This window comes from Hemitrygon akajei, chromosome 22 (genome assembly GCF_048418815.1).
Source record: "Hemitrygon akajei chromosome 22, sHemAka1.3, whole genome shotgun sequence".
NCBI lineage: Eukaryota > Metazoa > Chordata > Chondrichthyes > Myliobatiformes > Dasyatidae > Hemitrygon > Hemitrygon akajei.
Window position 1 is genome coordinate 56,926,403 of NC_133145.1, and position 223,582 is coordinate 57,149,984.

Genomic DNA, 223,582 nt, shown 5'->3' on the forward strand with positions numbered 1-223,582 from the left:
GGTTTCAACCCTTGGTGAAAATTGTGGAGTTTGTCATCAAAACATCGGTTATAATCAATACCTGTATCTGGTTGGAAGCCCAAGAAGAGTTTATTCATCATATACGCTGGGAAAGCACTAGATCCTTTTTCATCTTTTGAGGGAGATTGGCAGAAGACCTGAGAGTCCGAATCAGAATTAATATCACTGGCTTATATTGTGAAATATGTTATTATGTGGTAGCAGTACATTGCAATACATACTAATAAACACTAAATTACATTAAGTAGATATATATACATGTAAAAAGTTAAATAGTACTGCAAAAAGAGAAAAAAAGAGTGAGATAGTGTTCATGTGTTCAATGTCCATTCAGAAATCTGATGGCAGAGGGGAAGAAGCTGTTCCTGAATCACTGATAGTGTGTCTTCAGGCTTCTGTACCTCCTCCCTGATGGTCAGGTCAAGTCAAGTCTATTATCATTTAACTATATGCACATATAATGTTAAATGAGGCAATGTTTTTCTGACCCAGGGTGTAAAACACTGTAGTACACATACATAATAACTTATGAAAGTAAGGATGAAATCTACAGATAGATCACACATAAATAAACAAATTAAAGTGCATAAATTAAATATTGTAAGGTACAGAACAGATTAACCAGTGACATTTTGAATGCAATGCGGCAGAGAGTTCAGAAGCTTAGTGGCCTGAGGGAAGAAACTGTTTCCCATTTTGTCTTTATGCATCGGAGCCTCCTGCCTGATGATAGAAAGTCAACGAGGTTGCTGGATGGATGGGTGGATCCTTAATAATACTAAGGGCCCTGTGTACACAGCGCTCCTGATAAATGTCCCCGATGTTCCTCTCAGATGTTCTCACAGTCCTTTGAAGGGACTTCTGGTCCGATGCTCGACTGCTCCCATACCAGATGGAGATGCAGCTTGTCAGGACATTGTCAAAGTTGTTCCTGTAAAACACTGTTAAGATGGGGTGGGTGGGGAACCTGGCTTAACTCAATCTCCATTGGAAGTGGAGACACTGTTGTGCCTTCTTGTTCAGGAAGGTGATATTAAGGGACCAGGTGAGGTCATCTGTGATGTGAACTCCTAGGAACTTGGTGCACTTAACTCTCTACAGAGGAGCCATGTATTCGCAGAGAGGGACTTCCTTCCTTAAGTCCACAATAATTTCTCCACATACAGACATGACTTGGTTTTCTCACACCAGTCCACTAGCCGCTCCACTTCCTCTCTGTACTCCATCTTGTCATCGCTCTTGATAAGGCCAGTCAATGCTGCGTCAGCCGCAAACTTGATGACACGATTTGAGCTGGATCCCGTGACACAGTCATGCGTCAGCACACAGCCCTGGGGAGCGCCAGTGCTCAGCGTAATGGGATGAGAGATGTTGCTGCCTACAAGGACTGACTGTGGCTTTACTGTTAAAGAAGTCCAGTATCGAATTGCAGAAGGAGGTGTTTCTCCACCAGTTTCTGGGGTATGATGGTGTTGAATGCCGAGCTGAAGTCTATAAGCAGCAGTCTGGCATATGAGACCCCATTTTCCAGGCGGGACAGGACAGAGTGGAGGGCAGAGGTTATTGCATTGTCAGTGGATCAATTTGAGAAATAAGCGAACTGGAAAAGATCTAATGTGCCAGGAGAAAGGCTTTAATGTCTCCATGACCAACTGCTCAAAGCATTTCCTAATGGTTGATGTCAATACCACTGGACGAATGTCATTTAGGCAGGTTACTGTCACCTTCTTTGGCACTGGAATGATGGTTGCTGCCTTGAAAACCAAGGGGACAGTGGACTGTCCCTGAGAGATGTTGAGACGTCATCTGGGCACAATATTAAAATACGTGAAATAAACTATAAAAAAAATTTGATCTCAGCCCGAAACATCAACTCTTTGTTTCCCTCCATAGATGCTGCCTGACCTGTTGAGTTCATGAACATCAATTTCTCTGACTTCCAGTAATTTTTCCCACTCCCTTTTCTCTCTTTTTCCATTAACCATTCTGACTTCTCTCTCACTCATTTTCCTCACCCACCCCGCTGGCCCTCCTCCTTTCCTTTCTCCCACGGTCCACTCTCCTCTCCTGTCAGATTCCTTCTTCTTCAACTCTTTAACATCTCCTTTTACCACTCCCCTCTCCCCACCAGTCAGCACACTTTCCAACACACATCTATAGAAGTTTGTTAAGGTTTTTGATTAGGAGTTTAAGAAGATTTGGTATGTCACCAAAAACACATAAAGTACGACGGAGAGCATCCCAACTGGCTGCATCACCGTCTGGTATGGGGATGGGGGGAGGGGGCTTCTGCACACAATCAAAGTAAGCTGCACAGAGTCGTAAAGTCCACTGGCTCCATAGCATCCAAGACATCCTCAAGGAGCGATGCCTCAAAAAGGTGGTATCCATCATTAAGGGCTCCCATCGCCCAAGTCAAATCTTGTTCTGTCCTGACGAAGGGTCTCGGCCTGAAACATCGACAGCGCTTCTCCCTATAGATGCTGCCTGGCCTGCTGTGTTCCACCAGCATTTTGTGTGTGTTGTTGTTTGAATTTCCAGCATCTGCAGATTTTCTCGTGTCTAGCCTTGTTCTCGTTGGTTCCATCAGGGAGGAGGCACAGAAGCCTGAAGGCACACACTCAAAGATTCAAGAACAGGTTTTTCCCCTCTGTCATCCAAACACTATCTCATTACATTTTTAGTTCTTTTTTTGCAATACTTATTTAACTGTTTAATATACACTGTACATACTTACTGTGAGTCACATTTTTTCTATATTATCAAATTGCATTATACCACTGCCACAAAGTCAATACATTTTATGACGCATGCTAGTGATATTGAACCTGATTCTGAAATACAACTCAAACAAGGCTGCACCTACAAAATAAACCAGAAAGAGGATGTGCTGGAGCTTTTAAAAAAACATTGTTAGATAGGTCACCGGGACCAGATGAGATACACCCCAGGCTACTGTGGGAAGTGAGGGAGGAGAGTGCTGAGCCTCTTGCATTGATCTTTGCATCATCAATAGGGACAGGAGAGGTTTCAGAGGATTGGAAGGTTGCAGACGTTGTTTCCTCGTTCAAGAAATGGTGTAGAGATAACTCAGGAAATTATAGACCAGTGCGTCTCACTTCAGTGGTGGGCAAGTTGTTGGAGAAGATCCTGAGAGGCAGGATTTATAAGCACTTGGAGAGACATAATCTGATGAGGAAATATCAGCATGGATTTGTCAAGGGCGGGTTGAGCCTTATGAGCCTGATTGAGTTCTTTGAGGATGTAACAAAAAAAAATTGATGAAGGTAGAGCAGAGGATGTAGTCTATATGGATTTCAGAAAGGCATATATTAAAGTTCACCATGCAAGGCTCCTTCAGAAAGTAATGAGGCATGGGATCCAAGGAGACCTTGCTTTGTGGATCCAGAATTGGCTTGCCCACAGAAGGCAAAGGGTGGTTGTAGATAGTTTGTAGTCTGCATGAAGATCGGTGACCAGTGGTGTACTGCAGGGATCTGTTCTGGGACCCCTCCTCTTTGTGATTTTTATAAATGACCTGGATGAAGAAGTAGAAGGGTGGGTTAGTAAGTTTGCTGATGACACAAAGGTTGGGGGTATTGTAGATAGTCTGGAGGGTTCTCAAAGGTTACAGTGGGACATCAATAGGATGCAGAACTGGGCTGAGAAATGGTAGATGGATTTCAACCCAGATGGGCTTCAAACCATCCAGGAAATGGTATTGCAGCATAAAAGCCAGGACCAACAGCCTCCGGGACATCAGACTGATTAACTCATGCTGATTTGAGTGTATTTCTATGTTACATTGACTGTTCTATCTATTATAAATTACTACGATTGCACATTGCACATTTAATCGGAAATGTAGCGTAAAGATTTTTGCTCAAGGATGTAAGAAATAAAGTCAATTCAATTCAGTACAAAAGTGTGAAGTGGTTCATTTTAGTAGGACAAATTTGAAGACAGAATATAATATTAATGGTAAGACTCTTGGCAGTGTGGAGGATCTGTGAGATCTTGAGGCCTGTGTCCATAGGACACTCAAAGCTGCTGTGCAGGTTGACAGTGTTGCTAAGAAGGCGTATGGTGTGTTGGCATTCATCAACCGTGGGATTGAGTTCGAGAGGCATGAGATAATGTTATAGCTATATATGACCTTGGTCAGACCCCACTTGAAGTACTGTGTTCAGTTCTGGTCACCTCACTACAGGAAGGATGTGGATACTATACAGAGAGCAGAAGAAATTTACAAGGATGTTGCCTGGATTGGAGAGCATGCCTTATGAGAATAGGTTGAGTGAACTCAGCCTTTTCTCCTTGGAGCGACAGAGGATGAGAGGTGACCTGATAGAGGTGTATAAGATGATGGAGGGCATTGATCGTGTGGATAGCCAGAGGCTTTTTCCCAGGGCTGAAATGGCTAACATGAGGGGGCACAGTTTGAAGGTGCTTGGAAATAGGTACCGAGGGGATGTCAGGGGTAAGTTTTTCCCACACAGAGTTGTTGGTGTGTGGAGTGCACTGCCAGCAGTGGTGGTGGAAGCAGATACAAAATAGAATCTTTTAAAAGCCTCTTAGATAGAAACATGGAGCTTAGAAAAATAGAGGGCTAAGTGGTAGGGAAATTCTAGGCAGATTCTAGAGTAGGTTGCATGGTTGGCACAACATTGTGGGCTGAAGAGCCTGTAATGTGCAGCAGATTTCTATGTTCTATGTTTTATAAGAGAAAATCTGATAATGCTGTAAATCTGAGCAACACACCCAAAATGCTGGAGGAACTGAGTAGGCCAAGCGGCATCTGTGGAAAAGAGTACAGTTGTCGTTTCAGGCCGAAACCTGCAGTTGTTCCAATTCCAAAGACGTCAATGCAGAACAACTTATACTCCTTGGATAGAGAAACTGTATCAGTCTCTGCCGTTCCTTTGGAGGAGGAGCCTGCTACATGGCCAACAGCCTGCTCTCCATACCGCACTGACCTAGCTTGCATGTGATACAGACAGCAGGGAAGCAACGTCCATGGTCAGCCCCGAGCAGTGGGGGGGGGGGGGGGGGGGGGTGCTTCAAGAGATTTCTTTCATACAGTGCCTTGGATATTGCCAGCTGGGTATGTAGCAACATTCTCCCCAGCCTTAATGGACGCCAAAATGCTATCCAACTCGACCATGCTCTGGAACAATACAGTTATTTCATGAGGCTCAGATCAGTGAAAGTTGGAGAAAGTACTGTGATACCAAACAAATCCATCTTGATTTTTAATTAGAACATAGAAACTTACAGCACCAGAATCAGAATCAGGCTTATTATCACCAGCATGTGTCGTGAAATTTGTTAACGTAGGAGCAGCAGTTCAATGCAATACAAATAATCGAAGGAAAACATAAATAAATGAATTACAGTATATGCATATTGAATAGATTAAAAATTGTGTTAAAACAGAAATAATATATATTTAAAAAGTGAGGTAGTGTTCATGGGTTCAATGTCCATTTAGGAATCGGATGGCAGAGGGGAAGAAGCTGTTCCTGAATCGCTGAGTGTGTGCCTTCAGGCTTCTGCACCTCCTACCAATGGTGACAGTGAGAAAAGGGCATACCCTGGGTACTGGAGGCCCCTTCAGCCCATTAAGTTGTGTTGGCCTTTTAACCCACTCTAAGATCAATCTAAACCTTCCCTCCTCCATAAACATCCATTTTCTATCCTCCATGTGCCTAAGCGTCTCTTAAATAACCCTGATGTATCTGCCTCTACCACCACCCCTGGTAGAGTGTACCATGCACCCATCCCTGTGTAAATAAAACTTACTCTGACATCCCCCACACTATACTTTTTTCCAATCACCATAAAATTATACCCCCCAATTTTAGCCATTTCTGCCCTGGGAATAAGTCTCTGGCTATCTGCTTGATCTATGCCTCCTATCATCTTGTACACCTCTATCTCATCCTCCAGTTGTGAAGTTTTAAAATTGTAATCACAAGGAGATGCACTGCAACATTTTAAGGTTTAAAGAATTGTACAGTGACATTGCAGTCCATATATCCAATGTTTTCTTGTTGATTTTCAGCATTTAACAATACCGGCATTTAATGCTCATTCCTAAATATCCTTGAGAAGATGGTCATGAGGTTGCAAACCTCTGGGATTGAGTAAAGATAGCAATCTTATCTATAGAGCACTTTTCATACAGATGATGTTGGTGAAAGTATTTTATAATGGGATAAACACAGAGGAACGTTAAGTAAAAAATGCAGTCCGGCACACGTAGCGCAGTAGTCAAGTTTAAATAAAAGCAGTGCAACACATATTCTTCAGAAGGGTAGGCAAACTCAAGTTTAAAAAAAAAGTCCATAAATGGAAGAATTCACGGGTTCATAAAGACCGAGTGCCAGGTGATAATAATCATTTTTTTAAAAATCAGAAATGAATGGCTACATCGGGAGGATTTACTAGTTTGATTACACAATGGATAATTGGCTCATGTACACTGAACTATTGGAACAGTATTTTGATGCAAATGAAATAGACAGTGAGAAGCCAGTGCCAATTTTGCTGAGTTTCATTGGGTTTAAAGGCAAATAGTTTGCTTTGAAGTTTGACTGCTCCAACCAAACCTGCAGAAACAAACTTTGGTGATACTGTCAAAGTAATGAAGGAAAACTTAGAACCAAAGCCATTGTTGATTGCAGAATGCCTTAGGTTTCATAAGTGGAATCAAAAAAGAAGGGGAGTCCAGTTTGGTGTATATGGCTGCATTGAAGAGATTGTCTGAGCATTGTCAGTTCAGTAAATGATGTGATGATGCAAAAAGAGATTGTTTAGTTTGTGGAATCTTACTAGAAAACATTCAAAAATGGCTCCTAACTGAAGCACAGCTTACATTTAAAAGAGGGAGGAGTGTTGTGCATTTAATATTTCATAACTCTGAGTGATCGTGTGTGTGTGTGTGTGTGTGTATGTATATATGTATGTATGTGTGTGTATATGTAAGCATTCTTATTCATTTAAACAATTAATTATGGGTTATATGTAAAAATATGTGAATTACATACATCATCACACTCTCCTGTGATATGTGCATGCCTTGCTTAAAGGAAAAATGAAGTTACACCTGCATTCCAGGACTCCTGTGTCTTCCTTTTGAAGTTACAAAACATAATGACAAAGATAAGGGGTTAGAACGAGATTAGTTAAGGATATTGTGTGGCACCTTAGCATATTTGTGGTATTATTATTGCTACAGATACTGAGATAAAAGTGAAAAGCTTTTGTTTTGCAGACTACTAGGGCAGGTCATGCCATACATAACTGCATCAAGAGAGTAAAAGGAAATGAGTGTAGAACATTGTGTTGCAGCCAAAGAAGGTAGTGCAGATTAGCAAATGAAGTTCTTTGGTAATGAAGAGGTAGGATTGTGAAATCAAGAATTCAAGGCATGACTATCAGCCTATGTTTGAATGTCATCTGGTTCCCCCGGAGAAAGATTTGGATCTTTGTATTTACAGTTTGGTAAAGTTGCAAATGGAATTGAATATTGTGCAAACTGTGAACGTCAAACTTCTGACTTCAAAATAAAAGGTGATTGACGTAAAGGTGACTGCCGAAGGGTCTCAGCCCGAAACGTCAACTGTATTGTTTGCCATAGATGCTGTCTGGCCTGCTGAGGTCCTCCAGCATTTTGTGTGTTGCTTGGATTTTCAGCATCTGCAGATTTTCTCTCATTTGTGACATAAACTTTGGTTCTGTCTCTGAAAAGTTCAAAGTAAACTTATTGACAAAGTATGTATTTGTCACCATAATTTCTTAGGCCTAGATCAGTCAGGGTTGACTGCAGATGTTGCATCCTAGCTACCTAGATATGCAAGAAAGGGCAGTACAATATGGAGAGCGAGCTGTTACCCATGTAGCAATCACCTCCTCTCTACGCAACTGATGAACCCAAGGGAACAGCAGAGATCGATACGGTTTTTGACACCAGCAGTATTGCAGAAGTTGCCAGTCAGTGTTGAACTCAATATAGGACTGTCTTAGGGAATCCAGTTCCGAATTCCTCCTTCAGGGATTACTCCCCAAGCCGTCCCCATGAGTGGGTATAGACACAAAGCAGTGGAGGCTTGAGTTCAGAGTTTTCCCTCACCTAGAGGAGTTACCAACCACAGCTGATGAGGCCCATCTGCCTAAAGCAACTGGTTTTAAGGTGCTAGGTAACCCACATTTACCCCTTCTTCTGTCAGTAGAAATGGTCCTGCCGGACTTGGTTGTCAGAGGCTATTTGAGGCACGCAACATTTAAACCATTTAATAGGTAGTGGGCGCTTGTCCTCACAGTTATAACAACCTTAAGCAACCAAGTCACCACATCCAACCCCGAGATTCATTTTCATGAGGGCATACTCAATAAATCCAGTAACTGTAATAGAATCAATGAAAGACTGCACCAACAGGGCAGGCACCGAACTCTGTAAGTTCAAATAGAAAGAAACATAAAGAAATCCTACCACTCTACTAATAATAATACATAAATAAGTGATAAATATTGAGAACATGAGATGAATCCCGGAAAGTGAGTCCATAGGTTATGGAACAGTTCAGTGTTGGGAGGAGAGAAGTTATCCCCTTTGGTTCAGGAGCCTGATGGTTGAGGGGTAGTAATTGTTCCTGAATCAGGTGGTGTGAGTCCTGAGGCTCCTAAACACAGATGGTGGTGTGAGTCCCGATGCCCTCTTTCCACAGATGCTGCCTAACTTGATGAGCATTCCAGGCCCTTTCTGGAATGTGTGGCAACACTAACAGGCTGCCCCCAGGTCATCCTTAAATGCGTTGGTTGTTACCTCAAATGATACATTTCACTCTATGTTTTGAAGGAGAAGGAGAAAATGGCGGCATGATGCAGCGCATGCGGCCTCTCTGGAGATGGATATCTGTTACTTGTTAAGTAGGGATCTATGCACAATCCTGATTTGATGAAGACAGACGTGAGATCACGGAGGAACATCTGGAGAAACTTCTGAAATGCCCGCTTCGCTGCCACTGCTACTGTGTGGTCCGGAATCTCCAAAGGAGAAGGCCTCCGAGACCTCGGCTTTGCCTGTTTCGGCGGCCAGGACGAGGTCGAAGGTGCTCAGCAGAGGATGGTGCTCGGGAGGCTGTATCAGAGGGGCTGGTTGGAGGCTTGAAGTTTTTGGATGGACTCAGAGTCTGCTGTTGTCGGGTACTTCCAAGGCATTAGTTGTCAGTGCCTGGAAGTTTATGGCAGGGAGAGTTTCTCCCTTTTGCTGCCTGATATCGAGACTATTGGAGTCGATCGGGACTTGAGACTTTTTTAAAAACCGTGCCCATAGTCTGCTTTCATCAAATTATGGTAATGCTTTGCACTGTTGTAACTATATGCTATAATTATGTGGTTTTGTCAGTGTGAGTCTTCTGTGTGTCCTTTTTTTAAATTTTGTGATTTCACTTTGGAGGAACATTGTATCATTTCTTAATGCATGCATGCATTTCTAAATGACAATAAACAAGGCCTGAGTGTCCTCATAATCTAATGTAAAAAAAATCTAATCTAATGTACATGTGATAAGCAAATCTGACTCTGAACTTGTTTCAGATTTCGCTTTATCAGTGCCACTGACTTTGGTGCTTCTGATCAGGAGTTCTCAAAGTTCAAAATAAATTTATTATCTAGGTATATGGCACCATATACTACCCTGAAATTCATTTGCTTGTCAGCATTCACGATGGATACATAGAAATACCATAAAATCAATGAAAAGACACACACAAAGATGGACAAAAAAACCAATGTGCATAAGAAGACAACCTATGCAATTATAGAAAAACAAATATTAGATAAATAAATAATATTAAAAACACTAGCTGGGGAATCCTTGAAAGTGAGTCCATAGTCTGTGTTATAACCCATGCTGATTCAGGAGTTTGATGGTTGAAGGGAATTACTGTTCCTCAACCTGATGTCATGAGACCAAAGGCTCCTGTTCCTCCTTCCTAATGGAAGCGTTGAGAAGAGATCATGGCCTGGATGGTGTGGGACCTGGATGATAGATAGAACATAGAAATCTACAGCACATTACAGGCCCTTTGGCCCTCAATGTTGTACCAACAATGTAACTTATTCTAAAACTCCCTAGAATTTCCCTACCACATAGCCCTCTATTTTTCTAAGCTCCATGTACCTATCTAAGAGTCTTTTAAAAGAGCCTATTGTATCCACTTCCACTGCCACCACTGGAAATGCATTCCACGCACCAGTCACTCTCTGTGTAGGAAAAACTTACCCCTGACATCCCCTCGGTACCTATTTCCAAGCACTTTAAAACTGTGGCCCCTCGTGTTAGCCATTTTAGCCCTGGGAAAAAGCCTCTGGCTATCCACACAATCACTGCCCCTCATCATCTTATACACCTCTATCATGTCACCTCTCATCCTCTGTCACTCCAAGGAGAAAAGGCTGAGTTCACTCAACCTATTCTCATGAGGCATGCTCTCCAATCCAGGCAACATCCCTGTAAATTTCTTCTGCTCTCTCAATAGTATCCACATCCTTCCTGTAGTGAGGCGATCAGAACTGAACACAGTACTCCAAGTGAGGTCTGACCAGGGTCATATATACCTCACGCCTCTTGAACTCAATCCCACATTTGATGAATTCCCCCACTCCATAAGCCTTCTTAATAACACCGTCAACCTGTGCAGCAGCTTTTTCTAAGCTCCATGTAGCTAGCTAAGAGTCTCCTAAAAGACCCTCTACCACCGTTGCTGGTAGTGCCACCACTCTGTGTGAAAAATTTCCCTCTAACATCCCCCTTATACCTACTTCCAAGCACCTTAAAACTATGCCCTCGTGTTAGCCATTTCAGCTCTGGGAAAAATTCTCTGGCTATCCATACGAACAATGCCTCTCATCGTCTTGTACATCTCTTTCAGGTCACCTCTCATTTTCCGTTGCTCCAAGGAGAAAAGGCCAAGTTCACTCAACCTATTTTCATAAGGCATGCTCTCCAATCTATTCTGGGAAACAAACTTTGAAAAGGATGTAATCCTCCAGAAGGAATGGTTTACAGTTGTAAATCAAAATGCTGCAGAAACTGCAAGTCCAAAATAAAATGGAAAACGCTGGAAAAGTCCAGCAGGTCAGGCAGTATCCATGAAAAGAAAACCTTCAGTTCATGTTTCAAGTCAAAGACATCAATACTGCAAAAGAAAGAAAACTAGTTAGTTTTAGGTTGCAGGGTGTGGTGGAGAGGAGAAATAGAATATACCTCTGGTAGTCTGGTTAATAGGAATACGATTTCATGAATCATCCTTCAGTAGCTTCAACAGGATTTTATCATTATATTTTCTCCAATATAGTCCACAAGGAGGTGGATGTCCACTTCTGCAGCTAACTCACAAGCAGTATGTGGTGGGACTGAGGCCCCGACTGTGTTTGAAGGATCTGAAAGGAAGAGCTCCTCTCTCCACCAGCCAGTTGAGCTCTGCCGTGAGGAATTCTGCCAGATAAACAACAGCTTCTTAGGGAACCATCACAAGGAATCCATCAACTTCTTTTCCTGCAGGGCTTCCAGGACATTCCACGTTGATGACTGCTTAATGAACTTATGATCAAAGGTTTTTTTCAACAAGAACTTTTCTACAAAGGACAGGCAGTACAGCAAAATACAAATGAATGGTCCACAGGTCTAGGGAACCCTGGATGACATTGAGGCCCTGACCAGGAAAATGGAAAGAGCATGGGTTAGGTATAGGCAGCTGGGACCAAGCTAATTTCTGGAGGAGTTTAGGAAATGCAGTTTACTCAAGGAAGAAATCAGGAGAACAAAAAGGGGGCATGAAATAAATTTGACAGAAAAGATTAAGGAAAATCCAAAGAGATTTTTAAAGTATTTTAAGAGAAAGAGTAACTAAAGCGAGAATAGGGCCCCTCAAAGACCAAAGGGGACACCTTTGTGTAGAGCTAGAAATTTTGTTTCTTCTCCCATTCTGATGTTTGATGTTAACAACTGAACCTCTTGCAACACACACAAAATGCTGGAGCAACTCAGCAGGCCTGGCAGCATCTATGGAAAAGAGTAAACAAACAATGTTTTGGACCGAGATCCTTTAATAGGACCTGATGAGGGTATAGGCCCAAAACGTCAACTGTTTACTCATTTCCATGCTGCCTGACCTGTTGAATTCCTCCACGTTTTTGTGTGTATGTCGCTTTGATTTCCAGCACTTTCGGATTTTCTCTTGTTACAAACAAACCTCTTGACCATGTCTGCATATTTTTATGCATTATGTTGCTGCCACATGATTGGCTCATTAGATATTTGCTTTATATGTGTACCTAATAAAGTGGCCACTGTGTGTAAGTCTATGTATAACACTTGCATTGTCTTGGCACTAAGTTCCATGATATATTCTCCAATAAGAGCAAATGAAAGTGTGTCATTTAATCACAGGAGCTGTACAATACTGAAACATATTGATTATTTTATATATAAATTCCATCAAGCTCCACTTTACAGCTAACATACGAAACAAAGACAGCACATCGAGAAAATATTACAGTAGATAATGTAGAAAAATAAAAACCATTTTTTCTTTAAAAAGATTGTTTAGATAAACATATAATGTCTCATTTGGACAATGGAACTACAGTATAATTACTGACGGAAAACAAACACTATTTTGTTGGCATTCTCACAAATGAATCACTCTTGTGCGGATCATGTGTACTACCCAACAGACCGAATGTTCCTTGTGTGATGGTTTTGCTGTCCAGGGTTATAATGCCTTCTCCGATACACAAGCCCCTCATTTATTTTCCTAGGAGCTGTTTCCTCTGTTGTTCGAGCAGAGCTTCCAGGTGGTCTGCTCTCTTCAGTGTTGCCTAGTACAGAGAATTGATGAACAGTTAAAAGTAGCATCAACAAATGTTTGAACATGACAGGAAAGCAGTAAATTGCAACTTTGTCAACTCGCACTCTAATTTTTGCGTCTTTAAACAATGATTAACATTCACAAAATGCCGGAGGAATTCAGCAAGTCAGGCAGCATCTATAGAAAAGATTAAACAGTTGATGTTTAGGGTAGTATCTGATGACATATATTGTACATACTTCCATAATAAATTTGCTTTGAACTATATTCCTATATAAGCACTCATTATACAAACAATAAAGTGGTGTCCTGATTAACCAATGGTCAAATTAATTGAGCATACTGTGTATGGGCAGACGGCCATCGCGCAGAATGGAGGGTCCAGAACCTAAAGAACCAGAGCAGATACGCAAGCTGTTCATTGGTGGATTGAGTTTTGGAACAAATGAAGATAGTTTCAGGAAGCACTTTGAGCAATGGGGACAATTAACAGATTGTGTGGTGATGAGGGAAGTGGCATCAAAACATTCAAGGGGATTTGGGTTTGTGACCTATTCCAGTGTATCAGAAGTAGATACTGCCATGTCTGCTAGACCACACAAGGTTGATGGTCGTGTTGTAGAACCAAAAAGAGCAGTATCAAGAGAGGATTCTACAAAACCTGGTGCCCATTTAACAGTGAAGAAAATATTCCTTGATGGTATCAAAGAAGATACTGAGGAGTATCATCTAAGAGATTACTTTGAGAAGTATGACAAGATTGAAAATATTGAAGTTATGACGGATCGTGGCAGTGGAAAAAAACGAGGATTTGCTTTTGTCACATGTGATGATCACGATTCTGTTGACAAAATTGTTGTTCAAAAGTACCATACTGTGAATGGACTCAACTGCGAAGTGAGGAAAACACTTTCACGACAAGAGATGCAGGGATTGGGCTCTCAGAGAGGACGGAGTTCGGGAGGCGGTGGTAACCCTGGTAACTTCATGAATCGCGGTGGAAATTACGGTGGTGGAAACGGACGAAATTTTAATCAAGGCGGGAATTTTGGTGGCAGAGGCTTGGGAAATTTTGGAGGCGGCAGGGATGACTACGGAGGTGGAGGTGGATATAATGGATTTGGTGATGATAATTTTGGTGGTGGAGGAGGTGGGAACTACAATGACTTCGGAAACTATCCTAACCAATCATCAAATTTTGAACCCATGAAGAATAGCAATTATGGGCATAACTCTGGTCCCTACGGTGGTGGTTATGTTTCTGGTAGAAGATACTGAACGTTTTATCAAAAGCAACAGTTCTTAGGAGAGGATGAGCCAGGAGTTGTCAGGAAAGCTGCAGGTCACTTTGAGACAGAATATCGACCAAGTTCACTGTAAAGGCTGCCCACAGGAAGAGCGATGGTCCAGTAGTCAGTTAAGTTACTGCAGCATTAACATAAACATTTTTTGTTCAGGACTATTTCCTGTAGAGAGATTTGCAAAAAGTGCAGTTGTTTGTTATAACGTAGTTGCTGTTAGATGTAAATTCCTGAGTTTTTAAAACTTTGTTCCAGCAATGTCTTTATTTTCCTCATTTCCATAGCTGTTCAGCCATGTAATTTGTGGTAGCTAAATTGGGAATAAAAAGGATAAGATCTTTTTCACTAAATGATCTGTGTAGTCAGTTTTTCCTTGATTATAAATCAAGATAGGTACGGTACTCTTTTTAATTTCTAGCTATCTTAATACTGCAGGGGTTTACTGGAAATTTTAGCCTAAATAAATATCCAGTCCTCTAAACTTAAAGGGAAGATGATATGTTACACTTAACATGAATTTGAAATTCTTAAAGCCACTTGAGCTGTGCAAATTGCTATTGGTGTAATTTGTATAGAAGGCTAATTTTGCTCTTTGGATTTGAAATACTTTATATGTGATGAATGTGACCTACTGGAAATTGCAGTGTAAAATAAATCCAAAATATTTATGAAAAAAAAAACATACTGTGTATGAGAAAGTCGGGAAGCCACAGAGACTGCTCTCTCTTGCCTGGTGAATAAAATGAATCCATTTGACACAGAATTAAAGAATCTATCCAAGCTTGAGTGGGCTAATACGAAGAAATCTGCAGATGCTGGGAATTCAAACAACACACAAAATGCTGGTGGAACACAGCAGGCCAGGCAGCATCTATAAGGAGAAGCACTGTCGGGCCGAGACCCTTCGTCAGGACTAACTATAGATGCTGCCTGGCCTGCTGTGTTCCACCAGCATTTTGTGTGTGTTGTTTGAGTGTGCTAATGCTTGCTGCACTGTCATCAGTCAGCTGATGAAGAAAGTGTTCACTTTACAAAGTTTTCCAGAGATCAGAAATCTATGTCAGAAATGCAGCAGCTTAAGACAATGGATGCATAAGATCAAGTGACCCTTGCCCCTCAGTAAGCTTAATATTAAAACTTTTTTAGAAAGTTTGCTTCATTGTTTACTACTGGACAATCAATGAGAATAAAATGAAGGCAGATTATGTGTTCTATGTAAAACCCAACTGGGAATTCAGCTTGACGAGATGACTAATAATTTTCTTGTAGTGGCAAAGGAGAGAAGAGGGTATTTATTCCCAAATATGAAAATGGAGGCATAATAATGGCACAATAAGTACTCAAGTAGATCGTCGCCTCTACAACGCCTCACAATTATAAAGCAAGATCAGCAACAGATGGATTCAAATTTAATTATCACAAGTGTATTGAAACACACAGTGAAATGGGTTGGTTGCATTAAGTCAACACACCCAAAAACATGCTCGGAACTAACTATAAGTGTCGCATTCGGGCAGCAACAAAGCATTCACAATTTGCTCAGCAGAACAATACAGGCAGCAACAACTCCCCTCAGTCTTCTAGGTTTCCTTGGAACGTAGAAGATTGAGGGGAGATTTGACAGAGGTATACAAAATTATGAAGGGAATGGATAGGGTAAATGCAGGCAGGCTTTTTTCACTGAGGTTGGGTGGGATTACAACTACAGGTCATGCGTTAAGGGTGAAAGGAGAAAAGTTTGGAAGGAACATAAGGGAAAATTTCTTCACTCGGAGGTTCATGAGAGTGTAGTACAAGCTGCCAGTGGAAGTAATGCATGTGAATTCAATTTCAATGTTTAAGAAAAGTTTGGATAGGTACATGGATAGTAGGGGTTTGGATGGCTATGGTCCAGGTGTAGGTTGATGGGGCTAGACAGTTTAAATGGGTCAGCATGGACTAGTTAGGTCTGTTTCTGTGCTGTACTTTTCTACATGACTAAAAACAAGACTGATCAGCAGAACAAGCCCCTTTCCCTCTCTCCCATTCACACACACACAAGCCTCCAACCTCAGGATAGGCCACCTCCGGGCCTGCAGTCCTAGGCCCTGGGCTCTCAGGCTCGCAAACATCAGACAAGATGACCCAGGAGCTTCAACTTTTGAGCCTAGCCCTCTGGAACTTGTTGATTGTTGATACTTGTTACTTGTTGATTATGGTTTGAACTTTGAGCCTTTACCCCAGGACTCGCTGACCTTCAAGCTTCAACTTCCAGACTTGCACGGACCTCCAACCCTGGAAATTTGGGGGGGGGGAGGGTCACCAGCCCTCATGACTCCCAGTCATACAAACCTCTGACCCAGGACTCTATGACTTAGCATTCGCTGGTCTCCTTTGCACATGCCCATCTGTCCTCTAGTGTCACTGAAGTTTGACCGCAAAGCACTCTGACCTGGACTTTGAACACTGGCTCCTGCACCTGAATTATCATTTACTAATACCAACCTCTAACTCTTCCTTATCCCTGTCCCTAAACCCTAACCTAACACCCAATTCCCCACATCGTCCCCAAAACCATCCCTAAAAACCCAAATAAAAAAATTGTGAGCCACAACAGTTAACAGACATTTTAGCTCAGTGCAATCCTGACCAGAAACAATAGATTTAATTATATTCACAATGCAAGATTTACATATAGTCCTGTGCAAAATCTTAGACATTATATATAGTACCTAGAGTGCCTAAGACTTTTGCACAGTATTGTAGTAATTTTATGTATTGCACTGAACTGCTGCCACAAAAAAAATCATGACGTGCGAGTGATGATAAACCCAATTCCATTATGGGTCTCTAATGTGGACTGAGAGCAGGAAGGGGCAGGGCGAGGGGAATCATGGTTAGGAAACAGGGGAGAGGGGAGTGGACGGAAAGCTCCAGGGAGACATTATATATATGTAACAAATATAAATATAAATAAATTAGGCCATTCAGCCCATTGAATCTGCTCTGTCATTCCATCTTGGCTGAGTCTTTTTTGGGTTTCTTTGTTTCGTGGATGAATCTCAAGGTTATATAATGTATACATACTTTGATAATGAATGAACTTTGATTATTATCCCTCTCAACCCCAAGTTAAAACAATGTCAAGTGAGATACTTAGCAGACTTCAAAAAGCTCACCTCGTGTTGTTTGCGAAGATTATTCACTGTCTCCTCTTTCTTCACAATAGCTGCTTTTACACTAAATAGAAAAAAAGTTCTTTTGTTTATGATAGTACATAGTGAATCAGTTAAATGTCCCAACATGCTACAGACCAAAAGGCTTCATCTTTCACATGAATATTCTAATTTTACATGTTGCCAGATCAGATGTTAATTTACTTACAAAGTACAGAAATAGGTCATTTACTACTGGGTGACAGCACTTAAGATGAATAAAAGTCTCCTCTAACCGAACTTTTTTTTAAACTTTCCCTTCATTTGCTTATCAACCTATCCATGTGGTTTGCCTCATGGTCTTGAATTCCATGACTTCATGATCATCTGGAATGGAGTCTCCTATACAAGAGGATGTAAGAGTTTAGGATTTGAGGGCACAACCTCAAAATAAAGGGACATCCTTTTAAAACTGAGATGAAGAGGAACTTCTTCAGCCAGAGGGTGCTGAATCTGTGGAATTCATTTGCACAGAGGGCAGCAGAGGTCAAGTCATTGGATGTATTTAAGATTTATAGGTTCCTGATTGGTAAGGGGAGAATACAGAACATAGGCCCTTCAGCCACACCATGCTGCCAACCTTTTAATCTACTCAAAGATCACTCTAACCCTACCCTTCTTTTTCCTTTTATCCATGTATCCCTAATGTATCTGCCTCTACCATCTGGCAGCATGCTCCATGCACCCACCATTCTCCACGTAAAAAACCTACCACTGACAGAAAGCAGATGAAAAAAGGCCAGCCATAATTGATGGGCTGAAGGGCTTACTTCTTTTATGGTGTAATGGTAGCATTTTCTTTAGGTCTACTCTGTTTTGTTTTCAAAATCTCTAACAAGCCACCCCTCAACTTGTCTTTCCAAGAATGATACATCTCTGCTTTTCAATTTCATTTCTCTAAAACTAACTGCAGATGTACATAACATAACTGATCAAAAGATATGACACATCCAGCTCCCGCATATCAAGAAACCTATTGCTGGAAATGGACATTATCGTGGCTGTGTTAGGGCATATTTAGGGTGTACAGCAAACTATTAACTTCAGCAACCAATCTTTAGACCTGAAAGTGAACTGTAGTCTAAATTTAAAATGCAGCTCCAGAAAATAGGTTCTTAGAGCTGTGTGCAGTAGCTTATTGAAAAAACAGATAATGCTGATTAACATTCATTGTAGGTGCAAAGAAGGAGGTGCGAAGGTTATATGTAATTCAAAGGAAGCACTGTAGATACACTGTAAATATAGAATTGTCCTTTGATCTATAGCATATTAAATGTCATGTAATACTGGGTGGAACTGGCCTCTTCCTTCAGAGAGTGTCTTATTACATTTAAAAAGCAGAGCTTCATGGCAGTTTCTCTGAGTTGAGAAGTGACCAATCAAAACAAAAAGGGATTCACTAGAAAGGGCCAATAACTCAAGTGCCAGTGAAGTGGCCATGCCTTTGAGTGTGCCAGTTTTAGAGTAGCTTTGGCTCATCAGGCTTGGATGAGGTAAAGTATCTGTTAAGCTTCTCTCTTTCTGTTCTTAACTGTTAAGGCATAGTAGTTTAGTGAGAATGGCTCCGGGGCAGAGTTTTGTACTGTGTGTGGGATGTGGGAAGTCTGGGAGGCGTCCAGTCTCTCAGATAAACACACCTGCACCAGGTGCACTGAGCTGCAGCTCGATGACCTTCGACACATACAGGAAAATGAGGAGCTGGTAAGACAGGAGCTACAGGGAGGCAGACACCCCTAAATTGCAGTACAAAGGTAACTGGGTGACGGTCAGAAGGAAGGGAAATGCACAGTGGTGCAGAGTACACCAATGGCCGTTCCTCTCAATAATATACAACTTCAGATACTAATGGGTGGGGCGGGGGTGGGGGGGGCACAGTGACCGGGTCTCTGGCACCGAGTCTGGTGCTGTGGCTCAGAAGAGCAGAGAGGTGAGCGAACTGCAGTGTTGACAGGAGATTCCATGGTCAGAGGGACACAGCCAGTGAGGGTAAGAGGAGGATGATTTGGCAGGTGAATACGTGGCTAAGGATCTAGTGCAGGGGGATACTGGACCACTGGAAAATTATGTTGGAGAGGTACTAATGGGACAGGTGGCAACAAAGTGGCGGATGAACTGAATAAGTATTTTGTATCAGTCTTCACTGTGGAAGACAGCAGCAGTATGGCAGAAGTTCCAGGTGTCAGAGGTCATGAAAAATGTGAAGTTACCATAACTAGACAGAAGGTTCTTGAAAAACTGAAAGGTCTGGAGATAGATAAGTCACCTGGGCCACATGGTGTACACCCCAGGTTTCTGAAAGAGGTGGCTGAAGAGATTGCAGAGGCATGGGTAATGATCTTTCAAGAATTATTAGATTCTGGAATTGTTCCGAAAGACTGAAAAATTACAAATGTCACTCCACTCTTCAAGAAAGGAGAGAGGCAAAAGAAAAGAAACTATAGGCCAGTTTGTCTGACCTCAGTGGATGGGAAGATATTGGAGTCAACTGTTAAGGATGTAGTTTTGGGGTACTTGGACGCACATGACAAAATGGGCCGTAGTCAGCAGTTTTCTTAAGGGAAAATCCTGCCTGAAAAATCTGTTGGAATTCTTTGAAGAAATAATAAGCAGGATAGATAAAGGAGAATGGATTGATGCTGTGTACTTCAATTTTCAGAAGGCCCTTTGACAAAGGTACCATACATGAGGTGCTTAACAAGGTACGAGAGAGCTGGACCTCTTGCCCCGAAGTCCAGCGCTGATGCCACCATGCCATCAGCTGGCCACAAGCCTATGGTATTACAGGAAAGATTCTAGCATGGATAAAGCTGTGACTGATTGGTGGGAGACAAAGAGTGGGAATAAAAGGAGCCTTTGCTGGTTGACTGCCAGTGATTAGTGTTGTTCCACAGGGTATCTGAATTGGGACTGATTCGTTTTACGTTATATGTTACTGATTTGGATGATGGAATTGATGGCTTTGTTACAAAGTTTGCTGATGCTACAAAGATAGATGGAGGGACAGGTAGTTTTTGAGGAAGTAGATAGGCTACATAAGGACTTAGATTAGGAGAATGGGTAAAGAAATGGCAAATGGAATACAGTGTCAGGAAGCATACAGTCATTCACTTTGGTAGAAGAAATGAAAGGGTTGACTAGTTTCTAAGCAGAGAGAAAATACAAAAAAAATTGAGGTGCAAAGGGACTTGGGGGTACTTGTGCAGGATTCCTTAAAGGTTGATTTGCAGGTTGAGTTTGTGGTGAGGACGACAAATGCAATGTTAGCAATTCATTTCAAAAGAGGATGAGAAAATAAAAGTAAGTAATTCTGAGACTTTATAAAGCACTGGTGAGGCCTCAAATGGAGTATTGTGAGTAGTTTTGGGCCCTTATTTTAGAAATGATGTGCTGAAACTGGAGAGGGTTCAAAGGAAGTTCATGAAAATGACTGCAGGTTTGAACAGTTTTTCATATGAAGAGCATATGATGATTCTTGGCCTGTATTCACTAAAATTCAGAGAATGAGGGGTGACCTCATTGAAACCTATCAAATGGTGAAAAGGCTTGATAGAATGGATGTGGAGAGGATGTTTCCTATGGTGGGAGAGTTAAGACCAGAGGACACACCCTCAGAATAGAGGGGCATCCTTTTAGAACAGAGATGAAGAGGAATTCCCTGGGCCAGAGAGTGGTGAATCTGTGGAATCTGTTGCTACAGTCAGCTTGGAGACCAAGTCTTTATGTACATCTAAGGCAGAGGTTGATAGAATCCTGATTGGTCAGGGCATGGAGGGATATGGGGATATTGAGGCTGAGAGGAAAACTGGAACACAAATGATGAAATGCTGGAGCAGACTCAATAGACCAAATAGCCTAATTCTGTTCCTATACCTTATGGTCTTATTATGAGTGGGCAGACATCAGTGCGAGGAGGGCAGTGGAAGAACAAGAAGCAACAGAGGTTACAGGTGTTCAGAAGGAAACTGCAAATGCCAATCTAGTAAGATTACAGCTTCAAACAAAAAATAAATCAGGTCTTGGTGTACATAATAGCTTCTTCAAGAATGCACTAAATCCAACCTTGCTGCATCTCACCGTTTATGGACTTCCTCCAGCTCCTCCTCCTTCTCTTTGGTGATTCGTTCAATTTCTAAGCGATGACGTGCACGCATCTCCGACATCTCAGTCTTCAACCGCTTATTTTCTTCCTCGGTGCTTACCAACCGGTCTGCAAACTCCTGGCGAATAACCTCTGCTAAACTGTTTCGCTCTTCTGTAAGCCGATCCTTAATCTTGTTTCAAAGCAAAAAAAACACAATGAATTCTGTGGGCCCTAAGTCACATTTTATCATTGCGATTATACAAAACACGATAGATCCCAGAATGCACTTGACTTTTAAAGGGATGAATATGCAATAATAATAAATTGGTTCTTGTACTTCTTTTCAAATTAAATTGATACATTGGTTTATTATTGCCACATGTACTGAGGTTAAAAACTTGCATACAATTCATACAGGTGAATAAACTCTTCTTGGGATTCCAGCAGGGTACAGGCGTTGATTATAACCGGCATTTTGATGACAAACTCTGCCATCTTCATCAGGGATGATGCCTGGGCATGTCTAGTCCGATGGTATTTATACCCCTGTAATCCGTCCCTCCTGATTGATTAGTCAACATTCAATCAGACTTCTGGCTCTCCTATCTGATTGGATGAGGACTAACCAATCAGGAGAGGTGAACTACAGGGGTATAAATACCACCGGACTGGACATGCCCAGGCATCATCCCTTATGAAGATGGCAGAGTTTGTCACTGAAACACCAGTTATAATTGATGCCTGTACCAGCAGGAAGCTGGAGAAGAGAGTATTTGTTATATATGCCAGGAAAGCACTAGATCCTTTTTCAATGCATACAGATCAATTCCTTACAAAACATAAGATTGAAAGAGTACAGAGGAAATTTACACAGATGTTGCCAAGACTTGACTTATAGGGAAAGGTTGAATAGGTTAGGAGTGTGGAGAATTAAGGAAGATTTAATAAAGGTATATAAGATTACGAGGGGTATAAATTGCATAAATACAAGCAGACTTTTTTTAACCGAGGTTGGATGAGACTTGAACTTAAGGTCATTGGTTAAGGGTGAAGGGTGAAATATTTAAGAAAAACCTGAGGGAAAACTTCTTTACTCAGTGGGAGATGAGAGTGTGCAACAAGTTGCCAGTGGAAATGTTTGGTGCAGATTTAATTGCAGATTTAAGTTTGGATAGGTATATGGGGTATGGAGGGTGTGGGTCAATGGGACTAGTCAGAATAACAGTTCAGCATGATCTAGATGGCCAAAAGGTATGTTTCTGTGCTGTTGGGCTCTTATGACACTCTCATTCCACAACAGTGCACTGAGGTTATATGAGGAACTAACAATAAAGGTGGTATGAGGTAACAGTAATAGAGCACATAATGAAGTGTTTCTGTTACAGAGGAAGTTACACAGCAAGGTGTAACTTTGTTAAGTGCACTGAAGCTGCACTGGTGCAGAAGCACTAAATACCTCAGGGCTTGCACTTGGACACGTATTTCACACAAACCCGCACTCAAAGTATTTCTAAAGAACAGGAAACGAAACAGCAATAGAGGCAGGCAAGTGCGCTGCACTAACCAAGAGAGCCAAACAAGGTCCTTGTAATTGCCAAGAGAGTGTGGCTGATTTGAGCGGGGTAGCCTTTCAGACGATCAAGGCACACAAGTAGCATGGTGCTGTGTTTTTCTTCTATATAGTGTTGGCGCGTGGCCTAGTGGGTAAGGCATCAGACTAGTAACCTGAAGGTCACTGGTTCGAGCCTCAGCCGAGGCAGCGTATTTGTGTCCTTGAGCAAGGCACTTAACCACAGATTGCTCTGCGACGTCACCGGTGCCAAGCTGCATGGGTCCTAGTGTCCTTCCCTTGGACAACATCGGTGACATGGAGAGGGGAAGGCCTGCAGCTTGGGCAACTGCCGGTCTCCCATACAACCCTGCCCAGGCCTGTGCCCTGGAAACTCCAGGCGTAGATCCATGGTCTCTTGAGACCAATGGATGCCACCATAGTTTATATTACTAAACATAAAGTTTCTACACAGTTCCTTCCTTTGTATACAAATCTTTATTATGAACAGTTATTTTTGAAGTTTAAGGGGGTAAGAGAAAGGATGCAAGGTCTTGTCCGTGGAGTAATGCTACCAACTGGAACATTCCAGGCAGCACAAGTACATGCTGAAGGATACACTGAGATTCGCTGCAGCCAATGCAAAGGTTCTCTGGGGAAGGACCATAGCCTGAGCTCCTTCCACTACCAATACACATTCAAGGGCAGAGTTGGGTGGGGAAGTCCCGCAAACAATGAAACAGTATTTCACCCCAGGGGACTAAGAGAATGGAAAGAGAGCTATGGCTTTAAAAAAAACTTAACACATTGAATCCATTGACCATGAATGTAAAAAGAAGTTTTGCAGTGTTTATTGTTTTGTATATTTTTTATTATGAATAAAGTTTATTTTTGAAACAAACTTTGTAATTGTTTATTAACAATGTAACAATTACAGCACAGAAACAGGCCATCTCGGCCCTTCTAGTCCGTGCCAAACGCTTACTCTCACCTAGTCCCACCTACGTGCACTCAGCTCATAACCCTCCATTCCTTTCCTGTCCATAAACCTATCCAATTTTGATTTCAAATGACAATACTGAACCTGCCTCTACCACTTCTACTGGAAGCTCATTCCACACAGCTACCATTCTGAGTAAAGAAATTCCCCCTCATGTTACCCTTAAACTTTTGCCCCCTAAGTCTCAACTCACGTCCTCTTGTTTGAATCTCCCCTACTCTCAATGGAAAAAGCCTATCCACGTCAACTCTATCTATCCCCCTCATAATTTTAAATACCTCTATCAAGTCCCCCCTCAACTTTCTACGCTCCAAAAAGTAAAGACCTAACTTGTTCAACCTTTCCCTGTAACTTAGGTGCTGAAACCCAGGTAACATTCTAGTAAATCTTCTCTGTACTCTATTTTGTTGACCTCTCTCTATTATTATACCTCACAGATGGAACAAGGTGGCGCAAGTAACGTTGTGCAAGCACCTGCAACATACACTCAGTGGCCACTTGATAAGGTACAGGATTAGTGCTCAGTGTAGACTTCTGCTGCTGAAACCCATCCTCTTCAAGGTTCGACATGTCGTGCATTCAAAGATGCTCTTGTGCACACCATTGTTCTAGCACGTGGTTACCAGAGTTACTGTCACCCTCCTGTCAGTTTGAACTAGCCTGGTCATTTTCTCTCATTAACAAAGTGTTTTTGCCCATAGAACTACCACTCACTGGACTATTTTTGTTTCTCTCACCACGCTCTGTAAGCTCCAGAGACTGTTGTGTGTGAAAATCCCAGATCAGCAATTTCTGAGACACTCTGACTAGCACCAACACTTACTCCACAGTCAGTCGCTTAGATCACATTTCTTTCCCATTTTGATGTCTGGTTGGAACAACAAATGAACCTCTTAACCATCACTGCATGCTTTTATGCACTGAGTCACTGCCAAATGATTTGCTGATTAGATATTTGCATTAACAAGTTGTGTACAGGTGTTCCTAATAAAGTGGCCACTGAGTATACATCAATTTGGGAAATGATTCCTACAAAGGGTTTGGGAGAAGCTCATCTCTTCTTACTAGTACAAAGCACAAGAAAAGTTACTCTCTGCCAGATGTACTCAACATTAGAGTTTCATTCTGGTGAAATCAATGGAACTAAATATTACTTCCTAATTTTTTTTGTCACACAGCTTCCAAATTCAAGGATGTCCCCCTTAGAACAGCAATGATGAGGAATTTCTTTAGCCAGAGGATGATGAATCTGTGCAATTCATTGTCACAGACTACTGTGGGAGCGAAGTCATTAGGTGTAATTTAAGCCAGAGGTTAATAGGTTCTTGATTAATTAGGGTGTCAAAACCATATAACAATTACAGCATGGAAACAGGCCATCTTGGCCCTTCCAGTCCGTACCGAACGCTTACTCTCACCTAGTCCCACTGACCTGCACTCAGCCCATAACCCTCCATTCCTTTCCTGTCCATATACCTATCCATTTTTTAAAAAATGACAAAACCAAACCTGCCTCTACCACTTCTACTGGAAGCTCGTTCCATACAGCTACCACTCTCTGAGTAAAGAAGTTCCCCCTCGTGTTACCCCTAAACTTTTGCCCCTTAACTCTCAACACAAAAGTTGAGAGGTTGTCAAAGGTTAAGAAATCAGCCATGATGCAATGGTAGAGCAGACTTGACGGGCTGAATGGCTTAATTCTGCTCTCAGGTCTAACGTTAGCCTTTGTTCCTTTTGCTGCTTTCTCAAAACAGTGTGTGTTTAAGGCAAGTAACAGATTGTACATGGGAGGCTGGCAATCCAGTGCAAGTCTGAAACAGCAGTTAATGCCATCTTTTTAGACGAGATAGAAAACCAAAGCCAGTCTCCGCATTCAGGGCAGCTGGAAGAACATCGTTCCAGGCAGAGTAGGAAACAGAGAGAAAAAAAAAAGATCTTCTCTGGTTTCAATTAGTTCACAGAAACCAGACTAAATTTTCATGGTGCAATCTCTCCACTTGCAATCCACAGAGGATTCTGATGGTCTAACCACTGAGAGTGGTGCAATTCTCAGAGTACTGTTTATGTAAAGTGTACTATTTTAGAACTTCTCTTTTTAATAACAGGTATACAATACTGAAAGTAAAACTCGTGCAACCAAATATTTTAGGACATTTTGTCAGAAGTTTTTAAGTATATGACTAATCACTGATTAAAGCTTTTAAAATAACTTCAATAAACTCAACAGCTGGGTACAATTTCTTCAAATTATTACAAGTAAAACTAACAATGGAAAATCTTCATGCAAATAAAATGTCCCACTGTGTGCATCATTCTAAGAAGCAGTCTCCCAGTTGTTTTAAATTCATAAATGAGGTCAGCAAATGAAAATCAAGAAAACTGCAGATACTGGAAATCTGAAAGGCATAAAAGGCTGGAAACACTTGACCGGTCAGGCAGTGTCTGTGAAAAGAGAATTGTTAATAATTCAGATCTAGGAACCCTTTCCAGAACCGGATTACGTAATCCTTCATCATCCTGAAACCAAAACATTAACTGTTCCTCTTCCCACAGATGCTCCCTGACTGACTGGGTGATTCCAGCATTTTACATTTTCATTGAGACAATGTTCAATGCATATAGTTCAGTGTGGGGTTGGGGGGGGGGGAATCCAGGGGGGAAATCACAGGTCAAGATCATGAGTGGCACATTATATTTTTAGAATGTTTGTCAGTCTCGCTTGTATATTGCAGGGTCACAACCCGAAACATTGATAATTCCTTCCCCCAACATAGGCTGCTCGATATGCTGAGTTCCTCCAGTTGTTTGCTTTTTGCCTCTGAATGGTGGGATGGCTGCTAGGCGTTCATATTTCTAAGGCCCATAAAGAGAGATGTGAAATAAGAAAATCTGTCAGTCCAATTTCAGTAAAGTACTGTAGTTCAACAGGCAGAAGAAAGAATCATCAGCATTTTTAGAACTGTCTTCTCCCTCGCTGGTACTGTACCATCTGACTGTAGCTCTCCTCCCTGCCTTCAGTTACCAATGGCTACGAAATGTCACTCAATGTTAAAGCACCTGTGCACCATCTGCAATAAGTGGAACTTACCAGTGTCCAACCATGTTACAACTCCTATCCCCATTCCCATTCCCATTCCCATGTGTCTGTCCACGGCCTCATCTTCTGCCATGATGAGGAACACTTCATATCCGTCTCGGTAGCCTCCAGCCTGATGGCATGAACATCAATTTCTCCTTCTGGTAATTACTTGTCCCCTCCTCCTTTCCTCTTCTTCAAATCCCCACTTAGGTCTCTCCTATCATATTCCTTCTTCTCCTGTCTTTTGCCTTTTCTACCTTTCACTTGCCAGCTTCTTACTTTATTGCCCTTCCTCCAACTTTTTAGTCTGCACTTTTAGTCTCAAATTTTACTTCGGCAACTCACAATTTATGCCTATGACATTGTTACTTTAAGCAGGTGGGAAGCCCTGATGAGCAAAGTTTAAAATGCTCCTTTTAGAGATAATGAAACCCTGACTCCATTTTAATACATCAAATAAAAATTGCTGTGAGTACAACTGGCCTGTTTCCCAAAAAAACCACCAGCAGACAACAATCACCAGAAAGTTGCAATCTTCAGAGCATAGAAAGAGACTATTCAGCTAGTTGTTGATTCTATGCTAATAAATTAAACTGCAATCAATCCCACTTCCTACCACTTAATCCACAGCCCTGCGGGTTTTGGTTCTTTAAGGCTCAATTCAGATTCTTTCAAAATGTCATCATGGCTTCTATTTGGCTTGTCCAGACTGCTCATAATTTTGTATGCTTATCAGGAAAAGACAAGATGGAGAGGAATGGAATAAACTGATTACGTGAAGAAATGGATTAAATATCAACTTGCAAGATAAAGGAAAGCATTTTTGCAAACTATCCAAACAATTAAACTGGCTATCACATGGTAAATGCACAAGACTGTGAAGCAGAAAAATAACTGAAATCATGTGACAAAAATCACAGTGCCCTTATAGAAACAGTGAAACAGATTAAGAATCTCAAATCAACATTGGACTTTGAAGCTAACTAAAGCACTTTACAGGTTTCACATGCTTTAACTACAGGGCAAGAGAACAACATAAACTGTTGTAGACAGGTGGGTATTTGAGTTACTGTCACTTTCCTGTCAACTTGAACTAGTTTGACCACTCTCTTCATTAACAAGGCATTTTTACCCACAGAACCACTAATCACTGGATTTTTTTTTGTTCTTCCACACCATTCTCTGTAAACTCTAGACACAAATGGACATAGTTTCTGAGATACACAAACCACCCCATCTGGCACCAACAATCAATCCACAGTCAAAGTCACTTAGATCACATTTCTTTCCCATTCTGATGTTTGGTCTGAACAATAAATGAACCTCTTAACCACACCTCCATGATTTTATGCACTGAGTTGCTGCCACATGATTGGCTGATGGACATTTAAATTTATGAGCAGGTCTATAGGTGTACCTAATAAAGAAGCCACTGAGTGTAGCTGGGGACTGTTGGGATGTTGATGAACTTGAAGATCTAGGGATCCAAGATCATACTTTACTGGAAGTGACAACCTGGGTCGATGGAGCAGTGAAAAGGAAAATGTCATGCCTGCCCTTGTAGGTTTGGGAAAAGCAGCTAAGAGTTGGGATGTCATGTTGCAACTTTACAAAGCACTGGTTAGTTCTGAGCACCACACTTCAACAAGAATGTGGCTGTACAGTAGAGACAATACTGAGGAGATTCAATAGGATGTTGCCTGGATTGGTGAACTTTAGTTATGGAGAAAAACTGGACTGGATTGGGGGAAAAGGAGCTGGGCTTGTTTTCCCTAAAAGAGGTGGAGATAGTCAAAATCTTTTTACTCAGGGGTAATCAGAAGGAAGGGCATAGTTAAGTTGCAAAATGATCAAAGGGGTAAGTTTTGTTTTACCCAGAGACTGGTAGTGCACTGGAATAGAATGCCAGAGAAAGCAGTGGAATCAGATAAGATCACCACATTTAATAATAATAATCTTATTTATAGAGCACTTTCCATACAAATGATGTAGTTTAAAGTGCTTTACAATGGGATAGAATGCAAACATGAATATAAAAGCAAGGTAAAATAAGTAGATGTTGAGCTACTGTTTGAAAGTGTCAACTGAGTGTGCATCCCTTATAGTTTTAGGTATTGAATTTCACAGTTTAGGAGCGTAGGTCAAAGAAGCTGACCTACTAATTATCTTTCAAGGGAGAAATTGTTTAAATATAAAATACTGGAAAAAGAAGACCTGAGAGCCCAAAGGAAACTTGGCTATTTTGGACACATCTCAAGAACTGATGACACACTGGAACGCACTGTGCTTGAAGGCAGAGTAGAAGGAAGCCGTTCCCGAGGCAGACAGAGGACAACCTGGATTGACAACATCAAAAAGCAGACCAGTCTCACCACCAGAGATGCAAGAGGTTTGACTGCTGATAGATTGCAATGGAAGAAAGTGGTCGCTGAGGCTCTGGCAGAGTATGGCACATGATTATGATGATGATGATGATGATGATGAGAAATCAAGCAGGATTATTAAACAAAAACGATTCTGTGATGTATTCCAGTTGCAGACCATTAAGCGCTTTAACAGAACTTTAAAATTAATTCTAAATGATACATGAAGCCAATGGACAGTAGCTAGGACGGGAGTGATAGCCTCCCTCATCCTGGTTTTGGTCTAGAAATGATGTTCTAAATGAGTTTAAGTTTGTCAATATTGCTTTGGAAAGTCAGTAAAAAAAAAGTCCACTGCAGTAATCTAGCCTATTCGATATAAAGGCATGAACTTGTTTTTCAGCATCATTAAGTGACAGAAACAGATGTACCCTTGCAATACCTCTTAAGTGTAGAAATGCTACTCTGGTCAATTCTTTATGAGGGATTTAAAATTCAAATCTAAATAAAGGATAACTTCCAGGCTTGTTACTTCTGATTTTACAAGGGGAGCCATGTTCCAAAGTTCATCAATAAATTTATCTCTTGGCTTCGGGATGAAATCAAAGTCCTTCAGTTTTATCTTTACTTAGTTTCGGGAAATTATTGCTCATCCATTTGTTTAATAGGCATTTAGACAGACACTTAAACAGCCAAGGCACAGAAGGATTCAGACATAGTGCAGGCAAATGAGAGGAGTGTAGATGGTCCAGAATACCTCTAGGGCTTTTCTCTTTGGAGAAAAAGAGCAGGAGAGGTCACTTGATAAAGGTGTACAAGATGATAAGACACAGAGATCGAGTGGAAAGCTAGAGTCTTTTCCAAGGGCAGAAATGACCAATACAAACACGAGAAAGTCTGCAGATATGAGAAATCCAAAGCAACACACACAAAATGCCAGAGGAAAGCAATAGGTCAGGCACTATCTATGCAAATGAATAAATAATCGATGTTTCGGACTGAGACATTTCTTCAGGACTGAGACGGAAGGGAGAAGAAAGCCAGAATAAAAAGGTGGGGGAAAGGGAAGGAGGCGAGCTGGAAGATGATAGGTGAATCCAGGTAGATGGGAAAGGTAAAGAGCTGGAGAAGGAGGAATCTGATAAGATCATAAGACATAGGAGAAGAATTATGCCATTCAGCCTATCGAGTCTGCTCCGCCATTCCATCATGTCTGATCCCGGATCTCGCTCAACCCCATATACCTGCCTTCTCACCTTTGATGCCTTGACCAAACAGGAAACTATCAACTTCCAACTTAAATATACATACGGACTTGACCTCTACCGCAGTTGGTGGCAGAGCATTCCACATATTTGCAACACTCTGGCTGAAAAAATTCCTCCTTACCTCTGTCTTAAAGGGTCGCCCCTTAATTTTGAGGCTGTGCCCTCTAGTTCTGGATAACCCCATCATAGCCACATCCTCCCTATCTAGTCTGATCAACATTCGGTAGGTTTCAATGAGATCCCCCTCGCCTGTCTACAAGAAGGGTCAGAACCGTCTCTATTTCCTGAGGAGACTGAGGCCCTTTTAACATCTGCCGGACGATGCTGAGGATGTTCTATTTAGGCTGTGGTGGCCAGTGCTATCATGTTTGCTGTTGTGTGCTGGGGCAGCAGGCTGAAGGTAGCAGACACCAACAGAATCAACAAACTCATTCGTAAGACCAGTGATGTTGTGGGGGTGGAACTGGACTCTCTGCCAGTGGTGTCTGAAAAGAGGATGCTGTCCAAGTTGCACGCCATCTTGGACAATGACTCCCATCCACTCCATAATGTACTGGTTAGGCACAGGAGTACATTCAGCCAGAGACTCATTCCACCAAGATGTAACACTGAGTGTCATAGGAAGTCATTCCTACCTGTGGCCATCAAACTTTACAACTCCTCCCTCGGAGTGTCAGACACCCTGAGCCAATAGGCTGGTCCTGGACTTATTTCCACTTGGCATGATTAACTTATTATTATTATTTAATTATTTATGGTTTTATATTGCTATATTTCTTCACTATTCTTGGTTGGTGCGGCTGTAATGAAACCCAATTTCCCTCGGGATCAATAAAGTATGTCTGTCTGTCTGTCTGACTGTCTTTCTTCTAAATTCCAGTGAGTACAGGTCCAAAGCTGCCAAACGCTCCTCATATGTTAACCCCTACATTCCCGGAATCCTCCTCATAAAGTTCCTCTGAACTCTATTCAATGACATCACTTTCTTTCTGAGATATGGGGCCCAAAACTGTTGGCAATACCCCAAGTGTGGCCTGACTAGTGTCTAATAAAGGCATTATCTCCTTGTTCTTATATTCTATTCCCGTTGAAATAAATACCAACATTGCATTTCCCTTCTTTACCACAGACTCAACCTGTAAGTTAACCTTTTGGGAGTCTTGCACAAGGATTCCCAAGTCCCTCTGCATCTCCGATGTTTGAACCTTCTCCCCATTTAGATAAAAGTTTGCACTATTGTTCATTTTACCAAAATACATCATACATTTTTCAACACTGTATTCCATCTATTACTTTTTTGCCCATTCTTCCACTTTGTCCAAGTCGTGCTGCAATCGTATTCCTACCCCTCCACCTATCTTCATATCATCTGCAAACTTTGCCACCAAGCCACCAATTCCATTATATAAATCAATGACAAGCAATGTGAAAAGTAGCACTCCCTGGGGAACACCACTAGACACCAGCAGTCAACCAGAAAAGGCTCTTTTTATTCCCACTCACTACCTCATGCCTGTCAGTCATTCTGCTACCCATGTCAGTATCTTTCCTGTAAAACTATAGGATTTTATCTTGTTAAGCAGTCTCACTTGTGGCACCTTATCAAACTCCTCCTGAAAATTCAAGTAAATGCCTCTCCTTTGTCCACCCTGCATGTTACTTCCTCAAAGAACTCTAACAGATTTGTCAGGCAAGATTTCCTTACAGAACAAACACGAGGAAATCTGCAGATGCTGGAAATTCAAACAACACACACAAAATGCTGGTGGAACACAGCAGGCCAGGCAGCATCTATAAGGAGAAGCACTGTCGACGTTTCGGGCCTGATGAAGGGTCTCGGTCTGAAACGTCGACAGTGCTTCTCCTTATAGATGCTGCCTTTACCTTACAGAAACCATTTTATTATTAGTCTCCAAGTACCTCGAAAGCTCATCCTTAATAATAGACTCCAACACTTTTCTAACCACTGTGGTTAGGCTAACTGGCCTATAATTTCCTTTCTTTTACCTTCCTCTCTTCTTAAAGAGTGGAGTGACATTTGCAACCTTCCAGTACTCTAGGACCATGGCAGAATCAAGTGATTCTTGAAAGATCATGACCAATACATCCATTATCTCTTCAGCAAACTCTCACAGGATTCTGGGACGTAGTCCATCTGGTCCAGGTGACTTATCCACCTTAAGACCTTACAATTTGCCAAGCACTTTTTCCTTTATGATAGCAATGGCCCTCACTCCTGCTCCCTGACACTCACGGACCTCTGACACACTGCTAGTGCCCTGTACAGTGAAGACAGAAGCAAATTATCCATTAAGTACATCTGCCATTTCTTTGTCCCCTATTACTACTTCACCAGCATCATTTTCCAGTGGTCCAATATCAACTACCACCCCTCTTTTACTCTTTATATGACTGAAAAAAAACTTCTGGTATCCTGCTTTATATTATTGGCTAGTCTGTCCTCATATTTCATCTTTTCCCTTCCTAGAGCTTTTTTAGTTGCTTTTTGTAGGATTTTAAAAGCTTCCCAATCATCCAACTTCCCACTCAATTTTGCTACCTTCTATGCGCTTTACTTGTCTTCTATGCAGCCTTTCCTTTGTTAGCCGCAGTTGCCTCCCCTTGACATTTGAGAACTTCTTCCCCTGTGGGACATATCTACCCTGCGCCTTGTGAACTATTCCCAGAAACTTCAGCCACCTCTGCTCAGCCATCATTCTCACCAGTATCCTCCTCCAATTCATCTGGGCAAGCTCATCTCTCATGCTCTGGAATTTCCTTTATTCCATTGGGATACTAATACATGTGAGTTATGCTTCTCCCTCTCAAATTACAGTATGAATTCAATCATATTATGATCACTGCCTCCTAAGGGTTCCTTTTCATTACGCTCCCAAATAAGGTCTAGGTTATTACACAACACCCAATCTAAGGTATTCTTTCCCTGAGTAGGCTCAAACACAAGCTGCTCTAAAATGTCATCTTGTAGGTATTCAACGAATTCCCTCTCTTGCAATCCGACACCAACCCAATTTTCCCAATTCACTTGTATATTGAAGTCCCCTATTACAATTGTGTCATTACCCTTCTTACATACCTTTTCCAGCTCTCCTTGCAATCTCATGCCCACACTTTGGCCACTATTTGGAGGCCTATATATGATTTCTATTATGTTTTTTCAACTTTGTAATTTCTTAACTCCACCCACAAATAGGAGAGGAGAATGGATCACAGGAGAAAAGGAGGGGATCCAAGGGGAAGTAATACAGCGGGGAATAGAGGAAGGCGGGATTTGTTTACTGTAAGGTAAATAAATAGCTAATATAAGAGGGCATAACTTTAAGGTGTTGGTAGAAAAATATAAGACCGTAAGACGTAGGAACAGAATTAGGCCATTTGGCCCATCGAGTCTGTTCCATCATTTTATCATGGCTGACTCCTTTTCTCTCTTCCTCAGCCCCACTCCCTGGTCTTCTCCCCATAAGCTTTGATGCCATTTCCTATCAAGAACCTATCAATCTCTGCCTTAAATACACCAAACAACCTGGTCTCCACAGCTGCCTGTGGTAACAAATCCCACAAATCTACCACCCTCTGGTAGATTTTTTGAAAGAACATTACTAATGCCTCTACAATCTCTACCGCTACCTCTTTCAAAACCCCAGGGTGCAGTTCATCTGGTCTGGGTGACTTATGCACCCTTAGGTCTTTCAACTTTTTGAGCACCTTCTCCCTTGTCATAGTAATTGCACTCACTTCTCTTCCCTCACACCCTTCAGCATCTGGCACACTACTAATGTCTTCCACAGTGAAGACTGATGCAAAATACTCATTTAGTTCATCTGCCATCTCCTTGTCCCCCGTTATTATTCTCCAGCGTCATTTTCTAGTGGTCCTATATCTACTCTCATCTCTCCTTTATTTTTACATACTTAAGACCATAAGATATAGGAGCAGAAGTAGGTCATTCAGCCCATCGAGTCTGCTCTGCCATTCAATCACGGGCTGATCCAATTCTTCCAGTCATCACCCTTTGATGCCCTGCTACTTGAAGCTTTTGATATTGTTGTTAGCTTGCTTTCATATTTCAACTTGTCCCTCCTGTTGATTCTTTTAGTTGCTCTCTGTAGGTTTTTAAAAGCTTCCCAATCCTCTATCTTCCCACTGATCTTTGCTTTGTTGTATGCCCTCTCTTTTGCTTTTACATTAGCTTTGACTTCCCTTGTCAGCACAGTTGTACTATTTTCCCATTTGAGCATTTCTTGATTTTTGGAACACATCTATCCTGCACCTTCCTCGTTTTTCGCAGAAACTCAGGCCATTGTTGCTCTGCTGTCATCCCCGCCAGCATCTCCTTCCAATTTACTTCGGCCAACTCGTCTGTCAAACCACTGTAATTTCCTTTACTCCACTGAAATACTGCTACATCAGACTTTATTTTCTTCCTATCAAATTTCAAATTGAACTCAATCATATTGTGATCGCTGACTCCTAAGGGTTCTTAAACCTTAAGCAACCTATTCGCCTCTGGTTCATTACGTAACACCCACTCCAGTACAGCTAATCCCCTAGTAGGCTTAACGACAAGCTGCTCTGAAATGCCATCTTGTAGGTGTTCAACAAACTCACTCTCTTGAGATGCATTTCCAACCTGATTTTTCACACTTGACCTGCATGTTGAAATCTCCCATGACTATCATGTCTTTTCTAGTTTCTGTTGCAATCTGAGGTCCACCTCTGTAATAGTGCAAAAAGATCATCTACCTTATTTCTTATACTCTGTGCATTGAGATATAACACTTTGGGTACTGTATTTGCTACACTTTTTGATTCTGCATCCTTAATGCACTGATACTCAACCTATTTGCTGCAATTTTGTACTATCATCTGCTTGCTCTTCCTGACAGTCTGACTGCACACCATATTTGCTTTTTTTAACCATTCATCCTATCCTGAGTCCCTTTACTCCGGTTCCCAACCCCTGCCAATTAGTTTAATCCTCCCCAACAGCAATACAAATAGGATCCATACTGGAGCCAAAGCCAAAATAAACCCATTACAAGTGAGGAACTGAATTGACCAGCTGTGTTTCTGGATGTCATTGATGGAAGAAGTGGATAACAGAACGTATAAATAAGATCAAACAATGTTACCTTTCTTATATCTTCTATTTCCTGCTCTTTATATTTTAACAATCCTTTGAACCGGATGGTCTCTCCCTCTGCTTCCATCAGTTGGGCCTTAAGTTCATTGCATCTTTCCTGCAGGTTACGTTCGGAATGTTCCAGCTCCCGTAATTCCGTTTCATATTTGTGGCGAACGTGCTTAATCCTGCAAAAAGTTGGTTTTACATGTTGGATGGCAGCTGCTTTTCATTCTGTATAATGCAACAGCACTGGCACCCCAATGATCCTATTATTTGCTGCAGTCGGGACACTCAGGTCCCATACCAACAGTTATTACCTTTCAACTGGCAGGCTCTTGAACCAGTGTGGATAACTTTAATTCACCTCAGCACAACTGATTCCACAACCACTCACTTTCCAAGGACTCTATAACTCATGCTCTCAATATTACTTAATTATTTTTATTTTTATTTGTTATTATTATTATTATATGCTTTTTTTGTATATGCACAGCATGTCTATTTTTGCACATTGGATATTTGTAAGTCTTTGTTTGCAAGTAGTTTTTTATTGATTCTATTGTATTTCTTCGTTCTACTGTAAATGCCTGCAGGAAAATAAATCTCAGGGTAGTATAAGGTGATATATACATACTTTGATAGTAAATTTACTCTGAAATTTCCTGCAGCAAGCTTTGGTTTGAATGCTGTTTCACTGATGCTTTTGCTTAGAGAAATTCAAAATATTGAACCTATTCCAGTTCTGATGAATCTGTAACATTCCCTTTGTTTTTCTTTCCAAAAATAATGCCTTACATGCTATTTCCATCATTACAGACTTCCAGCATTTATAAGTCCTTTCTTTGAAAAGTGACAAGTGGTGAAGTCTGTAATGATGGAAATCCTTTCATTTAAGATTGTCTGTCGGAGACTTCCGGTGGCTGCAATGGAGTAGGTTGCTCCGAAATTATTCGCTTACTTTGCTGTTTAAACCTATCTCGGTGAGAGCACCATGAGTAGAAAGCAGTCAAAAAAAGAGACTACTTTAGAGACTTTGACTGAAATGTTTCAACAAATGTCAGAGAAACTCGAAAAATTGGATAAACTGGATGACTTGGAATCCAAGTTTGACTTGTTACAGAATTCCTTCGACCTGGTTAAATCTGAACTGAAAACGCTTAATCAGAAACTTGGAAGTATACAGCAGACTGTGAATGACCATGAAATTCGTATTAAGCTACACGAAGAATCTCTGCCAGTGTTGCAGGAGGATATCGAAGGTTTCAAGAAAATTTCTAAGGAACAACTTAAAAAATACGACATGTTACTGAAGAAACTTACAGATTTGGAGACCAGAAACTGAAGGTGCAATATCAGAATTCTTGGGCTTCCTGAAAAACTGGAGGGTAATCAACCTATTGATTTTTGTGCTCAAATGCTAAAAGATTTATTCCCTGATATATTATCGGAACTACCAAAATTTGAGTGTGTTCACCGAGTTACCCCGCCTAATTGGGATCCTGCCAAACCTCGCTCTATTATCATTCGCTTTTATGACTATCAGATTAAAGAACAGATCCTTCGTGAATCAAGGAAGAAACGTATATTACAATTTCGTGATCAACAGTTTTGGATCGTTCAAGATTATCCACTGGAAGTTCTAAGAGCTAGACAGGCTTTTAAAGAGGTCATGTCTGATCTTTTTAAGCTTGGCTGTCGCCTTTCTCTCAGAGATCCATGTAAACTCAAGGTTACTACTTCTGATAATAAGGTTTCTTGGTTTACGAAGCCTGAAGAAGCTAAGAGATTTTCACAAAGTCTCCATCCTTAAATTCAACTTTGAGTTGTTTTATGTTAAATGTTTTAATTTCAGGTGTTCAATCAAGTAATTGGCGCTTTGTTGATAACAAGGCTTCTTGGTTTTACAAAGTCTTAATCATTTGTTTGATTAAGTAACTGGCGCCTTGTTATCTTTCAAACTATGCAAAACATGCAGGCAGACTGCATCCATTTTCTCTTTTGCTGTTTTTCGCAGCTCTTTTTAAACAATACGTTATATTCTCTCAGTGTTATGAGGATTTTTACCTTCCTTTTAGTAATTTGACTGAAAGTAATTATGTAGGGTGTACATGTAGTAATTACTGAGGAATGAAACTATAGGGTGTTTTGCTTTACCTTAAATTCACTCAGATTTTTCCTATCTTTTGATTATTTATATACCTTTCGGTCTTTTACTGTTTTTCAATAGTTTACAATATTCTATATTTCTTATTGCTGGTTTTTGGTTTTTTCATTATTTTGCCATTTTATCCTTTTTTTCCTCTCCCTAGAATGCCTTAAATTAGTCATGTAGGAAGTTATCTAAACCGTTTCCCTTTTTAATTATCTTCTATTTGTTTCTTTACTCTTTTTTTGTACCCATGAGTATATGCTGTTTTACTTATTGATTTTCCTTATGTCTTTCCTTTTTTACCGAGACTAATACTATATTTTCCCATGGGTTTTTTTTTCGTAATTAGCAAACTTATTTACTTTGATATTTTGTTTTTGTGTATATATATATATTTACAATTGTTTATTCAGCACAGCTATACATATATATTTTCTGGAGCCACCGGAGTTTTGGGTTGGGAACGTTAGAATTAGTCTTCAGCTTCCCTTGGCTGATTTCTCTTTTTGGGGGGAGGGAGGGGGAAATGGGTTCTTCAATAAAGCTGAATGGATGTTCTTACTGCTTTACTTATTCACTATCTACATGTCTGTGATTACCTTTTATACATTACTAAAGGATACTTGATGGATTCTTTTATTAATATACTCAGTTTTAATGTGAAAGGTCTAAATAACCCTGTTAAACGAAATAAGATTTTCTCTTATATCCGGAAACTTAAAACTCATATAATCTTTCTCCAAGAAACCTATATTTGTAAAGATGATATTTCACGTTCTTTCAAAGGATGGAAGGGTATACATTTTCACTCACCCTCTCAATCTAGATCGAGAGGCGTCTCTATCCTGTTTGATCAGAATGTATCCTTTATTCAACATAATGTAATTTCTGATACAAATGGGCACTTTGTTATTGTTTCGGGTAGTCTTGAGAATAAACTAATTGTATTTGCGAATGTATACGCTCCAAATACAGATGACTCCTTGTTCTTTGAACGTCTTTTCTCTTTTCTGCCTGATTTGAATCGGTATTCCTTAGTGATGGGTGGAGATTTTAATTTTTGGCTTGATCCTATATTAGATCGCTCTTCAAGTAAAACCCCTGTCACTAATAAATCAGCCCTACTTTTTAAATCCTTTTTATCTCAATGTGGTATTCTTGACATGTGGCATTTTTTACACTCCCAAGAAAAGAAATATTCATATTTCTCTCAGGTTCATCATATGTACTCACAGATTGATTTTTTTTTATAGATAGAAACTTGCTTCCACTGGTACGATCCTGTGATTATAAGGAGATTGCTTTATCTGATCATGCACCTGTGCTTCTGGCTTTAAGATTACCTGTTTACTCTGTATCAAATAGAAGTTGGCGTTTTAACTTATCATTGTTATCTGATAAAAATTTTCTAAAGTTTTTGGAAAACCATATTACTTTTTTCTTTAAAGAAAATTTTAAAGGAGATACTGCTGGTAATATAGTCTGGGATACTTTTAAAGCATATATTCGTGGAGAAATTATCTCTTACTCTACCTATATAAAGAAAAAAGCTGACAAAGAAAGGTCTGACCTAGCAGCGATATTAAAAGATCTTGATCGAAAGTATGCCCTATCTCCAGATCCAAGTATATATAATAAGCGTATTGAAATCCAATCCAAGTATAACCTTCTGCTGACTTACCCAATTGAACGACAGCTGTTGAGAGATAAAACTCAATTTTACATTCACGGGGATATAACTGGTAGTTTATTAGCCAATCGCTTAAAATCTTTTACAGTTAATCATCAAATCACAGAAATTTTTAAAGATAATGGAACTAAGACATCCGACTGTTCTGAAATTAACAATGTATTTAAAGACTTTTACTTTAAGTTGTATCAGTCTGACTCTTCTTCAGATGATACCTATATGAATGCTTTTTTCAGTTATATCAACATTTCTACATTGTCTGCTGATAGTCCAACACAGTTACATCAGCCTATTTCCAATGAAGAAGTGGCTGAGGCTATACGTGCTTTACATTCTGGTAAGACCCCAGGACCTGATGGCTTTCCTGGGGAGTTTTATAAAACTTTCACTACGTTACTTACACCTTATTTATTCTCTGTTTTATCAGAGTCCTTTAAATCAGGTAAACTCCCTCAATCTTCTTATGAAGCTTTTATTTCTCTTATTCTTAAAAAAAATCCAGCTGAATGTTCTTCATACAGACTGATTTCTTTATTAAATGTTGATGCAAAAATTTTATCCAAAATCTTAGCTCGAAGACTTGAAAATATTCTACCATCTATTATATCTCATGCCCAGACAGGATTTATTAAAAATTGTTACTCACATTTTAATATACGTCAGTTATTGAATGTGATATATTCATCATCCAAATATCCTTAGATGCAGAAAAAGCCTTTGATAGGATTATCTTTTTAAGACCTTAGAAAAGTTTAATTTTGGGCCTAATTTTATTCATTGGGTTAAATTAATCTACCTGTCTCCTACCGCTCAGGTTATTACTAACTCCCAAATTTCTAAGCCCTTTAAATTACAGCGGGGAACTAGACAAGGTTGTCCTCTTAGTCCTTTACTTTTTGCTTTAGCTATAGAACGTTTAGCAATAGCACTTCGAGAATCTAAGGACATTTCTGGTATACTAAGGGAAGGTATGTCTCATAAAATTTCATTATATGCTGATGATATTTTACTTTTTATCTCTAACACTGAAACTTCTTTACGTTTGATTCTTTCTTTAATCTCCCAGTTTAGTTCTTTTTCAGGATATAAGCTGAACCTACTGTTACGTACCCGTGACACGTGACAGTGGTGTACTTGTCACGTGACAGGTGTTGAAGCTATACTGGACTTGAGGTAATGGTCTTGTGATGGTGGAGTGACGTCGTTTTCCCCGCCAGTAGAGGTCACGTGAGAGGTTTTTTTTTTACAGGGTATAAAAGGAGGACCCCTCCCTGTGAGGAGGGGCAGTTCGTGGCTGGATTTGCCATGTTGACTTCATGCCACTGCGTGATTTAATGTTATGACGCAGTTTAGTTGAAAGATGAAGTTTTATCTAATGCCTAAAGTTTAAAATGTCATTGCCAGCAGTTTCTTTACAATACTGCTAGTTGAGAATCAGTGGAGAGTGAAGATCGGAGTTCGGGAGTTAAAGGATCGAGGGGAATCAATTTCGATGATGAAACAGGTTCGACCTTGTTTGATCCTTATTCGGAAGGAATTTGTTGACTGTTCTCATGTTAATCCTTGTGAATAGCAGAAAGGATTGGGAACAGTTTTGTAAAGGAAAGGTCAGTGCCTTTAAGCCGTTATATTTCATCTTCATAAAATTCTTCGTGGGAAAAGTAGTTCGACTGGGAACTGCAACAACGCGACGTGAAAGAGAATTTAAATCGTCTTAAAAAGTCTCTCCCTTAAATGGACTGTGAGCATTTTGAACTTTTGCAATACTACTTTGAAGAACTGTTTTTGCAACATCGCTTTAAGCTTCATTGCTTTAAGAACTGTTTAAGCTGCCGCACAGCAGCGAACTTCCGGTTACGTTAGTGATTTGTTTACTTTTGGGGGTTTGTTTTTCAGTGTTTAATAAACGTGTTATTTGTTATAAAGACCCCTGCCTCACTCATATATTTATTGTTGCTTGAATCCGTAACATAAATATGGGGGCACGTCCGAGATGGATCATTTGAGTTTAAATGCTTGTTAAATTTTGAGTCGGTGTTTTGGAAAAGGGGAATACTCGATTCTTTTGTTTGATTAGCTTGTGAGTGCTATTCGGCAACAATGAATATTGATGAGTTTCTGGCTTCGCCAGACGCGGAGTTGTTAGCAAAGGCGAAAAAAACTCAGGTGTCTGAGATAGGTAGTAGATTACAACTTAAAGGTATTTGGAAGACTACATCAAAGGCTCTAATACAGAGAAAAATCGCGTCACACTATGTGGATTCAGGTGATTTTGATGAATCGATTTTAGAGTCGTTTCCAATAAGTAATCTGGAGATGCAGTTGCAAATCGAGCAAATGAAGTTGGAGCGTTGTAGGTTAGAAGCTGATCAGAAAAAAAGGGATTTTGAATATGCAATGACGGAATTAAGGTCTGGGAATCAGTCTTCTGGTTCTTGAAAACCGTTTGTTGCTAGTCAAGAAATTAAATTGGTCCCACCATTTAGTGAAACAGAAGTGGAAAGATATTTCCAACATTTTGAAACGATTGCTCAGATTTCAGAGTGGCCGAAAGATAAAATGGTCAGTGTTGTTACAGAGTGTAATTAAAGGCAAAGCACAACAAGTTTATACAGCTTTAACTGCTGCGCAAGCACTTGATTATGATATTGTGAAAATGCATATTTTAAAAGCATACGAATTAGTCCCAGAAGCGTATAGAGAAAGATTCAGAAGTTTGAAGAAGTCTGTGGAAAAAACTTACGTGGAATTTGCCTATGATAAAGCTGTGAGTTTTGAGAGATGGGTTTCTTCTAAAAATGTAAATGGGGACTATGATACATTGAAAGAGCTGATTTTAATGGAGGAATTTAAAAGAAGCATTCCTGTTGAAGTAAGGACCTACTGAAATGAGAGGGATACTGATACATTGCAGGACTGTGCAAGATTAGCTGATGAGTATGTTTTAATCCATAAGAATAAATTTCCTCAGGGCAGAATTTTTAAGAGGAAAAATAACACGGAGACTCAAGGTAAATCAGAAATTAAATCAGAAGTTAATGAGAAAGGTAAGGAGGAAGGAAAACCTGTGAAGGAAAGACAGTTTGGTCTTATTTGTAACAATTGTAGGAAGCCTGGCCATGTAATAGCTAACTGTTTCAGATTGAAAAAGAAAGAGAAGGAAGCAGTTCCAGATGCTTGTGTGCAACACACTGAAGCACCTGTAAAATTACAAGGTTCAATAAACACAAATGAGGTTTTGTTAGAGTTTGACCAAGTTAAAAAGGGATATGATCATTTTATAACTGAAGGGTTTGTATCCTTGAAAGAAGGATCTACTCTGGTGCCAATAAAAATCCTTAGGGATACTGGAGCTTCTCAATCACTGATGTTAGACAGTGTATTGAAGTTTAATGAAGAGTCTGATACTGGTGAGGTAAATTATATAAGAGGTGTTGGGAGTGATTTTATGCCTGTACATTTGCATAAAGTAAATTTAAAGTCAGGGTTAGTTACAGGATTTGTTAAAGTAGGATTACAGCATAGCTTACCTGTGAAGGATATTTCTTTATTGTTAGGTAATGACTTGGCAGGTGGACAAGTTTTTCCTGAAGTGCATTTGACAATGGAGTCAGAGGAACCAGAGATGAATTCTAACACAGATTCTTCCTGTGTTGTGACTAGAGCTATGGCTAAAAAGATTGATGTGCAGAATGAGGTTATTACTCATGACTGTTCAACTCAGGATTCGAGTTTTGAGGATGTGTCAGAGACTTTCTTACCTTCGTTGTTTGATCAAGATTCTTGGAGTAAGTCTGACTATGAAGATTTATCTCTGTCTCGGAAGGAGATGATAGCAGAGCAGAACAGAAACCCTGAGATTATAAAATTAAGAGAACAAGCTCTACTAGATAGTGAAATTGAGAAGGTGCCAGTAGGATATTACTTGGAAAAAGGAGTGTTGATGAGGAAGTGGAGATCACCTACAATTCCTGCAAGTGAGGAATGGAATATTGTCCCTAAAGTTTATCGAAATGAGATTTTGAGTTTAGCTCATAGTGTGCCTTTAGGTGGACATCAAGGGGTAAGGAAAACTGTGGACAAGATTTTAAAACATTTTTACTGGCCTGGTCTAAGAAAAGATGTGACGATGTTTTGTAAAACGTGCCATACTTGTCAAATTGTGGGTAAACCAAATCAAGTTACACCAGTGGCTCCATTACAACCTATTCCAGCATTTGGTGAACCGTTTTCTAAAGTTATTGTAGATTGTGTTGGTCCATTACCAAAGACAAAAACTGGTTATCAGTATTTGTTGACTATCATGTGTACTTTGTCTAGGTTTCCAGAGGCAGTACCACTTGGGAATATAAAAGCTAAAACTGTGACAAAGGCTCCTATAAAGTTCTTTACTTATTTTGGATTACCTAGGGAAATACAAACTGATCAAGGCAGCAATTTTATGTCTGGATTGTTTCAACAGATAGTTTATAAATTAGGAGCTAAGCAAATCACTTCATCTGCATACCATCCAGAGTCGCAAGGTGCCTTGGAGAGGTTTCATTCTACCCTCAAGAATACGATTAGGACATATTGTGTGGAAAATGAAAGTGATTGGGATGAGGGTATAAACTTACCTTTATTTGCAGTAAGGGAATCAGTACAAGAATCTTTAGGTTTTAGTCCATTTGAACTTGTATTTGGGCATAGAGTTAGAGGACCTTTAGCTTTATTAAAAGAACAGTGGATTAGTAAGGAAATACACACTAATTTGTTGGACTGTGTTTTGAAATTTAAGGACAGGTTACATAAAGCTTGTAGCTTAGCCAAGGAAAATTTAAAATTGGCTCAGGAGAAAATGAAAACTTGGTATGATAAAGAAGCTAGGATGAGGATGTTTAAGCCTGGAAATAAGGTGTTGGTTCTTTTCCCAGCGCAAACAAATCCTTTACAAGCTAGATTTCATGGTCCTTATGAAATTGTGTCTAAAATCAATGATGTGGATTACGTGATAAAAACTCCAGATCGTAGAAGGCCAACACAACTTTGCCATATAAATATGATTAAACCATATTTTGAGAAACAATCTGATACTGTGACTGGTGTGGTTAGTGAGAATGAGTTTGATTTAACTAGGAACATGGTAGATGATTCATCTGAATTACATTCTAAATCCAACATTGTTTCTGTCAGGTTACCAAATTCAACCATTCTGGAAAATATTGATGAGAAACTAGCACATTTACAGCTAGAGCAGAAACAGCAGATGAAGGAATTAATTGTTAAATATAAGGATTTGTTTCCAGATGTTCTGAGAAGGACTACTATAGCTTCACATGATGTAGATGTTGGAGATGCCAAACCTATTAAATAACACCCATATAGGATGAACATAGAAAAATGTGAACTTGCTGAGAAAGAAATTAAATATATGTTAGAGAATAATATTATTAGACCTTCTAACTCGAATTGGAGTTCACCCTGTGTTATGGTGCCAAAACCAGATGGTAGTATTAGGTTTTGTACAGACTATAGGAAGCTGAATGTTGTAACGAAAACAGATGCATATCCAACTCCTAGAGTAGATGATTGTGTAGATAAAGTTGGAAAAGCAAAGTTCCTTACAAAGATTGATTTATTGAAAGGGTATTGGTGTGTTCCATTAACGGACAAAGGTAAAGAGATTTCTGCATTTGTAACTCCATCTGGGCTATATGAATATAATGTTCTTCCATTTGGGATGAAGAATGCCCCAGGTACTTTCCAGAGGATGATTAACTCTGTGATTCAGGGATTGAAAGATACTGATGCTTATATTGATGATTTAGTGACAGGAAATGATACTTGGGAAGCACACATTATTGCGGTGGAGAAATTGTTTGAAAGGCTTTCAAAAGCTAACTTAACTATTAATTTAGCTAAGAGTGAATGTGGACATGCCACTGTGACTTACCTTGGTTATGTTGTGGGTCAAGGTAAGGTAGCTCCTGTTCAGGCAAAAGTTCGGCAATTTTAGAGATTCCCACTCCAACGGGGGGAAAAAACTCTCAGAAGATTCTTGGGAATGGTAGGATATTATCGAAAATTTTGTAAGAATTTTGCTAATGTTACCCTGCCATTAACTAACCTTTTGCAGAAGAATGTGAAGTTTGTGTGGACAGTGCCTTGTCAAGAAGCATTTAAAAAATTGAAAACAATGATATGTCAACAACCTGTGCTCAAGGTACCTGACTTTGAAAAACCTTTTTCATTAGCTGTAGATGCTAATGATGAGGCTGCAGGAGCAGTATTAATGCAAAGGAAAGAGGGTGATGAGGTTGATCATCCAGTAGCTTACTTTTCAAAGAAATTTAATAAGCATCAAAGAAATTATTTGACAATAGAGAAGGAATTGTTATCTCGTTTTAGCTTTAGAATATTTTGAGGTATATGTTGGTACAACTCAAAAACCACTTATTGTTTATACTGATCATAATCCATTAGTTTTTCTGAGTAAGATGAAAAACAAAAACAGAAGATTATTAAATTGGAGTTTGATGTTACAAGAGTACAATATTGTGATAACTCATATTAAAGGTAAAGATAATTGTCTATCTCAATGTTGAATGTACAATGTAATTTTTTTATGGAGTGTTTTATTTTACAATTGTAACACTCCTACTGTATTGTGAGTTGTAAGATGTTATATGATGATACTGTATTGTATATTGTGTATGTTATAAAATTTATACATTTGTTTTTCTTGTAAATAATTGTTAAAATTTTTGTTCTTGACAGACCAAAATTTATTTTTTTTGGAGGGAGGTGTTACGTACCCGTGATACGTGATAGTGGTGTACTTGTCACGTGACAGGTGTTGAAGCTATACTGGACTTGAGGTAATGGTCTTGTGATGGTGGAGTAACGTCATTTTCCCCGCCAGTAGAGGTCATGTGACAGGTTTTTTTTACACAGGGTATAAAAGGAGGACCTCTCCCTGTGAGGAGGGGCAGTTCGTGGCTGGATTTGCCATGTTGACCTCATGCCACTGCGTGATTTAATGTTATGACGCAGTTTAGTTGAAAGATGAAGTTTAATCTAATGCCTAAAGATTAAAACAGGGGTGTCAAATTCATTTTAGGTCACGGGCCAGATTGAGCAAAATGCAGCTTCATGCGGGCCGGATCAGTCGGACGCGTGCGAACGCAGCTTACTTTGCCTCTGTTTTTTCAGTCTGCTCTCATGTGTCTCAGTCTCTGCTATAACTACAAAGTGTTTCACTTTACAAATTCCGTTTCTTATGAAGAAGACTGCCGAGCAAGACTGCCGAATAAACACTAAAAACCCTGAAAACCTGGTACCTGAATAAACTCAGCATTAGCCATATCATACGTCATAGGCGCTTCGATTACTGGGGCCAGCTTTAATAGTAATTAGATATTATCTCGCGGGCCAAAGATAATTCCACCGCGGGCCGGATTTGGCCCGCGGGCCTTGAGTTTGACATATATGGTTTAAAATGTCATTGCCAGCAGTTTCTTTACAATACTGCTAGTTGAGAATCAGTGGAGAGTGAAGATCGGAGTTCGGGACTTAAAGGATCGAGGAGAATCGATTTCGATGGTGAAACAGGTTCGACCTTGTTTGATCCTTATTCGGAAGGAGTTTGTTGACTGTTCTCATGTTAATCCTTGTGAATAGCAGAAAGGATTAGGAACAGTTTTGTAAAGGAAAGGTCAGTGCCTTTAAGCCGTTACATTTCATCTTCGTAAAATTCTTCGTGGGAAAAGTAGTTCGACTGGGAACTGCAACAACGCGACGTGAAAGAGAATTTAAATCGTCTTAAAAAGCCTCTCCCTTAAATGGACTGTGAGCATTTTGAACTTTTGCAATACTACTTTGAAGGACTGTTTTTGCAACATCGCTTTAAGCTTCATTGCTTTAAGAACTGTTTAAGCTGCCGCACAGCAGCAAACTTCCGGTTACGTTAGTGATTTGTTTACTTTTGGGGGTTTGTTTTTCAGTGTTTAATAAACGTGTTATTTGTTATAAAGACCCCTGCCTCACTCATATATTTATTGTTGCTTGAATCCGTAACACTACATAAAAGTGAGCTATTTCCTTTAAATGACCTAATGTCATCAAATACCAAATTTCCGTTCAAAGTTGTTACAAGTCAATTTACATATCTAGGTGTAACAATTACTAAAAACTTCAAGAATTTATTTAAAGAAAACTTAAACCCCTTATTGAAGTATGTAAAAAAGACGCTTTCTAAATGGTCCCCTCTTTCTTTATCCCTAACTGGCTGAATTAATTCGATTGAATTGAAGATTCTTCCTAAATTTTTATATCTTTTTCAGGCCTTACCTATTTTTATTCCTAAGACGTACTTTGATTCTTTAGATTCAATTTCAACCTCTTATATTTGGAATAATAAACAAGCTCATTTAAGTAAAGTTTACTTACAAAGAAATAAAGGGATGGGTGGACTAGCCCTAACCAATTTTAGGTTTTACTATTGGGCTGCCAATATAAGGAATATTACTTTCTGGTCCTATTACATTTATCGTAAAGATTGTCCATCATGGGTCTCCTTAGAAGTTAATTCTGTAAAAAATTCCTCTATTGTCTCTCTTCTTGGATCATACTCTTCTTTTTCAGCAAATAAAACAACAGATAACATAATTGTTAAGCAAACTTTAAGGATCTGGTCTCAATTTAGAAAATTGTTTGGTTTAGTGAATTTTTCATTATCATCTCCCATTCTCCTTAATTATTTTTTTATCCCTTCCATGACTGATAAAGTCTTTAAAGATTGGGATGAACTAGGTATTAAGTGTTTTTGGGACCTGTTTATCTCAGGATCTCTTGCTTCATTTGACCAATTGTCAAATAAATTTGCACTCCCAAAAACACATTTTTACAGATACCTTCAAATTAGAGATTTTCTACGTTTCCAATTAGCTACTTTTCCTATAGCTCCTGATAAAAATTTACTGGATGATCTTTTAAATTTAAAACCTTTTGTTAATGGTTCTATTACCGGTATCTATAACTTGTTGATTGGTTCTAGACAAGACTTTTTAGATAAAATAAAAAAAGCTTGGGAGGATGACCTAAATTGACAGATTTCTGATGATAGATGGAATAAAATTCTTAAATGGGTTAATAAATCATCTTTCTGTGCTCGTCATTCTCTTCTACAATTTAAAGTGGTTCATAGAGCTTACATTTCTAAACAGAAGCTCTCCAGTTTTTACCCAAATGTTTCTCCACTTTGTAATAAATGCAACTCTGCTGATGCCTCTTTAATTCATACGTTTTGGTTTTGCCCTACAATTGAAAAGTTTTGGCGGGAAGTATTTCATACCTTCTCTCAACTTCTTAGGGTTCAATTGAACCCAAATCCCCTTACTGCCTTGTTTGGTATTATTGCAAATGAAGATATAACTTTAAATATTCCTAATCTACAGGTTTTAGTTTTTATCTCTCTTTTAGCAAGAAGAGCAATCTTGCTTAAATGGAAGGAGTCTACCCCTCCTACATATCTTCAATGGCTACGTGATATTATCTCTTATTTAAATTTAGAAAAGATCCGCTGCTCAGTCTTAAATTCGAAACAATCTTTTTATGATATTTGTGGACCTTTCCTAAATTACTTTTCCAATTTATAAAGTTTAACAGTGCACAGACTTTTATGTATATTTTTATCTTCTCTTCTTAAGTGAATATGTTTTTTTCTAGTTATCCATTGTCATCCATCAGCTTTTTTCTTTGGTAGTTGATAGGGGGTTGACTATTTTTTATATAAAAAATTTCTTTTATGATGTATGACTTATCTTTAAATTTTTGATTACAGAGTGGTATACCTTTATGTGTTATGCTATAACATTTTAATCAATTTTATTATAATATATGAATGTACACAAGTTATGCTGAGATTATTCTATGTGTTGCACTCTGTAAATCTTGTTTTTCTCTTCTTCTGAATAAAAATATTGTAAAAAGATTGTCTGTCAAGTTACAAGGAAGTCCACAACTTAGAACAACAGAAATTTGCAACTACAGGCCATTCTGCCCTTCATCCCTGTGTCAATTCTGTGAAAGAGAAAGTGTGCTTAGACCCATTCCCATACTTCTAGCTTGTGGATCTGCAATTTAGTCTTTCACCCTCCAATATCTGCTTAATTTTCTTTTGTGGGCTCATCACCTCCTCAAAAAGAGTATTTCAGGTCCTAATACATTCGAACAAAAAGAATTTGCCTAATTTCCCTTCCAGATGGTTTCCAACAATTTTAAATATGAATACTTGCAATGGGAATGCTTTTGTTTTCCCTGTTGAATTCTACATCATTATCAACACATTCTCCTCATATTCACAGATTTCTGTCTTCTTAACAAATACCCTCTGTAGTATCTTGAAGAATAACTTTCAACTGTATTATATTTATACAGCTCTTCCAGTTATTCTTTATATTATTAACTTTATAGTTAATAATTATAGTTATTCTTTATATCATTAACTAATTATAGTTATTCTTTATATTATTAACTTTATAGTTAATAATATATTCAATCTTCTATTAACTCAAATAATTCAATCAAATCAAACACCCTTCAACAAATCCACATGGACTCTCCTTGGGGAATCAACAGCTTTCCAAAGTAACATTTATTTTGTTCCTGACAACACTACTCAGTAAGTTTCCCATCAATGCTGGGTTCATCAACCTGCAGTTTCTTGTTTTAACCCTCTCTCTTTTCTTGAGTAATTAGCAGTCCTTCAGATCTCCGGTAGCATTGTTGAACCCAATGAGAAATGGATGATATGATCGACTCCTCTGTGGTTTCTTCAGCAACCGAGAATGCATTCTTGTTTTTTATATACATCAGAATGAGGAAGAAATGTGATTTAAGTGACTTATTCTATTGTGGAATGGTCGTTGGTGCCCGGTAGGTTGGTTTGAGTATCTCAGAAACTGCTGATCTCCTGGGATTTTCACACACAACAACCTCTACAGCTAACAGAGAATGGTGTGAAAAAGAAAAAAAAATAAACCAGTGAACAGCAGTTCTGTGGACAAAAACGCCTAGTTAATGAGAGATCAGAGGAGAATGGCCAAACTGGTCAAAGCTGACAGGAGAATGACAGTAACTCAAATAATCATGTGTTTCGACGGTGGTGTGCAGAAGAGCATCCCAGAATGCAGAACACATTGAACTTTGCAGCGGATGGGCTACAGCAGAAGAAAACTACACTGGGTTCTAATCCTATAACTAACAAAGTGGACACTCAGTGTATCTTTCTTATTGTACTTACAATATGCTGCTGCAAAACAACAAATTTCATGACGTGTCAGTGATAATAAACCTGATAATGATTCTGATACCTGCATTGCTATATTCTCGCTTTCATCTCTCCATATTGTTGAGAACCTATGCAAAGGTGAAATAGACTGATTATACTTTAAGCCACTAATTAAAATATAAAAATATCCTATTTTGCAAAAGAAACTTTAAAATGTTCTTACGTATTTTCAGCCGCCCTCTCACATTCCTGCTTAGAAACTCTAACTTCTTCTTCCAGTCGTTGAATCACCAGTTCAATTTCTTTGTCCCGTCCTTTGCGTACCTCTTCTTTCAGTCCTCGTTCACGGGTTAGTAACCAAGCCTCCTATAAAAAAAGGAAAATGATTGAATCTTTCACAATGCCACCTTAGGGTTCCTTACAATGATTGATTTAGCAATTATAAACTAAATGATTTTAGGTTAAAATAATCAATTGTTCAAATTAAGAAAACAAGCTGATTTTCCTTTGTCTGTGGCTGACACAGTGCGAGACAAACTGATTTGCCTTTGTCTGCAGCTGACCCAGCATGAGATGAGGAACCGCTGCAATACTTGTTTTTGCAGAAACATGGCTCCTGGACAATATTCCATGCACCATCAACCTTCTGGCCAGGGACTCATGCTAACATTATTTTTGTGACTGTATGTGGTTTTGTAACATACGTGGGAGGAAAGATATTGCCAAATGTTTGGGTCAAAACACAGGATCAAGATTCAAGATCAAGTATATTTATCACATGTACATCAAATGCATTGTCTGCATTAACAACCAACACATCGACAGTGTGCTGGGGGCAGCCCACAAATGTCACCACACTTTCCGGCACTGACAAAGAATGCCTACAATGCTTGGCAGAACAACACAGAACACAGGGAAATAGAACACACAAAGCAATAAAAAACATCAAAGCAAGCTCTGTTCCTCTCTCCCACACACATACATAATTTACATTTTAAAATTTAAAATTTAACAAAACGTTAGTTGGGCTAAGCATATTCTCTGTCAAGGTACAATCTCAGCTGTATTGAAATATATTTTGTACACATTTTAACAACATTAAGTTACCTGTTTCTTCATATAATTTTCTTCCCAAGCCTGTTTCTCAATTTCTAGTCTTTCTTTCAATGATTGAATTTCGGCCTGATCAAATTAACACAGAAATATTAAAAAGTAGAGCGAACTTCTGCTTACATGCATTTGTCTGCAAATCAATTAAGTGAAAGAAGCTCAATATTACCACAGTATATTAGCAGACAAAACAAAAGAAATCTGTAACATTCCCTGTGGCAGTTTAAGTAATTAAACCAGTAATCAGGTAGACCTGGAGTGAGCCAGATTCAAGCTGGGCTGAAATTTGGTCTGCACACACAATGCCTTGAGTTGAGGAGGGGGACTAAACCACTTAAGTGTTAATATTCATGATGTTATTCAGCCATTGCTGGCAGAATGCATAAATGCACAATCAACAGAGCTGCCATAACTCCTGCCACTGAACAACCTACCTACAGTAAAACCTACATACAATGAGCAAAAGCTATTTTGAGACAAGATATCAGGAAAAACAAAATTTATCACAAAATCACTGGAAATATAATGATAAAGCAGGTGCTCCTCAACAAAGTTACAAAGAAAACTAAATATTGTGTTCCACCCTCACACAACCTAACTGCCCACTTTCAAGGACTCTACAATTCATATTCTCAGTATTATTTATTTATTGTTCTTTTTTCTTGTACTTGCACAGTCCGGCTCTCATTTTGCACACTGGTTGCTTGTCAGTCTTTGTGTGTAGTTTTTGATTGATTCTATTGTATTTCTTTGTTCTATTGCGAATGCTTGCAAGAAAATTAATCTTAAGGGAGTACACGGTGACATAAACATACTTTGATAATACACTTACTCTGAACCATCAGGCCAAAAGCCCTTAGGAAATCCTGAAGAGGAACTTATTCTAGCATCTTAGAAAAATTAAGCACAAGTGCTTGCTGGAAATTCCAGTGTGTCACAAATAGGGTGTTGGCATCTGTGGGGCAACAGTAACTATTTAGTCACTGGCTATCTATTGTGAACCACATTTGCACTTAATATTTATTATTTATTTATTTATTGAGATACAGCACAGACTAGACTCTTCCAGCTCTTTCTGCTCAGCAATCCTCCAAATTAATCCCAGCCTAATCACGGGACAATTTACAATGACCAATCAACTGGTACTTTTTTGGATTGAGAGGGGAAGCTGGAGCACCTGGAGGAAATCCACGTAGTCATGGGGAGAACTATACCAACTCCTTTGAGGCAACCATGGGAATTGAACCCATGTCACTGGTACTGTAAAGTATTGTATTAACCACTATGCTACCGTGCCACCCAAATATCTGCCAAACAGCCTGCTAAAATCCTTGGGAGATGGTGGCACAATTGGCTGTAACCACTTCAGTAATGTAGATTGATCCAGAGGCAGGGGCTCAAATTCGACAGCAGCTTTAAAGCTTAAACTTGACCATATCAATAGGAACAAAATTTCAAAAGATGACTGTCAGTAACTGAATCCAAAATGCTACTGGATTTGCATAAAATGAGTCCAGATCCACAGGAGTGTTGTTGACACTTATCAAATTTTGCTGAAGGTCCTTGACTAAGTTGTGCTAATTCATTGTTAACATCAGAATTTTTAGATTAATCAAGTTTATCCATTGCCTACATTAGATTGACTGACCTGTAATTAAGTAACCTAATCCTTTCACCTTCTTTCAATAAGGGTATTATATTAGCAGCCTTCAAATCCTGAAGCTCTACTTCATAGAGATTTTTCCCACAATAGCAGTAAACAGTATCTCAGTAATTAGACAGGGGAACAAAGTGATAAGGAGCCAAGTTTTGAGACATGAAAGCACACATCAGTAATAATATCCCCACCATTCAGGACATCTTCAAAAGGCGATGTCTCAAAAAGGCAGCATCTGTCATTAAGGACCTGCACCACCCTCTTCTCATTATTACCATCACAGAGGAGGTACAGGAGCCCGAAGACCCACATTCAACATTTTAGGAATAGTTTCTTCCCATTTGCCATCAGATTTCTGAACAATGAACACTACCTCACTACTTAATTTTTTAAAATATATTTTGTATTGTAACTTATGCCATATTGTATGTATTGCACTATGCCACAAAACAACAAATTTCACTACATATATTAGTAATAACACCACTAACTCATTATTTTTGCACTTTTTCATATATATTTCTTACTGTAAATTATGGTATGTTTCTTTATGGCTTGCACCATACTGCTGCTGTAAAACATGGCACGAAAGTGATAATAAATATGATTCTGATTCTTATCTCATGAACTGGCAGAACTGGGTCAAAGTGATGAGTGGGCTAATGTTATTAATACATGCAAGGGCCATCCAAGGATCAAATCCTGCTGTATTATTGGAGACACACAGGACTGCAGATGCTGGAATCTGGAGCAAAAAACAATTTGCTGGAGGAACTCAGCAGATTGAACAGAATCTGTGGAGGGGGGAGAAGGAATTGTCTGTACTCCAGGCTGAAATCCTGCAGTAGGATTGGTTATGTTTCTCCAGCAGATTGTTTGTTACATTGTATTCCCTGCTACTCAATGACTTCTAACAGACCCATATCAGTCACCATCTATTTCCTGCACAAAAGGTTCCAAGAAGAAATATTTCCAAACATTATAAACATACTAGTATTGACCCAGCCCTTACATATATATCACAAGAGAATTTTACCTGGTGCCGTCTCTCCTGCTCTTCCTTTGTTTTTTCAAATTCCTCTTTAAGGGCTTTTGTTACAAGGGAACAGTTCTCCTCCAGCTGACTTCGTAGCTCATCCAACTCTGCTCGTTGCCTTTATAAAAATAATCAAATATCTGTAAAATATCATGTGCTTAAAAGGAAAGAACCATTTCAAACAACAGTGTTCTATCAATGTCATTTAAATCCAAAAGAATAATCAATGTGATATATAGCATACAAGCTCAGTACATTTTCTTTTGTAATGCCTTATTGCTAGAGAGTGAAGTCAGACTCGTTACAGCTCAAGGGGTCATTCAACCCACCAAGTCCAAGTCAGTAGAGTTAATGACTTCATGAGGGATGTCACTGACACAAATTGGTCTTGACTTTTAGCCCCTATTAGTTCCTGCTAGAAGGCAAAGGGTGGAAATACAAGACCTTACATATTTGAACTCTCAGGATGAGTCACTAAACAATTCTATTTGGGTTGGTTAAGTAGCAGTAGGTTAAAGTGCTGTGCAAACAACCCTCACAGGAAAATTATCTTTCAGAAGAGAATCTAGACTCATCAAGCACTAACAGCATAGATACAGGCCCTTCAGCCCATACAGTGCATGCCAAACTATTAGTCTGTCTAGTCCCATCGAACCGCACTTGGTCCCTACCCCTCCCGTCCAAACTTCTCTTACATGTTGCAATCGAACCTGCATCCACCACTTCCACTAGCAGTTCATTCCACACTCGCACCACCCTCTGAGTGAAGTTGTTTCTCCTCAGATTCCCCTTAAATATTTCACTTTTCACCCTTAACCTATGACCTCTAATTCTAGTCTTACCCACTCAGTGGAAAAAGCTTGCTTGCTGACCTATCCAAACGCTCTCATAATTTTTTATACCTCTGCCGAAATCTCCCCTCAGTCTCCTACACGCCAGGGAATGAAGTCTTAGCGTTTTCAACCTTTTTCTGTAACTCAGGCCCTCAACTCCCTTGTGAGATTGAAATGGATGAAAAGAGTATTGAAGCTCTACTTAAGATCCCAATTACAGAGTCAACTCACCGAGCTGCCTGCAGATTCAGGCGTTCTTTCTCTTCGGACACTTCAGCATACATTCTCCTTCGCTGTTGCTGGATAGCTTGTTCCTCCTGTTCAAGCTGCTTCTCGTATCTGTCGACACACAGCAGCGATCAATTTCATTGCTCAATGCAAATAAGGTAATATCTATTTCTTTTTAATATTGCAAAGATGTGCCAACTACGCAGGAGAAAACAAGCCAATGAGTTGGACGGTATTATATATAGAAAACATTCATTTTTAAAAGTTCAACACAGAAGCCAAAGTGCTGAATTTGCCTTTTCATGGCATTCACAACATCAATTTGTAAGAAGTCATGTTAATAAAATTGGAAGGGCACACAGAAGGTCTTCGATACTTATGTTGCTAGTCAACAAATTTCTAAGTATTTAATTTTAAAAATTAATGCATCAGCACAATTTGATACTTTATATATTTTTTAATGAAACAAAGCTCTAGTTTAAAGTTGTTCTTTCTTATGTGCCTTCCTCAGAGTATCAGAAAACATTTAGAATGGTCAAATAATCTATATCTAAAATCAGCTGCAAAGAGCTTTTATGACCAAATGCAAGTTTGAAGTATAAATCCTAGTAATATTCAAGGTCTAAAATAAAATCATAGATATCAAGGAATAAAGCTGATGCAAACTCATAAAGTAGACAACATTGGACTCAAGTGGCAGGCAACAATCTAATTCAATTTTCCTCAAACCTCTGCCTGGCAAGATCTCGCTCCCTCTGGCAGAGGTCATCTTTCTCCTTCTCCAGCTGCTCCCTCAGCTCTTCAGTCTGCCTGATGTACCGACGAGCTGCACGTTCATCAGACTGCGCAAGTTCAGCCTCATGCAATGTCTTTAGTTTTTTTATTTCCTGCTTGTGTTTAGCTATTAGCTTCTGAATCTCTGGTTCCAAGCCTGGAAGTCAAACACTTCAGTTATATATGTCTGTGAGTAATGCTACGGAATGAAAATATTATTGAAATGAAATTATACTATTTACAGCTTCTTATATAAAAACACCTCATTACAACTATTACAAAACTATTACAAAACTATTACAAAAATCAGAATCAGATTATCACTGATATATGTCATTTGCGGCAGCAGTACAGTGCAATACATAAAATACCCTAAATTATAATAAGAAATATACGTAAAAATAAATAGTGCAAAAAGAGAACAATAATAGTGAGGTAGTACTCATGGGTTCAGAAATCTGATGGCGGAGGGGAAGATTTTGCTCCTAAAACATTTGAGTCTTTGTCTTTAGGATCCCATACGTCCTCCTTTCTGACTGTAGTAATTAGAGGCATGACTTGGGGGCAGTTAAGTATGGATGCTGACTTTTTGAGGCATTGCCTTTTGACAAAGGCATATTACAAAGGCAAGAAGACAAAAACACAGATGCTGGGGAGCATCAGAAGTTGAGGTTAAAATATTTGACCTCAAATTTGATTTGGAATTTGGAGCTGGCCTCGGTTCTTAGGGCTAGACATACAAGGATTGGGAGACAAAATGCATGTTCACAAGGATGATGACTGAGCAGGTCAGAATATTGAGTAAGTGGAAGCTGACACAAGATATCAGAGGAATAACTGGGGGAGGACAAAGGTGTGGACTAGGCAAGGATGTGACAATCAATTGCCTTCCTAGTCATGTGGGTATTGAGTAAAAAGCTCTCCTTGGGCTTGAATAGATGACTGAGGTCACCTAGTTAGGATGAATTGATTAATTATAAGCTACCAATTCTCAGCTCCACGACTGCCAGGAAAAGGCCTACAGGCTTTTATTTGCATGAAGGTCCAATCTTTGCACAAGAAGAAAATGTTTCCATGTTTAACACGGGAGAAACAGGAAGATAGCATTTTGTGAAAACTAAGATTTTATATTCTAAATAGGGAAGATGGCCATTTAATTAAATCAGCGTTTCTCCCCAACACATTTGCAAAATGTATATACTGAAGTGTACAGAGCAGCTCATTTCAAGGAAATACAAATTATGGGATCCCACCACCAAGCATATCTTTCCCTGCCCCCCCCCCCCACTATCTGCTTTCCGCAGGGATCACTCCCTATGTGATTCCATTGCCCATTCTCCCTACCAGCACATCCTTGCAAGTGGAACAAGTGCAACACCTGCCCTTACACCTCCTCCCTTATTATCATCCAGGGCCCTAAACATTCAACTGTGAGTCTGTTGGGGTTATTTTCTGTGTTCAGTGCTCCCTGCGTGGGCTCCTGTACATCAGTGAAACCCAATGAAGACTGGGAGACCGCTTCTGAGCATTTATGCTCCATCTGCGAGAACAAACGGAATCTTCCAGTGGCTACCCATTTTAATTCCACTTCCCATTCCCATTACAATCTGACCATCCATGGCCTCCTGCACTTTCGTGATGAGGCCACACTTAGGTTGGGTCGCCTCCAACAAATTTCTGGTAATGTTCCCCCCTCCCCCCCCCACCTTCACAATTGCACATTCCCTTTTCTCCCACCTCATCTCTTTGCCCATCCATCACCTCCCTCTGGTGCTCCTTCCTCCTTTTTCTTTCTTCCAAGGCCTTCTGTCTCTTTCATCAATCTACTTCCCAGCTCTTTACTTCATCCCTCCACTCTAGGTTTCACCTTTCACCTGATGGTCCTCTCTCCTCTCCCTCATCTTTTAAATCTACTCCTCAGCATTTTTACTCCAGTCCTGCCGAAGGGTTTCAGCCGGAAACGTCAACTGTACTCTTTTCCATAGATGCTGCCTGGCCTACAAGCTGCTCAGATTTCCAGCATCTACAGACTTTCTCTTGTTTGTGACACAGATTACAACTACAGTTTTTAATCTCTTGTTACTCATTTCTGGGATCTGTCCATTAATTGCCCACCTAAAATGCCCATACTTAGTGACAATACTTAGTGTTGTTAGGAGAGAGTACCAGAATATAGGTAAAGGGAGGACCAGAGGTATTCACTCAGTGGCCACTCTATTAGGTGCAAGAGTGGAACCCAATGTGCTTTTCTGCTGCTGTAGCCCATCCATTTCAAGATTCAATGCGTGGTTCTCTTCTGCACACCACTGCTGCAACACGTAGTTATTTGAGTTACCGTTGCTTTCCTGTCAGCTTGAACCAGTCTGGCCATTCTCCTCTGACCTCTCTCATTAACAAGTGAATTCTCTCATTCACCCACAGAACTGGCACTCACCAGGTGTATTTTTGCCTTTTGCACCATTCTCTCGAACTTTAGGAATTGGCATGCGTGAAAATCTCAGTCAATTAGCAGTTTCTGAGATACACAAAACACCCCATCTGGCACCAACAATCATTACATAGTCAAAGTCACTTATATCACATTAACAAGTAGGTGTACAGGTGTACCTACTAAAGTGACTACTGAATGTATTTTCAAATCAGTATGGCGTGCAACTTTGTGGCAATTTGATGTCTAATGCCTTCGTCCTTTTTATAATGATACAGATTGTATGTTGGGGTGGTGTTGGGAGAGTTGTGATGTGTTTATACCTGATACATGTTGCATCTGTTGTGCAAGATTTGGGAAGAAAATAGTATATGAACGTTGATCAAGTTTTCATCAAGCAGGATCTGTGGTCCCATATGGTGTAAAGATTCATGAGAGTTGTCACTATTGCACTCATCCAGTGAAGTAAAGAGCAGCCCATCATGTTCCATCATTGGTAGTGGCTACTCACAAAATGCCAGCTGATGATCAGGATGTTCTTCCCCTCTGCCATCAGATTTCTCAATGGCCAATGAACCCATGAACACTACCTCATTATTTTGCTCTCTTTTTGCACTAATTTAATTTTAATATATATTTCTTACTGTAATTTATAGTATATTTTATATATTGTACTATATTGCTGATGAAAAACCACAAATTCCATGTCATTTGCCAGTGATAATAAACCTGATTCTGAATTTTGATTAGAACGGACAATTTTATATGTTGATACCTTTTACAGTAATTTCTTTAATTTTCTTAGTTTTCTCATCTATCCATTTCTCTCTGCGGATTTTTTCTGTTGCACTCATTAGTTCTTTTAACTTCTTGATTTCCTGCAAACAAAATAATATTGTAAGGATGTTACAAGAAACCCTGCATTTTGAATAATGAATGGCAGGAATAAAACAAAAGGGTCTTTATATCTTTGAAATAGAATCATAAGATCCTTTAGGTCTGCTGGGCACCAGACAGAGCCTCAGCTTAACATCTTATCTAAAAGACAGTATTTTTGACAGTGAAGTTCTCCTAAGTGTTGCAGTGGAGTATCACCAAAATTATAAATTCAATTATAACAAAAACATTTATTTCCAGTGGAAAGATATATAAACTGAAGGATATGTGTGTTTAGCTTAGCAATGTTAATTTTTCTTTAAAAAAAGTTAAATTGTAATTGCAATCAGGCAGCAGATACATAATCCCAAAAGCATATACCAACAGGCTCAAGAACAGCTTCTATCCTGCTGTTATAAGACTATTGAACGGTCCCCAAGTACATTATGATGGACTCTTGACCGTATAATCTACTCCATTATCGCCTTGCATTTTGACTTCCAGCACTGTACATTCTCTGTAACTATAAAATGATATTCAGCATCTATAGAAATGGATAAACAGTCGATGTTGCAGGCTGAGACCCTTCTTCAGGACATTTTCAGTAAAAGATTATGATGGGTAGCAGTGCAGAACTAAGGTAACATTAAGATCAGAAATGATCACACAAGTGGTAGAACAGGCTTGGGGGCTGAGTGTGGATTCTTACTCCTAATTCATACATTGGAATATTAGTTATCCATCTCCCTCTCCAATTTTCTTTTGGAGTAGAACTAAGTTATTCAGTGAGTTATTTATCTGCTGCTACGGCAATAAATTATGTTCTGATGTAAATCAAACTAAATGGATTCAGTAACAATAGTAAGAGATTACAGGCTTTGGATAGTTTTGGTGACACCATAAAAAATTAAGAAAACAGCTACTTTGAAAATTATTCAGGGGAAAGAAAGACATTATTTCATGGCAATGGATATGGTGATTCTCAGTTGGTACACATAGAAATACTGCTAAACTTCAAAGTCTCTAAGTTAAATGATTGAATGCTTTGTAGAATAGTATGCACAAAATATAAATTATACTATATATATAGTACTTATTAACTATATAAATTAATGTATAATAAATGTAGTAGGTGACAATATTGGTTCTTTTTTGTTTCATATAATACTTCTCTAGAAGTTTGAAGATGCAAAAAATAGTCCAAGTTTATGGATGGCTTTTTTTTTATTGTTGTTTGCATTTAAAGAAATCTGGCATAAACTGAATTATGCTGTAAGTGCCACCAATAACCAAAATGACTCTGATTTAACAATGGACATACTGCCAGAACTAGTCAATAGCTAATGTCATTCCCAATTTCAAGAACAAATTCAGGGGCCAATAGATCAATAATCTTAACAACAGAAGTAATGAGGATTCTAATAGCTTTGCTCAAAGATGTTCTAGGAAATCCTTAGCAATCAATAACATAATGAAAAATCATGAGTGTGGAACTTGTGAGTGTGAAATAGATCGACTCTGTGGTTAAGAAGGCATACGGTGCATTGGCCTTCATCAATCATGGGTCTGAGTTTAGGAGCTGAGAGGTAATGTTGCAGATATATAAGTCAGACCCCACTTGGAGTACTGTGCTCAGTTCTGGTTGCCTCACTACATGAATGATGTGGAAACCATAGGAAGGGTGCACAAGAGATTTACAAGGATGTTACCTGGCTTGGAGGGCATGCTTTGTGAGAATAGGTTGAGTGAGCTTGGTCTTTTCTTCTTGGAGCGACGAAGGATAAGAGGTGACCTGATAGCGGTGTATAAGATGATGAGAGGCATTGATCGTGTGGATAGTCAGAGGCTTTTTCCCAGAGCTGAAATGTCTAACATGAGAGGGTACAGTCTTAAGGTGCTTGGAAGTAGGTACAGAGGAGATGTCAGGGGTAAGTGTTTTTTTTACGCAGAGAGTGGTGAATACGTGGAATGGACTGCCGGTGACAGTGGTGGAGGCGGATATGATAGGGTCATTTAAGAGACTTCTGGATGGGAATATGGAGCTTAGAAAAATAGAGGGCTATGGGTAACCCTAGGTAAATTCTAAGGTAAGGACATATGCAGCACAGCTTTGTGGGCCGAAGGGCTTGTATTGTGCTGTAGGCTTTCTATGTTTCAAAAGTTCATGTTAAATAACCCTGTTGATTTCTTTTAAGTATAAAGAGTAGACATGCAAAATATAAAAGATGGACTTCCAAAAAGCATTCAATTAAATATAATTTAAGAGAATTATATTTAAATAAAAGCAGGTGAGATTTGGGGAATCAACAACCAGAGAGATTGTGGTGATTCAGAAAAAACCCTGAAAAACAGCATCAACAAACTTGCAGAATGGATGCATAAAATAAGCAAATAAATTTTAAAAACAAAAGAGACTCTGCAGATGCTGGAAATTTTCAGCAATACACACAAAATGCTGGAGGAACTCAGCACGTCAGGTAGTATCTATGAGGGGAATAAGCAGTTAACATTTTGGGCTGAGACCCTTCATCCTAGGTAGTCCCGAAGAAGGGTCTCAGCCTGAAATGTAGACTGTTTATCTTTTTCTGTAAATAAATTTCAATCTACAGTACTGTGCAAAGGATGTTGGGAATGGTGAGGTTGGAGCACCATAGGAGGGTGTGGGAGAGGTTGCAGAGAAGGAGTGCCAGGGGCGGGATGGGGGGGCGTGGTGCAGTTGCAGACACAACCAGCCCTGAGACGCCAAGCAAGGTCACTTGATTCCAAATGACTGGTTTATTAATCATTACAAAATGTTTCTCTGATGCTTCCCACTCCCTCCACTCTCCCCTTTCCCTTTTCCCACCATGATTATTGCCCCTTACTGCCCCCTTCCCACTCTCAATCCACAACCAGAATCAGATTTATCTTTGCTCTGTTACGAAGGATGAACAACTCTGATGGGCAGAAGAGTGCAGAGTCGCCCATGCGCCCCCCCTTTGGAGAATCGCAAATCGCTACTATTTCGATGCTGTTATCAAGGAAGTAAGAGAGACAAAGGAAATCTGCCAGGGCAGTTGTCATTGATAACAGCTCATGAAAGTTAATGAGAGAGAGAGTCACAGCTAAGAGTTACCCAGGGTGGATCGTCTCCTAGTGACAAAAGAGGAGATTTACTGCTATTGTCTTTTGGAGAAGGATTGTTTACTTGGTACTGTTCTATTCATTGAAACCCCTCAGGGGACAACCAGAGTGGGCTGGTTTGATGGGTTACATCATCCCAACCTGATTGACACCCGAGACCCCGTGAGTGGGGATAAAAGTGAGGTCTGGGGTAACACTCCTCAGACACACCAGGAGAAACGCTAGTGAGCAGCAGAAACCCACGAGACAGTGTGGGACATCGGAGACTGAACGAAGGGTCGGTAAATTTTAACTCACAGTGTTTATAGCGAGACCGGTGGGGGCTTGTGTGTGTGTGTCCACCCTTGCCTGGGTGACGAGTCCACCATGGAAGAACGGTCTAGCTAAAGGACGGAGGGGTCACACTTGAATGGCCACAACAACGACACATCGACGGATCGAAATCGTAAGGGAAGGTTGGCAAAGACCATAGCTGTTATTGTTTGCGCGCTCTCTTTCTCTCGTCTCTCTCTCTCTCCAACAATTGCAACACATCAACCGACAACTACCGCAGCCTGCATGAACTGAACTGAACTTTATATTTCCATCTGACAATTCATTATCCCCTAGACAATGATAGAGCTTGTTTTATTATTGATTATTATTATACCCGCGCTTTTAGGTTTAGTATTGCTAACGTATATTATCTGTATATTTGCATTGATATTGTTTTGTATATTTTTACAAATAAATACTGTTAAAAATAGCATCACCAGACTCCAACGGACACTTCTATCTTTGCTGGTAAGACACCCAGTTATGGGGTACGTAACAGCTCACACGTCATGAAATATCTTTTTATAAATATGAGAGTTTAAATTTGTGTGCTGGATCAAAAGTAGTCCAAAGATTAGGATTCACAAGTTAGCACAAGTGGCATTGCAGGTTAACAACTTCATAACAAGAGCTAACAAAACTCAAGAGTTTATTTTAGGGAAATAAAATTCAAAATCTGAGAATTTATTCCAAAAATATAGAACCGTATCTTGACGATAAAGTTAAAGAAAGAGTTCTGGTCTCCATATAATTTAATGAATGGAAAAGAAACAGAAAAAGAGCAAATAAGAGATTGAAAGGACGAAACCAGGATTAAAATTACAAAGGGACTCTGAACAATACAATGTTATCATTTTCGAGAAGTTTAAAACTGAATACGACAGTCAGTGATAAATCTTAAAAGGAAAAAGGAATTAGTACTTTCCTAGCGTATATGACCAATAAACTCTTCTTGGGTTTCCAGCTGGGTACAGGTATCGATTTCAACCGACGTTGTGATGATAAACACCGCCATCTTCGTCAGGTATGATACCTAGTCTGGTGGTATACACAGATACCTGTACCCGACTGGAAGCCTGAGAAGAGGTTATTCGAAATCTTATAAGGGATTTATAGAAAATCATCCTTATCTAAAGAGTGGTTTGAACGTGGAATCACAGGAAGTAATTGAGATGAATTATAGAGAACTAGTTGAGGCAAAGAGACAATAAGACAGAAATAAAAGTGTAACGGGGGTTTTTTTTCTTTTTCTTTGTTACTGTGTATGTAATCAAAATGGCGTCTTTGTTTGTTACAAGTAGGAATCCTGGCGCCTGTCTTAATGGTAGGAATGCTATTGTCTTTGTTATGATAAGTGCTGGAAGCTTGTTTGGGACTGTAAACTGATTGTTGGTGGGGACTTTTGGGAGTCGGGTGCGATGGAGTGACAGAGAGAGGACGGAGTGCTGGAAGCCGGGCGACGGAATGGACCCCGAGCGGGGGTCCCCGGCCCAGTGTTTTCGGTGATGAGAGGAGACGGAGACAGAGGAGTGTGGAGCGACTGGTCGACCACCGTGGGGGTCCCAGGAGGCGGGTCGAGGAGATCGGAGAGGATCGAATACCAGAAGACTTCAGTAATTGAGCTCCAACGGTTGTGCACGAAGTGGTTTGGACTTTGATAAGTTTGGCGCCTTTTCTTTTTTTTTTCTCTTATTCATATATACTGTATCGTTAGTAATCGCTTAGTTATAGTAATCTTTATAAATTGTACTCATTTAATCGCATAAGGTGTACTGTCTGTTTTTTGAGCGAGGCGGGGACATCACACAGCATCCACACCAGCTGATTACCCAGTTTGGCGGGGCCGAAGGCTGCTCCCCCTAGACTAGAACGAGTTTGAGCGATGCCTGAGGTGACCCAGGGGTTACATTGTGGGTGCGATCGTCCGGGATTGATTTCTGTGGAAGCTGTGTGATCGCCCTCTTTAAATTGTGTCTGCGGCGAAGAGCTGGTGTGCCTTTGTGGGTGTGCTATTGCCGGTTATCTCTGCATGTGTGTTGGGTGGGGTGGCTGCTGTTGGTAGCCCGGAGGTCGTTGTTCGAGTTCCGACTAGCGCTGACGAAATGGTGGTGGTACCATGGGTTGTCCGTACTGTTTGGAGAGTGAGGAGTGACAGGTTGGGATGTTTCAACTATGGTGGGCTCCGCCCGGTTGTTGGAATAACGTCCAGCCCTAAAGGGGCGGAGACGTGGGCGGAGCAGACCTCTCAGTTGTTGGGTGAGTGGCAGTGCTTGGCTGAGGGAAAGCGACAGGGATTGGTTGAAAGTTTGAGTAGGCGGGCTGGTAGCGTTGTTAGAACTGTCGGGCGCAATTATCTCGAAGTGACAGCTGCCAGTTCTGGGAAAGTGTGGGAAAATGCGTGTGGTTCGACTGGAAGTCAAATGCCGCAGCTGGGGGGCTTATCATATCCGTGGCAGGAGATTGGTGGGAAGTTTTTAGGGTATCCCTTTTGGTTAGGAGGGCAGATAAATTGCTTGCGGAGACAGGGGGATTTGTCAAGGGGATCAGTTGTTCCGTTGATCCGAGAGATGTCGGGAAACTTAGAGGAGGCCCAGTGGGGGAACGGCTTGGGGTCTCTGGGGGAGCACGTTCCCAGCAATGTACCAAGGAACTCCCGCAAGGAACAGACCCTATTCCTGAAGGCTTAGAGGGACCACGCACTCAGGTGTTGTTACGGATGGATGGAGGTCAAGTTAAAGCCATCCTCGGCACCGGGGCACCGGTTAAGTTGCTGTACAGTTTGTTTTATAACCGTTTTTGGAAGCCTTTACCCTTGATGACATTGACGACACTGGAGATTTGGGGTACCAGTGCCGGTGATTATAAAGACGACGGTTGTTGGTCAGTGAAAATGGAGTTCTTAGAGGCAAATGTGGAGGTGACTGAGGTTCGTGAATCGTTGATGCTGATGTGTCCGGACACTGTTGAGACGGGCAGCGTTTCGGTTATGGAGAGAACCAATATCCTGTTAGTGCGCTTGGGGGCCTGCCCGGAGGAGGCGGGTGAGAGCTGTTTGGAGGCATTATCGATGCACCCAGAGTTTCGAGCTGCTTGTGCGGACGTGTGTAGCAGCATTGGGCCGATACCGAATTCAAACCAGAGCCGGTGGTGGTATGGCCTGGAGGAGTATCTGAGGGTGAGACCCTCTTAGTGGACGCTGCGAAATACCACCAGGGAGGGGAGTTGACTGCTGAAGACACCTCGGTGAGGCAGAGGTTGCGGCGACTGGCCCCTACAGAGTGGCAGACGTAGGCAGCGTGTGTGTGGATTATATTGGGCCGTAGAGGCGATGGCCTATCTGAGTGGTGCGAAGAGGTTTAAGGTGCTGGATCTGAGGAGTGGATGTTGCCAGATCCCGATGAGTGAGGCCGCCAAGGAGAAGACGGCGGTTAAAAGTTTCCTAGGAGTCTTTCCGGTCCGAAAAGATACCACAGGGTATCTCCGGAGCCCTTGCAACCTTCCTGCAGGGCATGTGGAAGACCATGGGGTGTGGAGGCGTTTGGAATTTTGACGTATGTGGATGATCTCCTGGTATTTGGATTTGCCTCAGGAGAATATGAAGTGAGGTCGTTGCTGGAGCGGCTGAGAACTACAGAGTTAAAGTGTTTTCTGGACACGTGCCAGGGCTGGCGAAGGTCGCAGCTCGTGAGTGTCTGTCTCTATGGAATCAAGTTTGAAATTAAGACTGAGAGACCGGAGAGAGTGATCTGGACCCATTTGAAAGATGTACAAGTTGGAGAGAATGAAGAAAGTTGTTTGACTGAGGGCCACAGCAAACTGAGAGCCTGGAGAAGGTAGTTTGTGGAGGTGAAGAAATTGCGGACAAATCTCGGAAGGGGGAAGCGGTAGCTTGAAGGGAACCTGAAGATGACCATCAACAGTTCAAATGAAGTGCAAAACCTGAAGGTTGATCTGGAAGAAGTCATGAGGAGAAAAAAAGAAGCTGGAGAGAAGTGCAGTGAATACTGAACTGGAGGGTGACCAATCTTTAACTGCTGCTTTTCAGGTCGGGGTGGAAGAAGCTGTTGGAGTAACTGCATTCCAGATTGAGATGGCCGGGATGCAGGAGTCAGAACTGCTGAGCCAGGGGCCAGAGAAGATGATAATCTCAATTGCAGGAGGCTGAAGAGACTGCAGGAGCAGTGCAGGTCACGTGTTTCCATTTGGAGAAGATCAAACAGCAGCTACCGATCAAAGAAATGAGGAAGAATACGGATTCAAAGGCTGATGGCTGGATGTGTGGTACATGCTGCCTTTTGCTGACTTTCCCTCGATTGAGGAAGAGACCTTTGGCCCTTCTTCCACTGAGTCAGGTGTAGTGGGGAGGGTTAGCTGTGTGCAGTGTGGGGTATGAGTGAGAGGTTGAAAGAGGAGTTGGTAGTGGACCCAAGGTATCCCCAGCTGTGTCCTAGCCTAAGGGTTTAGGTGAGGGGGGTACGGAGGTCTCAGAAGGGTTAGGGAACGCCCAGATAGTTGGCCTATATAGCTCCTAAGGAACAGGGCGTGAGGTTTACTGTGTGGGGAGGAGATGTCACTGCTGGTGTTTGGGTTATGGTGTGTTGGCAGGAAAGGTGACGAGTTATCTAATAGTCATGAGGACATGACTTTTATTTGGTGGGGGGAGAGTGTAACGGGGGTTTTTTTTCTTTTTCTTTGTTACTGTGTATGTAATCAAAATGGCGTCTTTGTTTGTTACAAGTAGGAATCCTGGCGCCTGTCTTAATGGTAGGAATGCTATTGTCTTTGTTATGATAAGTGCTGGAAGCTTGTTTGGGACTGTAAACTGATTGTTGGTGGGGACTTTTGGGAGTCGGGTGCGATGGAGTGACAGAGAGAGGACGGAGTGCTGGAAGCCGGGCGACGGAATGGACCCCGAGCGGGGGTCCCCGGCCCAGTGTTTTCGGTGATGAGAGGAGACGGAGACAGAGGAGTGTGGAGCGACTGGTCGACCACCGTGGGGGTCCCAGGAGGCGGGTCGAGGAGATCGGAGAGGATCGAATACCAGAAGACTTCAGTAATTGAGCTCCAACGGTTGTGCACGAAGTGGTTTGGACTTTGATAAGTTTGGCGCCTTTTCTTTTTTTTTTCTCTTATTCATATATACTGTATCGTTAGTAATCGCTTAGTTATAGTAATCTTTATAAATTGTACTCATTTAATCGCATAAGGTGTACTGTCTGTTTTTTGAGCGAGGCGGGGACATCACACAGCATCCACACCAGCTGATTACCCAGTTTGGCGGGGCCGAAGGCTGCTCCCCCTAGACTAGAACGAGTTTGAGCGATGCCTGAGGTGACCCAGGGGTTACAAAAGCATATTCTGACAGGGGGTGATGACGTAAGGCAGAAAGAGGTTTGTGTGGAGTATTAATACATCTGTTCAGTGGCTGGGCCATATGTAAATTAAATGTGACTTCATTTAGACAGTGCTCATAATGCTCACCACGTCATGCTGATCCTGCATCTGCTGGATTTTCTTAGTGTATTTCTGGTCCACCTGCTTCAGTTCATTTACCACAGACTCACATTTTTCATTTAACCCTTTCTTGTCATCTATCAGCTGTTGAGAATAAAAAAAAACTCAGAAAGTTGCTATCAAAGCAACAGGGCATTAAGTAGAAAATAAACTTAAATTTAGCTCTCACCAACATTCAAAGAGATCCTTTGCCTTAACTTTGAATTACTTCAAAACCTACTACTTGAAAGTCATGCAACTTAGCAAGGTGGACCAAATATGAAGCATTAAAGTAAAATACAATAATAAAATTGGTAAATTGGTTTCGACCATAAGACACAGATGCAAAATTAGGCCATTTGTCCCCATGAAGTCTGCTCCACCATTCCATCATGGCTGATAATTATCCCTCTCAACTCTATTCACCTGCCTTCTTCCTGTAAGCTTTGACGCCCTTCTGGTCAAGATGGCATCTGTGTAAAAAGCTTCCACAGTTGTCATTTTCTGGATAGGCCACAAAACTATTTATTTCATTAATTTTATGTCTTTTACGCCTGCTTTTCATCTTGAATGTGTTTCTGGAACTGTTAAGAGTCTGTGATTTGCAGTTTGGAGATTGTTTGCGTGATCCAGTACTTCGATGTTTTCAACAGGATTCTGGGAAGTAACAAGCCTTGTGGCAAGGAGGCTACTGAGGGGAGGGGGAAAGCATAAGCCAATTTCATTTTGCTAATTAAAGTTTCCATTTTTCACTGATTAAAGCGATGAGAGAGATTGAAGCATTGAGGCGAATGCAGAAGGTAAGTGTGGGCTGTCTGCCTTTTAATTGCTGGAGGGATCACTCTGCTGCCAGAGAAGGAAGACTGTGTGGTCTGTCGCTGTGCTGGATGGAAGATGTTACTGAGGTATTCTGTGTTTTTGGATATGGATATGGATTTGGACTATGGACTTTTATTTCCAGTCTTATAGTTTTTTATATTCTGTGCTTTTCACCTGATCGTTCTCAGTTTTCTTTTGTGCAGGGGAGGGGGGATTTGGGGGTCGATGATCATGTTGCTGTTCTTTTTTTTTCTTGGTTTCGTGGCTATCTGGAGAAGAATTTCAAAGTTGTGTATTTTGATAATAAATGAATCTTTGAATCCTTTTAAAATACATTCTGTTTTAAATACACTCAATGACTCGGCCTCCACATTAGGCTGTGGCAATGAATTACACAAATTTTCCTCCTCCCTCACACTTTGGCTAAAGAAATTCATCCTCATCTCTGTTCTAAATTGACATCCTTCTATTCCGAGGCTGCTCACTCTGGTCCTAGACTCCTCTACTATAGAAAACATTATCTCCACGTCCACTTTATCTAGTCCTTTCAATATTCAATAGAGTTCAATGAGATCCCCACTCATTCTTCAAAGCTCCAGTGAGTACAGACCCACAGCCACCAAACACTCTTCATTCCCAGGATCACAGCTTATTATTACCACATATACCAAAGTACAATGAAAAATTTGTTCCGCATGTTGTTCATATTGATCAATTCATTACAGCAGTGGAAGGCATATCAATAACAGAATGAACAATAAAGAATTTCAGTTACAGAGAATGTGCAGTGAAAACAGATTTTAAAATTGCAAGATCATAACAAGGTAGATAATAATGGCAAGAGTCCATCTTATTGTACTAGGAACTGTTCAATAGTCTTTTACGGCATATAGAAGCTGGCCTTGAGCCTGCTGATATGTGCTTTCAGGCTTTTATATCTTCTGTCTGATGGGAGGGGCAGAGAAGACAGAAACTCTGGGGTGGATGGTGGTCTTTGACTCTGCCGGCAGCTTTCTTGAGGCAGCAAGTGTAGACAGAATCCATGGAGGGGTGGCTAGTTTTCATTCTGTTCTAAGCTTTGTCCACAACTCTCTGCAGTTTCTTGTGGTCATAAGCAGAGCAGTTGCCGTACCAAGCCACAATGCATAGAGATAGATGCACAGATAAAAATTGGTGAGGTTCAAAGAGGACATGAATAAACGTTTTTTTTATCATGAACAACCTCAAAAAGATTGGACCAGGATGTTCACTCCTAGGAACTTGTAATTCTCAATCCTTTTGACCTCAGCACCATTGATATAGACAGAAGCATGTCCATGGTCTCCCTTCCTGAAGTCAACGACTAACCAGTTAAAAACACAAAATGCTGGCAGAACTCAGCAGGCCAGACAGCATCTATGGGAGGAGGAAGTGACAAAGTTTCGGCCCGAAACGTCGTCACTACCTCCTCCCATAGATGCCATCTGGCCTGCTGAGTTCTGCCAGCATTTTGTGTTTTTATTTATTTCCAGCATCTGCAGATTCACTCGTGTTGACTAACCAGTTAAACCAGTTTTGTTGACACTGAGGAAAATTTAAATACCATGACACCACTTCAGTAGGCTCTCTCTCTTCTTCCTGTAATCTAACTCATCATTATTTGAAATATGGCCTACTACGCAATGCAACAGCACTTAATAAATTATTTGGTGTGTTTGATAATAGATGCCCAAATGCACTGCAGTTTCGAATGAACAAGTATAGTTTAGGGTTATACTCTTTCAGGCTCCTTCAAGATGAATGACAAACTCTCTTACTTTGCCATGGAATCTGGATATTGCTTTGCAGAGCAGACTTATCTACTGGCTTGCTAGACTATTTCAGAAGGCAGATAAGAGGTAACCCTTTTGTTGTTTTTTTTTGCCTTTGTGCTTTAGTGTTGTGGCTTCAAATAAAATATTAACCACAAACCAGTTGAAGTAGAATGTTGCTCTCACTGTCCACGGTGTTCTCCAGACTCAAATCCTAGAAGTCCTCTAGAATACCATATGCTGTCATTGTCTCTCTCACACACATCACCATGAACACTATGTGCTGCCTCTCTAAGGACACTTCACTATAAACGTAACCACTGAAGAGCAAGCAAACAGCACTGACAGACCTTACAATGGCCTGCAATCTAGATCTATGAATAGCCATCTTTGTCAGGTCAAGGACCAGATCAACAAAAGGGTCACTTGAACAAGTTATTTTTTACCCTTGAGTAGGTCACTTACACCCCACCGCAGTTTCTGTACCCAGTGCTCAAGGAGTGGGAGCATGGAGCTGAAGTGCAAGCAGAATTTGAGGAACACACCACTGGAAAACTCAAAGGGGCTGCAACCTCACATTCAGCATGAAGAGATACGGACTTACCCAGGCTGCAAAAGTTCTTCGTTAGAGCCAGTAAAGTGTGAACCGAATGTTAATTCAGTTTCCCTTTCCACAGATGTCACTCAATATGCTGAAGGTGTCCAACATTTTCTGCTTTTAGTTCAGATTTCAGCAACCAGCAACTACTGTGTTTGCACAAAAAAGGTTTTTAACCTTAGATGATTAAGTGTACAACTGCAAGGGTGAGCTTCCTCTTTACATGGGCAACTGAATTGCTGCTGCAATGAGAAAATACTGTTATCCATTTCTACTCCAGTCATTCTGAAGCTTTTGAGCTTGTCTCAATGATTAGCATCAGAGAATAATATTAGTGATGTCAATAAAGATCCTGGCTGGATCAACCAAAAATCCTTTTCTTCTCCCCCCCCCCATCCCCCCACACTATAATCTAATCACAGACTAACTTTCAGGCCTCTGTTTTGGGTGAGGATGGATTATAGTGGAGGGTTTCCCAACATAAGACATAGGAGCAGAATTAGGCCATTTGGCCCATCAAGTCTGCTCCACCATTCAATCATGGCTGATCCTTTTCTCCCCTCCTCAGCCCCACTCCCTGGCCTTCTCCCCATAACCTTTGATGCCGTGTCAAGCTTTACCTTAAATACACTTAACGACTTGGCCTCCACAGCTGCCTGTGGTAATAAATTCCCCAAATTCACCACCCTCTGACTTAATAAATTTCTCTGCATCTGTTTTAAATTGATGTCCCTCTATCCTGAGTCTGTGCCCTCTTGTCCTAGACTCCTCCACCACGGGAAATATTCTTTCCACATCTACTCTGTCTAGGCCTTTCAATTATCCTTGTGAACCTCCTCTGAAACCTCTCCAGTGTCAGCACATCCCTTCTGTGCTGAGGAGCCCAACACTGTTCACTACACTCCAGATGAGGCCTCACCAGTGCCTTATAAAGCCTCAGCATCACATTTCTGCTCTTGTATTCCAGACCTCTTAAAATGAATGCTAACACTGCATTTGCCTTCCTCACCAGACACTACCTGCAAGTTAACCTTTAAGGTGTTCTACACAAGGTCTCCCAAGTCCCTTTGCAACTCAGATTTTTGGATTTTCTCCCCATTTTGAAAATAGTCTGCACATTTATTTCTACTACCAAAGTGCGTGGCCATGCATTTTCCAACATTGTATATGGAGAAAATGGTCATACAAAGCTATGTGCACATGCATTGACTGCTTCAAAATGAGCCACATTACAGCATACTAACTGCAGAGTGCTCAACAGTTACACTTGACAGAGTTACACAGAAAGTGCAGCAAAGAACAGGTCAAATAACCCAACCATTTCATGTCAACATTTACACATTGCTGAAGCCTCACCGAGTCTTTTCTTATGCACTTTGATCAGCACAGTCCCTTATTCTCTTCTCCATCAAGCATTTGCCTAACCTTTTTATCTGCCTACAACACTTCTCAGCATTTTAATTAAAATTATTTCTTCAAAAGAAAATATACTGTTTCTATGATTAATATTTCATACTTCTAAAGGCTTCTATTAGGTCATCTGTCAACCTTCGCTTTGTTATCCTCACCCAAATTGAAAATAAACCACACTAATTCATAACTTTTGAAGCATTACATTTCCTGTGTAAATCGAAAAAAACAGCAGATACTATGACTGAAATAAAAGCAGAAAATTCCAGAAACACTGAGCAGATCAGGCAGCATCTGTGGAAAGAGATACGGTGTTAACACTACAAACCAAAGCACGCTCACTGGGAATGGGAAAGAGATGAGGGAAGTTGTAGAGAGGCTACTAATTGGACAATTAGGACAAAAGGAATATCTCCAGGATTCTTCGTCCAGCATTGCAGTAATAATGAGCTGTGTCTTGACATTCTAGTTCTCTCAATCGTATGTCCCTTTCTCTGCAATTTAAAATATTTTAATCTTCATCTTTTCATGGCCATGACGCAAAGTCTTTGACCTGAAATACAATAGGAGAGATGGAGTGGAATTTGCACATGCTTCCAGTGGCTTCGGAGCATCCCCCAGATTTTGAGATTTCTTCCCACATCCCAAAGACATGGTGATTAGTTAGTGAATTGTCCACCATAAATTACACGTCATGCAGGTGGATGGTAGCAGTGGAGTGGGACAATTGGTTACAGGGAAGTAAATGGGATCATTGGGTTTATTGAACTGCTTTGAGGGCCGCCAAATGTCCATAAGACATTAGAACAGAATTAGGCCATTCAGCCCATTGAGTCCACTCTGATATTTCAACATGGCTGATCCTGGATCCCATTCAGCCCCATACACCTGCCTTCTCACCATATGTCTTAATGCCCCAACCAATCAGGAGTCTATCAACTTTTTCTTTGAATATACCAACAGACTTGGTCTCCACTGTAATCTGTGGCAAAGCATTCCACAGATTCACCACTCTCTGGCTAAAAAAATTCCTTCTTACTTTGTTCTAAAAGGTCTCTTCTCAATTTTGAGTCTCTGTCCTCTAGTTCTGGACATCCTCTCCACATCCACTTTATCTAATCCTTTCAACATTCAGTACGTTTCAATGAGATCCCATGCATTCTTCTAAATTCCAGTGAGTACAGGCCCAAAGCAGCCAAATATTTCTCATATGTTAGCCCATTCAATCCCGGAATCATCCCTGTGAACCTCTCTCCAATGACATCCTTTCTTGAGATAAGGGGCCCCAAACTGTTAATACTTCAAGTGTGGCCTGACTAATGTCTTATAAGCTTCAGCATTATCTCCTTGTTTTTATATTCTATTCTCCTTGAAATAAATGTCAACATTCCATTTGCCTTTGTTATCAGACTCAATCTGTGAATTAACCTTCCAAGAGTCTTGCACAAGACTCCTAAGTCCATTTGCACCTCTGATGATTAAATATTCTCCACATTTTGTCAACAGTCTGCACTATTGTTCCTTTTACCAAGATGCATTATCATTCATTACCCAACACTGTATTCCATCTACCATTTTTTGCCCATTCTGCCAATTTGTCTAAGTCCTGCTGCAATCGCATTGCTTTCTCAGCACTACCCACCCCTCTATCTATCTTCATATCATCTGCAAACTTTGCCACCAAGCCACCAATTCCATTATATAAATCAATGACAAACAATGTGAAAAGTAGCACTCCCTGAGGAACATCACTAGCCACCAGCAGCCAACCAGAAAAGGCTCTTTTCATTCTCACTTGCTGCCTCCTGCCTGTCAGCCATTCTGTTATCCATGTCAGTATCTTTCCTGTAACACCATAGGATTTATCTTGTTAAGCAGCCTCATGTGTGGCACCTTATCAAACGCCTTCTGAAAATCCAAGTAAATGACATCCATTGCCTCTCCTTTGTCCTCGAAGAAACTCAACAGATTTGTCAGGCAAGATTTCTCTATTGACCTTGACTTACTCTATCATTAGTCTCCAAGTACCCCAAAACCTCGTCCTTAATAATGGACTCCAACACTTTCCCAACCACTGACATTAGGCTAACTGGCCTATAACTTCCTCTCTTTTGTCTTTCTCCTTTCTTAAAGAGTGGAGTGACATTTGCAATCCTCCGGGACCACGCCAGAATCGAGTGCTTGTTGAAAGATCATGACCAATGCACCCATTATATCTTCAGCAAATTCTCTAAGGACCCTGGAATACAGTCCATCTGGCTCAGGTGACATCCACTTAAAAGACCTTTGTGTTTGCCGAGCACTTTTCCCTTTGTAGTAGCAAAGGCACTCACTCCTGCTCCCTGACACTCACGGAGCTCTGGCACACTGCTAGTGTCTTCCACACTGAAGCAAAGCACTTGTTAAGTACATCGGCCATTTCTTTATCCCCCATTACTACCTCACCAGCATCATTTTCCAGTGGTCCAATATCAACTCTCAGCTCCCTTTAATTCTTAATATAACTGAAAAAACTTTTAGTATCCTGCTTTATATTATTGGCTAGTTTGCCCTCATACTTCATCTTCTCCCCTCTTATAGATTTTTAGTTGCCTTTTGTTGGATTTTAAAAGCTTCCCAATCATCCAAGTTCCCATTCACTTTTGCTACTTTATATGCCCTTTCCTAGGCTTTTATGCAGCCCTCAACTTCCCTTGTCAACCACAGTTCCCTAGCCCTGCTGTTTGAGAACTTCTTCAGTGAGACATAGCTATTCTGCGTCTTGAAAACTATTCCCAGAAACTTCAGCTACCTCTGTTCTGTTATCCCCCTCCAATCCACCTGGGCAAGCTCCTCTCTCACGCCTCTGGAATTCCCTTTATTCCATTGTGATACTGATACAAAGTCCTTCATCCCTGTTCTTAGGAGGCATGAGAAATAATCTGTTCCAGTTCAAACTGCCCTGCATTTCCACAGTGATCCTCTCTTCTTCCTGAAGACAAATAGGAGATTCCCAGAAAAACAAAATATGCATTCCAGAATAAGGAGTTTAGCACCAGAATATCACTATCTCAACTGCAAATTAAAGAAGGCAGAACCCATCAAATAAAAGCAAGAGACTAGGATACTATTCAAATTTATCATTTTGATCACTTTATACTAAGATGGACTTTTGTTTTAATTGTGCTCTTTATTGTTTCATTTAAGTTTTACTCATGAGTGCTGATTATATGATTCTATGTGCCTATGATGCTGCTGCAAGCAAGTTTTTCACTGCAACTGTACACACATATATGACAATAAACTCAACTCTGACTTTGTCACTTCAATCACAACAACATAGCCTGCAGAGGCCAAAATAACACTATCAGAAACAAAAGTACAATCTTAACCCTATTAAATACTACAGGCGCCAGACCATCTAACAATGAAAAACAATGTGCATTGTTAAATCATCAGTTTTCTGTTTCACTATTCTGATTGTAGGTTATCTTGCCTAATTTAGGATCTTTTTATCCAGGTAAGATTGAGTGTAAAATGAAGCCAAATGTAAAGAGATTTCACCTGATCAATGAATGTTAGATGACGTTGAATAGTTGATTCATACTGCTCCTTTTGCGCTCTTAATCGTTGACTCATTTCCTTTTCAGTTTCCTTCACATGCCGCGCAGTTAATTCCCTTTGCTGGGTCTAAGAAGAAAATGCAAGTAGACAAAGTGGTAGAGAAGGTATATAGCATAGTTGCCTTTGTTTTTTGGGGAGCTGACATCGATGAGACCACATTTGAAATATTATGTGCATATCTGGTCACCTAACTATAGGAAGGATGTTAAGCTGGTAAACATACAGATAAGATTCACAAGGATGTTAACAAGACAGGAGGACGTGAGTTACAAGGAGAGACTGGATAGGCTACAGCTTTCTCCCCAGAAGTTAAGACAGCTCAGGGGTGTCCCTATGGGGTTTATAAAACCCTGAGGAACAATGGGGATTAATTTGGAGTTATAGATTTCATGAATACAGCAGATATTTATTCAAATGAGGACCAGTCTTAAGAGATGTGGTTTGCACAGTGAACTGACCATGAATGAGATTTTCTTGTCTACTTCAGCCAAACGTTAATCAATGGTATAATGTTAATTGGCCTACATCAAACCAGGCAAAAGGCCAAGTTATCTGCACCATTGTAATTGAGTTCAAGGAAGTTGCAGACCAGACTTATTTTTGTCACTTAGCACATCAAACATGGTCACAAGCACAGTTGATTATCAATAGTTGGGGTATTTGTGTAATCAATGTGCCCTCATCATCAAATGTGGATGTCTGGTATCTCAGTTTTCAGAAGATTTTAGACCATCTTGTCTCAACAGAGGTTTTGAACATTCAGGGGTGTCACCCACTAGAGACATACAACTCAGAGTAAGCACTATGAGACTCAAAGTGTTGGAGTAAATAATGTCAGTGTAACTATTTAAATTTTATTGAATCGCCTGCTGTTACTCATGACTTTTAGGCTATAAAATGTGACATACATTGACTTTGGGGGACTCTACCACAATGGTCTCCATGAAAATACCTGCTTGTTGTGATGAATAAAGATTTCTTTATCACTTTCTTCAGTGTCTCCCAGTGTCTAAGATCACAGTCACAAGAGGTATAGATAAGGTGGATGGTCATATTTTTCCCTAGGGAAGAGGAATCTAAAACCAGAGGGCATTGTTTTAAGATAAGAGAGGAAAGATTTAAAGGAAACCTGAAGGTAGTGGGTATTTGGAACACACTGCTAGAGGAAGTGGTAGAAGCAGGTATAATTGCAATGCTTAAAAGGCAATTGGTCAGGTTCATGAATTGGGAAGGTTTAGAGGTAAATGAGCCAAATGCAGACAAATGGTACTAGCTCAAGTTGGTACCTTGGTCAGTATGAATGAGCTGAGCCAAAGTCATTGGTGTGTTTGACTCTGAAACCCACAACACAGCTCTGGATTATAAACTCAGTTCCTAATCAGGTACCTAAATAAAGGAAATTTAGTATTGCAGCTTTCATTACTCAAGGCTTTCAGATTGCTACAGAAACATATCCAGCTCATGTGTGTCTGGCCTTTTTGCAATTCCAGACCCACAGCAAAGTGGCTGACCTTGTAAGCTCTTCTGTTTGGGTAACTCACACTTGGATCTATGACTGCTGGGCAAAATTAGAAAACTAAAATACTGGAAATCAATGTCATGTGAGCAAGAAACATTGTGGTGATGTACTAAACACACAGTTTCAATAAGACAAGTTCATTTGTGGCTGTTTCAACAAAGCAGACCTGTGGAGAAACAAATGCTTTCCTGTTGCTTTTTTAAAATGAATGTTCCTCTTGTTACACATTCTGATGTTGTTGCAAGTTTATAAATAAAGAGAACACCTACTGTCGTCATATAGATGGAATTTCTATTTGTTTAGGTCCCATCCCTTCAATTTTTAAATTGATCTATCAGTTGGCAACCTTTACACTAAACAATTGAAGCTAAGGGATTAAAATGAGAGTATCAATGGTGCTCAGCAATGTACAAGACTTAACTTTTGAGAACATTCGATGGAGGTGGAATGTAACTATTACATGCCTGTGACCACATGGGTTTCCTCTGGGTACACTGGTTTCCTCCCAAATTCCAAAGCCATATGGATTAGTAAGGGTTAGTAAATCATGGACATGCTATGTTAACACTGAAAACATAGCAACACTTGCAAGCTGCCCCAGCACATCCTTGCACTGTGTTGGTTGTTGGTGCAAACAATGCACTTTACTGTATGTTGTGATGTACACTTGACAAATAAAACTAATCTAATCCAAAACTGACTTATTCTACTTCAGCTGCTTATTCTTCTTCATCCTGATGAAGGGTCTTGGCCTGAAACATCGGCTGTTTATTCCTTTAAATAGATGCTGCCTCACTTGCTGAGTTCCTCCAGTATTTTGCAAATTATACTCTGGATCTCCAACAACTACATAATCTCTTGTGCTTCCTGGAGTTAGATAGTACAAATTCAAATTTAGTTTAAGATATAATGCAAATCAGATTGGGACTTGATTTCTATCAAGTTCCAAGTAGTTTCTATCCAGAAGTCTGTGGCCAATTGAGAAACTTTCAAAACATCAATCTTGGCACTGATCCACTTTCATCACACTTCAAAGCATTATCAAATATAAATCTTATTGAGATACACTGGTTATTTACCAAAGCAGTCTGTAACATAGCAACAGCACGTTTCTTCTCTTCACATTCCAGCTTTAACTTGATCATTGAGCTTGTCACCTCTGTTGCCCTGAGTGACGCCTGCTCCAGGTGGGCCTGTTCCTCTTCAGATAATAAACCCTTGAGAGAGGACATAGAGAACTTTACTATTCAAAGATAAATTTAATTAAACTTTAATTAAATCTGAAAAGCAATGAAATATTTAATCTTAGGTTTCTTTTTCTCATCCTTAACCAAAGGAGAATCTCCTCACACTGTAGCTTGTCTCTTGTACAACCAAAATGTAAACTCAATCAGCAAGAACAAGGAGGATCAAAACTGGAAACGCTCATTAGATCAGACAACACAGGTGGATAGAAGAGTCAACATTTCAGGTCAAATATTCTTCATCACAAGGAGCCTTTAACTGAACATTACTCTGTTTCTCTTTCGACAGATGCTGCCTTACCTACCATGTGCATCTGACATTTTCTGTAATTTATTCATTCAGACCCAACTGCATCACCATCTTCCAGTGCTAGCACCATCCACACACATTCTCTTTCTCTTAAGCACCCAACCCTCTCTCCCAAACCAAAGCTTCCACTTCCCACAGTGGTGAAAAGTCAGCAGCTGTTAAGCCAGCTTTTAAACTGAAGATCTGCCTCCATTCTTCACGGGCAGGCTGGATTTAAAATTACTCGTTCCTTCACAAACATCATGCTTTGAATAAGTAGAAAGCGGAGTCTAGTTTCCAACATGTCATCATAGCTTATAATTTTATACCTTACCAACAGAGGAACAAAAGTAGAAACGTTACGTAGATTAAGCAAATCCTTTGCATTTTCCTTTAAAATTCTTTGGTTTTGATTGTAGAAATGTAAGAAATGAATAGTATGACTTACCTCTCTGTGTGCCACTGAGGAACGGGATATGGGGCGCTCCTGCTCAGAGTTCTCCATCTCATCAAGGAAACTCATAATGCTTTTCAGCTTTGCTTCCGATAGCAAAGTGCCATCCTCGGGTCGACCTGACGCCCCTTCAATTTGTCCTAGTTTCTCCAAATTGTCTGCTGTCAGGGATGTCCAGTCACAATCCTGTTGATTAAAAAGAGAGTGGAAGACAACACTAAATTATGCCTTTCAACCATTTTGCCCTTAATGTTGAGTCTTAATATTGCTACTTGTTACTGTATTAAGTAGCCTCGAAAGTATATAGAATGGGGACTGAAGTAATCATTTACATACCAGGTGATAAATATTCAAATTGCTTGATACTTTCATTCCTGCTGTTATTTTGTTATTCCCATTTGAGATTGTATTTTTATAGACCATTACACAACCTTACAATCATAACACAATCAGCACATGAGGTAATCAGCCATAATTGACATGAATGTGTAAAGGGGATTTCTTCTTTTTCTTTGTTACGTGTATGTTAATCAAAATGGCTTCTTTGTTTTGTTAAAAGTAGGAATGCTTCTTTGTTGCGAGAGAGTGCTGGAAGCTTGTTTGGGTTAAAATTTACTGATAACGAGAATTGTATTCCTTTGTAAACCAGTTGGGATTAATGTTGTTCTTTCTTCTGAGTCTGTAAGCTATTGTTGGCGAGCTTTTGGGGAGATCGGCGCGAGGAGGTGAGAGAGAGAGGACGTGATGCTGTAAACTGGGCGAGGTACGGACCCCAAGTGGGGGTCCGAGGCCAGGAGGTACCCCGAGGAGACGAAGATAGATGTGCTTGGTTGACCACTTCGGGTGGCCCTAAGCTGCGAGTCGAGGAGTTCGGAGGGGATCAAATGGTGGCCAGAAGACTTCAGTAATTGAGCTCCAACGGTTGTGCACGAAGTGGTTTGGACTTTGATAAGTTTGGCGCCTTTTCTTTATTTTTTTTCCTTCATATATACTGTATCGTTATTAATCACTTAGTTATAGTAACCTTTATAAATTGTACTCATTTAATCGCATATGGTGTACTGTCTGTTTTTGGGCGAGGCGGGGACATCACACAGCATCCACATCAGCTGATTACCCAGTTTGACGGGGCCGAAGGCTGCTCCCCCTAGACGAGAACGAGCTGAGCGAGCCTGAGGCGACCCAGGGGGTTACAAATGCAAAATGCACTGAACTTTACTGCAATATTTTTGACTATTATTGGGCCAAACTAGCTACAGTGATTAAAAGTATTGTGCCTTTCAAGAACAGTGAAACAACTTAAATGTCAGCATACCCTACATGCCATGGTAAAGCAGTTTTAGTCATAAAGTCATATAAAAGTACAGCACAGTCTGTGGCGAACAATTTAAATAGCCTACTCCCATCTATCTGCATCAGAACCACAGCCCTCAATATGCCTACCACCCACGTACCCATCCAAACTTCTCTTAAACGTTTAAGTTGAGCTTGCATGCACCACCTGGGCTGGCAGCTCGTTCCACACTCTAATGACCCTCTGAGAGATGAAATATCCCCTCATGTTCCCCTTGAACTTTTCACCTCTCACCCTTAACCCATCCAACCTCAGTGGAAAAAGCCTTCTTGCATTTACCCTATCTATACCCCTATAATTTTGCATGCCTCCATCAAATCACCCATCAATCTTCTAAGTTCCAAAGAATAAAGTCCTAACCTAGTCAATCTTTCCTAATAACTCAGGTCCCCCAAATACAGCAAAATCCTCGTCAATTTTCTCTGTACTGTTTCAAATTTATTTACATCTTTCCTTTAGGTAGGCGACCAAAACTGCACACAATTAGGCCTCACCAGCACCTTACACAACTTAAACAAAACATCCCATCTCCTAAACTCAATAGTTTGATTTATTAAAGCCAATGTCTCAAAAACTTTCCCTAGTATCCTATCTACCTGTGATGCAATTTTCAATGAATTATGGACTTGTATTCCCAGGTCCTGTTGTTCTACCACACTGCTCAGTGCCCTACCGTTTACTATGTAAGACCTACCTTGGTTGGTCCTACTTAAGTGGAATACCTCACACTTGTCTACATTAAATTTCATCTGCCATTTTTCAGCCATAGATCACTGCATTGGCATGATTTAGGCGAGACTGATATCACTGAAGGGAAGAGTATGCCAGGGTGCAGTGGACTTGGGCGAAGTATGCTATGGAACCATTTATTATGGACAGGGTAGTTCTTCGAGAATTGAGAGTTTAATGTGTCAAGTAAAATAAAATAATTTACACAGTTATAATCCTATGCATTAACTGAAATTAATTGACAGCAACAATAATTTCTCATTAATGGCCAAACAATTATGGAACCAAGCAGTCATTCTTCTATGCAGAGGACAACTTAATGCCACTCCTTGCCACTAGATGACCAAAATAAACAAGAAGCAGGCACCCTTTTGGGTTTAGGAAATCAGATGGGAACAATTTTATTTTTAATACAATAGCACTTCCCACATCTAAAAGCTTTCCATTCTCTTTATGACACTAAAACTGAATACAAGGGTGAGATTCCTTGCCCATTTTAAAGGCGATAGCCACTAGTGAACTTCATTTGAGAAATCTTTAAAGGTTATAGGTCTTTAAGAATAGGAAAATGATTAAGTATATGAGCACTCTGTATGACTTGCAAGCTAAACACTACCTGTACGTATTCTCTGGCATCTTTCATTCAAAGAAAGTCAAAAATTACCTCATCTATCCAAGCATATTTATCCTTTTTGTAGACCTTTGGTTCTGGAAGTAGTTCAGGTTCTTCCTCCAACAGTTTGAGTGTGTCAAGTACATCATTCAGTGTTGTTTTAGAATGGCTTACACTCAGCGTCATTGTCTCCTGTTCCTCAACTGGTGTTTCTCTCAGAATCATGTCCTGTGAATGGTTCTACAAAAGTATTGAGATTAGTTGGCTAAAGCCAAACAGAATTACATATATAGGATTCTTTGCATTAACAAGTTCTCCAAATGCAACTAATGGATTACACTTAACAATTGGGTATCATTATTCTGTAACAAAATACAGTAGCCAAGCTGTTTGCATCAAAACTCCAACAAATCTTAGAAGCAAATAATTATGTCAACTGGTTTTCTAAATGAGGAAAGAATGCTAGAGACTTCATTGAGAGAAATTATATGCTCTTTGTTTGACTATACCATGTAATTGTTGTATCTACTTAAACAAACAGATGGGACACTAGTTTAATAATTCATCTGAATGAAAACATCTCAGATAGTACAACATTCCCCTTGGTACAGCAGTGGCCTGATTCATCCCATGGAATTCAACTTAAATCTCAGATACAAGAGTCATACTACTGAGCCAAATTATCAGAAATCAAAAAGTAGAAAGATACAGAATTACTGCCTTTGATGAAATAGTAATTTAATTCATACCTGTAATTCTTCTGTCTTCATACCAGGTCCAATAGAAGTTTCAGTTCTCTGGTTAGAATACGCTTCCAGATCCGCAGCTGTATTGAAAGTTTAAAAGGAATGAAGTAAAAATAAAATGCTGACTTAGCAGAAGTTCAGTCACAAAATTGAAGAGTCTTTTAAACATGTGAGCAGCATACAGCTAATGCACACTGTCACAGAGTTGAAGTTATGCAAGGAGGAAATGGACCCTTTAGGTCACCAAGTGCACGGCAACCTTCAAGCACTAACCACATTTTGATTCCAACTTCCTTCCCATTACCATCTATCCACATGAGTGATAACTTACAGAAGCTAATTCAGTACGTCTCTAGGATGTGGGAGAAAATTTGAGTACCTGGGAGGAAACCTATGTCGTCTCAGAAAGAATGTGCAAACTCCACATACATGGATATTATTCAGTAAAATGAGTGAGGAAAATCTGAATGTGAACTGATATATTTTACCAAAAAAATTAAGGTGTACTTGTTTGTTTTCAACATCAGTCAGATATTCCTCAGCGGATCTGTACTGGGCGCAATTTCATTAAAAGTTTGTGAAGATTCGGCACGACATCCAAAACTTTGACAAACTTCTTTAAGTGTCTGGTGGAGAGTACATTGACTGGTTGCATCATGGTCTAGTATGGAAACATTAATGCCCTTGAACAGAAAATCCGACAAAAAATAGTGGAAAGCAGCATCCGTCATCAAAGACCCCCACCATCCAAGGCCATGCTCTCTTCCCGCTACTGCCATCAAGAAGGTGGTATAGCAGCCTCAGGACCCACAGAAAGTTATTACCCCTGAACCTAGTGGGGATACCTTCACTCACCCCATCATTGAAATGTTCCTACAACCTATGAATTCACTTTCAAGAACTCTTCATCTCATGTTCTCAATATTTTGTTCAGTTATGTATTATTATTATTTATTTTTGTATTTTCAGTTTGTTGACTTTTGTAAAATGGTTGTCTGTCCTGTTGGGTGGAGTCTTTCATTGATTCTATTATATTTCTTGGGTTTACCGGTGACATATATGTACTTAGATAATAAGTTTACTTTTGAACTTTGAACTAACTACTTCCCACTTCTCAAAATCTTTTTTGCACCTATAATAATTCATTACAGGGATTTGGTGGAAGGTTATGGGGATTGTAGGTATGTTAATAGGTAAGAAGAACTTATCATGTGGGATTAACATGCCCCTTCCATAAACATAACTAAAGCCCTGAAAGCGCAATAAACACCACTTCTTGGCTCTTCAGAATTTTTGCATCAATTCTATCCCAAAATTACGGTGACTGACCTGGGCAGCCTTTGGAAAAGTACACCATATCCATTTCTGCTGCTTTTCTTTGCACTGCACAACTGTGTTAAAATTTTATGATACTGAAACAATTGTGCCTTTCAGCTAAAATGTAGCAAGAATGGAAAGTAGCCTTCAAAAAATCATAAATAAATATTGAATCCAATAAATTCTCTCCTATATTTTATTCACTCCTTATCCACGTTGATACAAGTACTGTCCCATACCTGAATTTCTAGATTTGACTTGACTGTGGACTGGACTTGTATTATTTATGGGCACTGTCTTAGTTGCTTTTCTCTTCATAACTTTTCCCCTTTCTCTCAATGCTACCACTTCTTCCTCACTAATTCTTTTATCTTCTGCAGCCTTCTCTGCCCGCTTCTGTTGAAGTTCCTATAACAAATAATATAAAGTCATTAAAAGTTAAACCATATTTTCAGATTCTAGCAAGTTAATACCATAATCAGACTTCCAGAACTATTTTCTTATGATAAACTAAAGCACCGCTGTCAATCATATTAATGAATCAGTTCAACTGGTTAATTAACATTATTCTGAAATTTTATAACATCATCTCAAGACTGAGCTAGGTAGTGATAACCTCCTTAATCCACAGATTTAGATAGAAATTTTGAAACTGCTGTCTCAGTGGTGTCAAATTCAAAGATTCATTTTACTGGCAAAGTATACATGTACAATACAACTCTGATATTTGTTTTCTCCAGATAACCATGAAATATACGGAAAAAAAGCATGGGAGTCATTGAAAGAAAAGATATTACCCTCCCAGACACCCATCACACAAAAAGGAAAAACAAAACTTGCAAACCCCAAACCCCTCAACCCCTCCCTCTCACAAAACAGCAGCTAGAGTACTAAACTCTATTATTGATATGGTTTTGCTTATTTTTATTAATAAACTCCTTTAGTTTGGTACCACCAGACTCCAACGAATTCTTCTTTCTCTGCTGGTTAGACACCCAGTTACGGGGTACGTAACAAACTGGGGCCTCGTCTCGAGATTTGATTACCAAATTAGGGGGCCAGTGAATCGGGATAAAAGTCCCTTATCTGATCTGGTTGTGAGATTAACCAGACGGGAAACCAGCAGAGATGGACATTGTCAAATTTTTAAAAGACCCGACTGCGGGGGCATTAGAGGTTGCGAGGAAGGCTGAATTGGTGATTGTTGCAAAACGATTAGATCTCCCAGAGGTGAAATTGTCGATGAGAAAGGTGGATATACAGAGAGAAATAGTTATGCATTATGTATCCAAGGGTGTGTTCACACCAGATGTAGTGGACCTGTTCCCTGAGAGGAAACCAGCCGAGGGGGAGGTTCAGTTAGAGATGGAAAAATTAAGGTTGGCTGAGGAAAAGGAGAAGAGGCAGCATGAACTTCAGATGAGGCAGCTGGAAGCAGAGGAGGAAGAAAGGAAAGCTGAAAGGAAGAAAGAGGAAGCTGAAAGGCAGATGGAGGAAAAGGAGAAAGAGAGGCAGCATGCGCTGGAAATAGAGAAGTTAAAGGTACAACAGGGAAGAGACTGGGCGGTAGACCCAAATGAGGGGTTCGAGATTAGTCGGAAGATCCAGTTGGTACCTCCATTCGAGGAGATGGATGTCGATAAGTTCTTCCTCCATTTTGAGAAAGTGGCTATGAATCAGAACTGGCCTGAGAGAAAATGGGCTGTTCTGGTACAAAGCGTACTTAGAGGGAAGGCTCAGGAAGCATATTCGGCATTGTCCATGGATGAGTCTAGGAATTATGAGGAAGTAAAAAGGGCTGTACTGAGGAGTTACGAGTTGGTGCCAGAGGCATACCGGCAGAAGTTCCGGAACTTGAGAAAGCCGTGGAACCACATGTATTTAGAGTTTGCCCGTGAGATGCAAATATATTGTGAGCGTTGGTGCGCCTCAAAAGGGGTTGATGAAGATTATGATAACCTGTTACAGTTAATACTGATAGAGCAATTTAAAATTTGTATCCCTGAAAGTATGAAGATGTATTTGGATGAGAAGGAGACAGAGACTCTGTCTGCGACTGCCAAGTTAGCAGACGAGTACGTCTTAACCCACAAGTCAAAGTTTTCCTCAAACAAGAGCTACCACAGAGGCAGTAGGGACAGTAGAGAAAGCCCACCGGCTAAGGCAGAGAATAAGCCAGGAGCTAGTGGAAAAGGGAAGGAGGAGGAAGAGCAGGCTGGCAGGAAGGTTCCTACCTTTACCTGTTATAATTGTGGGAAAGCTGATCATATAGCATCTAAGTGCTTTGCTCCAAAGAAGGAGACAGGAAAAGGGAAAACGGCAATCCCTACAGGTTGCATTGAGTCTGTCAGCAGATCGATGAGGAAGGCAAAGGTAGATAGAGCCCAAGAGGGGCGTGAGAAGTTTATCTCGAAAGGGACGGTGTCTGTGAAGGAAGGTGAAACCCCAGTTTCAGTGCGGAACTGGAGAGATACTGGGGATGTGTGTTCAGCAGTGAAGCTGACAAGTAAGCCTATGAGTGCTGAGGACCCGCCCATAGATTCCAAGATCTATCCTGCATGCGCAATAACTCACAGCATGTCTAGAAAGGTGGCTGAGAAAGGAGCCAGTTTAAATGAGTCCAGTGTTAATTTGGCGGAGACATTTTTACTGACCCTGTACCAAGAGGGGTTAGAGGGTAGTAAAACGGAGGATAGTGGGGTGAAAGAGAGTAAAAGAGAGGAGGTAGATTTACCCTTAGTCAGGAGGGAATTTATAGAGGCACAGAGTAAAGATGAGAAACAGATATGGCAGTTAGAATGTCCAGGGTTGGACACGGATGATCTGTCTGGCTTGACAGAACTGTTTGCAGTTGAAGAATTTAAATGTGTTCCCGATAATGATGTAAGGGCTGTCCTAGATGAAAAGGATGCCGCTACCTTGAGGGAGTCTGCTGGGTTAGCAGACGAAATTGTTTTAACCCGCAAGGTTGAGTTTACTCCAAAGGGGAGTTGCCCAGAGAGTAACTTGCTCCCCTTGCTCAGGGGAACTTAGAATTTGAAAAGGGGACTGGTATTGAAAGCCTGGAAGAGGCAGATGTCCCGTTTGAGTGTGTTCAGGGTGTGAAGGGTGTGGATGCACAGGGTACTGAACCTAGTATTGAAACTCAGGAAACGTCTGAGGTATCTGATTTAGTTGAAAAGGAATGCAGTTCTTTTGGGTCAGATGAACTTGGTTCAGTGAAGGGTTAACCTTGGTACCAGAGGAAAGTGAGAATTCTCAGTTGTTTGTGTTAGAAGGTGTGTTAAAAGTTAATGATGAGATGAAAGCTGGTGATGTGAATATCATTGAAGGAGAAGGTGTTGTTCCTAAATTGAATAAAGAAAATTTAAAGTCTGAATTGGTTTTAGAAGGATTGACAAAAGGGAAGGGACCGTTAACTAAACAGTGGCTTGTTAACAAGGTACCTGTGAATCAATTACAGTTTGTTTGGAAATTTAAAGATAAACAACTTGATGTTGTTCAAGTATGTGATTTGGAGAGGCAGAACTTGAAACGTTGTTTTGACCAAGAGGGATCATCTGCCGCTGTTAAACTGAAAACAAATAGAATGAAAGATCCTGAAGATAAAATTAATGACTTGCTTAAAATTAACGAATTGTGTGGAAGTTCAGCAAATGGGCTTAGTTTGGATAACATTGGTGATAAGATAACTCCTGTGAAAGGAGTCTGTGAAGGCCTATTCCACACTGGTGAGCAAGCTAACCACGTGAGAGTTAAGTGGAAAAGGGACAAAGGTTGACAAAATGCCACTTTGAATAACAGGATCTGGTTTTGAGGGAATTTGACAAAGCATGTGAAAGATAAAAACACCATGAAAGATTGACTGTTTGAATATTAAGTTAAAAAGTAAAATAGAGATTAGTATTTGTACAAATTTTTGTAATGTACTACATTATAATCACACATGTATTGGTTCACACTTTGTAATAGACACCTAAGCTAAGATCACAATCCTTTAGTATTTTATTTTGCTAACATGAAAAATAAAAGCGGTTATTAAATTGGAGTCTGTTGTTACAGAAATTTGATATTAAAATACAACATGTAAAGGGGAGTGATAATGTTATTGCTAATTGTTTATCTAGATGTTAACTTGAATGTGTATCTGTATTATTCTTGTAGTTAAGACAACTTCTATATTTTGTTAAACTCTGTAATTCAGTGCTTTATTAGTTAATTTTCCCCCCTGGTGAAAATTCTCAGAAGGATGGGGGTGTTATGAGTGATGAACAGACCTGATGGACAATGGGGTGAAGAGTTAACCATCCCCCCTGAGAAATACGAACTATTACTGTTGCTATGCTGACCATGAGAAAGAGAGACGGAAAAACAAGCAAGAACATCGGCGACAGATAAGAGAGAGGGGGAAATTGCTGATTAACCGTATTGTGACTCCTTTTTTGAATTATTTACTGTTTTGCTGCAAGGACAATAGTTTGCTCATAAACATTCCTCGGTGGACTGAAGGAGTGGCCTTATTTGATGGACACAGTCATTCAGGAGTGATGGATAGCTGAGTCCCCGTGAGTAGGGATAAAAAGACAGGTTTGGAGAGATACTCTCCAGACACGCCAGTGGACACTGATTGAGTGTTGGAGCCCACAAGAAAGGAGGGGGCTTCGGAGACCGAACCAGGAGATCGGTCAGTAAAGCTCACAGTGTTACAGCAGGGCCAGTGGGGACTTGTGTGTGTGTCCACTCATGCCAGAGTGACGAGTCCACCACAGAAGAACAGTCTAGCAGAAGGACAGAGAGGTCATAACTGAATGACCACACCGATACGACGGATTAAGAAAGCAAAGGAAGGTTTGCCTGACTGTAGCTGTTACATCTCGCTCGCTCTCTCTCTCTCTCCCCCCAACGATTACAATACAACAACCATAACTACATCAACACTCATGAACTGAACTTTATATTCTATGACAATTTATTTACCCCTAGACATCGATAGAGCTTGTTTATTATTGATTATTATTATTCCTACACTTTTAGGTTTATTACTGCTAACTTGTTTTATATGTATATTTGCATTATTGATACGGTTTTGCTTATTTTTATTAATAAACACCTTTAGTTTGGTACCACCAGACTCCAACAAATTCTTCTTTCTCTGCTGGTTAGACACCCAGTTACGGGGAACGTAACACCCTCCCTTGCAAAAAAAACAGCAACAATGGCAACAAAACCCCACTCCTACCCTTGCAAAAAAAAGTGTCAATAGCATCAAACCCTCTCTCACATACACAAAAGCTAACAGATTGCCCACACAGAAAAAACAACAAGAACATCAGGTCCCAAATCCCCAACCTCTCCCCCACACAAAAACTAACACATTTCCCACCCAGAACCCCAAGCTACAAAATGGCAACAAGAAAGAAAACACAGAAAACTAGAGCAATATAAATTACATCCCAATAATCACATAAATCTACAGTAAAGTCTAAGGTCATTCCCAGAATTAATTTGGAAGAAAACAAACATGTACTAATGTTGTTCCTTTCAGATCTCTGGATGCCAATTAAAAATGTTATTCATGCGATGCAGATATAATTGCACCCAGCACGGTCTCACAAACAACAAATAATAGAAATAGAATATAAAAACATTTTCTTGGTGGTGATGGAAAAAGGAAGTGTTGAGTGGGCAACAGATTAGCATTTTGAAGCAACAACCTGTTGGAAGAACTTAGTGGGTCAAGCAGGATTTGAGGAGGGGAAAGGAACTGTTACCATTTCAGGTCAAAACCCTGCATCAGGACTGAGAATAGAGATTTAAAATATGGATTAGGAGTATCTTTTATAAAATGGATTAAAGCCTTAAATACTAATCCCAAAGCTAAAGTAGTGACAAATGGTCAAATTTCAACACCACTTCAGTTAACAAGGTCAACTAGGCAAGGTTGTCCATTATCACCTGCTTTATTTGTGTTGGCGATAGAGCCATTAGCTGAATTGATTAGAATGGACCCAGATATTAAGGGTTTTAGAGTTAACCAGGAAGAATACAAGATTAACTTATTTGCTGATGATGTTCTGCTTTATCTAACAAACCCATTGCACTCGTTGCGTAAATTATCCTATAGATTAGAAGAATATGGGAAAATATCAGGTTATAAAATAAATTGGGATAAAAGTGAAATTTTACCTCTTACTGAAGGAGATTATAATCAATGTCGATTAATAACTCAATTTAGATGGCCGGCAAATGGTATAAAATATTTAGGTATAAGAGTGGATAATGATATAAAGAACATATACAAATTAAACTACTTACCACTATTGAAAAAAATTCAAGAAGATCTTGATAAATGGATGGTATTACCAATAACATTAGTAGGTAGAGTAAATACCATAAAAATTAATATATTCCCTAGATTACAATACTTATTTCAATCACTACCAATACAATTGGTAGTTTTTTCAAGAGCTGAATAAATATGTGAGGAAGTTTCTTTGGAAAGGTAAGATGTCAAGAATATCGTTGGAAAAATTGACATGGAAATTTGAGCTAGGAGGGTTACAACTTCCAAATTTTAAGAATTACTATAAAGCAAATCAACTTAGATTTATTGCATCTTTTTTTGAGAAAGATAAACCGGCATGGATCAGAATAGAACTAGATAAAATAGGAGAAAACATACCAATAGACTTTATATATAAATGGGAATCTAAATGGATACGGGAAAAGAAAGAATCTCCTATATTAAAACATTTGATTGATTTATGGAATAAGATAAATGTTGACGATGAGACAAAGAAATCCTTATTAGCAAAGAGATCTTTAATTCAAAATAGACTTATTCCTTTTACAATGGATAATCAACTTTTATATAATTGGTTTCAAAAAGGGATTAGATATATAGGAGATTGTTTTGAAGGAGGTATATTAATGTCATTCGATCAATTAAAGAATAAATATAAAGTATCAAACAACACTCTTTTTTGTTACTTTCAACTAAGGGCTTATTTAAGAGAAAAGTTAGGTCAAACAATGTTATTACCGAAACCCAATGAAATAGAAACTTTAATTCAAAAAGGAAAGATTAAAAAATTTATCTCTTATATGTATAATTTGATTCAAAAACAGGCAATTAAACAAGGAGTCCATAAGTCAAAACAAAAATGGGAAAGTGATTTGAATATCAAAATTGAAGAAAAAAACTGGTCAAGACTATGTCTTGAGAGTATGACAAATACAATAAACGTTCGATTAAGATTAGTGCAATACAATTTTTTACATCAACTATATATTACACCACAAAAAATAAATAAATTAAACCCAAATTTATCTGATCAGTGTTTCCGATGTAACCAAGAAATTGGTACTTTTTTACATTCTACTTGGTCTTGTTCTAAAATTCAACCTTTTTGGACAAATTTAAGAGTTTTACTGGAACAAATTATTGGAATACAACTTCCACACAACCCAATATTACTTTTACTAGGTGATATTGAAGGGATAAAACCAATATCCAAATTGAATAAATATCAGAAAGAATTTATAAAAATTGCATTGGCAGTAGCCAAAAAAGCTATTGCAGTGACTTGGAAATCAGATACATATCTAAGTATAGATCGTTGGAAGAACGAAATTTATGGCTGTATTCCACTTGAAAAAATTACTTATAATTTAAGAGATAAATATGAAACATTTTTGAAAATTTGGCGCCCTTATTTACAAAAGACAGGATTAAATATATAGGTGCTCCGAAGATGAAATAATTGGTTACTTGGGGAAAGAAATAAATATATATACTAAAGTTATTACGAACTCCATGGAGCATGTGGGGATCTTCTAATATCCAGGCATTCCTTTTTTTTCTTTCTTATTTTTTTAATAGGGATGTTAGGGGGGAGGGGTTAAGGGGAGGGGGGCTGGGTAACACATTTTTTATACACATTTATTCTGTAACTATTTGAAAGCAATAAAAAAAGTTTTTAAAAAAAGAGAATAGTGATTTGAGTTTACTTAATATCTATCCAAAAGCCATCAAAAGTAACCATTGTACCTTTCCCTTAGTGCTGCAGAGAGCAATGGTACAGAATTGGTTCACAATTCTTCAAATTCTAAGACAGGCATACACACACTGAGACAAATTAAAGCTCATTATTGAGCAGAGTAAACCATGCTACAGGTACCATTGAACAGAAATGTCAGAGAAATCAAAATCTGATCACCAATCGAGAAATTTTGTAACACCCAAGAGGTGCATTCAATCCATCATATCCATGCCGGTCAAACTAAAAAATTTTTTTTTTTTAAAATGCTAATTCCAGTCCTGTCTAGGTGAATTCAATAATCAAGGATCTTAATTCAAAATCCGCTCAATTATGAAATTGAAAAACGTGAAAAGATAAATGGGGTGTGAGTGTAAATATCATGGTGCTTCCACACAAAAGTACTACACTGTGCTGCATAAAGCTTTTTATGAAGATGTGTTGGAGAGAGTGCAGAGGAGATTCACCACAATGTTACCTGTATTGGAGGATTTTCGTTATACAGAGAAATTAGATATTCCAGACTTGTTTTCTTTGTTGTCCTCAGAGAAAGTAAGGATAAACTGATAGACGCACAGATAATTGTAGGAAACCCAGACAATGTAAATTGCTAAGTTTCACATGCTAGGGGCATCAAAAATAAGAGGCCCCAAAGAGTCTAGCAAATTTCTACAAATGGAGAACGTTCTGGCTGGTTGCATCACAGCATTGTATGGAGGCTCCAATGTGCAGGACCGCAAGAGGCTACAGAGGGCTGTAGGCTCAGTAAGCTCCATCACAGGCAACACCTCCTCATGATTAAGGGCATCTTCAAAAGTGGTGTCTCAAGAATTCAACATCCATCATTAAGGACCCTCACCATACAGGACAAGCCCTCTTTCTCATTACTACCAAGACGGGTGGTACAGGAGTCTGAAGAGACACACTCAACATTTTAGAACAGCTTCTTCCCCTCTGCTATCAGATACCTGAACAGTACATGAACACTGCTTCACTATTCCGCTTTTTCACTATTTATTTATTCTTGTAACATAGTAATTTTACATCTTGCACAAAATAACAAATTTCATGACAATTTCATGTCAGAGATAGTGAACCTGATTCTAACTTTAAAAGGGATCTAAGTGGAAAGTGTTTTAGTGGTCAGTAGACCTACCAAAGTTGAATCAGATACAATCATTACACTTACGGGGCTTTGAAATAGGCACTTCAAAGGGCAAGGTCAAGAAGAAACCTAATGCGGTCAAATGGGACTAAAGTAGATTGTGAAAAGGTTGGCAACGATGTGGTGAGCCAATCTTGGGAAGGACAGTACTGTGCAAAAGTCTTAGGCACACATATATAGCTAGGGTGTCTAAGACTTTTGCACAGTACTGTATTTGTCAACGTGGAGCAGAAAGCAAGGTTGTAAATCTGGTGGGAGCAAAGGATGTTGGGAGTGGCCGCAGGAGGGGTGTGGGAACAGGTGGTAGACACACCCAACCCTGAGACGCCAGGCAAGATCACAATCAGAATCAGGTTTATTATAACCGGGGCCTGCCGCTTTGTGAGGGTTCACCCTCCTTAAAGACAGCCTGGCATTGGCCTCTGAGACAGAGATCACAGGTTCACCAGGTACAGTAGGGATCTTCACACCTGTACTTATATTCTCCCTTTCAAAGCAGGCATAGAGGTCATTTCATTCCAAACAATTGGCTTACTGATCATTACGGAATGTCTCTCTGGTGCTACCTGCTCCCTCCCCTCTTTTCCCAACCCTCTTCCTGTCCCCTTCCCACTCTCAGACCACAATAGAGATCCATATCAGAATCAGGTTTATCATCACTCACACATGCCATGAAATGTACTGCAACAGCAGTACAGTACAATATATATAGAATATTTATATGCCTAAAACATAATGACTCTGACTGGTTTCTTGGCTGTAGACTCACTTTAGTGAATTTCATTGCTGAATGTTATTTGCTTATTTTTATTGTTTGCATGATTTGGATTTTTTTTGCACATCAGGTGTTTCTTTTCATGGGCTCTATTGAATTTCTTTGTTTTGTGGCTGCCTGTAAGGAGACAAATCTCAAGGTTGTATATAGTATACATACTTCAAACTTCTGAAATTTAAGACTTTTGCACAGTACTGTATTCCTTGATGAAGAAACTTAAACTGACGTCATCAAACTGTTTGTATCATAATCACATTAAAAAGGCTATTGGAGTCAAATAATCTAAAGATCTGAGAGATAAAATTAGTGTGAAACAGGAACATACTATAGCAAGAGTGTGGAGTACCTGTATGGCTGCCTTCCGAGCCTGTCGAGCTTTCTCTTCACGGATCTTTCTCCTCTCCTCACTTTTTCTCCTTTGGTACTCTTGCATACTCTCAGCTGGTACTTCTTGCTCTTTCTCCTGACAGTAAAAGTACCAACGAATTATTAGTGAAGCACAATGTTTTACCTGCCAACTGAACTGCAATTTCAGACAGCTGAGAAATAAAGAAAATTCAGCCTACAGTAATAGTTATTTTTCTTAATTTAGCAATGCAGCACGGTAAAAGACCCTTCTGATCCAACCAGCTCACACTGCTCAATTACAGCCATGTGACCAATTTGCCTACTAACCCAACAGGCCAGGCAGCATCTACGGAAAAGAATAAAGTTGACATTTCGGGCCAAGACCCTTCAACAGGACCTGACGAAGGGTCTCAGCCCAAAATGTCGACTGTATTCTTTTCCACAGACACTGCCTAGCCTGCTGATTTCCTCCAGTATTTTGTGTGTGTTGCTTGGATTTCCAGCATTTGCAGATTTTGTCTTGTTTGCCGACTAACCCATACAGCTTTGGATGACGGAGATGGAGGCAGAGTTAAGATGGCAAGTACTTTGCTTGCATCTTCGGAAACAGCTCTATTCCTATCTTTATTTTACCCTTTCAGGGTTCTTTTGAAGTCCCTAACCTGAAGTTATACGCTGACTTTGGTTCTTTGAAGGAATGGGACCAGTTTTGGGGTTTCAGGATTGACCATTGTTCGGCACACCAAGGGTTCAGCCTGAGAGTTCGGCTCGTATTTGAAAGCCCAAGATCTCGAGGCTCTGGAGACAGGCAGATCAAGGGTCGGTGTCAAGGCAGGAGACCCGTGTGTCGTCGGGGGAGTCAGAAAATCTACTGCTGCAGTGTGCCCAAAGACCCGGGTTCTTGCAATCTTCAGGCACAGAGCTTGAAAAAAGCGACCTAACAGACTTTTAACATCATAAAAATATAGCGAGTTGTTTGTTATGTCTCCCCACTTGCTGGGAAAATGGGTTTCCCTTTCCCTTATTAAGGAGAGAGAGAGAGAGAGAGAGAGAGAGAGAGAGAGAGCCTATGGTATGTCGAATGCCAGATGAAACGCAAAGTCTTTGGGGTAACTGCAAGTCTGTGTCTTTGATAATTGCTTTGCTCACACTTGAGTGCTTGGTGGCGGTGCCGATGCTATTTTTGCCGGTGGGGGGAGGGTGGATTGTTGCTTGCTGCCACTTACACACGGGAGGGGGGAGCTGGGGGGAGACTTTGGGGCACATTTAACTGTCGTTCATTCTTTGGGGCACTTCTCTGTTTTTGTGGCTATTTGCAAAGAAAAAGCATTTCAGCCTGTACATTGTATACATTTCTCTGACATTAAATTGGACCTTTGAACCTTTGAACAGAAGCACCCGGAGGAAACCCACATTGTCACAGGGAGAAGGTACAGGCTCCTTACAGACAGCCGTAGAATTTAACCCAGGTTGCTGGTGCTGTAATAGCACTACACTATCATGCAGCCCCAATTTAGTATACAATTATCCATGCACCACCAATATCCTGCAGTTTTCATAAAGTTAGAAACAAATTTTAATGAAAACATAATTCATGAAAGGAATGCCAACAATGTTAAATAATGTTAAAGAAAGTGAAAGCAATGTTGGCATTCATTTCTAGAGGTACAGAATATAAGAGCAGGGCAGGGATGTGATGTTGAGGCTTTATAAGGCACTCGTGAGACAACATTTGGAGTATTGTGTGCAGTTTTGGGCTTCTTATTTTAGAAGGGATATACTGACATTGGAAAGGGTTCAGAGAAGACTCACAAGAATGATTCCAGGAATGAAAGGGTTACTGTACAAGGAACACCTAGCTGCTCCTGGGCTGTATTCCCTGGAGTTCAGGAGAATGAGGGGGGATCTCATAGAAACATTCCAAATGTTAAAAGGCCTGAACAGATTAGATATGGCGAAGTTATATCCATTGGTAGGGGATTCTAGGACAAGAATCCCTCCCCCATTCCCCAAATAAAACAGATAACCATCCCTTGCCAGTGCTTCATGCTCCTTGGAAGTTAAAATGTTCCTCAATTTGAAGGGTGGTCCATGAATCAAAGAAACATAGGGAATATCTGGAAAAAGTGGGACTTTTTTTCCCATTGAGCAGAGGAGACTGAAAAGAGATGTGATCACTGTACTCAAAAGAATAAGTGGTCTAAACAGAAAGAAACTATTTCCAATGGCAGAAGAGTTGATATCAAAAGGCAACCTAATCTTTAATAAAGAAGAAAACAGACACAGTGATTAACAAGCTAAGAGGTTGATAAGACTCAGATTCAATCATGGCTTTTGGAAGGGAACAAGATCTGACTATGAAAGGATGTAAAAGTGGGACAATGAGTAAGTGATCTTTCAGAGTACCAGAATGAACTGAATGATCTCCTGTATTGCTACCACTCTATGACATTTACTAGTTTACAACTGACTTTACTAGTTCTAACATTTGTGAGAGACTTGACATTTAGCAAGGGTTAGATAAGGCAAATCATGAAACTGTTCCATTGTGTCCACAACACAGGACACATGCTGCATTTGAAAGGTGAACAAGCAAAACCACTCTGGTAACATTAATTCAGCATACATCTAAAAAACAGTGAGACTCCATGGGGAGGTGAAGAAATGCACCAGCTGATTAAAATGTAAGGTAGATAATTTCCAAAAAGTCTTTCTGAATGAAGCACTCAAGATAAGGAGACATAGAGATTGCTTTGAAAAAGCATGTTATCTTGGAGCTAGCAACACACAAAATGCTGGAGGAACTCAGCAGGTCAGGCAGCATCTATGGAGAGGAATAGAGTCAATGTTTCATGCCAAGAACCTTCATTAGTCCTGATTAAGGGTCTCAATCCAAAACGTCAATTGCTTATTCCCTTCCATAGATGCTGGCTAAGCTACTGGGTTCCTCCAGATTTTGTGTATTGCTCTAAATTTCTAACAGAGTATCTTGTGCCTAGCTTGGAGCTATGCTTCTCCAAGCTTTTTACAATGTGCTTGTCTCATAACCAAATCTGTAGTATTCTAATTGACAGCTATTGATTGTTAATATAAGGTAATAATAAATAGTACTATATCATGCAACTGCCAGGGTAACAGAGGGTGAACGAGGTGAACTGAGATCTTTTATCACACAATATTCCCCGCATTCACTGCAGACAGCTCGAATGAATTAAATGCCAATATCTAGTGTGCTGCAAATTATCTGACAAATCACCTTACTAATGTTTGTTAGCACCTGTTTTTTTGCAGCAAGAAGTCGCTTAAGTGCAGCTTGACCTGCTCTGCGCCTCTGGAAATGCCGTCGGTACCATCGCTGAATGGTAATCGCTGCATGACTCACATGCTGTATAAATCTGTTGTGGGCAGAGGGAATGAGGGAGGTGGTGTTAACAAAAAGCATGTTCTTTTAAAACAATTTGAAATTCATCGTTTCCCATTTTAGAAAAAAAATAACTCCTTTCTTCCCGCTGTGTGCTGATTTACAGAGGTTTTTTTTAATTCATTCAGCTCATGATTCCTTAGCCAAGTTCTTGCTCTGGAGTACCATGAACAATTTGCCTGTGTGCGCTTTCTTCTTAAACACACCATACAGTGCAGAATGAAGCAATTACATCGCACTTTCCAAGGCATGCTACAATAACCAACAATAATTATTGCTTCGTGTAGATACACAAATCCACCTCAAAATCTAAATTGGTCTGATTAAACTCTTGTCAATAACGTGACCAATTTACCCAGCATGACATTCCTAACTCCTTTCTAAAGAATATTCCCAAGTTCCTGAATTTTTTCAGTTCTGGCATCCACCTCCATTTAGCATAAAGTACAATAAATCTGAGGTGGAACACAAAATTCTGTGTTGGTCACAGAAGGCTGTGAATACCAGGACACTTAGTCTCAGGGTCTGGAAGCAAGAGGTCAAGAGCAGCATAAATTTTGTGTCATGTAAAGCCCTTATAGTGCTACAACAGTAATATATTATGGAGAGATATTCCATGGAACTATTTTAATTTTGTTTATGGTGTTAAACAGACATTTTTAGATGGAACAGAAAATTCAAAATAGGAATCCATCTTGATATCAATTTCTAATATGATCACCCACATTAAATTCACTCCCCAGGATTCCTGCAATGGCCTAATTGTGAAGTATTCACAGAGTAAATCAGATGATGGAAAGAAATAAAACCTCACATCAGATCATTACTAAAAGAAGATTTCTACAAATATTTTACCTGTGTCTCTCAAGTCCTGTTCACTTCAGAATTAATGGTCTTTCAACCTATTGATGATCAATGTAGACTGAGGCATTTTAAGTCAAGCCCTGACTTTGAGAGTCATCAGACTACTTTCCCAGTTTATTCCTACAGCTCAGAGAAACAGCAGGCAAATGGAAAAGCACAAGGAGAGATTCCAGCCCATCATTTTTACCATTATCAAACCCAGCTGCAGGGAACTTACAGCATTGTACAACTGGACGCTAGCTTAGAATGTATTGCAAAGATAAGAAAATCCCAATCAAGAAAAATTTAAACAAACACACCTAGAAAGAACAGCAAGGGAACACTAAAACAATGCTATATATATTCTGCAAAGCACAGGCATCAGCTAGAATGTGCACTACAAAATCTAGCTATCGGCACAATACCACAAAAAAACACACTCCTTCATGTAAAACTGTGCATACCCAAAATCAGGATGAGTGATAGCTGGATTATCGTTCTGTAGCACTTGGGTAAAGTCCTTTTTATCATTAAGGTTTAAGTACTGGATTCTAAGGATGGTAGAAAAACATATTTAGAGATAATTAACTCAAAGTCCTTTCACTGTTTAGGTAGGCTATAAGGTTCTGTTGGCATGGGCATTTTCAGATTACTGCACTACCATACCAATCAACTCACAATTGAATGGAGCCACAAGTACATCAAATGTTACTTCAAAACAATATTGTTTATATAGAGAATTATTAAGTAAAATATGGAAAATGCAGAGAACCTCTGAAATAAAGAAAAAAATTTTTTTGGGGTAGAAAGCAAAAAATTCATCTGACTTTAAACTTGACAATTTAAAATAAATATCATTAAAAAACTTCCTATTTCCCTAAGTACCAGAAAGAAGCTGCTCAATTTCATTGTACTCAAGGTCTGTTTGGGTATAAAGTCAAATTTTAACCTAATCATGGCCGATCCAAACCCAGTACTTTCCACACCAAACCAAACCAATGTTGTTGACAAAACAATCTCCCATGTTATTATTCTGCCTGAGGATGCCCTTTAAAATTCCTTCCTCTCACTTTAAACATACAGCCTCCTGTGTTTGATATCCCTATCACGGACAAAAGATTCAAATGACTATCTACGACTATTATAATTTTTTTAAACCTCTCAGCCTCCTTTGCACCACAAAAAAATAAGTGCAACCTATTCAATCTCTCCAATCCAGGCAGTGTCCCATGAATTCCCTCTACACTCTCACCACTACAATTGTATCCTTCCCAGTGTGGCAACCCAAAATGCATACAGAATTCCAAAATCAGCCTAACAAGCATTTTATAAAGTTGCAACATGATGTCCCAATCTTTATATGCCCCATGCCATATGCTTTCTGCCCCACCCTATCAACACGTATTACAACTTCAGGGTAACTATGGATTTGAACCTCGAAGATCTCACCAAATTTACTTAGTTTCCTACCGTTAGCAGTGTATGCGAAACCCCGATTTGAACTTGCAAAATGTGTCAACTCCGATTTAGAAGCAAGGGGAACTCTGTTTCAAAGTAATGGGCTGTTATTCATTTAAAACTGAGGTAGGCAGAAATATCTGTAGAGGGCAGTGAATCTCTACAATTCTCTGCCATAGGGAGCTGTGGAAGCTGAATCATTAGAGTGAATGGCAGATAAATTTGTTTGAAATATTGAGGCATTGAGGACAATGAGCATCTGGCACAGAGGAGGAGTTAAGGGCTGGGAAAGATACTGTGAACACTTTAAAACACTTTTTACAGTGCTGTTTATATTGTAAATACATGCTGATATTTATGCATATTTTATTCCATATTTGTACTTTAACTGCAAATTCCTAATACAGTGGAACCTGATAAATGGAACACATTAGCACCAGTACATTTTGGCCCAATTAAATGGCTGCTCCAATTAACCGAAGCTTCATGGAAATAGTTAAAAGACAAAGACAAACTATAATAAATAGGTGACAAATTATGCATTTAAATGAAATACAGAACAAATTACAACACTACCAACACCACTGCAGCATTATAAAACTGTTATTAATTCCTAATAACTCTCGATGGAAGAGTACATCACTGCCATGTTCTTTTGATTAACTGTAAATGAACAAAAGCATTTACTCCTGGTGTAGATAATGGACTACCTTCATTGCCTACCTGCAGAAAATCAAACTAAAAATTGAAATCATCAAAAAAATTTTAAATCGCTGTTTTTCCAAATCCATGCGGCCAAATGGATAATATAACACAAGCACGCTCAGCTAATGCTACTTAAAAACAGTTTGCTGATATTTCAGCCATTTCTGGTATCTCCAAGCCTGAATGCTTGCAGTAAGCAAAACAGCTCTGAATTGCCTTACTGTTTATTTCTCACCAACTATCAGTGACAAAAATCACTACTTCTGAACACAAACACACACAACTGACTCAATTTAAAAACTGTTTGCTCTAATCAGTGTGGAGTCTACCGCCACACATGTACATGCAACTGACACTAGGTAGACGCTGTTCAGCAAGCTCTCTGTTCCAATTAAGTGGCGTAGTATCCCAAATAAATGAAGGGAATTCTGGCTATTTTCTTGATTAGTTTTTGTTCTTCAAGAGTTGTCCCTCCTAAGCAGCTGCCCCAATTAACCGATGGTCCAATTAACTGGAATTCACTCTATATACAAATATATATGGCAAATACATTTAATCCTCAAAAATAGTAATAATTATTGTATTGACTACAAGACCATAGTCATAGGAGGTGATTTAAACCATTCAGCCCATCAAATCTGCTCCATCATTCAATCATGGCTGATTTATTTTTCCTTTCAACCCCATTTTCCTGCCTTCTCCCTGTAATTTCTGATGCCCTTACTAATCAAGAACCTATCAACTTCCACTTTGAATATACACAACAACTAGGCCTCCACAGCCATCTATAGCAGAATAGAGAAGATTAAGTTTGGTTCATGGGCAAATTTTTCTCAAAGTGTCCTTTTAGTCTTGAATGAATGTTTCCTCTACAATGCAAAGTGAAAGATATCCACCTTTTTACTATTAAGCAGCTTTGCTTGACAGCAACCACAGTCCTGACAGAAATTACCTTAATGGCAAGGAGTTCAGGAAGGGTGTGCACATGATCCAGACACGGACCTCAAAAAGGTGGATAAAGAAAGGGTGCTCCCTGCATGGGAGAAACTACAACTAGATTTCGCAAACTGAGCCACTCACTAAAACTGAGATAAGGTTATTTCCACACAACCTCGGAAGGGTGTGAATCTTTAAAACTCTCTTATTCAAAGAGAAGTGGAAGCAATGTCTTTGAATATCTTTAAAGCAGAGGTAGACAGATTCTTAATTGCAAGGAGTAGGCAAGAATCTAGAGTTGAGCTGACAATAAGTTCAGCCATGATCTTCTCGAATGATAGAGCAGGCTTGAAGAACAGATTGGCCAAAGTCTGCACTGATTTATTTTTGATATGATTAGATATTTATCATTGACTTCTGATTCTTCCTTCCTATATTTCTTTAGTAGGAGCTGGCAGGTGAAGCTCAGATATGTAGTATCATCAGTCTGCACAAAATTAACATAAACTCAACAGTATTAAATACAGTACCTCTCTACTTCAAAGATTATCAGACATTCAGACTGTCATTCTAGAGACTGACAATTTGTTCATACGTACTAGGACTCAAAGGATTAGACAACAAAATTATAGCAGAACACATTTGTGGAACCTTATTAAGAATATGCTTTCTTTTATTTCTTATATTCTTGCAAGCAAATGAAGTTTGAAGGTCAAATATCCAATTCTCTGGGAACAGAAAAACATACCAACTTTATCAAACTAATTAGAGATTACAAGCTCAGGTACTACAGATTTCTGTTGCTTTTTTAACCTCAATGACCTAAGGATTAAAACTGACCTTTCTGCTTCCTCTTCAGTCACTTCTTTCTTTTTGTTCAACGTACTTGTGTTGTTTCTTGTTGCAACGTTATTACTAGAGAAGTTTTTTTGTGATTTCTTTAAGGAATTTTGGTCTAAGCCATTTTCATCATGAGTTGGCACTTTGATCATGTTGCTGTCAAAAAAAAACACAAGTAAATTTTTTTGGAATCCACACAGCAAAGCAAGCAACCAGTTTTGATGGTCTAGGCACAGTTTTTTTAAAATCTTCACAAGAGACAACAGCAAATATATCACAATATTCTCTCATCCCTTGAACACCAGCAAGAGCTTATTCAGACAAAACACACACAAAATGCAGGAGGAACTCAGCAGGTCAGCCAGCATCTCTGGAGAGGAATAAACAGTCAATATTTCAGGCCAAGACCCTTCGCCAGGACTTATGAGCAAATTCAAATACCCAGAGTTGATGAGTGAGAATGCACATTATTAATAAATATTGTTCTTTGCCACACAGAGCAAGGGTGGCCAAATCTAAAGGAGCTGTATGCAATTGTACTCTACAGTTCAAGAACTATAAGACTTATAAGTACAATTTTACCACTAACCTTCTTTTCAAATTTATGGTTCAAAATAAACAGTGAAATCACGTCCTTCATTATGGCTACATACTGTTAGAAACGGAAGCTCTGTGAGTCTCCACCTGGTTGTGTTATGTTTTTCAGAAAACTAAAGCTGCTTCATTAGTCACTAAAGTTTTGAGATACATGTATCTCAAGTTGTAGAAACTTCTACAATATTCTTAATAAATTCTCCATCAGAATATGAGCTTTCAGCATGAAAAAGATTCCATTTAATAGCAAACACTGTCTTCTGTTGGCTATTTTAATTGTTACCTTGATCTTCCCTAATTCACTCCTAGGGAAATAGACCAGTAGAACTCTGACTGTATTTACAACATTTGCTTTGGTAAACAATACTATTTGATATATTCTCAACAGAGAATATGAGTTCTTCTTCCTCTTCTGACATGAAACCTCTCTTTTTCATACCTACATTTATAGTCATACAGAGTGAAAACAAGCCCTTCAGCCCAACTGGGCTAATTTCGTTTGCCTGTGCTGGGCTCATATACCTCTAAATCTGTCCTATCAAATATCCATCCAAGTGCTTTTTACATGTGGTCAGTATACCTGCATCAATGACTTCCTCTGACACCTTATTCCATACACAGACCACCCTCAGGATGACAGTCGCCCCTTGGGTTCCAATTAAGTCCCTCCTCTGTGCCCACAAGCTTGATTCTCCAACCCTGGAAAAAAATGTGCACTTTCTTCTTATTTATGTCCCTCATGATTTTATACATCTCAAAATCTCCTCTTACCATCCAACATTTTTTTAGAATTAGATGCTGTAAGTATCATCTACAAAATTAATGTAGAAGAACTAAAATAGTGCAAGTGGTGAGAACAGTTGGTCGTAATTCACAAGCCCTGTGCACTGCGAGATATGCTGCAGGAAAATGGCAGGCACACCACACAATCTGATGAAAATGGCCATCTGGCCACAATCCCACATTAGTTAAGGCAGGAATGAAATTACTGTAACTAACACCTTTAATAGAATCATGAAATATACAGCACAAAAATGGCCGATTAATCCATCTAGTCCATGCCAGCCTCCTCTTGTGCACAGGCCCAATTACCTGCAGCTGAACCACAGCCCTCCATACTTCTCTCATCCATGTAACTACCCAAACATCTCTTAAAAGTTGCAACTTAAACTGCATCTACCACTCTTGCTGCTAGCTTGTTCCACACACTCACCACTCTCTGAATGTAGTTGCTCCCCCTCAGGTTCCCCTTACATATTTACCTTTCACCTTAAACCTATGACCACTAGTTCTAGTCACTCCCAACCTGAGGGGAAAAACCTGCTTGCATTCACCTTATCTACGTCCTCATAATATTGGAAACCCTGATAAGATTTCCCCTCATTCTCCTGCACTCCAGTGAATAAAGTCCCAACCTACTCAACTTTTCCATAAGACATAGGAGCAGTATTAGGCCATTCGGCCCATTGAGTCTGTTTCACCATTTCAACTTGGCTGATTTATTCTCTCTCTCAAACCCATTCTCCTGCCTTCTCCCCTTAACCTGTGATGCCCTGACTAATCAAGAACCTTCAACCTCCACTTTAAATATACCCAATGACTTGGCCTCCACAGCCAGCTGTGGCAATATAATGCCACACATTCACTACCCACTGGTTAAAGAAATTTTTCCTCATCTCTGTTCTAAATGGACATCCCTCTATTCTGTGGCTGTGCTCACTGCTGCTATAATCCCCCATTACAGGAAACATCTGCTCCACATCCACTCTGAATAGGCCTTTCAATATTCGATAGGTTTCAATGAAATACCCCTCTCATTTTTCTAAACTCCAGCAAGTGCAGGACCAGAGCCATCAAACACTCCTTGAATGTTAATCCTTTCGTTCCACTGTGGCCTCCTGCATATCGGTGACACCTGACGTAGATTGGGAGAACTACTTTGCCAAGCATCTACGCTCTGTCCGCCAGAACACACAGGATCTCCCAGTGGCCACCCATTTTAATTCCGCTTCCCATTCCAATATGTCCATCCACAGCCTCCTCTACTGTTGTCACTTTTTAAATCTACTCCTCAGCTTTTTTACTCCAGTCCTGTTGAAAGGTTTTAGCCCGAAATGTCAACTGGACTTTTTTCCAAAGATTCTCCCTAGTCTGCTGAGTTCCTCCAGCATTTTGTGTGTGTTGCTCGGATTTCCAGCATCTGCAGGCTTTCTCTTACATATCCTTTCTCAGATCAAACTGCTCACCGTATTTGAAGTGTGATCTGACCAATGCCTTCTAAAGCTTTAGCATTACATCCTTGCTTTTATATTCTTGTCTTCTCCCATACACTTCCCTACACTGTATTCCATCTGCACTTCTTTGCCCATTCTCCTAATCTGTTCAAGTCCTTTTGTAGACTCACTGCTTCCTCAGCACTGCCTGCCCCCTCCACCTATGTTTAAATCATCTGCAAACGTTGCGCAAAGCCATCAATTCAACCACCCAGGTCATTGACATATAATGTAAAGTGAAGCAGTCCCAACACCAACCCCTGAGGAACATCACTAGTCCCCAAGAGCCAGCCAAAGAAAGCCTCTTTTATTCCAATTCTTTGCTTTGTGGAAGTCTTTGGCATATATAAATAAAACAGAATTTTAAATAATGTTGCTGTTCCAACCCAAAACATTATCACTGCAATATGGACAAGACATGCCACAAGAAACATGTTACACTAAGACAGAAAATTACTATGTAGTCAAAAGAGAATGCAGATGCTGGAATCTGAAGCAACAAACTGCTAGAGGAGCTCAGCGGTTGAGCAGCATCTGTGCAGGACAAGGAACTGCTGACATTTCCGATCAAGACCTTGAATCACGACCAGGAATGGAGGAGAAAACCAGCTGGTACAGTCAGCCCTCCTTATCCGTGGGGAATTGGTTCCGGGACCCCTCGCTGATTCCAAAATTCGCGGATGCTCAAGTCCCTTATTCAACCTGTATCAATCCGGTGGATCTTAGGACCTAGTGGAACCCCAGACCTTATTTAACCTGTCTCAGTTCAGTGGACGTTAGGACCCAGCGCCAGAGCTCTGAATGTGCAGTGTTTCTGTTCACAAAAATAATCGCGAACACGATTGAAAATAAAGTGGAAATATTAAAAGCCATTGGAAAGAGGTGAAACGCCATCGGTCATTGGAAAAGCGTTAGGCTACATCAGTCAAAGATCGAAACAATTTTAAAGGATAAAGTGAGAAAGGCTCTAACCCGATGAAAGCTACAATTATTACAAAGCAACGCAGTGGTTTAATTATTAGGTTTTGGGGTCTTGGGTTTTTGATCCTCCAAATCAACCCGGCACAGTGGAGAGCGCACTCCATAGCGATCTATCACTAGATCAAACTCGGGAACTTCCCAAGCCCGGCGCTGAAACATTTGTTCTTAAGTGTTTTATATGGATAGAAAGGTAAAATATATACTATATACTAAGGCAAACGTTTGACTAACTGATGCTAAATAAAACCAGATGTACCTGTTCCGACTTACTTAGTAAGAGAACTTCCGATTTTTTTCGATCCCGATGCATGATAACCCACGCACATCCTCCCGTATACTTTAAATCATCTCTAGATTACTTATAATACCTAATACAATGTAAATGCTATGTAAAATGGTTGTTATACTGCATTGTTTGGGGAATAATGACAAGAAAAAAAGTCTGTACATGCTTGAACAACAAGTGCTGGAAGAGCACTTCCGGGTGTTCGCGATTGGTTGAATTCGCGCATGCGGAATCCGCGTATAAGGAGAGCCGACTGTATAAAGAGAAGAGAATGAAAGGTGAGTGGGGTTAATATAACTGGAAGCTTTGCGTGAAATCAGTTACAGTTTCATGCACTGAGTTGTATAACATAAGACAAACCTGTTGGAACACAACAATAAATGCAAAATCTGGTTTACTGAAAGTTGACCAAATTACTAGAATGCTTTGTGAAGACAACGAAATTTTAAACTTTAATTCTTAACAAACTGTCACTACTATGTTGATGAATTTTCTGTTAATAGATGGCTAATGGGAAATAGCAACTTTGCATGTCAAAAAGTCATGACAATTAGCATATTTGCGACCTTGGGCACCAAAGCAAGTCATAAGTCCTCGAAAAGAATAGATCAAAGGATCATTTGGCAACTTGTTTTAGGAATGGGCTTATGACTTGCAAGGGATAGGACTAATTAACTGTATAAGTGGAAGTCAAATGCACACTTTACATTTCAAGAGCCAATACAGTACAATGACTGAGCAAAAATCAAAGGAGTTGATTTAATTCAGGTGCAGCGTTGTTCCGTAATTATCCCAATCCAACTCTGACAAAAGTTAAAAGGTTTAGAATTCTACTAGATCAACAAAGGAACTGATTGTGCACCTACAGCAAATAACAAATGTACTTTAGGAAATTGCTAAGAAGATTACTGTGTTTCTGTGTTTATATAATGTTTGATAACACAAAGAAAAATAATACTAAGCTTTTCTGTACATGTTTATTCATTATCATGTAATATCAGACAAAATATATCATTCTGATGATAAAGGATATGAATGCTAAAGTTGTAAAACAAGATGGTAATATTGCCAGGAATGACAGAGGTGAGTGATTCATAGACTGATGTTGTGCAAATGATCATAGAACAACAAACACATAGTTTGAGCAGCACACAAGAAGGTTGTGGACTTGGAGAAGCCCAGAAGCCACAGTCAAACAGACTACACCACAATCATCAAGTGTTTCAGGAAAGCCGTGCAACAGTAGGCATATCCAGAAGCAGACTGTGAGAGTCACCATGTTCCATTAGACCTGGCTTGCATGAGAGATTCTAACAGGCTTGATCACTGTCTGGTACAGGGGGCTACTGCACAGGATCTAAAGAAGCTATAGAAAGCTGTAAAATTAGTCAGCTTTATCATGGGTGCCAGTCTCTGTAGTATCCACAACATCTTCAAGGAGCGGTGCCTCAGAAAGGCGATGTCCGTTAATGAGGACCCCCATCACCCAGGACATACCACTTCTTATTGTTACCATCAGGAAAGAAGTACAGAAGCCTGAAGGAAAATACTCAGCGATTCAGGAACTGCTTCTTCCCCTCTGCCGCCTGATGTCTAAATGGACATTGAACCCATGAACGCTACTTTTAATGTATTTTAATGTAACTATTTAATATAAATTTATATACTTGCTGTAAATCATTTATTTTTTTTCTATATTTATCATGTATTGCATTACATGCTGCCAATAAATTAACAAATTTCATGACATACACTGGTGATATTAAACTGATTCTGATTTGGACATGAAGATGAAATACACTGTAGCAGTGAAGAATAGATATGAAGCTCTGACAGTGGAGAAACCAGTTGAAGTTTAAAAAGGCAGGGTGGATGGGTCTAATGAAGTGATACCGAAAACGAAAAGATAAAGTGGGCGACAGATGAAATTCTGGATCTAATGAAAGAAAGACAGAAAATTATGCCAAAGAACACCAACAAATATAAAACTTTGAACAAAGAAATCAAGCAAAAATGTAGGGAAGTCAAAGAAGAATGGATAACTGGAGAAAGCGAAGAGATAGAGAAACTAAAAAATTCTGGCAATATGCAAAAGAAGGTACTAAATATTCTGAAGATAATCAATGTCTGAAGATAAATATGGATCCACACTCAAGGAAAAAGCAGATATACAGGCTAAATGGTTGACTTGCTGATTTGTTTGAAGATACAAAAAGAGAGAATTCAATAATTACTATTATGCAATCAGAAAGTAAAGCAACAGTGGGGAAAATGAAAAAGAATCAGGCATTAGGACCAGATAGCATTACTATAGAAATGATTCAAGCACAGAAGATTTCAGGATTGAAAGGTTGACAGATTTGCTGAATGAAGTATATGATAACAGGAAAACACCAGAGGAAATGAGCTAGTCTGTATTTACTGCATTGCTGAAAAAAACATGGAGCAATTGAATGCAAGTTACAGTTTGCAATTGGTTTGATGAGTTATGTTGTGAAATTCTTGATACAAATCATTATGATGAAAGCAAGAGAAAGCATGAAACCGGAGACTGTTCAAACAGAGGTGTGGAGAGGCATAAATAACATAACTGGCTTCAACCAGCCTAGCCGCAGAGCCTCAGAATGCAGTCGTGAATGGGCTAATGAGTTAAACCAATTCTTCAATAGGTTTAACAATTGCACTCCTGTTCACACCCCCCCCCCTCAGCACACCAGTCCAAGTACTAAGACACCCAATGCTCCCTCAGCACCAACACCTCTCCTCCCCTTTTCAATTCAATGGATGAACAACACTGGTTACCACTGTCTACCTCCCCTCTTTGCCCTGCACCTACCATCCATACCCCCACATACCAACAGCTATTGACCCGATCTTCACCTCCCTCAGCCCCCACCTTCCACCATGGACTCACCTTCACCACTGAGCAGGTGAGAAGGACTCTGGGCAAACTCAGACATGGCAAAGCATCGGGACCAGACGGTGTGAACCCCAAGGTTCTGAAGGAGTGTGCTGAGCAGTTGTGTGGTGTTCTCCAGCACGCTTTCAATCTGAGTTTCAGCCTGGAAGGGGTCCCAACTGTGTGGAAAACATCATGTGTGGTCCCAGTACCCAAGAAGGGCCAACCAAAAGCCTTGAATGTCTACCATCCAGTGGCCCTGATCTCACACATTATGAAGACCCTAGAGAGGTTGGTCCTGGCTCACCTCCAACCTCTAGTCAGATCAGACCTCGATCCCTGCAGTTTGCCTACCAGGAGCACATTGGAGTTGACAGGGCTGTCATCTCCCTGCGAACAGAACCTTCTTCCATTTGGATAAACAGGGCAGCACTGTGAGGATCATGCTTTTGATTTCTCAAGTGCCTTCAATACCATGCAGCCCTCATTGCTGTGGGAAAAGCTCCGTTCAATGCAGGCTGGCACCGCCCTTGCATCCTGGACACTGGACCACCTGACTGGTACAGACCAGTTTGCATGGCTTCAGAGCTGTGTGTCAAACATGGCTATAAGCAGCACTGGGACCCCACAGGGGAATTTATTGGCTGCCTTCCTGTTCACCCTGTATAGCTCAGACTTTAGGTACAACAATGAGTCACGTCATCTGCAGAAATTCTCTGATGACTCAGCAATAGTTGGGTGTATAAAGGGAGGACAAGAGAATAAATATCGGGCCCTGGTGGAGGACTTAGTCAAATGGTGCAAGCTGAATCATCTGCAGCTCAATATCAGTAAGACAAAGGAGATGGTGATGGTCTTCAGGAAGACCAAGCCTGCACTGCTCCCTGTTACTATTGATGGTGAGGACATGAAAGTGGTGAGAACCTACAAGTACTGTTACGAATGTGGAGCAAATCTGATGGGCAGAAGGGTCCCGAATCGCCAATGCTCACCCCCCCCCCCTTTTTGAGAATCGCAAGATCGCTATTATTTCGGGTCTGAGACCCAGGAAATGAGAGAGATATACAGCATGCCATCATGTCAATAATGAGAGAGAGACACACAGAATACACAAGGTTTGGAATGTCTCCTGGCATAAGTGGAACGGAACCACTGACTACAGCTATTGTCTCTTGGAGAAGGAATTGTGTATTGAGTACTGTACTATTCATTGAAACCCCTCAGGGGTCAACCAGAGTGGTCTGGTTGAGGGATTGCATCACCCAACCTGATTGACATCTGAGACCCCGTGAGTGAGGATAAAAGAGGAGTCTGGGGAACACCCCTTTAGATGCACCAGGAGAAACGCTAGAAATCCAGTGACAGCGTTTTATAGCGAAAGCCGGTGGGAGCTCGTCTGCATCCTCCCTTGCCTGGGTGGCGGGCTCACCACGGAAGAACGGTTTAGCTAAAGGAGAGGTCACACTTGAACAGCCACACCAACGAGACACCGACGGATCGAAATCATAAAGGAAGGTTAGCAAAATACTTAGTGGTAACTGTTCCCATTCTCCTATCTCTCTCTCTCTCCAACAATTGCAACACAGCGACACCCAAACGACGGCAGCCTGTGTGAACTGCAGCGAACTTTATATTTCCATCAGACAATTCATTATCCCCTAGACAACGATAGAGCTTATTTCTTATTGATTAATATTATACCCGCACTTTTAGGTTTAGTATTGACGACGTATATTATCTGTATATTTGCATTGATATTATTTTTGTGTATTTTTACTAATAAATACTGTTAAAAATAGTATCATCAGACTCCAATGGACATCTCTATCGTTGCTGGTAAGTAACCCAGTTACGGGGTTCGTAACAGTACCTGGGGATGCACCTGGATGACAGATTTGAGTGGAGCACCAACACAGAGGCTGTGTACAAGAAGGGCCAGAATTGCCTCTACTTCCTGAGGAGACGGGTGATGCCAACAGGCTCAATAAACTGATTAGAAAGGCTGGCTCTGTTATAGGAGTCAAAGTGGACACACTGGAAGATGTAGTAGAACAAAGGACCCTATGGAAAATCCTGGCAATTCTGGACAATGATTCCCACCCTCTGCAAGCCACTTTTACAACTCCTTTGTTTGCATCTTCAGAAATAGGAATCTCCTATTTACATCTTTAATATCTCTACTTTCCCCTTTTAGGGTTCTTTTGAAGATCCTGACCTGGAGTTACACACTGACTTTGTTTCTTTGCGGGAGTGGGACCCACTCTCAGGGTTTCACAATTGGCTGTTATTCGATATGTCAAGGATGAGGCCCAAGAGATTAGCTCGCCTTCAGAGTTCCAGGATCTCGTGTTTCTGGAGAAGGGCAGACTGAAGGTCGGTGTCTCTGTAGGAATCCGGTGTATCATGGGAGATGGAAGATCGAAAGCAGCAAGCTGGTTGCTGGCTATGTGCCGATAGACCCAAGTTCTTTGGGCACAGTGCTCGGATAAAGCAACACAATGGACTTTTAACATCATAAATCAGTGGGTTGTTTGTTATGTCTCTCCTCTCACCATGAAACGGAGACACCTCTTTCTCCCTTATTAGGGAGAGCGAGAGCCTGTGGTCTGTTGAATACCGGGTAAACGAGTAGTCTTTGGGGTACTACAAATCTGTGTTTTTACTGATGCTTTGCTGCATGCTTGAGTGCTCGGTGGTGAGTGCTGTTGCTTTTTTTTTACTGGTGTGGGAGGGGGGATTGTAGCTTTGCTGCTGCTTACCCGTGCGAGGGGATGCCGGGAGGGCGGGGGGTTTGTGGAGTTCTAACATTTAACCGTCATTCATTCTTTGGGGGCACTCCTCTGTTTCCATGGATGGTTGCAAAGAAAACGTATTTCAGGATGAATATTGTATATATTTCTCTGACATTAAATGTACCTTGGAAACCTTTGAACTTTTAGTAATAAGACTTAAGACAACTGCATTATATGAGGTCAATCTTACCCTCGGCCATTAGGCTCTATAATGCATCAACCTATAGTTGGGGAAGTGATGACCCCCTCCTGTTAGACTGTTACCTATTTTTAATTCTTTTACTCCTCTTCTAATATTTGTATATCTGTGCACTTGTAATACTACTGTGACACTGTAATTTCCTTTGGGGTCAATAAAGTGTCTATCTAACTAACTAACCACAAGACGACTAAATGTATGGTTGTCACAAATACAGAAATGTGAACTGAAGTTCAATTACTTAGGGAGCACGATAACATCTAACAGTAGGGCTGATGTTGAAATTACGAGGAGGATTGGGGTTGCTAAATGCACATTTGAGCAAGATACTAAAGAATGACATAACTTCTATGGGTATGAAACTCCGAGTGTTGTGGTGCTACTTTCATTCCACACTAACATATGGAAGTAAACGCTGGACAATATCAAAGCAAAATGAGGGAAGACTCAATACTGCAGAAAAGTAATTTTCAAGAAGAATGATGAAAATATTGTGGAAGGACAGAGTGACGAACGAGGAAGTGTCATGAAAAGCCGGAATAAGAAGAGAGCCGATATCATAAATCAGGAAACAGCAGCTGGAATTTCTGGGACACATACTGAGGAAGAAGCTCAAACATCTTGCAATGATGGGATAAACTGATAGAAGAAACAGTCACAGTTGATAGCACATGACATTCATGAGTTACATCAAGGTACGGACAGGCAGAAGTTTTGAAGAGCTTATTAGAACTTCGCAGATTAAAGATAGATGGAAGACCAGGATCGCCTGCATCTTATGACATGGCACATAAATTTGATGATGAATATCAGACATGTCATATCAGATGAGATCAGTTTCAGGTTAGAAAGGCTGACTCTGTTATAGGAGTCAAACTGGACCAGAGGGCACAGTCTTAGAATACAAGGACGTTCCTTTAGAACAGAGATGAGGAATTCCTTCAGTCAGTGAGTAGTGAATCTGTGGAATTCATTGCCACAGAAGGCTGTGGAGGCCAAGTCATTAGGTATATTTAAAGTGGAGATTGATAGGTTCTTTATTAATAAGGGTGTCAAAGGTTACAGGGAGAAAGCAAGAGAATAGAGATGTGAGGGATAATAAATCATTCTTGATGGAACGGCGGAGCAGACACAATAGGCCAAATGGCCTAATTCTGTTCCTATGTCTTATGGATTTGAAAAAGAGGCAGGGAATACTAGATTTCAGTAAGCGCAGAGGTGACACATTATAGTTATCTAGCTCCACGTAGTACAGGCTCTCTACCTAATAAAGTGACCACTAAAGTGTATGCTCGTGGTCTTCTGCTGCTGTAGCTCATCCATTTCAAGTTTGGACATGATGTGCATTTAGAGATGTTCTTCTACACACCATGGCCATTCTCCTCTGACCTCTCTCACCCACAGAATTCCCCACTGGATGTCATTTGTTTTTTTGCACCGTTCTCTGTAAGCTAGACTGTAGTGCATGAAACTTTCAGGAGATCAGCAGTTTCTGAGATTACTCAAACCACCCCCTCTGGCACCAACAAGTATTCTATGATCAAAGTCACTTAGATCACGTTTTCCTCATTCTGAAGCTTGGTCTGGTGAACCTGTTGACCGTGTCTGCATATTTTTAGGCACTGAGTTGCCTGAAATTTGCACTAAAGAGCAGATATATAGGCATACATAATAAAATGGCTACTGAGTGTATATACATGAAGTGACAATTTTACCCGATAACACCGAGCACTCTTGCTTTTTGAGTCACAAGACAGTGAGTTCAAGTCATAACCACATAAACTTGGGCATAAATCCAGGGTGAAAATCCAATACTGTATTGCTGTCCTTGACTGAACTTGTTAGTTTGTGTATCCAAATCAAATCTTCTCTTAGACAATGCTGACACCTATCTTTTAAACTCATTCCATTATCAGAGTAAATGTTGAGCTCATAACTGTGCCAACTACTGACTGATTGCTCAACAAGGAGCCAGCCTGGATTCAATAGGCTCAATAGTCTTTCCACACATTCACCACTCTCTGTGTGAAGAATTTACCCCTGACATCCCCTCAATACCCATTTCTAAGCACCTTAAAGCTATGCCCCCTCATGTTAGCCATTTCAGCCATGGGAAAAAGCCTCTGGCTATCCACACAATCAATGCCCCTCATCATTTTGTTCACCTCTCATCCTCCATCACTCCAAGGAGAAAAGGCCAAGTACGCTCAACCAACTCTAAGGTACGCCCTCCAGTCCAGGCAACAGCTTTGTAAATCTCCGCTGCACTCTCCCTATAGTATCCACATCCTTCCTGTAGTGAGGTGACCAGAACTGAACACAGTCCTCCAAGTGGGTTCTGACCAAGGTCATATATAACTGTAACACTACTTCATGGGTCTTGAACTCATTTCCATATGCCTTCTTAACAACACTATAAACCTGCACAGCAGTTTTGAACATCCTATCGACAGGGCCCCAAGATCTCTCAGATCCTCCACGCTGCCAAGAGTCTTAGCATTTATATTATATTGTCCTCAAATGGACTTACCAAAATCAACCACTTCACACTTATCTGGGTTGAAGCTCATCTGCCACTTTTCAGCCCAGTTCTGCATCCTATCGATGTCCCACTGTAACCTCTGATAACCCTTCAGACCATCCACAATACTCCCAACCTTTGTGTCATCAGCAAACTTAGTAACACAGCCTTCTATTTCTTCATCCAGGTCATTTATAAAAATCGAAGAGGAGGGGTCCCAGAACAGATTCTTGCGGAACACCATTGGTCACCAACCTCCATGCAAAATATGAGCAATCTACAATCAGCCTTTGCCTTCTGTGGGCAAGCCAATTCTGGATCCACAAAGCAAGATCTCCTTAGATCCCTTACTTTCTGAAGGAGCCTTGCATGGGGAAGCTTATACACTACATCCATTGCTCTACCTTCATCAATGTGTTTAGTACTTCCTCAAACAATTCAATCACGCTCGTAGGGCACGATCTGCCCTTGACAAAGCCATGCTGACTATCCCTAATCAGATTATGTCTCTCCAAATGCTCATAAATCCTGTCCCTTCAGGATCTTCTCCAACAACTTTCCCACCACTGAAGTCAAACTCATTGATTCTATAATTTCCTGAGTTATTTCTACTCCCTTTCTTGAACAAGGGAACAACATTTGCAACCCTCCAATCCTCCGGTACTTCTCCTGATCACAGTGAATGGTACTGCTGGCTTGAAGGGCCGAATGACCTACTCCTACACCTATTGTCTATATATAAATAAATAAAGTCAGGGCACCTCTCCAACCCACACCTCCAATCTCATCTCATTGATTGGAACACCCGACTCCAAATAACTTCTGTGAAGGCATTACCCCAGAGGTTCACATACTTTTTTCCAACAAATACATGTAACATTGGATTAATTTTCTCAATAAATAAATGAACAAGTATAATGGTTCTGTGTTATTTATTTAATTAGGTTATCCTAATCTAGTTTTAGAACTTACATAAAGATCACATAAATCACATTCTAGGTCATATTTATGCAGAAATAGAGAAAATTCTACAGGGTTCACAAACTTTCTAGCACCACAGTATGATGACATATATGTACTTTGGTAATAAATTTATTTTGAACTTTTGAGCTTTAGTCCAAAGCAATAAATCATTTTGTTTTGCTGGGAGGGGGATTTCTCGTGTTGGCCAATAAAGTTCAACCCTGAGCCCAAAGGCTCTATCCTTCTTTTTAGAAATATACATTGGATCAACTTGCTCCAAAGAAAACGCTCAAACTGAAATTTTATATAGAGATACAGCACGGTAACAATCCTCTGCATTGAAATCTTCTGGTATTCCCTTTAATATACATCAATAAAGCTAGTCGAAACAAGAATAACATGTTCACAAACATTACCAGCAATATAACTGGCTGATCAGACTAGGATTTAAAACTGATTTTATTTCCACTAATATTGAAAATAGTGAACTTACTTGAGAGATGTTGCTTTCTGGTTAGAGCTTTTTGGAGTCAAGGGCTTGTCAACAGTAGAGTAGTTGTTGTGCAACATTGTGGTGACAGAATTCCCAACAGTTCCCTTGTTGCTCCTAAAAAGCAAAAACAAGGATGATTTATTCCACAAAGAAAGCTACAACATAGCCAAATTAGGATAAAAATACTGGTCCATGAACTGGATCTAAACTACATCTACATTCATTACTCAGTTAAGCAAACTCAAATAGTTTTGCTTGGGGAATGTTTTAGAACGGTACAACACAGGAAGAGGCTCCTTTTGCCCACAGTGCTTCATCAGTCCATGATGCCATCTGCCTGCCCATGATCCAAATCCCTTCATTCCCAGCCTGTTCTTGTGCTGGTGCAAATGCCTCTTAAGAGTTGCTAACACATCTGCTTCTACCACCTCTCCTAGCAGTGTGCTCCAGGCACCTACCACTCAGTCTTAAAAAAAACTTACCTTGTAAATATCAATTAGAGTTTCCCCTCTCATCTTAATGCCCACTGGTATTTGATTCTCTCACTATTTCTTACAGAGTAATCAAACAGTAGTTGTGGAAATTTGTTGAAGTAGACTGGAGATGGCAGCAATTCAATTGTAGAAGAGGAAAAATACAATCTCTTGGCTTCTCTGCCCTGAATTAAACTTCCTCTCATTTGGCAAGTGACAGCAGCATTGTTAAAAACACTATGACCCAAATTCTTCCTTGAGTAGTGAGCTCCACAGTTTTGATTCAGTGACAATGAAGGAACTCGGAATATATGAAACATTTTTCCTTGCTGTAAAATATAGAGTAACCAGTAACTTTAATTATAAACTTCAATGATCAGGCTGCTCAGACACCTTCACAGCTTGGTGATCTGTAGTTAATATTGTAAAATAAGCAGGCTGCCAATGTACTTACAAGCTCCCACAAACAGATGAGTGACAATAACCAAATAATCTGTGCTAGAGATGTTGAATGAAGGTATAAATATTGGCTGTCGTCTCTGGATATTATGGCTGCTCCTCTTAAATAGAACAATCAATATTTTGTGCCCATTAAGAAAGCAGATGGGACATGTTTTAAAAATTGTTTTTAATGGTTAGCATCTTTAGCACCATATTATCCCCAAGAATTGCATCACCCCAAATCTTTTTCCTCGAGCTTCTCAAATGAGACTGTAAACTTCCACTTTGGCGCACTCATAAGACTATGAAGTAAGTGCTACAAAGTGAAGGAACAGTTGGCATTGCTGATAAGTGAAATCTATGTTATTAATTATAAAGACTTCATATAATGACAGGCATCCATTAGTCTCATGAGACCATGGATTTGTGCCTTGGAAGGCTTCCAGGGTGCAGGCCTGGGCAAGGTTGTATGGAAGACGGGCAGTTGCCCATGCTACAAGTCTCCCCTCTCCATGCCACCAATGTTGTCCAAGGGAAGGGCATTAGGACCGATACAGCTTGGCACCGGTGTTGTCACAGAGCAATGTGTGAAAATCATATCATATCATGAAAAGGTTGTTGAAGGAAAGCTTCACAGGAGCATTCACAACGGTTATTGGTGCAGATAGAATGAATGCTGGAAGTAGATAACCAGAGGACAGGTGTTTTCAGAAAACTGACAAGAATATCCAGGGACCAAAAAAAAGATTTTATTTTACACAGAGTTGCAGACTCAAATGCAATGCTTGAAATCTACAGGAAATAGCAGAGCAATAGGACCAGTAAATGGTGAGTCGGATAACCTCTGAATAGGTTAGCACAAATGCAATGACCTGAATTCTCCCCTCCTCTGCTGTATAATTGTACCCATTTAAATAGCAATGTGATTCATCTACTCAACCAATTTACAGTACTATCAACACCTTACAATGAAGACAGTGGGCAAAAATCAATCATGACATCATTCATAACTTTTTTTAATTTCAAGTAAATTTGAAAGATAACTCAGCTTGCACAAATATTTTGAGGATGATGGCAGGATATTCAAACATGATGGCCAGATATAGTATTAATGGTATTACTCTTGGCAGTGTGGACGATCAGAGGGAACTTGGGGTCCAAGTCCATAGGACGCTCAAAGCAGCTACGCAGGTTGAATCTGTGGTTAAGAAGGCGTACGGTGTATTGGCCTTCATCAATCGTGGAATTGAATTTAGGAGCTGAGAGGTAATGTTGCAGCTATATAGGAGGATGGTCAGACCCCACTTGGAGTACTGTGCTCAGTTCTGGTCCCCTCACTACTGGATATGGAAGCCATAGAAAGGGTGCAGAGGAGATTTACAAGGATGTTGCCTGGATTGGGGAGCATGCTTTATGAGAATAGGTTGAGTGAACTCTGCCTTTTCTCCTTGGAGTGAAGGAGGATGAGAGGTGACCTGATAGAGGTGCACAAGATAATGAGAGGCATTGATCATGTGGATAGTCAGAGGCTTTTTCCCAGGGGTGAAATGGTTGCCACAAGAGGACACAGGATTAAGGTGCTGGGGAGTAGGTACAAAGGAGATGTCAGGGGTAAGTTTTTTTTACTCACGGAGTGGTGAGTGCTTGGAATGGGCTGCCAGCAATGGTGGTGGAGGCAGATACAATAGGGTCTTTCAAGAGGCTTTTAGATAGGTACAAGGAGCTTAGTAAAATAGAGGGCTATCGGTAAGCCTAGTAATTTCTAAGATAGGGACGTGTTTGGGTACGTGAATCCCTTGACCACTGGTCCCCCCCATCCCTTCCCACCGATCTCCCTCCTGGCACTTATCCTTGTAAGCAGAACAAGTACTACACCTGCCCTTGCACTTCCTCCCTCACCACCATTCAGGGCCCCAGACAGTCCTTCCAGGTGAGGTGACACTTCACCTGTGAGTCGGCTGGTGTGGTATACTGCGTCCGGTGCTCCTGGTGTGGCCTTTTATATATTGGTGAGACCTGACGCAGACTGGGAGACCATTTCGCTGAACACCTACGCTCGGTCCGCTAGAGAAAGCCGGATTTCCCAGTGGCCACACATTTTAATTCCACGTCCCATTCCCATTCTGATATTTCTATCCATGGCTTCCTCTACCATCAAAATGAATCCAAACTCAGGTTGGAGGAACAACACCTTGTATACCGGCTGGATAGCCTCCAACCTGATGGCATGAACATTGACTTCTCTAACTTCCGTTAGTGCTCCTCCTCTCCTTCTTAACCCATCCCTGACATATTTAGTTATTTGCTTGTTCTCCATCTCCCTCTGGTGCTTCCCCCCTCCCCCTTTCTTTCTCCCAAGGCCTCCCGTCCCATGATCCTTTCCCTTCTCCAGCTCTGTACCACTTTCGCCAATCACCTTTCCAGCTCTTAGCTTCATCCCACCCCCTCCTGTCTTCTCCTATCATTTCGCATTTCCCCTTTCCCCCACTACTTCCAAATCTCTTACTATCTTTCCTTTCATTTAGTCCTGACAAAGGGTCTCGGCCCGGAACGTCGACAGTGCTTCTCCTTATAGATGCTGCCTGGCTTGCTGTGTTCTACCAGCATTTTGTGTGTGTTGTTACAAGGATGTTGCCTGGATTGGGAAGCATGCCTTATGAGAATAGGTTGAGTGAACTCGGCCTTTTCTCCTTGGAGCAATGGAGGATGAGAGGTGACTTGATAGAAGTGTACCAGATAATGAGAGGCATTGATCTTGTGGATTGTCAGAGGCTTTTCCCCAGGGTCAAAATAGCTAGCACAAAGGGGCATAGTTTTAAGATGCTTGGAAGTAGGTACAGAGGAGACGTCGGGGTAAGTTGTTTTTTTTTTAAAAAACGCAGAGTGGTGAGCGCGTGGAACGGGCTGCCAACGACAGTGGTGGAGGCGGATATGATACAATCTTTTAAAAGGCTCCTGGATAGGTACATGGGGCTTAGAAAAATAGAGGGCTATTGGTAACCATAGGTAATTTCTAAGGTAAGGTCATGTTCGGCACAGCTTTGTGGGCTAAAGGGCCTGTATTGTGCTGTAGGTTTTCTATGTTTCAAGAAAAAACAAAAGATTTTTTCAGTCTCTGAAGGACTCTAGTATATTAACTCATCTAACCAAGCATCAATTGCTGTTATAGCGTCCTCTAACTCATCTGGACTATGGCACCACCTTCTCAGTGCTAATATCTACGTACAAAACTAGAAAATAGAAACAACTATTTAAGTATTCCACAGCATAACAAAAGAGGACAATCAAATTCAGATTCAGAGAAATGTTAGGACTGAGGGAGAGGAAGAAAAAAAACTGCACCAGTCACAGGAGCATCGTTGCTGAAAGAGGTCAAAGGCTTGGAATTCTGTTGTGTGATTATATACCAACTCTCCACCTACAAGGCTCACCCAGGATTATAACTTGTGCAGCTACATTATGTACTAACTTGTACAAGAACCTCTAGGGATGCTCTCAGCTGACTAGCATCGGATTAACTACGACACCCAACACCAGTAAAATTTTATGGCTACAGTCAGTACATTCCTACACAATAGACTGCAAAAACCTTCTTTCTGACAACACCTCTCAAACACACAAGCTCTGCCAACTGGTGGAACGATAGCATGCATGTGAAAAATGCAAGAACTGGCAAGCTTCCCTCCAAATCACACACCGCCTGACATGGGAATGCAAACTGCAGGTCTGTCCAATGTAGAACATAGAAAACCTACAGCACATTACAGGCCCTTCAGCCCACACTGTTGTGATGACCACGTAACCTACTCCAGAAGCTTCCTAGAGTTTCCCTACCGCATAGCTCTCTATTTTTCCAAGCTTCACTTAAAAGACGGTATTCTATCTGCCTCTACCACTGTCACAGGTAGTGTATTCCATGTACCCAACCACTCTGTGTGAAAAACTTACCTCTCACATCCCCCTTGTACCTACTTCCAAGCACCTTAAAACTATGCCCCCTCATGTTAGCCATTTCAGCCCTGGGAAAAAGCCTCTGGCTGTCCACACGATTAATGCCTCTCATCATTTTATACACATCTATCAGGTCACCTCTCATCCTCCATCGCTCCAAGGAAAAAAGGCCAAGTTTCACTCAAGCTATCCTCATAAGGCATGCTCTCCAATCCAGGCAACATCCTTGGAAATCTCCTCTGCATTCTCTATAGCATCCAAATCCTTCCTGTAATGAAGTGACCAGAACTGAACACAGTACTCTAGTGGAGTCTAACTAAGATCTTATATATAGCTGTATCATTACTTCACAGCTCTTGAACTCAATCCAACAAATGATGAAGGCCAACACACCATATGTCAGCAGCTTAGAGTGTCCTATGTACATGGACCCCAAAATCTCACTGATCCTCCACATTGCTTCATATTATATTCTGTCTTCAAATTTGACCTCCCAAAATGAACCACTTCACACTTATCTGGGTTGAACTCCATCTGCCATTTCTCAGCCCAATTCTGCATCCTATTGATGTACCACTCTAAACTCCGACAACCCTCCAGACTATCCACAACACCCCCAACTTTTGTATCATCAGCAAACTTACTTCCCTTCTACTTCCTCATCCAGATCGAAGAGGAGGGATCCCAGAACAGATCATTGTGGAACAGCACTGGTCACCTGACGGATGGGAGGTGTTATGATACGACAACAATGAATATAGAATTGAGACAGGTTTTTTTATATAAACAAAACATTTATTAAACACTGCTCAATAAAAATGAAAAGTAAACAAACGACTAACTGAACTGGAAGTTAACTGCTAAACAGCAACTTAAAGTGATATATGCAAACACAGTTCTTAAAGCGATATATGTGAAAGTCCAAATGATTTACACAGTCAATTAAGAGAGACTTTCCTGAAGTAACGAATTCCTCGACGACGTGATGTTACTGCTGATCCCAGCCGAAATATGCCTTGCCTGAAGGATTTACGAAGGAAATCCTTTTTATTTCTGAAGGAAATAAAAACGGCTTAAAGCACTGACATTCTCCCTTATGAAACGCTGCATCCAACCCTTTCTGCTTTCACAATGCAGTGGCTATCTCAGATGCAGGTTACTACCTTCTGTACGAGGATTCAATAAGGTCGATCCTGTATTACGGCAGACGACACCAACTTTACTCAATCCTTCGGGTTTTTTGTACTTCGATAAATTCTTCACTCTCTGACTGGACTAAAATTGGCAGCGTTGTGCAAGACTGCCAGCAATAACCTTTGAGACTTAAGGCAGGAAGTAAAACTCCACTTTAAAACAAAACTACGTCATGAGACGAATATGTAGCATAACAGAGTAACTGATGAATTAAACCACGAACTGACCTGCGTCACAGCAAGGCTTTCCCGTTTTATACCTGTGGAAACAGGCCATCACATGACCACTCACTGGTGGGAAAATTACATCATGTGACCTCACATTGGTGGGAAATTACATCGCCCTACCATCACAAGACCATTTCATCATGCTCACCAGATACTCAATTACATCATGGTCATGTGACATTCACAAGATATCCACGGGATATGTAACAGAGAGTAAAATGTCCATGGTTAGGGTGAGATGCATCCTTGATAATGCTTTTTGCCCTGCCCAGGTGGTGTTTTTGATAAATGTTCTCAATGGTGAGCAATTGGGTGCCGATAATCCGCTGGGCAGTTTTCACCACCCGCTGGAGTGCTTTACGGTCCGATACGGGACAATTGTCATACCACACTGAGATGCAGTTGGTGAGTATGCTCTCAATGGTACAGCGATAAAAGTCCATCAGTATCCTGGGAAAGAGGTGAGCTTTCTTGATGCTCCACAGGAAGCTGTTGTGCCTTTTTGATCAGGATGGAGGAGCTCAGGGACCAGGTGAGATAATCGGAAATGTGGACACCAAGGAATTTGAAGCTTGATACACGCACCACTACAGTTCCATTGATGTAGATGGGGACATGAGCGTGGCTCCTAGCATGCCTGAAGTCCACAATGATCTCCTTGGTCTTCTGGGTGTTAAGGGCCAGGTTGCTGCTAGCACACCACACAGCCAGGTGCTGGACTTCGGCCCCGTAGGCCATCTCGTCATCTCCTCTGATCAAGCCAACCACCATGGTGTCATCTGCTAACTTGATTATGGAGTTAGAACCACGTACAGGAATGCAGTCATAGGTAAAAAGGGAGTACAGAAGAGGGCTCAGCACACAGTCTTGAGGCATGCCGGTACTCAGAGTGAGAATGGAGGAGAGGTTGTCTAACTTAACAGATTGGGGTCTGTTAGTCAGAAAGTCCAAGGTCCAATTGCAGAGGGATGAGCTGATACCAAGCTGATACCAAGCTGGAGGGGATCACAGTATTGAATGCCGAACTAAAGTCAATGAACAGCATTCTGATCTAAGATTTGGGGCTGTCCAGGTGGGTCAGGGCAGAGTGAAGAGCCATGGAGATGGCATCCTCTGTTGACCTGTTGGTGCGATAGGCAAATTGACGGGGATCCAGGATGGTGGGCAGACAGGATTTCAGATGTGATAGAACTAGTCTCTCAAAGCACTTTGCAATGATGGGGGTGAGTGCAACTGGGCGGAAGTCATTCAGGCCTGTGGCAGTGGAATGCTTCGGCACTGGCACTATAGTGGCAAGCTTGAAGCTTGTGAGACAACTGCCTGGGCCAGGGACAGATTGAAAATGTCCGTGAAAACTCCGGCCAACCGCCCTGCAGACTCTGAGCACACGGCCAGGTATTCCAACCGGACCAACTGCCTTCTGTATATTCACCCTGCTCAGAGTGACGCTAACATCAGAGGTGGAAAGTCAGAGGGCAAGTTCACCAGGTGGGAAATCCGCTTTGAGGATGACCTCCTTGTTCCCTTGGTCAAAGCGAGCGTAGAAATAATTGAGCTCATCACGGAGGGAGAGCTTGAAGGGGGCACAGTAAGTCTGTAATAATCTGTATGCCATGCCATATGCGCCGTGGGTCCAAGGAGTTGAAATGCTCCTCGATCCTCTATTTGCATGTATATTTAGCCTGAGAGATTGCCCTCCTTAGTTTGGCCCTGGCTGAGCTGTAAGCCTCCCAGTCTCCAGACCTGAAGGCTGAATCTCTGGCTTTGAGCAAAAGGCCAACCTCTCTGTTCATCCATGGTTTCTGATTGGGGAAAACTTTTGTTTTTATGATGTCACTCTATCTACACACTTGTTGATGTGCTCAAGGACTGAGTTGGTATATAAGTCAATGCTAATCTGAGAGTCTGTGGTGGCATGGGCAGCAAACACGCTCCAGTCTGTGTGCTGGAATTGGTGCTGAAGAGCAGAGTCAGCACCCTCCAGCCAGATCTTAAGACTTCATTGTGGGTTTCACACGTTTAATGACCAGGCTATACTTGGGAAGCAGAAACAATGAAAGATGGTCGGACTGTCCCAGGTGGGGGAGAGTAGTGGCTTTGTAAGCGTCAGCCACTTTTGTGTAGACATGATCTAAGGTTTTATTTCCCCTTGTGGTGCATGATACATTTTGGTAAATGATATAGGAACAAGCAAAATTATTTCATGAAAAATTAGGACTGGATTATGTGTATGATTTTAATGCAGGGTGAGTTCAGCACTTCAAGCAGCGACATGACATAAAATCTTATGCAGTGTGTAGTGAAAAACAGATAAAGAAGCAGCTGCTGAGTCTGTTGATGAGCTTGCTAAGTTATTATGAAGTGGGTTAGAGGCGTTTATTTATTTAATACTAACCTAACCACCTGTAATTCGGCAAGATCACTAATCTGGCACTGCACAGGTCCCAATCATTCCAGATTTGTGGTGGTCAACCTGTATTATGTATTGCAATGTACTGCTGCCGCAATACAACAAATTTCACAAAATATGCCAGTGATATTAAACCTGATTTTGAGTTTGTCAATGTCACCACTAGCTGTGTGACATAAATATCAGGGTTGTATCAGCTGTACTTCCCATACAATATGTTGAACAATGACAAATGCGCGAGGTTCACCGAAGTAGTCAGTTTGTCAATAAATTACTTCATCAAATAAAAATAAATTGAAAATTGTCCCTTTATTATGAAGAAGAGTATATTAAATCTCCATCTAATTGCGTTATTCAGCACTATTTTAAAATTATTAATTCTATAGGATTGAATCACAACGGTTGGCATGATCTTCTCATGATTCTGTCCTCTATCACATTCATAGTTCATCTTTGATCAAAAAAGCTAACATTGACAATGAAAAGATAAAATATACTTACACTCTATAGGAAATAAGTCATTTTGTTTCTAAATATTTTGTTCATATTCTTCCATATACTAACCGATTGTTGGCTGTAAAGTTGGCTGCTAGTGCTACACCCAATTCCCTCCTTTTAGATAAGACTGGCACATCTGTACTGCTGCTGCTGCGACCACTAATAGGAATTGGAAAAACTCTGGGCTCCTCATCCTGTCAAAGATTAAAAAAAAGGTTTGTCTTTTAGAATAATAATGTTTGTGCCTTCAAATGGATTTTGAGGGCACACACACTATCATTCCAAAACACTTACATTAATATTTCAACCAATAATTTTGAAATAAATTGCAAATATTTTAAATAGGTAAACACTGCCCCTGCAAAATTATATGCAAGTGTTAGAAGATAATTGATATCAAAAACATCATTTTCAAATAGTTACAACAAAAAGGAAGTCCTCAAATATATTTTTAATAAAGTGTATGCCATATAACTTGTTTAAGATGACCAAACCATTTTATTTGGCCAAATAAATTGCATCATGTATAGGAATCAACAGCATTGGATTGGAGAAGTACTGGATTCATTTTTTGAAACAGAAGGCATTAAGGTCATAAAATGCAAATCAATCCTTTTGAGAGCTCAAATTAATTAGGAAATATCACAGCATTTCTGCAGAACTGAAGAGATTAAGATTAGTTTAGTAAACAATCAAACTAGCCTGACTAAATTTATAAAAACTAAACACTTCTACGAACGCAACACTAAATAACATTCTGGCAGAAGACTTAGCTTTCGAAGGTATCTTGAAACTCATTTGGATTGAGGCTTTCCATCTTGTTTTAAATTTAGCAGTGCATTTGAACTCTTTTCTCATGCATTAGCTAAAGGAAGCTGTGATAATCTATATTATGAGTGAACAAATACAATGGTAAAATTTCCATCATTATTTTCTAATGACAGTGCAGTGCGTACTTAAGGATTTTACAAGTTTTACCTGGTTCTGCAATAAGGATGAACTTTTATTCGCCATACCTGTATACATTCATATGTATTAGAAATTTGCTGCAGTACATACTTCATTGTACAAGCATACAACCAAACTGAAATCAATCTCAAATATGAATTTTCATAGTAGCAAGTGGAGAAACTGCCCAGTTGGTGGAATGTAATGTTTAATGGGTTTTTTTCTTTCTAGAACATGGGTAGCATGCTGATTCCATTAATCCAAGGATGTGAATTTGAATTCCTCATGGTATCTGATGAACTTAAATTTAAGTCATTTCATAGGACCAAATTTAAAAGTTCATGAAACATCAAACTGTTGTAAAAATCCACCTGGCTCAACAACAGTCTTTGAGGAAGGAAATACACTACCTTCACCCAATTAGAAATGAGCAATTCCAATGTGATTGACTTGTAACTGCTCATATCCAGGGCAAATATGGGTTGTTGATAAGTAATATTATTATTTACATCCCATGGATGAATTATTTTAAGAATATTGAAGTAACCACTCTTTGCATACTAGCTTACTTAGAATAGATAGAGACCTTACACATTACTTCAGACCTACTCAGAAAGCAGAATGGAGACACGTGAGGGGACTGGGGAAATGTTAGGATTGAGGGAGAGGAGGAAAAAACTGGACCAGACACAGAAGCATTGTTGCTGAATTCTGTTGTGTTATTATATACCAACTCTCCATCTACAAGGCTCACCCAGGATTATAACTTCTACAAGTTAGTGCAGCTGCATTATATAAAAGAACTTCTACTGGCTGACTGACATCCCATTAACCACCTTCAACATTCACACTCAACACCAGTCAAATTTTATGGCTACAATCAGTACGTTCATTCCTACACAATACACTGCAAAAATTAACCTTCTTTTTGACAACTCCTCCCAAGCACACAAGCTCTGCCACCTGGTGGGACAATGATAGCTTGCATGTGAAAATGCAAGAATTGGCAAGCTTCCCTCCAAATCACACACCACCTGACATGGAAATGCAAATGGCAGGTCTGTCCAATATCTTCCACAGATGGACTGCAACAGTTCAGGATAACGGCTCACCATCGCCTTCTCCAAGGCAATTAGAGATAGGAAACAAATACTAACCTTGCTGACTTCTCTTTACAATTTACAGATAAAAAAATAAGAAAAACTAGAGGACATATAAGAAGAATTAGGCTATTCAGCACAGTCTGCTCTGCCATTACTCTCTCATTACTGATTTATTATCTTTCTCAACCCCATTCTCCTGCTTTCTCCCCATAATATTTGCCACCCTTACTAACCAAGAACCTACCACCCTCCGCTTTAAGTATACCCAATGACCTGGCCTTGACTGTCGAGAGTGGCAATGAATTCCACAAATTCACCAACCCCAGCTAAAGAAATTCTTCCTCATCTCCGTTCTGAGTGGATGTTCTTCAATTCAGAGGCTGTGCCCTCCGCGGAGCCCTAGACTCTCCCACAATTGGAAACATCCTATATTTCAATATTCAGTATGTTTCAATGAGATCACCCTCATTCTTCTGAACTCCAGAAAGAACAAGCCTAGAGCCATCAAATGCTTGACATGTGATCCTTTCATTACCAGGATCATTCTTGTGGACCTCCTCTGGACACTCTCCAACAACAGTGCAAAATGGGACCCCGAAGCACTCCAAATTCAGTCTGAACAATTTTGTCTCTTAAACATTACTACAGCTGTTTACTTTGACAAGCAGAACTATATTTTTCTCAGGGATATACACCAATTCTGTATTATATTAATATCTGATCATTTCTACAGGGAAATAAAGTAAACAGCATGATTCCTGTCCATTTACAGCATTCTAAATATTGAACACAGATTAAATCCTGTATCATATTAAATGCTCCTATTTTGCAGGAGTTATTGAAATTAATCCCACCAGTTTTCATGTCTGAATTATAAGTTTATAATTACCAGAACATTCCAAGTGGTTCTCTTCTCTGAGGAGGCCTTGGTCAAACGGGACAGCTTTTTCCTTCCATCTGCAGAGCTATCGAACAGAGCCAGGAAATCATCTGTTCTTTCCTCACTGGGGAGAGATGTGTGATGGACAAAATTAATGGACTTATTTCCCTAAACAAGGGGTTCCCAACCTGGGGTCTTCAGACCCCACACTTAATGGTAGAGGTCCATTGCATAAAAAAAGGTTGGGACCCCTGCTCTAAAGCATTGTAGCTTTATGGAAAAAAATATATTTAGTGTTTACTTAACGTTTAGCCAAAAAACAACTTTTTTATCTTTTCAGAAGCCCCCAAGAGATTTACGAAATGCTGTAACTGCTGAAATGTAAAGACAAAGCTTAAATTTATTTGTCACATGTACCTCAAAATACACAGTGAAACGTATCAAATCAACGAGGATTGCGCTGGGCAGCTCGCAAGTGTCACCATGCTTCCAGTGCCAACACAGCATTCCTACAACTCCTCACCTTAATCTATATTTGTTTGCAATGTGGGAGGAAATCCACAGTCACGGAGCAAACATACAAACTCCTTACACATAAGGGCGAAAATGGAAACCCAATCTTACAGCTGCTGCTATAAAGCATTGCACTAACCACTACAGTACTGGAACACCCCATATAGAACATGCAGCAGCCAAATTGTCACTAATCCCATTTTTTTAAATGTTCATGCTGGAATAATAAAAGCACGTCTTTTCAACCTACTGGGACTTCTTGGTCCACTTTTTTTTTAATAAAAGCATGCTTACCAACAGGCAAAATGGACATTATCATTCCTGAAACATCTTGCATTACTGGAGAAATTCCAATGTGCACAAGTAAATCCACTGTGGGGCTGGCACAAGGCAAGCCATGATGAGAGAGGCTGGGAATATCATTGCACCTGCTGCCTTCACTTTCAATCTTTCCCCTATCGATGGCAGGGAGAGAATAATTCAATGGGTCGTATGCCTGCTTCATATTTCAAACTCCCAAAAGTTCAGGGAAATATTATGGGGCAATTTGATGCAGTATAATGGCACAGTTATTAATGGATCCATTTGCAAGCTCTCTCTTTCTCCTATTACAGATTAAATTGCACTTAAACACTGATCTGGCTCATTTTCCTCCCAAGCAAATTAACTCCATTACCTTGATGTGGCACTGGCTTTTTGATTGACTTGTGTGGTACTATTTGATCTTCGTAAATTGTTAATCGCACGAGAATTACCACCAGAGAGGTTTCCAAGACCAGTGTCACCCTGGAAGGAAGTAAATGGCATATATGTGACTTCTGCATGTGACATTTCAGATAAATACTCCATTTCTGCACTTACATACACTAAATTCTATTTTCCAGCCATGCCAAGAAATGTTTTTGCCTGTCTGAACAACTTCCCATTTTAATTACAAACCCCATTTCCAGAAAAGTTGGGATATTTTCCAAAATGCAATAAAAACAAAAATCTGTGATATGTTAATTCACGTGAACCTTTATTTAACTGACAAAAGTACAAAGAAAAGATTTTCAATAGTTTTACTGACCAACTTAACTGTATTTTGTAAATATACACAAATTTAGAATTTGATGGCTGCAACACACTCAACAAAAGTTGGGACAGAGGCATGTTTACCATTGTGTTACATCACCTTTCCTTTTAATAAAACTTTTTAATCATTTTGGAACTGAGGATACTAATTGTAGTAGATTTGCAATTGGAAATTTTGTCCATTCTTGCTTGATGTAAGACTTCAGCTGCTCAACAGTCCGTGGTCTCCGTTGTCTGATTCTCCTCTTCATGATACGCCATACATTTTCAATAGTAGATCTGGACTGGCAGCAGGCCAGTCAAGCACACGCACTCTGTGTCTACAAACCCACGCTGTTGTAGCCCGTGCAGAATGTGGTCTGGCATTGTCCTGCTGAAATAAGCATGGACGTCCCGGGAAGAGACGTTGCCTTGATGGCAACACGTCTCTCTAAAATCCTAATATACACCTCAGAGTCAATGGTACCTTCACATACATGCAACTCACCCATGCCATGGGCACTGATCCACCCCCATACCATCACAGATGCTGGCTTTTGCACCTTTCACTGATAACAATCAGGATGGTCGCTTTCATCTTTGGCACGGAGAACTCGACCCCCGTTTTTTCCGAAAACTAGCTGAAATGTGGACTCATTTGACCACAGCACACAGTTCCACAGTCTTTTGGTCCGAGATGAGCTCGGGCCCAGAGAACTCGCCGGCGTTTCTGCATAGAGTTGATGTATGGCTTCCTCCTTGCGTAATACAGTTTCAAGTTGCATTTCTGGATGCAGCGACGGACTGTGTTAAGTGACAATGGTTTTCTGAGGTACTCCCGAGCCCAGGAGGCTATAGTTGTCACAGTAGCATGACGGTTTCTTAGGCAGTGCCACCTGAGGGCTCGAAGATCACGCACATTCAACGGTGGTTTCCGACCTTGCCCTTTACGCACTGAGACGTCTCTGAATTCTCTGAATCTTTTTACATTATGTACTGTAGATGTTGAAAGACCTAAATTCTCTGCAATCTTGCGTTGAGAAATGTTCCTTTTGAACTAACAATTCTCTCACAAATTTTGGCACAAAGGGGTGAGCCACGACCCATCCTTGCTTGCAAAGACTGAGCCTTTGATGGACGCTACTTTTATACCCAGTCATGATACCTCACCTGCTACCAATTAGCCTGCTTAATGTGGAGTCTTCCAAACCGGTGTTACTTGAATATTCTGTGCACTTTTCAATCTTATTTTAACTCTGTCCCAACTTTCGTTGAGTGTGTTGCAGCCATCAAATTCTAAATTTGTGTATATTTACAAAATACAATTAAGTTGGTCAGTAAAACTATTGAAAATCTTTTCTTTGTACTTTTGTCAGTTAAATAAAGGTTCATGTGAATTAACATAGCACAGATTTTTGTTTTTATTGCATTTTGGAAAATATCCCAGCTTTTCTGGAAATGGGGTTTGTATATTGATGGTTTAACGTTAGGACCCAAGGAAGAAATTTTACAGGACTAAAGCTGACAAAGACTAACACCAAAATCTATTTGAAACACTGTCACATGAAACACTATTGCAGGAAAGCAGCATCCATCATCAGAGTCGCCCACCATCCGACCATGTTTTCTTCTCGCTGCTGCCATCAGGAAGAAGGTACATGGGCCTCAGGACTCACACCACCAGGTTCGGGATTAACTACAGCTGGTCAGAAGGGTTGGCAGAAGGATGGGAACTGGAGTGATAATGCTGAAGATGAGGTAGTTGGTTCACAAAGAGGCAGTGAGTAGTGAGACTCCTAGCAAGGAGAGGTTGATGATGGTGCAAAATTGCAGTCAATAGGATGAGGTGCAACATAAAAGGCAGACACAATCAAAAAGGGTGAATATAGGACTTAAGGTGTTATATTTGAATATGCCCAGTATGTAGAATAAGGTAGATGAACATGTAGCACAGTTACAGATTGACATGTATGTTGTTGTGGGTATCACTGAACCGTAGCTGAAATATTATAGCTAGGAGCTTAAGGTCCAAGAATAGACAATGTATTGAGAGGACAGGCAGATAGGCAAAAGAGGTGGCCTGTCTCTGTCGATAAAAAATGAAATCAAATCATTAGAAAGAGATGACGTAGGTTCAGAAGGTGTTGAATCATTGTGGATAGAGCTAAGGAATTACAAAGGTAAAAAGACCCTGATGGGCACTGTTTACAGACCCCTAAATAGTAGCAAGGATGTGGTCTACAAATTACAATAGGAGATAGAAAATGCATGCCAAAAGGGCAATATTACAATAGTCATGTGGGATTTCAATATGCAGGTAGATTAGGAAAATCAGGTTGGTGCAGGATCTCAAAAAAGGGAATTCCTAGAATGCCTACAGAATGGCTTTTCAGAGCAGCTCATGGTTGAGCCCACTAGGGGATCAGCTATTCTGGACTGGTGTTGTGCTATGAACCAGAATTCATGAGAGAGCTTAAGGTAAAGGAATCCTTAGGGGATAATTGATCATAATGTGATATAATTCACCTTAAAATTTGAGAAGGAGAAGCTAAAGTCAGATGTATCCGTATTACAGTGAAGTAAAGGGAAGTACAGAGGCATGAGGGAGGAGCTGGCCAAAAATAATTAGAAAAGAACATGGGCAGGGATGACAGCAGAGCAGCAATAGCTGGTATTTCTGGAAGAAATTCAGAAGGCGCAGGATATATACATCCTAAAGAAGAAGTAGTTTTCTAAAGGCAGGATGACACAACCATGGCTAACAAGAGAAGTCAAAGCCAATGTAAAAGCCAAAAGAGATGGCAAATATTAAAACAAAATTTAGTGGGAAGTTGGAGGATTAAGAAGCTTTTAAAAAGCAACAGAAGGCAACTAAAAAAGTAATTAAGGGAAAAAATGGAATACAAAGGTAAGCAAGCCAATAATATTAAAGAGGATACCAAAGGTTTCTACAGACAAAGTGTAAAAGAGGTGAGAGTGGATATTGGACCACCAGAAAACAATGCTGGAGAGATAGTAATGGGCACAAGGAAATGCTGGAGAGATAGTAATGGGCACAAGGAAATGCTGGATAAACTGAAAAAGTGTTTTGCATTAGTCTTCACTGTGGAAGACACCAGCACTATGCTGGAAGTGCACAAGCATCAGGAGACAGAAGTGTGTGAAGTTGCCATCACTAGCAAGAAGGTGCTGGGAAACTGAAAGGTCAGAGGGCAGATAAGTCACCTGGACCAGATCATGTACACCCCAGGATTCTGAAAGGTGGCTGAAGATATTGAGGAGGTATCAGTAATGATCTTTCAAGAATCAATTGTGTCTGGCATGGTTCCAGAAGACTGGAAAATTGCAAATGTTACTCCACTCTTCAAGAAAGGAAATTATAGGTCAGCTAATCAGACTTCAGTGGTTGGGAAGATGTTAGAGTCGATTGATAAGGATGTGGCTTCAGGGTACCTGGAAGCTCATGATAAAATAGGTCGTAGTCAGCATGGTTTCCTTAAGGAACAATCTCACCTGACAAAGGAGAATCAGTTGATGTTGCGTACTTGAATTTTCCAAAGGCCTTTGACACAGTGCCACACATGAGGCTGCTTAGCAAATAAGAGCCCATGATATTACAGGAAAGATACTAGCATGGATAAAACCGTAGCTGATTGCCAGAAGGCAAAGTGTGGGAACAAAGGGAGCTTCTCCAGTTGATTTCCGATGACAAATGGTATTCCACAGGGATCTGTGTTGGGACTATTTCTTTTTATGTTATATGTCAATGACTTGGATGACAGAATTGATGGCTTTGTGGCAGTTTGTGGATGATATGAAGATAGGTGGAGGGGCAGGTAGTTTTGAGTAAGTAGAGGGGTTACAGAAGGACTTAGATTAGGAGAATGGGCAAGGAAATGGCAGATGGAAGTATACAGTCATGCACCTTGGTAGAATTAATAAAAGGGTAGACTATTTTCTAACTGAAGAGAAATTTCAAAAATCTGAGATGCACAGGGATTTGGGAGTCCTTTTGTAGAATTCCGTAAAGGTTCATTTGCAGACTGAATCAGTGATGAGGAAGGCAAAAGGGATGTTAGCATTTATTTCAAGAGGGCTAGAATATAAAAGCATGGATTTCAGTAAGGCCTTTGACAAGGTTCCACACGGAAGGTTAGTTAGGAAGGTTCAATCGTCAGGTATTAATATTGAAGTAGTAAAATGGATTCAACAGTGGCTGGACAGTAGATGCCAGAGAGTAGTGGTGGATAACTGTCAGGTTGGAGGCCAGTGGCTAGTGCTGTGCCTCAGGGATCTGTACTGGGTCCAAAGTTGTTTGTCATATACATTAATGATCTGGATGATGGGGTGGTAAATTGGATTAGTAAGTAGGCAGATGATACTAAGATAGGTGGCATTGTGGATAATGAAGTAGGCTTTCAAAGCTTGCAGAGAGATTTAGGCCAGTTAGAAGAGTGGGCTGAAAGATGGCAGATGGAGTTTAATGCTGATAAGTGTGAGGTGCTACATTTTGGTAGGACTAATCAAAATAGGACATACATGGTAAATGGTAGGGCATTGAGGAATGCAGTAGAACAGAGTAATCTAGGAATAATGGTGCATAGTTCCCTGAAGGTGGAATCTCATATGGATAGGGTGGTGAAGAAAGCTTTTGGTATGCTGGCCTTTATAAATCAGAGCATTGAGTATAGGAGTTGGGATGTAATGTTAAAATTGCACAAGGCATTGGTGAGGCCAAATTTGGAGTATTGTGTACAGTTCTGGTCACTGAATTACAGGAAAGATGTCAACAAAATAGAGAGAGTACAGAGAAGATTTACTAGAATGTTACCTGGGTTTCAGCACCTAAGTTACAGAGAAAGGTTGAACAAGTTAGGTCTTTATTCTTTGGAGCATAGAAGATTGAGGGGGGGAATTGATAGAGGTAGTTAAAATTATGAGGGGGATAGACAGAGTTGACGTGGATAGGCTTTTTCCATTGAGAGTGGGGAAGATTCAAACAAGAGGACGTGAGTTGAGAGTTAAGGGGCAAAAGTTTAGGGGTAACACGAGGGGGAACTTCTTTACTCAGAGAGTAGTAGCTATGTGGAATGAGCTTCCAGTATAAGTGGTAGAGGCAGGTTCAATATTGTCATTTTTTTAAAAATTGGATAGGTATATGGACAGGAACGGAATGGAGGGTTATGGGCTGAGTGCAGATCGGTGGGACTATGTGAGAGTAAGCGTTCGGTACCGACTAGAAGGACCAAGATGGCCTGTTTCCGTGCTGTAATTGTTATATGGTTATATATGGATGTAATGTTCATAATTAATTTAACACTGGTGAGGCCTGACAGAGTATTGTGAGCAGTTTTGGGCTCCTTATCTTAGAAAAGATGTGATGAAACCAGAGAGGGTTCTAAGGAGCTTCAAGAAAATGATTCTGGGATTGAAAGTCGTATCATATGAAGAGTGTCTCAGGGCCTGTGGTCACTGGAAATCAGAAGAATGAGGGGTGACCTCACTGAAACCTATCAAATGTTGAAAGGGCTCAACAGAGTGGATGTAGGAGAGGATGTTTCCTATGGTGGGGGAGTCTAAGACCACAGGACATAGCCTCAGAATTGAAGGGTGTCCTCTTAGAATGGAGAAGGGGAGGAATTTCTTTAGTCAGAGTGGTGAATTTGCAGAATCCGTTGCCACAGGCAGCTGTGGACGTCAAGTCAATGGGTATATTTAAGGCAGAGGTCGACTGATTCTTGATTAGTCAGGGCATGAAGGGGTATAGGGAAAGGCCTAACTCCACTCCTATACTTTATGGTCTAACTCCCCCTCAACCATCAGTCTCTTGAACCAGATGTGATAACTTCACTCAATTTCACTTTCCCCATCAATGAGCAGTTTCCACAACCAATGGACTCACTGTCAGGCACTCGTCATCTCGCATTCTCGATATTTAACGCTTATTGGTGTGTTTATTATTATTTATTTTTGTACTTGCACAGTTTGTATCTTCTGCACTCTGGTTTAACTCCCTGGTTGGGCAGTCTTTCTATGATAAAACAGCTAAAAGTCTCTTTAAGTTTGATTGACTGAAAATAAATGACACTCTCTGAATGAGAGAGTATGCCAAAGACTGGGAACAATCCTTCAGGAGTTCATGTTTCCAAATGCTCTAGAATGTATCTACTAGAAAGTACACAAGTTGAGCAGATTTGTGCTCGCTGGGTTACCTGAGCACAAGTCATCATATTTATGCCTCAGCATTTAAACTTTATACAGTTCCGAGAAATATGTTATTTTTATTTCCAGATACAACACAATAGTAGGCCCTTACAACACAATAGTAGGCCCTTACAACTCAATGAGCATGTGCCACCTAATTATATCTGTGACCAATTAACTTACTAACCCAAATGTCTTTGAGATGTGGGAGGAAGCCAGAAACAGGGAGAATATACAAACTTCTTATAAACTGCAGTGGGAAATGAACCCAGGTCACTGGTGCTGTAAAGCATTATGCTAACCTCAAACCTACATTGCAAATTCCATATACATTTACCAAAGAGTTTGCTTTGGACTTGTTTTCAGAGCTGACAGAGGTGGACCGTGCTAGCTGTTTAGCAGGTGAAGCACTGCTGGGGCGTTTGGTTATAGATAACTGAGAACCGGTCAAACTGAGATCAAATCCATCACAGAGGAATGAAGAACTGCTTCGAGAAGAATTCATAATGAACACACATGAGAAAGCAACCTGGAATAAAATAAGAAAATAAGATATAAATATTTGCTTTCTGAATATAATAGCTTACCATTCTAAAATAATTAAACCTTTCCGTGGGTTTCATAACAAACAAGTTAACACTTGCAATCTCAAGCTCTGCCAACTTTTAGATAAAATAGTACAGTACAAAAGCTGCATTAATCCCACCAAATATCTGTCATCTCTTTCAAAGAGCAAGGCAATTAGTCCTACAGTCAATTAATATTTTATGAAATAAAACAATCAATACATCTGCTTATACCGAGTGAACAATTGGTTACAGTGTGTACAAAAGAAAGCTGTTAGCAGTAGGATTAACATTTTAACATCGCCAACTAAAATCAGTTACCAAGATGGACAATGCATGAAATCTTGGCACCATTTGCTGTGAACAAATTAGCTTGGAGATAAGGCTCGTCTCATGTGATACTACGTTTCACTCTTAAAAAGCTACCATTAACCAGGCTGAGGAAGAACTACACTGTCAAAATCACTGCCCTTATGAATGTTAATTAAAGTAAGGCAATCAATGCGACAGGTATCCAAGCCAACATCAAATGTACTGCTCTTCCCATCCTGCACACTAGATTTCTTTCTCAAATGGCTCCTCTTGTCCTCCCCTCCCCAGTTAACAGCTCCCTCACGTTTGAGAAATAATCAAATAAAAAGGCACTCTGAAGCATATTTGCTGTATTAAAAGGAGAATATATGATTAAGGGGTGACTTTTGCTGATTCACCAGAAAGCATTCCTTGACGCGTTCACTTAACTAGTGATACCAGAGATATAGATAATACAATTTTCTTTGATGAAAAAGAATCAAATCTATGCAGCTACAGTTATAAAAAAATGAAAGCACATTATTGTACAGAATGGGATATAATGCTGCACTGCACTGTATATACTTAACCACTTTTCATAATGCTGCTTACATTGAAAATACACGCTTGTATTTACATATTTTATTCCATATCCATTCTTTAACCTCTAAATTTATTTTATATATCTCTTTATCATTACTGGATGTTGCTTTCTGTTGCATGTTGCACGCTGACCAGCACACCACAGCAAATGTAAATAAATATAGCAAATAAGGTTGATCCTTAATCCTCTATGAGAAAAAGGATCCCAGGATAAACTGGAAACATATAAAAGAGGATGCAAAGCAGGGTTAAAGGCTGATGGGAGACAAAAGGTAGTCTCTTCTCAAGAGGTAATGTTGCAGCTCTATGGAACCCTGGTTAGACCACATTTGGAATGTAGGGTTCGGTTCTGGTCGCTTCATTTTAATAGGAAGGATGTGGAAGCTCTAGAGAGCGTGCAGAGGAGATTTACCAGGATGCTGCCTGGACTTGAGGACATGTCTTATGAAGAAAGGTTGAGTGTGCTAAGGCTTTTTCACTTTAGAGCAAAGAAGGATGAGAGGTGACTTGATAAATGTGTACAAGATTATAAGAAGCATAGACAGAGTGAATAGCCAGATATTCCACCCCCCCCCCCCCCCCACCACAGGTCAGGAATAGCTAATACAAGTGGGCGTAATTTTAAGGCGATTGGAGGAAAATATAGGGGAGATCTTAGAGGCAAGTTCTTTATTCAAAGAATGGTGGGTGCATAGATAATCCTGCGAGGGGTGGTGTTAGGGGCATTTAAAAAAAAAACTCTTACATAGGCACATGGATGACAGAAATATGGAAGGTTATCCATGAGACAATGGTTAGATTGATATTACAGTAGGTTAAAAGGTCTGCGCAACATCATGGGCCAAAGGACCTTCATTGTGCTGTAATGTTCCATGTATTGAGTTGCAAGAGCAGTTGGCAACAGGAGCTGTGAGTACAAAACAGAATAGAAAGAGCTGCCCAATAACAAGACGTTGACATTGTAACATGGCAGAAAATAGATGAGTATTACTTTCCTTTTAATTGTCTTTAAAATAATGCTGGTTTAAGGAAAACTTCCGGGAAAATATAACTTATTAAATCATTCACAGCAGAAAACCCATTAGTTAAAATGATGCTAAGGGAATAAAAAGTGATTTATTATTCAAAATTATTAAAAAATTGTACGCTCTCACTCAAAATGCAGGATAATTTTCTGTCGCAGAAGGCCATTGAGGTCAATCATCAACTTCAGTCAAAACCACGATCAAAAGGCTTTTCGATGTTGGTAGTTAACACAAATGCTCTAGAGCCAGCGATCACTGATCAGGGTTCAATTCCCACCACTGTAGGCAAGAAGCTTGTACATTCTCCCCATGACTGCAAGGGTTTCGTTCGGCTGTTCCAGATACCTCCCACATCCCAAAGATGATGGGTTAGAGTTAGTGAGCTATTTTGGCACCGGAAGCATAGCAATGCTTGTGGGCTGCCACAAGCACATTTTGGACTGTGTGGGTAGTTGATGCAAAACAATTAATTTCTTGCATATTTCAATATACACATGAAAATAAAGATAATCTAATTAGCATCTATGCAGAGCCACTCTTCTTCCCCATCTGAAAATTTCAGGATTATTAGATTGACCAGAAGCTCCAAGAAATAATGATTTTCAAAGACAAGTCATTCTTGGACTAGCCATCTCAATGATAAAGGCACCTGAGGGATGAGTCCAACAAAACTCACAACTTGGGGAGCAAGTGATAAGTAAAAGGACGACAAGGGATCCAGCAACTCACTATTAATTATATCATGCAGATTGTCCAACTAAAGCCCAATCGTCAAAGGACCAATTCAACTGCAAGTCAGAAATGGAGTATAAATACATTTGGCTGGCAGGTAGGATAAGCATTGTCCCAAAAGGAGAGATTGAGTAGGGATAGACCTACATTCAACAAGGGGTAGAATATGAGAATTTATGGGACAACTTGATAAAAACAACTATTAGGCCATTGCTGGAGTAGTGCACATTTCTGATAACCACACTGCAGGAAGGACAAAATTCACTTAGAGAGGGTACAGAGGAGATTCATCAAGACGCTACATGGGAAATGATTCCCAGCATTTCAGTTATGGGAAGAGACAAGAGATTGGATTTGTTTTTTTTTTGAAATGGAGAAGTGGGGGGGGAGGGGGGGAAGGACAAGTAGCAACCTGGTGAAAGGTAGTAAGTCATGCGACGGACAGTAGAGAAATTTTCTGCATAGCAGAGATATCTAAAAGTAGGCATAGATTCAGAGTGATAGGCAAAGAGGGTTACAGGCTATCTGAAGTACATTTTGTTTATCCAGATGTCAGTTGGAAGCAGAAAACACTACCTAAGTGGGTAATTAAAGCAGTGACTCTCACAACATTGAAAACATTTCTGGAAGAGTGCTTGAACTACAAATGCATAGAAGGCTATGGACCAAGTGCAGTCTATATGAAGTTTATTCTCTAGTGTATCAAAGTACCTTGGAAACTTTTTCCTTTCACATACAATTAGTTTTCTCAGGACTCATGTTTCCATCGGAAAGATGTTATGCTCGTACTCAATTCTTTCATGTTGCATTTAATTTTTCCTTCATTATTCCGTAATCTGAGGTATTAATTAACTTGCGTCATCATCGTTTGTTGCATCTTTCCATTTTAATCATAGCTCCACAAAAATGTTTAATAAATTAAGACTCCTGATTAAGGATCTCATTCCAAAATAGTAATTGTTTATTCTTCTCCATAGATGCTACCTGACCTGTTGAGTTCTTCCAGCATTTTGGATTTCCCATATCTGCAGAACCTTTTGTGTTTATGTTCTTGGTAAATAGGATCAGTATAGATCGGCACTTGATCCAGTAAGACGGCGGTGTGCTCAGATACAGCGGCCTCTCCAGGACCAAAGGTCCTTTTGTCCTTTTTAAAACACTTTTTTTACAATTGTAACATATTGCCGAACATTAAGAACTTCAAATCCTGCAGGTCTACCCCAGCAGCAAGATGCTCGATACTAGAAGAGCTAGACTTGGGAGTGGATTACGTTGCTGCCTGCTCCAGAGAGGCAGTTGGAGTCTTGTGCTCAAAGGCTGTGTGCAGTCTAACAGCGAGGGATTGGCTTGGACGTTTTTCTTGGCCTTGCTAGACATTGATAACGTAATACAGTACAAACCCAGTTCTCTGGTTTACTGATGGGACCCCCAGTGGGGGAGCTGCATAGCTTTGGTTGTACTGAGGACGAGTCCTCATGCCATTGGCTTGCCTGTTGCAGCAATCCAGAAGGGGAGACGACAGAGGTGGTGTGGCATGGTGTCCATGCTGGGCTGGGGGCTGGCCCCTCCCATCGATGCTGCCCTCCAGTGTTCACTCAGAGGAAGACAAGCTGGATTGAGTGCATGCACACAGTATGATTATCTGTGGACTGCTGAGAACTGCTTCTTCTTGCCGACAACACCTATGCACCATCAATTAATAGAACAACTCACTCAGGAACTTGGGCTATTTTTTTTGTGTAACAACATGTTTACTGCTATCATATATGTGCTATGTGTGTCTTGTGCTGTGTATGACTGTAGGTACTGTGTTTATTTATTTATTGAGCAATACAGCCCTTCCAGTCCTTTGAGCCTCATTGCGCAGCAAACCCACAACCTCAATTAACCCTAACCTCATCATGGGACAATGTACAATGACCAATTAACCTACCCGGTATGACTTTGGACTGTGGAAGGAAACCAGGGCACCCAAGAAAAACCCATGTGTTCCACTGGGCGGAAGAACAGAGACTCCTTAGAGAACTTCGAACTCCAGAACATCCCGAGCTGTAGTTGCATTGTGCAAGCCACTACGTTACCATGGCACCCACATAGAAACCTTGACCCCAGAGGACAGTTGTTTCATTTGGCTGTATTCACGTATGGTTGAATGATAATTAAACTTGAACTTGATCTGTACAGTGATAGTGAGCCAAAAAGCCTGTGCTGTATGACTCTGTGACTGAGATGTCTGCATACTGCAGGAACAAGCCATATGGTGAAAGAACATAGAGCAAGCGATCAACCACAATTTAAGGAGCCTTCAGCTCCTAAAGTGCTGTATCAGGCAACAGGAAATATTTCATGAATTTGGCAAGCCTTCAGATAATAAGTCAACAATATCAACCACTAAATAATCCAAATCAAAGAGACAAGAGTAAAAGAGATTCATCTGTTCAAATAAATCTTGCAACTGTTTTGTCTGAAAGTGTAAATTTATGACAGAAGTCAAAACATTTATTTTTCATATTTTTACTTCAGAAAACCACTTATTCTTTTCTGCTTAAAATGGCCAAAACAAAGGTTCTCCAAACACCACAAACTTTGACTAGAAATCTGAAGACATCTTAAAATTTCTGCAGCTGATGCTTAAATATACTGCAGAACAATTCACATTAAAAATTAAATTTTCAATTCTTTATTCGAGAACTTAACTCCATGTTTTGGTATTCTTCATATAAAAAGCCCTTTCGATTACCCTTTCAGACCCAACTAATTTGGGCTACCTCAGGCCAGTCAACATACTTAAAACAAAGGTATTGTAATTTTAGGCAATTTTGAGGATCACTGTCAGGTGACTCTAGTGTGGGTTCAAAAACGATGGTCCTTAAATCCAAAAGTAAAGCAGAATCCCAATAATCCGCCAGCCAACTATTCCAAAATTGTGATGGCTTGGCAACATTTCTTTTCTGGCATTCTAATGAACATCACTCGCTTGTTTCCTGCCCTTCCTTGAAACCAACCAGGGTTTTGTTTCCTGAGCTGGCTTTGAATTTACATGGCTCACTGGTAAATTTACTACTCTGCTATGTAATATACAAAGAAAAGTGAATTGGGATATTAATACAAATAACAAATATTTGGTAAATATGCTAATTTAGCACCAAAGACTTAACAGCTTTATTGCAGACAAAGTGAGAAACAAGGTCAAGTTTAGAATTCATGTTAATACTGTAATCCACTGAAGAGCATGTTATTAAATTAGTAATCTTTTGATATTAGTTAAATTCCACCCTAAACAATTCATCCGAGCCAATGAATAAAGTTCATTTGCCTTCTCCACTGTCACTAGAGTCACAAATATTCTCCAGCAAAGCAATTCCTAAAAGAGGGTTGTTACATCAGCAAAGGCACACAAAATTGCTATTTGCGTCAAATATAATACAATAAGCTGTCTATTTGAAATGCCTACTAGCGCAATGGGTTTAACTGTTCCAAAAGGATTAAGTAGGAAATCAGAAGCATCGAGTTTCATTAAAAACAAAGAGAAATGTAGCTTTGAGTTAGAAAACAAAATAAGAATTTATTCTGCATTCTCAACAAAGAATCAAAATAGTACCTGGCATCAAAGATTGTATGAACTATATTCAAAAAATATTAAGATGTTGCCAATAACTACAGTTTTTTATCTGGAAAATGGCAGAAAGCATATTAAACAGAGACATGCACTAGCTTCCTCCACCCCCATCTGCTACACCCCCCCCCCACCAAACTTCATAAAATGAACAGAAGGAACTATCAAAAATAGCATTATCACTGGTCCACAGAATAAAAAGTGTGGCTATGCGAGAGCATGTGTAACCTACCAAGCATACATGTACACAATTATTCAATCTTCCTCCACTATCATTTCAGGGAGTGCATTTTGGGCCATGACAACTTTTTGTATAAAAGAAAACATTTCCGCATGACAGCTTAAACCTTTTGCCAATCATTATATGCGCTCTGGGTCACCAACTCTGCTGCCACTGTGATACAGATTCACCTCATTATTCTGTCAAATTCATACAACTGAGTCAATAGATTCTCTTTTAAACATTCTACTTTAAGAACCCCATCTTTTCTAGTCTTTGTGCAAACTGAAATCCCTCATTCTTGGTACAATTCATTTAAATTTCTTCTGTTATTTCCTAAAACTTAACAATTCCTAAACAGGAGTATTCTGAAATAAATACATTCCAGTTCTAACCACAATTCGCACAGCTTTAAACAGTTTTGTTTTTGCACTAGATTAACAAAGCCAAAACTTAATTTTTAAATGGTATTCTCAATCTGTCTTGCCTTCTTCAAAAACATGTGGACTAAACTCCAACAATCCAACGAGCGGCATAGCTAGAATAGTCAGAATCTTTTTCTCAGGGCAGGGGAGTCTAGAATGTGGGAGAACTGTAAATAAGATCGGAGGAGCATTTTTCCCCCACACACAGGAAGTGATGAATACTTGGAAGAGCTGCCAGAGAGGTAGTAAAAAAACATTTAGGCTGCTATTTAGAAAGGAAAGGAATAGAAAGATATGGGCTTAATTGCTGGTAAATGGGATTACATAGACAGGCATTACAGTCAGCACTAGTAAGATGGGCTGTAGGTTTGTATGATTCTGTGAAGCGAATGCATAGGTTTCAAAATAACACAATGCATTCAGATGGCATCTCTTCCATTATTTCCAAATGGACCATTAACCTATTTAAAATAAAGTCAGTTAATAGCCTCCTTGGAAAACCAGAAGGAGATTCAATTTGATTTTTAAACATTTATTTGCCAGGATCCCATTACATTCTACAAAACTTCTTGATGCTAAAAACATTGCTCAATGTAAGACAGTAACTCCAGCAAAAAAGAACATAATAAAACCTGATGGTAGCTGTTCAAGATCATGGCAAGTTAAAAGACTGCTCTACAAGAAAATAATTTGGAAAAAGTTCATATGTCAGTCTCAGTTCAATTATAATATCTTGTCTCTATGTTATTAGATTACAGGCTACATAAGAACATGATGTAACCCTCAGGCCCACCCAGCTCGTGTTCGTCTAGGGGATTCAGCTTTCCACCCTGCCAAACTGGGTAATCACGATTGTGTGGATGCTGCGTAATGTACCCCCAGTTACAAACACACAACGCAAAATATCAGACAGTACACCATCTGCAATTAAATGTTAGACTTTATGAATCTTAATCTGAATATAGGGTTAGTAATGAAAATAAACAAAACAAAAAAAGGGCCCAAGTCAAAGTCCCAGCTTGAGCTCATCCTTCCACCATCAATCTCCTCTGAACATCGCCGACCTTCGGACCCACAGATCCCAGTCCACTCCGTCTGGTGGTCTACCAGCTTTCTCCACACATGTCTTCCCTCTTCATCTCCCCTCGACAAAAGACCGCGATACACAAGACAAAACAACAATCCCCGATTGGCTAACAGTCCTGTTATCTCCAGCAATAACCCAAACATTGCTGCTACAGAGAAACTGTTACCTCAGCAGTGCACATTACAAAGAAGCCATTACATTAGCAGTGAACATTACAAAGAAGCCATTACAATAAGAACATAAGAAATAGGAGCAGGAGTAGGCCATCTGGCCCATTGAGCCTCCCCGCCATTCAATAAGATCATGACTGATCTGTCCGTAAACTCAGGTCTGTCTACCTGCCTTTTCCCTATAACCCTTAATTCCCTTACTATGTAAAAACCTATCTAACTGTATCTTAAATATATTTAGTGAAGGTTCAAGTCCCATTCTATGATTCAGGGACATAAATGTGAGCCAGTATTACCAGTATACTTATAAGTATTGCATCACTACATCAGATGCCTTTTGCATAGAACTTCTACTGAAAATCCCAACTGTACACGCAGGGGGAAGTAGTATTCATGGAAGGATAAGGCAGCTTGGCAATATTCAAATTCATCAAATAATAGTCGTGCAATCACTTGAGTATGATGTTCTAAGGGGTTGTCTATTGGTGGATCCTCAGGTGCCTGTAGAAATCGATCAAGGATTCATCAAAGCAAACAAATTAATCATTTATCTCACCCCTGGTTGTAAGATGCTGGATCCAAATTGCTTGCAACTTTGACAATAACATGCACTTAACACAGTAAAACATCCCAGGGTGATTTGCAAGAACATTATCATAGTTCATAAGCAGTGATATGAAAGTTTTAATTTAGACCTTTTGTTAGTAATATCCAAAATCCTAACTTTGCTATATTTTTAAAAAAAGCAAATTTATTTATACCAAGGAAACTACCATACTCTATTTTAATACTGTATTTCTGAGATATTTTTGATTTGTTTTTAAGTTTCTAAAATCTAGCCACTTTTGGGACACAGTGTGTCATCTTGTCTCTTTGCAGATCTTGCCACTGCCAATCGAGTCTCAAAAGAAAGGCTGCTGAGTCACGGGCTTAAAACTTGTGAAGGATCTTTGTATCGGCTGTTTGAGAGAATTGAACAAAGTTTTTCATTTCAACGGGGTTAATATCTTGCTTGATGCTGATAATTTAATGGACAGCCCATTAATGGCAATACAGCAACCACTCATCCCAATGGACTCATGCCTACGCATCCTTCTGAAACAATATAAAATTTTATAAATCTACATTTTTCCAAAGCAAGTAAAGGTTTAGATACCATGAATGCTTTTGTCATTCTTAGAGGAAAGCCGGGCAAGAAGAGGTAAAAAGTAAATGAAGTTGTTAAGAAGTAAATGACTTTTTTCCTTTTGGTTAGTCCTGACGAAGAGTCTCGACCCGAAACGTCGACAGCGCTTCTCCCTATAGATGCTACCTGGCCTGCTGTGTTCCACCAGCATTTTGTGTGTGTTGTTGTTGTTTGACTTATTTATAAATTGCTTTGCCTAACGCAGGACATCCCAATGTAATGCTAAGCAAGTAATGTTTATTTTGCAATAAACCATAAGACATAGGAGCAGAATTACGCTATTCGCCCCATCAAGTCTGGTCCACCATTCCATCATGGCTAATTTATTATCTCTCTCAACCCCATTCTCCTGGCTTCTCTCCATAACCTTTGACAACCTTACTAATCAAGAACCCATCAATCTCTGCTTAAATATACCCAATGACTTAGCCTCCACAAAAGTCTATGGTAATGAATTCCACAGATCCACCACCCTCTAGCTAAAAAAAAATCCTTCTCATCTGTTTTAAATGGACATCCTTCTATTCTGAAGCTGTGTACTCTGGTCCCAGAGTCCCCCATTACAGGAAACATCCACTCTATCTAGGTCTTTCAATATTCAGTGGGTTTCAATGATAATCACTCGCTTCATTCTTCTAAACTCCAACAAGTACAAGCCCAAAGCCACTAAATGCTCAGTATACGTTTCATTCCCAGTATCTTCTGAACCGCCTCTGTCATCACTATAATGTTTGCCAGTTTGATGCTGCTTTAGGACACTTAACTAACCCCTGAAATGTATTTTCATGCAAATTTCAAAGGCTATTAGCTTTCATGTAACTTATAAATTCAGTTTATTTCAGTAGTCGTTTGAGGATAATACCTTCAAGAAAATTGCAATAGAATAAAAACAAAATTCTGGAAATACTCACTATGTCAAACTGTGAAGAGAGAGGCTGTTAATGCTTTGGTACAGGACACTTCCATCAGATTTCTCTCTTCACAGCTGCAACCTGACCTGCTAAATTATTTCAGTATATTCTGTTATTTTTCCCTGAGATTTTCAGCATCTACAGTCGTTTGCTTTCCAGTTCAGTAACAGACACATTAGGTTTTTAAAAGCTTCCTTCAACTTGCAATTAATCACAGTAAAGTTCACTTCATGACAGGTGGATGGGTATTAACATTCAGCAAGATTCAAAACTAGTTAATGACATTTCCAATACATAAGTGTAAAGAAAATCAAAATATCTGTTACTCGGAATTCAATGCAGCACAAAAAAAACAACACAATCAGATGAAGAATACAATGATAAAAATAAATATAATATATATTATATTGGACAATATATATCTTGCACGTTCATAGAGTGACAAAGTAGTTGGGGGGGGAAGAGGAAGAAGTGTGGTGAGGCGTTAGTGGGTGGCAGTGTTTCTTAACCTTACTGCTTGGGAAAAGTAACCATTTTTGAGTCTGATGGCCCTGACATATATGCTACGTAGTGATAAACAGTTCATGGACAGGGTGGGTGGAATCCTTCATGACGTCATTGGCCTTTTTCTGCCACCTTTCTGTATATATGTCATTGATGGCAGGTAGACTATTGCCGGTGATGCATTGGGCAGTTTGACTACCCATTGCAAAGCCTTCCAGTCTTCCAGTATCCAGTATGTTTGGATACTCTCTACTGTACATCATAGAAGGTGAATGTTGATGTGCATAATTCAGCTCTCTTCAGCTTCCTCAAAAAGTAGAAGCGTTGGTGAGTTTTCTTGATTGTGTAGGATGTGTTCTGGGACCGTGAGAGGTTGTGCGAGATGTACACACCCAGAAGTCTGAAACTGCTCACAGTTTCCATTGTGCCGCTGATATAAAGGGGGACACGAGTTCGCCGAAAGTCAATAACCATCTCCTTTGTCTTGTTATCACTGACGAAAAGATTATTTTCCTGGCACAAGGCCTTGAGCTCTTCCACCTCCTTCCAGTAGGCCAACTCATCATTGTTGATGATAAGCCACACCACAAGTCTCATCAGCAAACTTGACAATGTGATTACTTTGAGGTTTGGCCATACAGTTGTGTGTGAGCAGAGTGTACAGCAGTGGGCTTGGCACACAGCCTTGGGCGCACCCACATTGAGGATGATGGGGAATAAGGATTGGTGCTAACTATCTGAGGTATATTGGTTAGGAAGTCCAACACCCAATTGCACAGTGATGTATTTAGTGGTCTGAACTGAAATCCAGAAACAGCATTCGGACATAAGTGTCCTTGTTTTCTAGGTGTGTCAGGGCCAAGTGCATGACAGATGCTATGGCATCTGTTGAAAAGTAGTTCTGTCAGTAAGCATATTGGTGAGTGAGCAACAGCCAACATTTTACTTCACCTGCATCAGTTTCTAATGAATATTCCAAGTGTTTTGGGTAAGCAAAAATTTATCCTGAGATGAATTATATTGACTGCAATCCATCAAATCTGTCATTGTACAAATTTGAACACTGACAATAGCAAAACAATTAAACAAGAAAAGCTAACATTCCCTGAAGTAGGCACTTTATTCTGCAGTTCTCTGTAGCTGTTGCGCTTTATTATGCTTTCTGTTGTTTTCCTTTGACTGCCTCATTAAGTCAAGTGTCTATTCGTACAAGTCATTATGAATAAGACAAGTTTTTCCACCATATTTCAGCGCATGTCGCAATAATAAACCAATTCCAATTGCACGATATGATTTTACATTTAAGAGTTTCTTACAAACACTATCTGAAATAACTAGCGATGTGCCAGACAGTAAATGCGCATCAAAAAGAGTTTCATTTTACAAAAGAGGATTAATACATTGCAAGCTCAACGATATCCAAACTTCCACAGATCATCCACACGAAACTCAACCCAAACAAAATCACCTTACAAACGTGAACTAACCCATATTTTTCTTGACTGGAGTCGAGGGTTACCATAGGCAACGCTGGTAGCATCTACAAGCATGCTCCACCACTCAGTCCCTTCCCGCTACACAGCATTAACCATGAACGTTTTATTGATAAAAACAACACTTGGGTTGGAGCGCACGGGCATGACAGAGATCCCACCTGACCCCAACAGCTTCAGCAAGATGAGGTTGTTAAGGTGTAGTCGATGCACAGTACTTTTTTTTTGTTTACTAACTGTTAGGTTTTGTCCCATCTTACCAGCCTTGCAGATTGTGCAGAGTCTTCATGTAACAGGCGAAAGCTCAAAGCAACCAGCCCGGGGCCTCTCTGATATGTCAAAATAATTTTTAAAGCCTCTGGCCTAAAGTAAGCATAATAATAATCTGCACAAGGGAACGATACAATGCGACAAAGCCTCCTTCCCGCGCCCAGAACCGACGCCCACTCTCCGTACAAAACGGACTCCGAGGCCTCCTGAGTCACCTCAGGCCCGAGACACTTAGCAACCGAGTCATCGCGCAACCAACCCCCACCTCGGCGGAGGCGCCGCCGCTTCTGTCAACGCCGATTCGCGCTCGGCCGAGCGGTGGTCCCGCCCACCACGGCTGATTGGCCAAGACCGACGTCAATATCGCCCCCCCCCAATCTTGTTTCCGTCATCAGGGTCGGTTGAGCGGGCGCCCACAAAGGGAGTCTTTGCCGCTCTACCTGGGTAAGTTAGTTGGCCGAAAGGGGTTGTTTCTCGACTCAGTCCAAATTGCACGGCCACCTCTAAAATCGTTGGTGTGAAAAAAAATGCAAAGTGGTAGTCTCAGCTCACTCTATCACATGCAAAGCCTCCTCACAGTTGAGCTCACCTACAGGGAGTACTGGCAAAAGAATCAGAATCAAGTTTACTTTCAGCGGCATACGTCAATAGTCAAACAATCAATAGTTCCATTTAATATCAGAGAACCTGAAATTCTTGCTCTTTGCAGACATCCACTAAAACAGGGTACCAGAAAGAATGAGTGACAGTAAAATCGTTAGAACCCCAAAACTCCCCACCCACGCACAAACAGCAGCAAACATCAACCCTCACCCTCCCTTTTTTCCTCTTACTACAAGCACCCACCACCCACCAAGCAGAAATAGCAAAGCCCCCAAGAGAGACTGTGATCTGCATGCAGTAGTACAACAAACAATCGCTCACCCGACAATTCGGCGTCTCGCTCTCTCTCTCCCTCTCAAAAAGGGACAGAGAGGTGTCACACAGCAAACGGGGAGACTAACAAAACAAAAAAAAACTCGCTGATTACGATGTTGAAGTCTGCCGCGTTGCTTACCCCCACCCCCCCCCCCCAGTTCCATTCCCCCACCATCGAAAGAAAGAGTAGCAATTCGCCAATTACAAGAGAGTTCCAACGGTGATCCGCTGTCGTAAAATCTGAATTATAGTAAGTATATTAAGTAGTTAAATTAAATAAGCAGTGCAAAAACAGAAATTAAAAGTAGTGAGGTAGTGTTCACGAGTTCAGTGGAAGCAGCGTTCATTATCAAGGTCCTCCGCCATCCAGGCCATGTTGTCATCTTGCTGCTACTGTACCAGGTTCAGGAAGAGTTAGTACCCTTCTACCCTCAGGCTCCTGAACCAGAGTGGATAACTTCACTCACTACAACACTGAAATGATCACTGAACACAACCTATGCACTTACTTTCAAGGACTCTACAATTAATGGTCTCAGTATGAATTAATTAATTAAACTCAGTTTGTATTCTTCTTGCGCATTGGTTGCTTGAGAGACGTTTGGTGTCGTTTTTCATTGATTCTATTGCGTTTCTTTGCTCTACTGTGTATACCTGCAAGAAAACGAATCTCAAGGTGACATTTAAACAATTTTTTGGGATTAAGTAGGCAGGTATCAGAGATTTTTAGCCAACGGTTAATCTGGATGAACAAGAGAGTGAGAGATGCTGTAGATGTCTGCAGTTATGTGGAGACACTGGAGATGTCTGGAATCTGGAGCTGCAAACAAAATGCTGGAGGAACTCTGTGTTGAGCAGTGGGGAGGAGCAATGGACAGTGGAAGTTACAAATCAGTCCAGGTTCATTTCTCTCCGTAGAAACTATTCTGAAATGAATGAAATACAGTCGGTAGAGAAGACCTATACAAAGCAGAAATATTGGCATCTAAATAGCCAGCCACTGCTCTACAATTTCCATGTAATTCATAAGAAATTTCTGATTATTCAAAACAAAGTGTTTCTAGTTCTGAAAAAAAGTTATTAAAAAAAGATTCACCTCTTGTATTTTATTTATTTAAAGATAGCAGTTTGGAATAGGGCCTTCCCGCCCAATGGGCCACACTGCCCATAAACCCACCTATTTAAGACAGGACAATTTACTATGACTAGTTAACCTATTAACCAGTACATATTTGGACTATGGGAGGAAATTAGAGGAACCCCACATGGTTCGCGGTGAAAACTTACAGACAATGCCTGGATTTGAACTCTGGAACACTGCAAGCTGTAATAGCATCACACCAACTACGATGCTACCATGGCTTGCAATTGGATTATTTCTGTGCTTTGTCCACTGAGTATTAATAAACAGTGCACCAACCAGATATTTTTGGGACATTGGTTGGATCACCTTTGTTTTGGAATAGGATGCTATCTAGAAATGAGAGCTGTAGTTGTACAAGCAATTGATACAAACATGCGAGGGTGAACTCCATGGAGAAGTGTGTGAGATATTTTATGTGCAGTACATATGCTCATATTCAAATGCTCACAGCACATTCAGTTACGGCATCGCAGGGATGTGTACTTAGCCCCCTGCTCTACTGGCTATGCACCTATAACTGTGTGGCTAAGCACAGCTCCAACACCATATACAAGTTTGCTGATGACACCACTGTTGTGGGCTGTATCAAAGGGGGTGATGAATCAGCATACAGAAGGGAGATTGAAAATTTGCCTGAGTGGTGTAATAACGATCTCTCACTCAATGTCAATAAAACCAAGGAACTCATTGTGGACTTCAGGAGAGGGAAACCAGATGTCCATGAGTCAGTAATCAGCAGAGCATCAGAGGTGAAGCTGGTCAGTAACTTTAAATTCCTGGGTGTCACTATTTCGGAGGCTTGTCCTGGATCCATCATATATATGTTATTGTGAAGAAAGCACAACAGCGCCTCTACTTCATCAGGAGCTTGCAGATGTTCAGTATATCTTCGAAAACCTTGATGTGTGGTGGAAAGTGTGCTGACCGGCTGCATTACAGCCTGGTATGGGAACAGCAATGCCTTTGAGTGGAAAATCCTACAAAAGGAAGTGGATTCAGCCCAGTACATCACAGATAAAAACCCTCCCAACCATTGAGCACATCTACATGAAACATTGCTGTAAAAAATGCAGCATCAATCATCAAAGATCCTCACCACCCAGGCCGTGCTCTTTTCTCGTTGCTGCCATCAGGTAGAAGATACAAGTGCCTCAGGACTCACACCACCAGGTTCAAGAACAGTTACTACCCCTCAACCAGCAGACTAGTGAACCAAAGGGGATAGCTACACTCATTTAAGGACTCAGTTATTATTTCATGCTCATTATTTATTGTTATTTATTTAAATCTGCATTTTCACAGTTTGTTTATAGTTAACAGTTCCTGATATTTACACTTTACAGTTACTGTTCTATAGATTTGATAAGTATGCCCATAGAAAAAGAATCTCAGGGGTTTTTTGGTGACATGCATGTACTCTGATAATAGATTTTACTTTGAACTTTATCTAGTCCATCTGAGTATTAATTACTGCTCAAACACGATTGTTTCATGTTCTTGTTTATAGTCTTTGTCCTCAAGACTCCAATGCAGTTTTCTGTTCTTATGCTTACTGGCACCATAGACCCTCTCAGGACAGAACTGCTGAATCCCACGCTGGCCTGATGAAGCTTCTATTTTGGTCAAATATTCCAGGATGCTCTACAGGTTAGTTACATCCATAGCTTATTATAATGTTCAGTATGATCTTTGAAAATTCTGCCATTGACTGCCGCAAGCCTGGCTGTGAAAGAAGGAGGGTTGGGCACAGGGCTAGCAACTTCATCCCGTAAAAACCCAGAGCTACAGAAATGCCAGGTGTAGCCCATCTTTGAAGATGAGCTACACCTGGAGAAAACTTGAAAGGCTGGCCCAGACGAGAGGACTCTGGTGAGGCCTATGCCCCAGCAGGTGTGATGGGCTTAAGAAGAAGAAGAAGAGTCCTGAAGAAGGGCCTCAGCCCAAAGCATCAACTGTTGTTCATTTCCATGGATGCTACCTGACCTGCTAAGTTCCTCCAGCATTTTGTATGTGTTGCTTTGGATTTCCAGCATCTGCAGAATCTCATGTGTTTAGAAGAAGATATTCTTTGAGACCAGAATGTTTATTGGTATTGTTTGAATGCAACTCAAATAAGATTCTTATTACAAAACACAAATTAGATTGTGGTTTTACGGTTCATATTATTCTAGTTCTTCCGTACTAATCTATCTACAAACTACATCTGCACCTAACAACTTCCTATTATACATTAACTTTCTCCTAATGTGGTTATCATCCTGCAGACGGTGGCAATAGCTATTTTATTGTCACAGATAACACATGTACAGTTCAATCCTCTCTTTCTTGAATTTATTTATTTCATTAACTTGGAGATACAGCATGGTAACTTGCCACCCATGTGCCCACGACGCCCAATTACACCCATAGGACCAAATTTCACAAGTACTGGCTAGCCTGTAAGCCTTTGGGCTGTGGGAGGAAACTGGAGAACCCACAGGAAACCCACACAGTCATTGGGAGAATGTCACTTCTCAAAGACAGCAGGGGGAATTGAACCAAGGTCACTGGTGCTGTAATAGCGTTATGCTACCCATAAGCATGCTGCCCAAAATCGGTGGAGAAGTTAAGCCATGGTCTTAATGAATAGCAGAGCAGCCTTGAAAGGCTAGATGGCCATCAGTTCCTATCTACTACTTTTCTTCACTTCTTTGATTAGACGTGAATAAGTACCACCAAAAGGAACACACAGTTAGCAAAGTATACTTAAAGTTACTCACAAATAAACACTTCAGAATGAGCTGCAGTAAGGGCCACTGCAATGAAGATTATTCGCATTGAAATGCCCCCTCATGACCTGTGGAATGGAAGAAATTTGTGCTCAGGCCAAAACAATTCATAAGCAATTGGTATAAAATGCAAAGCCAGGATTTGTTCGTGTTCACTCAAAATGTTGAGGTAGCATTTCAGATGCACATCAAATTTTTGAAAGTAAAACTTCAAGAATGTGTTCTACAAATGTTTTGCAAACAATAAGAATGTTTTCTAGAAAAAGCTCAGCTCTTGCGTCAGTAACAACCAATTATGGAGTAATCCTTAGATTAGCAATTGATTCCAGTGGCATAGAAAGTTATTTTTAAAACGCGCAATGCTTGTTGATAATGTTTCAAGAACTCTTTTTTTCCCAATTCGATAGGATTCTGGTTGAATTTCACATGTTCAGAAGGTAATGTTTGTCACAAGTTTTCCAAACTATCAGCTGATAAGAATTCAAATGTTCCAAAACTGAAAAGCTTACCTAGAGTCCACAGACCCCTTTCTTAATGGCATTGGGTCATTGGCATAAGAAAAGTTGGGAACCCGTGCTATAGGGATTTCTTTGTACTCTGAAGCTGGAGAAATCAGATCATTCTGAGTGGAAAGTAAGGGGCAGAAACCAGAATAACCCCTCCCTCCCCTCCATTTTTTTTCTTTCTAAAGGGTCTCAGCCTGAAACAGCAACTGTTTATTCCCTTCCATAGGTACTGCCTGACTTGCTGAGTTCCTCACTCCAAACAAGAAAAAAATCCACAGATGCTGGAAATCCGAGCAACACACACAAAATGCTGGAAGAACTCAGCAGACCAGGCAGCATCTATGGGAAAAAGTACAGTTGACGTTTTGGCCCAAAAACAAGGGGCTCTTAAATGTTTAAACTTTTTGTTTAATTTTTTATTTCAATTTCTCTAGATTTTCAATGTCTAAAGTTTCAAAATCAAGTTTATTATCACTGGCATATGTCGTGTAATTTCTTGTTTTGCAGCAGCAGTAGAGTGCAATACATAAAAAAAGGTTGCAAAAATAAATAAAAAGTGCAAAAGTTGAGACCCTTTATCAGGACAGGAAAGGACGGGGCAGAGGCCAGAATAAGAAGGTTGGAGGTGGGGGCAGGGGGGGAAGAGGACGAAGTACATGCTGCCAGGTGATACATGAGACCAGGTGAGAGGGAGGGGGATGAAGTGAAAAGCTGGGAGACGATAGATGGAAAATGACACCGGCTGAAGAAGGAGGAATCTTATAGGAGAGGAGAGTGGACCATGGAAGAAAGGGAAGGGGGAGCCAGAATGGAGAATGGAAAAAGAGAGAATGGGGAGTAGGGGAAATCGCTGGAAATTAGAGAAGTTGATATTCATGTCATCAGGAGACTTCCAACCTGATGGTAAGTACTCTTGATGTCCAGTTGTATTACAAGAGATGCAGTACTCACTTTGCACAGAACAAGATCCCATAAAGAACTATATTAATGACCACGCAATCACACTTACTCATAGACTGAAGGATAAATATTGATTACTACACTTGGGTATTATCACCCCACACCCTTCCCCCAAATTTTTTCTTAAAATCACCTCATCTTTTACACCCACCTGAAAGTGCTGTACTGCTACTCAAAACAACAATTTCTCATCATGTGAGACAGTGATAATAAATCTGGTTCTGATAAGACCCCAGTTCAATACCCCTCATCAGAAATGGCAGCACTAACAGAGCAGCACTCCCTCAGCATTGCATTGTAGAGTCATGAAGAAATACAGCAGGAAAACAGCCCTTCAACCCATTCCACCCTTGCCAACCAAGGTACCCACCTAAGTTTGTTCCGTACAAAATGCTGGAGGAACTCAGTAAGGCCAGCTGCATCCAATGAAAAGGAAAAAAGAATCAACATTTCAAGCTGAGATCCTCAATCAGGACTTGCTGAGTTCCTCTAGCATCTGTAGGATCTCTTGTGTTTAAGCTAGCCCCATTTACCTGCATCTCTCTCAATCTTTCCTATCCATATACATTCTAATCCAAACGTCATTGTTGTACCTACCTGTCTGGCAGCTCGTTCCGCTACTGTTCACAGTGCTAATCATGATTGCAGTGCTAGTTGCAGTTCAAACCAAATCATCAAATTCAGTGATGACACAGCAGTGGTTGTCCTCATCAACAACAATGACGAGATGGCGCAGAGTGGAGGTAGTGCACCTGGTAGAGTGGCGCAAGCACAACAACTTGAGTCTCAACATGGGCAATACCAATGAGATGATTGTGGACTTTAGGAAGGTGCAGGCTGACCATTCCTTACTGCACATAAACAGCTCCGTGGAGAAAGTTAGGAACACCAAGTTTCTGGGAGTGCACATAACAGATGGTTTCACCTGGTTCCTCAACACCACCTCTTTGCCCAATAAAGCACAGCAGCATCTCCACCTCCTGAGGAGATTGAGGTGAGCAAGGCATTTACTCCCCCCTCCCACCTATTTCACCCAATTTTTACAGGAGCACTATTGAGAATGTCCTGACCAGCTGTGTCACCACCTGGTACAGGAATTGCAAGGCATCTGATCACAAGACCCGGCAAAGGATTGCTGACAGGATCATCAGGGTCTCTTCTCCACCCATCAGATATTTATCAGGAGTGCTGCACACATCAGGCCCTTATCATCGTCAATGACCCCCACCATCCATCCAACCAATTGTTTGACTCTCTATCATCAGGCAGGAGGTACTGTAGCATTAGGACAAGAACTGTTAGGATTGAAATCAGATTTTTCACCTATGCAATAAGACTACTGAACTCCCTGCCCAGGTCTCATCACGTATAAAGCGCCAGTAGTGTTATACCGTTTACTTTTTAAACTGGTGTGGTAAATGCACCTTATTATTTGTCAAGCCAATCATGGATTCAAGTAGCTAATTCTTCCTCGATCCCTTGCAATCCAACCTTCCAAACAAGCCTACCATGCAGGATCTTGTCAAAGGTCTTGTTGAAATCCATATAGTCCAGGGGCTCCCAACCTGGGTTCCACAAACTCCTTGCTTAATGGTATTGGTCTATGACATAAAAAAGGTTGGGAACCCCTGATGTAGACAATATACCCCATAAGGTCTAGGCTATGGGTCACAACTATCTTTAAGGGCATTGGAAATTAACCCAGCTCCTATCATCCCTACAACACAAAATGCTATCTTAAAACTAGATGAAAACACACAAATAAAGAGTGATGTTCCAGACCCACAATGAAGGTCCAAAATACCTTCTTAATATGCTGATCTCTATAAGTATGGGTGTTGTGTTGGCACATGGCCTAGTGGATAAGGCATCAGACTAGTAACCTGAAGGTCACTGGTTTGAGCCTAAGCTGAGGGAGCGTGTTTGTGTCCTTGAGCAAGGCACTTAACCACAGATTGCTCTGCGACGTCACCGGTGCCAAGCTGCTTGGGTCCGAGAGGGGAAGGCTTGCAGCTTGGGCAACTGTCGGTCTTCCATACAACCCTGCCCAGGCTTGTGCCCTGGAAAAACCTTCCAAGGCACAAATCCATGGTCTCACAAGACTAACAGATGCCTATATAAGTATGGGAGGGGAACTAGGTTGGCATGAGATTGGCATGAATTAGATGGACCAAAGGGTCTGTTTTTTGTGTTGCAATCCTCTGCGACTCAATTTAAGCATTAATGTGTGGAACAGATAAGTAATAAGTAATTTAGAAAACATCTTTTTATTAAATATATAGTGAAGCTGCATAGATACAAATTACATTGTTAACAGATGTACTTTTATATTGAGCAACAAATCACTTAAAATTTACTGCTTTAATGCTGGCTTTCCTTTCACATTATCTTAGAAACAATATAGTGTGTACAAAGTGCTGCATTGTAAACAAGTTTACCAGAAGGCTTAGGAGCAGAAATAGGCTATTCGGCCTACCAAGGCTGTTCTGTCATTCCATCGTGGCTAATTTATTATCCCTCTCAACCCCATTCTCCTGCCTTTCCCCTGTATTGTTTAGCACCCTTCCTAATCAAGAACCTATCAGTTTCTGCTTTCAATGCACTCAGTGACTCCACAGCGATCTGTGGCAATGAATTCCACAGATTCATCACCCTCTGGCTAAAGAAATTCCTCCTCATCTTTGTTCTAAAGGAATATCCTTCTAGGCTTTGCAATCTGGTCCTAGACTCCTCCACTATAGGAAACATCCTCTCCACATCCACTCTATCGAGGTCATTTATTCCCATTCTCATAATGCATCTGCATGTGTAATTCCCAACACGTTTGTTGCTTGCCTATTGCCCAAGGGCAATACAAAGTACAAAAGGTCCAGGACCAGTGATAAGTCCAATTCTGATTCCGTTGCTCCAACCTCTGGAGCAGATGTACTTGGTAGCAGTTTTAAAAATGGGTATGAAATTGGAGAGGTAGTAGAAACAGAAGTAAATAAAAGTTAAAAGGTAGTTTTTACTGATTAAAAAGTTCAGATGTGACTCTAGAGTTGCTCAATTATTTACACTCAATGCCTTGATAAATGAAGGTCAGTGTGCCACCTGTCTCCCTGCGAAGCCACTTTCACTGTACTCTTAGGCCTCCTGTTCCACTACGCTCCCCAGGGTGCTACCATTCAATGTACAAGTCCCACCCTGATGTAACAGATACTATGAATAAATATTTTGGTATTTAAATTGTAAATTTCATTAAGTAGTGAATTCCTTGATGTTGACTCACAGGAAGTTCACCCTCGCAGCATTATTTATTTGTTGGAATATTGTAAACAATTCTCCAAACTGTCAGATAAATTCAGTAATTAAAAAATACCAACCAGAACTACTTATATTACAAATATTTGTATGATAAGACCATGACATAGGAGCAGAAATATGCCATTGGGCCCATCATTTGTGCCCGCCATTCCATCATGGCCCATTTATTCACACAAGACATTCTGCAGATTATGGAAGTCGAGAGCAACACACATACACAATGCTGGAGAAGTTCAGCAGGTCAGGCAGCATCCATGGAGAGGAATAAGCTGTCGACATTTTGGGCCAAGAACTTTCGTCAGGACTGGAAAGGAAGGGGGAAGAAGCCAGAATAAGGTGGGTGGAAAGGAAGGAGTACAAGCTGGAAGATGATAGGTGAAGCCAGGTGAGTGCAGGAAGGGGGAAATGAAGTAAGAAGCTGAAATTTATTATCCCTTTCAACCCCATTCTCTTGCCTTTAATTTAATCACTTTAGTTAACTTATAGTACATACAATTACTGATCACTTCTGGTAGTTCATAATATTCTCTCTTGGTCTGGCTGCAAGACCAAAGTGTGGAATAAGTACATCCTCAACATTAGTTTCATGAATGATCCTAAAAGTATTTGTAGCTGACTGAGGCACTGGTTTACAGCTCAAGTACAAACAGTTGGATTACCATTAATATATTGGATTGTCTCAATTGTTCTTTTATCAAATAAAAGGTTAAAACCGTACCCACATTAAACATATTCTCAGATCTACTCAATTTTATGTAAATAACTTGATAGAACATGCTGTAATGCCCAGTGTTACTGAAATTTCTGTAAACATTTACAAGTCAACGGGAAAGAAAATTCACCTCGGTCCAAGACTATAAATGCAAACTATATTATCCTCTGCTTTGATATCACACATGAAATTTGGAACAAATTTCACGCCCAGGGAGATTAAAATGAGCAGAATATTAATTTTCAAAAAGATGCACCCTACTTTGTACAAATAATAGACATTAACCATACTTTTTGTTTTAAATCCCCTTCGAGAAGACTATTTGTTAAGACTCGAAGAACATATACTTTTCCCAACAGGCTAGATATTGCCTTCATTGCTCCTCAACCCAGCCCTTCAGCAAGAAGCCCACCCAAATTATTCCTGTAAATAACTGGATGAGAGAAAGATCTAATTTATTTTCAAAGAAATTGCCCACCTATCTAGTGGAATGGTATTAAATTCCTGGAGATTGTACGTGCCCTGTTCATAAGACAAAATAAAGATCAACATGGAAAGCCAGCACTCGTCATCCCATGCAAAGTTACCATGGAGAAATTTCTGTGGTTACAGTTACAAAGTATGGTCCCAGAATAAAACATGAAACTAGCATACATGTATTTCTCACTTGGGGAAAAAAATGGATAACAACTAACAGCCAACACATTTGAAAAAGGCAAGTTGCAACTGGCAAGTATAAAGCTGTTCTCCAAGAAAATAAAAGGGTTGAGGAAAGTTGAAATGTATTTAATAAAGTACCACATAGCTTTAGCAGACTTTGTTTAAATTCATTCCTTGATACGACTCTCTTTTTGGACTATTTAATTCTGTATTTCTTATTGCAACCTATAGTAATGTGTTGCACTGTACTGCTGACACAAAATGACAAATCTCACAACCTATTTCAGGTGATAATAAACCTGATTTCAAATCTGGGATTTGTTAACAAGGTCAACATTTGTCAGCCTCTGGTTGATGTCTATATGGCTCAACTCATGGGATTAAAGGGCTGTAGATATCTCTAGATGAAACCGACTGAGGGACAGAAAGCTAGAGAAGTTATTTTTCCCCGGTCTGCACGGGAAGATTCACAAAAGGAGCCAACCTTTTGCACGGCCAAAGCAATTTACAATAATAGAATTCAAAACCTTATATACTCTAACAGAGAAAATGCTGGAGCCAATTTGAGCTCAGCAAGCTCCCATATAAAACATCTTCATATTGGCCAACTATTCTCTTGCTCTTCTGCAATGTAATGACATCTCTACTCAAGGAAGAAAAAAATGTAACAAGCTATATGTACTGCTATAGCCAGTGTTACTTCACAATCAGCTCTCATTTCAACAGGGCATGTTAAATATGCATTCTCATCTCCACATTACCATTTCAACAAACTGTAGATTAAGAAGCAATACAGCACAGTGATAAAGGATTGTCCTTCCTTTATGTAATTGATCTGTAGTTTGGTAATTCTCTTCTTCTTTCTTCCATCCAATTGCAAATGCTAGTTCCTGCATTTAACGACCCTTGCTTCCAGGGTACTTGTGGTTGAAGAGGCTGATGCCAGCTTTAGAGGCACTCTGTTTCACCTTGTTCAGCGTGGTCTTCTTAATGGCAGCTGGGGGGACAGTTTCCTGGTCTGCAAGAGACTGGAGCTCCCTAAACAGAGAAAGTTATAAACTTCAAATTCTAAGTAAAATTTATTATCAAAGTTCAGGCTATGCAGCATCCATGCCAGGACCAGTAGACTCACAACCTGTTTCTTCTCCCAAGCCACCAGCTGGATCAACAACTTTTTTTTTAATGTAGTTTCTAAAAATATTTTTTAAAAACATTTTTATGATCAGAAAACCCTGCTGGACATCATGAACTCAAAGTACTGCAGGTCTACCCTACCAGTGAGTTGCTCATTCGTGGAAAAACTGAAGGAGCTGAACTTGCTGGGGTTCATGCTGCTGCCTGCATCAGGGAGGCACGAAGTCGGTGTGCAAAGGCTGTGTACAGCTGAACAGTGAGTGATCGACTTAATTGTTTTTCTTGTGATCACAAGACCCTGTCAGACATTGTTATGTGGAATGCTGCAAGTCCAATTTGCCAATTTATTGGCGGACTGGGGAGATGGATGGCAGGGGGGAGCTGCATAGCCTCAGTTGTAATGAGGACTAGCCCTCAAGCCGCTGTATCGCCTGTTGACAGATGCCTGGGAGAGAGGCATTGGAATCAGTGCGCTCCATTGGAGGCAGGGTGCGCAGCACCCAAGCTGGGGTCAGTGCTGCCCCCCAGTGTTCACTCGGCAGAAGCACTGTGTTTAATTGCAGACTGCTGCAACATTCATGGACTCAGGGTCTTGGACTATATTCTTCTGTGAGACTGTATTTTACTGATATCTTGTATGTGCCTGCTGTCATATATGTGCTATACATACCTTGTGCTGTGTGTGACTGTTGGTACTGTGTTTTGCACCTTGGCCTCAGAGTAATGCTGTGTTGTTTGGCTGTATTCATGGGTACTCATGTAAGGTTGAATGACAATTAAACCTGAACTACAACAACTGAACTACCACCACTACATACACATTACCTAGCGTCACTTTATGTACACACACTCAATGTATATAACAATTACTTGTACATTGTGTTTTGTAGTATTTCTTTCATATTTCTATTTGTGTTCTTTATGCTTATGTTTTTTAATGCTGTATCACATCCAGAGTAACAATCATTTTGTTCTCATTTACACTCAATGCACTGAAGAATAACAATAAACACTCTAGAATCTTGAATGTTACCATACACTACCTTTTCTTGTAGGCATTTACAGGAAATAAAGAAATACAAAAATATTTCTGAAAACACTATATATAAACAAAGATCCTTTCAGAGGAACTGTCCTGGGTCCAGCACAAAGAGAGCACCACAGCTCCTCTACTTTCTTAGAAAGTTGTGTAGATATACCACGTCATCTAAAACTTTGAGAAACTATTAGAGATTTGTGGTGGAGGGGATATTGACTGGTTGTATCACAGGTTGGTATGGAGACACCAATGCCCATGTAAAGAAAATCCTACAAAAGGTAATGGGTACAGCCCAATCAAAAATGGGTAAAGCCCTGGAAATAACTTGTAAACGTGCAGCTTGGGTGGTTGATGGTTGGCTGAGCTGTTCTCCGATCTTGGCAATCCATTTGCAAATGTTTTGTCACCAAATGATGATATCTCCTTGTATGGCAATGAAACTTTTGCAAATAGATTGCCAAGATCAGGGTAAGATCATTGAGCACATCTACACAGAAAGCTGTCTCAGAATTACAGCATTCATCATTAGGGACACCCAAAATCCAGGCCGTGCTCTCTTCTCGCTGCTGACATCAGGAAGGAGATAGAGGAGCCTCAGGATTCACACCACCAGGTTCAGGAAGAGTTATTACTCCTCAACCAACGGGTTCTTGAACCAGAGAGGGTAACTTCACTCACTTTCAATGATCCTTCATCTCATTTCTCAGTATTTATTTATTATTATTTCTTTTGTTTTCTCTTTCTTTTTATATTTGCACAGCTTTTTTTTGCATATTGGTTGTTGTCCATCTTGTTGGGTGCGGTCTTTCACTGATTCTATTATGTTTCTTGTATTTACACTGATTTCCCGCAAGAAATCTCAGGGTGACAAATATAGCATGTACATATTTACTTTGAAGACTGACAAGCAATCCATGTGCAAAAGACAAAATTGTACAAAAAAACCCCCAACAATTTGAGTTGTAAAGAGTCCTTGAAAGTGAGGCAAAATCAGTTCAGTTGTGTTGAGTGACGTTATCCAGGCCAGTTCAGGACTCCGATTGTTGTAGGGTAGTAACTGTTCCTGAACCTGATGATGTGGGACCTTCTGTACCTCCTGCCCAATGGTAGTACTGAGTAGAGGGCATGGGCTAGACGGTAGGGATCCTGAATGATAGATGCTGCTTTCTTGTGGCAGTACTCCTTGTAGATGTGCTCGTTAATGGGGAGGTCTTTGCCTGAGTTGTACTGTATCCACCACTTCCTGTAGACTTCCAGCCTGGGGGGGGGGGGGATCTCATTGAAACCTACCGAATGTTGAAAGGACTAGATAAGGTAGATGTGGAGTGGATATTTCTAACGGTGGGGGTATCCAGAACGAGAGGGCAGCGCCTCAAAATTTGAGGGGCGACCCTTTAGAACGGAGTAAAGAGGTTTTTTTTTAGCCGGAGAGTAGTGAATCTGTGGAATGTTCTGCCACAGTCAGCTGCGGAGGCCAAGACTGTGGGTATATTTAAAGTGAAAATTGATAGTTTCCTGATTGGTCAGGGCATCAAAGGTTATGGTAAGGCCATTTCTGCATTGCAGGGGAATCTTTTTGCATGGTAGGGGAATTAAGGGTTATGGGGAAAAGGTGGATAGATGGAGATGAGTCCATGGCCAGAATCAGTCATGATCTTATTGAATGGCGGAGAAGGCTCAACGGGCCAGATGGCCGACTCCTGCTCCTATTTCTTATGTTCTTATGTCAAGGCAGGTATATGGAGTTGAGTGGGATCCAGGATCAGCCACGATGAAATGGCGAAGCAGACTGGTTGGACTTGAATGGCCTGATTTGCTTCTGTCTTATGGATTTTTACATGGTAATTTCATTAATCAGAGCAGGGTGTTTGATATGTAGAATTCCCACAACAAGCAGGAAGACAAGAGACTGCAAGGACTCTGTTCCTTGCTTTCAATGAAAAAACATTAAGAGGCAGGGCTAAAGAGATGCCAGGATTCTAGCAACTCAAGCTAAACAAAATTAGACCCTCAGAAACCAAAGACCTGAGAACTAATTTCATTTATGCGAAGTGTTGCCTTTAATTGGTTAATAGAACATCAGCAGTAAACAAGTTGCTGCTGGTCACAGATTAGGTTCCCTTAGTCAATAACTGACACACTCAATGATTCCATTTAGAACTAGAAAAACCAGAGAGATATTTTAAAAGATTTAAAGATTAGCTTTACTTGTCACACAGACAGTGAAATGCACTGTTCGTGTCAATGAACGACACAATCAGAGGATGTGCTGGGCGCAGACCACAGGTGTCGTCATGCTTCCAACACCAACATAGCATGGCCACAACTCACTAACCTGTACGTCTTGGGAGGAAACTCATGTGTCAGACAGAACATACAAACTCCTCACAGACAGAAGGGGCAATTGAACCCCGATTGTTGGTGCCGTGAAGCGTTGTGCAATACAATACTGTGCTGACCCAGGGTGAGTGAGAGTTCAAGAACTGGAAACGAAGTCCAATCACAACTTAAATATCATTTACTGCCACTGATTTGTTAAATTCTTGTTTCAAATGCTGTCTAAAGGGTAAAAACAGACACAGACGAAGCTGTATGCATCCATATATGAATAACACACAGACGGACTTTGACACACCCCCCCCCCCCCCCACACACAGACAGAATATACGCACAACACACAACCATAGATAGAATACACACACATACACACCTCGTTCTTATACAGGAGGCTTCAACGGCATCGATAAGGAGACTGCGGAATCCCCCGCTCTCCATTAAGTGAAGGGCGTGGATGGTCGCACCGCCTGGTGAACACACGTTATCTTTCAGCTGCCCAGGGTGCTGCTCAGACTCCAGCAGCATCTTGGCTGCTCCCTGTCAACAGAAGACAACAGAATGAATTCCTCACTTCACAAGAAAGCTCGTGACACAGTGGAGATTTCAAATTCAAAAACTGCAAAGCCAGCTGCTGTGGATTCCACTGAACAGTCAGCAAGTTTATTTATTTTATTTTATTTAGCGATACAACACGGAGTAGGCCCTCCTAGCCCTTCAAGCAATGCCGCTCCAGCAACCCGACAACCTGATTAACACCGTATGATATGGGAGCTGAATTAGGCCATTTGGCCCATTGAGCCTGCTCTGCCATTTCATCATGGCTGATCCAATTTTCCCCTCACCCCTAATCTCCTGCCTTCTCCCCATATCCTTTTATGCCCTGATCAATCAAGAATCTATCAACCTCTGACTTAAGTATACCCTCCACAGCCGCCTCTGGCAATGAATTCCACAGATTTACCAGCAAAGAAAGAAATTCCCCCTTATCTCCATTCTAAAGGGACACCCCTCTATTAACCCTAACCTAATCACAGGACAATTTATAATGAGTAATTAACCTACCTCTTTGGACTGTGGGAGGAAACCAGAGCAGCTGGGGGAAACCCATGCATTCCACAGGCAGTACAGAGACACCTTACAGAATGGAACTGAACCCTGAACTCCGGAACCACGCAGCACTGTATAGCGTCACGCTAATCGATACACTACCGTGGCATAATATGCGATTGTAACAGTAACTGAATTCATAGAAGACTTTTACAATGACTGGCATTATCAACAGCTAATCAGCACTTTGGCTGATGGAAGGTTGCTTTTACTGTCAAATTTATGATTGAAACTTATCCATGCTTTTTATTTCCCCAAAGCTAAGCTTATTGCAATAAAGATGAGCATAAATCTGATGAATTCAGGTTAATAACCAGAATGCTACTGTGGCGCCTTAATCTTTAAGTACTTCATTTGCTGAGGGGGAAATCACTTTCATTCTACCTACTTAGCGAAGTGGTTTAAATAGAAGAGCTACAGTATGTGAGATTAATAAGTTTAATTTATTGACTGCCTTAGCCTCAGCTTTCAAAGCCAGTTAAAGGTGCAATGTGATTTACTGACCATCCAACGCTTGAGCACCAAGTCGAACTGCTAATCTACGAGTGAGACCCATCTTCACACCACCATCTGCCAAGGCATCAATAGCTGTGAAAGCCTGGAATAAAGATACAAGGATTAACCCACTTGGCTTGAGCAAATGGCTAAACAACTAAGAATACACACGTGCACACACGCAATGCTGGAAGGCAAATGTGATGTTAGCATTCATTTCGAGAGGACGAGAATATCAAAGCAAGGATGTAATATTGAGGCTTTTTAAGGCACTGGTATGGCCTCACTTGGAGTTTGTGAGCAGTTTTGGGCTCCTTATCTAAGAAGGATGTTGGAGAGGTTCACAAAAAATGATTCCGGGATTGAAAGGCTCATCATACAAGAGCATTTGATGGCTCTGGGTCTGTACTCACTGGAATTCAGAAGAATGGGGGGGGGGGGGGGGAGGGGGTAAGAATCTCATTGAAACATATCGAATGTGAAAGGTCTCAATAGAATGGATGTGGAGAGGATGTTTCCGATGATGGAAGTGTGTCTCAGAGGACAAAGGGATGTCCTTTTAGAATGGAGATGAGGAATTTCTTTAGCCAGAGAATGGTAATTAGTGAAGTTCATTGCCACAGGCAACTGTGGAGGCCAAGCATTGGATATACTTAAGGCAGAGGTTGATGAGTTTCTTCATTAGTCAGGGCTGAAGGGATACAGGGTGAAGACAGGAGATTAGGGCCGAGAAGGAAATGGATCAGCCATGATGGAATGGCGGAACAGACACGATCAGTAAATGGCCTAATTCTGCTCCTATATCATATGGTCTTAACTCAACAGTTCAGGCACAAGATTCCTCTCAAAAGATGCTGCCTGACTTCCTCAGTTCCTCCAGTATTTGTGTGTGGTGCTCTGGATTTACAGCATCTGCAGAACCTCTTGCGTCTGTGATTATGCACACATCTTGCTGTTGGGATTGTTTTTCCTACTCTCATTTATACCCACCCAGCCAGGGATTCCGCAGATTCACTTGTGCTTCCTACCCTTTACCCATGACTCAGCTAAATCAATAAATATGAAGACATTACAGGAGCACACAGTATCACGTTAGCACCTTAGGACACTCAATTGTCATAAATCCTTTCACAAGAGTTTTTCCTCAAACAAACCTTGACAGCAAGTCATAGAGAGGTATACAGGTGAAAAACAATGGGAAAGGGGGAGGAGGAAGAGAGATGGAGAACTGCAAATGGATTTCTGATCTAGGCTCAGACAAGTGGAAAGTGATAAAGCAAGCTTGCAGAGGCCCAGAGGTTGCTTAAACTGCAACACAGTTATCTACACCCTACGTGAAACAGCAAACACGCAGCTTTCTTCTCATTACAACCATCGGGGAGGAGGTACAGGAGCCCAAAGACACACTCAGCATTTTAGCAACAGCTTCCTCCCCCCTCACCATCAGATTTCTGAACACTCTGTGGGCACCACCTCACCATTTGCATTATTTTACTCCGTTATTCGTTATGTACCCTGCCGTATGACATGGGCAATCATGTCTTTCCAGGACCAAGATTGTTCTTGGCAAATTTTTCTATAGAGGGATGGTTTGCCATTGCCTTCTGGCCAGTGTCTTTACAACACGAGTGACCCCAGCCATTATCAAGACTCTTCAGAGACTGTCTGCCTGCTGTCAGTGGTCGCATAACCAGGACTTGTGACATGCGTCAGCTGCTCGTACGACCATCCACCACCTGATCCCATGCTGCGTGTGACCCTGATCAGGTGCTGCAAGGGTGACCTGCAGGCCAGCGGAGGGAAGAAGCGCCTCACACTTCCTTTGGTAGAGACATGACCCACCCCTCCACCCAAATTTTATATTTCTTGTTGTAACCTCTTGCATTTTATGAGTAACACTGTACTGCTGCTGCAAAACAAGATACTTCATGATACATGTCATGGATAATTAAGCTGATCCTGATTCTCTGAGAATTTTGAAAGCAAAGGAAAGGCTTTGCCATCCTGGAACCTGTTACGACAGTGAACACAGTGGTAATGGGCGAGAGGCACTGCTGCAGTCTGTCTGATGCCCAAGTTTACAGTGGCAGGGCAATGAGAAGAGGCTTGCAGGTGCCCCTGTTTTTCAAATGTTCGCTTTACAACATCTCGCTGTTATGAAAGACCTACATTAGTAGCTGTTTTCGCTAACCGAAGCGGATTTTCGCTTTTACAAAAAAAGATGCCTGCTTTACACATGTGTTTACCCCGTGAAAAACTACCATGACCGTAAAGCCTTGTGCGGGCAGTTGTGTGCGCATGTGTCTACGTGCCGATTTTTTTTTCTCCAAATCAATTTTGGCTCGCTGTCTTCCTGATTTTGATAAGAGAAACTACACTGTACATACAATATTTCTACTTTATATAGGCTGTATATTTATCATATCATTCCTGCTTTTACTATATGTTAGTGTTATTTTAGGTTTTATGTGTTATTTGGTATGATTTGGTAGGTTAATTTTTTGGTTCTGGGAATGCTCAAAAATTTTTCCCATATAAATAAATGGTAATTGCTTCTTTGCTTTACAACATTTCGGTTTACAAACGGTTTCATAGGAACACTCTACCTTCGGATAGCAGGGGAAACCTGTATTGCCTGTTGCTGTCTCCAACTTTTCAGTCACCTGCAGTTACACCATGGCCACAGCCCTCCCCAAGAAGGCAACATCCTTCATGTTAGATTGGGCTGCAGAATTATGATTTTTCTTGTAGTTTGAATTTCTTGTCTAACTACAAGAAAAGTGCCCGTTTCATTTGTATATAACCACCAATATACATGTAATTATACAGTTGGCTTTCCAGTAGTTACAGTTGCATCTATATTTTTCTGGAAACTTCTTGGTTTCAGTGGGGGGGGGGGGAGGGTGTCATATTACTTGAATCTAGCTATCTTATTGGTTAACTGCTATCAATGGGGGTGGGGGTGGAAATACATCTGTCCCAAAGGAGGTGCAGCACCTGTTTAACCCCCTCCCCCCATCCTTCTTATTGCCCACTGCTGCCAGGCAATCTCTGAAGGGTATTGATAATGGTTGGGAGCGCCGGCCTTGAACAGACATGGCCCATAAGGTGGCAATGGCAGATCACTTCTGTAGAAAAAATTTGCCAAGAGCAATCACTGTCATGGATAGAAAAATCAAACAATTGAAGAACTTCAGATTAAAGACAGGTAGAAGACCATGATTGCCCACGTCATACAACATGGAACATACGAATGATTTTATCAATGGAACTTCTGTTATCTCTAATCTGATATGAGGAGACTACACTGCTTTTTGGTCTTTCTTTGTCTCTCAGTCTGCCTCTTCCCTCTTCTCCTTTGCACTTAAAACACTTAATAAAATGATCGAAAGCAACAAATTTACGGCTCATTCTTGACTTCCAAAGAATCTTTTGGATCGCAAAAGCATCAGGATCCAACACATGCCCCATTCTCATAACTACCATTGGACAAGAGGTAAAAGAGCATGAAGAGCCATGCTCAACGATTCCCCTCCACATTCAGATGTCTGGAAGGTCTACAGACCCGTGAATCTCATTATTCCTCTTTCTAGCCCCCCTCCCCCCACACACTTGTACCCATTTCCGCTCAATGATTATCAGCTTGTTAACAAGTCACAACAGTCTCTGTACTTACATAGGCAGGGCCACTGCCGCTGAGGCCAGTGACTGCATCAATCAGCTCCTCTTCCACCTCCACACAGAAACCAACACTGGCCATCAGCTGCTCCAGCAGGTTCCCATCCTCCACCTCTGCGTGCGTTCCTGTGGCGTACACCGTGGCGCCCTCTCGCACTACCACTGGGGTGTTAGTCATTAGACGGATCACTTTGGGAAACTGGCGCACAACAGACAATTTCTGCAAAATCAAACACCTCTCTCAGTAAACGAGTGGCCAGATCACCACGGGCCAGCATTATCACCAACTGTGCTGGACTGGCAACAGATGGCTGAAGTTCATAAATACCACCACATTATTCCTTTTTTTTTTGCACCATTTATTTTTGTAACTTATGGTAATTTTACATCTTGCACTGTATTGCAACCTTCATAAGTTATAGTGTGTTATGTGCCGTACCTTCATAAGTGATCATGTGTTATTGTACCCAGTTCAGAGAAACATCTTGTTTCTATATACATTATTTGGTTATATACATGTATAATCGGTAAATGGCAATAACCTTGACTTTACTTAACAAAACATTTCACGTCAAAGTAACACACCAAAAATGCTGGAAAGACTCAGCAGGTCAGACAGCATCTATGGAGAGGAATAAACAGTCAACATTGAAAATGAGACCTGATGAAAGGTCTCTTTCTGAAGCATCAACTCTATAAGTGCTTTAAAAAAAAGACCCTGATCCACAATTACATTGCCATTTCAGTAACTACATGAACATGATTAATTTAAGAGTTCCCTTTGAGAGAGAGCCTAACCTTCTCGATGGAGCTAATTGTGACACCAGCAGCACACGACACAACCAAGTGGCGATCTTCAATGTCAGGAGCAATCTCATCCAGCACAAAAGGGATAATGGGTGGCTTAACAGCCAGGAACAGTACATCACTCTTCTGAACTGCTTCCTTGTTGCTCGAGGTAAAATTGACGCCCAGTTTCTACAAAATGAAATTGGAACAAAAGCAAGAGTACTGATATGAAAGAACATTTCACATTGTAAAGTGGATCTTCAGATCTCCTGTAACATGCACTGCAAAAGCCTGTGATCAAAATCACTTCCCTAAAATACAATTGCTATTATATCAACTGATTTTTAAACATTGATCCCACGAACACTACCTCAATACATTTTTACTATTTTGCACACTTTTTTCCACTAATTACTGAATATTTCTTATTGTAACTTCTGTGATTTTTACATGTATTTCACTGTAGTGCTGCTGCCAGACAACAAATTTCACAACATACGTTATTGATAATAGCCTCTCAAAGTCCAACTCTACGTGGTGGAAATGGACAAGGCCGGTCAACAGGGCTCTGGTGAAGTTCTATAGGTCAATACCCTGTACAGTGGATGCAGAAGCTTTGATGAACACCAACCATACCATCGACTTTGGACGTTGGAGACGGGAAGTCATCGATGGCCTACGCTTTACTGGGAGCTAACAGCCCAAGAAGTTAGTGATAATAAACCTAATTCTGATTTATCATGCATGAATCAGTGTTTTCAAATATCACAACTGAAGGCTATACCTTATCTTTTGTTTCCTTGATAAACTGAATTTTGTTTTAGAGATAGAGCACAGAACAGGCTCTTCCAATACAACGAGCCACACCACCTATCAACCTACCCATTAGCCCTAGCCTAATCACAGGACAATTTACAATGTCCAGTTAACCGACTGTGGGAGCAATGCTTACAGAAAGAACGTACAAACTTCTTAGAGGATACTGGAATTGAACTGTAATGCCCCGAACAGTTATACCATTACAAAATGGCACTGGAAAGAAGGCATGGCAAAGTTAAGATGGCGCAAAACAGCAACTCCTTTGCTTGCATCTTCGGAAACAGCTTTATTTCTATCTTTGATATCTCTTTTTTTTTTCCTTTTCAGGGTTCTTCTGAAGACCCTGACCTGGAGTTACACTCTGACTTCAGTTCTTGGCAGGAACGGGACCTGCTCGCAGGGCCTCACGACCGGCCGCCTTTTGAAATCCAGAAGACGAGTGCGCCTTCAGGGTTCTGGGGATTTGTGGCTCTGGGGACGTGCTGATTCTCAGCCGGTGCCCCTGACCGAAGCGTCGCAGAACACAGTGGGTTAGCTGCCGGGGGTTGTGCACCCCTTTCAGGTGCTGACTCTCCGGGTGCAGAGCTCAGAAAAAGCGACGCAACAGACTTTTAACATCGTAAATCAGCGAGTTGTTCGTTATGTCTCCCCCGTCACTGTGAAACAGGGACACCCCTTTTTCCCTTGTTAGGGAGAGAGAGAGAGAGCCTGTGGTATGTCAAATTACCGGGTGTACGAGTAATCTTTGGGGTACTGCAAGTCTGTGTCTTTATGCTTCGCTGCACATTGAGACCGTGTTTTTATTGATGCTTTTTTGGGGGTGGGGGGTGTTGTTACCTTGCTGCTGCTTGTGCATGGGGAGGCAGTGGGGAGTGCTTAGGGGTTCTAATGTTGTAACTGTCATTCATTCTTTGGGGCATTCCTCTGTTTCTGTGGATGTTTGCGAAGAAAAAGAATTTCAGGGTGTGTGTTGAATACATTTCTCCTGACATTAAATGCACCTATTGAAACCTATTGAAAATAGTTAAGTTGAAAATTACACAGCCTTCAGCTTAAATCCAGGAAACATTCACAATCAAGGTACAGAACTGTAGGTTGATGTAAGTGATATCTCCGAGCCTCCCTTTCATTCCTGACAACATTCTTGAAAGTTGGCTGCAAATCAGAATCTGCCTCCCTTTCTTAATATAAAGCTTTATTTGTTACACATACACTAAAACATTCAGTGAAATGCGTCAATTTCACCAACGATCAATACAGTCCAAAGATGGGGCAGGGGGCAGCCTCCAAGTGTCACCATGCTTCCGGCACCAATGTAGCATACCCGCAATTTTACAAACCTGAGCACGAACATCTTTGCAATGTGGGAAGGAACTGGAAAACCGGGAGGAAACCCACGCGGATCACGGGGAAAACATAGACTGTGGTGGGGATTGAACCCCAATCACAATCGCTGGCACTGTAAAGAGTTGTGTTAACCACTACACCGCTGTTCTGCCCGATATATGCATGAATAAGTAAGTTCAGTAAGCCTCGAGAAAGAAAAAAAGACTTTTTTTTAAACCACTTACTGCCTGTTAACAGAACGGGCAGTACAAAGCACTTGGAATAAAAATCCTTAAGCACTAGATCACTAAATGAACTGCGAGGGGGAAGGACATGTCCTAATGGGTTTCCCATTCCGTTACCTTATCACAAAATGTGCTGATATTGGAGACGGTTCAGAGGAGGTTCACGAGAATGATTCTGGGAATGAAAGGGTTACAATATGAGGAGTGTTTGATGGCTGGGCCTTTTCTCACTGGTGTTTAGAAGAATGAGGGGGGATCTCATTGAAATCTATTAAATATTGAAAGGCCTAGATAAAGTGGATGTGGAGAGGATGTTTCCCATAGTGGGGGAGTCTAGGACCAGAGTGCACAATCTCAGAAAAGAGGAACGTCCCTTTACAACAGAGATTAGGAGAAATTTCTTTCGCCAGAGGGTGATGACCCTGTGGAATTTATTGCCACAGACAGCTGTGGAGGCCATGTTGTTGAGTATATTTAAAGTAGAGGTTGATAGGTTCTTGATCTGTCAGGGCATCCAAGGTTATAGAGAGAAGGCTCGAGAGGGATAATAAATCAGCCATGATGGAATGATGGCGCACACTTGATAGGCCGAATAGCCTAGTTCTGCTCCTATGTCTTTTGGTCTTGAATAGCCTGGCTTTTAAATAAGTGTAACTGTACATCTTCCTTAATTAGGAAGCAGATAAGCCATCTATAATTCTACTCCCCTTGTGCTGTTTTTTTTAAAAAAAAAGGTATTTTCTTTCTTTTAAAAAAGTATCTCCTCTTACCCCTTCTTTTCTTCTAACCTCCCTCTGGTTCTTCTCCTCCTCCTTCCCTTTCTCCAATGCTCCAGCTCTCCTCTCCCATCAGATTCCTCCTTCACCTTTTCCACCCATCACCTCCGAGCTTGTCACTACATTCCCCCCCCCCCCCCAGAACCCATCCACCTTCCCCTTCACCTCTCACCCACCAGCCTGTACTCCTACCCTACCTTCTTATTCTGGCTTCTCTCCCCTTCCTTTCCAGTCTTCACAAAGGGTCTCAACCCGAAACTATAACTATTTATTCCCCTCCATAGATGCTGCCTGGTCTGCCAACTGTCTCCAGCATTTGTGTGTATTACTATGGATTTCCAACATCCGCAGAATCTCGTGTTTAGAAATTCCTTTGCCCATGGTGTGGCAAATCTTTGGAATTCTCTGAAGGCTTAAAATGCACAAAGCATTTGAAGACTCTCAATCATCTAGGCTGTAGCCCTCCATCTCTAACACCTCTCCAGTTCTTAATGCACTCAGTCAGGCACCATCCTTTGCTCCCGGCACCCTTTCCAGCTTGGTGACTTCCTTAATTAGTAAGCACTGTCCTACTCATGACTAGGAGGCCAAGGACAGCTCTAATGCTATGTTTATGGTTGTTGACATCACTGTTGTAGGCCGAATCAAAGGTGGTGACAATCAGTATATAGGAGGGAGACTGAAAATCTGGCTGAGTGGTGCCACAACAACAACCTCTCTCTCAATGTCAGCAAGACCAAGGAGCTGATTATTGACCTCAGGAGGAGGAAACCAGAGGTCCATGAGCCAATTCTCAATGGGGCATCAGAGGTAGAGAGGGTCATCAGCTTTAAATTCCTCTGTTATCAGTTCAGATGATCTGTCCTGGGTCCAGCATGCAAGTGCCATTTCAAGGAAAGCACAGCTGTGCCTCTACTTTCTCCAAAGTTTGCAAAGATGTGGTATGTCATCTAACACTGTGACAAACTACTCTAGATGTGGGGTGGAGAATATACTGACTGGTTGCTTCACACCCTGGTATGGAAACAATAAAGTCCTTGAACAGAAAAAGCCTACTAAAAGTAGTGGATACAGCCCAGTCAATCACGGGTAAAGCCCTCCCCACCAATGAGCACATCTATAAGGAGCGCTATCGCAGGAAAGCAGCATCCATCATCAAGGACCCCCCACCACCCCAGCCATGCTCTGTTCTCTCCACTGCCTTCAAGAAGGAGCTACAGGAGCCTCAGGACCCACACCACCAGGTTCAGGAAAAGTTATTACCCCTCAGCCATCAGGCTCTTGAACCACAGGGGATAATTTCACTCATCCCAACACTAAACTATTCCCACAACCTATGGACTTGCTTTCAAGGACTCCTGATCTCGTGTTCTTGCGTGGGCGGGGGGGGAGCGACAGAGGGAGGGGGACAGAGTGACTGTCAGCATTCTGCAGATCAGCTCATTCAGAGAACGATAAATATTATTTTGATTTCTGCACTGCTACAGAGTTTTGATTTCCCTTTTGTTTTGCATTTATTCTCGTTCTAATAAAGTGTTTTCTTGTGGCCTTGAACATCTGTGTCCTCTCCTTTGTTTGCGAATACATATCTAAATACCCTGAGCTGAACTAGGAGAGAATACATAACAAATTTTAAAGCAATTTTCTTTTAAAACAGTACAGACCTTTCAGCCCATGATATTGTGCTGACCTTTTAACCTACTCTAAGATCATATGTGGGGACATTAAAATAGATTTTGTGCAGGACTGGTGTAAACAGATACTTGATGGTGAAGACAGGCGAGTGGGATCAAAGGGCTTGTTTCAATGCTCTATGAATGTTTGAGATAAAAGAATACGAATTCCAAAAATACTCAAAGGGAGGTTCCTTCAGGTTGTTATAGCCGGGGGTGACAATGGGGTCAAGCTCCCACTACCTATTAAATACTCCCAATGGCATGCTCCTCAAATAGCCTCTGACAACCAAATCCAGCTCTTGGCCTTCACGTGTGGCTTAGCTACTAAGCCCAGCAGAATGTTTATACTAACAGGGGAAGGGGCAAAGGCAGGCTACTGGCACCTTAAAACCAGTTGTTTTGGGGCAGGTGGGGCTCGTCAGGCATGGTTGGCAGCTCATCTGGGAGGGAAACTGATCTAAAATCCCCACTACACCCTATGAGTGGCTATACCCACTCATGAGAAGGCTTCAGGAGAACCCCCCCCCAGGACACCTCACTGGAGTTTCCAGCTCGCGAGCTGTAGTCCCTAAGGTAGTTCAACGTTGAGTTCAACGTTGACTGGCAACTCTTGCAATGCCACTGGAGCCAAACCGTTCCTTTGGATTCATCAGCTGCGTGTTGAAACGGGGCGCCTACTGCATGGGCAACAGCTTGCTCTCCATTTCATACTGCCCTGGCTTGCATACTGGGATGTAACATCCATAGTCAACCCCAACCAACAGACGGCCTCACTCAAAGGGAGAGACTGAGTTATTGCTTTAAGTCAATGAACTGGGAAAAGTTAAAGATGAAAAAAAATTCAGCCAAATTAAAAACAGAATAGTTTGAAATGGAAACATGCATAGGCCCAGCAACAGAGCTTTTAGTAACAAAATAGTTGGTCCTTTTGGCTCAACATTAAACTTAGATCTCAGTGCTGCAGTATCGATGTGGCACCAGGCAAGCTGTATTCATCCAATCATGCCAGCAGTGAAACTCTTATGTTACTGCAACAGGGCCCAGAGCCAACTCCAGACGTAAATCTCAGCCCTCAGTGATTTCAACCAGACAAGGCTGCTGAAATATCGATGCAGTGGAAGCCAACCATTGTTTAAAAAAAACCAAGCTAATGGACAACTGTGTCCACGTGAGTGGCCGAGTCTGCGGCTCCCTCAACGAGCTCTTCTTCAACCTCAGAACCCACAAAACTTTCTTGTTCCCAAAGGACTGCCAAAGAGATAACAGAGCAAAGAGAGTCCTACCCTCAGGCCTCCAACGGTGGGTAGATCAGGATCTGGTGAACTTGCTATAATCTTGTGTGCAGCCAGGACCCCTGAGGAAGAAAAACAAAAAATTTACAAAAATGAAGTCCTGGTAAATGGAATTCTCAATTGCAATCAGGCAACTTGCTTTAAAATCACGTTTCTGTTTCATTTAGACCATAGACTGTAAGACATACAGTTGCAAGAAAAAATGTGAACCCTTTGCAATTATCTGGTTTTCTGCATCAATTATTCGTAATATGTGGTCTGGTCTTCATCTAAGTCACAATAATAGACAACCATAATCTGCCTAAACTAATAATACTCAAACAATTGTAATTTTCATGTCTTTATTGAACACATTGATTAATCATTCACAGTCCAAGTAAGTGAACCCTTTTACCTTTTACATCAATTTAATGCAGACAAGTGTGAGGTGCTGCACTTTGGGAGGACAAACCAGGGTTGGACTTACACAGTGAATGGTAGGGCACTGAGGAGTGCGGTAGAACACAGTGGTCTGGGAATATGGATCCACAATTCCTTCAAAGTGGTGTGGGAAGAAGTTAGTGTAATGGGAGCTTTATGGCACACTGGCCTTCATAAATCAAAGTATTGAGTACAGCAGTTGGCTGTTATGTTGAAGTTGTAGAAGACATTTATGATACCTAATTTGGAGTATTGCTTGCAGTCTGGTCTCCTACTTACAGAACGGTATCAATAAGGTTAAAAGAATACTGAGAAAATTTACAAGGATGTGGCCAAATCTTGAGGACCTGAGTTATGGGGAAATGTTGATAAGACGAGGGCTTTCCAGTAAAAGTGAGCCTAGGGCAGATTTGACAGGTATCCAAATTGAGGATCTAGATGGGGTAAACGCAAGCAGGCTTTTTCTTCTAAGGTCGGGTGAGACCAGAAGTAGAAGACATAGATTAAGGGTGAAAGGTGAAATGTTTTAGGGGAATATGACGGGAACTTCTTCACTCAGAGGGTGGAATGAGCTGGTAGCAGAAATGGTGGATGTGGGTTCTATGACTAAGAGGTGGTTAAATACCAGGTGCGTATGGAGGTTTATAGCGCTGAGGGACAGAGCGAGAGATGGAGGAGGACTCGATGATGATGCCCAGACTGTTTGGGAAGAATGGTGGCCAAGAACACAGTGGAAGTGACGGAATACGAGAGACTGATTTAAGGTGCAGGAGATATTAAGAGGACAAAGAGACAACGGACGAGGAGACAAAAATCGTAAAAGGGAAGGGTGAGAGATAGGATAGACAGAGAGGTTCAGGTGGCCCGAACAATGGAAGGGAGATTGAAGTCAGGGTCAGAGCCCAGAAGGAGTTCGGACCTCAGTGGACCCGTGTGTTTTAAAAAGAGAACAACGTTACCTTGGTCTGATTTGCACTGGAAGAAGTTATTACTGTTCTTTTTGGACATGGTACAGATGGAACTGGAAATGATGAAATAGTAAACTGGTTAACATTAACACGCGTATGAAACTTCCCTGTGGATCAGCTCATCCCAGATCTACCAGGGAAATCTGACCTGTGCCTTGCACTCACCTGCGGCCGTGAATCCACGAGCCAAGGCGAAGGCCAGCTGGCCCGCTCCAATGAACCCAACACTCATCCTCTGGATGCACAGGGCGCTTCGAATCGACTCGGCCAGTCCCGGTGACAACAGGGCAGCGGCTGGAAGGTGCGCTTAAAGCCCCCAAGCCACAGGCTGTGAACACCTCCCCGAAATACCCCGTCCGGTCAACGTGGCTCGGAGCAACCAAACCTGCTACCGGCCGACAGCCGCACCCGCCAATGGCATTGCGAGTCGCAGCCAGAGCCCGCCCACCCTGCTTGCCGTACACCAATGGAGAGCGAGCAGGGCAGGCAATCCTGCTACAGACACTCGGCATTGCATCATTCGACATCCTGGTCAAGAGCCGCGCGGAATATTGACTTTGCATTTGTTCCTTTCCGAAAGTTATACAGTGGGGGAAACAGGCCATTCGGCCCAACTTGTCCGTGCCGACCAAGGTGCCTACGTGAGCTACACGCACAAAATGCTGGAGGAACTCAGCTAGTCACGCAGCATCTATACTGGGGAAGAAGAACGTTTAGGACGAAGGGTTTATTCCGCTCCATAGATGCTGCCTGACTTGCTGAGTTCCTCCAGCACCGTGTGTGTGTTTTATTCAAGGGCGACACAGCAACATAGTGATTAGCACAACACCTTTAATTTCCCGCCGCTGTACGCTTGTGCGTTCTGCCCGTGATCGCGCGGGTTTCCTCCCACAGTCCAGTGTGGTTGGAAGGGCCTATTCCGCAATGTATCTTACTCAATCAATAAATTATATATAAATTGTATTTATGCCTACGTTGCCTAGTGTATTTGTATGCGTCTGGCCCGCATCGCTAACCTGTCTAAATGTCCTTAACATGTATGTCTCCACCACCTTGATCCATACATTCACCACCCTCTGTGTGAACAAGTTGCCCCTTGGGCCCCTTTTAAATCTTTCCCCCCTCACATTAAATCTGTTTTAGACTCCCCTACCCTGGGAAAAAGACTGAATATTCACCTTATCAATGCCCCTCATGATTCCATCTACCTCTGTAAAGTCACCCCTCAGTGTCCTACGCTCTGGGAAAGAAAAGATCTAGCTAGCCCACTTCCCATTATAACTCTAGCACCCCAGGCCCAGTAACATCCTTGTGAATCTTTACTACACCCTTCCATCTTAAGCATAAAAATCTGGTCAGGGGTTCCCAACCTGTGGTCCATGGACCCCTTGCTCAATGATATTAGTGCATGGTATAAAAAAGGTCGGGAACTCCTGTCTGAAGTGAACATTGATGAAAGATTGCTGCCGGAGCTGTACATTCAGGATTAGAGAAGTTTCTTACTAGTTCTCATCCTGAAATCGTAATCCAACACCCATCTGAACTGAAGGTTGGCAGTGCTCTGGATAGTGTAGGAGGTTGTGATAGATTACAGAAGGCCAATGATACAATGCAGGGCAGGGCTGAGAAGTGGCAGATGGTGTCCAACCCGGAAAAGTGTGAAGTGATACACTGGGAAGGTGGCACTTCAAGCAGAGTTAATGGCAGGAGAACACACTGCTAGAGGGTAGTGAATCTGGAATGTTCTGCCACAGACAGCTGTGGTGGCCAAGATCATGGGTATATTTAAAGTGAAAATTGATAGTTTCCTGATTGGTCAGAATATCAAAGGTTATGGCAAGAAGGCAGGTGTAATGGGTTGCGTGGGATCCGGGATCAGCCATGATGGAATGGTAGAGCAGACTCGATGGGCTGAATGGCCTAATTCTACTCCTATGCTTTTTCATCTTAACAGAGGAATCTTAGAGTCCACGTCCCTAGATCCCTCTAAGTTTCTACGCAAGTTGATAGGGTGATTAAAAAGATGTATAGTGTGTTGGTCTTCTTTAATTAGGGGGATTGAGTTCAAGAGCTGCGAGGTAATGTTGCAGCTCTATAAAGCAAAGCTCTGGTAAGGCCACACTTATATTGTGTTCAGTTCTCGTCCCCTTATTATAGGAAGGATGTGGAAGCTTTAGAGGGTGCAGAGGATGCTGCTTGGATTAGAGAGCATGTCTTAGGAGGATAGATTGAGCAAGCTAGGACTTTTCTCTTTGGAGTGAAGGATGTGAGGAGACTTGATAGAGATGTATAAGATGATAAGAGGCATAGATAGAGTGGACAACTAGGACATTTTCCCAGAGCAGAAATGCATAATACGAGGGGGCTTAATTTTAAGATTCTGCCATTTGGAGCCATTTCCATCCTGGGAGGAAGTCTCAGGCTGTCCACTCGATCTATACCTCTTATCATCTTAAACACCTCTATCAAGTCTCCTCGCATCCCCCTTTGCTTCAAAGAGAAAAGCCCTTGCTCGCGTAACCTAATCTTATAAAATGTGCTCTATAATCCAGGCAACGTTGTTGTAAATCTCTTCTGCACTGTCTCTAAATCTTCTCCATCCTTCCTATAATGAATACAATAACCAGAGTTTGATAGAGCTGCAATATTACCTTGTGGCTCTTCAACTCAAACTTCCGACCAATGGAGACCAACACACTATACGCCTTCTTAATCACCTGATCAACTTGCATGGCAAATTGGAGGCATCTATGGATGTGAACCCCAAATACCTCTGCTCCTCCACACGGCTAAGGATCCTGCCATTAGCAATTTTCCTTAGAACTTTGGGTGAGCATGTCCTTGATGAAACGTAGTTATGTGAAAAAGACACATGGAGTAATCCCTCAGTGGGAGGATCAATGGATGCTGTATGAACAACTAGACTTGGGCAATGTCCGATGACAAAATAGTCAAAGTGGGATGGGTTGGTGCAGAGTGATCACATCAAAATCCTGAGAAGTCACCATCAGACCCCTGAACCAACTTGGATAACTTGACTCAGCACAACTCTGAATTGATTCCACAACTAACACACTCACTTTCCAGGACTCTACAACTCATGCTCTCTGTATTATTTATTTTTTATTTGCACAATTTGTCTTCTTTTGCACTTTGGTTGTTTTATCAATCTTTGTGTGTTAATGCATAGTTTTTCATAAATTCTATTGCATTTCTTTATTTTCCTGTAAACACCAGTAAGAAAATTAACTCAAGATATTATATGGCATGAGATATAAACTTTGATAATACATGTACTCAAAGTATGAAAAAAAGCTTGTATCGAGCCTTGTATCTGTCCCTTGTGTAAACAGTGGAGTAGGGGTGTGAAGCTGGTAATGAGGTAGCATTCAGAACGATTCACACAAAACGCTGAAGGAACTCAGTAGGTCAGGAATCATCTATGGAAATACATAAACAGTCAATGTTTCAGGCTGAGATCCTTCTTCTGGGCTAGAAAGAAATGGGGAACATGCCAGAGTAAAAAGGTGGTGGGGGGAGGATAGCTAGAAGATGATAGGTGAAGCCAGTTGGGTAGGAAACGTAAAGGGCTGGAGAGGAAGGAATCTGATAGGAGAGGAGAGTGGACCATAGTAGAAAGGGAAGGAGGAGGGGACCCTGGGGCAGGTGATAGGCAGGTGAGAAAAGGTAAGAGGCCAGACTGGGAAGTAGAAGGGGAGGGCAGAAACTTTATTTTTACTGGAAGGAGAAATCAATATTCATACCATTTGGTTGGCAGCTACCCAAACGGAATATAGAGTGTTGATCCTCCAACCAGAGGGAGGCCTCATCTTGGCTCATATGTTGGAACGGGAATTAAAATGTCTGGCCACCAGGAAGTTCCACTTTTGGCGGATGGAGCGGAGGTGCTCGATGAAGCGGTTCCCCCATTTACGATGGGTCTCACCAGCGTGGAGGAGGCCACATCAGGAGCACAGGACACAATAGATGACCCCAGGTTTGGAGGTGCAAATGTTGCCTCACCTGAAAGGATTGTTTGGGGCCCTGAATGGAGGCGAGGGAGAAGGTGAATGGGCAGGTGTAGCATTTTTGCCACTTGCAGAGGTAAATGCCATGAGGGAGATTAGTGCTTAGGGTTGAGCAGTCCTTTGAAGGACTACTGTAATTGAATGAAATGCAAAATAGAGAATAAATTCAGGTAAACAGCTCAACATAGATCAGAAACAAATTCTATTACCTTCAATTCCAGATAGATTAGTGTGTAAACAATTTAACTAAGCCATGCTAGAACCAAAAATAAATTCCGGTGGTTGGGAGTTAGCAAATAACCTACAGCTATTCTGTAAAGTTGATGATTTTTCAATAAAAGTGGTTATTTTATCTGGATATTTCTTGGCTCACAAATAGTTTTGTTACAGAGATACCACATTGTTTTTATCAATGAAGAGGTCACGATGGAGACTCTCTAACTGAATAACAGGAACTCTGAGGACGCTGACCTTTTCCCACCAATTCAGGAGAATCTGTGCTCCAATGTTTACAGTCCTTCTAACTGTAGACCCCTCCAAGAGGGTTACAACCTTACCGTGGTTTGGAGGCTTGTGTGCGTCAACGACCTGGAGAGTCAGAGCCTTGTGCTCTCGGTAGGGTCAAAAACAATTGTGTTGAAAACAGCAATGAAAAATTCTTCTACACAGACAGAGATGGAGGACCGTCATCCCTGCCCTAAACACCAGTGGCATAACAGGCAGGAAGTAACTGTAGAGCACTAGCTAAGCAAAAATAATTAAGAGTTCATGTACAACGCGTGACAGAAAATATAAAGTAGTTTAACTAGGAGATGCATGAATGATAGAAAAATGGAGGGCTATGTAAGAGGGAAGAACAAATAAAACTGAGAGCATGTGTATTAGAGTCCTTGAATGTGTGTTGGTTGTGGAATCAGTTCAGAGTTGTGGTGAGTGAAGTTATCCACGATGGTTCAGAAGCTTTAGAGTGATCATTCAGGTGCTAACAAACCATCTGACTTTGACTATTTTGTCAGTAGACATTGGCCGTCCTGTCATTTGTACAGTATCCATTGGCCCTCCCTTTCAGAGTTACTGCTGCACGTGCCTAAATTAAAAAGTCAGCACATCATTGTGGGCTGAAGGGCCTGTACTGTTCTATGTAGGTTTATGAATGTTTATCATTTAGCACAAATCAAAGGACGTAAGAACTTTGTTTCAGGGAGAAATAAGCGTGAGGGGTCACGTCTGAGACTTGGAACAGAGCTCTTGCATGAAGAAGTCCGAGTACAGAGTAGAAGGAGGAATAGAACAATGCTTTCGTAGTTATTTCTCACCTTTTCCTGTGATCACGGGGCAGAACGGTCGCACATCACTTTACAGCGCCTGCGATCGTCGACCAGGGTTCAGTTTCCGCAGCTGCCTGTGAGGAGTTTGTACGTTCTCCCCCCCTGACTGTGATGCTTTCCTCTGTCAGCTCCAACAAACACTTACAGCTCAGGGTAGTGAGTTGTGGGCGCGCTCTCTTGGCGCTGGAAACGTGGTGACACTTGCCGGCTGCCCAGCACAGTCCTCGCTGATTTGATTTGACACAAATGAAGCATTTATTTCATTGTGTTTGTATTTTTGATATTTTGTTGTACATGTGAGAAATAAAGCTAATCTTAACCCATACTTTCACATAGTGTGTTCCAACCAAAGAATAACTTTATTTTTCAGTGCAATTTCGTTAAAAGCATTTTACAAGTGACACACGTGACCAAGGATGAATTTCTACCCAAGACACATTTAAAACTGTATAGCAGGAAATGCAGAGACGATTAACTGAGATGGAGTTGTACAGTATAACGCTGCCCAAATCAGCAACTCAAATGTATAGTACATCTATAGCAACACACATGAAATGCTGGAGGAACTCAGCAGGTCAAGCAGCATCTACGGAGGGGAATAAACAGTCAACCTTTCAGACTGAGATTCTTGATCAGGACTGGAAAGGAGAGGGGCAGAGGCCAGTATAAGAAGGTAAAGGGAGAGGAAGGAGTACAAACTGGTGGGGGGGGGGAAGGTGGGTGGGTGGGGGAGGTGGGATGAAGTGAGAAGCTGGGAGAGGTAAAGGGCTGCAGAAGAAGGAATCTAATTGGATAGGAGAGTGGACCAGGGGAGAAAGGGAAGGAGGAGGGACACCAGAGGGAGCTGAGGTACATTCATCAGGATGACATACCCTGATGAAGGGTCTCTGCCCAAAACTTCGACTGTTTATTCCACCTACAAAGATACTACCTGACCTATTGAGTTCCTCAAGCATTTTGTGTGTGTTGCTCTGGATTTCCACATCTGCTGAGTCCTTTGTGTTCAAGAGAATACAGCTTCAGCAACAGGCAGGAGTATTTCATTAAAATTTGAATCGCAAAGTAATGGAATTAAGCATTATACACAAATTAAGCATATACATCCAAGGTTAATGTCTTAGTTCAGCATCTAGTGAGTGATCCTTTATCAGAGGTGCTTTGCTATTTGGGTCACACTGCAAATTAAAGCTCCATTTCTGTGTGTCCAAGTTGATATTAAAAGCCAAAAGGACCTTTCCAAGTGTGTAACAGTGTGTCTCCTAGAGAGCAGGCCGGTACCTTCCTCTGACAGAGAGCAGGTAGGAAGCTCATTCACCCTGTGGGAGGTGATGAGACTTCACTCTGCAAAGTGGCTCTCAGGTACAGGCAGGACTGACTGCACCAGAAGGAATTTGCTGCTTGTGGAGTTCTTTAGGACATTCTCAGCATGTGAAAGTAATTTTAAAAAGGCCCTGTCAAAGGCAAGAGGCACCTTTCACAAAATGCTGGAGTAACTCAGCAGGCCAGGCAGCATCTATGGGACGTTACAGTTGACATTTTGGCCTGAAACGTAGACTGTACTTTTTTTTCCCCATAGATGCTGCCTGGCCTGCTGAGTTCCTCCAGTATTTTGTGTGTGTTGCTCGGATTTCCAGCATCTGCAGATTTTCTCGTTTGAGGCACCTTTCACCCTCTTCTATCAGATTCCTTTCTGTCCAGCCCTTTACTTTTCCCACTCACCTGGCTTCACCTATCACCTTCTAGCTAGCCTCCTTCCCCCTCCCCCCACCTTTTTGTTCCGGCATCGACCAGTCCTATCCTTTCCAGTCCTGAAGAAGGGTCTCGGCCTGACACGTCAACTGTTTATTCACTTCCGTAGATGCCACCTGATTTAGCATTTTGTGTGTGTCTTTCATACAAGTTTGTCAGGAATAGAAGAGAAGCAACCACAGTGGCTGGGGGAGAAAAACAGCATTTTCTGTTGTTGCTGCAGTGTTCTGGGTTTGTATCAGAGTCTCTTAAGTCCTTGTTTCAAATGCTATACCAGCAGCATGAGATCCAAACCGAAATATTATCCCCTTCCATATTTCCACTTGCATTGCTGTACCTGCTGAGAATTCCAGCACGTGCAGTTTGTTTCGAAACAGACTCCTTATACCTCCGTAATCCGACACAAAGTGTAAGATAATAAATAAATTTTATTTTCATCACACAGTAGACAAATTAATTATAACAGTTGCTATTATTCCAGGATGGACTAAGGTCTTAATTGCAATTTTTACTGCATAGTTTTTTTTCAAAATAGCATCAAATAATTTACACTTGATATTGCTAAGAGTTAACTGCATTGTAATGTAGCATGCACTGCTAATTAATATTCATCCTGATTAACATATCAAAGTAGTAAATCTGTGCAAGTAAATGCTTAAATCGCATCCATATATTCAGATTGAGAAGCCTGATTTTACCCAGAAAATGACCGTAACAACAGATGTTAGATATTTGAAAGTATTGAGGTCTCCAGTCATACCGTGCATGCTGCATTGAGCAAATTCTGCTTAACAGGCCTGGTTGGACACCCTGTTTGGCTTCAGCCTCATTAACACGCTGATTCAGCTAAAACATAACAAAGGAAATCTTTTCACTGCGAGCTCTGGCTGAAAGCCAAGCCTAATGCAAGCTGCAGAAAGCACGTACAGCACACAATCTACCTTACCCAAGTAAAATCTGTACCAGTGAGACATTACACTTACATCCTGAGATACACACTCTGGGAGACAGTTTATCTTATCAGGTAAACACCCAAGTACTCTTAGGTATGACTAGTTGCTGCCGGTGGATTGAGTGTAAACGGCTTTTATTTACTTAGAGATACAGTGCAGAGTGGGCCATTCTGCCCTTTGAGCCATGCTGCCCCAGCAGCCCCTGACAAACCTGATTTAACCCTAACCTAATCACAGGACAATTCGCAATGATCAATTAACCTATCTGGTGCATCTTTGAACTTTGGGAAGAAACTGGAGCCCCCGGGAAAAACCCACACATTCCACAGGGAGGACAGCACGTACAAACTCCTTGCAAAGGACATGGAATTGAACTCTGAACTCCGACGCCCAGAGCTGTATTCGCATCACACTAGCCTCCACGCTACAGAGGTGCCCTATGTGGGAAAATAAAATTCTGCTTGTATGAATTTGTACAAACAACAAATTTCCAGGCATACTCTATGCCAGTGATATTAAACCTGATTCTGATTAAGATTAATTTTAGGAGGACCAGTATATAGAAGCAAGGATGTAAGGCTGAGGCTTTATAAAGTATCGGTCAAGCCACACTTGGGAGTATTGTGAGAGGAATAGGGCCCCTTATCTGAGAAAGGATGTGCTGGCATTGGAGAGGGTCCAGAGGAGGTCCGTAAGAATAATCCCAGAAATGAAAGGGTTAACGTGTGTAGAGCATTTGATGGCTCTCGGCCTGTACTTGCTGGAGATCAGAAGAAGGAGGGGGAGATCTCATTAAAGGTTATTAAATATTAAAAGGCCCAGATAGACTAGATGTGGGGAGGATGTTTCCTATAGTGGTGGTGTGGCACAGGCTCAGAATGCAAGGATGACCCTTTAGTTCAGAAATGAGAAAACACTTCTTTAGCCGGCCGGTGCAGGGTGAATCTGTGGAATTTATTGCCAATGACAGCCGTGGAGGCTAAGTCATTGGATATATTTAAAGCGGAGGTTGACAGGTTTTTGATTGGGAGGGGTGTCAGAGGTTACAAGGAGAAGGTAGGAGAATGGGGTTGAGTGGGCCATGATGGAATCCAGAGTGGACTTGAGGGGCCAAATGGTCAAACTCTGCTCCCAAGTCTCACGCTTCACTTGATTTAAACCATGGAGCTTTAACACCTTTCTACATATAAAACGCAAGTTAGAAAGATGCCAACATTTTGCATCAACAGTTTGGAACACTCCATGCATTTGTAGGGTGTTCCGGGCAGGGGCACAGACACCTCAATAAAGTTTTTACGGGACCTAATGAATGCACGCACACACGTTCACCCCATAACATTAAGGAATTGGGTGCACGCCCTTTGATGAAACCTGGCAAATTTAAATTCATGCCTGTTCCGCTAAAATCAGAAGTAGGATTAAAATGAGTCAGCCTGGTCTAAAGGACCAAATTAATTCAGAGCTACAAAATACATTTCTACACAGTAACACCGTGGCTGTGTTTAATTATTTCAGTGTGATCACAGAATGAAATATAATGACAAGGGTGAAATGGGTCATTACAAGGTCTTGAGGTCTATTTCCAGAGGAGTTGTGTTAAGCTACACCACGAATATTTGTACAATATTGGTCTCTATATTAGTAAAAAGTTATAGATCGATTGGAGAAGGGACAACCAAGTCTTATCAGAATGGGAGATGATAAGCTGTCAGGGAAGATAAACAAACGAATTCTTTTAACTGGACAGAAAGAGACTCATACAGGTAATATATAATGATTATTTATAGCATACACTAGGTGGCCACTTTACTAGGTACAACTGCTCTTTAACACAAATATCTAATAGCCAATCATGTGGCAGCAACTTAATGCATAAAAGCATGCAGTCACGGTCAAGAAGTTCAGTTGTCATTCAGACCAAACATCAGAATTGGGAAGAAATGTGATCTCAGTGACTTTGACCGTGGAATGATTGTTGGTACCAGATGGGGTGGTTTGAGTATCTCAGAAACTGCAGATGTCCTGGGATTTTCACACACAACAGTCTCTAGAGTTTACCCAGAATGGTGTGGGAAAACCAAAAAAAACATCCAGAAACACTTTGTTAATGGAGAGAGGTCGGAGGAGAATGGCCAGACCGGTTTAAGCTGACAGGAAGTTGACAGTAACTCAAATAACCACGGGTTACACCAGCCATATGCGTAAGAGCATCTATGAATGCACAACAGATTGAGCCTTGAAGTGGATAGGCTACGGCAGGTGAGCAGAAAAGCATCTCTGAACACATAGCACACCAAACCGTGAAGTACAGGAAGTACCTAATAAAGTGACCACTGGTTGTAGATAATTAGAGACAAATATGATTCCACTTATGCACGAGACCTAAACTAGGATTCATAATTATAAGATAGTAACTAATCAACATAAGTGGGAAAACAGGAGAAGCTGCCTTAGCCAGAGTCTGGAGTTCCTTACCCGAGGAAGTAGTTCAGGCCAAAGTGGTCGTGTTACGGATCATGTAAGTGAACAACAGGTCATGTAACAGGAAACGGGATGAACACATGGCAGAGAAGGGGAGGGAAAGAAGTGCTGAAAGCATGAGTTAAAGAGGGTGGGAGGAGGCTTGTAGAGTGTGAATGCAGGTATGGACCTTGGGAATCAATCAATTAATTACATTCAGAAAATACTTCGTAATAATACGCACCAAGATCATAACAATTAACACAAAAATCCTACCTAGACAGGTGAACAGGTGAGGTTGCAACTCAAGAAAGAGCATCAGTTCATGCTTCGGGTCAATAACCTTGCCTAAGTATTTGCCACTTTTATATATAAAAAATAAATGCATGTTCAATTTTTAGTTCTTCATTTGCAATGCCTAAATCCAAAATGAGGATAAACACACACAAAATGCTGGAGGAACTCAGAAGGTCGGGCAGCATCTCTGGAAAGGAGTAAAAAGTCAACATTTCGGGCTGACCATTATCAGGCCTGACGAAGAGTCTTGGCCTGAAATGTTGACTGTTTATTCATTTCCACAGATGCTGCCTGACCTGCTGAGTTCCTCCAGCGTTTTGTGTGTCCTACTCTGTATTTCCAGCATCTGTAGAATCTCTTGTGTTCAAAATTAGGACTTGTTTTCTGAAGTTTTGGCTTATATTTTGGAGCATTCCTGTCAGTTTTATTTTTGGTGACATTTGATTTTTTTTTCTTTGAAGCTTTGTTTGAGATTTATGAGTAGCTGATAACAGAATCTGGCCAATGTGTGACTTCAGACCCACCAAAAACTTCCCCATCTTCACTCCTGTGAAGCTACAGCAGGTGAGTGTTAAACCACCTTCCTTCCTTCTCTCTTTTTCCATTCCTCATCTGGTTACCATTAGGAGCGTCAAAGGTTATGGGCAGGGAGAAGGCATAACAATGGTGAGTGAGACGGGTAATAAACCACTTTTGATGGAATAGCAGAGCAGACTCGATGGGTTGAGTAGCCTAATTCTGCTCCTATGCCTTATGGTCTTATCTGACGCTTCAGCCTACAATACGGTGGAGCAGTAATGGTGCTACAGTATGAACATTACAGTTTAACTTGTGTAAGCAGTCCCAGTATATTGTTCCAACATGGACACACATATTAGTGCTATTTTAATTATTATTAAAACTTGTTCCCTGCTTTCCTTTACACCCACCTCACTTCTCATTTCTGGTTCTTGTTAATACGTTTAGATTCAAGCTAACAAGATATCAATATCCTGTCCAAGGCACAAAGCAGCAACAATATAGTATAGTCAGACTATGCTGGAATCATGGAAAATCTCCGACATGGAAGGAAGCCATTCAGCCCATCATACCTGTACTGGCCAACCCATCCCAGGTTGCAGCCCCTGAGTTGAGTCAACATTTCTGACGTCCAATGTGGTGGTGCAGAGCCTTATGTTCCACCTACATATTTGGTGGGGCCATCACTGTGAATGGTCTAGTCAGCCTCAAGCTGGATTAATTATAGTTTCAAACCAGCCAGATGCCAGCAGTTCCAAAACATTAACATCAGAGCTGCCGAGCAGTTTCTCTGTAGATTTCAGATTTCCACCATCGAGCAAGAAACACTCTGCTGGAGGAACCTGATGCAGGCTCTCAACCCGTAAACGTTGCCAAATCCTTCTCCCTCCACAGATGCTGCTCTACCAGCACACTGTTTCTCCAGATTCCAGCACCTTCGCTCTCTTGTGTCTCTGCAGCAAACTGCTTTGATGCCAGAGTTCCTTTAGAAACACAGTCAGATGTTTTTACATTCATAATCAACAATTTGCTTGTCCCCTTATCCCTGACACACACACATTGACAGGGAAAAAAAACTTCTGCCAAACCACCTTGGCACCATTTCAAACACAAGAGGTTCTGCAGATGCTGGAATTCCAGAGTAACACACACAATACTGGAGGAACTCAGCAGGTCAGGTAGCATCTATAGAAAGAGATTTAGAGTCAACAGTTCAGGCTGAGACCCTTCACCCAGTCTTGATGGAAGGGCCCCAGCCAGAAATATCAACTCTGTTCCTCTCCATAGATGCTGCCTGACTTGCTGAGTTCTTCCAGTATTTTGTGTTTAAACCATTATGTAGTTTATGATCTTATTGATTACCATTAGAGCCACAGAGAACTACAGCACAGAAACAGGCCCTTTAGCCCATGTCAAACTATCTGCCTAGTCCCCTTGACTTGCTCCTGGACCATAGATCTCCATAACCTCCCATCCATGTACTTATCCAAACTATCAAACCTGCATCCACCACTTCCTCTAGCAGATTGCTGTACACTCTTTCACTCTGTCAGTTTCATGCCAGCGAGGAGCTTAATTGCACCCTGGTGTAGGTGGCAATGGAGTACAGTACTCAGAATCTCAAAAGCAGACCCGCTTGCATCCGACGTCAAAGAGCAGGGTATCAGGTCACAGGGAACCAGGCAGCGGCCGCCCGTGATCGGGCCTGGAGGTCACCGCTGTCGCGAGGATGAGGATGCAGCCAAGCAATCTGCTGGTCAAGCGACAATGGCGGGGGAAGGAACTCCTCCCACATGCGCTGCTTGACCTGCTGAGTTCCTCCAGCGGACTGGAAACGCAAGAGACTGCGGGTCCTGGGGTCGGGTGGTGGTCAGGTACTCAGCCGGCCAGGCAGCATCTGCAGAGGGAAACGGAGAGTCAATGTTTTGGAGGTCAAGACCCTTCGTCTGGACTGAAAGATAGAATGCAGATAGCTGGAATAAAAAGGGGAAGGGAAGGGACAAAGCAGGAACTATACTGGCTATATTCCCCCCCTCCACCATCAGATTTCTGAACAGACAATGAACCATGAACTCCGCCCAATGGAGGCTGCCTCAGTAAATATGTTTAAGACAAGGTTGGATAGTTTTTTGCATAGTAGGGGAATTAAGAGTTATGGGGAAAAGGCAGGTAGGTGGAGATGAGTCTATGGCCAGATCAGCCATGAATGGTGGGGCAGGTTAGATGGGCCAGATGGCCTACTCCTGCTCCTATTTCTTATGTTCTTAGAATAGGATCTCACTATTTTTGCACTACTTATTAAAATGTTATTTATTTATTTAGAGATCAGCACAGAACAGCCCCCGGGCCGGCACCCGGCAACCCACCTAATTAACATCAGCCTAATGACAGGACAATTTACAATCGCCAATTAACCTTCTAAATTTCACGACATATGATATTAAATCTCATTCTATCTTACAGTTCAGATGAAGACTCCAGAACCCAATCGTCAACTGTCCGTTTCCCCCCCGGCAGATGTTGCCTGACCTGCTGAGGTTCTCCGGCATCTCCATAGCAAAGGTTCTGCAGTCTCTCGGGTGACCGACAGTGGGGCGATTGCTCAGGACTGGGTCACGTACAGGATCTTCTGCGAGTACACCAGGTCGGCCACGTAGAGGATGAGGTTGACATAGGTGAAGATGGCGATGACCAGCTGGCTGTCCCAGGGGCAGTGGCCGCGGCTGCAGCTGGCCGGCCGCTCCGACGAGCCGTACTTGCTGTCGAAGCAGAAGATGGGCCAGACGACGGCGGCGCTCAGGTACAGCAGGGCGGAGAAGAAGGTGTGCAGCACGACCATTCTGCCCAGGGGGCAGTGGACGAGGGCCGCCCTCCCCGACACGTTCAGCCCGATGACCAGCACGGTGAAGATGAAGCAGACGGAGTAAACCGCTACACACCACTGGGTGGCCGCGTAGCGTCCGTACTCGCTGTCGTTGAGCAAGGCGCCGAAGATGATGCAGGCCACGTACGCTTGGACTACCTTCAGCAGCCCAGGCGTGGTGGCCATGTAACCGGCCAAGTGTCCCGGTCTGGCCCGGGTGAAATGTACCTCCAAGCCGTAGACGATGCAGGCGACGGCCGAGCAGACGGTGGCCGAGATCCTAAAGTCCCTGGAGCGGCAGTCTTGGCAATTTAGATCCACGTAGTACACCGGGTAAACGACGGTGGCCGTCAGATTCATCAGGGCGGCCAGCAGGGCGATGGAGATGGTGAAGTTGTCCCAGGACAGGCTCAGGCAGCTGTGCAGGCGGGTGAATTCGAAGCAGACGATCAGGGCGCTGAGAGCCAGGCTGAAGCCCCAAGAGAACATGCAGAAGTGGCCGGGGGCCCCGTCTGAGCCCCCGTCGTGAGCCACCAGACTGAGGGCGATGCAGCAGGTCACGCTCTGCAGGACGCGCACCAGCCCCAGGGGTGAGAGCACGGCCGCGGGGTTCAGGAACGGCCCCCGGGGCTCCATGGCTGGCTGGCTGGCCTCTCCCCTCCGGCCTGGGAGTCAGGCAGCGCCCGCTGACATTGCGGCAGCCGCCGTCCTGCTCTGGAGGTCGGTGGGGGCTCACTATAAATAGACAGGCATGTCAGCCTCCAGAGGCTGGCGCATCAGCGAATTCCCCGCGGCTGGCCGGAGCACCGGGCGGACAATCTCCGCATCTCGACGCCCGGCTATTTAAAGGGGGCGCCCGTTCCCACCCCCGCTCCACCCCTCGGCCACCCGTAAACCCCGCAATAGCTGGTCTCGGCGGGGCAGAGATGTAACCGTGGGTACCAGAGAACAGAGCAACGGTGTTGGAAGAACTCGGCGGGTCAAGTAGAGGGAAAGCTGGAGGGAAGATGACCGGATATTTCTTACTCCACCCCTTCTCTTCACCCTTTACCCCCGTTCTCACCCCTCTATTCGGGGTGACGGGTCTCCACCCCAACCATCAACTGCCCATTCCCCTCCACAGATGCTGCCCGACCCGCTGAGTTCACTCCGGATCCCAGCATCTGCAGTGTCTTGTGTCTGCGTAAAACTGCACAGAAGAGGGACAGGCCGTTCGGCCCGCCGTTGGGCGCCACGGGTAGTATAGCCGGTCAGCGCGACGCTCTTACAGTTCGGGGCGTTTCGGAGTTCGCAGTTCGATTCCGGCGCAGATTCAGTTCTGCAAAGAGTCTCCCCGCAGGGTGCGCGGGATTTCCCCGGGTGTTCTGAAATCCTTCCACGGTTAATGGTCACTGCAAATGGTCCCGTGGTTAGGTTAGGGTTAATCGGGGTTGTGGGTTTGCTGGGGCAGTGTGTGTGGAAGGGCCGCCCTGTGTCATCATGGTCACTTATTTATTTCACCCTAAAATAAAATCATTGAACTGATCGGTGTTGGTTTATTGTTGCCATATGTACCGTGATACAGTGAAAAGCTCTTGTTAGCGTGCAGCCCAGACACATAATTCCACACATAGACGTAGCACAAAAGAAAAAGGTGCGGAATACGGTGTTCCAGTCATCACATCCCTCCATCTCATGCCAGTCCAAGTGTCTGGTCCCATGTCTGCTTCCCCTGAGCCCGTGCCAGGCGCCCACCGTGTATGAAAACCTTCCCTGCTCACCTCCTTTAAACTTTACCCCCCTCACCTCAAAACTCCACATACGAAGGGTTCTGTGAAGCCTCTGCACTGCTCTCCCCCCGCCCCCGCATAAACATTCACCCTGCTTCTCGCTCCTCGGGTGCTGTCTGCCCGCCTGAGAATTCCAGTGCTTTCCGTTTGTGGCTCCGATCCCCGGCATCTGCAGAATGATGTCGTGTTGCCCCCTGCTCGCTCCTTATCCTCCACAGGTGCTGAGCTCTCGTTCAAGCTCAAGTTTAATTGTCATTCATGAATACAGACAAATGAAACAGCATTTCTCCGGGGCCAAGGTGCAAGACACAGAACCGACGATCATTTCACAGCACGAAGCACATGCAAGACAGCGGTAGGGGAAGGAGTTCGAGCTGGCAAGTGATCGGTAATATTGAAGCTGATCCTGACTCTGATTCTAAATGAAATGCCAGGTACAGCAAATAAAAAATGATAGCACGATCACAGCTGAACAGAACAGACTGCTGCCTTGCTGTCTGCCATCTCTGTCACTGGCAGGCACACTAATCAGTAAAACCTCGTGTAAAATCGACCTGCGTTTAAATAGCATCTTTCACACCAGTGGTGCAATGGTGAAGAGGGTTACTTACTCCGGAAACCCCGCACTCTGATCGCTCGCACTCACATCCACTAGGGGGCAGAGTGGTGCGGCAGGTAGAGGGGCTCTCTCTCAGCACCAGAGACCCTGGTCTAATCCTGAATGGGTTCTGTCCGGGCAGAGTCTGCATGTTCCCCCCATGACCACGTGGGTTTCTCCAGCTGGTCCCCACATCCTCATTTCTAACTCTCCAGTTTCAAGTAATTTGCTCCTCCTCAGTCCCTTCCTCTCTCCTGCTGGGCAGCCTAGTTCCTCTACACCCACCCCACTCCCAGCTCTCCCCCCCAACACCGTTTCTTTCTCCTCCATTTACTCATCATCCACACGCTCCTCCCCTATTCCTACCTGCTCTCTCCACCTCCCTAATTGATTCCGTGCTCCATCTCCCTTTCCTGTCAAAGTTCAAAGTAAATTTATTATCAAAGTTTTATTATCAAAGTTATTACATTGAATTGAATTATCTTTATTGTCATTATACATAGGTACAATGAAACTCTGTTTGGCTTCCTCTCAGGCAATTAAATAAAACGGTAGAAAAAAAACAAGACAGTAATAAAAAAAAGTACTAAATAGATAAGTAGCAGAAAATAAGTTGCAGCAGCACCAGAATATCACAGTAATGCACAAAGTGCCATTAGTGCAAGTATTTGAGTCCTTGTGTGTGCTCACAGTTTCAGTCGTTGTTCTGTGGGAGTGGTGTGATGGAGGCCACAGCTCTGGGGTAGAAGCTGTTCCTCAGTCTATTTGTTCTGGCTTTTAGTGTCCTGAACCTTTTGCCAGACGGCAGCGGGTCAAACAGGGAGTGGCTGGGGTGTGTGGTGACTCTGGTTCTGCTGATTCTGGTTCTTTCCTCCTGAGTCTGCTGGAATAGATGGAATACATCACCATAGACAACCCCGAGATTCATTTTCTTGCAGGCATACTCAGTAAATCCAAGAACCATAATAGAACCAATGACAGAATCCAGCCAACAGGACAGGCAAACAACCAATGTGGCAAAAAAAAACAACTAACTGTACAAATACAGAAGAAAAAATAATTATAATAGATAAATAAATGCTAAATATTGAGAACATCTGATGAAAAGTCCTTGAAAGTGAGTCCATAGGTTATGGGCACAGTTCAGTGATGGGGCGAGTGACAACGAGTGGGGTTATCCCCATTAGTTAAAGAGCCTGATGGTTGAGGGGTAATAACTGTTCCTGAACCTGGTGGAGTGAGTCTTGAGGCTCCTGTACCTTCATCCTGATGGCAGCAGTGAGAAAAGGGCATGGCCTGGGTGGTTGGGGTCCTAGATGATGGATGCTGCTTGCCTGTAAGAGTGTTTCATGTAAATGTGCTCAGTGGTGGGGAGGCCTTTGCCCACGCTGGACTGGCCCATGTCCACTCCTTTTGTGTAGGATTTTCCTTTCAAGAGCATTGATATTTCCATAACAGACTGTGATGCAACAGGTCAATATACTGTATAATTGACATCTATAAAGGCGATTCCATTACCTGCAATCTTCCATCACCTACACCTATCACCTCCCAGCCAGGAGCAGTCAGCATTGTCTAGAACCCTCCCATCCATCCCACGATCACTTTGATCTCTTACTCTCAAGCAGAAGGTACCGCAATACAATAACAAGGACAGTTAGGCTGGGTAACAGCGTCTTCCCCCAGACTGTGAGACTTCTGAACATCTGGTATTTATGACAATACTAGTAACACTACACTGTTGTATATTTAACTATATGTAATATATGCACTTTATGCCAACTTGTACGTCTACAGAATATTTTTAATTATCTGTTAATATTATTATGTTTCTATTATTTTATCTGCTGTATGTGATATATGTACTATCTTGCACCTTGGTCCCAGAGAAACGATGTTTCTTTTAGCTGTATACATGTGTACAGTTGAATGACAATGAACTTGAACGTGAACAAGTAAAGAGTGATGGAACAGAACGATGGTGAACGTGAGAGTCAGGGTCCAAAGGATAGGTATACTGGGGGGGGGGGGGGGGTTATAATAATAATGTGCAAAATTGAGTCCACTGGAGGCTGGAGGCCAACAAACTCCAAATACAGAAAGAAAGAGGAAAAGAAGAAGAAACAATGGTAATAACAGTAAGATTTGGCTCTGTGCTCAATATCCTCTGCAATCTCATTTTGCAGAGCCTGAATTCTGTGTGAAGCAACATTGCTGAAATGGCACCAGAGAAGGACCCCCGTCAGGAATTCAGGCACAAGACACCAAATCCGGGGACGTGCTCCGCCCTGAACCAAGGTAAGAAATCGCCCAATGCTTTGGGATGTGAATTGGTAAATCAGGTCGTTTTGTTTTTGTCACGTGCACCATGATAGAGTGAGCTTCTTTGTTTTGCCTGCCACCCATGTACAGTAGATCATTTCATTAGAGTGGTGACAAAGTATGTGGTAAAACAATAACAGAATGTAGAATAAAGTGTTATTGTTACAGAGAAGGAATGTTGAATGCAGACAACAAGGTACAGGGCCAAAATGCGACATTGTAACATCAATATTCCATCTCAGCGTACGAGGGGACAGTCCAAAGAGTCTTATAGCAACGGGTTTAAGTGTCGGTTTATTATTGTCACATGTAACAAGATACAGTGAAAAGCTTGTCTTGCGTACTGTTGATACAGATCAGATCCTTACACAGTCTTGGGATAGAATAAGGTAAAATAATAACAATGCAGAATAAAGTGTAAAAGTGAAAAAGTGCACGGCAGATAAATGATAAAATGCACAATCATAATGAGGTAGATTGTAAGGCCAAGAATCTATTTTATCAAGAGTCTGATGATAATGAGATGGAAGCTGTCTTTGAGCCTGATTGGTGATTGGTGCTTTCGGGCTTTTGTATCTTCTGCCTGATGGAAGTAGAGAGAAGAGGGAATGTCTGAGGTGGGTGGGGTCTTTGATTATACTGGCTGCTCTACTGGGGCAGCAGGAAGAACCGACAGAGGCTGGGTTCCATTGAGCTGTGTCCCTCCACCATCAGGCTCTTGAACCAACGTGGTTAACTTCACTTGCCCCATCATTGAAGTGTACCCACAACAAATTAATTCACTTTCAAATACTCTCCATCTCATGTTCTCGATATTTATTGCTTATTCATCCATTTATTTATTTATTTATTTAGCTATCTATCTATCTATTTATTTATTTATTTATTTATTTATTTATTAATTATTATTTTTTATTTTGTATTTACATAGTTATTGTCCTCTGCATGCTGGCTGAATGCACCAGTGGGGCTAATTGGGTTGTTTATGGTGACATATATATACTTCAATAATGAATTTACTTTGAACTCTGCAGTTCCTTGCAGTCACGTGCAGAGCAGTTGCCATAATGCATCCAGTCAGAGTGCTTTCTCTGGTGCATCGATATACATTGGTAAGAGTCGACGGCGGGTACATGTTGGCCTCCCAAGGAAGAAGAGGCATCGGTGAGCTTTCTTGGCTGTGGGATCTAAATGGTTGGGCCATATTGGTAATAGTCATATCTAGGTACTTGAAGCTCAACCTTCTCAACCTCAACACGTAGACAGGAGCGTGTGCACCCCCCAAAGTCAAAGCCTAGCTCTTTGGTTTTGTTGACGTTGAGAGAAAGGTTGTTGCCATAGCACGGTGTCCCGAAGCTCTCTATCACCTTCCTGTGCTCTGACTCATCGCTATTTTAGATACTGCCCACTACAGTTACATCATCTGCAAACGTGTGGATATAGTTAGAGTAGGATCTGGCCATGGAGTCATGAGTGTACAGGGAGTAGAGTAGGGACTGGGGACACAAGTTGGAGGTGCACCAGTGTTTGGAATAACCGTAGCAGATTGCTGCCTGTACTTACTGGTTATGATTTGATGGTCAGGAAGTCAAAGAGCCAGTTGCAGAGGGAGGCATTGACTCCCTAGGGTCTGTATGGTAACTGTCCTTGAGCCTAGTGATATGTGCCTTCAGTATTTTGTACCTTCTTCCCAATGAGAGAGGACAAGAAGCGAGCATGTCCGGGGTGGAAGGTGTCTTTGATTACGTTGGCTGCTTTTCTGAGGCAGCAAGAAATGTAGACAGAGCCCATGGAGGGGAGGCTGGTATCCGTGACTTGTCCACAACTCTCTGCAGTTTCTTGTGGTCTCGGGCAGAGCGGTTGTCATACCAGGACATCAGGGCGTGATTGATCTGGATTGGATGCTTTCTGTGGTGCGTCGGTAAAAATTGGTGAGGCTCAAAGGAGACCTGGAATTTTCTTTATCTTCCTCACTGTCCCGGCAATTGGCAAGGAGAAGGAGATCAAGGAATTTCTTCACATTTCCAGCACCAACTGATTAACGTTGTTAAAGTCCTGAATGCACTAGGAAACTGCAGCCAGAAACCTCCCTTGCTCTGGACGAGATATGGTCTTAGCTTTCTGCTCAATTAACCTTTTAATTGTCTCAATTTTGCTCACTCCTCTTACTCATGGGATCTTCGTTCTGTGTAAATGTGACATTAGCCTCAGACAGAGCTGAGACGGAATTAGGCACAAGATGTCAAACCCAAGAGCTGAGCTGAAACGTGCCAAGAAATCACCAAGAGGCCCAGGCTCCTGAGGCCTTAATAAGAACTCCCTTTCAGAAGACATCCCTCCTAATACATGATGTACACTCAGTGGCCACTCTATTAGTTACCTCCTCTACCTGATAAAGTGACCATTGAGTTTATGTGCATGGTCTTTTGCTGCTGTAACCCATCCACTTCAAGGTTTGACATGTTGTGCGTTCAGAGATGCTCTTCTGCACACCACTGTTGTAATATGTGGTTATTTGCATTACTGTTGCCTTCCTGTCAGCTTGAACCACTCTGGCCTCTCTCATTGACAAGGCGTGTTCACCCACAGAACTGCTGCTCACTGATTTTTTTTTTGCACCATTCTCTGTAATCTAGAGACAGTTGTGCACGAAAAATCCAGGAGATCAGCAGTTTCTGAGATAGTCAAACCACCCTCTCGGGAAACCTGCCAATCATTCCGCAGTCTGAGTCGCTTAGATCACATTTCTTCCCCATTCTGATGTTTGGTCTGAACAACAACAGAACCTCTTGACCGTGTCTGCAAGCTTTTCTGCATTGAGTTGCTGCCACATGATTGGCTGATTAGGCATTGGCATTAACAAGCAGGCGTACCTAATAAAGTGGCCACCGAGAGGAGGTGGGTATCTTATGGCTAAATCAGGAAACAGAAAGCATCTTTGAACTCTCTAAGATGGATGCAACAGAGCCCAAGCTTCAGTTTCACGGATCAGAAGAAGCATCCTGGTGTTCTAGCCAGTATTTTCTTGCAATCGATATTTCTGACAGATAACATTATTGTTTTGAGGAGTCTGTTGTGTTCAAATTAATTGCAGTTGCTTCTGATGCACCATCATCGTTAACACCCGAAATTGAGTCTGCTGGAGGCTGAGGAAGATGGTCTGTCTTGGGGTTAGAGGACTGTGCGTGTGTGAGGGTGGGAAGGAGGGGCAGGACTGGTTGTGCTGTTGTTGTCCTGTTGCTTGTTACATTCTGTTGAGCTTTGTGGACATGCTATGTTGGCGTTGGAATGGGTGGCGACACTTGTGGACTGCCCCCAGCACACCCGCCGGTGTGTCGGTTGTTAACACATTTCACTGTACGTTTCAATGCACTGTATATGGGATAAATAAACGTGAATCTTGATTCTTGAGCACTTTAGGGTATTCTGCCTGTGATGTATAAGGTGCTATATAAACACAAGCACATTACCACTGCATTCCTGTCTCAGCTTGGGAGGGGGTGTGGGGGTGGAGAGAGATTCCTCGAATTTTGACTCCTTCTCTCCTGTATTACTGTCTCGGCCGCTCAGCTGCCCTGCTAAGAATTCGTGGAATCCAAATGAAATAAAGGAAGACTGCGAATGCCAAAAATCTGAATCTAAAATAGAATTTGCTGGGAGGATGTCTTTCTAATTGGGAAACTGGGTTGAAAGACAAATGAAATGAGGAAACATTGTCCAAAGCATGGTCACTGGTAAAATATCACAATGCGTTTTTAGATCTGATGCACTTGACTGTCACTGGTGATGGAGATAAGGACTGGCCAGGGTGGTGAATCAGAAACTAGTTTAATATCACTGGCATATGTCATGAAATTTGTCGCTATGCAGCAGCTGTACAATGCAATACCCAGTGACTAAAGCTGTAAACTGCAGCGTGTAGTAATATGTATTTGAACAAAAATTAAATAAGTCGTGGAAAAAGAGAGAGAAGAAAGAAAAAGTAGTGGGGGTAGCACAAAGACAAGAAAATCTGTGGATGCTGGAAATCCAGAGCAACACAGACAAAGTGCTGGAGGAACTCAGCAGGTCAGGCAGCATCTGTGGAAAACAGTCAATGTTTCGGGCCAAGACTATAATGTTGTGGGTTTTGCAAAGTAGTGAGGTAGTGTTCACGGGTTCAATGTCCATTCAGAAATCTGATGGCAGAGGGGAAGAAGCTGTTCTTGAATCATTGAGCGTGTGCCTTCAGGCTCCTGTACCTCGTCTCTGATGGTAGCAATGAGAAGAGGCACATCCTGGGTGACAGGGGTCCTTAATGATGGATACCGCTTTTTTGAGGCATCGCTCCTTGAAGATGTCCTGGATGCTCTGAAGGCTAGTGATCATGATGGAGTTGACTGAGTTCACAACTTTCTGCAGCCAATTTCAATCCTGAGCAGTGCTCCCCCATGTGACGCAACCAGTTAGAACGCTCTTCATGGTACATCTGTAGAAATCCGAGAGTGTCTTTGGTGACATGCCAAATCTCCTCAAACCCCTAATGAAATATAACCACTGTCATGCCTTCTTTGTAACTGCATTGATATGTTGGGCCCAGAATAGATCCTTCGAATGGGTGCCACCCAACATGGCTGGGTACAGCATAGCTGGCATAGCTGTTGTCCCAGCGCCAGCAATCTCCAAATGGGTTTCACTTCTCATCACTGTCTGTAAGAAGATTGTACGTTCTCCCCATGACTGTGTGGGTTTCCTCCAGGTGCTCCGGTTTCCTCCCATATTCCAAAGATGTACATGATAGGGTTAGTGAGTGCAGGCAAGCTACGTTGGCATCGGAAGCATGGCAACACTTGCAGGCTGCCCCCAGCACATCCTCGGACTGTGATGGTTGTTGATGCAAATGACCCATTTCACTGTATGTTTCCGTGTATGTGGGATAAAGGGAGCTAGTCTGTATCCTTAATGGAGGCAACAAATTCAGAGGAGATTATGTGTGAGAGTTGTGAGGTGATAATTACTGGAATATTACTTCAAGTCATTATTGATAAGAGGAACACCGAGCTAAGGTGATAACTGCAAGAAGCAGAGTGAATTACACCCAGTGGCGTTATTTATTAGATATACCTGCACACCTACTTGTTAATGCAAATATCTAATCAGCCAATCATGTGGCAGCAACTCAATGCATAAAAGCATGCAGACATGGTCAGGAGGATCAGTTGTTCAGATCAAACATCAGAATGGGGAAGAAATGTGATCTAAGTGACTTTGATCGGGGAATGATTGTTTGTGCCAGATGGGGTGGTTTGAGTATCTCAGAAACTGCTGATCCACTGGGATTTTCGTGCAGAACAGTCTCCAGAGTTTACAGAGAATGGTGTGAGAAACAAAAAAAAAATCCAGTGAGCGGCAGTTGTGAGGGTGAAAATGCCTCGATAATGAGAGAGGTCAGAGGAGAATGGACAGACTGGTTCAAGCTGACAGGAAGGTGACAGTAACTCAAATAACCACACGTTACAACAGTGGTGTGCAGAAGAGCATCTCTGAACACACAACATGTCAAACCTTGAAGTGGACGGGCTACAGCAGCAGAAGACCGCACCAGGTTTCACTCCTGTATCTAATAAAGTGGCCACTGAGTATTTTTCTTGAGGACTTTCCTATCCCTGCTTCCCAAACGACTTCCCTGGTGGCCCTACCGGGTTCTGCCTGCCCCATGAGGACGAGGCTGAAGGAATTAGGGGACCACTTCACTGAGCACCTCCGCACCGTCCGCCACAAGCGGAGCTTCCCAGCGGCCAAACGTTTTAATTCCCATTCCCATTCCGACGTGTCAGTCCACGGCCTCCCCTTGTACCACGATAAGGCCACCCTCAGGGTGGAGGTGCACCACCTCATATTGCGTCTGGGCAGCCTCCAACCTGATGGTACGAATATCGATTTTTCCTTCTGGCGAACAAAATTTCCCCCTCCTGACCTTTTACTTCTTCTCACCTGCCGATCATTTCCCCTTGGGTCCCCTCCTCCATCTTTTTCTCCGACAGCCCACTCTTCTTTCCTATCAAGTTTCTTCTTCACGAGGTCCTCCACCTTTCCCACCCACCTGGCTTCACCTATTGCCCTCCAGCTAGCTTCCTTTCCCTTCATCCCACCCTTTTATTCTGGTGTCTTCCGTCTTCCGTCTCTGGCTACATCCACACTAGATCGGATAACTTTGAAAACGCTGGTTTTGCTTAAAAATGATAGGCGTCCACACCAAGCGTTTTTGAAAATACCCCCATCCACATTAAAACGGGTATTTGGGTGAATCTCCTCCTACTGGGCAAGTGCAGGACACATCTACAGAAAACAAACGAAGAGGGAACGGTATACTATTTCCGTTTCCGTGGTGACGTTGTGCTATTTCCATTGGTCAAAAACTAGAGTACCTACAACAACAGCGAAAGAAAGTTTTCAACAATGTCTTCGAGGAATACAAAGAAAGGGGAGTAGTGGAAAACCGTATCAAGTTGGGCAGTATTTATGAGCAGGAAAACTGAGTTAATGTTTCAAGATGACAACATTGTTTTTATATGAAAATTGTGAAATCTAGTTATCTAAGATTGTTCAATTCAGTGATGGCTGTAGAATACTCATAGAAGGTGTGATGCTGTTCCTTGAGCTTTGCCAGAGTAGGGAAAGGTCAAATGGGATGCAAATGGGTTGGTATCTGCTAAATCTGTTCTGGCACGTCATGACAGAGTTTTTAAAAAGCTTCGGGGTTACCCCGTGCACATTACGACGCCCAACCAGCGTTTTCAGATTCACACACTCTGGAGAGCGTTTTAGAAAAGCTCCCTTTTTTTCCCCTTAGATACTATATTAGTAGTTAGTCAACTTTGCATATATATTTTTTTCTCTTTTTTTATATTATATATTATGAAATATCTAGATTTACCTTGTTCATATATATACTATATGGTTCATGTTTCGGGAAAACTTACTTATACTGTATTCCTTCATGTGTAATGGGAATTTGTATGTTTGTAATCCCTTTATTAATATATTAATTGTATTTTGTTCATAATATTATTAATACTAATAAAAAGATTGCAAAAGAAAAGAAAGAACATTACATCCAAAAAAAAAGAAAAGCTCCATTTTCGGGGGAGGAAAACGCTCCTTCAGCGTGGATGGAGGGTCAAAATGAAGAGAAAAAGCTTCAGTTACGGATTTATCCAGCCTAGTGTGGACGTAGCCTCTGTCCTGAAGGAAGGTCTCGGCCCGAAACGTTGACTACCCATTTCCATAGATGCTGCCTGACCCGCTGAGTTCCCCCGGCATCTTGTGTGTATTGCCCTGGATTTCCAGCAACTGCAGAATTTCTCTTGTTTAAGAGTCTAAGGCACGCATGTTGGCTCAGCAGTTACCTCAGAACTCTTTTGAAACAGGCTGACAACATTCCTGAGGAGGAGGATGATAAGTCGCGTCTGTTTTAGGGAATGGTATGGCCCCAGTGAGCCAGCAGGGTAGCGGCAGCCCAGAAATGCAGAGAATGACAAACAGGTTCCTTCTATAACAATTACTTTGCATTTCAATGGCATTCCGATCTTCCGGTTGCCATTTGTTCCAGCATACCTTTCCAACAGTGGCTTTGCTGTCCGGAGTAGAATCTGAATAGCGCATTCCAGGCTGCAGGAGGTCGTGGTGAGGGATGCCCCAAAGCTTGGTGCAGCCACCGTAAGGGCTCGGTGAGGAAGCACCACCGTGTAGGGTTCTCCCGGTACTGGAGAGGGAGGAGCTGGGTTGGGTGAGGAGTTCCCTCATTTACAAGTGAACCAACCCAAAGGGCCACACAGAAACCTACAGCACATTACTTACTTAACTTTATTGTCACCAAACAATTGATACTAGAGCGTACAATCATCACAGCGATATTTGATTCTGCGCTTCGCGCTCCCTGAAGGACAAATCAAGTTAAATATAATAAAAATTTAAATTATAAATCATAATTAGAAAATAGAAAAGGGAAAGTACGGTACTGCAAGTCAGGTCCGGATATTTGGAAGGTACGGCCCAGATCCGGGTCAGGATCTGTTCAGCAGTCTTATCACAGTTGGAAAGAAGCTGTTCCCAAATCTGGCCGTACGAATCTTCTAGCTCCTAAACCTTCTCTCGGAGGGAAGAGGGACAAAAGGTGTGTTGGCTGGGTGGGTCGTGTCCTTGATTATCCTGGCAGCACTGCTCCGACAGCGTGCCGTGTAAAGTGAGTCCAAGGATGGAAGATTGGTTTGTGTGATGTGCTGGGCTGTGTTCACTATCTTCTGCAGCTTCTTCCGGTCTTGGACAGGACAACTTCCATACCAGGTTGTGATGCACCCTAGAAGAATGCTTTCTACGGTGCATCTATAAAAATTAGTGAGGGTTTTGGGGGACAGGCCAAATTTCTTCAGCTTTCTCAGGAAGTAAAGGCGCTGGTGGGATCTTCTCGGCAGTGGACTCTGCTTGGTTAGGCCAAGTCAGGTCATTTGTGATATTCGCCCCGAGGAACTTAAAGCTTTTGACCTGTTCCATCTGCGCATCACCGATGTAGATGGGGTCATGTGGTCCACTACTCCTTCTGAAGTCAACAACCAATTCCTTCGTTTTGCTAACATTGAGGGATAGGTTATTGTCTTTGCACCATGCCACCAGGTTCTTAATTTCCTCTCTGTACTCCGACTCATCATTACCCAAGATACGGCCTACAATTGTGGTGTCATCAGCAAACTTATATATTGAGTTTGATGGAAACTTGGCTACACAATCATGGGTGTACAGTGAGTACAGCAGAGGGCTGAGTACACAGCCTTGTGGGGCACCGGTGCTCAGAGTGATTGTAGAGGAGAGCTTGTCCCCTATTTTTACAGCCTGGGTCCTGTCTGTGAGGAAGTTGAAGATCCAGCTGCAGATCTGAGTGCTAAGACCCAGGTTCCAGAGCTTAGGAATCAGTTTATTTGGAATGATGGTATTAAAGGCAGAGCTGTAGTCAATGAAAAGGAGCCTTACATATGCGTCTTTATTCTGCAGGTGTTCTAAGGAGGAATGTAGTGCCAGAGAGATGGCATCTGCCATTGACCTGTTGCTCCGGTAGGCGAATTGCCAAGCGCCGAGGTTGACCGGTAGGTTATGGTTGATGTGTGCCATAACCAATCATTCGAAGCGCTTCATAGCAATTGATGTCAGAGCCACAGGTCGGTAGTCATTCAGGCATGCCATCTTGCGTTTCTTCGGCACCAGGATTATCGTTGCCTTCTTAAAACATGAGGGGATCTTAGACTGAAGCAGGGAGCAGTTGAAGATGTCAGCAAACACTCCAGCTAGCTCGCTTGCTCAGGCCCGGAGAACCTGTCCCAGGACGCCATCTGGGCCCGTCGCCTTCCTTGGATTTATCTTCAGGAAGACTCTTCTAATGTCTTCCTCGGTGATGATGAATCTCGATGCCACCAGGTCCGGTTCATCCAGAGGGGGCAGGACACTCTTCTTCTGTTCGAATCTTCAATGTTGTGCTGACCATGTAACCTGCTCTAGAAACTGCCTACATTTTCCCTACCACGTAGCCCTCTATTTTTGTAAGCTCCGTGTACCTATCTAAGAGTTTCTTAAAAGACCCTATTGTATCCTCCTCTACCACCATCGCTGGCAGTGCATTCCACACACCCACCATTCTCTGTGTGAAAAACTTACTTTGTACCTTCTTCCAAGCACCTTAAAACTATGCCCCCTCATGTTAGCCATTTCAGCCCTGGGGAAAAGCCTCTGACTATCCACACAAGTGGCAGCACCCCCTCCAGAATTGTCCATGCTAACTTCACCTGCAGAGCTGGGAACTGCAATTTGTGCTTTGAAGTCAGGGCAGGAGTCAGGCAAGGCTGTGTGACATCAGTGATATTATTTAACCTGGTGATTGACTGGGTTATGAGGTAAACAACAAAAGATAAACAGGGAGGCATTAGGTGGACTCTATTCTCTGCTTCAGAAGACCTTGACTTTGTGGATGACCTTGCATTACACACCAGCACGTGCAAGGGAAAACTCAGCGCCCGTGTACCTTTGCTGGACAGGTTGGATTTAGAGTCGGCCAGAGAAAGACTGAGACCGTGACCCTCAATGTAGAGTCTCCTCCTCCCGTCAAGGCATATGGCATCAACTTACCCAGCACTGGCAGATTCACCCACCTGGGCAGCATCTTTCGGCAGGGTGGTGGGAGCAAGGATGACGTCCAGTGCAGACTCATCACAGCTAGAAATGTCTTCAGATCAATGAGCAACAAATGGGGATCAACCAAGTACAGTGTCCACACCATGATGAAGCTGTGTTCTGTCCACACCCTTGTACGGGTCAGAACGCTGGCTCATGACAGAGAACGACCTTGCCAAGTTGTCGTCATTCCACACCATGATGAAGCTGTGTTCTGTCCACACCCTTGTACGGGTCAGAACGCTGGCTCATGACAGAGAACGACCTTGCCAAGTTGTCGTCATTCCACACCATGATGAAGCTGTGTTCTGTCCACACCCTTGTACGGGTCAGAACACTGGCTCATGACAGAGAACGATCTTGCCAAGTTGTCATCATTCCACACCATGTGCCTCAGGAAGATCCTCTGTATTTTCTGGCCAAGAAAGATCTCCAAGCACATCCTACTCCTTCAGTGTCACCAAGAGGACAAGGCCACAATCATCATGAGGAAACGCTGGAGACAGATTGGGCACATGGTGAGAAGAGAGGCCAACATCATCAGACAGCACTTCACTGGACCCCTGAGGGCGGAGGAAACGTGGGAGACCAAAGACTACAGTACTTGACACTGTATTGTAGAGGCAGAAATGAGGACCCTGAACCACTCCTGGGGCACAATGGAGAAGATGGCCAAGGACAGACAGAGATGGAGGCCAGCAGCGTAACGGGCATTTGATAATGGTGATTAACAGCTTGGTAACATAGTGGTTAGCACATCACTTTACAGTATCAGCGACCCAAGTCAATTTCCACCACTGCCTGTAAGGAGTTTGTATGTTCTCCCTGTGACCGTGTGGGTTAATTGGTCATTGTAAATTGGCCCGTGATTAGGCTAGGGTTAAATTGGGGGTTGCTGGGCAGCATGGCTCAAAAGGGCCAGAAGGGCCTATTCCATGCTGTATCTCAACAAAAAGAACATATAAAATCTGCCTCGCAATAAATGAATCCAACCCAATCAAATTTTCATAATTGCTTAGGCTGGAGCTGTAACTTGGTGCTAAGGTCAACTTGATTTTGATGTTAATTCAACCATAACCACAATCTCCATTAATAGAACTTAGAACATGAAACATTTCTCCACAGTCCAGGCCCTTAAGCCCATGATGCTGTACTAAACTATGAACCTACTCTAGGATTAATCTATCTCCTCACTCCCACACTTGCCCCATTTTTCTTTCAACCATGTCCCTTCCTAAGTTTCTGTAAGTACGGGGGTGCCATGGTAGTGTAGTGGTTGGCATGATACTGGTACAGCCTGGGGAATCGGAGTTCAGAGTTCAATTCTGTCATCATCTGTAAGGAGTTTGTACGTTCTCCACACGAGCGTACCAGGTGCTCCGGTTTTCACCAGGTGCTCCGGTTTCCTCCCACAGTCCAAAGATGTAGGTTCATTGGTTATTGTAACTGGTCCCGTGACCAGGCTAGGTTTAAATTGGAAGTTGTTGGCAGCGTGTCTCGTTGGACCAGAGGGGCCTCTTCTGATGAAGGGTCTCAGACCGAAACATGGACTCTTTAATCCTTTCCATTGATGCTGCCTCACCTGCTGAGTTCCTCCAGCATTTTGTGTGTGTTCCTCTGGATTTCCATCATCAACAGAATCTCCTGTGTTTATACTCTTCAGTATCCCGAGTATCTCCTCTACCACCACCCCTGGTAGCTCGTTCCTCACACCCGTCACTCTCCTAATCTGTCTAACTCCTTCTGCAGCCTATCTGTTTCCTCAACTCTACCTGCCCCTCGGCCAATCTTTGTATCATCTGCAAACTTGGCAACAAAGTCATCTATTCCATCATCTAAATCATTGATATACAGTATAAAATTAAACAGTCCCAATACCGACCCCTGCGGAAAACCACTAGACACTGGCAGCCAACCAGAAAAGGATCCTTTTATTCCCACTCACTGCTTCCTATCAATCAGCCAATGCTCCAACCAGGCCAGTAGCTTTCCTGTAATATCACGGGCTCTTAACTTGGTAAGCAGCCTCATGTGTGGCACCTTGTCAAAGGCCTTCTGAAAGTCCAAATATACTTTTTTATTTATATTTTTGCAGTACCTATTTAATTTGACTATTTAATATATATATATACTTACCATAAGTCACAGTTCTTTTTCCTATTATAATGTATTGCACTGTACTGCTGTCGCAAAGTTAACAAATTTAACAGCACGTGCTGGTGATATTAAACCTGATTCTGATTCAGTTGAAGACAAGCATCAGAATTTTAATACTGTAGCATTTGAGATTAGATAAGACCCTAAAATATAGGGGCAGAATGAGGCCATTTGGCCCATCGAGTCCACTCCAGCATTTCATCATGGCTGATCCATTTCCCTCTCAGCCCCAATCTCTTACAATCTCCCCCTATCCTTTCATGCCCTGACGAATCAAGAATCTATCAGCCTCTGCCTTAAATATGCCAAATAACTTGGCCTCCACCTGGATTTAAATCTTAGGACTCACATGCATATCGAAACTTAGAAACATAGAAATGCACCTTTAGTGTCAGTGACCAACACAGACAGAGGGTGTGCTGGGGGCAGCTGGCAAGTATCACCATGCCAAACTTTGTTTCTGAATAGCTTTTTATTGATTTTATTGTATTTCTTTGTCTTTATGCAACAAAATTATTTTCAGGGTAGTATTGGGCGGCACAGTAGCATAGCTGTTAGCCTATGACAGTTCTGGAGTTCAGTCTGATTCTGGTGCTGTCTCTGTATGCCCTCCCCTGGGAATGCATGGGTTTTCTCTGGGCCCTCTGGTTTCCTCCCACTGTCCAAACTCATACTGGCCAGATTAATTAGTCATTGTAAATTGTCCTGTGATTAGATCAGGTTTGTCGGGGGTTGACGGCGTAGTGTGTGTTGAAAGGCTAGAAGGGCCTACTCTGTACTTAATAAAAATAAAATCACTAAATAAAAATATGGTGACGCACAGTGTACGTACTTTGATAACAAATTATTTTGAACTTTGGGTTGTACTTGCTCTCACAAGATGCACTACTCTGCACAAACACACGAGGGCAGCAGTGGACAGCTCATGACGTTCCTCAGATTGAATTTAGTCCTGAGTCAGGAGAATTTAGTTCGCCAAGTGCAGAATGACGTTTTTCATTTCTCATTTTATCCCAAGACACAGCCAGAGTTGAGCCCTGTTCATTCTCCAAGCTGTCTTCAAATGCCACAAGAAATGACACAAAGCTGGGTGGCAGTGTGAAATGTCAGGAGGATGTTATGAGAATGCAGGGTGACTTGGACAGGTTGGGTGAGTGGGCAAATGTATGGCAGATGCAGTTTAATGTGGATAAATGTGAGGTTATCCACTTTGGTGGCAAGAACAGGAAGGCAGATTACTATCTAAATGGAGTCAAGTTAGGAAAAGGGGAAGTACAACGAGATCTAGGTGTTCTTGTACATCAGTCAATGAAAGCAAGCATGCAGGTACAGCAGGCAGTGAAGAAAGCTAATGGCATGCTGGCTTTTATAACAAGAGGAATTGAGTATAGGAGTAAAGAGGTCCTTCTGCAGCTGTACAGGGCCCTGGTGAGACCCCACCTGGAGTATTGTGTGCAGTTTTGGTCTCCAAATTTGAGGAAGGGCATTCTTGCTATTGAGGGAGTGCAGCGTAGGTTCACAAGGTTAATTCCCGGAATGGTGGGACTGTCATATGTTGAAAGATTGGAGCGACTGGGCTTGTATACACTGGAATTTAGAAGGATGAGAGGGGATCTGATTGAAACATATAAGATTATTAAGGGATTGAACACACTGGAGGCAGGAAGCATGTTCCTGCTGATGGGTGAGTCCAGAACTACAGGCCACAGTTTAAGAATAAGGGGTAGGCCATTTAGAACTGAGATGCGGAAAAACTTTTTCACCCAGAGAGTGGTGGATATGTGGAATGCTCTGCCCCAGAAGGCAATGGAGGCCAAGTCTCTGGATGCATTCAAGAGAGAGTTAGATAGAGCTCTTATAGATAGCGGGGTCAAGGGATATGGGGAGAGGGCAAGAACGGGGTACTGATTGTGTATGATCAGCCATGAACACAGTGAATGGCGGTGCTGGCTAGAAGGGCCGAATGGCCTACTCCTGCACCTACTGTCTATTGTCTATTGAAATCAGCACCGATTATCAAGAACCCCCACCGTCCAGGCTATGCTCTCTTCTCACTGCCACCTTCGGCCGGGCCGGAGGTACAGGAGCCTTAGGTCCCACACTACTAGGTTCAGGAATTGTTAACTCTTCAACCATCAGGCTCCTGAACCTGCATGGATAACTTCACTCACCTCAACACTGAACTGATTCCACAATCTATGAACTCACTTCCAGGGATCTGCACTCAAATTCTCAGCATTCGTCTATCTATATAGTATATCCATCTGTGCACAGTTTGTTTTCTTTTGCATATTGATTGTTTGTCAGTCTTTGTGTAGTTTTTATTGTATTTGTATTGTGGCCAAGTCCGTAAGTATATTTAAAGCAGAAGTTGATAGTTTCCTGATCGGTCAGGGCATCAAAGTTTATGGCAAGAAGGCAGGTGTATGGGGTTGAGTGGGATCTGGGATCAGCCATGATGGAATGGTGGAACAGACTCGATGGGCTGAATGGCCTAATTGTGCTTCTATGTCTTATGGTCATGGTATTTCTTTACTTTCCCGTAAATGCTTACAGGAAAATGAATCTCAATGTTCTATATGGTGGCATAGATGTACTTTGATAACAAGTTTATTTTGAATTTGCCTTTGGTTTTTGGGTTTATTGACTCACACACCCAAAACCATTTGGAAAACGTTAAAAGTGAAGAAAGAAAGAGAGCAGTATATCAGGCCAGATAGGCATGGACTAGATGGGCTGAATGGCCTGTTTCTGTGCTTTAGCACTCGGCATGCCACTTTGGCTGATCAGCGGAGCACTTTTAGTAATAGTCTTAAGACAACCGCACTGCTCTAAAGAGCACTCTGTGAGGTCATTCTTACCCTCGGCCATTAGGCTCTGTAATGAGTCAACCTATAACCAGTAATGACCCCGTCCTGTTAGACTGTTTAACTCATTTTTTCTTTCTTACTTTTCTTCTAATATTTATATCTGTGCACTTGTAATGCTACAGTGATGCTGTAATTTCCTTTGGGATCAATAAAGTATCTAACTATCAATCTCTATGACTCTATAATTTAAAAATAAAAGGAAAGCAATTTGGAAAAATATAATACCATACCCTGGTGATTTTTAATTTTACTATCTAGAAGTAAACAGTGTCCTCGATTAAATGCCAACACTGACCAGTGCAGGTGAGTGTTCATTATAGAACAGTCATGTTTTGTAACTCCAGAACATAAAACTGATTGTAAGAAGTACGCGAGATAACTCGTGCATGTTTTTTTTTAACTTTAGTGAGGTGCACACTTGGTGACATAATAGGGTATGCCATTCACGTACTTTTATTCACAACCCGTAATGAATATGTAAGCAACAAAAGAATGCTGAATCAAACAATATGTTTACAATATTACTCAAATATTATTGAAATATAGTAGCTTTTACACTTTATTCTGGATTGTTATTGTTTTACCTTGTTCCAGCTCAATGCACCGGGTAATGGATGAACAGCATGCAAGACGAGCCTTTCACTGTATCTCAGTACATGTGACAATAATAAATACCAATTCAATACCAAGCTCTGCACATTTGGTTTCTCACCCAGTGTGTGTTTGCAATCTGGACGTCAACATTGCCAGATTTTGGAGGAATACACTGTTGTGTTTTTAATATTTCAGAAATATTTGAGTAGTCTTGTAAATATATTGTTTGATGAAGCATTGTTTGTTGTTTATATAGTTCATTATGGTTATATGTAAAAATACATGAATCACAGACGTTATGATGCCACCAGGTGATATGTGCACACCTCGCTTAAAGTTAGACTCGCATTTCAGACGCCCGTCTCTTCCTTTGAATTAGATTAATGTTTTGAAGTTATAAAACATAATGTACACTTATATGTCTTTAATAAATATGTACATGGACACTCACAACCCCTCTGTAATAAGTTTATTTGGGCAATTGAGTCGTGCGCTACTTGCCAACCTTTCTTATGCCTGTGAAATTGTTCATAATTCCATAGTTCATATAGGACATGGAACAAGTGTACAATAATTAATTAGTCAAAACAGTGTACCACCAATGACAGCTGGCCAAAATCCTTGGTGGTCTTTTCTCAGTAGGGCAGAGAAGCAGGCCCTTTGGCCCACAATGTCTGTTCTGACCATGGCCCCAAATAATTTTTCCCTACAACGCAAATCACTCAGGCCATCAAGTCTAAAGCCATTTTACAGAGCAGCCCCAATTTCTGTCACCTATTATCGTTACTGTAGCGAAATGCACCCGACTGCACCAGCTACTGCGGTTTAGGTGCTCTGGTACTCCAGAATATGGATAGCTCCCTTTAAAGATTCAGGCCCACCCTGTAAATTGCTGCCCAGGTATTAGAGCTGGGATTTTAATATTTAAAAAGCACCTGATCAGTGCTCAATTGTCGCCTCTACTTTGGATTCTCGTCTGGTGTCTAGTTTAGAACCCCGTCCTCGTTTCAGTCTCATATCATGCCTTTATTCTAGTCTCGGATACTCTAGCATGTGGGTCCTGATCCTCCTTACCTAGGTCTCAACACCGTCACACTTCCATCAACTTCTCCCAAGTTTCTACCTTTCACTTGCACACGATGGGTAATTTAACCTACCAAAGCTCAATTCTTTGGGAATGTGGGAATGAGGCCAGGGGAGAAACCATGTGGTCAGAGAGAGGAGGTGAAAACTCCGCGCAGAGAGCACTTGAGGTGAGGATTATCACTGGGTTGCTAAAGCGGTGAGGTTAAAGCTTGGTGTATCGACTCCAGACCCCCAGAAACTCATCTGATGACTTCTGGTACCTTTATCCAAGACCTATCGTGGGCAGAGACTCCTGGCACCATTCAGAGTGGAGATAGAGTCACAGAGTCACACAACATGAAAACAGGCCCCTTGACCAAACTGGTCCACAACAACCAAGTTATCCAGGAAAGCTAGTCCTATATGCCCACGTTTGTCCCATGTCTATTTAAACTTCCCCTATCCCATCCCCTGAGGAATTCAAGATGAGTTTATTATCATGGGACAAGTATGATGAGACACAGTTACAATGAAAACTGTGTTTGCAGCATCATAGACACAGTTAACACACAAAATCTACACTTTATTAGGTACATTCATGCAAAAAGCATGCAGACACGGTCACGAGATTCAGTTGTTGTTCAGACCAAACATTGGAATGGGGAAGAAATGTGATGGTAAATGACGTTGACCGTGGAATGATTGTTGGTGTCAAACAGGGTGATTTGAGTAACTGATGATCTCCTGGGATTTTTATACACAAGAGTCTCTAGAGTTTACGGAGAATGGTGTGAGAAACAACAAAAATATCCAGTGAGCAGCAGTTCTGTGGGTGAGAACTCCTTGTCAATGAGAGAGGTCAGAGGAGAATGGTCAGACTGGTTCAAGCTGACAGGAAGGATTTGGATTCTGATGTTTGTAATCCAAGGTTCATTCAGAAGTTAGGGAATAGGCACAAAACTTGATGGCTTCACAAGTGCTTTACTAAGAGTTAACAGAACATAGAGCATCTAAAACAGTAACAGGAGCAGAAGGGCGAGACAATGAAAAAAGACAAAGAAGAAAATGAGTCAGCCTATCAGGAAGCCCATTTTCAAATAATGCAACAACAGGAAGACTTCCAGAGCTTTCCAGAATCGTACAAGCATAACTGCTAGGACACACACCGAACAATTCCACATACATACTATGACCACTAGGAAGCATATAAGCAGTTGCTTGTATATAAATTCTAATATGAAGTACAAGCAGTTTATTAATTGTTAAGCTGCAAAGAAAATAAAAATTAAGCAGTCTAATCTGACAATCCTCCCTTTGATTCTAAATCACACATTTATAATCATTACATCTGAAAATTCAGAGGCAGGAGAACTTGTGATATCTACATTTAGTGAAAAATAATCAAAGACTAACTAAATTATGGAAATATCAAAAGGTATATATTCTCCAAAGTATTCATAGAATTATGTCACGGTTAGGCAGATTAGTAGGCACACTTAAATGGGTTTGAACTGTTCTATCAATGATTGCCCTTGAACAAGTAAAAAAGATGTAAATTCTGATAAGGCATATTAATATGAATATGACTTGTAATATTGAGTAACCCCAGTTTCCAAGACTTAAACAAATCTACTCAAAGAAAGCGTATCCATCAGGTTGATGTATTTTAGCTGATCCTTTATGGATATAATCAGCCAAATCAGTTACATCTTCAGGAATAGAAGTACAACACTCCTTGCCTATAAATATAGAAATTGCCCTGTTACCTTTGTTCTTTAACATATAAAAATGCACTGTAATGTTGGGTCGGGGAGTCTGTCTCTCTCTCGTGATCCTAAAGGCTGCCAGCTTCTGTGTGTCCCAAATAAAGACCTTTATGAGTTTTATATCTACCTGCCGTGTCTCTCTGGTGACTTCATCCAGTTACAAAATGTGGGGGCTCATCCGGGGTATCTCGGTGCCCCGTCGTATTTTGGAAATGTTTGGGTTAATGTCTATAGGATCATGAGATATCATGAACACGGCGGAGAGCCTGAACCAGCAGATATAAAAGTAGTGTGGTGTGTACGTGTGCACATGTGTGTCTATGTAAGAGACTAAACATAATCTTGCGATATAGGGCCACCAGTTGCAAAGGATGGTTACTGATCATTTGGGACACCAGTGCAGTGCGTGTATACTCATTCTGATTCTGACATAGCTTTCATGACTTGTTTCATCACTGTCATTCTCACTTGAGTCGCTATGGGCTGCTGAAGAGTCCATGTCATGTCCATCCTGTAATTCTTTGGAGTTCAGATAGTGTTTCTGTTTCGGGGGGAACTGACTGATGTAGTGGGATTTTCCCAGCATCACTCCCTGTCCAGCTGTATAAAATTGACTCTGTTTGCATTGAAGCTCCGCACTCTGTATATCACATCATTTTCTCACCTGTTCAGTTAATGCAGAGATTTGCTCCTTTAGAGTTTTAACTGTCTGTATCCATTTTTGTAGCTTAATGCAAGTTTTGCATTCCTTTCTCAATCAATTAGTAAAAGTTTTTATTCGCCCCGTTAACTTTTTCATTCACTCGCACATTCTATCAAACCGATCACGTAAAGCCCATCTCTAAATCACACGTTCCAGTCTTTCCCTCAGGCATTCTCTGGGTCTTATCGCATTTCTTCTTATTCTTAATAAACTGACCACTGTTACTAAGTTTCATCCAGATTTTTTCATTAATTTCATCAAACTGAGAAAGTTTGGTGGCCATTGTTTTAATTGTACATACTTTTTATTGCTTTGACCATGATCTCCAAGTATTCATAGCAACTGAAATCTTAATAGGTTGTCCAGCAACCCAATGTTTTCTCACACTCGCCACTGGCCTCCGTATTTAATTAACCCTCCACCAGCTGGTATGTATTTAATTTTTTTCTGTGCTCCACGAGCTTGCAATTCTCTTACTTTTTTCCCAAGCTCCACTGGCTTTTTTGCACATGGCTCCACCATTTGCATGTGTTTACTAACACTCTACTGGCTTGCTCTTTTAATTAGCACTCTACCAACTTGCACGTGGCTCCACTAGCCTGTGCATTTAACTTTTACAGATCCATTTCTTTCCTCACTCTTAATTCCCATCCAATGATGTATTGAAGTCAGAACAAGGTTTACTCTCAGACAGTTTGGAACAGAGGAAGTCCTTACCACTTTCACTGTGCACTACGAATACTCCGCTCTTGTTTGCGATTCTTCCAAGTTCTTAAGTCTTTGCAACCATTCTCACCGACCACGCCAAATTGTTTGATTCTGATGTTTTTAAGCAAGGTTCACTCGGAAGTCAGGGAAGAGGCACAAAATTTGTTGCTTCACGAAAAGTTTTATTAAGCGTTAACAGAACAAAGACAATTTAAAATGGTCAGTAACGGGGCAGATGCCGGAAGCAGAAGGGAGCAAATGACAAAGATGGCGCTGCTGCAGGGCGGGCCAGCTCTTTCTATATTCGTGGATAAGAAACATTCCATTCAAATTCATAGATAGGTTACCCATTCAGGAAGCCCCTATTCAAATAATGCAGCACCAGAGAAACTTCCAGAGCTTTCCAGAATTATCGAAAGGTAACCACGAGGGGACAAACTGAACAATTGCATATCCATATGGAAGCCTACTAAACAGTTACTTGTATGAAAGGCAAGCTGCAAAGAAAACGATCAATTAAACAATCCAATCCATCCAAGGTGACTGAGACTCAAATAACCATTTATTACAAGTGGTGTGCAGAACTTCCTCACTGAATGCACAACATGCTGAACCGTGAAGTGGAGGGGCTACAGCAGAAGACCATGAACATACACACAGCGGCCACTTTATTAAGTACAGGAGATAACTAATGAAGTGGCCACTGAGTGTATTTATATTCATTATTTTTAAATTGTGTTCTTTATGCTTATTGCGTTTATTTTCAACGCGTCTGATCTGGAGTAACAATCGTTTTGTTCCCCTTTACAGCTGTGCAGTGAAGAATCTTGAACCTTGCGGCTTGAAAGGGTGGTCTGCGGTGTTCCATTGCTGAGGTAGTTTTCGGGCTGTGCAGCAACTTTGCCTCTAATCTCCATTCCAGCAGCGCAGAACAGCCATTGCTCTGAGCAGGAAATGTACATGTGGCCTGAAAACCGCACGGCGCTTTACATTGGCAATAAATATTCCAGCTGCGTGGCAAGGCCTCGTGCGAGGGAACATTTCAGATGCTGTGCGGCCGCGCAACTGTGAGAGGACAGTGTTGAGCAGGTTGGTTCAAGGGTCAGTGTGGAGTAGTTGGGTTAGGTAGTGATGGATGGGGTGGGCAGGTGGGTGGTTACTGATGTGGGGCACTCCTCCCAGTATTTATACCAGCTCACTGTGCGCTGCCGATAGGTGGACTTGAGGTTCTCCCTCCCACTCAGAGTGCTCTCTCCACTCACTGGCTTCAGATCCTGGGGTCAGAAGAGCGGGGGAGCTGCTCTCCAGTTTTTCTTGCCTCAGTGTTTATTTAATTTTTTATTCTATTTAAAGATTCAGCATAGTAACAGGCTATTCCTGCCCATCTACACCCATGAGACCAATTAACCTGCACATCTTTGGAAACGGGGAGGAAATCAGAGCACCTGGAGGGAACTATGTAGTCACAAGGAGAACATATGAATTCCTTACAGACAGTGGCGGGATTCGAACCTAGATCGCTGCTCTGTAGTTGTTACACTAACCGCTGTTACCGTGTCATCCAAAATTGTCCTTGATCGGCAGTGACTTCTGAAGAAGTAGAAGAAAAAAAACGCAATAGGGCTAAAGACATCTATCGTCTAATGAATTCATTCTGCGGGTAGCAACATTTCAATTACAAATATTTCATAAGCTCCCAATACACGTAACCAATCTGTAAGTTTGTTCAAAAAGGGAAAATATTTATTACCGTTTACGATTAACATCTTCAAGTGTCCAGCATTTGGAGTTTTAAATGCCTTTCACATACCATTAGCTTCGTGTAACAATATTTTCAAGCCAGCGACAACAGCTGGAACTCTGGAGGGTGTATCACCATGTAGTCCCATCACCCACCACTGGGTGGCAGCACAGGACGTCGGATTGAGCTCCAATGCTTAAATGCTTCTCAATGAAACACACTTTCAACAAATTGTTCTTCAAAGGCGCTGGCAGAGACAGGAGGGAATGGGTAGTGTCTTTATGCTGTATTAACTTATAAACGAGGTAAAAGTTAATTAAATCTGTTTCCCGTCCTCCCCATGTATGTATGGTGCAGCCTCCTCAAACTTTAGCCCCTGACCAAGATTCTCATCCCCAGTGGTCCAGCCATAAACATTCCCTCAGGATGATCTGCGTTAAGGGTATCAACTCCCTGTTCTCTATCACCACGTCCCCAAAGCACTGAGCAGTCAGAGAGGTCATTTTGAAGCGCTGTCCCTGTTGAGTGTAGTAAGGAATGCAAATCCAATGTTAGCATTCATTTCCGGAGGTCTGGAATTCAGTACAAAAGCAAGGATGCATTCTGACTGAAGCTTTGAAAGGCATTGGTCAGACTGCACTCGGAATATTGTGAACAGTTTTGGGCCCCTCATCTAAGGAAGGATATGTTGACATTGGAGAGGGTCCAGAGGAGGTTCATGAGAATGAAAGGGTTAATGTATGAGGAGCGTTCAATGGCTCTGGGCCTGTACTCGCTGGAGGTTAGAAGAATGAGGGGGATCTCATTGAAACCTACCAAACATTGAAAAGTCTAGATCAGGGGTTTCCAGCCTGCGGTCCAAGGACCCCTCAGTCAATGGTAAGGGCCCATGGCAGAAATAAGATTGAGATTCCCTGCTCTAGACAGAGTGAATGTTGAGAGGATGTTTCCAATAGTGGGGGAGTCTAGGACCAGAGGGAACAGCTTCTGAATAGAAGGACATCTCTTTGGAACAGAGATGAGGAGAGATTTATTTAGCCAGAGGGTGGGTCATTGGATATATTTAAAGTGGAGGTTGATAAGTTCTTGATTAGTAAGGGTGTCAAAGGTTACGGGGAGAAGGCAGGAGAATGGGGTTCAGAGGGGTCGTAAATCAGTCATGTAGGAATGGTGGAGAAGTTTCAATGGGCCAAATGGCCTAATTCTGCTCCTGTGTCTTATGGTGTGGGAACATGGCGTTCGTTATACCCTCAGCCAGCTCCCGTTGTAAACTCCAGAAACAGGCTCTAGACTCCAGAAACAGGCTCTCGATTCCAAGTGGAGTATGAGTGAACATGCTGGAATCTGAAGCACCAAGCAAGATACAGGAGGAGCCCAACTCCTTCTTCACTACATTGACGAATGCATTGGCGCTGCTTCAGACAGCCATGCTGAACTCATCAATTTTGCCTCCAACTTGCACCCTGTCTTTAAATCCACTCGGTCTGTTTGTGTCTCCTCTCTCCCCTTTCTCAATCTCTCCATTCCTGGGTTCGGACTGTTTACTGCTATCTTTTAGATCTCCGACAGTGGGTCAGATGTCTGGAATTGAGGTCTTACATCTGGCCTCCCCGACCTCATCCTCCATCTGCCTATCACTCCTCCTCACTTGGATCCACCTGTCACCTGCTGGCTCTTGCTTCAACCCTTCCCTTAATCTTTTCACCTGTGTACGGACGATCTCTCTACCTTTCAGCCCAGAAGGTGAAGGTGTTCATGATCAGTATGATGTTCCATCCACAACACTTAAGGTCCTCAAGCCCTATCTTCCATTTTGGTATCACAACTGTACACGGATCATCATGGTGAACACCTCTATCACTGGCTACATGTTCGTCCATCGTCTCCTACTCTTCTCAGAACTTCCTCCTTCACTCAGGCAGGGTACCGTCTCCCATCTGTCACACCTCAAGTTTAAGGTCAGCACTGAGTCTACTGGAAGGAAACTTCACTCCGAGTACGGGGAACGTTCCCTATCCAGCCTGCACTTTGGTGAGCTCATCTTTCCCAGAGACAAGATTTGCAATAACTCTGTAGTGGAAACGAACCCTGTGCTGAGGCAATGTTGTGCACAGCGTTTTGTTTCTGTGCCCGTATTGTAATGTAAGGAGTCTTCTGAAGATCCAGTGAGTGCTCAGGACAGTATACAGCACAGTGCTGCTTCAGGCACGGTAACATCAACCTACCACCATCTTCAATCACGTTACGTGGAATTTCTGAGATCCCCCATGACCAACTGACAATAACCATCAACACCCCCTAACCCTATACACCCCTAAATCCTACACAGCCACTAATCCTAAACACTCTCTTATCCCTAAATGTCCCCTAATCCTAAATATCCCCATAAACCAAAACACCACCAAATCCTAAACACTCCCTAATCCAAACCTCCCCTAACCCTCAACACCCCCAATCATAAATGCTCCTAATCCTAAACACCCTCCAATCCTAAACACCTCCCTAATCCTAAACACCCACTATTCCTAAATATCCCCTAAACTGATCAATAAACATAAGTGTGATCTTTTTCCCACTGTGTGCAAACTAACACTGTAACCATAGTTTTTGTGGAGCCCAGGTTATGTCTTTCAAACTGAACTGTTCCAGACCTTACTGCTGATAATAAAGACTTCTAGATACGTGTAATTTCAACATTTGTAAACCTTGATCAAATCTCCCCTCATTCTCCGAAACTCCAGGGATTAAGGTCCTAATTTGTTCCTCCTTTTCCTATAACACAGGTCCTCATGACCCAAAAACATCCTATTTGTTTTGTGCTGTACTCTTCCAATCTTATCAATATCTTACCTGTGGACAGGTGACCAGAACTGCACACACTATTCCAAATTTGGCCTCACCAATCTCTTGTACAACTTCCATATTACATCCCAAATCCTGTACTCACGA

General features: G+C 41.5%; 3 protein-coding genes, 1 long non-coding RNA gene and 1 pseudogene across 10 annotated transcripts; 2 read left to right on the plus strand and 3 right to left on the minus strand.

The window, feature by feature from the left end:
- Window positions 1–12,489: 12,489 nt before the first annotated feature.
- Window positions 12,490–151,864, minus strand: cep131 (centrosomal protein 131). 7 transcript variants are annotated; one of them, XM_073026305.1, is made up of 27 exons: window positions 151,796–151,864; window positions 138,110–138,301; window positions 131,192–131,301; window positions 130,012–130,126; window positions 127,138–127,265; window positions 117,878–117,991; window positions 103,877–104,032; window positions 100,402–100,488; window positions 98,951–99,068; window positions 95,672–95,788; window positions 85,586–85,754; window positions 84,033–84,109; window positions 83,335–83,523; window positions 80,582–80,773; window positions 79,680–79,817; window positions 77,022–77,147; window positions 68,850–68,966; window positions 59,830–59,932; window positions 56,582–56,783; window positions 55,856–55,963; window positions 54,792–54,909; window positions 52,096–52,170; window positions 51,212–51,354; window positions 35,888–36,065; window positions 21,469–21,665; window positions 17,359–17,419; window positions 12,490–12,909 (listed from the first exon to the last, which is right to left on the minus strand). In XM_073026305.1, the coding sequence occupies exons 2-27, from the start codon at window positions 138,275–138,277 to the stop codon at window positions 12,838–12,840; spliced, it is 3,378 nt and encodes a 1,125-aa protein (XP_072882406.1). In that variant the 5' UTR covers window positions 138,278–138,301; window positions 151,796–151,864; the 3' UTR covers window positions 12,490–12,837. The 7 variants fall into 7 exon arrangements, with proteins under 7 accessions (XP_072882406.1, XP_072882408.1, XP_072882403.1 ...); XM_073026307.1 differs by lacking the exon at window positions 151,796–151,864 and adding an exon at window positions 151,137–151,155; XM_073026302.1 differs by lacking the exon at window positions 151,796–151,864 and adding an exon at window positions 150,862–151,111.
- Window positions 13,258–14,177, plus strand: LOC140714910 (heterogeneous nuclear ribonucleoproteins A2/B1 pseudogene; annotated as a pseudogene).
- A 2,341-nt stretch (window positions 151,865–154,205) lies between the features above and the next one.
- LOC140714765 (uncharacterized) lies at window positions 154,206–175,654 on the plus strand. Its single transcript, XR_012095992.1, has 3 exons — window positions 154,206–154,580; window positions 172,891–173,132; window positions 173,571–175,654. It is a non-coding gene; the product is annotated as an uncharacterized lncRNA (long non-coding RNA).
- On the minus strand, window positions 159,419–180,340 carry LOC140714764 (pyrroline-5-carboxylate reductase 1, mitochondrial-like). The gene is made up of 7 exons (XM_073026314.1): window positions 180,112–180,340; window positions 178,550–178,620; window positions 172,434–172,613; window positions 171,634–171,855; window positions 167,970–168,060; window positions 166,729–166,894; window positions 159,419–162,883 (listed from the first exon to the last, which is right to left on the minus strand). The coding sequence occupies exons 1-7, from the start codon at window positions 180,176–180,178 to the stop codon at window positions 162,742–162,744; spliced, it is 939 nt and encodes a 312-aa protein (XP_072882415.1). The 5' UTR covers window positions 180,179–180,340; the 3' UTR covers window positions 159,419–162,741.
- A 7,121-nt stretch (window positions 180,341–187,461) lies between these two features.
- LOC140714763 (myeloid-associated differentiation marker-like protein 2) lies at window positions 187,462–194,946 on the minus strand. Its single transcript, XM_073026312.1, has 2 exons — window positions 193,810–194,946; window positions 187,462–193,177 (listed from the first exon to the last, which is right to left on the minus strand). Exon 1 carries the CDS (start codon window positions 194,777–194,779, stop codon window positions 193,883–193,885), a length of 897 nt encoding a protein of 298 aa, XP_072882413.1. The 5' UTR covers window positions 194,780–194,946; the 3' UTR covers window positions 187,462–193,177; window positions 193,810–193,882.
- Between the last annotated feature and the right edge of the window lie 28,636 nt (window positions 194,947–223,582).

Bases quoted from the DNA above. Each gene is read 5' to 3' on its own strand.
- LOC140714764 (XM_073026314.1), bottom strand. From the start codon at position 180,178: ATGAGTGTTGGGTTCATTGGAGCGGGCCAGCTGGCCTTCGCCTTGGCT. The intron at 168,061-171,633 runs GTAAGTACAGAG...TCTTTATTCCAG, and splicing joins GCGGCAGTGGCCCTGCCTAT to GCTTTCACAGCTATTGATGC. The intron at 162,884-166,728 runs GTGTGTATGTGT...TTCTCTGTTTAG, and splicing joins GCCTCCTGTATAAGAACGAG to GGAGCTCCAGTCTCTTGCAG.
- LOC140714763 (XM_073026312.1), bottom strand. From the start codon at position 194,779: ATGGAGCCCCGGGGGCCGTTCCTGAACCCCGCGGCCGTGCTCTCACCC.
- cep131 (XM_073026301.1), bottom strand. From the start codon at position 150,658: ATGCTTGTAGATGCTACCAGCGTTGCCTATGGTAACCCTCGACTCCAG. The intron at 130,127-131,191 runs GTAATGGAGTTA...ATCTCTCCCCAG, and splicing joins AAAGCCAGTGCCACATCAAG to TGAGGAAAGAACAGATGATT. The intron at 36,066-51,211 runs GTAAGAACATTT...AACTTTTTGCAG, and splicing joins GAGAGGGCGGCTGAAAATAC to GATTAAGCACGTTCGCCACA.